Source organism: Pinus tabuliformis, chromosome 1_2 (assembly GCF_031772625.1).
Source record: "Pinus tabuliformis cultivar Carrire ecotype Pingquan chromosome 1_2, CPIR1, whole genome shotgun sequence".
Classification (NCBI taxonomy): domain Eukaryota; kingdom Viridiplantae; phylum Streptophyta; class Pinopsida; order Pinales; family Pinaceae; genus Pinus; species Pinus tabuliformis.
The window spans coordinates 961,299,550-961,587,907 of record NC_142298.1 but is presented as its reverse complement, the minus strand read 5'-3'; the positions used below and the strand labels follow the sequence as shown (position 1 = coordinate 961,587,907).

The 288,358-nt window shown below is 39.6% G+C and overlaps 3 protein-coding genes and 1 pseudogene across 4 annotated transcripts; 1 reads left to right on the top strand and 3 right to left on the bottom strand.

Annotated features, from left to right (window-relative positions):
- Positions 1-91,307: 91,307 nt before the first annotated feature.
- LOC149209174 (70 kDa peptidyl-prolyl isomerase-like) lies at positions 91,308-195,797 on the top strand (annotated as a pseudogene).
- A 68,860-nt stretch (positions 195,798-264,657) lies between these two features.
- LOC149209173 (uncharacterized) lies at positions 264,658-265,851 on the bottom strand. Its single transcript, XM_089398532.1, has one exon. The coding sequence runs from the start codon at positions 265,849-265,851 to the stop codon at positions 264,658-264,660; it is 1,194 nt and encodes a 397-aa protein (XP_089254658.1).
- A 3,070-nt stretch (positions 265,852-268,921) lies between these two features.
- LOC149209172 (uncharacterized) lies at positions 268,922-269,818 on the bottom strand. The gene has a single exon (XM_089398531.1). It carries the CDS (start codon positions 269,816-269,818, stop codon positions 268,922-268,924), a length of 897 nt encoding a protein of 298 aa, XP_089254657.1.
- Positions 269,819-274,935: 5,117 nt separating this feature from the next.
- On the bottom strand, positions 274,936-276,464 carry LOC149209171 (GDSL esterase/lipase At4g10955-like). Of its 2 annotated transcripts, none has more exons than XM_089394236.1 (2): positions 276,195-276,464; positions 274,936-276,104 (listed from the first exon to the last, which is right to left on the bottom strand). In XM_089394236.1, the coding sequence occupies exons 1-2, from the start codon at positions 276,254-276,256 to the stop codon at positions 275,141-275,143; spliced, it is 1,026 nt and encodes a 341-aa protein (XP_089250362.1). In that variant the 5' UTR covers positions 276,257-276,464; the 3' UTR covers positions 274,936-275,140. The 2 variants fall into 2 exon arrangements, with proteins under 2 accessions (XP_089250362.1, XP_089250361.1); XM_089394235.1 differs by having other exon boundaries at positions 274,936-276,122; positions 276,195-276,462.
- Between the last annotated feature and the right edge of the window lie 11,894 nt (positions 276,465-288,358).

Here is a 288,358-nt window from a genome sequence, read left to right as displayed (position 1 = left end):
GTAATTAGTTAGCTCAGTTTACTGAGTTAAGTCCAGTTAAATTAATTCCAAACTGTTTGAGGAACTAATTGTGAGTTATCAGTCAATTGATGCATGCATGCACTCAACTAGTGTACTCTAGATAACTAAATATTCTCTCATTAGAAACTCATGCATGTCTATTCTGAGAAAGACCCAGTTGAGATTAAAGACAAGGACAATGTACTATCAGTTGCATGTGTTTTCCTATAAAGGAAACTCATGCATGTAGTCAAGGCAAGGTTCCTTGAGGATTGCGCAGTTCATACAGGGTGTGAGATCAGTTTGAAAGATCAGTTTTGCACTTGGTTGGAGAAGATCATCACAAAGGAACAACGCAAGGAAATAGGAGCTTGGAGGGCAAAAGAGAAGGCTTGTGAGAAGCCAGGTTTGCTTGTGAGCATCCAGGAGGATTGTACTGAGAGCTGGCTAGTTGTGAGAGCTAAGGATTTGTATAATTCTGATGTATTTCCACCTTGTATGATAATACAGATAGTGGGGTTTTTTGCTGAGGCTTTCCCCAAAGTATTTTCATGTGTATTGTGCATTGATTCTTGTTCTTCAGGTTATATATGTTCAGCTCGATCTTGCTCAATCTTTAAGCTTCCGTAAAGAAAATTGATAGTAGAAGTAGATTATAGTATTCTACTTTGGTATATTGCATTATTGGGTTAATCTACAGTAAGATTTTCTACATGGTCTTAGATCGAGATTTGTAGAGAATTTGGAGAATTTCTACTCTACCGTCCTTCCTAACTATTGTAGTTCAATTTTGCAAAGTTTAAATTTGAAAGTTTTTGTCAGACAAACGTCAGTAAATAAATTAAAATTGCATAAAATTGTAGTTCTTTCTTCTATGCTACTCTTTCCTATGCTACCGCCTTACGACATTTCCTTTGAAACATGCGGTGTAATTTCTAGTTTAAACAATGAGTGAGAGAGAAAATTAGCATAGATCCATTTTAACCATAGATGTTTCAAGTAGTAATAGGGATCAAATTTCTTAAGGTGCAAACATTTCCTCAATTAAAGATATTTGAACCTCAAAAGATTTGATCCATCTTAACCATGGATCTATCTTAACCATGCAACCCATTTTTCAATATTTTCACTCTAAAAGATATTCGTACCTCAAGATATTTGATCCCTTTAGGGGATTGCTAGATCCATGCTTAAGATGGATCTATAGTAATACTGAACATGAACATTGAAATATTTCATTTATAGCTCACAATTTTTCACATTGAATGTTTTTTGTTATATTTTCCAAATTTTAGATATCAATTTCATATCCAAGATTAAATGAATTACACATTTATCTCTTATTAATATGTAATTCCTTGTATGCAAATAATTACTCCATGAAGACAATTTGATATGTTGAATTTGAATTTGCAAAATTCAGTATTTAACAACGGAAATTTTAGATGTGTTTCCTGGATACAAAGAATAATATCATTCATTAGGTATTCATCATGCATATTGTCATTCAAATGAGCATGTAGATTTCATGTATTCAAATTTGTGATTGTTAAAGTAGTTGAACTTGCTATCGACTTCTCTATGTATCATGATTTCCATGATCCCTTAGTTCTTAAGTGCTTCATTTCTTCCAATATTTTATTATTCACACTAAAGTTATTTTGTGTTAGTTTCTGAAGAAGATATAATGATTCAATGGTTCTAACACATGACAATGTTGTGTAAACTAGTCCATGTGTCGATATACCATTCAGATCAAATGCAAGTCCATTCAAGATTAAACCCTGTGATCGATGAATTTTTCTAGCACAAGCTATTTGTATTGGAAATTGTTTCTAAACTATAGTTGTAAATCCCTTGCTATGACATATCAATGGTTTTGAAACTTGTAATATTGGAGTCTAATTCAGTGAAATGTTTTTGTCATATAGTTCATGATACTTGTTTCATTGCAGTTTACTGATTTCTCGATTTTCAAAATCTATCCATAACAAATCGAAATTTATGCTATTTTTCGTATAGTTTTTTCATATTTCATCCATGCCATTAAGAAGTCCATCCTCTATATTATAGTTTCATGTATATATCTCAACAAGAACATTGCATTTGAAAAGGATTCTTGATGGTAATATCATTTTTTTCTCATATGATACATATCCTATTTACTTACTGTGAGATTCGTCAATCGCATCAAGAACCATTAGCTCTTCATTTACATGTGACAACATTTTTTTGTTGTTGGGCCTCCATTTTGTCTTATTTTTACTCGAAATCTCTCATGCTGTTGTTTGGATAAATAATTATTTTCGAGAGTATTCATTACTTCCCTTGTTTTATCAGGATTAAAACATTATTAATAAAGGTTTGTCTGTTGTAGGTTTAAAATTGATTTGATCATGATTTTATACAGGCTATGGACCTCCATTTACCTACTTGTACAATGCAACAAATTCCTGCACCATTTTATGGCTACCTGCACTCTAAAGGATTCCTATACTACACTCACGTTCCTGCACTAGAGGATGTGTACAATTATGTTATATTGCTCCAATATGATTTTCTGGAATTAGAACAAGTTAAAAGCATGTTTGCCTCCAAATATAGAAGGGAATTGGATGTTTCAGCATCAGATACCATTCTCCGTGGATGACATTTCAAATTCAATGCAAGAGACAGATTTGATGACTTGCAGCTATTTTTGGACTAAGATCTCCTCGATCCATTGTAATTATCGTATGGTGGAGGTCTTACACGTGTACTTTTCCGACATATGCGCATTCTGTTGTCTCATCCCCAACAACGTTATCCTCAAGATGATATTGATATTCCGAAGTCTCTGATAAAAGTCGTTCCTCTGAGTGATACACCTGTGAGCAGTTCATCATCACGCAAAGAAGAAGAGAGCAGTCAAATCGCACTTTCCAACAATATCACCATTCGAGGAAAAGAGGAGTAATTCAACTATTTCGACATTTAGTTGCAAAACTAATTTTATTCCTAGAAAATTGTTTAGATCGATGATCTTCCCTCCTATATTTCAATTGGCTAATTTAAAAGTCAAAATTGTAATTCAATGCCTATATATAAGCTTAGAAATTGCCTAGAGAGGGAATCAGTCAGTTAATTAATATGTCGATAGCATAAGCACGCACAGGCACAGAAGGAATGTGCAGAAGGGAGGAGAAGTTGGTCCCAATGTAGCATCATGCAGATTATGGCTTATGGATTGCTTCTCTTGCTTGTTGGAGTTAAGTGTTTGTCTGCATAATGTAAAGATTGTTTTCCAGAATTAATTGAAGCAATTTTCAGCCATGCTCTGTCTACCTATTTGTTGCATCTAATGATTTTAATTCATGTGTGAACTAGGTTACGAATAGAGGGTGCGAGCTGGATAGGTTGGCCACCAGACCAGCTCAACACTGCTCTGCATCTCTTAGATTAAATAGCATTTAAATTATTATTTACTGTGTGAAGTTGGTATCGCAAGATTTAACTGTTTCCAGTCTCTTTCCTTCTTCAAATTGGTGTTATTTAATCTGTTGCAATGTTTTCCTTTCGACTGCAAAATTGATTTGATTTGTTGCATTAAAAATTGTTCTTGCACTCGAAATATTTCTTTATATTGAATAAATATTGTGTCCCTTCAGATTGTCTGAATTTACAAGATCGGCTTATGCATTGATACTCTGCCTTTATGAGCTATAATGTGCAACTAGAATCCTTTGAATTCATCCAGATCCATTCAATATATATTCCAAAACCTGAGATCGACTTGAGTGTTTATGGTTTCGAGGTATTAACGCATTCATTCAATCTATGCTTACAAGAAGCCATATATTACTTAGAATCAGAGATCGCATATATATTTCCATCATTTTAAATCATGATGCTTGTAGAGCTGACATTTATGAAAAGGAAACTGCCTCTTGTTTGAAAAACGATAATGTTTATTTTCCATTGTAGTTGCCTTTAAACTTCTAGACAATTTTACAAGATTTATTTCTAGGGACAAGGAAGGTGAGAGAATCTATATTAAATCAATTTCTTTCATAAGGATATTTACACATTAAATTTACTTTTTATGTTTGTTGATGCTTTTTAGTTTGATTTTTTTACACAAAGGTAGATGCAGCAGAATTAGTGCAGACTTAGAATGGTTTTTGAATTGCTTTTGAATTCATCCCAACATTTACAGTCTTTTGATGTTTTGCCGGCACCGCTTGGTTTCTAGTTTGGATTTACCTTTTGTTTTCCCATAATTAGGATTTCCTTTCAGTGCAGGATTTCTTTTATTTCTCGCATGATTTTGATTGTCTGGATTGGTGTTTTCTCAAGTTCCCTTTTAAGTGTAGGATTTCATTTATTGTGCAAGTTGGACTAGAATTTGTTTTGCAGGTTTCCAAGGACTCTCTCTCGCATTTCCAGCGTTGTGCCTCGAAGTTCATGAATTATCCGGATTGAAAAATTAAATGTTGGTACATTTATAAGCCCTATACTTCACCCAACATTTTTGCATCGTTGTCGAGGAGGTGCTTAGGGATTGACCTTGGTGACCTGTTGCATTTGTTTTTTTTCCTTCACCTAGTTTCTCTTACAATTTTATGTTCTTTGAATTTATTTATTTTCTGCACTGTTGCTTTATGGTTTCTCATTTTCTCTGATGTTGTAAGAACTCCCCACCCCCCCCCCCCACCCCCCCACACACACACACACACAGATATATATATATATATATATATATATATATATATATATACATATATATATATATATATATATATATATATATACATATATATATATATATATATATATATATATATATATATACATACATATATATATATACATACATATACATACATACATACATACATACATACATACATACATACATACATATATATATATATATATATATATATATATATATATATATATATATATACACTATTCATGTGCTAACGAATGTACCAGTTGGCTTGTTAAAAACAGGAAAATAATATTTTGAGGAATCATCCAATGAGGAGTTTTTATGCTGCTACAGAGACATACAATTCATCCAATGAAGATTTAACAAGTGAAATATTTAATATTTTGATTGAACATAAGAATTATATTATTAAATATTTTATTTCAAAATTGGATGATTTGCAGGAAGAGAAGAAGAAGGATGACAAACCACTGCTTATCTTTTGCACCAACTGTATAAAGAAACACTTCCTTGGAAAGTGTCCACTTAATATCCTGAAAGTTTGCAAAATTTGTGAAGAGGACCATTCAACAGAACATTTCCCATCACAACCAGGACTACTAAAGGCACTCGGGAAATCAAGTAAGGAATCAAATCGACTACTAGGTATAAATCAAAACCCATCACCATTTGATACTTGGAATAATTCTTATTTTCCTGAGCAGGTTCCTCAACATGTTTATAATCCTACAGTTTCATGGAAAACTTTTAATCCTCCTCCAATTGAATATCCTACTTCATGGCCACAGTGGCCCTCTCCTTGGCCCTCATCCTCAAGCCATATATCTCCATGGCCTCAAGAATGGTTTGGATCCTTCCCTCTAGGGAAATCTCCCATGTAAATTCAATCATATGGGCACCAACAACCACCAAAATTTATTTCCAATGCACCATCAATTCATCCTCTTCCATGTTCCCAGCTGCATGTGCAACCTTATCCTAACCTTAATCCATATCCTAACCCAAACCCTAATCGATACCCTTACCCTAGTCCTAATCCAAACCCTATTTCATACTCTCATTCACACCCTAAACCTAGTCCATACCCCCATCCGTACCCTAACTCTAGCCCATACCCTAGTCCATACCCTAATCCATACCCTTGATCTAACCCTAATCTATACCCTAGACCTAACCCTAGTCTTAATCCAAAACCTAGATCTAACCCTAGTTCAAAGCCTAACCCCAATCCAAATCCAAATCATAGTCCAAGCCTTAACCAAAACCCTAGCCCAAACCATCTTCTAAACCCTAATCTAAACCATCAGGTTGCACAACAGTTTGAAACACCTATTCTTCCCGCTATCGAACAAAATGTCACATCTTCCATGTTGGGAAAGGGAATGAATTTGGAAACTTCCCCCATTACCGCAGAACATTTACCCAAGGAAGATATAATTCAAATACCACCAAAGGAGCAATCTTTCATTGGAACTTGTTCTCAAAATGTTGTTGAAACTCAAAACCCTAGAATCTCTCTCAACCATTCTTATCAATTTGAAAATCAAATATTTGAGCCTGAAATTGAGGGATTTATCTTTTGTCTTTCACCAGATCCTTTGTGCCTCTAGGAGAGTGACTATCAAACTGTGGAAGACTTGCATCAATTGGAGAATCATAAATATGTGGATTCCATTGAATCCTGGTTTTGAGCAGTCATCAAGCCACCTTATTTCCTCATCATTCGGAAACTCTTAGTACCATATCAATTGAAGCAACTAGTTTCTCATGATTTGGTATGTCTTGAAGTCTATTCTTTAAAACTGAGTGTGAGTATAATCAACATTTTGTTATGCACATGGCTTCATTGGAAGTACGCCTACACTTAAAGGTGATATTTTCTTTTAAAATAGGGTAGGGTAATATGAGAATAATGAATAAAGATGTATAACAACACTATTGAACTTGTGATTCCCTAAAAGCACAACTTTGGAAATTTCTATTATTATGCACTCTCATGGTAAGACTCATCAGAAGAACTTCATGCTTAATGCCACATATTTTATAAAGTGACTTTGATTATTGATCAATATGTCAGTGAAGGGTATTGTTATAAGTTTCATGTAATACTTTTTCCTATTCTAACAAACTATGATCCAGAAAATATTTTCAAGTCCCTCTTCGAAGGAATCAATGAAAAAACCTCCTATGGTGGACCACGCCTACAAAAATCTAATAATATTTCATAAATAACCGTGATATTATCAACTCAAGGAATATTTTTGGTCATTATCCGAGATTTTTTTTAAATAAGTTCTTAGGGTAGCATGACCAACCAGTAAAGGATAGTAATTAAAAACTTTTCACGCCATCCTGCACTCTTAAGGAGTAGATTTGCTTCCCCACCTATTAAGTAACCTATCTAAGGTTAATTATAATCAGAGTTTTGTTCTAGAAACATAAACAAATTAATTGAGGGATAGGAGGTCTCATTGCGAGCCGACCTACTATGATCATGGGTCCTAAGGAGAATGACATTACTGCTACTGGTCACCAAGCCAGGGTAATGGCTTTCAGTTGAAAAGTTGGAAGACAAGAGGTCTCATCACGAGTCAGCTTGTTCATTCTTGTTAGTTCTTATGAATGCCACTGTCGTTAGCTGGTTACAAGGCCAGGACAGTAGCCTTCAATTAATTTCTAAAAAGATAAAAACTAAATGTTCTTAAATGACTTTGAATCTATATCTAATAGGTGGGACAAAAGCATTTCATGAGGTTAAAAGGTATCCCTGTCGAGGCTATAGACGCCTGTTGGCAGCAGGGCCATGCCTGTGGTATTAAAGTTAATTTTACACTATGATTTACTTGGTTTTTTTTGCCTTTCCCTAAACTCATTATCAATCTCCTTAAGAATGGATTTAAAATCCTTCTGTTGTTATGCCTTGCAGTTCTATATTTTTGGAATGATTCTTATGGACATGGGACCCTTAGTGCAGGTAATTCACTGTGCCCAGGCAAGAGGAGCTTCAACTATACATGGATAATGGTAAAATGGTCACTGTGGGAAGGTATTACTATGTCTACTTTTAACACCATGGCTTTTAAATCATGTCACTCATATTTACAATGAGGATATTAAAGTGAAACTTCTGATTTGAGATGCCCCCAAGATATTCTTTTTGGAAATTTTAAAAGTTGGCTATTTTTATTCAAGTAATAACACCATCCTTGCAATTTATTTTTTCCATGGTAGTTTTTGTTTTAGATTTTCTTGAAATCATTCTAAGCAAATAAAGAGTCCAGCAGACACTTTGTTTTTAGAACAAGTCTTATTTAGCGTAGGAAGTGTGATCACACAGAATTGCAGGAACATCATTATGAATGCCTATAAATGTTTTTAATTTTGTTTTTTTTGCAAGGGAGTGACAATACCAGATTTCCTTGCATGAGGACATGCAAGATGGTCAGCATGGGGGGGTGTTGGGCCTCCATTTTGTCTTATTTTTACTCGAAATCTCTCATGTTGTTGTTTGGCTAAATGATTATTTTCGAGAGTATTCGTTACTTCCCTTGTTTTATCAAGATTAAAACATTATTAATAAAGGTTTGTCTATTGCAGGTTTAAAATTGATTTGATCATGCTTTTATACAGGCTATGGACCTACATTTACCTTCCTGTACCATGCAACAGATTCCTACACAATTTTATGGCAACCTGCACTCTGTAGGATTCCTAAACTACACTCATGTTCCTGCACTAGAGGATGTGTACATTTATGTTATACTGCTCCAATATCATTTGCCAGAATTAGAACAAGTTAAAATCATTTTTGCCTACAAATATAGAAGGGAATTGGTTGTTGCAGCATCAGATACCATTCTCCGTGGATGACATCTCAAAGTCAATGCAAGAGATAGATTTGATGACTTGCAGCTATTTCTGGACTAAGAGCTCCTCGATCCATTGTAATTATCATATGGTGGAGGTCTTACACGTGTACTTTTCTAACCTATGCGCATTTTATTGTCTCATCCCCTGTAGGAATTTACAGGGTAAGTTCCTCAGACAGAACACCAAAGGACACCGCTCACAAACAGATCACAGATCAATACACCAGTATTCTTGACATGGTTAAAACCCTCAAAGAGGGAAACAGTCCATGGCCTGAGCCAACATGGGCACTCCAAGAAATTTATTAATAAAAGAATGAAAATTTACATAAGCTTCTCTCATGAACGGTTACACTACAAATGACCCTCCATGCTCTTTAAATAGAGATCATGGACCAATCAGGTGTTAAGCCACGGATCAAGTGTCAGTAATACCGAGGATAGAATGAACCATCATATCACTTCATGTCTAGAACATATTGTGACCGTCGGATTGTAAGTTACAAAAGTACATAGTAAAGAAACACACTTTACCTAACTCTACACTAGACCAAGTTATACTTAACTATTTCCTATGTGTCGAAATATCCTAACATCCCCCCTTAAGAACAACTTGGGATAGGATTGAAGGATGTACAAATATGACACAATAGGAGAAGGAAGGAGGCATTAGAGCCTATCCACCCTTAGTGACAACTTCCTGAACTCCAACCCTAAATCAAAGTTTAGTAAACTTTACCTCTGTGAGAGCCTTTGTAAAGATGTCTACAACTTGATCATTTGTTGAACAATATTGCACTTCAAGAACATGGTCATGAATGAGCTTTCCGATGAAGTGCATGTGCATTTCAATGTGTTTTTTGCGCTGATGTTGGACTAGATATTTTCATAGTTGAAGGGCACTTTGATTATCACACCAAAGTGTAGTCGGATGCTGCTGCTAAAAGCCAAACTCTTACAGGATCTGACGAAGCTACAGGGCTTCCTTACTAGATTCTACAACACCACGATACTCTGCTTCTGCTGAAGAAAGAGAAATGGCACTTTGTTTCTTGCAAGCCCATCTAATAGGTCCTGAACCAAGAGTGAACACATAACCTGTAGTAGACTTCCGATCATTAGGGTCACCAACCCAATCGGAATCAGTGAAACCAACCAATAGAGGAGATGCTTCTGCACTGTAACGAATCCCAAACTGAACTATACCTCAAACATAACGAAGCATTCTTTTAGCTGCTTTCCAATGACTTTCATGTGGGTTTTGCATAAACCGAGCAATAAGGCCAACAACAAAGGAAAGGTCAGGACGAGTATGGGTCAGATACAAATTTTTCCTACAAGTTGACGGTATAAGGTAGCATCAAATTCAGGGGAAGTACAAGTTACTGAAAGTTTGGCTCCAGACTGGAAGGGAGAAGGGGTTGGCTTACAGTCTTCCATGTGAAAATGGCATAGAAGATCATAGGCATACTTGGACTGGGAAAGGGAAATACCTTCCTTGGATTGCAAGACTTGAAGACCAAGAAAATAATGCAAGTGTCCTAAGTCTGTCATTTCAAACTTCTTTTTAAGCTTGGACTTCACATGGTTTATAAGGTTGGGATCACTACTAGTAAGGATAAGATCATAAACATAAAGAACAACAATGATAAGAGACTTGCCCACTTTCTTGGTGTAGATAGTATTGTCAGAATGACACCTAGAAAAGCGAGTTTCTAAAAGAAAGTTATCCATTTTGGCATACCAAGCCCGAGGGGCTTGCTTGAGACCATAAAGGGATTTCTTAAGCCGACATACAAGGTTGGAGTCTTTTTGCATAAATCCAGTAGGTTGTTCCATATAGATTTCTTCATGCAAGTCCCCATGCAAGAAGGCAGATGTAACATCCATCTGATGGACTTCCCATTTGAAAGAGGCAGTAAGGGAAAGAACAAGGCAGATAGAGTTCATGTTGGAAACAGGGAAGAAGGTTTTAGTATAGTCAATGCCTTGAACTTGTGAAAAACCCTTAGCAATAAGATGAGCTTTATGTTTATCAACTTTTCCATCTGGTCCATACTTGGTTTTGTAAACCCATTTGCATCTAACAAGTTTTCGTCCCTTTGGAAGAGGAACAAGATCCCATGTATCATTTGACAATAATGAACGATATTCTTCATTCATAGCTGCGTCCCAATCTGGATGGCCTGAAGCTTCTGCAAAGGTGTCAGGATCATAATTTTCTGAAGCTTGAGCCAGTAAAGAAGAGGCTCTATCGAATTGAGAACGTGTATGTTGCTGACCTGTAGGATCATAGGCAAGAGCACCTGCTGCATCCCGAGTAGCACGGACCCATTTTGGAAGCTGAGGAGCTGAAGGAGGATCCTGAGAAGGTGGAGGAGGATTGTCATCCTCGCTGTCTTCATTTGAAGAAGAAATATTTTCAGAAGTAGAAGAGATAGAGAGGTGGCACATCCACCGAACTAGGCTCGTAGGCTGATATATTTTCGACAAACTTTACATCTCTTCTAATGATAAAATTTTTGGACTTAAGTGGAATAAGTCTATATCCTTTGACATCTTCAGAATATCCAACAAAAATACATTTTTCACTCTTAGGTTCTAAAGCATTTTGTTTCTCATCTGGAATATGGGCCCATGCTTCACTTCCAAAAACACGAAAGTGACTTACATCTGGTTTAATTGAGCTCCATGCTTCTTCTGGAGTGATATTCTTTAGAACCTTAGTAGGAGTGTGATTTATTATGTAATTTGCATAGTTAATTGCTTCTACCCAAAAGTTAAGACTAAGTCCTTTAGATGGAAGCATACAATTAGCCATTTCCTTTAAGGTGCGATTCTTCCTTTCAGCTACACCATTTTTTTGTGGAGTATATGGAACAATATGTTTCATTTGAATTCGATTCTCAGTGCAAAACTTGATGAATTTGTTGTTAACATATTCTCCACCATTATCAGATCTTAGCTTAAGAATTTGATGTCCAGATTGTTTTTCAACAAAGGCCTTAAAGGGCAAGAACATGTTAAATACTTCACTCTTGAGTTTTAAGAAGTATACCCAAGTGCATCTGAAGAAATCGTTAATGAAAGTTAAGAAATAATTGTAGCCAGAGAATGAAACAACTGGAAGTGGACCACATAAATCACTATGCACAAGCTTTAAAGGGGCTGAGGCATGCCAAGAGGCATGTTTTTCAAAACTATCCCAATGATGTTTTCTGAGTACACTTCGGAAACAAACACCATCTCTGCAAGATACCATCGGAAGACTTGTCACCATATTTTCTTTACATAGATTCTGAAGGGAGCGATAGTTTAAGTGACCAAATCGCTCATGCCAAAGTTTGCTCACTTCATTATTATGAACAACAAATACCGAGGGAATATTTGATGACCCAAAGTTGTTAAACTTATACAACCTTGTAGAATCATCAGCAATGCCAGTAGCTAAAATCTATCTAGGATCTCTTAGGTCCTTAATTACAACATCATGAGGTGAAAATTCAACGATTTTACCTTCATTTGAATGAGTTATCTAATATATAGATAGAAGGTTGCAAGATAAGGTTGGAACACATAATACATCATTAAATTGACGATTGTCTAGATGAACAGTTTTAGTCCCTACAACACTAAGAGATCTATCATTACCAACATATATATTTTTGGTGTTACAATCATTTAAAGAAGAAAACATGGCTTTGTTTTTGGCCATGTGATAAGAAGCTCCAGAATCAATGAGTCACTCATGAGAATGAGAAGAAGAAGATACATTTAGTGCATAACTAGACCAAGATGCTTGAAAACCACATGCATAAAGTGTTATTCCTGAAGATGAAGTTGAAGTTGAAGAGTGCTCCAAATGGATGTTATGCTTCTTCATTTCTGCTTCCAAGGCTTCCATCTTCTTAAAGCATTTGGATTCTAAGTGGCCATCTCGATTAAAAAAGTGGAAATGTCTATCAGTCTTCTTCCCTTTGTTTTTATTTGCCTTATCATTTTGTTGAAATGATTTTTCATTTTGAGATTGAAATTGCTTAGGACCCTTGTTTGGTTTAGGACCATTCTTTTTAGGATATTGCTTCTTAGGATTCTTTGAATTTGGTTGTTGCTGGGCAGCTAAGGCTTTCTTATAAGAGTTTCCAAGATTAAGAAGACCAAGATATAAGAGATTTTCTTGTTCTCTTATTAAAGAATCACAAAAGGCATCAAAGAGGGGGACTTGTAGTCTTGTCCTTGAGAAATAAAGACTTCTCTAGTAGAATGGAAGGTGGAAACAAACACAGAGTAGGTTGGTCCCAACTTAGTAAGAATGGAATAGATAAGGCTACCATCTTCTTTCTTAACCTTAACACCTTCCAAGAGAAGTCTAAGGGTCTTGAACTTGGACAAAAAATATTCAATGGAAGAAAAATTATTGGGGTCCAACGTAAGCAACTCATTTTCAAGTTGATGGGCTCTAATTTCATTTTTAATTCCAAAAACTTTAGTGAGTTGTTTCATTGCTTCATTATGGGTATCAAGTTTTGCGATATGGAATCTAAGATCTTGCCTATTTTCCCATTTGGCTACCTTATCTTCATCTTGAGGTTTGGTTTCTTGGCATGAGGCTATTCTGTAAAGACCTTTACTTCTAAGTAAATCCACAATGTAGAACCATCATTGGAAGTAGTTGGTGCTGTTAAGAATAACTTGGCATGGACTTTCCATTTTAACAGAAAAGTTAGGTTGATTCGAAAAAACGGTTCTGAAAATGGCTTCTGGATGAAGAAGTTATGGCTTTTTGAAGAAAAGTTGTTGAAGATGTTGACGAAGTGCGTGAATGAATGATAATGTTATATTTAAAAAAAATATGCCCCCTTTCCAAACTTAATCTAATTAGCTCACTGTAAAAAAAAATTATGTGACTCACTTTTATAAATAAGTGAAAGTCACTTTTACAATGGTACTTTATGAGCTACCCACTAAATTGTAACTTAAATAAAAGATAAACAGACTTTAGAATTATAAGTGACTCAATTTTATAATGGGTGAGAACACTTTTACATAAAGTAACTTTAAAACATAAGTTACATGTGCTTTTTGAAAAAGTAACTCAACAAAAAGAAAGACTTGAACTCAAGACCTCTATTCTCATAAAGTAACTTTGGACCAAGTGAGCCAGTTTAAAAGGTTAGTAATTTTTGGAAAATAGGAAGGGTTTTTTTTTTTTTTTCTTAAAGACTTGAACTCAAGACCTCTATTCTCATAAAGTAACTTTGGACCAAGTGAGCTAGTTTAAAAGGTTTGTAATTTTTGGAAAATAAAAAAGGTTTTTTTTTTTAGTCACTGAAGATTTGGGGTGCATTCTTACTTGAAAAAGCTCTATTTTGCCTACAAAACAAAAACCACAAAACCCAACATGGACATACAAAAAAAAACAAACCTTACGCCTTGAAGTTAGCTTTAGCTGGAAACTAAATATTTTCCTCAATGTTTCTGATTTTCCAAGATAACACTAAGGCGTAGCAGAAAAGAGCACGTGCATGAGAAAAATCCTTCCTTTCTATTTCTGACTTTCCTAGATCGCACAAAGTTGCAGGACAAAGAGCATACATAGAAATGGAAGGTATAGATATGGTAATAAAAAACAGAGAGCTAAATAAACTGAAATAAACAGAGATATGAATAGCTAGAACTGCAAATAAACATTGTATACCCCCAGATCATAAAAATGACGTAGCTAGGGCTACCAAAAACCTTTTTGTGTGAAACGAAAGGGGTTCCTCACTGGAATAGATGCTCCTAACACAATAGAGTAGTCATCCCGACCCGAAAGCAGTCAGAAACAATAGATTTAGGAAACGACAATTGGATGCAGTTGTACCGGCTTCAGATTTGGATCACCAACAGATGCGGCCCTCAAATAGCTCCGATACCATGTAGGAATTTACAGGGAAGTTCCTCAGAGAGAACATCAAAGGACACCACTCACAAACAGATCACAGATCAATACACTAGTATTCTTGACGTGGTTAAAACCCTCAAAGAGGGAAACAGTCCACGGATTGAGCCAATGTGGCCACTCCAAGCAATTTATTAATAAAAGAATGAAAATTTACATGCTTCTCTCATGAATGGTTACACTACAAATGACCCTCCATGCTCTTTAAATAGATATCATGGACCAATCAGGTGTTAAGCCACGAATCAAGTGTCGGTAATACCGAGGAGAGAATGAACCGTCGGATCACTTCATGTCTAGAACATATCGTGACCGTCAGATTGTAAGTTACAAAAGTACATAGTAAAGAAACACACTTTACCTAACTCTACACTAGACCAAGTTATACTTAACTATTTACTAAACTTCGATTTATGGTTGGAGTTTAAGAAGTTGTCACTAAGGGGGGATAGGCTCTAATGCCTCCTTCCTTTTCCTATTGTGTCATATTTGTATATCCTTCAATCTTATCCCAAGTTTTCTTAAGGGGGGATGTTATGATATTCCGACACATAGGAAATAGTTAAGTATAACTTGGTTTAGTGTAGAGTTAGGTAAAGTGTGTTTTGTTACTATGTACTTTCGTAACTTACAATCCAACGGTCATGATATGTTCTAGACATGAAGTGATCCGACGGTTCATTCTCTCTTCGGTATTACCGACACTTGATCCATGGCTTAACACTCGATGGGTCCATGATCTCTATTTAAATAGCATGGAGGGTCATTTGTAGTGTAACCGTTCATGAGAGAAGCTTATGTAAATTTTCATTATTTTATTAATAAATTGCCTGGAGTGGCTGCGTTGGCTCAGGCCGTGGACTGCTTCCCTCTTTGAGGGTTTTAACCACGTCAAGAATACTGGTGTATTGATCTGTGATCTATTTGTGAGAGGTGTCCTTTGGTGTTCTATCTAAGGAACTTACCCTGTAAATTCCTACATCCCCAATAGCGTTATCCTTAAGATGATATTGATATTTCAAAGTCTCTGATAAAATTCGTTTCTCCGAGTGATACACCTGTGAGCAGTTTATCATTATGCAAAGAAGAAGAGAGTAGTCAAATCGCACTTTCCAACAATATCACCATTCCAAGAAAAGAGAAGCAATTCACCTATTTCAACATTTAGTTGCAAAACTAATTTTATTCCTAGAAAATTGTTGAGATCGATGATTTGCCCTCCTATATTTCAATTGGCTGATTTAAAAGACCAAATTGTAATTCGATGCCTATATATAAGCTTAGAAATTTCCTGGAGAGGGAATTAATCCATCAATTAATCTGTTGATACCATAAGCACACACAAACACAAAAGGAATGCGCACAAGGGAGGAGAAGCTGGTACCAATGTAGCATCACGTAGATTATAGCTTATGGATCGCTTCTCCTACTTGTTGGAGTTAAGTGTTTGTCTGCATGATGTAAAGATTGCTTTCCAGAATTAATTGAAGCAATGTTTAGCCATTATCTATCCATATATTGGTTGCATATAATGATTTTAATTCTTGTGTGAACCAGGTTACGAATTGAGGGTGCCAGCTGGCTGGGTTGGCCGCCAGACCAGCTCGACACCGCTCTGCATCTCTTAGATTAAATAACATTTAAATTATTATTTCCTGTGTGAAGTTGGTATCGCAAAATTTAACTGTTTCCAGTCCCTTTCTTGCTTTGAAATGGTGTTATTTAATCTATTGCAATGTTTTCCATTCGATTGCAAAATTGGTTTAATTTGCTGCATTAAAAATTGTTCTTGCACTCGAAATATTTCTTTATATCGAATAAGGATTGTGTCCCTTCATATCGTCCTAATTTACAAGATCGACTTATGCATTGATACTCTGCCTTTATGAGTTGTAATGTGCAACTTGAATCCTTTGAATTGATCCAGATCCATTTAATTTATATTCCAAAACCTGAGATCGACTTGAGTGTTTATGGTTTCAAGGTATTAACGCATTCATTCAATCTATGCTTACAAGAAGCCATATATTACTCAAAAGCGGAGATCGCATATATATTTCCGTCATTTTAAATCATGATGCTTGTAGAGCCAACATTTATGAAAATGAAACTACCTCATATTTGAAAAATGATAATGTTTATTTTCCATTGTAGTTGCCTTTAAACTTCTAGACAGTTTTACAAGATTTATTTCTAGGGACAAGGAAGGTGAAAGAATCTATATTAAATCAATTTATTTCATAAGTTTATTTACACATTAAATTTACTTGTTATGTTTGTTGATGCTTTTAGTTTGATTTTGTTACACAAAGGTAGATGCAGTAGAATTAGTGTAGATTTAGAATGATTTTTGAATTTCTTTTGAATTCATCCCAGCGTTTACAGTCTTTTTAATGTTTTACCAGCATCACTTGGTTTTGAGTTCAGATTTACCTTCTGATTGCCCACAATTAGGATTTCCTTTCAGTGCAAGATTTCTTTTATTTCTTGCATGATTTTGATTTCCTGGATTAGTGTAAGTGCAGGATTTCATTTACTACGCAAGTTGGACTAGAATTTGTTTTGCAGGTTGTCAAGGACTCTCTCTAGAATTTCCAATGTTGTGTCTCGAAGTTCATGAACTATCTGGATTGAAAAATTAAATGTTGGTATATTTATAAGCCTTATACTGCACCCAACATTCGTCATGCTTTTTTTCATCCTTGTTTGTGTAAAATAATTATCGAAACAATGGATTTAGTGGAGCATGTCTATAGCACTAATAGTTTATATATTTTATGTCTTCATCAAATTGTTGATTCACTCACATTATGTTAAGAATTTCAATGAATTTGATATATTCTTTATGCATTGTTGTACTCAATTCTTAGCATTTCACTTTTTCCTTCGAGAAACTGTACACTTCTTTTACCCTAGCTAAAATCGATTCCTAAAAAATTATAGAATCTTTAATCGGTTTTGCTTGTAACAAGTCACCTGAAAATATTACATAAATATTTCCAAAATAAGGCAACAAACTATGCTTTATTTCCTGTAAACATTTGTCAACTTGGTATAATAATGTTGAACCTATCGAAGACACTTCATTAATAAGCATAACACGAAGTCATTCACAATGTTTTGTCAATGTGTCTAATTTTTCACCTTTAAGTGAAAGATATTATGATATGTTAAATGGAAAATGGAATGTAGAATGCAATGTTATACCACCTACATTGAATGTCTCCTTCCCAATATATGTTGTTATGTTGGGTCATATTTGAATATGTTGTTGTACAAGTGAATTAGAGATTGAAATATTGCTATAATAATAAATGTTTTTCCAACACCTGCACCACCTATTACAAGTACATACAATGGTTGATATGGATTTTTTATTTTTCTCTGTCACTATTTATTTCATTATTTTTGCATGTTCTGGGTTAAGCATTCTCAATATTTTATAGAATTATGTTTCTTCTAGTAATTTTGGTTGTTTTTCAAGTTGGTAAGGTCTCTCAACTATTGATTTTGAATTTCTAGCCTTATGAAAATATTGAAAATCTGATTGATATTGTATTCTTGATAATGTCTCTCGTTATCTATTTCTTCATATGTAGGTAAATCTTTGTCAAAAAATTTTCTCTTTTTGTTTTCAAGCTCAGTTGCTATGTGTTAGAGCCCAGAAATGTTTTGCAGAAATTTTTGGTAAGCGCAAGTCTGTGTAGGACGGATAAGGAGCGCAAAAAGGATATGATGGAGCATAGCATGGGGCTAGTGCAGTATATGGAGTGTATCATAGTGTTGGCACAACAGGTGGAGGGCAGCACAGAGGGACATGCGCAGAAAGATAACAGTGGCACTTGAGGAAGGAGAATAGATGCAGAGGAATATCGACATAGTATGATTTTGCAAAGGATGGATTCGACCAGGAAGATCATGGCGAGTAGGGAGTTGGAGATATTTTGAGGAAGGAGAAGATGGGGAGAAGTGGAGTCGAATGGTGGAGAAGATATTTTGGGAATCCATTCACATCCATGGGACAACTCAAGAGGAAAAGGGAAATATCTTAAGGGTTTCTCAGGACAGCTAGATTGGTTAGGCAAGAAGCCAAGAGGATTTGAAAGGGTTTCAAGCAACTATAAAATCACCCACTAAAGACAAAGAAGGGGTTGGAAGAAGAATTAGTAGCAGCTAATGACGTAACATTAATCGTTGTTGAATGGATGAGTACAAGATAATTCGAGTCACAAAGTCTGTATATGGTATCTGTGTCGGTTAAACATAATATGTGGGTATATGGTTAAGTTTTTTGCTACCTCGTAGCCTTATTGTAATGTCTTTAGTTCCTGTTATATGAGTCTGGTGTTTATGCTTATATTTTGGTTATTGGTGATGTATAATGTTGTCATGGAAGGCCGAGGAGCCTATTTTCTTAACATATGTAATCTTGTACATCATACCTCTTCTACTAATATGAATATAAACCAATGATTGGAGAAGTTAATTTAACCTCTTACTACGCATCTGTGTGAATGTTTTGTATGATGGTTTCTGGTATCACTTGTGATAGGCTAATGGTTTATAACTCTAGCTAATAATATGAATGAATATGTTAGTAATATGTTACAGACTCGTTGTATATGGTGATGATATGGTTTGACATGGACCTATTATTATTTTTGTGTTGAGAAAATGAGTATTAAGGTTGGGTCTACTAGTATAGTTGTTAGGGTCTAATGTTGACTCCACCTTCAATAAACTAAGTTTGTTCTTGAGGTCATGTGTCGTGCATAGTTGTTGTGGACTTGCACTAGTGGATGGATAGATAAGGTTAGCACCGTGCGTAATTTTGGTGAAGTAAAACTATAAGTGCGGACACGAACAAATTCCTCTAGCCCAATAATGGGTCTAGCCATGACAGATACATTCTATGGAAGATTTCCTTGGGTTAGAATCAATCAAGATGGCCTACCTCTTGGTTTCTTATCCTGCTTGATGATGTGCTCGCTTGCTTGCTCCAGCAACCTCTCGCTTCCTTCTTCAAGCTCTAGAAACAAGTAAACAACAACAACACACAAACATAAAAATAAAAAAAATGCAATTCAACCTACTTAACGAGTCAAGAAGCATTAAGACATGGATATGTAATATTACAAAACATGTAGGAAATCAATCGATAGTTGCATATATTAATATCAAAGAGAGATTACAACCATTCATCTTGACGTCGCAGTCTTCCTCTAACAAGACCGGGTTCCCACACACTTCTGCTAGCATTCCATGATGGCTTCAAACAACAATAGTTTAAAGGATATTCCCTTTATACTTCACTCCAAACCAAACACACTTCTCCCTAACACAACTAGATGGCTACAACTAGTAATAACTTGCTTGTCTAATCAAAATAGTATACTAACACTCAGCCAAGACTCTAACTAGCTTGTGCTTGGGAAGAAGGGAGGTTTATATAGGGAATATGGATGGGAGATGGATCCTCTTCTCATGGGAGAAGAACTTATCCCTTGAAGTAGTTCCATCATTATAAGGGAAAGGAGCCCAAACTATCATCCTCGACCCCATCCGACCAAACCATTTACCAGACTTCCGTTACGGAGCTTCTAGAGCTAGAAGCTTCGGCTCTAATTTAAAAAACTTTCCATAACAGGATCGGCATGACTGGAACACAGCTCAGTCGCACCGATGGGTGCAGGGAATAGTGATAATCTCTGTACATCGACGCGGGGGAGACAAAGGTCATCAGCGTCAATGTTTCCAGGAAAACTAGTGTCTTTTCGATCTGCTAGTCCCACTAGGATTGGCAGCTATCCTAGAAACAAACAATCAAAGAAATTTGTGATTTCCTTTATGTATGATAGATAAGAGAGAAGCAAAGGGACCAACCTGGATCTTCCGCTTGAATCCTTTCTTGATTCCTCTCTCCCTTGATAGAGCTTTCACCTCTTCTCCTACTTATCCTGCTCAATGAATACCTGTAGAGACAAAGTAACAAAACACCATCAAAGCATCTCGATCTATTATATCATAAACAATGCAGAATCAGAAATACATTGAACATACAATGGCATTCACAAATAACAACATTCACAAATACACGATTGTATGGAGGAAAACTCAAAGAACTTTATTAATAATAGAAGGGAGAATTACAACCCAGCTGTCTGATCCAACATCATCCTCCCAGCATCAAAGCCCTCTTCACCTCATGAAAAGCAAGATCACCCAACAATACAATGTCTTCTCTCAAAGATAAACTATCAGCACTTCCTTACAAATTACAAAATTCCAGCCTCTAGATCTCTCAGATGAGGGATCTATTTATAGATGTTTGCAAGGGTGTGAATCATCTCTGGGTTTTTGATTAGTGTCATTCCACTTGTTGTTCTTGGTTCCACTTGGAGATTTCTTGGATCTCTTACTCATCCCTGGGCGAATTTAGAGAGGCAAGTGTCATATGAGAAGTTTCTGGAAGATTTCATGAGCATCCACTTAGCAAACTATCTCGGACATTTCTCCATCCTCGCCCATCACACCCTACATAAGGCCTCTTCAGTATGCATCACACCTGGCTAGTGTAGAAGTCAGTATGCATCACACCTTGACAGTGGGGCAATCAGTATGGTCCAGTTTTGGCCAGTTCTGAGTGGTTTTTTAGGTGGAACTTTTGGGGAATGATGTAATCAGTTGACCATGATCCTTTAGGGTATGAAACAACACTTTTAGGGGTTAAAGAGCCCTTGGTTTATCGACATATAAGATTAGGGTTGCAGTGCCCAAATATGTCTATAATAGTTGCCCCCTAAAGCATGAAGTCGTAAATCTTTTGATGTCGGGTGAAATGCTTTATCATGAGGATCCGAGGTATTCGAACTGGAAGGTGACCTATATAAGATACAATACAATACATCATCATCATATTATTTTCATGATCTAGCTGAGGCGGGCATTCCCATGCTCAGCTTTATAAATTCATTTTCATGTACATTGGACCGATAATTGTCTGTAGTTGCAGACTGGTGATTCTTCATATGAAGAGTCATCTTCCCTGGCTTAGATGACTATCTGTGCAGCTTCTGTGTACACTTGATGTCTTTATATTCCTAAATATATCGCAACATGGATGGATGAAACTAGATTCGGGGTCTTCAAAACTCGTTCAATCTTCGCCCGATGTACAAGTCGATCCATGTGAAAAGATGTCCTGAAGTCGAACATGGAAAGACATTGCTTGATTACCAGACAATAATGTAAGCTATTAACAGGTGTGAGAGGAATCAACGATAATGATAATGACCCTCAAGGCACTACAGTACAATTCACGTCATGCGAATATATGATCTAATGTCGAACACCACGCAAAATCTTTCGGTCGAAGAACATTGATGTAAACCTGTCGCCGGAAGTGAGAAACTTGCCATTGAGGCATGCAAGCTTCAAAGTACTGAAAGGGTTGTTTCTAAGTCAACTTCTTGGATAATGAGCCGATGTCGACAAGAAGTGACCCGTCGTAGGAGGGCCTTAATGTATCCCACATCTACGACACGAAATGCAACAAATTATTTTCTAGAGGTGAAAACGATCTGATGATACAAGGTTCAGGAATGGCGGTCATGAAAAATGGAGGGTGAAGATATTGCAGTGGATGAGGCATTAGTTGGATGGTGAATTCTCTGAATGACTTCTCTTGAACATATCGGCGACACTGAGATGGAGTGGTAGCATTAACCCCAAAAGATGGATGGTATGAAGGACCAATGGCGATATGACCGGTGAACGGAATGACCCAACCCGACTCAATCATGGTGATGTAGTGAAAGTGTCATGTTCAAGTGCGACCTACTACCAATAAAATTCTTTAAGCTTTCTTCCCTTTTTCCCTAGTCATTTCTAACCAGTACCTCTTTATTTTTGTCAAGATTGAGGAGGATAACATATGCTTGTTCTATAATTTTCCCTTCGGGCAAACCTGTCGCTATGTTTTAGCGAGTCTAGCGACAGTGAAACTCGTTCTTGTCTGGGTGGACAAGTTTGTCGCTATTGTTTTAACGAGTTTAATGAAAAATACAACTCGGTCCTTTTCATGTTTAGAGAGTTTGAAAAGGGACGAAAAGAGAACTCCAGTAGTTCTTTTTCGTAGCATAATCCCTTAAGTCCGAAAAAGATTAAAATAATACAAAAGGGATGACTTTTCGATCACTTTAGCGAGCCGAAAAAGACAAGCGCTCGAAATTTTTCATGAGATGATCCCTCAGGTCTAAAAAGTTTAAAATACACAGGAGGGACGGCGCTTCCAATCACTTTAGCGAGATGGAGAGGCCAATTTCTCGACAATCTTTTCATATTTAGTGAGTCTGAAAAGGGTTTAAAGTGGACTCGTTTTTTGAGGAACGAGTGGTATCTGGGGTAGCAACTGGTTCCGGGTAATCTTGGAACTTCTCAAAACATGGTGAGGTGAAAAGGGTGGCTAAGAAGACCACTCATCGCAGTTGTTCCTCAAAATGGTAAACAATCAAGTGGAAGCGTATGATTGGCCAAATGGATGGAGGTTATGGAGGAAACACAACCAAGGTTCAAAAGGCTGATATAATTTGCGATCACAAGGGTTATTTACCGAAGGTGGGTTCATCATTTAACGAGCTTGAACTCTGGGAGAACATATGCTCATTAGTAGGTTTATTTTTTAACGAGCTTGAACCATATGATAACATTGCTCATTTGAGTGCGGGTTCATTTTTTAGCAACGAGCTTGAACCTTGCGGAAAGTATGCTCGATAGCCTTTTTATGTAGGCTAGCAACAACAAAAATACTAAGCTAAAAAAAACAATTAAAGCTAAAGAACTACTGAGGTTAGGTAGGATGGTTTCATCAACTTGTTTAGACAAAACCCTTCCTTTGCTTTGCCCACAGAATAGACGAAGGTGAATGGTGTGTCAGACCAATCACTTGACCTCAGGAGTTAAAACTAAAAAGCTAAAAAATGAAATTGGTTGTCTTTTGCTTGCATAAAAAGGTTTGCATGCCCCCAGGCATCGAGAAAAGGAGAGTCTCCAGTAACCATATGGGAATCACTGTAGTTAAGCAGGATTGTTTTTGTCAACGGTTAGACAAAAACACTTCATTGGCTTTGTCCGCTAATTAGACAAAGGTGAGTGGTGTGTCAGACCAATCACTTAACTTACAGGGAAATTCATATGGTAGGATGGCTTCATCCATAGAATAGACAAAACACTTCCTTGGCTTCGTCCGCAGCATAGACAAAAGTGAATGGTGTTTCGGACCAATCACATAACCTACAGGGAAACCTATTTTTTCAACTGGGTTCGTCCGCCAAATGGACAAGGGTGCATGCCCCCTAAGCTTCGTTACATTCACCGGACTACTCACAGTAATTAGGTGGATGGAATGAAGGTTGAAGAGACACTCTTGACTCAAAAAGACCATTTAGGGATGATGATTGACTTGGCACTGTGTTTGAACCGGGAAATGAAAGCTGGTCAATAAGCTAGACAATTTTTCCTTCATGTGGAAAACACATCACTCAAAAGAGTGTGGAAACAATATCTTCCATGCTATAAACATAGTCACGTCGTAGGAGTAGATTGTAATCTAACGGCCCTTGGACCACCATCACGTTCAAGTGAACGGTTTTCCTTCTCAAAGTTATCGGCAACTTAGGAAGGATCCCTAACGGTCGAGTGGTTCCTTTGTTAAAGCCTGACAAATTTTGTTTACCAGGCATAAGCGTTGGCGAACCAAGAACTTTCCAAGCAGTTGAGGAAAGGATACTCACTGAAGCCCCTTCATCTATGATAGTTCCAGACATGATCATTTTTTAAACTTGTACTATGATCCGGAATGGTACATTAGAAGGAAGGCGATGTCTTGCTATTCGATTCCAATCAAAGGAAACGATTAGACTGCTTGGAGGGGGTACCAAATAAACTGGTAAAATAACCCCTTGAGTAGCGGGAACTGGGGGATTCTCTTCCTGTTGTGAAGGAACGGGCGGATTGCCCCCATGTTCATCGAACTTTGAAGTAACAAAGAGAATTTGAACGGTATCGTTCTCACTCTCTTTGGGAGTGGTATCAACTGAAGGTGGACCTTCTGAAGGAAAAACTGGGTCAACTACCATTTCAACCTATTGACTTTGGTCCGATATGGACTCAGAAGATTCACTTTCAATGATGGGTTTTTCGACCAACGGTTGAGTTATGTCAATCGGATTTCTAACTAGTAAAGGACTTGAGGTGAGTTTCTTGTATCCAGATGGAAGTCGCTGCGGTGAAGCAGGATGGTTATGCAAGACTCTTTTGGCCTCATCCAAAAAAGGACAACAGGGAAGACGATGGTCCCCTTCACATAATCCACATGGAGTTCTGACCTTTCCTTTCTGTCCAGGAATTTCATTTTCACTAGTTGATGGTGTGTTGTCAACATGATCACCAGAGGTTGATGACACCGGACGGTGCGAACGGGGAGACCATTCTCTCAAGATCCATGGAATGCAAGGACAATCTCGATGAAAATGGTTTCCTTTGCAAATTAGACAAGGATATTTTGGAGATTTAGTGTGCGGATTTTCACCAGATGATTCATGGTTTCCCCCTTGCTTAACTGACTTCTTCTTCTTCTTCTCCTTTCCTTTCTTCTTCTTCTCAGGTACTTGGTTACTAGCATCACTATTTTCACCAAGCGAAGATGAAGAAGGGGAGGGAGAAACAAACAAAGAGGAAGGTGAAGGGTCAACTTCAGTATCAACTGGATGCTGATTCGATTGCTGAGGAATCATGTTATTTTGAACCATAGAGGTTGAGAATAGCCACACTGGTAGGCCAATAGTCAGACCTGGCAGAGACAATGTGGCCATATGAGGTGCACCAATATTTCCCCAAGATGTAAAAGGGCTAGGAATCCACTGTATTTACAGTATTTGATAGAAAATCAAAGACTGAAGGATGTTTAAGGTCGCTTGAATAATCTTCATTGTTCTCTTGAAGGTGGGAATGATGGTGGTAATCTTCCCACGGCGTCTCTCCTATCATCATAGACTGAATGATTCCTTCATCTGTAGAATGTATATGAGACCAAGGATCGAAAGAGGTACCATACTCTAGAGACCTATCTATCCAAACACTCACTGAGTGTTTATTTGGGTTCGCCGCCCAGGCCCAGAAAATTGATTGCTACAAAGATTCTATGGGGCTTGGGGGCAACACTTCGCGATGATCCATACTATCAAAATCGTCAAAGTTCTTCTTAGTATTTGATGATGTAGAATATATCATATGAAAGGTTTCCACTGTGGCCACTTCCGCCAGATTACTTGGAGGCGGGAGGGCAAAAGTACCCATTAAGGAAGGGTCTTTTAGGAGACCTACTCCGACATGTTGAAGCGATTGAGAATTTCCATGGATCAATGGAATGCTTCCAGTAGCTTGTGAACTGTTGGGGAAAAAGGTTAGTTGGTCAACGATTGTAATTCCACCTTGGAAGGGAAATGCAATCTTTCTAAAATATGTTGACACAATGGCGGCCATAGCATAAATCCAGGGCCTTCCTAGCAAGATATTGTAGTCAAGGTTTCCATCAATGACCTTGACTTCAATTTCTACTGTCTTGCCCCCCAGTTCAACTTGCAAGTTACTTAATATCCCATACGGTGTGTATGTTCTTCCATCGAATGATTTTAATGTCATTGATGATCGTGACAAGGGTGGTGAGCCTAAAGTTTTCCAGCAACTCATTGACATAATACAGGTAGATGCCCCCTCATCAATGATTGTTCGATGAACAGTTTTATTGAGGGCTTTTACCTGTATAAGGAAAGCGAGTTGGGCCAGTAACTGAGGTTCATATCCTTTATGGTTGAAGGCCACAAGATTGGAATCCGCTGGATCAATCCCACCTATTGCTGATAACAAAGCCTGCTTTTGGGAGGGGAAATTTTGCAGTACTTCAAGTGTCGACATAGTGGATGGTGATTGAGCCAAATCCTCCACTATATTATAATTCTGTGTTGCTTGAGCACGAGGATTAAATGTCGATTTATGTACTACTCCCTTTGGTGGCTTTATAGTTAGTTCAGGAATGATGGGCGGAACAACTTCAGGCGAAGTTGTTGTCGAACTACTGGGTTGATCTGTAGCCTTGTTGTTCGACGATTGTGGATTCCCATAATCTTTATTCCTTGTCGATATCAGAGCATCATTTTGTTGTTTCAAGATGGATAGCATAAGCACTTGGGATGGTGAAGCATGATCGATAGCAACCAAATTGGTTTCTGGGCTCGGAAACGGATCAGTCAACACTGCTGAGGTACTTGAAGTTTTCAAAAATTTCATAACCTCAGCTTTATGTGGACAATCTTTCATCCAATGCTCGTCGTCGCATATGAAACATGGTTGACAAGGTTTCTTTTGCCCAGTAGGGTTTTCAGAAGATTTTTCAGGGGATGAATTTTCCTATTTCTTCTTATTATTTTTCCCTTTCTTCTTGCCCCCTGGTTTCTTTGGATTTTTGCCCTTGTCAGATGACACAGCATTAATCTCCAACACAAGAGGTTCTTCATTTGCTTTTTAACTAGAAACTGCAAGGGATTTTTTAGATGGAGCTTTCGCGGTTTTCGTGCTTGTGGTACCGATCACGCCATCACTGGCATGAGAGTCCTTGTTTGATTTAGGAGGGGGAGGTACGGAAAATTCTGGTCTAGGAGCGTCAAAAATTTTGTCGTAGAGTGTGCCATGTTGAGTATAGATCAAGTCTAAATATTGTGCACGAGCAATGACTTTCTCTTCAGTGACATCTCCTCCCTTAGCCACATCCTCTGTAATAGAGGGCAATAATGACTTAATAAACCATTCAACTAAAAGTTGATCAAGAACATACGTCTTTACCATTCGACGATGACACCGCCACTCATGAATATGATTAGATATGTGAGTGGCTGTTGTCTGTAAAAAAATTGGTAAGGAGTTCTGTCCCTATTTCGTACCTTATGGGTAACAGAAAATGGGTTAAAAAGGTAGTGGCAAGGGTGCTGAAGTTATCGAATGAAGCTCTAGGCAATTCAATATATCATTTTGCTGCCAGACCAGTGAGCATTCTCTGAAAAAGGCAAAGCCTAATCGAATCATCATTTATGATGTTAGATGAGCACCACAAATGAAAGGTCATTAAGTGATTCGATGGATCTTCACCTGGATTTCCATTGAATTTAGGAATATTGGAGGGAAGTTTATGCAAAATCGCTGGCCACAAAGGGGCATAAGCAATTGGATCATTTGTCAGCTGGCTCAAATCCGGTAATTCTAGAGTTGCCACAAAAGGCAACTGTTGATTCAGGTTAGGCGAAGCATACCAAGGATAGGATGGAATCGCTTGAGCAGTAGGTCTTTGCATACCAGCATAGTGTATCTGATGTTGGTAACTTTGATAAGGTTGTTGGACATAACCATTATAGTATGGTTGTTGATAACTGTTTTGAAAATGCAGTTGTCCATTACCTAGAAAGCCTTGTTGCTCAGGTCCTCGGTAGGATTGCTGGAATTGCGGTTGTTGGTATTGTACCAGCCATGGTTGTTGGACCATTTGTTGTTGCTCAATACTAGAAGATTTACCAAGATGCGGAGTGATCATACCCATTTGGGCCTGAGTCGTTCCAGGTAAGGAAGCACTCACCTGAGGTTGTGATTGAGCCGTGGAGATAAGAGGTTGTTGTATTGCAACCTGAGAGACTTGAGGTTGACACACAACTGACTGCGCTTGTACTTGCGACACAGTCACAATAGCAGGTGTAGTGGGAATACTCGACACAGGTTGGGTCGGTTGCATTGACTATACAACCCTTGGTTGTTGAGGCAGTATTGGTACCCAACCGCTGGATGTAATTCCAGTTTGACCTGAATTTTGTTGTAAACTCTCATATGGTTGTTCTCCAGGAGGGAAAAATGAAAATGCATACTACCCTCCATATGGTGGTAGTCCAGTGTTGAAAGGATATATTGGTCTTTGAATACTGGTCTGCCCAAATCGATATTGGCATGTAGGATCAATTTGCTGAGTTTCAACATAAGAAATACCAAATGGGATTCCGGATGAAGAAATAGGAACAGACCATGTCATCGAAACAGTCCCTGAATGGACTCCAACTAGTGATTGGTAACTAGCCAGGACAGATGGTATACCAGCAAACATTGTAGGAACGGCAGTAGGAAGCTCTGCTATAGCTGTATCAGATGATACAGTCCTAGATGTTGATGGTTTTTCAGACATATTTAGTCTATCCAAAATATTTTCTAGCGATTCAAAAAGAACTTGCGATGAAGGATGATTAAAAGAACTAACTTCAGGATTAGAAGGATATAAGTGAATCCCAGTTCCAAAATGCAATGGGGTACTGGATGGAAGATCCTCTACTATCTCTTCTATTGCAATCAGTCCAGGTGGAAGAGGTAGACTGTCAGGTCCGTAAAATACTTTTGGAGCCAAAGAAGGTATTGCTTCTGCAGTGACAGATACCGGAGGGGTGACACCTTCTGAATTCTGGAAATCAACTTCCAGATGTTCAGGTAAGAGAACTTCAGTTTCTGGATTAGCTCTATCCAAATCTATTTCAGGTATAGAAGTGTCTACCGTTACACTATGATCAGTTCTAATGTCCTCTTGTAATTGCGGAATCCCTTCTCCAAAGGTAGATGTACCAGAAATGATCGGAGTAACTGTAGTCTCTGATGATGTTGAAACACAAGTTTCAAATAAATCAGGTGAATTGGACTCAGTTAAACGAGACCGTTTAGCCCATAATGGTTTCGTTTCTGGAGTCAAAGATGGTTGACTCACTAGTCTCCGTGAACGATGGGGCTTTCATTGACTTTCCTCCACGATTGCTGATTACTAGATCAACTCAAAATTCGGGGGAAAAACGTTATTCCGAATTTAAATATATTTTAATGACACTTTGACACAACTTTACTTTTTCAATTTTTAAGAGTCGAGAAAAAGCTAAAAATGATTCTAGTCCCCTTCGATTTTTAATGAGCCTGAAGTGACAAGTGCTCATATGGACCTTTTCTTTTAAGGAGTCGAAAAGGAACGAAAGTGACTACTCAGGAAATCTAGACAGAGGGATTAACAAACCAATCAAAAAACTGCAAAATACACCTTGGTGATAAATTAAAGAGAGATTACCAAGGACTTATGTATGGCAGTCAATCTTCTCGAATGCTGTGTTCAGTGCATTGCGATCGATAGGGCGGCAGACACGACTTCCTATGGATAGAGGATACTAGCCTATTGTGGTCTCCCAATATATACTCGATGGTATGGGGAGCACAAGTCCATGCTAGCACTTGTCATATCAAAGAGGGGGAATCACCCAACCTTCGATGAAAATGATAGCTACTAGATTTTACGATGCCGGAACACATCTCTAGCCTCGACCTCTAGATTGTTACGTTAGGTTCCAAAGCGCTGTTAAGTTCATTCAAATTTATTTTAGAGTTGATCTTGCTTACAAGTTTGTCTTTGAAGGTTCACCGCGTGATGTAGATGTAAAATTATTAAATATGCAATCTAAAATGATAAACAATCATTGTTTATTTTTAGCAATGAAAATCCTAGCTACTAAGGAAAGAAGGTTACGATTCTTTCAAACAGAGAGCAAAGAGCACACACGAAATGCACTTTTCCTAAATCAATTTTCGCACACATTCTAAATGCAAATGCAAATGCAAATGCATGTATTTGTTTTTCGTTCCCTTTAATGTGAAAAATGCCAAAAAATAAAACTAAGTATAGATCTGAAATATTTTCTTCAAAGCGACACTTCTAAAATTTCTCTTCAAAATGAAAGGAAGACTAAATGACACTTTTCAATTTTGAATAGAAAATAATTTTGACACTTCAAGATATCAAAAAATCAAATCAAATACATGACAAAAAGTTCAATCGACTATCCAAGGAAGGAAGACTCAACAACGCTTCACTTTTTGATACAAAACGACAGTTACGACACTCTTTTTGCATCAAAATGACAGTTCGATTTTATCAAATTTTCGACAACGGATTGCAAATGATGGACAAATACATAAAAACATTTACTAATCCTAATCAATGGAGGTTGGTCTATGTAATGCAAGGAGGCTTCAACAATGAGATACTGTTCATAAGCAACAAAACAACTAAAGAGAGCTGAAAACAAGGACAAAAACCCAAATTTCAAGGAGAGAAATAGGACTACTCAGTCATCGCACCTGTGCTTCACAGAAACAGGGATGCATCTCACTTTCTACACTCGAGAGGTGCAATGCATACTGGTTTCCAGTGGTAGATAGTGCGATGGGCTAGGGAGCGCAACTGAGGTGGGTTTTGGCTCAAGTTTGCAGCTGAATTCAGTGAGTTAAGTTGAGCTATTATGGACAGTAAAGAACAAAGTATAGGGGTATGATCTTGGGAGGTTATTGAGCTACCAACAGGGCATCTAGGATGTTTGTAAGACATATGTTCAAATCATAAACTAAATCGGAGATTGACTGAAGCAGCATTCAAATACTTCGCAATTGCAGAACAAAAGCAGTTCGAAGGCTATCTGGCTAACTTCAGCCTCCGTCTATAGTTTATAAAACAAACAATCAACAGCACACAAACAAACTATTCGATCCCCAGCGGGGTCGCCATTTTGTTTCTGAGAAAACTAGTGTCTTTTCGATCTGCTAGTCCCACTAGGATTGGCAGCTATCCTAGAAACAAACAATCAAAGTAATTTGTGATTTCCTTTATGTATGATAGATAAGAGAGAAGCAAAGGGACCAACCTGGATCTTCCGCTTGACTCCTTGCTTGATTCCTCTCTCCCTTTATAGAGCTTTCACCTCTTCTCCTACTTATCCCGCTCAATGAATACCTGTAGAGACAAAGTAACAAAACACCATCAAAGCATCTCGATCTATTATATCATAAACAACGCAGAATTAGAAATACATTGAACATACAATGGCATTCACAAATAACAACATTCACAAATACACAATTGTATGAAGGAAAACTCAAAGAAATTTATTAATAATAGAAGGGAGAATTACAACCCAACTGTCTGATACAGTAGCATCCTCCCACCATCAAAGCCCTCTTCACCTCATGAAAAGAAAGATCACCCAACAATACAATGTCTTCTCTCAAAGATAAACTATCAACACTTCCTTACAAATTACAAAATTCCTGCCTCTAGATCTCTGAGACGAGGGATCTATTTATAGATGTCTACAAGGGTGTGAATCATCTCTGGGTTTTTGATTAGTGTCATTCCACTTGTTGTTCTTGGTTCCACTTGGAGATTTCTTGGATCTCTTACTCATCCCTGGGCGAATTTAGAGAGGCAAGTTTCATATGAGAAGTTTCTGGAAGATTTCATGAACATCCACTTAGCAAACTGTCTCGGACATTTGTCCATCCTCGCCCATTGCACCCTACAGAATGCCTCTTTAGTATGCATTGCACCTGGCTAGTGTAGAAGTCAGTATGCATCGCCCCTTGACAGTGGGGCAGTCAGTATGGTCTAGTTTGGGCCAGTTCTGAGTGGTTTCTTCGGTGGAACTTTTGGGGAATGATGTAATCAGTTGACCATGATCCTTTAGGGTATGAAACAACACGTTTAGGGGTTAAAGAGCCCTTGGTTTATCGACATATAAGATTGGGGTTGCAGTGCCCAAATATGTCTATAACAGTTGCCCCCTAAAGCATGAAGTTGTAAATCTTTTGATGTCGCGTGAAATGCTTTATCATGAGGATCACATCTACGACGCGAAACAGAGAAAATGATTTTTGTGGAGGTGAAAACGATTTTATGATATAAGGTTCAGCAATGGCGGCCATGAAAAATTAAGAGTGGATGTAATGTAGTGGATGAGGCGTTTGCTGGATGGTGAATTCTCTGAATGACTTCTCTTGAACATATTGGCGACACTGATATGGACTGGTAGCATTAACCCCATGGATGGCATGGCGGACCAATGGTGACGGTGAACGGAAAAACCCAACCCAACTCAATCACGGTGATGGAGTGAAAGTGTCATGTTCAAGAGCGACCTGCTACCAATAGAGTTCTTCAAGTTTTCTTCCCATTTTTCACCAGTCATTACTGACCAGTACCTCTTTATTTTTGACAAACTTGAGGAGGATAACATATGCAAGGTCTATAATTTTCCCTTCGGGCAAACCTGTCGCTATGTTTTAGCGAGCCTAGCGATAGTGAAACTCGCTCTTATCCGTATGGACAAGTTTGTCGCTGTTGTTTTAACGAGTTTAACGACAAAGATAACTCGGTCCTTTTCAGTTTTAGAGAGTCTGAAAAGAGACAGAAAGGAAACTCCAGTAGTCCTTTTTCATAGTATAATCCCTTAAGTCAGAAAAAGTATAAAATAATACGAAAGGGATGACTTTTCCGATTACTTTAGTGAGCCGAAAAAGACAAGTGCTCGATATTTTTGTGTAATGATCCCTCAGGTCCAAAAAGATTAAAATATAGAGGAGGGATGGCACTTCCAATAATTTTAATGAGTTGGAGAGGCCAATTTCTCGGCAATCTTTTCATATTTTACAAGTCTAAAAAGAGCTTAAAGGAGACTCGTTTTTTAGGAATGAGTGATGTTTTCGCATAGCAACTAGTTCCAGGTAAGTTTGGAACTTTTCAATCATGACAGTGTAAAGAAGGTGGCTAATAGAATCACTCGTCACAGTTGTTCCTCAAAAGGGTAAACAATCAAGTGGAGGCGTATGATCGGCTAAAAAAAGTGGAGGTGATGGTAAGAACACGACCAAGGCTCAAAAGCTGATAGCAATGCGATCACAAAGGTTATTTACCGAAGGCATTTTCATTTTTTAACGAGCTTGAATCAGGAGAAACTATGCTCAGTGCAGGTTTATTTTTTAACGAGATTGAACCTTGCAGGAACATTGCTCTTTTTCCTTTTTATGTAAGCTAGGAATGACCAAACTATAAAGCTAAAATAGACAAGGGTGCATGCCCCTCTAAGCTTCGTTACATTCACTAGACCACTCGTGGTAATTAGGTGGATGGAATGAAGGTTCCTTTACGAGATCAAGTGAAAGACTCGACTTGGAATTCTTCTCAGCCTTGTTTCATTTTTTAACGAGCTTGACACAAGACAAGGAATTCTGCTCAGATCATTGGTTTCATTTTTTAATGAGGTTGACACCAGTCAACGAACTATCCTATGTTGCCCTTTGATCACAACTCATAAGGGGTCATGAAGGAAAGACCTGGTTCCAATGCCCCCAGTAAATAATGTACAACATCACTAAATTGATCGTCAAATGATGTAGGTATGGTAGGGCTTGGAGGCAATACCTCACGATGATCCACATTATCAAAATGTTCAGAGTTCTTCTTCATCTTTGTTGATGTAGAAGATATCATGTGACAGGTTTCCACTGTGGCCACCTCTTCCAGATTACTTGGAGGCGGAAGGGCAAAAGTCCCCATTAAGGAAGGGTCTTTTAGGAGACCTACTCCGACATTTTGAAGCGATTGAGAGCTTCCATGGATCAAAGGAATGCTTCCGGTAACTTGAGAACTGTTGGGGAGGAAGGTTAGTTGGTCAATGGTTGTGATTCTGCCTTGAAAGGGGAATACAATCTTTCTAAAATATGTTGACACAACAGCAGCCATAGCATAAATCCAGGGCCTGCCCAGTAGGATGTTGTAGTCAAGGTTTCCATCAATGACCTCGACTTCGATTTCTACTGTCTTGCCCCCCAGTTCGATTTGCAAGTTACTTAATATCCCATATGGTGTGTATGTTTTTCCATCGAATGCTTTTAATTTTGTTGATGATCGTGACAAGGGTGGAGAGCCTAAATTTTTCCAGCAACTCATTGACATAATACAAGTAGATGCTCCCTCATCAATGGTTGTTCGATGAACAGTTTTGTTGAGGGCTTTTACTTGTATGAGGAAAGCGAGTTGTGCTGGTAACTGAGGTTCATATCCTTTATGATTAAAGGCCACTAGATTGGAATCCGCTGGATTAATCCCACCTATCGCTGATAACAAAGCCTGCTTTTGGGATGGACAATTCTGCAGTGCCTCAAGTGTCGACATAGCAGATAGCGATTGTGCCAGATCCTCCACTATATTATAATCCTGTGCTACTCGAGCATGGGGATTAAATGTCGATTTATGTACTACTCCCTTAGGCGGTTTTATTGTTAATTCAAGAATGATTGGTGGAACAACTTCTGACGAAGTTGTTGTCGAACTGCTCGGTTGATTTGTAGCCTTGCCGTTCGACAATTGTGGATTTCCATAATCCTTATTCCTTGTAGATATCAAAGCTTCATTTTGTTGTTTCGAGATGGATAGCATAAGCACTTAGGATGGGGAAGCATAATCGATAGCAACCAGGTTTGTTTCTGGGCTCGGAAACGGATTAGTCAACACCATTGAGGTTTTTGAACTCTTAAAGAAATTCTTAATCTCAACTTTATACGGACAATCTCTCGTCGAATGGTCTTCATCACATATGTGACATGACCGATTAGGTTTCTTTTTCCTTTCTTCTTTTTGCTTTTCCCTTTCTTCTTGCCCCCTGGTTGCTTTGGTTCTTTGCCTTTGTCAGTTGACACGGCATTAACCTCTGAGGCAGGAAGTTTATCATTTTCCTTTTTACTAGAAACTGCAAGGGCTTTACTAGATGAGGCCTTTGCAGTTTGCGTACTTGAGGTGCCAATCGCGCTGTCGCCGGTATCAGAGTCCTTGTTTGATTTAGGAGGAGGAGGAACGAAAAACTCTGGTCTAGGAGCATCAGGAATTTTCTCATAGAGCGTGCCAAACTGAGTATAGATCAAGTCTAGATATTGCGCACGAGCAATGACTTGCTCTTCAGTGACAACTCCCCCCTTAGCCACATCTTCTGTAATAGAAGGTAACAATGACTTAATAAACCATTCAGCTAGTAGCTGATTAGGAACATATGTTTTTACCATTTGACGATGACGTCGCCACTCATGAATATGATCAGATATGTGAGTGGCTGTCATTTGCTTAAAATTGGTAAGAAGCTTCATTCCTATTTCGTACCTTATTGGTAACTGAAAATGGGTTAAAAAGGTGGTGGCAAGGGCACTAAAGTTATTGAATGAAGCTCTAGGAAATTCGATGTACCATTTCGCTGCCGAACCTGTTAGCGTTCGCTGAAAAAGGCGAAGCCTAATTGAATCATCATTGAGAGTGTTGGACGAACATCACAGATGAAAGGTCATCACATGATTCGATGGATCTTCGCCCGGATTTCCATTGAATTTAGGAATATTTGATGGAAGTTTATGAGGAATCGCTGGCCACCAAGGGGCGTAAGCAATTGGATCAATTGCTAGCTGATTCAGATCTGGTAATTCTAAAGTTTCTACGAAGGGCAACTGTTGATTCAGGTTTGGCAAAGCATACCCAGGATAAGATGGGATCGCCTGAGCAGTGGGTCTTTGCATACTATCATAATGTATTTGATGTTGATAACTTTGATAAGGTTGATGGGAATAACCATTATGATATGATTGATGGTAACTGTTTTGAATATACGGCTGCCCATTACCCGCAAAGCTTTGTTGCTCAGGTCCTCGGTAAGCTTGTTGGAATTGCGGTTGTTGATATTGCACTAGCCATGGTTGTGAGGCCATTTGCTGTTGTCCAATACTGGATGTTTGACCAAGATGAGGGGTGATAGTACCCGTTTGAGCCTGAGTCACTTTAGTTAAGGAGCCACTAATCGGCGATTGTGATTGAGTCGCGGAGACAAGAGGCTGTTGTATTACAACCTGAGAGACTTGAGGTTGACATACAACAGGCAACGCTTGTACTTGCGACACCGTCACAATAGCCGATGTAGTGGGAATATTCGACACAGGTTGATTTGGTTGCATTGAATATACAACTCTTGGTTGTTGAGGTAGTATTGGCACCCAACCACTGGATGCAATTCCAGCTTGACCCGAATTCTGTTGTGAACTCTCATATGGTTGTTCTCCCAGAGGGAACAATGAAAAGGCATACTGCCCCCATATGGTGGCAATCCAGTGTTCAAAGGGAAAATTGGTCTTTGTAGACTGGACTGCCCAAATTGATACTGTTGTGAAGGATCAATTTGTTGAGACTCAACATAAGAAATTCCAGATAATATTCCGGACGAACAAACAGGAACAGACCATGCTGTCGAAATAGTCCCTGGGTGGACTCCATCTAGCGGTTGAGAGCTAGTTGGGATAGATGGTATACCAGCGAACATTGTCAGAGTAGTGGCAGGAGGTTCTGCTGCTGCTGTATCAGATGACACAGTCCTAGATGTCGATGGTTGTTCAGACATATTGAGTCTATCCAAAAGACTTCCTAGCGATTCTACAGGAACTTGCGATGAAGGGTGACTAACTTCTATAGTAGAAGGATATAGGTGGATCCCAGTTCCAAAATGCAATGGGGTACTGGATGGAAGATCCTCCACAATCTCTTCTATAGCAATCAGTCTAGGTGGAAGAGGTAGACCGTCAGGTCCGTAAAATATTTCTGGTGCCGAAGAAGGTACAGACTCTGCAGTGATAGATGTTGGAGGGGTGACACCTTCCAAATTAGTCCTAGATGGAGCTGGTTCAAGAATAGAAGTGTTTACCATTACACTAGGATCAGTTCTAATGTCCTCTTGTAACTGTGGAACTTCTTCTGTAGAGGCAGGGATACCAGAAATAGTTGGAGTAACTGGAGTCTTTGAGGATGTTGAAACACAAGTTTCAAATAAACCAGGAGACTTTGACCCAGTTAAACGAGATCGCTTGGCCCGGAATGGTTTTGTTTCCGGAGTCAAAGACGGTTGACTCGTTAGTCTCCGCAAACGACGAGGTTTTGATTGACTTTCTTCCACGATTGCAGATTACTTGATCAACTCAAAATAAAAAATGGAAAATGTTATTCCGAATTAAATGAATTTTATGACGCTTTGACACAACTTGCTTTTTCAATTTTTAAGAGTTGAGAAAAAGCTAAAGATGACTCTAGTCGCCTTCAATTTTTAATGAGCCTGAAGTGACAAGTGCTCAGATGGAACTTTTCTTTTAAGGAGTCTGAAAAGGAACGAAAGTGACTACTCTAGAAATCTAGACAGAGGGATTACCAAAACAATTGCAAAACTGCGGAATAATTTTTACGTACGGCAGTCAATATTCCCGAATGTTGTGTTCAGTGCATTGCAATCGATAGGGCGGCAGACACGGCTTCCTAAGGATAAAGGATATAGCCTATTGTGGTCTCCCAATATATACTCGACGGTACATGGGAGCACAAGTCCGTACTGGCACTTGTCGTATCAAAGAGGAGGAATCACCCAACCTATGATGAAAACAATAGTTACCAGGCTTTACGACGCCGGAATACATCTCTAGCCTAGACTTCTAGATGTTGTGCATTAGGTTCCAAAGCGTTTTTATGTTCATTGAGGTTTATTTTACAGTTGATCTTTCTTAAGAAGTTTGCCTTTAAGTTTCACCATGTGATGTAGATATACAATTCCTAAACATGCAATCTAAGATGATAAACAATCATTTACTTTCTTTTAGCAATGAAAATCCTAGCTACTAAGGAAAGAGAAATAAAATTCTTTCAACATAGAGCAGAGAGCACACACTAGATGCACTTTTCCTAAATCAATTTCTGCATGCAGTCTAAATGCAAATGCACATGCATGTATTTGTTTTCTAGTTTCCTTAATATGAGAATGACAAAAAGAAAACTAAGTACAGATCTGAACTATCTTTCCTGAAAGCGACACTTTAGCAATTTCTATTAAAAACGAAAGGAAGACTAAGACGACACTTTCAATTTTGACTTGAAAATTGCTTTCGACACTTCAAAGAATTGATGATTCAAATCAAATACAATAGCAAAAATGTAATCGACTATCTAAAAGAGGAAGACTTTACGACACTCTTTTTCCTGAGTGAAAACGACAGTTGCAGCACTTTCAAATCAAAAGACAATAGTTTGATTAAGCTACTTTTTTCAAAGGAGAACTGTAAATGATGAAAAATAGATAAAAAACATTCACAATTCTTGATCAATGGAGGCTGAATAATGCAAAGGAAGAAGGTTTCAACAGTGATATACTGATCATAGACAACAAAACTACTGAATAAAGATGAAGACAATGAGGAAAAAAACCAAAATCTGGAGGCAGAAACAGTCTCACTCAATCATCGCACCTGTAACACGGGGAAATAGGGATGCATCTCACCTGCAACACACGGGAGGTGCGATGCATCCAGGTTGCCAATGAGAGATAGTGCAATGGTTCAGGGATGAGACTGAGCTTTGTTTTCACTCACAGTTTGCAGCTAAGTTCAAGGATTTAGGCTGAGCTAATGATACACAGTAAACACAAAGTATAGGGACTGATCTAATGAGGTTATTTGAGCTAACAACAGGGCACTTAGGATGTTTTCAAGTCAGATGTTCAGTTCATAAACCAACCCGGATATTGACTGAAGCAGCTTTGATCTACTTTGCAGTTGCATAGAAAAAGAAGTTCGAAGGCTAGCTAGCTTAACTTCAGGCTCAGTCTGTAGTTTGTAAAGCAAACAACTATAACAAACAAACAAACTATTCACTCCCCAGCAGAGTCGCCATTTTGTTATCGGGAAAACTAGTGTCTATTCAGAGCTGCTAGTCCCACTAAGACGGGTAGCTATCTTAGAAACAAACAATTCAAAGTAACTTGTGTTTTCCTTTATGAGAGATAGATGAGAGAGAAGCAGAGAGTACCAACCTCAGTCTTTCGCTTGGATCCTTGCTTGTTTCCTCTCTCCTTTGATAGAGCTTCACCACCCGCTTCTCACTTGTCCCGCTTCAAATAACACATGTAGAGTCAAAGCAGCAAAATACCATCAAAGCATAGAGATCTATAACCATAAACAATGTAGAATCAGATGTACATTAACCATACAAATGCATACACAAATACAAGATTCAGAAATATACAAGTATATGGAGGAAAACTCAAATAGCTTTATTGATAGAAGTAGTAGAAGAGAGGATTACAACCCAGCTGTCTGATCCAGCATCATCCTCCCAGCATGAAAGCCCTCTTCACCTCATAAAAAGCAAGATCACCCAACAATATAATGTCTCAAATGTAGGTTTTAACCCCGTACAGAAATTACCTGCATACGAATTCTAAAACACGGAAAATAAACAATGCGAGAGCATAACACATAAAACACATATACACAGAGATTTTCCCCTGGATCCCAAAACCGGGACTACCAGCTTGATTTTCCATTATGTTCCTTTCAATGTTATAATACATATTTATACATGCCAAAGCATCCAATACGATGGACTGAAAACCATCGCGTCCAATACCATGGACCGAAAACCATCGCGTCCAAAAAACATGTGCAAAAATCATGCACAAAACCATAGGTGGGTCTGCCCAACCTAACATAGGGTCCAAAACCAAAATTTTCTGGGGCGCTGCCCTAGACCCCATAAAGTGGGGTTACAGGTACACCTCAAACCCCTTGTGACCCCCCCTCGCTACACAATCAGCGCAACGAAGGGGGTGCTCCGCCCCCCCTCTAACCCCCTAGTTAACTACGTGGGCTAGTCGTGGAAAGAATATAACACAACCCAACATTCTCCCACTTGTTGTTTTCTTTCCACAGGGGGCCACAAGAGAGCTTAGTCATTTTTCCAGCCCTGAAACGCCCATTTTTTTTCTACACCAAGAGAACTTCTCAGAGCTCACAGATTTTGTCAATGCATCTGCAGTATTCTTCAAAGTGTCCACCTTTACCAACAACACCTTTTTGTCCTCTATCATATCCCTCACAAAGTGATACTGAACATCAATGTGCTTTGTCTTTGAATGATATGCAGGGTTCTTTGCCAAGAAAATTGCACTTTGGGTGTCACAGTCTATCCTTATAGCTTCCTGTACTAACCCCATACTTGAACACAATCTCTGTAACCAAACTGCGCCCTTGCTTGCATGAGTGGCTGCCATGTATTTTGCCTCTATAGTTGATAGTGCCACTACAGATTGTTTCTTACTCATCCAACTGACTGCACCTCCAAATAGGTTAAACACATACCCACTTGTAGATCTTCTCTGATCCAGATCTCCAACCCAGTCTGCATCAACAAAGCCATGAATATCCAACACTCTGTCCAATCCTGGTCTTCCTTGGTAGCACAAACCATAATGACTAGTGCCACGCAAATACCTGAAAACCCGCTTCACTGCTGTCCAGTGCTCCTTCCCTGGTTTTGACATAAACCTGCTCAATACTCCCACTGCATGTGCAATGTCTGGTCTAGTACAGACCATTGCATACATCAGGCTACCGACTGCACTTGCATATGGAACATGGGACATGTCCTCTTCCTCTTCTTGTGTCTTGGGACACTGTTCAGCAGATAATCTCACACCTACAGGAATAGGAACCTTCACCGGTTTACTATCCTGCATATTAAACCTCTGCAGTATTGTCTCGACATACTTCCTCTGGTTTAACTAGAGCTTCCTCTTTGTACGATCTCTTTTAATTTCCATTCCCAAAATATAGTTTGCAGCACCAAAATCTTTCATGTCGAATTTGGAGGACAATTGGGTCTTCAAATCCTGGATAATTTCTTTGTCATTTCCAACCAGCAACATATCATCCGCATACAAGACCAGATAAATAACACAATCACCAATTAATTTAAAATACACACAGTGATCTGCTTTGCTTCTGGCGAAGCCAAGTCCCCGTATAAATGTATCAAATTTCTAATACCACATCCTTGGTGATTGTTTTAACCCATACAAAGACTTCTTTAACTTGCATACCAGTTCTTTCTTACCCTTCACCGCAAAGCCTTCAGGTTGCTTCATGTAGATCTCCTCTTCCAGATCCCCATGAAGAAATGCTGCCTTCACATCCATCTGTTCTACCTCAAAATCAAAAGTAGCAGCAACAGATAAAAGTAATCTAATAGAAGTTACCTTGGCAACAGGAGAAAAAATATCATCAAATCAATTCCCGACACCTGGGAATAACCTTTTGCTACCAACCGAGCTTTGTATTTCTCCACTTTTCCTTCTACATTTGTTTTCTTTTTGAACGACAACTCCACCAGATCCCAAGCCTCATTTTTGTGAAAAGATGCCATTTCATCAACCATGGCATCTTTCCATAGTTTTCCATCCTCTGAATCCATTGCTTCCTTCACAGTTTTGGGATCATCAACAGTAACAGACAAAGAAAAATTTGAACAGAAAGCAGATGGACTATACCTTTCCGGCTGCCTTCTTTCTCGAACTAATCTTCTCACAGCCGGAGTTTGTGGCTCTTCATCTTCTGATTCCTCCTTTGCTGTAGAGTCAGATTCTCCCTCCTTTAGCTCAAACTCTATCTTCTCAGGTTCCTTTGGTGGGACTTCATGTTTAATAACATCTTTCACCTCTCTGAACACCACATCTCGGTTGTACACAACCTTCCTTGTTACTGGGTTCCAAAGCTTATAACCCTTTAAACGATATTTATACCCAATAAAGATGCACTTTTCATATTTACTATCCAACTTGGTTTTTTTCTACTTTGGAACATGTACATATGCATCACATCCAAATACCCTTAGATGTGAAAGAGAGGGTTTCTTACTAGTACATACCTCTTGTGGAGTCTTATCCTCCAACGCTGATGAAGGTGACCTGTTGACCAGGTAACATGCAGTATCCACCGCCTCTGCCCAGAATTCTTGTCCTAACCCGACACCACTGAGCATGCTTCTTGCCCTTTCCATCAATGTCTTGTTCATTCTTTCTGCAACTCCATTTTGCTGAGGTGTATATGGAGTAGTCTTCTGCCATGATATACCACACTTCTTACAGAATTCTTCAAATTCCTTGCTGCAAAACTCTCCACCATTATCTGTCCTCAGCACCTTTATCTTCTTCTCTGTTTGGTTTTCCACCAGAGCCTTAAATTCTTTAAACCTGTCAAAGACTTCATATTTATTCTTAAGGAAATATATCCATGTATTCCTTGAGAAGTCATCTATAAATGATACATAGTACATAGACTTACCCAGTGATGGAACCTTCACACGTCCAAACACATCACTGTGCACAAGCTCTAATATCCGTTTCGCCCTCTTACCACCGGAGGGGAAACTCACCCAATTCTGCTTCCCATATACACAATTTTCACAGAAATCAAAATCCAGAGAGCTATTACTCATACATTCTACCATACCTTTACCATGAAGTATTCGAAGGCCCTTCTCTCCAATATGTTCAAGCCTTTGATGCCACAGCATGGTTTTCTCTCTAGAGACCACTAGATTTTCTGCTCCACTTTCAAGAACCATATAACTATTGAACCCATCAATAACAGTGCTACCTTGAAACTTACAGAGTTCCAATTCGAACTCCCCGCATCAATACCAGTGCTCCCCGAACCATTTTGCAGGTATCCTTCTCGAACACTGTTTTTACACCTGCATCAACCAGCTTACAGAAATTAGATTTCTAGCTAATGCAGGAATATGTAGAACACCTGGAAGAGTTCTAACCCTTCCACCTTGCAACTTCAACTTTACTTTTCCGCGACCAATGATTCTATCCTTCCTGTCATCCCCTAAGAAGACATCACCACCATCATATTTCTCATACTCACAGAACCACTCTCTATGGGGAGTGAAGTGAAAGGATGCACCTGAGTCAATCAGCCATGCCTCATGATCTACATGTGTACTTGAAGAAGCCAAGTACACATCCCCACCTTCATCTGAGGTGGTTTTCGCCTCTGCAGAAGGAGCCTCATCAAATCCCTTTCCTTTGTCAGGAGCTATAGATTTACAGTCCCTTTTAAAGTGGCCTTCCTTTCCGCATTTCCAACACACCACCTTTACAAGTTTTCCTGGAGATTTAGATCTCCCTGTAGATTTAGATCTCCCACTCGATGACATTTTTGTTTATGTTCTGGGACCGTCCTCGTATAGATAAGGCATCACCATTCTGGCTCTCCATATTTTTCCGTCTCATCTCCTCCGTCAGCAAGGCTGAGACTATTTCATCAAACTGCAAGGCAGTTGCATTGCTACCTATTGCAATAACCAGACTATCCCACGAATCTGGTAGAGAACACAAAAAATTGATGCACTTATCTTCATCTAAAATGTTAATATCAATAGATGCTAACTGACTTACTATAGTATTAAATGCGTTCAGATGCTCTGTCACCAAGTCTCCATCTTTCATCCTCAGGTTATATAGTTTTTTCCGCAGGAACAGTTTATTCACTAGAGACTTAGATTGGTACAAAGTCCCTAACTTGTCCCACAAAGCCTTCGCCGTAGCTTCCCCTGATACATTCAGCAATACTGAATCTGAGACACACAATCGTATTGTGCTCTTTTCCTTCCGATCCAACTTCTTCCATTCTTCATCGGACACTCCCGTTGGTTTAGTACCCAGATCTACCGCGATCCACTGATCTTTATCCACCAATAGATCCTCCATCTTGAGTTTCCACAACTCAAAACTCTGACCATTAAATTTCTCGATCTCTATCTTTCCACTGCTTGCCATCTTCTTTCACCACCAGAATCGATCTCACAGATCTCCCACTGAACAGGGTCTACCACAGGCCCGAGCGAAACCCCTCAGCAACAAAGGCATCCCCTTGAAGCCAAATCTGCTCTGATACCAAATGTAGGTTTTAACCCCATACAGAAATTACCTGCATACGAATTCTAAAACACAGAAAATAAACAATGTGAGAGCATAACACATAAAACACATATACACAGAGATTCTCCCCTGGATCCCAAAACTGGGACTACCAGCTTGATTTTCCATTATGTTCCTTTCAATGTTATAATACATATTTATACATGCCGAAGCATCCAATACCATGGACCGAAAACCATCGCGTCCAAAAAACATGTGCGAAAATCATGCACAAAACCATAGGTGGGTCCACCCAACCTAACATAGGGTCCAAAACCAAAATTTTCTGGGGCGCTACCCTGGACCCCATAAAATGGGGTTACAGGTACACCTCAAACCCCCTGTGACCCCCCCTCACTACACAATCATCGCAACAAAGGGGGTGCTCCGCCCCCCTTTAACCCCCTAGTTAACTACGTGGGCTAGTCGTGGAAATAATATAACACAACCCAACATCAAAGAGAAACCAACAACACTTCCTTACAAATTACAAAATTCCAGCCTCTGGATCTCTAGGATGAGCGATCCATATATAGATGTTTGAGCGATCAAATGAGAAGTTTCTAGAAGATTCCATGATCATCCACTTAGCAAAATATCTCTGCCATTTGTCTATTCTCACTCACCGCACCCTACAAAAGGCCTTTTCAATATGCATCGCACCCCCCGTGTGTACAAGGTGAGATGCATCATACCCTGACCATGGAGCAATCAGTATGGTCCAGTTTTGGCCAATTCTGAGTAGTTTTTCAAGTGGAACTTCTGTGAGATGATGTAATCAGTTTACCATGATCCTTTAGGGTATGAAACAACACTTTTAGGGACTAAAGAGCCCTTGGTTTATGGACATATGAGTTTGGGGTTGTAGTGCCCAAATATGTATATAACAGGAACAGCTGCGATGAGTGGTATTTTTAGCCACCCTCTTCACATCACCATGTTTTGAGAAGTTCCAAGATTACCCGGAACCAGTTGCTACCCCGGATACCACTCGTTCCTCAAAAAACGAGTCCACTTTAAACCCTTTTTAGACTCGCTAAATATGAAAATATTGTCGAGCAATTGGCCTCTCCAGCTTGCTAAAGTGCTTGGAAGCGCCATCCCTCCTGTGTATTTTAAACTTTTCAGACTTGAGGGATCATCTCATGAAAAAGTGCGAGCGCTTGTCTTTTTCGGCTCGCTAAAAGTGATCGAAAAGTCATACCTTTTGTATTATTTTAATATCTTTCGAACGTAAGGGATTATGCTACGAAAAATAACTACTGGAGTTCTCTTTTCATCCCTTTTCAAACTCTCTAAACATGAAAAGGACTGAGTTGTCTTTGTCGTTAAACTCGTTAAAACAATAGCGACAAACTTGTACACCCAGAGAAGAACGAGTTTCACTGTCACTAGACTCGCTAAAACATAGCGATAGGTTTGATCGAAGGGCAAATTATAGAACAAGCATATGTTATCCTCCTCAAGCTTGACAAAAATAAAGAGGTACTGGTCAACAATGACTGGGAAAAAGGGAAGAAAACTTAAAGAATTTTATTGGTAGCAGGTCGCTCTTGAACATGACACTTTCACTCCATCACCATGATTGAGTCGGGTTGGGTCATTCCGTTCACCGGTCATATTGCCATTAGTCCTCCGTACCATCCATCTTTTGGGGTTAACACTACCAATCCATCTCAGTGTCACCGATATGTTGAAGAGAAGTCATTCAGAGAATTCACCATCTAGTTAATGCCTCATCCACTGCAATACCTTCACCCTCCATTTTTCATGACCGTCATTCTTGAACCTTGTATCATCAGATTGTTTTCACCTCCAAAAAATCATTTGCTGCTTTTCGTGTCGTAGATGTGGGATACATTAAGGCCCTCTTACGACGGGTCACTTCTTTTCGACATCAGCTCACTATCCAAGAAGTTGACTTAGAAACAACCCTTTTAGTACTTTGAAGCTTGCATGCCTCAATGGCAAGTTTCTCACTTCCAGCGACAGGTTTACATCAATGGCCTTCGACCGAAATATTTTGCGTGGTGCTCGACATCAGATCATATATTCACACCACGTGAATTGTACTGTAGTACCTTGAGGGTCATCATCATTATCGGTGATTCCTCTCGTGCCTATTAACAACTTACATTATTCGCTGGTAATCAGGCGATGTCTTTCCATGTTCAGCTTCAGGACATCTTTTCACATGGATCGACTTGTACATCGGGCGAAGATTGAACAAGTTTTGAAGACCCCGGATCTAGTTTCATCCATCCAAGCTGCGATATATTCAGTAATATAAAAACATCAAGTGTACATAGAAGCTGCACAGATAGTCATCTAAGCCAGGGAAGATGACTCTTCATATGAAGAATCACCAATCTGCAAGTGCAGACAATTATCGGTCCTATGTACATGAAAATGAATTTAAAAGCTGAGCATGGGAATGCCCGCCTCAGCTAGATCATGAAAATAATATGATGATGATGTATTGTATTGTATCTTATACAGGTCGCCTTCCAGTTCGAATACCTCGGATCCTCATGATAAAGCATTTCACGTGACATCAAAAGATTTATGACTTCATGCTGTAGGGGGAAATTGTTATAGATATATTTGGGCACTGCAACCCCAATCTTATATGTCGATAAACCAAGGGCTCTTTAACCCCTAAAATTGTTGTTTCATACCCTAAAGGATCATGGTCAACTGATTACATCATTCCCCAAAAATTCCACCTAAAAAACCACTCAGAACTGGACCATACTAACTGCCCCACTATCAAGGTGCGATGCATACTGAAGAGGCCTTCTGTAGGGTGCGATGGGTGAGGATGGACAAATGTCCGAGACAGTTTGCCAAGTGGATGCTCATGAAATCTTCCAGAAACTTCTCATATGACACTTGCCTCTCTAAATTCGCCCAGGGATGAGTAAGAGATCCAAGAAATCTTCAAGTGGAGCCAAGAACAAAAAGTGGAATGACACTAATCAAAAACCCAGAGATGATTCACACCCTTGCAGACATCTATAAATAGATCCCTCATTTCAGAGATCTAAAGGCTGGAATTTTGTAATTTGTAAGGAAGTGTTGATAGTTTATCTTTGAGAGAAGACATTGTATTGTTTGGTGATCTTGCTTTTCATGAGGTGAAGAGGGCTTTGATGCTGGGAGGATGATGCTGAATCAGACAGCTGGGTTGTAATTCTCCCTTCTATTATTAATAAAGTTCTTTGAGTTTTCCTTCATATAATCGTGTATTTGTGAATGTTGTTATTTGTGAATGCCATTGTATGTTCAATGTATTTCTGATTCTGCATTGTTTATGATATAATAGATCGAGATGCTTTGATGGTGTTTTGTTACTTTGTCTCTACATGTATTCATTGAGCGGGATAAATAGGAGAAGAGGTGCAAGCTCTATCAAGGGAGAGAGGAATCAAGCAAGGAGTCAAGCGGAAGATCCAGGTTGGTCCCTTTTCTTCTCTCTTATCTATCATACATAAAGGAAATCGCAAATTACTTTGATTGTTTGTTTCTAGGATAACTGCCAATCCTAGTGGGACTAGCAAATCGAAAAGACACTAGTTTTCCCGGAAACAAAATGGCAACTCCGCTAGGGAGCGAATAGTTTGTTTGTGTTCTACTGATTGTTTGTTTTATAAACTATAGACGGAGCCTGAAGTTAGCCAGATAGCCTTCGAACCGCTTTTTCTCTACAATTGCGAAGTAGATGAATGCTGCTTCATTCAATCTCCGGTTTAGTTTATGATTTGAACATCTATCTTATAAACATACTAGATGCACTGTTGGTAGCTCAATAACCTCCCAAGATCATACCCCTGTACTTTGTTCTTTATTGTCCATAATAGCTCAGCTTAACTCACTGAATTCAGCTGCAAACTTGAGCCAAAACCCACCTCAATTGCGCTCCCTGGCCCATCGCATTGTCTACCACTGGAAACCAGTATGCATTGCACCTCTCGAGTGTAGCAGGTGAGATGCATCCCTATTTCTGTGAAGCACAGGTGCGATGACTGAGTAGTCCTATTTCTCTCCTTGAAATTTGGGTTTTTGTCCTTGTTTTCAACTCTCTTTAGTTGTTTTGTTGCTTATGAACAGTATCTCATTGTTGAAGCCTCCTTGCATAACATAGACCAACCTCCATTGATTAGGATTAGTAAATGTTTTTATGTATTTGTCCATCATTTGCAATCCACTGTCGAAAAGTTGATAAAATCGAACTGTCTTTTTGATGCAAAAGAGTGTCGTAACTGTCTTTTTGCATCAAAAAGTGAAGCGTCGTTGAGTCTTCCTTCCTTGGATAGTCGATTGAACTTTTTTTCATGTATTAGATTTGATTTGTTGATATCTTGAAGTGTAAAAAGCATTTTCTATTCGAAATCGAAAAGTGTCGTTTAGTCTTCCTTTCATTTTGAAGAGAAATTGTCGAAGTGTCGCTTTGAAGAAAATATTTCAGATCTATACTTAGTTTTCTTTTTTGGCATTTTTCACATTAAAGGGAACGAAAAACAAATACATGCATTTGCATTTGAATTTAGATTGTGTGTGAAAATTGATTTAGGAAAAGTGCATTTAGTGTGTGCTCTTTGCTCTCTGTTTGAAAGAATCGTAACCTTCTTTCCTTAGTAGCTAGGATTTTCATTGCTAAAAATAAACAACGATTTTTTATCATTTTAGATTGCATATTTAGGAATTTTACATCTACATCACGCGGTGAACCTTGAAAGACAAATTTCTAAGCAAGATCAACTCTAAAATAAATTTCAATGAACTTAACAATGCTTTGGAACCTAACGCAACACATCTAGAGGTCTAGGCTAGAGACATGTTCCAGCGTCGTAAAATCTAGTAACTATCATTTTCATCGAAGGTTGGGTGATTCCTCCTCTTTGATACGACAAGTGCTAACACAGACTTGTGCTCCCCGTACCGTCGAGTATATATTGGGAGACCACAATAGGCTGATATCCTCTATCCATAGGAAGCAGTGTCTGCCGCCTTATCGATCGCAATGCACTGAACACAGCATTCGGGAAGATTGACTGTCGTACATAAGTCCTTGGTAATTTCTCTTTAATTTATCACCAAGGCGTATTTTACAGTTTTGCGATTGGTTTGGTAATCCCTCTGTCTAGATTTCCAGAGTAGTCACTTTCGTTCCTTTTCGACTCCTTAAAAGAAAAGGTCCATCTGAGCACTTGTCACTTCAGGCTCATTAAAAATCGAAGGGGACTAGAGTCATCTTTAGCTTTTTCTCGACTCTTAAAAATTGAAACAGCAAAGTTGTTTCAAAGTGTCACTAAAATTTATTTAAATTCAAAATAAAAATTTTCCCCTTAATTTTGAGTTGATCTAGTAATTTGCAATCGTGGAGGAAAGTCAATCAAAACCCCGTCATTCATAGAGACTAGCGAGTCAACCATATTTGACTCCAGAAACGAAACCATTCGGGTCTAAACGGTCTCATTTAACTTAGTCCAATTCACTTGATTTATTTGAAACTTGTGTTTCAACATCATCAGAGACTACAGTTACTCCGATCATTTCTGGTACATCTACCTTTGGAGAAGGGATTCAACAGTTACAAGAGGACATTAGAACTGATCGTAGTGTAATGGTAGACACTACTTGAAAAAACTCCGGATAGAGCTAATCCAGAAACTGAAGTTCACTTACCTGAACATCTGGAAGTTGATTTCCAGAATTCAGAAGGTGTCACCCCTCCGGTATCTGTCACTGCAGAAGCAATACCTTCTTCGGCTCCAGAAGTATTTTACGGACCTGATGGTCTACCTCTTCCACCTGGACTGATTGCAATAGAAGAGATAGTAGAGGATCTTCCATCCAGTACCCCATTGCATTTTGGAACTGGGATTCACTTATATCCTTCTAATCCTGAAGTTAGTTCTTTTAATCATCCTTCATCACAAGTTCCTGTCGAATCGCTAGAAAATCTTTTGGATAGACTAAATATGTCTGAACAACCATCAACATCTAGGACTGTATCATCTGATATAGCTACAATAGAGCTTCCTACTGTCGTTCCTACAATGTTTGCTGGTATACCATCTGTCCCAGCTAGTTACCAATCACTAGCTGGAGTCCATTCAGGGACTGTTTCGATGACATGGTCTGTTCCTATTTCTTCATCCGAAATCCCATCTGGTATTTCTTATGTTGAAACTCAACAAATTGATCCTGCATGCCAGTATCAATTTGGGCAGACCAGTATTCAAAGACTGATATATCCTTTGAACACTGGACTACCACAATATGGAGGGCAGTATTCTTTTTCATTGTTCCCTCCTGGAGAACAACCATATGAGAGTTTACAACAAAATTCAGGTCAAACTGGAATTACATCCAGCGGTTGGGTACCAATACTGCCTCAACAACCAAGGGTTGTATATTCAATGCAACCGACCCAACCTGTGTCGAGTATTCCTACTACACCTACTATTGTGACTGTGTCGCAAGTACAAGCGCTACCAGTTGTGTGTTAACCTCAAGTCTCTCAGGTTGCAATACAATAGCCTCTTATCTCCACGGCTCAATCACAACCTCAAGTTAGTGCTTCCTTACCTGGAACGACTCAGGCCCAAATGGGTATGACCACTCAGAATCTTGGTCAATCTTACAGTATTGAGCAATAGCAAGGTCGAACAACCATGGCTGGTACAATACCAACAACCACAATTCCAGCAAACCTACCGAGGACCTGAGCAACAAGGCTTTGTAGGTAATGGACAACCGCATTTTCAAAATGGTTATCAATGGCCATACTATAATGGTTATGTCCAACAACCTTATCAAAGTTACCAACATCAGATACACTATGTTGGTATGCAAAAACCTACTGCTCAGGCGATTCCATCTTATCCTGGGTATGCTTCGCCTAACCTGAATCAACAGTTTCCTTTTGTGGCAACTCTAGAATTACTGTATTTGAGCCGGCTGACAAATGATCCAATTGCTTACACCCCTTTGTGGCCAGCGATTCTGCATAAACTTCCCTCTGATATTCCTAAATTCAATGGAAATCTAGGTGAAGATCCATCGAATCACGTAATGACCTTTCATTTGTGGTGCTCATCTAACACCCTAAATGATGATTCGATTAGGCTTCGCCTTTTTCAGAGAATGCTCACTGGTCTGGCAGCAAAATGGTATATTGAATTTCCTAGAGCTTCGTTCGATAACTTCAGCACCCTTGCCACTACCTTTTTAACCCATTTTCAGTTACCCATAAGGTACGAAACAGGGACAGAACTCCTTACCAATTTTAAACAGACAACACACTCACATATCTGATCATATTCATGAGTGGCGGCGTCGTCGTCGAATGGTAAAGACGTATGTTCCTGATCAGCTTTTAGCTGAATGGTTTATTAAGTCATTATTGCCCTCTATTACAGAGGATGTGGCTAAGGGAGGAGTTGTCACTGAAGAGCAAGTCATTGCTCGTGCACAATATTTAGACTTGATCTATACTCAGTCTGGCACACTCTATGAAAAAATTACTAACGCTCCTAGACCAAAATTTTCCATTCCTCCCCCTCCTAAATCAAACAAGGACTCTCATGTCGGTGATGGCATGATCGGTACCACAAGCACGAAAACTGCGAAGGCTCCATCTAAAAAATCCCTTGCAGTTTCTAGTCAAAAATCAAATGAAGAACCTCTTGCCTCAGAGATTAATGCCGTGTCATTTGACAAGGGAAAAAATCCAAAGCAACCAGGGGGCAAGAAGAAAGGGAAAAATAATAAGAAGAAACAGGAAAATTCATCTCCTGAAAACCCTACTGGGCAAAAGAAACCTCGTCAACCATGTTTCATATGTGACGACGAGCATTGGTTGAAAGATTGTCCACATAAAGCTGAGGTTATGAAATTTTTGAAAATTTCAAGTACCTCAGCAGTGTTGACTGATCCGTTTCCGAGCCTAGAAACCAATTTGGTTGCTATGGATCATGCTTCACCGTCCCAAGTGCTTAACATATCCATCTTGAAACAACAAAATGATGCTCTGATATCGAAAAGGAATAAATATTATGGGAATCCACAATCGTTGAACAACAAGGCTACAGATCAACCCAATAGTTCGACAACAACTTCACCTGAAGTTGTTCCGCCCATCATTCCTGAACTAACTATAAAGCGACCAAAGGGAGTAGTACATAAATCAACATTTAATCCTCGTGCTAGAGAAGCACAGAATTATAATATAGTGGAGGATTTGGCTCAATCACCATCCACTATGTCAACACTTGAAGTACTGCAAAATTGCCCCTCTCAAAAGCAAGCTTTGTTATCAGCAATAGGTGGGATTAATCCAGCGGATTCCAATCTTATGGCCTTCAACCATAAAGGATATGAACCTCAGTTACTGGCCCAACTCGCTTTCCCTATACAGGTAAAAGCCCTCAATAAAACTGTTCATTGAACAATCATTGATGAGGGGCCATCTACCTGTATTATGTCAATGAGTTGCTGGAAAACTTTAGGCTCACCACCCTTGTCATGATCATCAACGACATTAAAAGCATTTGATGGAAGAACATACACACTGTATGGGATATTAAGTAACTTGCAAGTTGAACTGGGGGGCAAGGCAGTAGAAATTGAAGTCGAGGTCATTGATGGAAACCTTGACTACAATATCTTGCTAGGAAGGCCCTGGATTTATGCTATGTTTGCCGTTGTGTCAACATATTTTAGAAAGATTGCATTTCCCTTCCAAGGTGGAATTACAATCATTAACCAGCTAACCTTTTTCCCTGATAGTTCACAAGCTACTAAAAGCATTCTATTGATCCATGGAAATTCTCAATTGCTTCAACATGTCGGAGTAGGTCTCCTAAAAGACGCTTCCTTAATGGGTACTTTTGCCCTCCCGCCTCCAAGTAATATGGCGGAAGTGGCCATAGTGGAAACCTGTCATATGATATCTTCTACATCATCAAATATTAAGAAGAACTCTGACCATTTTGATAGTACGGATCATCGTGAAGTGTTGCCCCCAAGCCCCATAGAATATTTGTAGCAATCAATTTTCTGGGCCTGGGCGGCGAACCCAAATCAACACTCAGTGAGTGTTTGGATAGATAGGTCTCTAGAGTATGGTACCTCTTCTGATCCTTGGTCTCATATACATTCTACAAACGAAGGAATCATTCAGTCTATGATGATAGGAGAGATGTCGTGGGAAGATTACCACCATCGTTCCCACCTTCAAGAGAACAATTAAGATTATTCAAGCGACCTTAAACATCCTTAAGTCTTTGATTTTCTATCAAATACTGTAAATACAGTGGATTCCTAGCCCTTTTACATCTTGGGAAAATATTGGTGCACCTCATATGGCCACATTGTCTCTGCTAGGTCTGACTATTGGCCTGCCAGTGTGGCTATTCTCAACCTCTATGGTTCAAAATAACGTGATTCCTCAGTAATCGAATCAGCGTCCAGTTGATACTGAAGTTGACCCTTCACCTTCCTCTTCGTTTGTTTCTCCCTCCCCTTCTTCATCTTCGCTTGGTGAAAATAGTGATGCTAGTAACCAAGTACCTGAGAAGAAGAAGAAAGGAAAGGAGAAGAAGAATAAGAATTCAGTTAAGCAAGGGGGCAACCATGAATCATCTGGTGAAAATCCGCACACTAAATCTCCAAAATGTCCTTGTCTAATTTGCGAAGGAAACCATTTTCATCGAGGTTGTCATCAAGATTATCCTTGAATTCCACGAATCTTGAGAGAACGGTCTCCCCGTTCACACCGTCCGGTGTCATCAACCTCTGTTGATCATGTTGACAGCACACCATCAACTAGTGAAAATGAAATTCTTGGACAGAAAGGAAACGTCAGAACTCCATGTGGATTATGTGAAGGGGACCATCGTCTTCCCCGTTGTCCTTTTTTGGATGAGGCCAAAAGAGTCTTGCATAACCATCCTGCTTCACCGCAGCGACTTCCATCTGGATACAAGAAACTCACCTCAAGTCCTTTACTAGTTGAAAATTCGACTGACATAACTCAACTGTTGGTCGAAAAACCTATCGTTGAAAGTGAATCTTCTAAGTCCATATCGGACCAAAGTCAACAAGTCGAAATGGCAGTCGACCTAATTTTGCCTTCAGAAGGTCCACCTTCAGTTGATACCACTCCCAAAGAGAGTGAGAACGATACCATTCAAATTCTATTTGTTACTTCAGAGTCCGATGAACTTGGGGGCAATCCGCCCGTTCCTTCACAACAGGAAGAGAATCCCCTAGTTCCCGCTACTCAAGGGGTTATTTTACCAGTTTATTTGGTACCCCCTCCAAGTAGTCTAATCGTTTCCTTTGATTGGAATCGACTAGCAAGATATCGCCTTCCTTCTAATGTACCATTCCAGATCATAGTACAAGTTTACAAAATGATCATGTCTGGAACTATCATAGATGAAGGGGCTTCAGTGAGTATCCTTTCCTCAACTACTTGGAAATTTCTTGGTTCGCCAACGCTTATGCCTGGTAAACAAAATTTGTCAGGCTTTAACAAAGGAACCACTTGACCGTTAGGGATCCTTCCTAAGTTGCCGATAACTTTGAGAAGGAAAACCGTTCACTTGAACGTGATGGTGGTCCAAGGGCTGTTAGATTACAATCTACTCCTTGGATGTGACTATGTTTATAGCATGGAAGTTATTGTTTCCACACTCTTTCGGGTGATGTGTTTCCCACATGAAGGCAAAATTGTCCAGCTTATTGACCAGCTTTCATTTCCCGGTTCAAACACAGTGCCAAGTAAATCATCATCTCTAAATGGTCTTTTTTGAGTCAAGAGTGTCTCTTCAACCTTCATTCCATCCACCTAATTACCACGAGTAGTCCGGTGAATGTAACGAAGCTTAGGGGGCATGCACCCTTGTCCATTTGGCGGACGAACCCAGCTGAAAAAATAGGTTTCCCTGTAGGTTATGTGATTGGTCTGAAACACCATTCACTTTTGTCTGCACTGCGGACGAAGCCAAGGAAGTGTTTTGTCTATTCTATGGATGAAGCCATCCTACCATATGAATTTCCCTGTAAGTTAAGTGATTGGTCTGACACACCACTCACCTTTGTCTAATTGGCGGACAAAGCCAAGGAAGTGTTTTTGTCTAACCGTTGACAAAAAAAAACCCTGCTTAACTACAGTGATTCCCATATGGTTACTGGAGACTCTCCTTTTCTCGATGCCTGGGGGCATGCAAACCTTTTTATGCAAGCGAAAAACGACCAATTTCATTTTTTAGCTTTTTAGTTTTAACTCCTGAGGTTAGGTGATTGGTCTGACACACCATTCACCTTCATCTATTCTACGGGCGAAGCAAAGGAAGGGTTTTGTCTAAACAAGTTGATGAAACCATCCTACCTAACCTTAGCAGTTCTTTAGCTTTAATAGTTTTTTTTAGCTTAGTAGTTTGGTCGTTGCTAGCCTACATAAAAAGGCTACCAAGCATACTTTTCACAAGGTTCAAGCTCGTCGCTAAAAAATGAACCTGCACTCAAATAAGCAATGTTATTGTATGGTTCAAGCTCGTTAAAAAATAAACCTACTAATGAGCATATGTTCCCCCAGAGTTCAAGCTCGTTAAAAAATGAACCCACCTTTGGTAAATAACCCTTGTGATCACAAATTATATCAGCCTTTTGAACCTTGGTTGTGTTTCCTCCATCACCTCCATCCGTTTGGCCAATCATACGCTTCCACTTGATTGTTTACCATTTTGAGGAATAGCTGCGATGAGTGGTCTTGTTAGCCACCCTCTTCACATCACCATGTTTTGAGAAGTTCCAAGATTACCCGGAACCAGTTGCTACCCCGGATACCACTCGTTCCTCAAAAAACGAGTCCACTTTAAACCCTTTTCAGACTCGCTAAATATGAAAAGATTGTCGAGAAATTGGCCTCTCCAGCTCGCTAAAGTGATTGGAAGCGCCATCCCTCCTGTGTATTTTAAACTTTTCAGACCTGAGGGATCATCTCATGAAAAAGTTCGAGCGCTTGTCTTTTTCGGCTCACTAAAAGTGATCGAAAAGTCATACCTTTTGTATTATTTTAATCTTTTTCAAACTTAAGGGATTATGCTACGAAAAAGAACTACTGGAGTTCTCTTTTCGTCCCTTTTCAAACTCTCTAAACATGAAAAGGACCGAGTTTTCTTTGTCGTTAAACTCGTTAAAAAAATAGTGACAAACTTCTCCACCCAGACAAGAACGAGTTTCACTGTCACTAGACTCGCTAAAACATAGTGACAGGTTTGCTCGAAGGGAAAAAGGGAAGAAAACTTAAACAATTTTATTGCTAGCAGGTTGCTCTTGAACATGACACTTTCACTCCATCACCATGATTGAGTCGGGTTGGGTCATTCCGTTCACCGGTCATATCGCCATTGGTCCTCCATACCATCCATCTTTTGGGGTTAACGCTACCAATCCATCTCAGTGTCGTCGATATGTTCAAGAGAATTCATTCAGAGAATTCACCATCCAGTTAATGGCTCATCCACTGCAATACCTTCACCCTCCATTTTTCATGACCGCCATTCCTAAACCTTGTATCATTAGATTGTTTTCACCTCCAGAAAATCATTTGCTGCGTTTCGTGTCATAGATGTGGGATACATTAAGGCCCTCCTACGACAGGTCACTTCTTGTCAACATCAGCTCATTATCCAAGAAGTTGACTTAGAAACAACCCTTTCAGTACTTTGAAGCTTGCATGCCTCAATGGCAAGTTTCTCACTTCCAGCGATAGGTTTACATCAATGGCCTTCGACCGAAAGATTTTGCATGGTGTTCGACATCAAATCATATATTCACACCACGTGAATTGTACTGTAGTACCTTGAGGGTCATTATCATTATCGGTGATTCCTCTCGCACCTGTTAATAGCTTACATTATTGGTTGGTAATCAGGCGATGTCTTTCCATGTTCGACTTCAGGACATCTTTTCACATGGATCGACTTGTACATCGGGCGAATATTGAACGAGTTTTGAAGACCCCGGATCTAGTTTCATCCATCCAGGCTGCGATATATTCAGGAAAATAAAGACATCAATTGTACACAGAAGTTGCAGAGATAGTCATCTAAGCCAGGGAAGATGACTCTTCATGCGAAGAATCACCAGTCTGCAACAGTAGACGATTGTCTGTCCTATGTACATGAAAATGAATTTATAAAGCTGAGCATGGGAATTCCCGCCTCAGCTAGATCATGAAAATAATATGATGATGATGTATTGTATTGTATCTTATACAGGTCACCTTCCAGTTCGAATACCTCAGATCCCCATGATAAATCATTTCACCCAACATCAGAAGATTTACGACCTCATGCTTTAGGGGGTAGCTGTTATAGACATATTTGGGCACTACAACCCCAAACTCATATGTCCATAAACCAAGGGCTCTTTAGTCCCTAAAAGTGTTGTTTCATACCCTAAAGGATCATGGTCAACTGATTACATCATCTCCCAAAAGTTCCACTTGAAAAACTACTCAGAACTGGCCAAAACTGGACCATACTAACTGCTCCATGGTTAGGGTGCGATGCATCTCACCTTGTACACACGGGGGGTGTGATGCATATTGAAAAGGCCTTCTGTAGGGTGCAATGAGCGAGAATAGACAAATGGCAGAGACAGTTTGCTAAGTGGATGATCATGGAATCTTCCAGAAACTTCTCATTTGACACTTGCCTCTCTGAATTCGCCCAGGGATGAGTAAGAGATCAATGAAATCTCCAAGTGGAACCAAGAACTATCAGTGGGATGACACTAATCAAAATCCCAGAAGCTGACTCACTCCCCTGCAAACATCTATATATGGATCCCTCATCCTAGAGATCCAGAGGCTGGAATTTTGTAATTTGTAAGGAAGTGTTGTTGGTTTCTCTTTGAGACATTGTATTATTGGGTGATCTTGCTTTTTATGAGGTGAAGAGGGCTTTCATGCTGGGAGGATGATGCTAGATCAGATAGTTGGGTTGTAATCCTCTCTTCTACTACTTCTATCAATAAAGCTATTTGAGTTTTCCTCCATATACTTGTATATTTCTGAATCTTGTATTTGTGTATGCATTTGTATGGTTAATGTACATCTGATTCTACATTGTTTATGGTTATAAATATCTATGCTTTGATGGTATTTTGCTTCTTTGACTCTATAGGTGTTGTTTGAAGCGGGACAAGTGAGAAGCGGGTGGCAAAGCTCTATCGAAGGAGAGAGGAAACAAGCAAGGAGCCAAGTGAAAGACTGAGGTTGGTACTCTCTGCTTCTCTCTCATCTATCTCTCATAAAGGAAAACACAAGTTACTTTGAATTGTTTGTTTCTAAGATAGCTACCCGTCTTAGTGGGACTAGCAGCTCTGAATAGACACTAGTTTTCCCAATAACAGTTCCTCAAAATGGTAAACAATCAAGTGGAAGTGTATGATTGGCCAAATGGATGGAGGTGATGGAGGAAACACAACCAAGGTTCAAAAGGCTGATATAATTTGTGATCACAAGGGTTATTTACTGAAGGTGGGTTCATTTTTTAACGAGCTTGAACTTTGGGAGAACATATGCTCATTAGTAGGTTTATTTTTTAACGAGCTTGAACCATACGATAACATTGCTCATTTGAGTGCGGGTTCATTTTTTAGCGACGAGCTTGAACCTTGCGGAAAGTATGCTCGGTAGCCTTTTTATGTAGGCTAGCAATGACCAAACTACAAAGCTAAAAAAACTATTAAAGCTAAAGAACTGTTGAGGTTAGGTAGGATGGTTTCATCAACTTGTTTAGACAAAACCCTTCCTTTGCTTCGCCCGCAGAATAGACGAAGGTGAATGGTGTGTCAGACCAATCACCTGACCTCAGGAGTTAAAACTAAAAAGCTAAAAAATCTAAAAAGCTAAAAAATGAAATTGGTTGTTTTTCGCTTGCATAAAAAGGTTTGCATGCCCCCAGGCATCGAGAAAAGGAGAGTCTCCAGTAACCATATGGGAATCACTATAGTTAAGCAGGATTGTTTTTGTCAACGGTTAGACAAAAACACTTCCTTGGCTTTGTCCGCCAATTAGACAAAGGTGAGTGGTGTGTCAGACCAATCACTTAACTTACAGGGAAATTCATATGGTAGGATGGCTTCATCCACAGAATAGACAAAACACTTCCTTGGCTTCATCCGCAGCGCAGACAAAAGTGAATGGTGTTTCGGACCAATCACATAACCTACAGGGAAACCTATTTTTTTCAGTTGGGTTCGTCTGCCAAATGGACAAGGGTGCATGCCCCCTAAGCTTCGTTACATTCACCGGACTACTCGCGGTAATTAGGTGGATGGAATGAAGGTTGAAGAGACACTCTTGACTCAAAAAGACCATTTAGGGATGATGATTGACTTGGCACTGTGTTTGAACCGGGAAATGAAAGCTGGTCAATAAGCTGGACAATTTTGCCTTCATGTGGGAAACACATCACTCGAAAGAGTGTGGAAACAATAGCTTCCATGCTATAAACATAGTCACATCCAAGGAGTAGATTGTAATCTAACGGCCCTTGGACCACCATCACATTCAAGTGAACGGTTTTCCTTCTCAAATTTATCAGCGACTTAGGAAGGATCCCTAACGGTCGAGTGGTTCCTTTGTTAAAGCCTGACAAATTTTGTTTACCAGGCATAAGCGTTGGCAAACCAAGTGCTTTCCAAGCAGTTGAGGAAAGGATACTCACTGAAGCCCCTTCATCTATGACAGTTCCAGATACGATCATTTTGTAAACTTGTACTATGATCTGAAATGGTACATTAGAAGGAAGGCGATATCTTGCTATTCGATTCCAATCAAAGGAAACTATTAGACTGCTTGGAGGGGGTACCAAATAAACTGGTAAAATAACCCCTTGATTAGCGGCAACTGGGGGATTCTCTTCCTGTTGTGAAGGAACGGGCGAATTGCCCCCAAGTTCATCGGACTTTGAAGTAACAAAGAGAATTTGAACGGTATCGTTCTCACTCTCTTTGGGAGTGGTATCAACTGAAGGTGGACCTTCTTAAGGCAAAACTGGGTCGACTGCCATTTCGACCTGTTGACTTTGGTCCGATATGGACTCAGAAGATTCACTTTCAACGATAGGTTTTTCAACCAACGGTGTAGTTATGTCAATCGGGTTTCCAACTAGTAAAGGACTTGAGGTGAGTTTCTTGTATCCAGACGGAAGTCGCTACAGTGAAGTAGGATGGTTATGCAAGACTCTTTTGGCCTCATCCAAAAAAGGACAACGGGGAAGATGATGGTCCCCTTCACATAATCCACATGGAGTTCTGACCTTTCCTTTTTGTCTAGGAATTTCATTTTCACTAGTTGATGGTGTGCTGTCAACATGATCACTAGAGGTTGATGACACCGGACGGTGTGAACGAGGAGACCATTCTCTCAAGATCCGCGGAATGCAAGGACAATCTCAATGAAAATGGTTTCCTTCGCAAATTAGACAAGGATATTTTGGAGATTTAGTGTGCGGATTTTCACCAGATGATTCATGGTTGCCCCCTTGCTTAACTGACTTCTTCTTCTTCTTCTCCTTTCCTTTCTTCTTCTTCTCAGGTACTTGGTTACTAGCATCACTATTTTCACCAAGCGAAGATGAAGAAGGGGAGGGAGAAACAAACGAAGAGGAAGGTGAAGGGTCAACTTCAGTATCAACTGGATGCTGATTCGATTACTGAGGAATCACATTATTTTGAACCATAGAGGTTGAGAATAGCCACACTGGCAGGCCAATAGTCAGACTTGGCAGAGACAATGTGGCCATATGAGGTGCACCAATATTTCCCCAAGATGTAAAAGGGCTAGGAATCCACTGTATTTACAGTGTTTGATAGAAAATCAAAGACTGAAGGATGTTTAAGGTCGCTTGAATAATATTCATTGTTCTCTTGAAGGTGGGAACGATGGTGGTAATCTTCCCACGACATCTCTCCTGTCATCATAGACTGAATCATTCCTTCGTCTATAGAATGTATATGAGACCAAGGATCAGAAGAGGTACCATACTCTAGAGACCTATCTATCCAAACACTCGTTGAGTGTTGATTTGGGTTCACCACCCAGGCCCAGAAAATTGATTGCTACAAAGATTCTATGGGGCTTGGGGGCAACACTTCGCGATGATCCGTACTATCAAAATGGTCAGAGTTATTCTTAATATTTGATGATGTAGAAGATATCATATGACAGGTTTCCACTGTGGCCACTTCCACCAGATTACTTGGAGGCGGGAGGGCAAAAGTACCCATTAAGGAAGGGTCTTTTAGGAGACCTACTCCGACATGTTGAAGCGATTGAGAATTTCCATGGATCAATGGAATGCTTCTAGTAGCTTGTGAACTGTTGGGGAAAAAGGTTAGTTGGTCAACGATTGTAATTCCACCTTGGAAGGGAAATGCAATCTTTCTAAAATATGTTGACACAACAACAGCCATAGCATAAATCCAGGGCCTTCCTAGCAAGATATTGTAGTCAAGGTTTCCATCAATGATCTCGACTTCAATTTCTACTGTCTTTCCCCCCAGTTCAACTTGCAAGTTACTTAATATCCCATATGGCATGTATGTTCTTCCATCGAATGCTTTTAATGTCGTTGATGATCGTGACAAGGGTGGTGAGCCTAAAGTTTTCTAGAAACTCATTGACATAATACAAGTACATGCCCCCTCATCAATGATTGTTCAATGAACAGTTTTATTGAGGGATTTTACCTGTATAAGGAAAGCGAGTTGGGCCAGTAACTGAGGTTAATATCCTTTATGGTTGAAGGCCATAAGATTGGAATCCGCTGGATCAATCCCACCTATTGCTGATAGCAAAGCCTGCTTTTGGGAGGGGCAATTTTGCAGTACTTCAAGTGTCGACATAGTGGATGGCGATTGAGCCAAATCCTCCACTATATTATAATACTGTGCTGCTCGAGCATGAGGATTAAATGTCAATTTATGTACTACTCCCTTTGGTGGCTTTATATTTAGTTTAGGAATGATGGGCGGAACAACTTCAAGCGAATTTGTTGTCGAACTACTGGGTTGATCTGTAGCCTTGTTGTTCGATGACTGTGGATTCCCATAATCTTTATTCCTTGTCAATATCAGAGCATCATTTTGTTGTTTCAAGATGGATAGCATAAGCACTTGGGATGGGGAAGCATGATCGATAGCAACCAAATTGGTTTCTGGGCTCGGAAACAGATCAGTCAACACTGCTGAGGTACTTGAAGTTTTCAAAAATTTCATAACCTCAGCTTTATGTGGACAATCTTTCGTCCAATGATCGTCATCGTATATGAAACATGGTTGATGAGGTTTCTTTTGCCCAGTAGGTTTTTCTGAAGATTTTTCAGGAGATGAATTTTCCTGTTTCTTCTTATTATTTTTCCCTTTCTTCTTGCCCCCTGGTTGCTTTGGATTTTTTCCCTTGTCAGATGACACGGCATTAATCTCCGAGGCAAGAGGTTCTTCATTTTCTTTTTGACTAGAAACTGCAAGGGCTTTTTTAGATGGAGCCTTCGTGGTTTTCGTGCTTGTGGTACTGATCACACCATCACCAGCATGAGAGTCCTTGTTTGATTTAGGAGGGGGAGGAACGGAAAATTCTAGTCTAGGAGCATCAGGAATTTTGTCATAGAGTGTGCTAGACTGAGTATAGATCAAGTCTAAACATTGTGCACGAGCAATGACTTGTTCTTCAGTGACAACTCCTCCCTTAGCCACATCATCTGTAATAGAGGGAAATAATGACTTAATAAACCATTCAGCTAAAATCTGATCAGGAACATACGTCTTTACCATTCGACGACGACACCACCACTCATGAATATGATCAGATATGTGAGTGGCTGTTGTCTGTTTAAAATTGGTAAGGAGTTCTATCCCTATTTCGTACCTTATGGGTAACTGAAAATGGGTTAAAAAGGTAGTGGCAAGGGTGCTGAAGTTATCGAATGAAGCTCTAGGTAATTCAATATACCATTTTGATGCTGGACCAGTGAGTGTTCTCTAAAAAAGGCAAAGCCTAATCGAATCATCATTTAGGGTGTTAGATGAGCACCACAAATGAAAGGTCATTACGGGATTCGATGGATCCTCACCTGGATTTCCATTGAATTTAGGATATATCAGAGGGAAGTTTATGCACAATCGCTGGCCACAAAGGGGCGTAAGCAATTGGATCATTTGTTAGCCGGCTCAAATCTGGTAATTCTAGAGTTGCCACAAAAGGCAACAGTTGATTCAGGTAGGCGAAGCATACCCAGGATAAGATGAAATCGCATGAGCAGTAGGTGTTTGCATACCAGCATAGTGTATCTGATGCTGGTAACTTTGATAAGGTTGTTGGACATAACCATTATAGTATGGTTGTTGATAACCGTTTTCAAAATGTGGTTGTCCATTACCTACAAAGCCTTGTTGCTCAGGTCCTCGGTAGGTTTGTTGGAATTGTGGTTGTTGGTATTGTACCAGCCATGGTTGTTGGACCATTTACTGTTGCCCAATACTGGAAGATTGACCAAGATGCGGAGTGATCATACCCGTTTGGGCCTGAGTCATTCCAGGTAAGCAAGCACTAACTTGAGGTTGTGATTGAGCCGTGGAGACAAGAGGCTGTTGTATTGCAACCTGAGAGACTTGATGTTGACACACAACTGGCAGCGCTTGTACTTGTGACACAGTCACAATAGCAGGTGTAGTGGGAATACTCGACACAGGTTGGATCGGTTGCATTGAATATACAACCCTTGGTTTTTGAGACAGTATTAGTACCCAACCGTTGGATGTAATTCCAGTTTGACCTGAATTTTGTTGTAAACTCTCATATGGTTGTTCTCCAGGAGGGAACAATGAAAAAGCATACTGCCCTCCATATGGCGGCAGTCCAGTGTTCAAAGGATATATCGGTCTTTGAATACTGGTCTGCCCAAATCGATACTGGCATGCAAGATCAATTTGCTAAGTTTCAACATAAGAAATACCAGATGGGATTCCGGATGAAGAAATAGGAACAGAACATGTCATCGAAACAGTCCCTGAATGTACTCCAGCTAGTGATTGGTAACAAGCCGGGACAGATGGTATACCAGCAAACAATGTAAGAACAACAGTAGGAAGATCTGTTGTAGCTGTATCAGATGATACAGTCCTAGATGTTGATGGTTGTTTAGACATATTTAGTCTATCCAAAAGATTTTCTAGCGATTCGACAGGAACTTTCGATGAAGGATGATTAAAGGAACTAACATTAGGATTAGAAGGATATAAGTGAATCCCAGTTCAAAAATGCAATGTGGTACTAGATGGAAGATCCTCTACTATATCTTCTATTGTAATCAGTCCAGGTGGAAGAGGTAGACCGTCAGGTCCGTAAAATACTTCTGGAGCATAAGAAGGTATTGTTTCTGTAGTGACAGATACCGAAGGGGTGACACCTTCTGAATTCTGGAAATCAACTTCCAGATGTTCAGGTAAGTGAAATTCAGTTTCTGGATTAGCTCTATCCGGAGCTGTTTCAGGTATAGAAGTGTCTACCGTTACACTACGATCAGTTCTAATGTCCTCTTGTAACTGCGGAATCCCTTCTCCAAACGTAGATGTAGCAGAAATGATCGGAGTAATTGTAGTCTCTGATGATATTGAAACACAAGTTTCAAATAAATCAGGTGAATTAGACTCAGTTAAATGAGACCGTTTAGCCCGGAATGGTTTTGTTTCCGGAGTCAAAGACGGTTGACTCACTAGTCTCTGTGAATGACGGGGTTTCGATTGACTTTCCTCCACGATTGCGGATTACTATATCAACTCAAAATTAAGGGGAAAAATGTATTCCGAATTTAAATAAATTTTAATGACACTTTAAAACAACTTTGCTTTTTCAATTTTTAAGAGTCGAGAAAAAGCTAAAGATGACTCTAGTCCCCTTCGATTTTTAATGAGCTTGAAGTGACAAGTGCTCAGATGGACCTTTTTTTTTAAGGAGTCGAAAAGGAACGAAAGTGACTACTATGGAAATCTAGACAGAGGGATTACCAAACTAATTGCAAAACTGCAAAATACACCTTGGTGATAAATTAAAGAGAAATTACCAAGGACTTATGTATAGCAGTCAATCTTCCCGAATGCTGTGTTCAGTGCATTGCGATCAATAAGGCAGTAGACACGGCTTCCTATGGATAGAGGATATCAGCCTATTGTGGTCTCCCAATATATACTCGACGGTACGGGGAGCACAAGTCCGTGCTAGCACTTTTCGTATCAAAGAGGAGGAATCACCCAACCTTTGATGAAAACGATAGTTACTAGATTTTACGTCGCCAGAACACATCTCTAGCCTAGACCTCTAGATTGTTGCATTAGTTTCCAAAGCATTGTTAAGCTCATTGAAATTTATTTTAGAGTTGATCTTGCTTAGAAGTTTGTCTTTCAAGGTTCACCACATGATGTAGATGTAAAATTCCTAAATATGAAATCTAAAATGATAAACAATCGTTGTTTATTTTTAGCAATGAAAATCCTAGCTACTAAGGAAAGAAGGTTACGATTCTTTCAAACAGAGAGCAAAGAGCACACACTAAATGCACTTTTCCTAAATCAATTTTCACACACATTCTAAATGAAAATGCAAATTCATGTATTTGTTTTTCGTTCCCTTTAATGTGAAAAATGCCAAACAAGAAAACTAAGTATAGATCTGAAATATTTTCTTCAAAGCGACACTTCGACAATTTCTCTTCAAAATGAAAGGAAGACTAAACGACACTTTTCGATTTCGAATAGAAAATGCTTTCGACACTTCAAGATATCAAAAAATCAAATCAAATACATGACAAAAAGTTCAATCGACTATCCAAGGAAGGAAGACTCAACGACACTTCACTTTTTGATACAAAACGACAGTTACGACACTCTTTTGCATCAAAACGACAGTTTGATTTTATCAAATTTTCGACAACGGATTGCAAATGATGGACAAATACATAAAAAAATTTACTAATCCTAATCGATGGAGGTTGGTCTATGTAATGTAAGGAGGCTTCAGCAATGAGATACTGTTCATAAGCAACAAAACAACTAAAGAGAGCTGAAAACAAGGACAAAAACCCAAATTTCAAGGAGAGAAATAGGACTACTCAGTCATCGCACCTGTGCTTCACAGAAATAGGGATGCATCTCACCTGCTACACTCGAGAGGTGCAATGCATACTGGTTTCCAGTGGTAGACAGTGCGATGGTCTAGGGAGCGCAACTAAGGTGGGTTTTGGCTCAAGTTTGCAGCTGAATCCAGTGAGCTAAGTTGAGCTATTATGGACAATAAAGAACAAAGTACAGGGGTATGATCTTGGGAGGTTATTGAGCTACCAACAGGGCATCTAGGATGTTTGTAAGATAGATGTTCAAATCATAAACTAAACCGGAGATTGACTGAAGCAGCATTCATCTACTTCGCAATTGCAGAGAAAAAGCGGTTCGAAGGCTATCTAGCTAACTTCAGGCTCCATCTATAGTTTATAAAACAAACAATCAATAGCACACAAACAAACTATTCGCTCCCCAGTGGAGTCGCCATTTTGTTTCCGAGAAAACTAGTGTCTTTTCGATCTACTAGTCCCACTAGGATTTGCAGCTATCCTAGAAACAAACAATCAAAGCAATTTGCGATTTCTTTTATGTATGATAGATAAGAGAGAAGCAAAGGGACCAACCTGGATCTTCCGCTTGACTCCTTTCTTGATTCCTCTCTCCCTTGATAGATCTTGCACCTCTTCTCCTACTTATCCCACTCAATGAATACGTGTAGAGACAAAGTAACAAAACACCATCAAAGCATCTCGATCTATTATATCATAAACAATGCAGAATCAGATATACATTGAACATAAAATGGCATTCACAAATAACAACATTCACAAATGCACGATTGTATGAAGGAAAACTCAAAGAACTTTATTAATAATAGAAGGGAGAATTACAACCCAGCTGTCTGATCCAGCATCATCCTCCCAGCATCAAAGCCCTCTTCACCTCATGAAAAGCAAGATCACCCAACATTACAATGTCTTATCTCAAAGATAAACTATCAACACTTCCTTACCAATTACAAAATTCCAGCCTCTAGATCTCTCAGATGATGGATCTATTTATAGATGTCTTCAAGGGTGTGAATCATCTCTGGGTTTTTGATTAGTGTCATTCCACTTGTTTTTCTTGGTTCCACTTGGAGATTTCTTGGATCTCTTACTCATCCCTGGGCGAATTCAGAGAGGCAAGTGTCATATGAGAAGTTTCTGGAAGATTTCATGAGCATCCACTTAGCAAACTATCTCGGACATTTCTCCATCCTCGCCCATCGCACCCTACAGAAGGCCTCTTCAGTATGCATCGCACCTTGATAGTGGGGCAGTCAGTATGGTCCAATTTTGGCCAGTTCTAAGTGGTTTTTTAGGTGGAACTTTTGGGGAATGATGTAATCAGTTGACCATGATCCTTTAGGGTATGAAACAACAATTTTAGGGGTTAAAGGGCCCTTGGTTTATCGACATATAAGATTGGGGTTGCAGTGCCCAAATATGTCCATAACAGTCAGTCTTGTAAACTGGGCAAAACAGAAGTTTCAGGGGAAATGGTGCAAAAGGGAAATGATTTGCTCATGACGAGGGACATAATGGGAGTTTCTCCATGAAGGAAAAGCATGTGGGATTCACTGTAGAGGTCCTCCAGGATCAAGGAATGGGGCGTACAGGGATTGTGACAAAATGATGTGTAACAGATTCCCCCTAAAGAGTGAAGGCCGAGCCGGAGTGAGGGATGAAATGCTTTATAAATCAGTGTGGGGAACCGGTCTGCCGTCAGAAAACCTGCAAGAAAGTATAGATACATATACATAAACTGAGATCTCTATCAAATGATACATGAATCGTGGCATGGATGCATCCATCCAGAGAATGATCATGTAAATGGATCCAGGTATGGGCGCAACCATCCATGAGAGAGGATTATAATGAAACCGAGGTATGGTCGCAGCCATCCAATAATGAGAAGGATCACATATGATAACTCATGGTCTGGTCGCAGCCACCCATCTGAAAGAGACATGCATATCATCATAATCATGTCACATCACTTCGAAACCTGGACTCTTTGTGATCTGAGTCCAGCGTCTTGCACTCCAACACGACCCGATCAAAGTAAAGATTCTAGCATGCGAATAGATGTGTTGACATCAAACATGCTAGAAAGTCACCTGACTACCAGCCAATGATGTATATTGTTAACAAGCATGAGATAAACCACCAATAATGACAATGGCCCTCAAGGTACTATCAGCACAATTCATGGAATGTGAATACAGGAACTAAAGTCAAACACCCGTGAAATCACTCGATCGAAAGCCAATGATGTGAACTTGTCATCGAGTGGGAAGAACTTACCATTGAGGCATGCAAGCTCTAAGGTACTGGAAGAGAGTCTCTCGGTCAACTTCCCGGATGATGAGTTGAAGTCGACGAAAAGCGATCATGTCGAAGGAGGGCCATAATGAATCCCACATCATCGATGTGAGACGAGAGGACGCAAAATGATTTTGGATGATACAGAGAATCAAAGGTAAGTGTAACTATAGAAGAACAACTCTTGAACATATCAGCGACACAACTAGAAGTTTGGCAGCTTTTGGATCCAGGGGATCGATGGTCATGATGACGTGGCAGAGATCAAATGGAAGGCAAAAATGAATGGCCCAAACCTAGGAAGGTCAATGATACAAAGGAGGATGTCCCAACCCGACACGAAGCAAAGAGTGTCATGTTCAAGAGTGAGCTGCCAAAACGATTAATAGATTTCCAAATTTTCCCCCACCATTTCTGGCGAGTACCCCAATTATTTTTTAATCGCAAGCTTGAAGGGGCTAGCATATGCTTGCACTGTAAGTTCATCCTTCAGACGAATCCGACCTAGTAAGTTTAGCGAGCCTTAGGAAGGAGAAGATCATGTTCGTCATGGTGACAAATCCGATGTCGTTTGATAGTTTAACGAGTCCCAAAAAGGTGTAACTTGGTATATTTTTCATGTTTAAAGAGTTTGAAAAAGACACATAAAAGAAAACTCCACATGGCCCCTTTTCGTATGTTTGTGTCTCTTGAGCCCGAAAAGGTAGAAAACAATACTTGAGAGAACCACTTGACCATTTCATCCAAGGAGTACCTTTTTCGTAAATAGTGCCTCCCAGCTCGAAAAAGGGGTAAACTTATACTGGGTGCATGACGTTTCAAATCCATTAACGAGTTCGAAACGATAAAGGGCTCGACCATCTTTTCACTTTTAAAGGGTCGGAAAAGAGTTGAAAGCGGACCCCCCATTTTTATTCTCTTTAACGAGTCAAAAAGGGAAAAAGACTCGGCAATCCTTTCAAATGAGTTTAATGAGTCGAGAAAGGAGCTGAAATGTGACTCATTGCCATCGTCAAACATCCATCACCTGTTGTTGCACAAGTAAGGCAAAGTGTATTATTGAGTCCTTGAGGTAAAATAGGTCAAAAATATTTACAAAACCTGATATTTTCATTAAAACATGAATACAAAGGGGAAAAGTAAATATATTTTTACCATCTACCATTTTACCTTTGTAGTGAAGACATTTTACCCACTTGTACCCTAGTTTTTTCGGAGCAGATTGCAAGAGACTCGGGAGGTCAATCTACGAGTTGTCAGTGCCAGGTAATAGCCGAAGCCTTAAGCTCCATTTTCATGCTATTCATTTCTATTTTTAGCCATTTTTTAGGACTTTTAGGGAGGCTTTTGAGAATTTTTTTCGCCCTCAGTCGGCGCAATTTCCGGGCATGGGATTGTGCCAACTGAGGGTGATTTGCATAACCATCTGCGGCGAACGGTGTGACTATTTCTAAAATAGGTGCACCAACGCCGTGGATAAGGCAAAATCATCTTTCCTCGAAAACTGACCATTAAAACTTGAATTTTATGTCTTAAAATTGATCATTGACTTAAATAAATGGCTTTTGTAGGAGAGAAATTGCCGAAAATGGTGGAATGGAAGGAAAGAGAACATGAAGATGTTGACACCTAGGCATTGAACGATCCAAATTTCTAGGAGGCTTTGAAGGTTTCCAGGCTCCTCAAATTTTTCCTTACACTAGGGATGTGGGCCCAACCCAAGCTACTTCGATACTTGATAAGCCTTTGGGACATCAATCACAAGATTTTTGTCATTGGGGACTAGGACCTGGAGTTGGCAACTTCAAATATCTACTTCATCACTAGATTGTCTCACAGAGGTGAGCTAGTGAACTTGTATGGGTCACGTTTGGTTGGGGCAAGCATATCTTCCCTGCTTGCCGAACATTGTCCTGAGGCCTTGAAATCCAAGAGTGGGAAGATAGAGATTTCCAGTGTGCAGGATTTGACACTGAGGGTGCTTCTATTGACTATCAACAGAGTGGCGGGGTCCTAAGCGAAACATGAGACTAACAAGTCGAAGTTCCTTTATGCTATTGACTACACAGCTTCTATGATCTTCAACTCGGCAGAGGCCATGAAGATGAACACCAAGTGCCAGTTGTCGAAGGCCAAGGCGGGGAATGTGAAGCAATTTAACTTCGGATCAATACTTGTGACCTTCTTCCTAGAACGAGTGCCATTGTTCTAGTATTAGTTGACTGAGAGAGATCCTCCTACGCCACGTGATCCGCGAATGGCCCGTTGAAGTCGTCTGATGCCCAGGATCACTGGGGGTCAACATATTTCATAGCGACCGGCATTCTTCTCATGGCTACTACGATAGAAGATCATCATGGAGGACTGGCCGTATAGCGGCACTGCTTTCCTTGGAGACTGTTGTGGCCAGCAACACCCCCCCTAGTTCATCTAAGTATCAGCCAAGATACTTAAATGAATGGGGACCCTTAGTTAATTTTTAGGAAAAGCAAGAGTTTCTTTTTAAGGTCACAATCATATGCTTAGGAAAAGCCTCTTGGATATTTTAAGCCTAAGTTTATGATGAGAAGAAAATCTTTAAAGTCGCGTTGCAGAAGGATAGGAAATACCCTCATTTCTCTTTAAAAAATCGATATGCGCACGACCCTCGTGTTAACAATAACATCGCATCGCAACAAAGTAGTGCCCATAAAGAAAAACTTAGAGATTCACCGATCTGCGATAACGCCGATCGCTAGATCGCATATCGCAGAAATAAGTCGGCTAGATTTGGCAAACATCAAATTTCTGCGATCTGCGATGTTGCGATCGCTGCGATGCTACATCCTTGCGATTTGCGATGATGCGATTAGCGACCGCGCGATATACAAGGTTACGTCAGCAAATCATAAATCACTTCAGTACGAATCCTCCGGGCACGCCATTCAAAGAAAAGCCACTTACCATAATCTGACCCGAAATCATGCACTTTTAATGATAGTAAATGAATTAGTTTTCAGTTATTAAGTGGATTAAAGACGCGTGCCTTGGTAGATATTTACTTCACGTAAGGTGGCATATTTGATTTATCTGTTGCATTTAAAACTCTCCCATCACCTTTCTGGATCAGTAATTTCCATTTCACTCGTAATCTGCAGGAACGAAGAGCTAAGACGACTCAGACACAAACGCAGAGAGAAATGGGAAAGAAAAATAAAGCTCAAAGCTCCGAAGCAAAGGAGAAGACTAAGGAGATGGCGCCTTTGTACACAGACACGACCTGTAACAGAGACGTGGGGATATCAACATGGGAAGGCATGTACAGGCTGCTAGAAGAGGAAAAACCTAGAATAATGAAGGTTGCTGCTGTCGTGGATGCACCGCGCTCTTCTGAGGCATCCTTAGAGGACCTAGCATGTTCATTTCTTCACAGAATAGCGGCAAGACCTAAAATTCTACCATATACGGATATGATCAAGTGGATACTGGATGATGCAGACTTAAACAATAGAAATTTCAAAGTTCAAGGATACGGGCTCGTCGGATCGTTTGCTGTGCAAGATTTGAAGCTTATGTATCATCTTCCAGAACCGCAAGTGACCTATAACGCACAATTTGTTAAGAAGTTCGCGGCGGAGAATCCAGATCTATCAGACACCACTAAAGAATGGTCTAGAAGAGACGAGCCGCTAAAAAAGGATAAAAACGGTATGTACAGCACTAGTTCCCTCACCTCTCCATATTGTTTTGCTGCGGCCATGCTCTGTAGGTTATTTGGGATGTTGGATATCAACAAGTTTTCATCTGAATGGCTACCATTAATTGATGCTGCCACAAACTCCGACATTATAGATTGGGCCAAAATTATTTCTGATAATCTATACACAGCCGTTATCAATTACCGGTCTAAAAGATCCTTGTCTCAAAGGGTCTATCCTCCTTTTTATCTATCTGCTTATATTATGGATTCCGTTTGTCTTGTATCTAAATTCCCTGCTATGGGTTGGAAATGGACTACCCAAGACCCATTGCCCATCCATGTTTATCATAAGGTATTATGGGATTCCCAGTTTTCCCCTCACTTCTACCATATTTGCCATGGGCTTATTTTGCCCCTATATAAAATAATCTATGACAAAGACCCCCCAAGGTGCTCTCCCAAGGCACAAATTGACATCATCGCCATCGCGAGATGGTTCGGGGAGGAATGGTTTACTTACATTAGAGTTTTTGGAAGCACTGTACCTCCACATGTCCTACCCTTATATGTCCCTGATAAACTTTTGGCTCGGGAAATCGCTTATCAAACCTGTTCTGAAGGCGGCCTGACCAAAGACCTAAAGGAAAAGAAGAAGGCCATATGGCCTCAATTTCCTATAACTTGTGGGGCCTTCTCTTTGTTCGATGTAGGACACGCTTTTGGCGAAGTGGAGAATGTGACGTGTCTTCAATTATTTAAATTCCCAGCGAGGCCATTCGACCCAAATGATGTGGCCCAAGAATTCACAACGAATGTCAAGATAAGAGTGTTCTCTCGAAAGAAAGATTTGTTTGATGACCTGTTTCAGAATAAGAGTTTGCTCCAAAACATTTTGCGGGAAGCTCAGTCGAGGTTGTCTTCAGGTGACCTCCAAAAATTCACGTTATACAGAGAAAGAAGGCTGGCTAGTATTCCGCTAGAGAAGCTGCAACTGCCTGCTAGAGAACCAACTCCAAGCATCAGCCTCAGTGAAAACTATAGCACTTCCAGATCTAAGTCCAACGCCGTGCAAGAAGTATCTGAGCATCCTGAAGAGTCTGTTTACGACCAAGGAAAAAACGAAGAAACAACCAAAGATACAGCTCAGTCAAGTGCAATGTCTCAACAGCAAGTTATCGCCTCCCCACCAAGAAATCTTCCCCCTCCTGTCATCGAAGCACCACTTGTCACAACAGAGCTAGATAAATAGTGGGAAACCTTCAATGAATTGATCAATCTTGAAGGGCAAGCCCTGAAAACACCTGTGAATAATACACAGGTGGTGCAAGAAGTGGTTTCGACCATAGTCAGTAGTGATGCAGAAGCAGAAAACCTTCCTATCGCTCCACCTTCAGAGCTTCTACTTAACGTAGAAGAAATTCCCCCACTGGATGTATTCTATAGTCCCCAACACAAAGCAGTTGTAAGGAGACAGAGAAAGAAAAGAAAACTAGAGAATACACTGTCGCAAGATGCTGAACATTTGGACGTCTTATGGAAAGACCCCAATAATAATCCGACTGAAAATCTCACGAAGCTGTCTCAGATTGCAGGAGCATATGCTTCTGCAACTATTGACAAGGCCTCGAAAGTTCAACAACTATTGAAGGAACAAGAAAATCATATACAACTACTACAACAACAGTTGCAACAAGCCAACTCTAACACTGAAGCTTCCAGACAGCTCGAAAAACTACAGGAAGACTTTCAACAAATGCAGATAGGCTATCAAAGGAGTCTCGAAGAGAAAGAAAAACAATTGCAGACTTTACAAGAAATGCATAAAGATGAGCCCAAGCTGGCAGAATTCATTTCAGAATCTATTGGCTTGAACGAGCAACTACTGCAGCAACAAGAAGAGTTGGGACGTAAAATATCACAGTGGAGTCACTATTGTGAGCTGAGCGACAAAATCACCAGTCAAGTGGTGGACTTGCGGATTGACTATGATCAAAATGACAAGAAGGTGATAGAATATTTGACTTGGCAAGATGATGATGAAGGCAAAAGGGCAGGTGCACCCAGGATAAATGAAAATCATAAGGAGTTGCTCTTTAATAAATGGGACGATCAAATCAGGCAGGCGAAGCGAGCAGCAGAGACAGCGGCAACACAGGCAAGCATTCTTATCAACTGTGTAAATGAGAATTTACACAGGGCCAATTTAATTGCAAAGACCACCCCGGGGTACCTACCAAACAAGTTGCAACTGGAAACAGAATGGAAGCAGAAAGCGCAGGCAAAAGGGAAAGCAATCCAAGCATTGGCCAGGTTGAATTGGGAATGTTACTGGACGTACTTGGTTAAACCGCACAGCCAATGGATGACGGTGAAATGCATTACAAACGCAGCCGAAAAGGTAGCGCCAGCTCTCGTAGATGTCGTTTTCGCAGCCCAACTCAGCGCAGAAATCAGTCAGCCGACTCTTCTCAAGCCTATGCTGAATACTTGCAACTTTAAGGACCAAGTTCATAAGTGACTTCATTTAGAATGTTGTTTTTTTTTCTTCAACTAGATTAGAAAAAGGACGGTCGTTTGAAAACCGCATCCTAAAATTTTGTAATAATACTATTATTAGAATTAGGTAGTAGTATTTTAACCCTTCTCATTGCATTGGAGAAGGGTCCAGAAATTTGTCAAAAACTTGTCCTCGGAACATGCACTTCTGCACCCTCAGAGGAGGTTTTGATAAATGGATGGATCATGATTTATTTATGTTTGCATTTTTAATGTCTGCTACTGATGTTGCACTTCTGTACTCTTAGTAGATATTAGAACAAGTAGAGATAAATCGTTATTGCTTGAAGTTTGTGAGTGAAATCAGTCATAAATGGTACTTTTATCTCTTGACCAATTTCTGCTTATATTCTTAGAGTGATATGCAGTTTTAGTTTTTTATATGTTAATGTATGAATGTGTGGGTTACCATTTGGCACTTATGTACAGTGGAGTCATTTATTTGTGCTTGACATATGAATAACTTATTATGCGATATGCTGTTCACAACTGTTTTGCCTAAATTTTTATGCAGAATGGTTTATCTTAATTGATTTATATTCTTATGATAGCTTAATGATCTTTATTACCAGTTATTGTTCGAAATCTTTTTAGATCGCATAATAGAGGAAATCTACCCCCGGTTAGCATAGATTAGATGTGTTGTTTTTTGTTAGATTACAGTAGCATAGAGTCAGTTTAGAAGTTAGAATTAAATTAGCTTAAATTACTTCTAGATCAACATCATCAAACTCTGCACACACACACACACCCCCTTACATTGGGAAACTGGTCCCATTATCCCCAGTCGGACCCGCTATACCAAACGGACAAGGAGCTGCCAACCAAGTTCCGGACCGGGTGGATATCCCCTTTGTTGTTGACCCAATTTCAAGGCCCTCAACAGAGACCAAGATATGCCCTTACCAGATGGAGAGGACTCCGATGATGAAGGTAAAAAATCAAATTTTATATTTTGATGCTTTTTAATTGTTTTTGGTATATGCATGATTATAATATTTCTCTTGTTTTGGGTAATGGCCTCGACTTTTAGTGGATCTAGGAGAATACCGTCCTTGGAAACATTGAAGCTGAGGAGTCATCCTGATTCCACGCAAAAAACACATTTGTGTGGATTTAACCAAATGTTATAATGTCTGCAGCATAGAAAAATCTGCCAAAGATGGTCTAGGTGATCTTGGCACTTACGAGAATGGGCAGGAAGGTCATCCAAGTAAGGCTAGACAATGTTACGAATATCATGAAACGCATAGGACATTGCCCGTTGAAATGTGGCTCCAGCATTTTTGAGGCCGAACGGGAGCTTCTTGTACGCAAACGTACCCCATGGGTAGATAAAGGTTGTCTTCTCTTGGTCAGCCAGTGCGATATTAATCTGGTTATAACCAAAAAACCATCCATAAAGGAAAATATCTCGCTCCTGACACATTCATCAATTATTTAATCAATGAAGGGAGTAGGATAGTTATCTTTAGGACAGGCATGATTAAGATCTCGATAATCCACGCAAACGCAGATCGTGCCTTGTTTTTTAGTCACCGGGACAATATTGGACACCCAGTCTGTAAGGGGGATGGGGTAAATGAACCCAGCTTTGAGAAGCTTTTTGACTTCACCCTTAATAGCAGTGGCCTTCCTAGGGTGCACTGGGTGAAGCCGTTGGCGAATGGGCTTCGCGTGTGGATACGTTGGTATTTCATGCACCACAATGCTAGGATCGATGCTAGGCATTTCTTCGTAAGACCATGCAAACACATCACAGAATTCCTGAAATAGACGAGTATATGTCTTGATCTCAGCCAGATAAAAAGATACCCCAATATGAACGTGTTCAATGACATTAGGTTTGATATAAATGTCAATCGGCATCGTTTGGGTAATATCGCCCAAATTTCCTCCGACCATACTTCACGAGTAACAATCAGTGGCAGAAATGGAGAAGAGGACTCTTCAAAAGTGGTAGACATGACCGCTAGGCATGGTGGGAACGTGGAGCGATGATGGGTATCGATCCATGGTGGTTCCTCGAGAGACATGACTTCCATGATACGTTCATCAATGAGGAAGGTCTAGGCTAAGGGATCGGATGATTCCAAAGTGCCAAGACAGGGGGATTGAGAGTACATATCGAGAGAGGTCTTCGACATATGGGAATCAGAGGATGCAAAGTTCAAAGCCGAAAAAATTTCCACGTAATAGACTTTGGTGGGACTAAGCGGCGTGACCTCACCCCAATCATCAACAAGATCTGGTGCAGGTATGACCCAGGGATCAGATTTGACCAAGACCATGTTGATAGAGGCAACATGAGGAGGTGGGAGTGGAAAAATTCCCATTAAGGCAGAATATTTGAAGAGACCTGCCCCCACACTCTCATAGGGAGCACCAGAGTTCTTGACGTACAGAACATTGCCATCCGAGGAGAAAGAAGGAAAGAAAGACAGTTGATCGACGGTGACAATCTTTCCTTAGTGGGGAAAACGGATCACGCGAAACAAAGAGGAGGCCACAGCATGCATGGCATGAGTCCAACTTCGGCTGAGTAGAATATTATAATTGAGATTGGCATCAACAATATCTACTTCGACTTACATTGTCTTGCCTTCCAAGGTGATGGAAAGGTTAGGTAAGACACTGAAGGGTCACGAATCGTGCCCATCGAAAGCTTCCAAAGTGTTCGGAGACTGGTTCAGTGCAGGGGAACCAATAGCCTTCTAGCATTTCGTTGACATGATGCAGGTGGAAGAACCTTCATCTATGACCGTGCAGTGGATGGTCTTCTCGTTAATGATTACCTGAATAAGAAAGGAAATCTGATGAGGGAGCCGCGAAACATGGTTCTCTAGATCGAAATAGATCAAATTAGAATCAGTGGGATCGATGCCCCTGATAGCTGACAACAAATATTTCCGCTACGATGGGCAGCTTTGGAGTACCTCGAGAGCCGACATGGCTGACAGCACCTGAGCCAAATATTCAACAATATTGTAGTGTTGAGCAGCTCGGGTGTTGGGATTATATGAGGATTTCCGCAGCACACCTCGAGAGGGTGGTCACGTAGCGGAATCAGGGTTAGGGCGCTCGATTTGCAGAGGGCCAGAACTTGGGGTAGAAGAAGAAGGTGCAGCTTCTTTTTCTTTCCCAGCTGCCAAAGCTGGAGTTTGATAATCTTTCGATTGGGTAGCCAAATTAATGGGCATGCTCATCATGAACACTTGAGATCGAGAGCAAGCAGATCAGGGTTGGTCTACCATTTGAGTCTACTGAGACGGAAATGGCTTTTTAAGGATAGCAGGGGTCCCTTTGAGCAGGCGACTAACTTCGCATTATCGTGGAAAATCCTTAGTATAGTGATCCTCCTCACAAATGAGGTAGGGATACTTAGGTTTCCATTGCGAAGATTCACCAGCAGACAATTTGGGGGGACCCTATTTCAGGCCATCGGCTTTAGCTTTGCCTTTGCCTTTATTTTTTCCTTTTGAGGATTTTTCTGTTGTGGTAGACTGGACAGCGTGGACCTCTGAGGTTTTACCAGGGCTTGGTGGATTTTGAGATGAACTATTAGGAGCAGCATTCGAGACCGACTTCTATTTTGAAGAAGTTTTAGCAGGGGTCTGGGATACTGAACCAATAACTCCATCAACGGGAGGAACAACTGGTGACTTTGATGCTGCGGGATTGGACGATGGTCATGGAGCATTAGGTAACAACTCGTATAAGGTGCCAGACTAAGAGTAAACCAGATCCAAGTACTAGGCACGGGCAATGGCTTGCTCTTTAGTGACGCATCCACCCATAGCTATATCGCGAGAAATTGGGGCTACGAATGATTTGGTAAACCATTCAGTGAGAAACTGATCAGCTATCTCGAACTTGATCAGGCAACGTCTATGTCTCCATTCATGGATATGATCAGAGATGTGCGTCGCAATGTCTTGCTTAAGCGATGTGAGCAAATAGGTGCCAGTTTCATAATGAACCGGCAGCTGAAAATGTGTGAGGAAAGCCATGGCTAATGAATTGAAGTCATGGAAAGTACTTCGAGGTAGCTTGATGTAGCATTTCGCTGCAACACCCATTTGTTGGAAAAGACGAAGACGAAAGGAATCGTCCACGTACAAGTTCAATGAGCACCATAGGTGATATGTCATCACATGGGCCTGAGGATCTTCTTTAGCTTTCCCATCAAACTTTGGGCAATCACTTGGTAACTTGGATGACACCAAGGGCCAGTACGGCGAATGAAGGATTGAATCATTCATAGGACACGATACATCTGGCAACTCAAGTGTAGCTAAGAAAGGTAATTGAGTGTTAAAAGGCATGGGAGGTCGATAAGCGGGCCCATAAGAAGGAGCCCATCCCTGTTGGTAAGGATTTTGGCCCCACAGTGGGGGATTTTGGCCATATGGCATATAAGGCTGCCCCCATTGCGGATTACCTTAACCAAAGGGAGGATTCAAACCTTGAATACCTTGAAACTGTCCAGGCATAGGTTGCTGGTAGGCAACATGTGGGTTAAAAGGTTGTTGAGCCTATAGAACTTAGACATATGGATATGGGACCTGTTGTCCTGGAACATAGGGTTGTTGGGCCTGTTTTCCTTGAACAAGAGGGTTCTGGACCTGCAGTCCTTGGGCATAAGGTGGATACACTTGTTGCCCTTAGACGTAGGGGTTTTGTACCTGGTGCCCTTGGCTGGCAGGATTCTAAACCTATTGACCTAGGACAAGAGGATTCTGCACCTGCTGCTACAGGACTTGACCTTGACCCTGTATCTGCAAGGGTTGTTGTTGTCCGGGTTGGTTTTGTTGTTGCAAGGGCTGACCTTCCAGTTGCAAAATTTGTCCCTAGGGCTGCAGAGGTTGGCCTTGGGAGGGTATGGGTTGAGAGTTATGGGGAGCATATTGTATCTGCTGTTGCGCGGCCTGCTGCAACTATTGGAAGGATTGACCTTACGGTTGTTGCAGGTGACCTTGCTGCGGGGTAATCTGCCCTTGCTTTTGCATGGAAAGCCCTTGCTGCAACAAAGGTTACCCTTGCGGTAACAAAGGCTGCCCTGGTCATTGTAAAGGTTGTCCTTGCTGTTGCAAGGGTACTTGAACAGTGCCTGGGAAATTACCGAACTGAATCTAGCCGTAGCCAGGCTAGATGTACTGCCCATATTGGAGGGTGTAAGGTTGATTAACCAATCCTTGAGAACCATATGGAACGTAAGGATTTTGGTATTGGACTTGAGCCCCATAGGGCTATTGATACTGAACATTGCTCGATCCAGACAGACCACCAGGATTCTGAACCTGTTGGTACTGGACATTGCTTGATCTAGTAGGGTCAGCAGGGTTATAAATAATACCAGAAGAGGGCTGGTTTATACCAAGCATGTGAGCTTGTGAGCCACTCACATTAGTGGCACTTGACACCATAGAGACATTCAGGTTCTTCCCCCCAGGCGGTGGCACAATCTGGCCACTGACTAATGGGACAAAAGAACTGACAAAAACAATCTTTGAAACCACCAGTTGTGACTGATGTGTAACTGGGATTGATGATACAAGAGTATTCGGGATGGTGGGTTGCATCGGGACTGAAGTAACATCTGGTTGGGAGGTCATGTTCATGACAAACGGACCTAACGTAGGTCTAACGCCTGACACCCAAACAGGATTATGGTAGAGTGATGAGGCACTAGGTGTGCCTGAAACTAAGTGTCCCAAAGACACATAGCCAGTTGGCAAGCTGGCAAGAATACTTTCCGAATAAGGGAAACCCTTAGGAGGAAACTGCAATTGCAATTCTTCTCCCCCAATAGTGTGTGGAGTAGAGACTTTGAACTCATCCGGAGAAGTGACTGGAGAATCACCTTTGGGTTCCATGTTCGAAAACAAACGACGACAAATGTCTGAACGTGTACTGGGGGTAATTCCAAAGGAACACCCGATTGGTCATACGGACTGCAAGGATGCTACGGTGATATCTCAACAGCGTCAAACAGAGGATTCAAAGGATAGATAACCAGTCCAAGCTGATCATCAGTGGTCGGCGAGTTCTCTGGAGTTCGAACGGGATTATCCGGAGATTCTGGGCCAAGATCAGTAGATGACCCTGAATTGAAGGTAGGCAGAGGACGAGATGACAAAGGTTGAACACTCAAAACAATTGTGAGTTCAACATTTTGGTCCTCAAGTGACTCTGATAACTCAGGAAACAACTCCTCGGACAATCTTTCAAAGGGAGGAGAGGAAGAGGAATTGGGTGAACTAGACGGTTCAACCACGATGACCCTGTCTTAGTCGACAGAACAAATAACTTCAAGGCTTTAAAATGTCCTCACGATTTGGTCAAGGAGACTAATAGGATGTTTTGGATCATCGATAATCAATTATTAAGATGCATAAAAGACTGATGTTCTTTCGTCTTTAAAGTGTCAAGAAAGAAACAAAGATGACTCTATCACTTTCGATTGGAAACAAGCTCGAAAGGACAAGTGCTCGAATGATCTTTTAAGTTTAATGAGTCAAAAAGATCAAATGACTACTCTGGATGATCTAGGTAAACAGAATTACCAGGGAACTGTGAACTGCACAATACCTCTTGGCGAACCAAGAAGTACGAGTAGGCGATCTCTTTGAATGTTGTGCTCGGTGTATCACGTTCGCAAGGCGGCCGACTCGGCTTCCTAAGGATAAAAGGATTGCAGTGTAGTGGGGTCTCCCATTATATACTTGACGGTACGGGGAGCATAAATCCATGCTAGCACTGTCTAATGCCGAAGCTAACTCTGCTAGGTTTACAGACACTGGAACAGGTCTCTAGCCTAGACCTTCTAGATATGATCGTTAATGTCAAATGCGCCTTAGGTTAATTGAATTCATTTAGAGTTGATATTGAGTTAAGTTTCAGTTTTCATTTCTTAGCGACACTACTCGAAAAACCTAAAATGCAACTAAATGGGACAAGACCCTTTCAATTCGATGAAATGCCTACACTAGAGAGGGTAGAAACTACTCAATCAAATGCAAACAATCAAGCAATAGAAACAAAATAATATTTCACTACTTCACTTTTTCAAAAAATAAACTAAGAAAAATGCATTCCAATTGCTAATTTCTTGACAATCACTTATCTATTAGTCCTTTCAAAATGAAAAAAAATTCTCTTCCTTTTTCAAATGCTGATGCAATTCTAGTTTTTAAGAGATGCAAATCATAATGATGCAATCAAGCTAGAATTCCATACTTTCTCATGAAACAACGAAACAAACCTTTCGCATACAATCTTTCAATGAAAAAGTTTTCGAGACTATGAGCTCTTCAAGTAGATGAAAACATGAAAAGAGAAGTTCATTCAGATCAATGAAACACTGACTTTACCAAACACAAGACCAACAATGTAATCTATGTCGGAAAAAGACGTTCAAGCTAGTAAATGAAACCTTTTTCAAACTTGTGCAAAAGAGGTCAAAGTCGTAAAAGGACCAAAGAACAAATGCAAGGAGCAAACACACCCACACCCGGACTTGATGAGTCCACAAGCTGCTAAATGGGTGACTAGCTAGATGCCCTAGTGTCACTGGCCACTCAATGACTCAATCAATCAAATAGCAAGATGACAAGCCAACAAGCAAGAAAAACCAAATGAAAGTAGCTTACTAATCAGGGAGAAAACCGTAAAAAAGTCTCACGGGGTCAAAAACACAAGAGCAGAATACACTGGCCAAGATTGGGGTCTAGCCCTAATCTTCACTTACAGGGATTGGCGCCTGCCTAACTGACAACAAGTGCCAGAGGCGTGTCGGCGTGACTGTTCCTCCGCAATTCGCGCTGGTCGGCACGACTGTCAGCCGATTAAATGCGTTGTCTGAGGGAACTAAGGAAAAATAGAAAAAAAATTCAAAACAAGGACCAGATCTACTACTATGAATTTTGGACTTAGGCCAGTAAGGAGGAGAAAGGAAACAGAACCAAAGGGAAAACGTGAAACTAGCAAAGTTCTCACGAAATCATGAAGTCCAAAACAAACAAAATATGGGATCTCCCTAGTATGGTCGCCAATTTGTGGTGAAGTAAAATTATAACTGCAGACATGAACGAGTTCCTCTAGCCCGATAATGGGTCTAGCCACAACAGATACATACTATGGAAGATTTCCTTAGGTTAGATTCAATGAAGAGGGCCTACCTCTTGGTCGCTTATCCTGCTTGATGATGTACTCGCTTGCTTGCTCCAACAATCTTCGCTTCCTTCTTCAAGCTCTTGAAACAAGTAAAAAACAACAACACACAAACATAACAATAGACAAATTACAATAAAACCTACTTAACAAGTCAAGAAGCATTAAGACATGGATATGTAATATTACAAAACATGTAGGAAATCAATCAATAGTTGCATATATTAATATCAAAGAGAGATTACAACCATTCATCTTGACGTCGTAGTCTTCCTTTGACAAGACCGGGTTCCCACACACTTCTGCTAGCATTCCATGATGGCTTCAAACAACAATAGTTTAAAGGCTTTTCCCTTTAGACTTCACTCCAAACCAAACACACTTCTCCCTCACACAACTAGATGGCTACAACTAGTAATAGCTTGCTTGTCTAATCAAAATAGTATGCTCAAACTCAGCCAAAATTATAACTAGCTTGTGCTTGGGAAGAAGGGAGATTTATATAGTGAATATGGATGGGAGATGGATCCTCTTCTCATGGGAAAAGGACTTATCCCTTGAGGTAGTTCCATCATTATAGGGGAAAGAAGCCCAAACTGTCATCCTCGACCCCATCCGGACAAACCATTTACCATACTTCTGTTACGGAACTTCTAGAGCTGGAAGCTTTAGCTCTAATTTAAAATACTTTCCATAACAGGATCAGCGTGTGTTGGATAGGTAAATCCCCTCTGCGGACAGAGGCGATCCCACTAGCCTAAAACAGAACTAGCCACAATCAAACCACGCTACTACGCAAGTTCCTAGTTATGCATCAAAGGTGAATCAAGAAGACCAACCTGGAATCCAACGCTATGATTGAAGCAGAGTTGATATTCCCGCTCCCTCGCTCCAGCAGATCATAAACGAACACCTGCACATGCAAAGGAAGAGACAGATACCAACATAAAATCTACCAAGGCACAACTATATTTCAGTCAGAAAGGAAATAAATCAACACATCACCATAATAGACAATGAGATTGGAACTATAATAGCAATCGCTCATTAATTAATAATAAACAGGAAAAGTTACAACCATGGTTCTGACGTCGAACCTCTCCTGGCTGGGCGAGTAACTATATGTGTCTTGCAATGCATCTCCTCTCCGGCAACATAACCTCTCTAGCATTCACTAGCATTCCTCCAAGAACTCAAGAACTCAACATCTAGCACTCCATGACTAACGACTATCCCTAGCTTGTCAAATGCATAAGGACAAGCTTATATAGATGAAGAAGGGAGGAGGATACGATGAACCGGGACACCTATTGTGGATTAACATTATCCCCAAAAGCCATTAAAGATGGAGATAGGATAGAGCTCGACATAAGACTGATTTTTTATCCTCAAAAAAGCTCCATGTAATGAAGGAAACAACAGTCGGACGTGCGCTAAAGCAAAAAGCATGACCAAACTTGGTTGGCGCGACTGCTGCTCTAAGACAGAGCACCAATGGTCGCGCCCTCTTTTGAGGATCTCCATGATTGGCGCGGGTAAGATACTGTGGACTTGCGCCAATGGAAAAAGAGCACTTTTCAGGGATAATCTGTAGGAGGTGTCTTCAGGGAACATGAAGTACATACTCAGGGGAACATAATGCAAGTGTTTTTAGACTTTGTCACTTCTTATAACTCCCGGGATGAGTCCTCCAAGGTACGAAAAGAGGAGTAACAGGGATGGTGACAAATTACTGTGTAACAGATGCCCCCTAAAGCATGAAGTCCGAGAGGTGGAGAGGGGTGAAATGCTTTACAAGAACACACATAAGAACACATATAGTTACTGCCGCCGAGGATCTGTATTAAGAGACATGACTGATAGTTCAATTACATGATGTACGTGGTATGGTCACAGCCATCCATAAGAGAGTACATAAATAATCTAGATCCATAGTATGGACGCAGCCATCTGGTTAGGATCAATGAATTGACTCAGGTATGGTCACAGCCATCCAGTGAATGATTCAAGTATCAAGAATCACGCCTGGATTACAACAGACACAATCCAGGGTCTTGCGCTCCATCTCGACCCGAACAAGAGTACAAGTTCAAGCATGTGAATATATGAGCTGAAGTCGAACATGCATGAACACCGTCTGATTACCAGTCAATAGTGGAAACTGTTAACAGACGCGAGAGGTACCACCAATAATGACAATGGTCCTCAAGGTACTATAGGTACAATCTACGGCGCGTGAATTAATGATCTGAAGTCGAACGCCCGTAGAATCATTCGATCGGAGGCCAATGATGAAAACCTCACGTCGAACACGAAGAACCTGCCATTGAGGCATGCAGGCTCCAAGGCACCGGAAGGGAGTCTCTAGATCAACTTCCTGGATAATGAGTTGAAGTCGACAGGGAGTGACCTTGATCGAAGGTGGGCCATAATGTTTCCCACATCATCGACACGAGACAGAGAGATAATGTTGTGAATCAAGATTGTGCGAACTATCAGAGGGAGGTTGTTTCTTTGCAGGGGTCAACTTCTCTTGAACATATCGGTGGCACATTAATGGAATTGGCAGTATTCGACATCAATGTATCAAAGGTCATGATGACGAGGCAATGAGTGGATGAGAGGTCAAATAAGGTACCCAAGTCCATGGAAGCAAGTGAAAGATATGAGATGAGATATTCCCACCCTGGACACGAAAGTAGAAAAGTGCCATGTTCAAGAGCGACATACTGCCGTCACGGTAATAATTATGGTTCAAAAATTTTCTTTTCCCCCCGCCATTTCTGGCGAGTACCCCAGTTATTTTTAACAAGCTTGATGGGGATAGCATATGCTTGTGTTGTGACAAAATCCGATGTCATTAAGTTTTAACGAGTCTGACAAAGGAATAACTCGGCGTCTTTTCATGTTTAGAGAGTTTGAAAAGACAACAGAAAAGGAGACTCCAGGGATGTCCTTTTTCGTAAAGTTGTGTCTCTCGGGCCCAAAAAAGTATAAAATAATACCCGGAAGAACCGCTCGATCATTATGATTGAGGAGTACTTTTCATAATTAGTGATTTCGACCTGAAAAAGTAAAAAAGCGGTCAAAACCACGTCGTTTCGTAACCATTAACGAGTTTGAAACGACAAAAACCCGGTAATCTTTTTATGTTTTAACGGTCGACAAAAAGAACTTAAAACAACCGCCCCTTATTAACATTTAATGAGTCAAGAGGAGCGACTCGGCAATCTTTTCCTCTTTAAATGGTCAGAAAAGAGCTGAAAGCAGACCTCCATTTTTATTTTCTTTAACGAGTCAAAAAGGAAAAATACTCGGCAATCTTTTCATATTTTACGAGTCAGAAAAGAGCGTAAAGGCGACTCGTCCTGAAGGAACGAGTGGTATAAAGGATAGCACCTGGTTCCGGTAATGGTGGAACTTACTCGAAACATGTAAAGGTTAAGAGCTGGCTAATACAACCACTCATCGCTGCGGTTCCTCAGGAAAGGAGAAACAACCAAGTGAAAGCATATGATCGGCCAAAGAGATGGTGGCGATGGAATGAAACAACCAAGGCTCATCTAGCAGAATTTAGCAGATAAAAGGCAATCACAGGATGTAAATCAGGTATGGGTTCATTTTTTACACAAGTTTGAACCATGGAGAACTTTGCTTGTTAAATTTTTTTTTGTTGCATGCCCCCAGCATGATAATGCAAAATTTTTTGATGCATGCCCCTAGCATGATAATGCAAAATCGAGATACATGCCCCCCAAGCTTCATGGCATTCACGGAGTGGATGGAATGAAGGTTTACTTGGAAAGACTCGATTTTGAAGGAGGATGCATGCCTCCCGGGGGCCAGCTGCCGTCATCAGAATGACGGAGTGGATGCTGGGGCATTTCCTGTGGAAATAAGACCATTTAGGAATGGTAGATGACTATATGTGAAGTGTGAACCGGGGAATGAAAGTTGGTCTACGACTTTGATCGTCCTTCCTTCATGCGGAAAACACATCACTCTGAAGAGTGAGGACACAATAGCACGTATGCGATAAATATAGTCTCGTCCAAGGAGTAAATTGTAATCTAACGGACCTTGGACTACCATGACACCCATTTGAATAGTCTTCCCTTCTAACGTGATAGGTACATTGGGAAGAATTCCTAAAGGTTGAGTGATTTCTCGATGGAAACCTGTAAGGTTTCTCATCTCAGGCAGAAGCCGTGGGGAACCAAGTGCTTCCCAAGCTGTTGAAGAAAGGATACTCACAGGAGATCCCTCATCAATAATTGTACCAGCCATAACCATGCGGTAGACTTGGACTATAATTTGAAATGGTATGGAGGCTGGTAACCGAGGATTGACTAGTTGATCCCAATTGAAGGAAACAACTAGGTTGCTTGGAGGTGGGACTGGATAGACAGCCGGATATGATTCTGATGGACTTTCTTCCTGGTGCGAAGGAATGAGAGGGATGCTCACTTGATCATTAGAGTCTATGTTGATGAATAGAAGTTGGACGGTGGGATCTTCATTCTTGGCAGTGATAACATCATCTGAGGAGGTAACTTCTGAAGGCAAAACCGAGTCACTTGTAAGCCGGACCTTTTGACTTTTGTATGGTTTGGATTCAGATGTAAGATCATCTAAGGCTGGAAGTTCTGAAGGCAAAACCGGGTCACTTGTAAGCTAGACCTTTTGACTTTCGTTTGGTTTGGACTCAGGTGGTTCATCTTTGATGATGGAGTGGTGTATAGATGATGAATATAAATCAACACTCGTTCCGACCAGGGACTGGTCTGGAGCAGGCGGAGCACAGGTAGGTTCAGGAAGAGAGAGCTAGACCAAAGAGGAATCATGTTTGATCACTTGGTTAGTGGAGAGATGATCTGCAGTTGCAAAAAGACACTGATATCCAGCGGGTAGTTTGGGTAAGGGAGCCGACAGACTTTCCAAAAGACGGGAAGCTTCATCCATAAGTGGACAAAGGCGAAGGAGATGGCTTACAAGTTGAATCTCCTCTGGAGTACAAGTGACTCCGATGTGAAGATGCTCGACTATCCAGGGTTTGACAGAGATGTCGAAGGGTTGGGTTCACGTAATGTTTGCCATATTCCCTTCAGAAAAAACCTGATCAATTTGAATAGGAGTTTGAAGGATTTGTGATGGGAGACAAGGAGCAAACCGCTCGAGGCATGTCAAAAAATGCTGCGAGGCAGGGAGAAATGAGAAACGATGGTGAGAACTATACCAGGGAGGTTCATCTAGAGACATAGTCTCAATAATAGCTTCGTCGGAGAGGAATGTTTCTCCTAGGGAATCCGAAGAAGCCTCGTCTAGAAGCTCTGGGGATGGAGTAAGCGCAGAAGAGGGAGCCGAGGCAGCAATGATTTCAACATAATTAAACTCGGCAGGACTCAACGGCATCCGGTCGCCCCAGGAATCTACTTGGTCTGTGGGGGGTACGAGCCACGGATCAGAGCCAGTAGCGATCATATTGATAGAGGCGATATTTAGAGGAGGGAGTGGAAAAACACCCATAAGATCAGGATCTTTGAAAATTCCAGCTCCCAGACTCTTAGGTAATTTGGAGGTATGCTCCACAAACGGGATGGTGCCTTCGGAAGAAGAAGCAAAAAAGGAGAGCTGGTCAACGGTAATGATCTTCCCTTGATGAGGGAAACGGATAATTCGGAAAAAAGATGAAGCAACAGCTTGCATCGCGTATATCCAGCTACGTCCGAGAAGGAGGTTGTAGGTTAGAGTAGCATCAACGACTTCAACTTCCATCTCGACCGTTTTCCCTTCCAAAGAGATTGGTAAACGTTGGAGTATACCGTAAGGACGGGACGCTCTTCCATCAAAAGCTTCCAAGGTAGTAGGAGATTGGCTCAACGTTGGAGATCCAATAGCTTTCCAACAGGCAACAGACATGATGCAAGTTGAGGCACCTTCATCAATAACTGTACGATGAATCGTCTTGGAATCAATAATTACCTGTATGAGGAAGGCGATTTGGGGAGGTAGTCTTTGAGTGTGGCGTTCTAAGTCAAAAGTTATTAAATCCGAATCGGCCGGCTCTATGCCACCAATGGCAGACAGCATGGACTTCCTCTGAGAAGGGCAGCTCTGGAGAACCTCTAAAGCGGACATAGCCGACGGAGTCTGTGCTAAGTCCTCAACGATGTTGTAGTGCTGTGCAGCACGAGCATTCGGATTGTATGAGGATTTCCGGAGTACTCCTTTTGGAGGGGGTCGAAGAGGCGTTTCAGTGGTAGGTCTTTCGATGTGGAGTGGACCTGAACTGAACGGGGGAGCACTTGGGGGAACCTCAGGCTCCTTCCCGGCAGATGATGGATAATCTTTCGTTCGAGTACTGATATTAATGGGTACAGTACCAGCCATAAACACTTGAGAACCAAAGGAAGAGGGAGGCTGAGTAGGGTCAGCCACCATTTGAGTTTTTTGAGTGTGTTGGGTGGGAAAGGGCTCTTTGAGCACCGCAGGAGTCCCAGAGGTGCCTTTCAACAAACGACTAACTTCGGACCGCCTCGGGCAATCCTTGGTATAGTGATCCTCATCGTAGATAAGACAAGGATATTTGGGTTTGCGTTTAGTGCCATCCTCAGGTTGAGGTTTTGGGGTTTCCTTCTTAGGTTGTTCTGGCTTATTTTTCGCTTTCCCTTTTTTCTTCTCTTTCGAAGCCTTGTTTGCCGTATTAGATTGGACGGCATTAACCTCAGAAGTAACATTCGAACCAGGTGATGCCTGGGAAGGTTGTCCATTCGAAGTAGATGTTTTTTGCTTCGCAGGATTCGCCGGATTTTTCTTTGAGGATGAATTAACCGAACCAATGATACCGTCAACAGTGGGTGTTGGCGGGGCTTTAGACGTTCCTTGTCTTGGGACATCAGGCAAATAATCATATAATGTACCTGACTGAGAATAAACCAGGTCAAGGTACTGAGCTCGAGCAATAGCTTGCTCTTCAGTGACACACGCCCCCATGGCGATATCCCGAGCTATCGGAGGCACAAACGAAGTTGTAAACCAATCGGTAAGAAGCTGGTCGGGAATCCAAAATTTGATCATGCGTCTGCGCCGTCTCCATTCATGGATATGATCAGAGATATGCGTAGCCGTCGTTTGTCTTAAGGAAGTGAGGAGGTGTGTACCCGTTTCGTATCGAATGAGTAACTGGAAATGAGTGAGAAATGCCATGGCCAAAGAATTGAAATCTTGAAAGGACCCGCGATGAAGTTCAATATACCACTTAGCGGCAGAGCCAGTGAGAGTCCTTTGAAAAAGGCGAAGCCGAATTGAATCGTCAAGCCATGAATTAGATGAACACCACAAATGATAAGTCATAACATGGGCTTGTGGGTCTTCATTGGCTTTACCATTGAATTTTGGACAGTCACCAGGTATTTTAGTTGGAACTGGAGGCCAATAAGGATTATGAAGAATAGGATCATTGGTTAATTTGGATACATCCGGTAATTCTAAAGTTGCTAAGAATGGTAATTGAGGATTGAAAGACATCTGAGGCTGCTGGTAGGGTGGAGCACCAGGGTTCCAACCAGGTGGTGGTTGCCCCCATGGATTCTGTCCGGACGGATTTGGTCCCATAGTGGATTGTCCATAGGGATGTGTATATTGTCCTCCAGCATAAGGATTACCAAACGCTGCTGTAGATGCGCCGTATGGCTGTTGATAAGTTTGCGAAGGATTCGCTTGCTGTTGTTGGTAGTTCTGGTACGGGGCAAACGAAAATTGCCCTTGAGGTTGTTGGTAGCCATACGGTGGTGGGGTTCCAAATTGAGTTTGAGGGCCAGGCTGGGTTGGATAAAAAGTCTGTGATTGAGACCCAGCCTGCATTTGAAGACCAGACGGGTATTGGGGTCCCATTTGGGGCCACGGACCGGATTGAGCAGTGCCAGTAGGCTGTCCGATAGGTTGGGTTATTTATCTAGAAGGAAAACCTTTTTGATAGTGAGGTTGGCCGATCTGTCCAGAAGGTTGTACCTGTTGATACTGAGGTTGGCCTACCTGTAGGGATTGGAAGTGTTGTTGCGCGGCTGAAGGTTGACCCAACGCACTAGATGGCTGAGAAGGCTGGGCAATTAGTTGGCCCAACTGTGTTTGGGGCTGACCAGCTTGCCCAAAGGGTTGTGAATACTGAACAGTAGGTTGACCAAGTGGTTGAGTAACTTGTCCAGACATTGGACTATACTGGACATTGGATTGGCTCGGGTTAATAGTTTGTTGACCAATTTGTCCAGCAGGATAACCTTGTTGGGTACCAGGTTGGACTTGTTGAAAAGATGACTGACCTGAGTTGCCAGAAGGTTGCATATAAGAAGAGGAAAAAGGAGCACCAGTAGCGAAAGGGTTTCCACGAAGGGATTGCTCTGGTTGGTCTTGAGGGGGTTGTTTTGGAGATTGCGCAGATGAAACTTGACCACCATGGAAAGAGGTGGAGGTCCAATCAATTGACAATGGAACTGATACCTCAACAACCGGTTGAGATGACAAATATGGATCATACGGCCCCTGTATTGGGACATTTGTCATGGAATCAAAGACTCCAAATAAGGAAGCCGAGGGACGACCAAAAATAGGAGTCGAAGAGGCTGGACAAACCGTTGGAGTGGTCGCGACAGAGGTAACAGATAGACTGTGACTTTGTGGAGTAAAAGGCTCCGTAGTAGGGAAAGTGTGTGATGGCCAAATAGGACTCGTAAACGGAGTTCCAGAAGGCATAGCATCTCTTAAAGCTTTATATCCTGGTGGTAAATTTGTAGTAGTAGGTGTACTACTAACATGTATAGGGTCCGTGGAGGTGGGAATTTCACCGCTTGTCGCAACGGACTCATCGGTCGTTGCAGGGGACAAATCATCCATGTCAGATGAAACAGGTGGGACTGACACACGAGGAGAAGTATGGTCCCAGAAAGGGACACCGTCCTCAAAAGGTTCCCACGTAGGTTTCCAATGAAACTGGTAAGTCTCGTCACCTGGGGCACGAGAACTAAGTGGTTGTATACTTAGAACCACAGGAAGACTCACAACCAGCGTTTCGGTAGAAGACGAAACTGGTAATTCCGCCAGGGTGAAACTTACGAAGTCTACCAAGACAAACCCTACTTCAAACTAATAGAAACAAAAGCTAATTGGGTATATGTTATCGTGGCCAGTAAATTTTAAGACACTGAACTTAACCTTTTCATTTTTTAAGAGTCAAGAAAAGGATAAAAGATGACTCTAGTCTCCTTCGAATATTTAATGAGCACGAAGTGACAAGACACTCACAGGTACCTTTTCGTTTAGGGAGTCCGAAAAGGATCAAAAGTGACTGCTCTGGAATTCTAGGTAGAGGGTGTGCCAAACTTTTCGCAAAACCACAGAATACTTTTTAGGGTACGGGTGGTCGATCTTCGTGAATGCTGTGTTCACTGCATTGCGAATCGTAGGGCGGCTAACACGGCTTCCTATGGATAAAGGCTTTATTCCTATAGGGGTCTCCCGATATATACGCGACGGTACGTGGGAGCACAGTCCGTATTGGCACCTATCGTTTCACCGTGGAGGAATCACCCAACCACTTGACGATAAACTACCAGGTTTAAAGACGCCGGAACACGTCTCTAACCTAGACCTCTAGAGTATTTGCGTTATGTTCCAATGTGTTGTTATGTTCATTGAGTTCATTTTAAAGTTTATCTTTGATTATGTTTCAGTTTTTGGTCCTACCGTATGTGATATCTCAAAAACTTCTTAAATGCAAACTATATGCCAAAATTATATCATTTGATTCGATGAATTCTATCTACAGGAGGGTTGAGATCTTTTCACAAACGAAATGATCACTCAACAAACAACAAAGATCCTAATGCAGCTAATAACAAGAAATGAAATTTTTTCTTTTTCTTTTTAATAGCAACAAATAACAATAAATGCTAACTAATATGATGCAAAAGATTTTTTGTTTTTCTTTCCTTTAAGATGGCATGATGCATTTAAACAAACCTTAAGAGATATGCACAATCCAAGTTCAGTCAATGAAATAGAACCAATTCTGAAACACCAAAATGAACCATGCAAGCAAGGAAAAACACAAAGACTTTCACTGAACCATGTACTCTAAGTTCGAATGAAGTCAAGTGAAATCCAAAGAGGCTAGAAGTGAATCACTCAGAGTATAGAAGATCAAGCTTTAACAAATCACTGGATTGGTGCAGAACACAACCAACAAGATGACTGGATAATCAAGAGACCGAAACTTCCTACAGAAGGCTAGACATGCAAAGTCACTAGATGTCCTAGGGCTGAGACGAAAATCAATAGAAATAAGCAAACAGCTGAAGGATAAAGGCTAAGACCAGTCAAGCAGAGGTTCGACACACTTCCAGAGGCTGTAAGAGATATAAAAAGAGACTGAAAGAGCTTTCCACCCACACACAAGCAAAATTTACAGGGCTGGCGCGACTGTCAGCCTGCAACTTGCGCTACCACAGGATTGGCGCGAGTTGCTTTTGAGCAACATGCGCCAACTGGCGCGACTGTCAGAGTAATAACCGCGCCAATTAAGCTTGCCGGCTAGAAAAATAAATAATACGACCTCAGGTCGGGTTGACAGTGCTCAGATGGGTCAAACAGTAAAGAATAAACTCAAAACTGACTCAGGAAGCTCATTCACTCAAGCAAACAGAAGAAAATTAACATGCAAGGAAAAAATCAAATAGCTTCTCCCCAGCGGAGTCGCCAAATTGTTGGATAGGTAAATCCCCTCTGCGGACAGAGGCGATCCCACTAGCCTAAAACAGAACTAGCCACAATCAAACCACGCTGCTACGCAAGTTCCTAGTTATGCATCAAAGGTGAATCAAGAAGACCAACCTGGAATCCAACGCTATGATTGAAGCAGAGTTGATATTCCCGCTCCCTCGCTCCAGCAGATCATAAACGAACACCTGCACATGCAAAGGAAGAGACAGATACCAACATAAAATCTACCAAGGCACAACTATATTTCAGTCAGAAAGGAAATAAATCAACACATCACCATAATAGACAATGAGATTGGAACTATAATAGCAGTCGCTCATTAATTAATAATAAACAGGAAAAGTTACAACCATGGTTCTGACGTCGAACCTCTCCTGGTTGGGCGAGTAACTATATGTGTCTTGCAATGCATCTCCTCTCTGGTAGCATAACCTCTCTAGCATTCACTAGCATTCCTCCAAGAACTCAAGAACTCAACATCTAGCACTCCATGACTAACGACTATCCCTAGCTTGTCAAATGCATAAGGACAAGCTTATATAGATGAAGAAGGGAGGAGGATACGATGAACCGGGACACCTATTGTGGATTAACATTATCCCCAAAAGCCATTAAAGATGGAGATAGGATAGAGCTCGACATAAGACTGATTTTTTGTCCTCAAAAAAGCTCCATGTAATGAAGGAAACAACAGTCGGACGTGCGCTAAAGCAAAAAGCATGACCAAACTTGGTTGGCGCGACTGCTGCTCTAAGACAGAGCGCCAATGGTCGCGCCCTCTTTTGAGGATCTCCATGATTGGCGCGGGTAAGATACTGTGGACTTGCACCAATGGAAAAAGAGCACTTTTCAGGGATAATCTGTAGGAGGTGTCTTCAGGGAACATGAAGTACATACTCAGGGGAACATAATGCAAGTGTTTTTAGACTTGGTCACTTCTTATAACTCCCGGGATGAGTCCTCCAAGGTACGACAAGAGGAGTAACAGGGATGGTGACAAATTACTGTGTAACAGCGTGATTGGAACACAGCTCAGTCGCACTGATCGGTGTGGGGAATAGTGCTAATCTTTGCACATCGGCGCGGGGGAGATAAAGGTCTTTGGCACTAGTCTTGTAAGCTGGGCAAAATAGAAGTTTCAGGGGAAATGGTGCAAAAGGGAAATGATCTACTCATGAAGAGGGACATAATGGGAGTTTCTCCATGAAGGCAAAGCATGCGGGATTCACTGTAGAGGTCCTCCAAGATCAAGGAACGGGGAGTACAAGGACAGTGACAAAATGTTGTGTAACAGTAATGTGCATTAACAGTTAGGAATTTAGCATGTGTCAGCTAGGAGTAGTGTGTTGTGAGCCATAATACATCTCGTCAGACTGCATAAACCTATTTTTGACAGTCGCCCATTAATGTCTTGGGTGAGACTTCACTCACTTCATGGGTGTTTTCGAAAGGATCGATGCTAAGCAGGTCTTTGCTTTCCATTGTGTCAGAAATCCTGGGTTTGTCACAATTTCGCATGCTAACAAATGGTTTCATTGTTGGGATTGGGATGGCTATGTGATGGGATTGTCTTCTAGGAATGTGGAAACTATAGAACCCAATGAAGGAGGAAATTACTTGGTAGTTCATACAGAATTTGTGTGAGTTCACTATGAAAAATATCAACGACAAGAACTAGAACTTGGAGAACCAACTAAAAAAGTACATGTTTACCAAATTCAATGAATTTTTCTTTGGATATTTTCCTAATATCTTAACAAAGTGGGTTCAGTGGCTGAAGGACAAAATCCTGACATATAGGCACAATGGACCAAGGAAGTGGACGTCAGAGGAAATACATCAGGTTCAAGTGGCAAGAAACAAAACTTCCCATGTTGTTGAGTTTTTGTTTGAAAGTGATTTCGAAGGATATATTATGGAGTTTTCATTAGAAGCGATGGTGTCTTATACTACAGTGAAGCGGAAATTTTTGAAGGGACTGAGAGGAAAATTTATAAGTCAATCTTGTTGTTGATAAATATGATGGTGTATGACCACTGTGTTTTTCCTTTGGAATCTGACACCATGAGTAGCTAAGTCACCCGCGCGGTCGAGGAAGTGGGGGAGACAAGGGAGATGGTCTAAAGAGAAGGAAAGGGAAAGAGGAAGAAATACTATGGTGGAGGTTGATAGTGGACCCAAAAATACACATAGAAAGGAAAATGGAAAGGGTGGTGCAAGAGAGTTATGTTGAGGATGGTGCTTTGAGAAGTGGGAGGAGGTATCAATGAGGTGACGTGGGAGGAGGTCGGTCAGTGTCGGTGCCTGCTGAAGGGCCTCTAAATTAGATATAAATTAAGGCCCATGCCTCTAAATTAGACATAAATTAAGGCCCATCTGACCATCCTTCAACACATTAAACCTCTCTTTTTAAATTATATAATGTACTTTTAACTTTAATATGTTCATTAGGAAGGTTTATGGATAATTTCGTATTTGTGCCTAATATTATTTATTTTTGTGGAATAGTGTGAAAATATTGGGCAGATTATGGAGATTTGGAGGAGATAATCTAGGGACCTACTCCCTACTACAGGAGGATCAATATTAAATAATAAATCAAAAATATATTCTAGAATCATGGCACAAATTGTGTAGCTCCAATGATTGAGAAAATCTAGGAATGTGTTCCCTGCCATTTAATGCAGATTCCTATTATTGGGAACCAAATCCCCTAATCAAGGGATTTTGGTGGGGAAAGCTTCCTCCTTTCATGGGGAATGATTCCTAATCATTTTTTATAAGTACCAAGTCGAATTTTCCTCTAGGGTTTTATTTTTATTAGTCTTGTTGTGGAGAGAACTCGTATTTTTGCAGCTCCATTGTCATTTCTTGCAGGGATGTAATTGTATGGATGGAAATAATGAAGATTGGTTCCATGTTCAACTTCTAAATCTTGGTCTCTTCCATAGGACTCTGATTTTCCTTGGGCTTGGTCATCCTAGGAGCCTCAGGGCCCTTTTACATCATTTACTTTTCTTCCTTTCACTTCTTATTCACATGCATCTCTTGTTCTTGTCTTTTTTCTCTTTCTGCATTTATTATTAATGATTTCTTGTTGTAGGATTGGGTTAAATGGTTGAAGGAAGTTATTTTGTAGGATCACAAGCATCATTTCATCATTTTAACAGCTTTGTAAGGTCATATTAATAATTTGTCTACTTGGATTAGCTTGCTTCTTCCCAAATCTAGATTTTTGGAAGTCCCTTGTGGTAAATAACCTGTAAATTTCTGCTATTTTTTAGAGCATGCTAACGAGTTTCAATCGAGTTGATTCCACTTGAATTAGATCAAAAAATATTATAGTTAATAAAAAAAATTACCCCATTGCATTTTCACTTGATTAGGTTAAGCATTTGATAGATTTACTAGCTCAATAGTTCTCGAATTTCTATATTTTAGACTAGTAATTTTCTGCTATTTTTTAGCATGGGTTGACAGAGGTCTTTTTGAGTGATTACACTTGGAATGGAGACCTAAGACATCCTAGTCAATAAAAAAAATTGTCCCATCCAATTTGGATTTGATTTTGTTGGTCATTCATTGAATTATAACTCCCTATAGATAATTTGTTGCTTCCTATAGTAAACTACATGAAACCCTGTAGTAGCCTTCCAACATGCATATACTTGCCCAGATTCGCTCAAGAAGCTTGGTTATTGTCCCTTAGGGTTGAATGAAGGCCCCTAGGCTATAAATAAATGATTAGGGAAGATTAAAGACCACTTGTGACTTGCCTCTTTACCAATGCAAAACATTTCAGTGATTTGGGTTAATGGACAAATTTATGAATTGGATAATACAATGATGATTTTCTTGATTTCCACATCCAATGGACTCTGTTAATGGATGTAAACTCTTTGAAATGTAATGGTTGAAATTTATTTCATGATCTTTACATTATGCAATTAGAATATGTTTCTTTCCTTGTATTTTCTTTCTTGCGATAGGTTATGGTTTTCCATTTTGAGCATTTCATTTTCTGCAATTAGTTGAGGATTTGATTTCATTACATGCACTCCAATACATTATGACAACAAAGGAAGGACACATTGTATGTTGCACATATATATTTGATACCTCTTAAGTTTTTAAAAACCCCAGGTTGATAATTAAAGTTGGTAGCATTTGGAGTTGCAACATTCTTGTTGCAATCCCGAGGCTCATCACCTACCAAAAAAGGAGCCTAGAGGGAGGGGCTAGAAGAGGCCATCATAAGACATGGAGTAGTGTTAGTGACCATAACCATGAAGGGTCACAGTTTGGCATGCCACAAATGAAGGAAGCCGAAAGGGAACATCTGATTCCATGTAGTATAGAAGATTTGGAACTGGAACAGCATAATCATACCATGCCTAGGGTAAAATCCACTACCCCACGTGCATATACAGACCAGGAAGTATGCACTCAGTGCACTTATTCAACTAGCATAGAAGGTAATTGTAATCGAGAAAGAGGAAATAGTAGCAATAATGGAATTGGTCCAGTCGTAGGAGGAACGACACAATGTATCTAGACTCAAAGTGGTGCACAGTGAGGAATGCAATTTTCTAGCAGTACAAGAAGCATAGGAGAAAGTACTTCATTAGGAAATACTGTGTAGGCTATCATGGTGGGTGTAGATTTGAGGATGCCCATGTTTCACGGTGTTGGGAACGAGGACCCAAAAGAGAATTTGTTTGTATGTGAGGCCATCTAGACAACTAATTAGGTCCAAGATGAGGCCACAAATATTACACAACTAGAAGACATGTTTTGGGATCACACACTAACTTGGTACAAGAAGTTCGAAAGCACAACTCTAGTTGGACAGAACAGGAGCCTGGTGGAAATTAAGAAGGAACTAATCAGGGGATTTTAGAGGTCCAATTTGGAGTCTCAATGTATTACAAAACTCAAGGAGATCAAGCAAAGCCCAAGAGAATCGGTATGGGACTTTAGCCAATGGTTTAAAGTATTGAAGGATAGGCCGACATCCAAAATTCCAAGAACACAACATAAGGAATGGTTTATTGCAGGAATGCTACCACATATTAGAATACCATTGAAACAATAGAGTGTTGGTATGAAGTGAGAAGCTTTGGAGCTGGCACTAAAATTAGAAGCCTCATCGACAGGTGGCGGTGAAAACATTGGTATGGTGCAGGTGTAGTCCCAACTGGATGCGTTGCCTTCCCAGCTTCAGGACTTAACTAAATGGAAGGAGAAGTGGGAGGAAGTATGGTGTACCATCTATTAAATAGAGGGTCACCATAGGAATGGATGTAAATTATTGGCTAACTCTATGGTGACTGGTGCAGCGAATGCCCTTGCGCAAGGTAGAGGAATATGTTGCCAATTTGTAGGGTTTGGGGCCATATACCGTCCAGTTTCCCGATGATGTAAAATTATGAGGCCACAATATGTACCCTATTCTGCAATTTTTGTAAATCAGTGGGGCACGATATTCACCACTATTGAATGTTAGATTTAAAGCGCAAGCGCACATTTGACTAATTTTGGGTGCAAGGACCTAAAGGGACGGAAGTCACATCAAATGGGTTTAACCAACTTGAATATAATCAAGGTGGAAAATACAACCAGCAAGGGTGAGGGTGAGGTATGGTGGCTAGAGGACCTGGAGGACTAGGCAGAAGAAGAGGATGATTTGGTTGAGGACAAAACACCATAATCTTTTATAATTGAGGGCAGTAGGAACACTTGGCTCGATATTGCACTAATCCCTATTACACTTGTATCTATTGCAAATATTTAGATCACCTGACAGAGAATTTCCCCTAGCTAATTTCCAAGTGGCATGTAAAGAAGAGGCCCAATGTACAGATGATAGTCATTGAGCCACGTAGGACTCAACAACATGTACGCATGATAACGCGAGGAAGTGTCAAAATAGGAGCTGACAGAGTGAGATCTCGAATGTCGTAGCCCGAATAGGTTAGGAGAGCTCTTGAATGCCCTCCCCGGTTTGACCATATGAGAGAGAACACCATGTATAAAGATACCCGATGGGAAATAGTTGTGGAAGAATGGGATAGGCTGGAAGCTAGGTGCGAAGTAGCCATGCCGGAGATATTTGATGCTACTATAGGAAGGGAGCAAATGACTACAGTATATCTTGTCTAGAGTCCGCTACAAAGTTGTTTGGAATTAGTAAAATATTCTTAGGACATGGATAAGTTAATAAGGATGGTAGAGCAATGCACCAACGGAACTAAGGAGACTTTTGCATGATCTTTTCCAATGGTTGTGAATCAAGTTGATCCCAGGAAAATGACCAATAAAGAATTTCAATTTTGTGTAAAAATTGGAGAGTACGAGATGGATAACATTATTTTGGACTTGGGATCAGATTTAAATATTCTATCGAAAACCTAATAGGAAATTATGTGGAAACCCAAGATGACTTGGTCCCCAATTCAGCTCAGATTAGCCAATCAGCATCAAATTTTTCCTATCGGATGGTTGTCAGGAGTGCTTATGGAAATTGACGACATTTCAAGAATTGTTGATTTCGGTGTGATTGAAATCATCAATGATACTGATCCCTATGTGTATCTTCTGGGGATCATTTGGGCCTTTGATAACGAGGTAATTATGATAATAAATAAAATGCAGATGATCTTCAAGGGCGAAGATAGTCAAGTAATTTCACAACTGGATCCATGAGAAGGGGATCGATACATCGATCTTGTGAAAATTAAGTTTAGTCAAGAGGACCTCGATAATATTTATACTGTCACAGCCTGACGAGATGACTATGTAAATCCAATAGTTGATGGAGTGCTGAGCTAGCATAGTGTTGGATCCTATGCCTTTGACTCGGAAGAATCCTTGGAGAATTGGAAGAATCGGATTGTTATGAAACCAGCTCAAGAAAAGATAGAAAAGATAGATCAACGCCTTAGAATTCAGCCTCTTCGAGGGGACAACCTCCTTTACATTACATAAATGAACAATTCTTGGATGATTCAAATGACAAAACCTCCTTTCTATATATAGGAGTCTAAGGAGTCACAATATAATCCAGCCGACCTAACAATAATAATATAAAGCCACAAAAATAACAATAGAGGGATTCTATGGGGCACAGAAATAACAATATGGGGGTAATAGGGGCACAACAATATAAATAAGGGGTATAACTACAATAGTAATGGGGTAATCACTAGTATTATAGGGACCCAACATGCCCCTCTCCTTCAAAAAAGTGTTGTCCTCAACGCTTGAGTAGTTCTGGATACTTCTGCATAAAATTCTCATCCTCCCATGTGGAATCTTCAGCGGATAAGTTCTTCCACTTGATAAGATACTCTGAAATTGATCGATTTCGTAGCTGTCGAGTTCTTGTTTCTGTGACTGCTTCCGGTTCCAATATAATTTTTCCTTCCTCGTCAAGTTCTGGCAATATTGTTTGAATTGGGAGCTTGTCACCTATAACCTTCTTTAAACATGAAACATGGAAAACTGGGTGCAATCGAGAAGCTGCAGGAAGCTCCAATTTGTATGCCATAGTACCAATCTTTTGCAACACCTTGTACGGACCATAATACTTTGGTGATAATTTATTATCCTTCTTAGCTTGCTTTAGGGACATTTGCTTATATGGTTGTAGCCGTAGGAATACCCAATCACCTACATCAAAACTTCTTTCACTGCGATGTTGATCTGCCTGTTGTTTCATTCTATTTTGTGCCAACACGAGGTTATCCTTTAAGAGTTGGAGGACTTGTTGTTGATGTTCGATGTGATGTTCCACTGCCTGAACCTTAGAATTTTCTCTTAAATATGATGTGATGGATGGTGGTTGATACCCATAAAGTGCCATAAATGGGGTCATTTTTGTTGCTGTATGGAAGGAAGTGTTATACCACCATTCAGCCAGAGGCAACCATTTGACCCATTGTGTCTGTTTATCAGATACAAAGCAACGAAGATATCCTTCCAAACATTTGTTTACTATCTCAGTTTGCCCATCAGATTGAGGATGATAAGATGAGCTATGAGCTAACTGAGTACCAAGACAAGAAAATAATTCTGTCCAAAAATTTCCAGTGAAAATGGGATCTCTGTCACTTACAATAATCTTTGGGTTTCCATGTAGCTTTTGAACTGTTTCCATAAATGCAGTAGAAACTGTACTGGCTTTAAATGGATGTGATAATGCACAAAAGTGTGCATACTTGGTAAGTCTGTCAACTACCACCATGATGACACTCTTTCCCTCAGACTTGGGTAAACCTGTGATAAAATCCATTGAAACCTCCTCCCAACGTTGGCTTGGAATGGATAAAGGTTGTAATAGACCCGGTGTCTTAATTGTTTCAACTTTATTTTGTTGGCAAACCAAACATTCCGCCACAAACTTTTGAATATCTGATTTAAGGCCATCCCAAAAAAATTCCTTCTTAACCCTGTGGTAAGTTTTTAAAAATCCTGAGTGCCCTCCTAAGGGAGAAGTGTGCAATTCCATAAGAATCTTTTGTTTTAGCTGGGAATTCTTACAGAGGTATAAGCGATCTTTGTACCATAACGAATCATTTTGCCAGCTAAATGTATCAGAAGTACTGGAATCTTGTTGTAGCTTTCGAATAAGTGCCCACACTTCTTCGTCATTCTTCCATTCCTCCCTTGCTTCGTTTATCCAATCTGGTTGGATAATAGAAATGGCACACAACAATGCTTCCACATCCTCATCCTTTCTTGAGAGTGCATCTGCCACCACATTTTGCTTCCCTTTTTTGTAGATGATTTCAAAGTCATAACCCAACATCTTTGTGACCCACTTTTGTTGCTCTTCAGAGGATAATCTTTGTTCTAAAAAGTATTTAAGGCTATCATGATCCGTTTTTACCTTGAAGTGTCTTCCCATTAGGTAGGGTCGCCATTTCTTAAGTGCATGGAGTATTGCCAACATTTCCTTCTCATAAATAGCTTTGCTTAAAAACTTTCCCTTGATTGGACGACTTTCAAAAGCAATGGGTCTTTCATCTTGCATTAGAACAGCACCAATTCCATTTCCTGAAGCATCACATTCCACAATAAAGGTTTTTGTGAAGTCCGGTGTAGCTAAGACCGGTGCTTGGCACATTGCCTCTTTAAGATGTTCAAAGGCCTTTGTTGCTTCCGGAGTCCATGAAAATGAATCTTTCTTCAATAATGTTGTTAGAGGTGCTGCTATTCTCCCATAATTCTTAACAAACTTGCGATAATACCCTGTCAACCCAAGAAATCCTCGCAGATGCTTTATGGATGTGGGGATTTTCCATTCCTTAATGGCTTTAATTTTGCTAGGGTCTACCTTAACTCCTTCATGAGATACAATATGACCCAAATATTCCACCTCCTGGACTCCAAAGAAACATTTGGATCTTTTTGCATATAATTGTTTCTCCTCCAATAGTTGTAGCACCCTGTCAACATGTTCAACATGATCCTTCCAAGACTTGCTGTAGATTAGTATATCATCAAAAAATACTAACACAAATTTTCTAAGGAATGGTTTGAAAATTGAATTCATCAAACCTTGAAATGTTGAAGGTGCATTGGTAAGGCCAAAAGGCATGACCAAAAATTCATAATGACCCTCATGAGTTCTAAATGCCGTTTTCGGAATGTCTTCAATCTTCATTCTGATTTGATGATATCCCGAACGAAGATCCAACTTGGTGAAGTAAATTGATCCATGCAATTCATCCAGTAATTCATCAATGACAGGAATGGGGAACTTATCTTTAATAGTGAGCTTGTTGAGCTCCCTATAATCCGGACACATGCGCCATGATCCATCCTTCTTGTGCACCAATACTACTGGAGCTGAGAAAGAACTTTGACTCGGTTGAATTATACCAGCCTCTAGCATTTCTGCAACCATACGTTCAATTTCACTTTTTTGGACATAGGGATATCTGTACGGCCTGATGTTTGGAGGAACACTTCCTGGAATCAGATGAATAGCATGATCATGATCACGCATAGGTGGGAGACCTTTGGGAGTCTCAAATACCTTGGAATGATTGTCCAGGACTTTTTGGAGATCTGGAGAAATAGATGATTCCAATGTGGAAACATCTAGCGAACATAATTGTGCAATTACACCTCTTTGCTCCTTTTTTAGAAGCTTTGTCATGCCATTAGAGCTGATTATCTTTCCTGGTTTCCCTGCAATACCCCTTAATTCAACTTCCTTTCCTTCCGTAGAAAATTTGATGAAAAGTTCTTGAAAATTAAAAGCTATTGTACCCAAGGATTGTAGCCATTGGACTCCTAGTACAACATCAGCACCTCCCATTGGAATGGAAAGCATTGGGCTAGTCAATACATATTCTCCCATGGATAGCTTGATATTATGGCACTTTCCAGAGCAATTTATTGTTCCTCCATTTGCAATCATCACTTGACACTCTGGTGCTGGATATAGGAAGCAATTCAATTCTTTTGCTACCCTACAATGAATAAAATTGTGGGTGCTTCCTGAATTGTCCTTCTATCTTGATGGTTTGAGGAGTGGTAATTCCCGCCAATGCATTACAAGATATGGTCGGATTTATTTGTTCTTCATCTAGGCTTTGTTCCTGGAGTATATCCTCTTCTTTTGACCTTTCTTGCTCCTTTTCTTCTTCCTCTTCACAATCTATGTAGAATAATTTCTTCTCAGCACACTTATGACCTTTTGTGTATTTGCTATCACAATTGTAACAAAGCCCTTTTGCTCTTTTTTCTTCCAATTGTTGTGGTGTCAACCTTGTAGGTTGTGGAAGACTAGGGGCAACAACACTTCCGTCTTTATAGTTGTGAGTGGTATGCTTCCTAGTTGCCATAATTTTGCTTTCCATTTTTCTTGCTAACCTGAATGCCTTCTCTAATGAATCAGGTTCCCAAAGGCGAACATCATGTTGGATATTATCCTTTAAAGACCCTATGAACACATCAATCCTATGCTCCTCTGGAATATCTTTTACCCTTATGTTCAATTTTTGGAACTCCTCAATGTGCTCCATTATTGAACCCTTTTGTTTGAGACTTATCAATTGGCTAAAAAAAGTGTTGCTTTTTGTATCCTCATAATGTGCTATCAATTCTTCCGTAAAAATTGCCCAAGTGATAAATTGTTTACGAGAACAAAGCCATTGATACCATACAAACTGATTTGGTTCCAAATATACAGTTGCCATACGTACCTTTTGTGTGTTTTGCACATTATTGAGATCGAAGAATTGCTCCATCTGTAATATCCATGTGGCGGGATCCTTGCCATCAAACTTCCTCATATCGATTTTTGGAATATGGTGATTCTTCGATCCAACATTAGAGTCTATGGAATCATGATTAACATTTCTTTTGTTCTCATCATGAGTTTCCTTTACTACCTTTTCACCATTAGTAAGTATTTCTTGTAGAAAATTTGTCAAATCTGTCTTCAAATCTGCCATGCTTGTCTTCAAATTTGTGTTCAAATCTATCTTCAAATTGTCCATCTTAGCTTCATGCCATTCATCTTAGCTTCCACGCCATTTATCTTAGCTTCTGTTAACTTTTGTGAGCGTGACATTTGTTGCACTTGTTCTTGTAATTTTGATATATCATGTAGCATTTCTTCCTCTTCTTCATGAGTCATGCTAGAGCTTTCAGGTTCCTTACTAGGTGTTTGCATTTTCTTTCCTCGGGGCATCAGTTACCGATAATAATGCTCTACTATGCCCTTTGAATTCCTTCAAAATAAATTTTCAAACCAAGCTTAAGCAAAAATTTAAAAAAATCTACACACCTTTTTTCACTTTGTAGGAGCTCGATATTGCCTCTGATGTATCTCTGTACTTTCCAATCATCTAGTTCTGAATTTGTGACCTGTAGTAGCTCTCTGTGTCCTCTTTCCAATGCCACCAGTCTGATCCAAATTGGATTCTCCAAGAAAGAGTTATGCACAATCTCCCAAGTGACCTGATTATAGACTTTCAGTAGAGCGAACTTGTACGACGTGCCACGTGTACAATTTTCGATCTTTGGTTCTGAAAAAGATATACAAGAAACTACAGTCCGTCCTCTTTCTGTACCTTCTTACGAAATTTCAATCTGATTCCCAGAGAGAAAGTTATGACGATTTTCCCCAGGTCACCTGTTTTGAATGTAATTCAGGAGTCTGCAAAAAGACCAACTTCCTCAGATCATATCTCCGCAAATATCGTGCGAAAAGCTCTGAAATTCGGACCCAAGGTTCAACGTGATTTCTTCTCAAATGGGTTTTTTTTGCGACTTCTGAAACGTCACAGAAAAAAAGTTATAGCGAAAATTCCACGATGACCTGTTTGGAGCAGCGAAACCCTAGAATCCAAAGCTCTGATACCAAATGTTATGAAACCAGCTCAAGAAAAGATAGAAAAGATAGATCAACGCCTTAGAATTCAGCCTCTTCGAGGGGGAAACCTCCTTTACATTACATAAATGAACAATTCTTGGATGATTCAAATGACAAAACCTCCTTTCTATATATAGGAGTCTAAGGAGTCACAATATAATCCAGCCGACCTAACAATAATAATATAAAGCCACAAAAATAACAATAGAGGGATTCTATGGGGCACAGAAATAACAATATGGGGGTAATAGGGGCACAACAATATAAATAAGGGGTATAACTACAATAGTAATGGGGTAATCACTAGTATTATAGGGACCCAACACGGATGCATGAAGTTAGCAGCAAGAGGTGCATTTGATAGGGATTGAGCAGCATAATCCACCTCATTTCGATGGGATGTCAGAAGTAGATATTTTTGTTCAAGAGTATGACAAGTAGATGCCAAAATGTTAAAGGATTCTCACATTGGATGTTGTATTATGCACTACATCAACCATATTGTGGGTTGTTCACAATGAGAAGAAAAGGGACATGACGATGATGATCCTGGGAATATTCAAATTCTGGAAGTTGAAGGTGAGTGTGCAGTGGAGGGACTTGTGGACTTGTTGTGTGAGTACCAGGACCTGTTCCCTAAAACATTTGAAGAAACGAAAGGAATTGTTGGAGATCTAGGAGAAATGAGGATTCCCCTAAAGCCTAACGTGAAATCATTAAAGAAGAGACCATATTGATTGAACCATATTTACAAAGAAAAGGTCAAGCAAGAATTGGAGAAGATGTTGCAAGAAGGGATCATTGAGCTAGTGGAGGAATCAAAATGGATCAGCCCAATGGTGGTTCAAAATAAGAAAATAGGCGAGATTATAATCTGTGTGGACCTGAGGAAGTTGAACGATGGTTATGCACGTGACCCCTTTCCTGCTCCATTCACTAATGAGATTATAGAAAATGTGGGAGGGAAATAAGTGTACTCTTTTACAGATGGATTTTCATGGTACCACCAAGTAAGGATCACCAAAGAAGATCAGCATAAAACCACTTTTGCAACAGAGTGGGGTTGTTTTTAGTATATTATGATGTCGTTTGACATGAAGAATGCACCAGCCATATTTTCAAGAATAGTGGTATCATCATTTAAGGAATTTATTCATAAATTATCATAAGTGTATTTTGATTATTGGATAGTGTTTAGCTTATTGAAAAAGCATATTGAGGTGTTGTGGTTGATGTTAAACAAGTGTAGACAATTAGAAATTTATTTCGATCTCAAGAGGTGTATATTTTGTGCTCATTTTGCTATCCTTTTGGGACACGTCATATGTAAGCAGTAGTTGCTAATAGAACCAACCAAGATTGTCATCATTTTGGACCTGTGACTGCCTACTACAGTACAATAATTGAGGTCCACCTTGGGCCATGCAGGGTATTATCGGAAGTTCATACAGGGATATGCCAATATCATTGCACCCATGGAGCGGTTATTAAAGAAGGGGGTATAATTATAGTGGACCAAGGAGTGCCAACAAGATTTGGATATTGATCCAGAATCTCTTGGTTAACAGAATTAACTAAGACCTTTTCTTCTATGATGTATTCAAAACTGCATGTTAAAGAGAATGATAAAACACACATGCATACACTTTAAAGAAAAAGGAATAATAAAGGCGACCATTAAGAAAAAGAACAAAAGGATCTTGATAACATAGTTTGTCTAGTGTGGACTACGTCTCTAGGCCATGCTCAAAGTGGGGAGGCCTCTTCATTCATCTCAACAAAATCAAATGAATACATGGCATAAATACACCTTATACCTCCAAATCTGGGGATGGCCTGAAAATGGACTACTCAGATCTGAAAATTGCCTACATTGTCAAATACTTGGCAAAAAATCGGTTCTGACTAGCATAAACTTTGCACATTTCTAACATTATCAAAATCTATCCCCCAAGGAAGCTTTTAGATTCCTAAATATTATGTTGCAGGAATATTCCCCTTATTGTGTGCATAGCTTCCAAAGGCCACTTGGTCCGTCCTGGTTGGTTCACGGTTATCAAGTTGTTGGCTCCCCCACTCGGCGACAATTCAAACCCCACCAGTAAATAGTTTTTTAGTTGTTGTTTTGAGGTTTAACATCATCATTGGGTGGTCTGACTAGTAGTCAATGTGGGTTCAAATCTCGTTGTCCCATTATATTGTAGGTTTTAACCCCGTACAGAAATTACCTGCATACAAATTCTAAAAAACAGAAAATAAATAAAGGCGAGAGCATAACACATAAAACAAATATACACAGAGATTTTCCCTTGGATCCCAAAATCGGGACTACCAGCTTGATTTTTCATTATGTTCTTTTTGATATGTTACAATACATATATATACATGCCAAAGCATCCAATACAATGGACTAAAAACCATTGCACCCAAAACCATGTGCGAAAACCATGCACAAAACCATAGGTAGGTTCGCCCACCTAATATAGGGTCCAAAAAAAAAATTCCCCAAGGCGCTGCCCCGAACCCCCCCACTAGCAATCGACACAACGAACGGGGGGATCTGCTCCCCCCCCTCTAACCCCCTAGTTAAATAGGGTGGCTAGTCATGGAACGAATATAACACAACCCAACATTCTCCCACTTGTTGTTTTCTTTCCACAGGGGGCCACAGGAGAGCTTAGTCATTTATCCAACCCTGCAACGCCAATTGTTTCTCTACACCAAGAGAACTTCTCAGAGCTCACACATTTTGTCAATGCATCTATATTATTCTTCAAAGTATCCACCTTTACCAGCAACACCTTTTTGTCTTCTACCATATCCCTCACAAAGTGATACTAAACACCAATGTGCTTTTTCTTTGAATGGTAAGCAGGGTTCTTTGCCAAGAAAAATGCACTTTGGCTGTCACAGTCTATCCTTATCACTCCCTATACTAACCCCATACTTGAACACAATCTATGCAGCCAAACTGCTTCCTTGCTTGCATGAGTGGTTGCCTCTGTCTCTGTAGTTGATAGTGCCACTACATATTGTTTCTTACTCATCCAACTGACTGCGCCTCCAAATAGGTTAAACGCATACCCACTTGTAGATCTTATTTGATCCAGATCTCCAACCCAGTCTGCATCAACAAAGCCACGAATATCCAAAAAAAATTCCAATCCTGGTCTTCCTTGGTAGCACAAACCATAATCACTAGTGCCACGCAAATGCCTAAAAACCCGCTTCATTTTTGTCCAATGCTCCTTCCCTAGTTTTGACATAAACCTGCTCAATACTCCCACTGCATGTGTAATGTCTAGTCTAGTACATACCATTGCATACATCAGGGTACCGACTGCAATTGCATTTGGAACACAGGACATGTCATCTTCCTCTTCTTGTGTCTTGGGACACTGTTCAGCAGATAACTTTACACCTACAAGAATAGGAACCTTCACTGGTTTACTATCTTGCATATTAAACCTCTGCAATATTGTCTCGACATACTTCCTCTGGTTTAACCAGAGCTTCCTCTTTGCCCGATCTCTTTTAATTTCCATGCCCAAAATATAGTTTGCAGCACCAAGATCTTTCATGTCGAATTTGGAGGACAATTGGGTCTTCAAATCTTGGATAACTTCTTTGTCATTTGCAACCAACAACATGTCCTCCACATACAATACTAGATAAATAACACGATCACCAATTAATTTAAAATACACACAGTGATCTGCTTTGCTTTTGGTGAAGCCAAGTCCCCATATAAATGTATCAAATTTCTGATACCACATCCATGGTGACTATTTTAGCCCATACAGAGACTTCTTTAACTTGCATACTAGTTCTTTCTTACCCTTCACCACAAAGCCTTCAGGTTGCTTCATGTAGATCTCCTCTTCCAGATCCCCGTGAAGAAATGTTGTCTTCACATCCATCTGTTCTACCTCAAAATCAAAAGCAGTAGCAACAGATAAAAGCAATCTAATAGAAGCTAACTTGGCAAAAAGAGAAAAAATATCACCAAAATCAATTCCTAGCACCTGGGAATAACCTTTTTCTACCAACTGAGCTCTGTATTTCTCCACCTTTCCTTCTGCATTTGTCTTCTTCTTGAACACCCATTTGTTACCAATGGGTTTCCTTCTAGCCAGCAACTCCACCAGATCCCAAGCCTCATTTTTGTGCAGAGATGCCATTTCATCAACCATGGCCTCTTTCCAGAGTTTTCCATCCTCTGAGTCTACTACTTCCTTCATAGTTCTCTGATCATAATCAGTAATAGATAAAGAAAAATTTGAACAGAAAGCAGATGGACTATACCTTTCTGGCTACCTTCTTTCTCGAACTGATCTTCTCACAATCGGAGTTTGTGGCTCTTCATCATTTGATTCCTCTTCTGTTGTAGAGTCTAATTCTTCCTCCTTTAGCTCAAACTCTATCTTCTCAGGTTCCTTTGATGGGACTTCATGTTTAATAACATTTTTCACCTCTCTGAACACCACATCTCGCCTGTACACAACCTTCCTTGTTACTCAGTTCCAAATCTTATAACCCTTTAAACCATCCTTATACCCAATAAAGATGCACTTTTCAGATTTACCATCCGACTTTGTTCTTTTCTCCTTTGGAACATGTACATATGCATCACATCCAAATACCCTCAGATGTGAAAGAGATGGTTTCTTACCAGTCCATACCTCTTGTGGACTCTTATCCTCCAACGCTCATGAAGTTTATCTGTTGACTAGGTAACATGTTGTCTCCACTACCTCTGCCTAGAATTCATGTCCTAACCCGGCACCACTGAGCATGCTTCTTACCCTTTCCATCAACGTCTTGTTCATTCTTTCTACAGCTCCATTTTGCTCAGGTGTGTATGGAGTAGTCTTTTGTCATGCTATACCACACTTCTTACAGAATCCTTCAAATTCCTTGCTGCAAATCTCTTCACCATTATCTGTCCTCGACACCTTTATCTTCTTCTCTTTCTGCTTTTCCACCAGAGCCTTCAATTCTTTAAACCTATCAAAGACTTTAGATTTCTTCTTGAGGAAATATATCCATGTATTCCTTGAGAAGTCATCTATAAATGATACATAGTACACAGACTTACCCAATGATGGAACCTTGATAGGTCCAAACACATCACTATGCACAAGCTCTAATATATGTTTCGGCCTCTTACCACCAGAGGGGAAACTCACCCGATTCTACTTCCCATATACACAGTTTTCACAGAAATCAAAATCTAGAGAGCTATTCGTCATACCTTCTACCATACCTTTACCATGAAGTATTCGAAGGCCCTTCTCTCCAATATGTCCAATCCTTTGATGCCATAGCATGGTATTTTCTCCAGAGACCACTAGATTTTATGCTCCAGTTTTAGGAACCATAGAACTATTGCACCCATCAATAACAGTGTTACCTTGCAGCTTGTACAGAGTTCCAATCTGAACTCTCCGCATCAATTCCAGTGCTCCTTGAACCACCTTGCAGGTATCTTTCTCGAACATTGTTTTTACACCTGCATCATCCAGCTTGCTTACAGAAATCTTATTTCTAGCTAATGCAGGAATATGCAGAACACCCGTAAGTGTTCTAATCCTTCCACCTTGCAACTTCAACTTAACTTTTCTGCGACCAATGATTCTAACCTTCCTGTCATCCCTCAAGAAGACATCACCGCCATCATATTTCTCATACACGGAGAACCACTCTCAATGGGGAGTGAAGTGAAAGGATGCACCTAAGTCAATCAACCATGCCTCATGATCTACATGTGTACGTGAAGAAGCCAAGTACACATCCCCACCTTCATCTGAGGTGGTTTTTGCCTCTGCAAAAGGAGCATCATCAGATCCCTTTCCTTTTTCAGGAGCTATAGATTTAGAGTCCCTTTTGTAGTGCCCTTCCTTTCCGCATTTCCAGCACATCTTTATAGGTTTTCCTGGAGATTTAGATCTCCCTCTAGATTTAGATATCCCACTCGATGACTTATTTTTGTTTCTGTTCTGGGACCGTCCTCGTACAGAAAAGGCATCACCATTCTGGCTCTCCATATTTTTCTGTCTCATCTCCTTCGTCAGCAAGGATGAGACTATTTCATCAAACTGCAAGGCAGTTGCATTGGTACCTATTCCAATAACCAGACTATCCAACGAATCTGGTAGAGAACACAACAAATTGATTCACTTATCTTCATCTGAAATTTTAATATCAACAGATAATAACTGACTTACCAGAGTATTAAATGCGTTCAAATGCTTTGTCACCGAGTCTCTATCTTTCATCCTCAGGTTATACAACTTTTTCTATAGGAACAATTTATTCACCAAAGACTTAGATTGGTACAAAGTCCCTAACTTGACCCACAAAGCCTTCATCATAGCTTCCCCTGATACATTTAATAATACTGAATCTGAGACACACAATTGTATTGTGCTCTTTTCCGTCGATCCAACTTATTCCATTCTTCATTGGAAACTCCCGTTGGTTTAGTACCTGAATCTACTGTGATCCACTGATATTTGTCCACCAAGAGATCCTCCATCTTGAGTTTCCACAACTCAAAACTCTAACAATTAAATTTCTCGATCTCTATCTTTCCACTGCTCACCATCTTCTTTCACCACCAGAATTAATAATGCAGATCTCCGACTGAATAGGGTCTACCACAAGCCCAAGTGAAACCCCTCAGCAACAAAGGCATCCCCTTGAAGCCAAACTTGGCTCTGATACCAAATGTAGGCTTTAACCCCATACAGAAATTACCTGCATACGAATTCTAAAAAATAGAAAATAAATAAAGGCGAGAGCATAACACATAAAACAAATATAGACAGAGATTTTTCCCTGGATCCCAAAACTGAGACTACCAGCTTGATTTTTCATTATGTTCCTTTCATATGTTACAATACATATATATACATGCCGAAGCATCCAATACCATGGACCGAAAACCATCGCACCTAAAACCATGTGCAAAAACCATGCACAAAACCATAGGTAGGTTCGCCTACCTAATATAGGGTCCAAAAAAAAAAATTCCCCGGGGCGTTGCCCCAAACCCCATAGAGGGGGGCTACCCGCCCCCCTCAAACCCCCTATGACCCCCCTGTTGTGCAATCGGCACAAAGAAGGGGGGGCTCCGCCCCCCTCTAACCCCGGTTAACTAGGGGGGCTAGTCATGGAAAGAATATAACACAACCCAACATATATTATACGTACAATTTGGTCTTTGGGAGGGGGCTCTAGGTTAGACCCATGAGCCCTAGCCCGTTTGATTTTTTTTATTATATTTTAAACAATGGCTGGCAGGATTGGTGGCCCACCAACCAAAAAAAATTTATTATTATTATTTTTGGTTCCAAACTGAAAATTTGTCCATTGAAACCCAAGGGGATCACTAGAAAAATTAACTAGGCGATATTTTCACCAGTTTTGGTTGTTGTTAAGTGCTAATTTGTTGCTCAGTTAGTTGCTACCAAATTTAGTGGGTTCCGTGCAATTTTGTTAGACTACAAAAATTAGGTATGCTCCAATTTTTCTAGCAACAAAAGTCTTGCTTCTTTGCCTTGAAACTAACACTTTCAATAACTTGCACATACGAAGTCAGATTTGACTGCCATCTATGTCGTTGGAATTAGGATGTCGAGCTCTTCGATCTAGTCTTGGTTTTGATGAAATCCACATACTTTAATTTTTTAGCCTCTCTAGAGACACCTAGATCATTCCTCCCCACTGAGGAGCTTTTGGTCGTACAAAAGCATAAACACAATTACAATCTAGATCTTCATAACGGATTCCTCTAACATGTCAACTTCCCTTTCCTTCACCTTTGTACTTCAGAACTCAGAATGATGAAATCGTCACATGTATCTTATGCAAAACTGTAACTACTAATACATGTTCAATTACAAGACCAAAAAAACACCCAAGCAAATGCCATACTAGTCATGAGTTTATAACACACTCATGGCCAAGTTTACATCAGAAACAAATCCCTTTGTTATCTAACCAAGACGCCAAAATATCACCATGTTACATTCATAAGGGATGGAAAACACTTCACCGCTTTTACAAATATTTTTACAACATGTGATTTACAAATGTGGCCATGCTTAAAAAATGTTTTGATGCCACCATCTCTCATCCAACTAGGTGAATGGGTCTTCTTCATGTAGTTGATTCTCTTATTGAACTTCTTCATTCACTAGTTCCTTCACAAGTTCTTTTGGTCCTTCTTTGGTCGTTGTTCTGGATGGAGCTCCCAAAATGTGTCTCTTATGTCCACTCTTGTTGCAATGACTGCAATGGTTCTTCCTCTTCCAGGATTTCTTGACCTTCTTTGATCAATTTTCTTTAGTGCGGATCCAATGAGGAGAACATTCCTTAGATCTTCATTTGGAATTCTCACTATCACTTACATGTTGTGATGTGCTCTCAATATCTATCATTGATCGGTCACTGGTTGTCTTGGGACATTCTCCAACCTCCTTTATGACATAACTAAGTCCTGCATAATGAGGTAATTCCTCTACTTTGATGGGATTCACAATGCCCTGACCATTAATGTTGAGGCCTTTTCCTTGATACCCCATTTTCTTCATCAATTTTGAACCAATTCCTATTTTTTGTTTCTCAAAAGTAGTGAAGTCATCATAATAACATGAAATTAAAGAATAAATTTTTACCTCAAGTTTCTAATCTGAATCAAGTGAGGATGGCTTGTCATGTTGCAACTTTTCCAATACCTCTTCCATGGCTTGTAATTGATGCTGCAAAATCTATTTCTCCTCTTCTTCTTCTTGTAGAAGTCTCCTCAAATCAGCATTCTTTGCTTGAATTCTTTGGTTTATCTCCTCAAGTTCTTGGAGTCATGTAGTCTTTGGCACTCTTCTCATCTTTGGCACAATATCTATTGCAATCTTCGTCTCATTTCCTTAACCATTACCCAAGTCAATAGGTCCATCACCTGCAATCACAATAATTGTGACCTTCATCTCATGGCTTGAATCAAAACCCAGGTCAATCGGTCAAACACCCAGGCCAATTGGTACAACACCTAAAAATCTAGTAGTTATGACCTTCTCCTCATTTTTTGAATTAGATTCATGGTCTTGTTGCATGGTAGCGACCGTCTCCTGCTTCCCTTTTTTGCCATTCCTCTTTGACTTCAATTGTGAATGTAGTTTCCAACAATGCTCCTAATCATGCCCTTCTTTCTCACAATGAGTGCAATAAGTCTTTCCTTCCTTTTTCCTTGTTATTGTTTCCTTCTTTGCATAGTTTCCTTATTCATACTTTACCCTTCTTTCAAGGTGAATGGATTTCACACTAGCTGAATTAAGAGTACTGGGTTCAAATAATAACAAAGAATATTGGAAATAATCATGTAAAGAACCAATATACTTCATCAAAGTATTAGGTGAATCTAAAGGAATGCCTAATGTTAAAGCTCGCTTTCTAAATTCTTCTATGAATTTTTGAACATCTTGACCTTTGCCTTGTTTCGAATGTTTCCATTCTATCATGTCTTTTTGTCGATATGTTAATGGATAAAATTGTCCTTTTAGAGAAGATACAAATTCATACCAAGAAGAAAGGAGTTTACCCACATTCTTACTTCATTTCTAAAGTTTTCTCTCCCACCATACAGGAGTGGTGCCTCCTAGTCGAAGATATGTTAACTAGATCGTGGCCTCATGTTCTTCAATCCGTGGAATCCTGCAATACACTTCATCTGTCTAATCAAATTATTTATCTTTTCTGCATTAGACTCTTCGTTAAATAGAAGAAAATCAAACTTTACATCCAACTTAAAAAAAGGATTTTTAGAATCATTCCTATGCTTCCTATTTGAATGATGAGAGTAAGAAGGTGAAGAAGAATAGCATTCACTAGAAGATGGAGATGGGGGTTTAGGAGGTTCTCCTCCTCCTTGATTTACCAAAGCATGATCTTTTGATGGTCCTTTCTTCTTCTCCTTCTTTACCATTGTCCTCTAGTATTTTGCAAACAACTTTTCCACTTTTTTGGGCATGGTGTAAAAATATTTGTGGAAATATTGCGCTTCCTCATCATGATTGTCATGATGTACCATTTTCCTTCTTCATGCTGCATGCCCCACTTCTGGATCAAAGGACTTAAGTTTACCTTCTCCCTTTTGGATTTTTTTCGTGATTATCATTCTGTAATATTTCTAACCCAGAATATTCCTCAAACCCCAGCAAAAACTCCAACCAAATATGTGCAAATGATACAATAACCCATAAGTGATAAAATAACAGTGGAACAACATATAATAATGTAAACTGGGAATATAAGCAGATACACAAGAAATGCAGCGAGAAATGCTAAGCCATTTTATTATACTGAGCAATAAATGAGTATAAGAGGTGATTAGACAGATGGCACCTTGACTTGCACAAGGCAAGTGAAGAAATACTCTCAGAATGACAAGAATGGCCTCTCTGCGTGGATGCTGCTATTGTGCTACTGCTGCTGCTAGAAAACAAATGATAATTTGGGGTTGCTCCCCTCCTCGGGAAAAGCTGCAACTCTAGATTCGGGCTCTACTCAAGAAAACCAGAAAAACCAAGAAAGCTTTCCTGGAATGGCTTCACACTGATCTGCGTCCTAGCTGATGGAAAACTATCGTGCTACTGCTGCTGCTGGAAATCGAATGAGGATTTGGGGCTGCTCCCCTCCTCAAAAAAGGTTGAAACTCTGGAATCGGACTCTACTAAAAAAACCCAGAAAACTTTTCTGAAATGGCCGACCCTCGAAAATCATCCCCTTGGGGTTCTGCACAGTTCCTCAAAGGCGTTGATGAAACTGTTGCTGAAATGCTGATGAAACTGCCGCTGAAATGTTGATGAAACTACTGCTTGAATGGCAATGGAAATACCTTGCCCTTGCAGGCACACAAAGTCCCCCGGGGCTAAGGGTGAGATCTCCGAACGGAGACACTCAATGCACTAAACAGTGCTGCAGACTAGCTAAACAGCCAGCATGCTCTAAGTCAAAATGACTATCACAAATGCTCATAACCAGAATGATCAAAATGAGGGGGCTCCTCTCTCCTTTATAGCCTTTGCCTCTCTCAATCCCAAGGCTCACCTCCTCCTGTGTGATTCCTCTCTTGCCACGTGTTTCTTCCCTCTTGCACAGTCCCTCCATGTGTCTGTGTGGGCTCCATTTTTGCTTCCCCCTTTGGCCCCCTTGGCTCCCCTCTAAGTCACAACATTGTGCTACTAGGAAGTGACTTTTTATTCTAAAAGTGAGTTATGTCCCCCGTCCTCACTTTTTTTTTATTTACAAATAACTATAGAAGGCAAAAATTGAACAAAATATAATATTCCAATTAGCCATGGCTAATTAGGAATATTACACATTCACACTTGCAATTCACATCAGCGATATGACCATTCTGATACCAAACATGATCTGGAATCTCTCAGTTTTCTACGAGTTTCATGATTTGTAGATTAATCTACATAATCTCTCGGTTATCGACATTAACCAAGACCTTTTTCTCTATGATGTATGTAGAATTGAATGTGAAAGAGCATGATAAAACACATATGCATGCACTTTAAATAAAAATGAGCAATAAAGGAAACCATCAAGACAAATACCACAAGGAGCTTGATAACGAAGTTCATCCAATGTGGACTACATCTCTAAGCCCTACTTAAAGTTGGGAGGCCTCTTCATTCATCTCAGCAAAATCAAATGAATACATGGCATAAAAACACGTTATACCTCCAAATATGGGGATGGCCTAAAAATGGGTTTCTCATATTAGAAAAATGTCTGCAACATCAGATTCCTGGTGAAAAATTGGTTCATATCAGTATAAACTTGGCACATTTATGAAACTATCAAAATCCGGCCTATGGGAAATCTTTTAGATTCCTCAAGATTATATTATAGGAATATTCCATTGGAAGATAGAATATTCTATAAAATATTCCATATAATATTCCCACCTCTAAATTCATGCGCATGGAAGACCCCTCTAGTCTCGTTCTCATTGTTTTATTCTGCGTGGTTCCTCTTGGCTCTATCGGTCTGGTCTGTCAAATGAGAAATCAGGGTGATAAATAAATTTTTCGTGGGCGTAGTTTCCAAAGGCCACTTGGTCCATCCCTTTTGGCTCGTTATTTTCAAGTCATTGGCTCCCCTACTAGGCATGGGTTCAAACCCCGCCCGTAAATAGTTTTTTAATTGTTGTTTTGAGGTTTAGGGTTGTTGTTGGTCGGGCTAGCCGGCGGTCAGTGTGGGTTCAAATCCTACCAACCCTTTATATTATACATACAGTTTGGTTGTTGGGTGAGGCCTTGGGTCAAAATCGTGGGCCCCGACCCATTTGATTTTTTTATTAAACAATGGTTAGCGATATTGGTGGCTTGCCAACCAAAAATTATATTTTATTATTATTTTTGTTTCTAAATCGAAAGACCATCCACCAGAATCCAAGGGGGTCACTGGAAAAATTAACTAGGTGACATTTTGAACATTTATGGTTGTTGTTAAGTGCTAATTTTTTGCTCAGTTATTTTCCACCAAATTTAGTGGGTTTTGCAAATTTAGCTGGATTGCCAAGATTAGCTATGCTCCAATTTTATCTGGCAACAAAAGTCTTGCTTCTTTGATTTGAAACTTTGACTGTCAATAACTTATGCATACGAAATTGTATTTGAGTGTCATATGTGTTGTTGGAATTAGGATGATAAGCTCTTCGATCTGGTCCCAGTTTCAATGAAATCCACACACTTCTATTTTTTAGCCTCTCTAGAATCACCTAGATCAGATACTTTGAAGGAGAAGATGGTATCAATGCCTATTATACTCTTCCTGGATTGGAGTAATGAGTTCCACGTACATGCCGATGCTTTTTCAATCACATTAGGAGTGATATTGGCTCAATTGAGGGAAGGAGAGGTTGATCACCCCATTTCCTTCGCTAGTCGCAATCTATCGACTGCATAGCAAAATTACACAGTGACAAAAAGGGAGGGCTAGCAATGGTGTACACCCTCCAAAAGTTCAGACATTATTTGTTGGGTAACAAATTAAAGCTATATATAGACCATTCTACTTTAAATTACCTGGTTAACAAGCTTGTGTTAAGAGGGAGGATCTGTTGGTGGTTGTTATACTTTCAGGAGTATGAATTCCAAGTAGTAGTTAATCTGGGAAGATTGAATTTGGGGCCTTATCACCTGTTGCGTATGAATTCAGGTGAAGAGGAACAAAAAATTGTGGACAACTTGCTAGACGTGAAAATGTTCGCAGTAACTACGGAAAATGATTATTTCGCAGAAATTATGCAATTTCTAAATATCGGGATGGCGCAAAAAATTTATACATTAGTGTCGAAGAAACAACTTGTAGTCAAGGCAGCAAACTATCAGTTAATTGTAGGAGAGTTTTATAAACTAGGGGCTGATATAATCTTGAGGAAATGTTTCATGGAGCATGAATGACCTATGATTTTGGCAGAAGTGCATGTATGAGTCGCAGGGGGTCACTACGCAAGTCGAGCTACAGCGCATAAGATTTATGTGTTGGACTATGGTGGTCCATTGTACATGTTGATGTCAAGGAATATTGTAGGATCTACGACATATATCAGAGGGTAGGAAGACGGTCTAGGCGAGATAAGATGCTCCTAAAGCCCCATATTACCCTGCAACTATTTGACAACTGAGAAATTGAATTTATTGGACCAATTGACCCACCAATGAGGAGGATTGGGGTGCAAAACATTATTACCGTTACGGATTATTTGACGAGATGGGTTGAGGTTGCACTGATTAAACACTGTAGCACGGATACTATTGTACAGTTTCTGTTTGAACAGGTGGTAACTAGGTTTGGATGCCCCATAATTCTAATGAGCGATCAAGTAACACATTTTTTAAACAAGACCATCATGGCATTAATAGAATAATTTGAGATTTATCATCAGAAGAGTACCCCATATCATCCCCAGGCCAATGGGACGGTGGAGGATTTCAACAAAATATTGGAAATTTCCCTCACCAAGGTATGTAACATGTAATGAAATGATTGGGACCTAAGAATGCCTGCAGTTATGTGGGCCTATAGGACTACATGTAAGAAGTTAAGTAGATAGACCCCATTCTGATTGGTGTACGAGATGGAAGTTGTTATGACGAATGATTTCTTGGTACCTAGCCTGTGCATTGCACTAGCTACCCAGATGATAGAATTAGAGGTGGTGGAAAGGCAATTGTAAGATGTACTATAGCTGGAAGAAGATCGGGCCCTAATGAGTTTATACCAAGAGGTGAAAAAGGCCTGAGATAAGGCATGGCATGACTAGATGATCAAGCACAAGATATTCCATGAGGGGGACTTGGTATTTCTATATGATAGCAAATTCTTGAAGCATCTAGGTAATTTTTGAATGCACTGGATGGGACCTTATATTATTTAGCATGTGACTGATGTCGGTGCGGTGTAGTTAAAGAATTTGTATGGCACACTGCATGAAGTATTTGTAAATGGGTGTAGACTAAAACTCTATAGGGACAACTTTACCTTGGATTAAGGATGGAGGGAGCCAATCTACGAGTTGTATTTCAATAAGTTATACTGAAGTTAGTAGTAGGAGATTTAGAAGAAAAGGGCTTAGGTTAAGGGTATATATTTTGTTTCAAGTTCTAGAGGAGTGGATCATTGCACACATGAAGAGGCATACTCGAAACACACAGTGTTGGAGGCGCATGTATCTAGGGTTAACCACTAAGGGTGATGGTGTGACTAGACAAGTGGCACAAGAATCATTGTCAATATGGGTCCAAGTCACATCAATTTAGTTATGGCTAACAAAAAATAGTCGTTAGAAACTTGACCAGTGGAAAAACAAGATGTACAATTAATGAGCATGCTGAGAAACTGGTAATTATGAAATAAATTAGGGGTGCATGGGGTAGCTGCCATCAAAGATATTGTAGTCATGGCTAGGAAAGGTGGTTGTCTTGCTCACCCACGGTCATGAATGGATGCCTGTTACAATGACAACTTGTGTCAAGTAGTGACATCAAAAGGAAAAAAGGCCTCAGGAATATGAAATCGAACAAGTGGATGAGTACACGTAGGTGATCAGTACTAATAGTTGAGGAGAGGGCCATATAAAAGGTGGTGGAGGAAAAAAATCAAGGTTTTGAAGCAAAAAATGTGAGAAGAGAGGAAAGCCGAGGGATGTGGAAGTTGAGGAGTAAAAGGTCGACCAGTATGGAAGAACAAAGCCCAATAATAGAAGAGCAGAAACCGCACACAAAATGATGTTTGTCCCTACTAGAATAAAAGGAAACGTGGGTGGTAAAAAGAAAGGTTTCTCTAAAGAAGAAGAGATCTATGCCAATACCAAAAGATACAAGCTTGGAGCTGAGTACAAAAGCGATAAATTTAGCAACGGATTTGGGTTACAGATACGAGCCCAAGTATATTTCGTCATTCTCAGGACCCCAATAGGAAATCAAAACATCTAAGGGAGGCAAGTATACATTTCAACCACCACCTCTACCACCAAGAGTGCTTCACTCGGGAAAAATGAGGAATCCTATGGAATGGATTAAGTACCTTGACCATGATATGTGTGAACCCTCCCCACATCCTGATCTTCAAGGTTATATGTAGTTGGTGTCGAATGCACATAATATACCTGAGTTGAAACCACATGAATGGGCCAAATAGAATGAAACTGGTGGTATATTAACTTTGTTTCATATTTTGCATTTCGAAAGGGGAGATGAGGTAACCTTTTCTACCAAATGTTTTTTGGCCTATGTGCATGATGGATACTTGTGGCTCAATCAACTGGTCCCTATTACTGCAAAGGTAATCTACAGTATTACTGGTCTCCCCGTGGAGGGAGAAGACCTAGGGCTACTTATTAATGATAAGGCTTTCGCTGTAACTATGACTGACACATTTAAGACAAAGAATGGGAATTGAGTGTTTCTAATTTCAATGACAAATAACCAAGTTTCCAGGTTCGCGTTGTAGGCCATCACTTCTAGATTGTTACACAAGTTTCAAATGAACAATATGCTTGCAGGAGTCATTGTTGTGGAAAATTGATGTGCCAAGGGGGAGCGACTCACATAGGTTCCTTTTATGTTGTAGGAATTTAAGAAAAATTGTTTGGAAACACAAGAACTAAACACAATATTTCATTATGACTGGCTATTAATTCTAATAGTGTTGGTCAAATGGCAGAGGCCAAAACACTTATAGCCAGTGTTTGATCCATCCAAACCCATCAAGACAACTAATTTTCAAAAAATTGTGGGCTTCTAATGAACCTGAGCATAAAAATTTCAATACCCTTGTGTTCTGCCTATATGGGGATGTGATACCGAAGATCATCAAGGAAACACCACACTTGCTTGTCGAGAGTGCGAGGAACTATAATGGCATAATTTATTTTAGGGCCAAACCTTACCATATATGGGTTATTCCATGAATATACTTGCATAATTGTTGGCAAAAGAAACCCTACAAATTGATCGTGGAGGAGATCGAGGGTATAGTGGATGCATGGGATCTTGCATGTAGAGTCCCAAAGGAAGGCTCTTTCTAGCACTGTAGAAAGAAATCGTAGCAAGTGAGAACATAGTTATCTCAATTATAGGTAGGAACAATCATAGATATCTAATGGCAGTGTGGTTTAGTCCGATCGATCAGAATTATGTGTGGACGTGTTATGGAGGAACACCCCATTAGGCCAAGGTCAGCAAAAAGCCTAGTCACCAGTTGTCCCAAAGCAAGAGCCATAAGAGGAACTTGTAACTCCTGGAGGGCAGCCGCATTCAAAGAAGAAAGGGTATTGAAAAGAAGAAAAAGGAGTGCATCTACAATAAAGGCCAAAAAAAATTGAAAGGCTACCCACACGTCGCTAGTCCAGACTATGTTGATGGAGGATGACTTCGAGCACATTAGGGATCAAATGGTAGATGTCATTGCAGCTAGGTATGACAAATTATAATAACTCATAAGGGAGATGGGTGTCAAACTAACTTTGTCTTCAGTTACAATAGAATTAGGATGTAGGCCTTTTGGGGCTTTTGGATCGTAACCCCAAGCTCGATCATAAACCCATTCGGCCTCATCAAACTAGTAGTCGAGAAGGGTGTATAAGATCCCAAGTGTTGTGGTGAAATTTTTGGAAGAGCCTGAGCAGAAAGTCTTAGCTACCTCTGCACAGGTCGAGGTTATACCTTTAGAGATGGATTCAGAGGATTTGACACAGTTGCAACATAATTCATTATGGGTGTTACAAGACAGATTTGCAGCCACGCAGGAAAATTTGGAATAGAATCAGAGAGCAAGGGAACAACTGTGCCAAGAGTAGTATAAGCTAAGGGAGGAAAATTTGGAATGGAAAAATTCACTTACCCAGGTTTAGGAGGAGTGCATTAAGGGGTTGATGGATGTAACGACCCCTACCCAAGAGATAGAAATGAGGATTAAGGAATCCATTCAAGGGTTAAAGTGAAAGGGGCTGAAGCCAAGTAGCAATCACAAGTGTCATTTAAGGATCAACAACACGAGGAACTGACTCGACAAAGGAGATAATAGGTGATAATATATGGAAGAAAGTATCACGATATGGCAAAGCAAGTAGATAAATTGTTCAATTATATGTCTAAGGCTCTAGTTTTCAAAATGCTTACTGATGAGCCTTGGTATTGCAACAAGAATGTTGCAACTCCCAAGGCTACCAACTTTAATTATCAACCCGGGGTTTGTAAAAACTTAAGAGGTATCAGCACTATATGTGCAGCATACAATGTGTCCTTCATTTGTTGTCATGAGAGAAAATAAATGATACCTATTTGCAGGAATGAAAGACTGAATTTAAAAATGCTTGTAAAGTAACATGAAATCCTCTATCTACTTATTAACACACTTTGCTTGCAAAAGAACCCTATTTTAACCCTATTTGTCACATGTGATGTTTTAACTAATCTAAGAATGAAATCTTATCTAGAGAGTACTAATTGTTGTGTGCATGTGTAAATATAAAAGAACTCATTTTTTTAATCTTTTTTCTTTATAAATGCAAATGCTAATCTTTCCTTGATCTTTGGCAGGGGAGACAGGTGTGGAGGAAGAGGGGTACAATGATTTTGATGGATTGGAGGTCAAGTAGGGGCCTAATCCCAGCTTCAATGATGATTTTTCTCAATTCGGGCTCAAAATAAGCCGCTACAAGATTTCCTACAGGATGTACTAGTTCTCCTACAGGATCCCCTATTTTACTACAGGATGTTACAGATTTACTATACGAAATTATAATTCATTGAATGACCAAGAAAATCAAATCCAAATTGGATGGGACAAATTTTTTTATTGACTAGGATGTCTTAGGTCCCCATTCCAAGTGGAATCACTCAAAAATACCTCTGTTAACCCATGCTAAAAAATAGCAAAAAATTACTAGTCAAAAATCTAGAAATTCGAGAACTAGTGAGCTAGTAAATCTATAAAATGCCTAACCTAATCAAGTGCAAATTCAATGGGATAATTATTATTATGAACTATAATGTTTTTTTTATCTAATACAAGTGTAATCAACTTGATTTAAGCTCGGTAGCATGCTCTAAAAAATAGCTCAAATTTACTGCTAGTTGCCACAAAGGAGTTCCAGAAATCTAGATTTGGGAATAAGAAGACTAATCTTTTCCAAGGATGAAATGATGCTTGTGATCTTGCAAAATAACTTACATCAACCATTTAACCCTATCCCGCAACAAGAAATCATTAATACTAAATGCAGAAATAGGAAGAAATAAAAACAAGAGATGCATGTGAATAAGAAGTGAAAAGAAGGAAAGAAAATGATACAAAAGGACTCCGAGGCTCCTGGGATGGCCAAGCCAAAGGAAAAGTCAGAGACTCGTGGAGGAAACAAGATTTATAAGTTGAACATAACACCTATATTCATTATTTTCATCAATACAATTACATCCCTGCAAGAAAATACAATGGAGCTGCAGAAATACGAGTTCTTTCCACAAGAACACTAATGAAAATCTCCCCCTAGAGGAAAATTCGACTTGGTACTTATAAAAAATTATTAGGAATCATTTCCCATGAATGGAGGAATCTTTCGCCACCAAAATCCCTTGATTATTGGATCTGGTTCCCAATACTAGGAATCTGCATTAAATGGTAGGGAACACATTCCTAGATTTTCTCAATCATTGGAGTTCCACAAGTTGTGCCATAATTCCATAATATCTTATTGATTTATTATTTAATAGTGATCCTCCTATAGTAGGGAGCAAGTCCCTAAATTATCTCCTCCTCCAAATCTTCATAATCTGCCCAATATTCTCATAATATTCCACAAAAATAAATAATATTAGGCACAAATATTTAATTATTCTAAACCTTCCTAATGAATATATTAAAGTTAAAAATACATTATCTAATGCAAAAAGAGAGGTTTAATGTGTTGAATGATGGTCATAGGCCTTAATTTATGTTTAATTTAAAGAAATGGGCCTTAATTTATGTCTAATTTAGAGGCCCATTATACCCCACTGCTGAAAGTGTTGCTCATCCTATGAGCAACTTAGTGACCTCATTGTGCCTCATTCATGGCCCTAGTGGCCTCTCTCTTGTGCATTAAGAATCTTGGCTATAAGTTCTGCAAGGATAAGCCCAAAAGCATATTTGTGCAAAGAAAAATCCTTGTTTCTTGAGACCATTAGTTTGCCTTCTTCCCCTTATTCAAGATGGTTCTTAAATATTTTTCAATTTGGCAAGCTCTTCCACATCCTTATCAACCTTCTGCTACCTTGTCCCACCATTTGAAAACCTCTGAAACCTTCAAAATGTCTTTATATGAGAACAAGGACATCTATAGTAGTCTCGTTTTTGGGATCCAAGGGAAAATCTCTGTGTATATGTGTTTTATGTGTTATGCTCTCGCATTGTTTATTTTCTGTGTTTTAGAATTCGTATGCAGGTAATTTCTGTGCGGGGTTAAAACCTACATTTGGTATCAGAGCTATTTTGGCTTCAAGAGGACGCCTTTGTTGTTGAGGGGTTTCGCTCGGGCCTGTGGTAGACCTTGTTCAGTGGGAGATCTGTGGGATCAATTCTGGTGATGAAAGAAGATGGCGAGCAGTGGAAAGATAGAGATCGAGAAATTTAATGGTCAGAGTTTTGAGTTGTGGAAACTCAAGATGGAGGATCTATTGGTGGATAAAGATCAGTGGATCGTGGTAGATCTAGTTACTAAACCAACAGGAGTTTCTGATGAAGAATGGAAGAATTTGGATCGGAAGGCAAAAAACACAATATGATTGTGTGTCTCAGATTCAGTATTGTTGAATGTATTAGGGGAAGCTACGGCTAAGGCTTTGTGGGACAAGTTAGGAACTTTGTACCAATCTAAGTCTCTAGTGAATACATTGTTCTTGCGAAAAAAGTTGTATAACCTGAGGATGAAAGATGGAGACTCGGTGACAGTGCATATGAACGCATTTAATACTATGGTAAGTCAATTATTGTCTGATCATATTAAAATTTCAGATGAAGATAAGTGCATCAGTTTGTAGTGTTCTCTACCAAATTCGTGGGATAGTCTGGTTATTGCAATAGGTAGCAATGCAACTGCCTTGCAGTTTGATGAAATAGTCTCATCCTTGTTGACGGAGGAGATGAGATGGAAAAATATTGAGAGACAGAATGGTGATGCCTTTTCTGTATGAGGACCATCCCAGAACAGAAACAAAAATAAGTCATCGAGTGGGAGATCAAAATCTAGAGGGAGATCTAAATCTCCAAGAAAACCTGTAAAGGTGGTGTGCTGGAAATGCGAAAAGGAAGAGCACTACAACACGGACTGTAAATATAAAACTCCTAATAAAGGAAAGGGATCTGATGATGCTCCATCAGCAGAGGTGAAAACCACCTCAGATGAAGGTGGGGATGTGTACTTGACTTCTTCAAGTACACATGTAGATCATGAGGCATGGTTGATTGACTCAAGTGCATCCTTTCACTTCACTCTGCATAGAGAGTGGTTCTGCAAGTATGAGAAATATGATGGTGGTGATGTCTTCTTGGGGGATGACAGGAAGGCTAGAATCATTGGTCGCGGAAGAGTAAAGTTGAAGTTGCAAGGTGGAAGGGTTAGAACATTTCCGGGTGTTCTTCATATTCCTGCATTGGCCAAAAATCTGATTTTTGTAAGCAAGATGGATGATGCAGGTGTAAAAATAGTGTTCGAGAAGGATACCTACAAGATGGTTCGGGGAGCACTGGTATTGATGTGGGGAGTTCAGATTGGAACTCTGTACAAGCTGCAAGGTAGCACTATTGTTGATGGGTGCAACAGTTCTGTGGTTCCTGAAAGTGGAGCAGAAAATCTAGTGGTCTCTGGAGAGAAGACCATGTTGTGGCATCAAAGGCTTGGATATATTGGAGAGAAGGGCCTTCGAATACTTCATGGTAAAGGTATAGTAGAAGGTATGAGTAATAGCTCTCTGGATTTTGATTTCTGTGAAGATTGTCTATATGGGAAGCGAAATCGGGTGAGTTTCTCCTCTGGTGGTAAGAGAGCAAAACAGATATTAGAGCTTGTGCACAGTGATGTGTTTGGACCTATGAAGGTTCCATCACTGGGTAAGTCTATGTACTATGTATCATTTATAGATGACTTCTCAAGGAATACATGGATATGTTTCCTTAAGAAGAAATCATAAGTATTTGACAGGTTTAAAGAATTTAAGGCTCTGGTGGAAAACCAGATAGAGAAGAAGATAAAGGTTTTGAGGACAGATAACGGTGGAGAGTTTTGCAGTAAGGAATTTGAATAATTCTGTAAGAAGTGTGGTATAGCACGGCAAAAGACTACTCCATACACACTTGAGCAAAATGGAGTTGTAGAAAGAATGACCAAGACATTGATGGAAAGGGAAAGAAGCATGCTCAATGGTGTTGGGTTAGGACAAGAATTATGGGTAGAGGCGGTGGAGACAGCATGTTACATGGTCAACAGATCACATTCATCAGCGTTGGAGGATAAGACTCCACAAGAGGTATGGACTGGTAATAAACCCTCTCTTTCACATCTGAGGGTATTTGGATGTGATGCATAAGTACATGTTCCAAAGGAGAAAAGAACCAAGTTGGATAGTAAATATGAAAAGTGCATCTTTATTGGGTATAAGGATGGTTTAAAAGGTTATAAGCTTTGGAACCCAGTAACAAGGAAGGTTGTGTATAGCCGAGATGTTGTGTTCAGAGAGGTGAAAGATGTTATTAAACATGAATTCCAACCAAAAGAACCTAAGAAGATAGAGTTTGAGCTCAAGAAGGAAGAATCAGACTCTACAGCAGAGGAGGAATCAGAAGATGAAGATCCAAAAACTCCAGGTGTGAGAAGATCAGTTCGAGAAAGAAGGCAGCCAGAAAGGTGTAGTCCATCTGCTTTCTGTTCAACTTTTTCTTTATTTCTTACTGTTGATGATCCCAGAACTGTGAAGGAAGTAGTAGATTCAGAGGATGGAAAACTCTAGAAAGAGGCCATGGTTGATGAAATGGCATCTTTGCACAAAAATGAAGCTTGGGATCTGGTGGAGTTGTCGCTGGAAGAAAATTCATTGGCAGCAAATGGGTGTTCAATAAGAAGACAAATTCAGAAGGAAAAGTGGAGAAATACAAAGCTTTGTTGGTAGCAAAAGGTTATTCCCAATTGCCGAGAATTGATTTTGGTGATATTTTTTCTCCTATTGCCAAGGTAGCTTCCATTAGATTATTGTTATCTGTTGTTGTTGCTTTTGATTTTGAGGTAGAACAGATGGATGTGAAGACAACATTTCTTCATGGGGATCTCGAAGAGGAGATCTACATGAAGCAACCTCAAGGCTTTGCGGTGAAGGGTAAGAAACAATTGATATGCAAGTTAAAGAAGTCTTTGTATGGGTTAAAACAATCACCAAGGATGTGATATCAGAAATTTGATACATTTATACGGGGACTTGGCTTCACCAGGAGCAAATCAAATCATTGTTTCTATTTTAAATTAATTCATGACCGTGTTATTTATCTGGTCTTATATGTGGATGATATGTTGCTGGTTGGAAATGACAAAGAAATTATCTAGGATTTGAAGACCCAATTGTCCTCCAAATTCGACATGAAATATCTTGTTGCTGCAAACTATATTTTGGGCATGGAAATGAAAAGAGATTGGGCAAAGAGGAAGCTTTGGTTAAACTAGAGGAAGTATGTTGTGACAATATTGCAGAGGTTTAATATATAGGATAGTAAATCGATGAAGGTTCCTATTCCTGTAGGTGTGAAGTTATCTACTGAACAATGTCCCAAGACATAAGAAGAGGAAGAGGACATGTCCCGTGTTCCGTATGCAAGTGCAGTCGGTAGCCTGATGTATGAAATGGTATATACTACACCAACCATTGCACATGCAGTGGGAGTGTTGAGCAGGTTTATGTCAAAACCAAGAAAGGAGCATTGGACAGCAGTGAAGCGGGTTTCCAAGTATTTGTGTGGCACTAGTGATTATGGTTTGTGCTACCAAGGAAGAGTAGGATTGGACAGAGTGTTGGATATTCGTGGCTTTGTTGATGCAGATTGGGCTGGAGATCTAGATCAGAGAAGATCTACAAGTGGGTATGTGTTTAACCTATTTGGAGGTGCAGTCAGTTGGATGAGTAAGAAACAATATGTAGTGGCACTGTCAACTACAGAGGCAGAATACATGGCAGCCACTCATGCAAGCAAGGAAGTAGTTTGGTTGCAGAGATTCTGTTTAAGTATGGGGTTAGTACAGGGAGCTATAAGGATAGAGTGTGACAGCCAAAGTGCAATTTTCTTGGCAAAGAACCCTACTTATCATTCAAAGACAAAACACATTGATGTTCAGTATCACTTTGTGAGGGATATGATAGAAGACAAAAAGGTGTTGCTGGTAAAGGTGGACACTTTGAAGAATATTGCAGATGCATTGACAAAATTTGTGAGCTATGAAAAGTTCTCTTGGTGTAGAGAAACAATGGGCATTGCAGGGCTAGATAAATGACTAAGCTCTCTTGTGGCCCCCTGTGAAAAGAAAACAACAAGTGGTAGAATGTTGGGTTGTGTTATATTCTTTACACGACTAGCCCACGTAGTCAACCAGGGGGTTAGAGGAGGGGTGGAGCCACCCCTTCGTTCCGCCGATTGTGCAGCAGGGGGCTCACGGGCAGGCGGTAGCCCCCCTTGTCCGGGGGGTTTGAGGGAGGTGGGTAGCCCCCTTCTACGGGGTCCAGGGCAGCACCCCAAGGAAAACATTTTTGGACCCTATATTAGGTTGGGTGGACCTACCTATGGTTTTGTGCATGGTTTTCGCACATGGTTTTGGACGCGATGGTTTTCGGTCCATGGTTTTGGACACGATGGTTTTCAGTCCAAGGAATTGGATGCTTCGGCATGTATAAATATGTATTGTAACATTGAAAGGAACATAATGAAAAATCAATCTAATAGTCTCGGTTTTGGGATCCAGGGGAAAATCTCTGTGTATATGTGTTTTATGCGTTATGCTCTCGCATTGTTTATTTTTTGTGTTTTAGAATTTGTATGTAGGTAATTTCTGTACGGGGTTAAAACCTACAGACTCCCATGCCTTTCTCTCATTTGTATAACATCTTTTGGGCCTTGGACAAAAGCTAGAAAGAGATTAGAGACCTCTTGGAAAGTCTCTTTTCATTACAGCAGTTTGAGTTCTGTTTTGATGGTGGATGCCTCATTTCCTTTTGTTGCATTCTTCTTCTCTCTTATGGCCTAGATGGTTGCCTAATGGCCTTGGAGTTCTCTATTTTGATTAGGTCTCTCTTAGGCACTATTATTTTGGGTCTTAGCACAATTTTTTCTTTCTTCCTTCATGTAGCTTTATTCTACCTTCCTGTAGTAGTCATTCCTTCTTCCTTCAGAGTTTCTAACTGTATGGGAGTGATGAGAAATGATATAGGTTTGTGAAAATGGAGAGGATGCTCTGTTTTCTTTTTCAAGAAATTTTCAGGGTGAGATAGGGTTTGTTCTTGAAATTATGAAATGGGATGGATGAATGATGGATAGACAATGAATATTATTTTGGAGAATTTAGCATCTACAGATAAATACTAATTCACTAGACAAGTAGTTGTGCCTAGAACAATAGTTTAAAGTGTTTTAGACTTTCCCTATAAGAAATAGATAAGAAGAGAGGATAGAAGGCCTACCTGTACTTAATCCACTTGAAAAGTACCCTGTCAACATGACAGAAGACGAAAACCGATCAAAGCATACAATCCATTGAATATAAATGAAATGAATTAGAAGCAATTCATACATATAAGCATTATGAAAGAACACATCATATGGAAAAAGGTTCAAACACTTTATTAGATAGAATAAGGAATTACAACCATCAGTGTCTGATTCAAAGTCATTCCTCCAGCTTGGATCCCATCAACATAATCCAGCCCCTGATCACTTAGATGAGTGGTCAATTTATAGGAAGATGAAGGAGGTTTTGTCATTAATGGTGACATTGAATGGCCTTCCATACTTAGAATTAGTTCCATGGAGGAAGGGATGAGAGGATAGGATGATCCTTAACTCATTCCTCATCCATTTTCGAGCTCATAGGAGTTAATAAGAAAGGGAAACTTCTAAATGACTCCAAAAGATAAGAATATTCCCCAAACCCTATGTGAATTTTGCTTATTCTTGCCCAATGTAGGTGAAAGGAAACCTAAGTGCTCTGTAGAGCACCCTGGTAGTGGACTCAACTGCTCTGCAGTGCACCTTCATAAGGGCTTACCTGCGCTGGTCCCTCTAGAGGCAATTTTTAGATGTCTTCAAGTCATGAAACTATCTGGGAAGGAGGCATTCAAAGGGTTGACTTGTTTAGGGCATGAAACAACTGAATTTAGGGTTTAATGAGCCCTAGAACATTGATTTGAATGTTGGGATTTGATGTGCCCAAATGGATCTGTAACATTTTCCCCCTAAAGCATGAAGTCAGAAAAATGCCAATGTCAAATGAAATGCTTTACGATGTGATGAGGAGGTATCGAAGTGGAAGGTGACCTGCATCAATTACAATACATATATCATGATATTGGATTTTACATGAATTGTTGAGGGAAGGCATACCCATGCTTAGCTTATAAACTCATTACATGTACATAAACAGTCATCTACAAATATAGACCCATGATCGGAATGACTATCAATGTAAAGCCATTATACATATGATTTAGTACTCTTGATATTGCAGCCTAGATTGATGAAACTAGATCCAGGGTCTTCAATCTCATTCAACCGTTCGCTCAAGTACGAGTCTAACCATGTGAATATGTTATTTGAAGGTGAACATGGGAAGACACCATCTGATTACCAGCCGATGATGTAAGTTGTTAACAAATGCGAGAAAAATCACCGATAATGATAATGATCCTCAAGGTACTGCAGTACATTCTACATGGTGTGAATGGATGATTTGATGTCGAACACCATACAAAGTCTTTTGGTCGAAGGCCATTGATGTATGCCTATCGCTGAAAGAGAGAAACCTTCCATTGATGCATGCAAGCCTCAAGGTACTGAATGGGTGTTTCTAAGTCAACTTCTTGGATAATGAGTTGATGTTGACAAGAAGCGACTCGTCACAGGAGGGCCTTGATGTATCCCACATCAACGACACGAAACGAGTGTAGTGATTTTAGAGATGGAATTTGACTGATGACACAAGGTTCAGGAATGGCATTCATGAAAATGAAGGTTTATGGTATTTCAAAAAGATGGATTTTGACTGAATGACTTCTCTTGAACATGTCAGCGACACTAAAGTGAATTGGTAGCATTGACCCAAAACAAAGCGATGGATGGTATGATAGACCAACGGTGTGATAACCATCAAGCTAATAACCCAACCCAGATAGTCATGGTGATGGAGTGAAAGTGTCATGTTCAAGAGCGACCTGCTACCATAAAGTGGTTTTCCCCTTTTTCCATTTTCCCCAGTCATTGTTGACCAGTACCTCTTTATTTTTGTCAAGCTTCAGGAGGATAACATATGCTTGTTGTATAATTTCACCCTTCGGGCGAATCCATCGCTATTTGATGTTTTAACGAGTCTAGCGAAGGTGAAACTCGGTCTTGTCTAGATGGACAAGTTTGTCGCTATTTGATGTTTTTAACGAGTTTAACGACAAAGATAACTCGGTCCTTTTCATGTTTAGAGAGTTTGAAAATGTACAAAAATAAAACTCCACAAGTTCTTTTTCGTAAATTAATCTCTCAAGTCTGAAAAAGCGTAAAATAATACAAGAGAGATATCATTTCCAATCCGTTAACGAGCTGGAAAGGACAAGCGCTTGGCAATCTTTTCATATTTAGAGAGTCTGAAAAGAGCTTAAAGAGAACTCCACTTTGAGGAACGAGTGGTGTCTATGATAGCAACTGGTTTCGGTGATGTTGGAACTTCTCAAAACATGTTGATTTATGTGAAGAGGATGGCTAATAAGACCACTCATTGCAACTGTTCCTTAAAAAGGGTAAAACAACCAAGTGAAAGCATATGATTGGCCAAAGGGATGGTGGCGATGGGATAAAAAAAACCAAGGCTCATCTGACGAAAGAGGCTGATAGAATGGCAATCATGAGGGTTAAAATGGAAATGGTCTCATTTTTAGACAAGCTTGAACCATAGGGAACTGTGCTTGGATTCAGTTTCATGTTTACACAAGCTTGAAACGAAAAACTATGCTTGGATTCAGTTTCATTTTTACACAAGCTTAAAACTAAGAACTATGCTTGAATTCAGTTTACATGCCCCCAGCATGATGAAAGGGAGAATCTCTTGTAACCAGATGGAAGACGTTGCGGTGAAGCAGGACGGTTATTCAACACTTATTTGGCTTCGTCCAGATAGGGGCAAAGGTGAATGGGGTGATTCCCTTCACATAACCTACAGGGAAACTCAAATTTACCACTAGGTGCATGCCCCACAAGCTTCATTGCATTCACCTAAGTAGACTACTCATGGCTACCAGGTGGATTGAATGAAGGTTCGTTTATGAGATCAAGTGAAAGACTCGACTGGGATTTTACGAGATCTAATCAAAGACTCGACTTGGAACTTGGGACCTTGTTTCATTTTTTAATGAGCTTGACACAAGACAAGGAACTCTGCTCAGATTCTTTGTTTCATTTTTAATGAGGTTGATATAATACCAAGAACTGTCCTCATACTCCTTGTTTCATTTTTTAATGAGGCCGACACAAGACCAGGAACTATCCTCATACTCCTTGTTTCATTTTTTAACGAGGTTGACATAAGACCAGGAACTATCCTCATACTCCTTGTTTCATTTTTTAACAAGCTTAACACAAGACAAGGAACTATGCTCCAGGGGTCCTTGTTTCATTTTTTAATGAGCTTGACATAAGACAAGGAACTCTGCCCGTACTCCTTGGTTTCATTTTTTAACGAGGTTGACACAAGACCAGGAACTATCCTCATGGACCTGTTTCATTTTTTTAATGAGGTTGACACAGTAAAAGAACTATCCTCATATCCTTGGTTTCATTTTTTAATGAGGTTGACACAAGACCAGGAACTATCCTCAAATTCCTCGATCACAAATTATAAGAGGTCATGAAGGAGAGATCTGGTTCCAATGCCCCCACTACATGATGTACAACATCACTGAATTGATCGTCAGTTGATGTAGGTATGGAACAGGTTGCCACATAATTAACCCGCGGCGGGGATGATACCATTGGTACAAATGGACCATTTAGGGAAGATGGTTGACTAGAAGCCGTATTTGGACCGCGAAATGAAAGCTGGTTAACGGTGACAATTCGGCCTTCATGTAGGAAACAAATCACTCAAAAGAGTGTTGAAACAATAGCTCCCATGTCATAAACATAGTTGCACCCTAGAAGTAAATTGTAATCTAAAGGGCCTGGGACTACCATCACATTCAGATAAATGATTTTTCCTCCCAAAGTAATAGGTAACTGAGGGAGGATCCCTAATGGTTGACTAGTTCCTATGTTAAAACCCAACAAATTCTGGGTAACAGGCACAAGTGGCGGTGAACCGAGCGCTTTCCAAGTAGTTGAGGAAAGGATACTCACAGATGCACCTTCATCTATAATAGTTCCAAATACAATCATATTACAAACCTGTACTATGATCTGGAAAGGCACATAAGAAGGAAGACAGAATCCTGCCAGTCGATTCCAATCGTAGGAAGTGGCCAGACTACTTGGAGGGGGTACCATAGAAACAAGAGAATTAACCCCTTGAGTTACGAGAGAGGGAGGATTTTCCTCCTGTCTTGATGGAACAGGAGGACTGCCCCCAAGCTCATTAGAATCTAAAGAAACAAAAAGAACTTGAGTGGTATCATATTCACTCTCTTCGGGAAAGGTACGATTTACTGAAGGTGAAATCGGGTCAGTTGTTACCTCGACTTGTTGATTTGGTTCGGGTATAGACTCATAGGATTCACTTTCAGAGAAAATGGGTTTGACCGACGGTTGATTTTGGTCAGTCAATTTATTAACTAGTGAAGGATTTAGGGAGAGTTTCTTGTAACCAGATGGAAATCACTGCGATGAAGCAAAACGGTTATCCAACACTTTTTTGGCTTCGTCCAGATAGGGACAAAGGTGAATGGGGTGATTCCCTTCAAATAACCTACAGGGAAACTTAACTTTACCCTTTCTTCCCCAGTGGAGTCGCCAATTTGTTTTGGAGAATTCAACATCTACGGATAAATACTAATTCACTAGACAAGTAGCTATGCCTAGAACAACAGTTTAAAGTGTTTTAGACTTTCCCTATAAGAAATAGATAAGAAGAGAGGATAGAAGGCCTACCTGTAGTTCCTTTCCTCTCGTCTCCCTTGTATTGATTTCGTCGCTCCTTCCCGTACTTAATCCGCTTGAAAATTACCTTGTCAACACAACAGAAGACGAAAACCGATCAAAGCATACGATCCATTGAATATAAATGAAAGGAATCAGAAGCAATTCATACATATAAGCATTATGAAAGAACACATCATATGGAAAAAGGTTCAAACACTTTATTAGATAGAATAAGGAATTACAACCATCAGTGTCTGATTCAAATTCATTCCTCTAGCTTGGATCCCATCCACATCACATCAAAAGCAAGACAAGCTTGTGGCATCACATCATTTGCTCCAAAGTCAAGTCTCATAGCAGCATTATCTCCTTACAATTCAACATAATCTAGCCCCTGATCACTTAGATGAGTGGTCAATTTATAGGAAGATGAAGGAGGTTTTGTCATTAATGGTGACATTGAATGGCCTTCCATACTTAGAATTAGTTCCATGGAGGAAGGGATGAGAGGATAGGATGATCCTTAACTCATTCCTCATCCATTTTCGAGCTCATAGGAGTTGATAAGACAGGGAAACTTCTAGATGACTCCAAAAGATAAGAATATTCCCCAAACCCTATGTGAATTTTTCTCATTCTCGCCCAGTGCAGGTGAAAGGAAGCCTAAGTGATCTACAAAGAATCCTGGCAGTGGACTCAACTGCTCTGCAACGCACCTTCATAAGGGCTTACCTGCGCTGGTCCCTCTAGAGGCAATTTTTGGATGTCTTCAAGTCATGAAACTGTCTGGGAAGGAGGCATTCAAAGGGTTGACTTGTTTAGGGCATGAAACAACTGAATTTAGGGTTTGATGAGCCCTAGAACACTGATCTGAATGTTGGGATTTGATGTGCCCAAATGGATCTGTAACAAATTTGAAGAGGATGGAGGGCTTGGAGTGGTGTGGTGACTTGGCCTTTGCAAAAAATTCTTGTTTTAATTGTTTTCCTCATTCCTTGAAATCATCACCCTTCATAATTTGACTTTTCAACATTGCATGAGTGAAGGAGTGAGCTGAAATTAACTAGTTGAAGGCGGTTGAGACTGATGACCCATCCTTAGCTTATAAAACCTCATCTCTCATGCATTGACAACAAATTTCTAACTATAATATGCTCAAGAGAAGAGGTCAAGAATATTGCATACTTGTACCTACCTGATGGTTGTTGGAGAGACATGCATGCTGCTGCTGAGTTGATGTTGTTGTGCTTCTCATGACTCAGGTACATCTTCTTGAGTGCATTTTTCTTTTTTGTTGATCCTATTTTGTTGATGGGTTGTCTTCTTGTTGATGTGCAGGTGATGGCTTCCTCTATTTTTGCTGAGATCTGGAGGAGTTTCATTATTCTTGTAGTTATGCTTCTCCTCTTTCAATCATAGTGTTGAAGGTTAGGCCTAGAGCCTGCTGTTACTTCCAAATAGGTTGTTGTAGCTGCCTTTTTTTTTAATGTTTGTGTCCTTTCTCTATTGGAGGGCAAATAGGTATTGGAATGAGTGGAAGGTGTGGCCATAGAGTGACATGGTCATGATGGGTGTTGGCTGAGATGTGGTGAAATCAATGTTCTTTTTTTCCTATCCCAAAATAGGTTTGCATCATAATTTTTCCATCGGACTGCCTTTCCTGTGGATTTTCAAAACTTCCTGTAGTACTACAGGAAACTCCTTCAGTAATTTAGGACAACCTTTTGTAGCAGACTTGTTTTGTCCATATCTCCCAAACGGTAGAATGGATTAACTTGAAACTTTTTGATCATGTTACCATCATCATTATGCACCTCCCCATAAAAATAATTTGGTCAATGGATGCATGGATCTCGAGAAAAAACTAAAAATGGCTGAAGGTGATGGAGGTTGATTTCTTGGAAACTGTGCACTGGAATTTGCTAAAATTTCTTGGGCATGTTACCATCATCCATATGCATTTCCCCATGAAACATATTTTTAAATGGATGCATGGTTTTCAAGTTATGGAAAAAATAAATTTATGCTCTATGTATTTTTGTTTCCTGTAGTAAAACAAAGCCTTCCTGTAGTTTTTTAGGACAACAAGCAAACTGAATGGGAAAATCTTGAGAATGATGGGTGGATGGTGGAAATAGATGAGGGTTATGGATTGGCATGGCCTTGGCCTTGTTGGATCATTTGAGAAAAGGAGGAGAAAGTCAAAATTTGACTTCTTTTGACTAGGCTTGACCTATGTTTCTTTCTTTGGTGGAAACTTGTTTTTGTTCCTTGTAGATGTTGGAGAGAACCTACATTCATCAAAGAGATACATGGAGCAAGGATTTTTTTTTTTCCTTTTTTTTTTTTTCTTTGCCTACTAGCCACCTCAATGAGGTTTTCAACTAGTAGGTTTGCCTAGGCGCCTCAAAGGAGGTTTTCACCTAGGATCTTTTCTTTTTTCTCTTTTTTTCTTTTTTCCCCAACCCATTGACCACCTTATGGAGGTTTTCAATCAATGAGCCAATCTGAGGCGCCTCAAAAGAGGTTTTCACCTGAGATTTTATTTTTATTCTCTTATTTTTCATTTTTTTTTCTACCCTACCCTACTTGAAAAACAAAATCACTTTCAAGTATAAGAATACTTCCAATGGAGCCATGTGCACATCAAGATGACAGACAAAATAATGTGTAGGCTTGAAATGTATTCTTTGACATGTTCCTGGATTTTAGAGACCAAATGATTTGACTTTGAAAGGATCAAGCATAGTTGAAGAAGAGAGTGATGCTCCATCTTTTTTATTTTCTGGAACCAAACTTCAATATAACTTTGATTTCCTTGGTTTTCTTGCTTATCTAGATCATTCTTCATGTCTTCTTCTACCATGGCCTTCAAATCTTCCTCTTTTTGTTGATTTTTCTCTTGAATACATAGAGGATTTTATGGTGACCATGAGGGAGCTCTCTTGATCTCTGATTTTGATGTTTGCTCTTCATCAAGTGAAGCCCATGATTCTGTGGTCTTCTCATTTGAATCTTCTTCTTTTGGATGTGGTCCTTCAATGATATGAAGATAATATCTTTTTTGAAATACTCTTCCTGAGCTATGGTGAATACCATTGATCTCAATAGGAGATCTTTGGAAGTGTTGTACCTCAGCATTGTAAGTGGACTGAGCTACTTCAATGTGTGGGTTTGGAAATGGCAGTACAGGTAGTTGAGTGGGAGTGGATATTTGAGATGGATGTGGTTGGGGTTGTGGTTGTGGTGGACGTGAATGGTAGGGATAACATGGAGTTGGGTATGGAGGATATTGAGGAAAATATTGAGGATATTGTGGATGGCTCCCATAAGTTCCTTGCCAACCTTGTTGCCAAAATTGGTTTTGGGGTTGAGATGGTCAATGTTGCCAAGGGTATGTTCCAATTACTTTGAGATGGATGTGCATAAGCTTGAAATTGTGAATTAGGTTATTGCATCATACTAGGTTGAATAGGATGACATGGTCATATTGGAGCTACATAACATAGTTGCATTGGAAATTGACTTGCTCCATTGTCCTCTTGGTAAAATTCCTTCAACCTTGGTAATGGTGGACAATGTTTAACATCATGTGATTCTGCATGGACAACACAAATATCAACATCTTATTTTTCTTCATCTTGCATTCTTAACATTTCTACTTGTTTGGTTAGATTGCTAAGAATTTCTATTTTAAAATCATCAAACAAATTTCCAAGTTTAGCTTGACTTACCGATCTTGATGCTGATTTACCTATTCTTGCCTTTCCTCTTGATATGTGTTTGCATGTTTTACAAATTTCTTAAAATGATAATTGGTAAACATCACCTCTACTCATGAGATAAAAGAGATTAATCCATTCATCCCTAATTGTTCTAAGTAAGAGGTTTTTTAATGTGTCAAATCCTAAATAATGTAGTTTTGCCCTCTTCACATTATACATGAACCTCTCTATTAGATCCTCAAGGCTCTCATCTTCTCTTTGATTCGTTCTAAAGATTTCTTCTTTAAGATCATGATCTTTATATTTTTCTAGAAACATCTTTTTCATATCCTTCCATGATCTTATTGAATTAGTCCCTAAACTCATGAACCATTTAAGATCTCTATCCTTTAATGCTACTGGAAACAACCTCGGTTTTTGAGTTTTTAATAAGTAACCATAAGATCTACAAACAATTTCAAATTCAAAGAGAAAGGTTTCCAGATCCTTTAACCTTAGACCACGAAATTTTAGAAGAAAAGATGGAGGGATGTTCTTCATGTGCAAACTACCATCAGTATCTTGAATGAGGAATCTGAGAGGATCTAACTCATTGTCATCATTTCCATCCATTTCTTCTACATTATTTGCCATCTTCTTCTTCTACCTGCAAAAGTGAATAGTGATGTGGCTCTTACTGCACCACGTGATCAAATGGGGGGATGGGTTGGCGTTGGAGAAATTTTGTTTTTGTTTTTATGATTGAATGAAAACTATAATGCAACGCAATTTTCTACTTTTGAAATTAAATATGCCTAATGCAAATTTTTTTTGTTTTTTCACAAAGTAAAAATAAATGAATCAACTAGGGAAGAAAATAATGCATACTTTGACACCTCCCCGGCAACAGCGCCAAAAAGTGATGAGCCTCGATATTGCTGTTGAAAATAGCAACAAGAAATGCTAAATATAGAAGTGTTAAATTTAGCACTGCTATAAATAGCATTTCGGGATACCTTCCTATTTTAGTTAGTCCCTAAACTAAAATAGAGAAGTAAAATTCGAATTTGATCTTAGTAGTTATTTGTAAAATAATTAATTAATTTATCTTGAGTTAATTAGTTGTAGAAAATCAAACATGAAGTCTATGTGAAGAAATGCAACAGTTTCTCCATTGATTGAGGAATTTATCGCTCAGTTAAAGAGATAAGGATGAGTTGTAACTTGAGTTGTAATTAGTTAGCTCAGTTAACTGAGTTAATTCCGGTTAGATTAGTTCAAATAGTTTGTTGAACTAATTGTGAGTTCAGTTAGTTAATGCATGCATGCATGTAACTGCTGCACTTCAAATAACTCAATAGTCTCTCATAAATAACTCATGCATGTCAGTTCAGTCCGAGACCCAGTTGAGATCAGATGGAGGGATAGTGTACTATCAGTTGCAGGAATATTCCATTGTGAATATCTCTTGCATGCAGAAGGAATTCATTCCTTAGAGATTGCGTAGTTACTTCTTCAATTTAGTGAGTGTGTGATGAGGCCAATTCAAACAGGTGGCATCACTAGACCCCAAGGAAAACTGTACAAGGAAATAGGAGGCTTGGAGGGCTGAGGGAATGCATATCTTGTGTCTATTCAGTCTGTGAGTTGTATTGTTTGATTCCAGAGAGAGCAGGATAGCTTGTGAGCTGATTCTTTTTGTAATCTGAACATATTTCCACTTGTATGTTAATACAGAGATTGGGGTTTTAGGCTGAGGCTTTCCCCAGAGTATTCTGTGGTGTTCATGTGTGATTTCTTTCTCATTCTCAATTATATTTGTTCTATTTGATCTTGCTCAAAATCGATTAAGCTTCCGCAAGTTTGTTGTAGAAGTAGATCTTGTATTTTGCTTTAGTATATTGCATAATCTGTTGATCTACAGTGAGAATTTCTACATGGTATCGGAGCAACGATGATCAAAGGAGAGAACAGTATACAAGAAGGGAAAAGTTCTAAGTTTGAGGTTCCTGAATATAGAAATCGAGTTCTTATCACATCTCAATTTCACCAATGGCATTCAGCGATTAAAGACTCGAGTATGCCCTTGATGGAAACTCAAATTATATAGCCTGGAAGGATCTCGTAGAAGAAGTGTTAGAGGATAACGGTCTAAAGGACTTCATTGATCAAGAAGTCCCCAAGCCCATAGCAGCTAATGCTACAGAATTGGCGGAATGGAAGAAATGTGTGGCTAGAGCAAGGAGAATCCTCCTAGAGGGAGTTCGAGACCACATTGTCTCGAGCCTCCATGGGAAGGAGACACCATTTTCGATGTGGAAAACATTGAAAGATCTATATCAGAACAACAACGATTAGAGGAAGTTGGCGCTGAAAGACAAGCTTCGAAAAATCAAGTGTGAAAAGGGCGACACGATCTCTACATATCTGAACAAGCTCACCACCTGTAGGGATGAGCTTGGAAGTGTAGGGATCACGATAGCCGATGATGACATGGTGAGTCTTGTGCTCCTCGGTCTTCCTAAGAGTTGGCATAGCTACCAAGACTCGGTTAATGGAAGAGAAAAACTGCCAGATTGGGAACGACTTTGGTCGGATCTGATGCAGGAGGAGATAAGAAGAAGCACCAGAGATGGATCCTCATCAAAGCAAGATGATGAGGAAAATCTAGCCTTAGCGAGTAAGGTGAGGAAGGGGAAAGGGAAGGCGTCCCATTCCAAATCCAGTTCTTCCCATGGTGGGAAGAAGTTTGACAAATCGAAAGTGATGAGGAAAATCTAGCCTTAGCGAGTAAGGTGAGGAAGGGGAAAGGGAAGGCGTCCCATTCCAAATCCAGTTCTTCCCATAGTGGGAAGAAGTTTGAAAAATTGAAAGTGCGATGCTTTCATTGTCATGAAGTGGGCCATTATGCTACGAATTGTCCATAGAAGAAATCCAAGAAGGGATCCTCAAAGGGATCTGATGGTGAGGCACTAGCCTCACAGTTTGAGTTGGATTTCTCTCTTATCACATGCATGGTTTCATCCATGGTGGAATGTGTGTGGTATCTGGACAGTGGACCTTCATTCCACATGTCAGGTGACAAGAATCTTTTTAGTACCTTGGAGGAGAAGGATCTCCATATGCGGATCAATATGGGCGATGATGGAAAGTACCATGTTTCAGGTGAAGGTACGGTTGTGTTTCAAAGGGAGCATGGAGTTCCTCTCACCCTGACTGATGTAAAGTATGTACCAGGTCTGAAGAATAATCTTATGTCGGTTGCTATGCTAGAAGATAAAGGCTATGATGTAGTCTTTAGTAAAGGAAAGGTATTCCTGAGGCATATCGGCACTGGACAGACCAAGCGAATTCGGATTCGAGTAAATAATCTCTACAAGCTAGAGGTAGACGATTGTGCTGCATTGAGTTCCAAAGCTGAGATGGTGCAGAACCAAGATGTTGGCGACCTATGGCATAGAATATTGGGCCACTTGCACCATGGAACCCTGAAGATCTTGCAGGATATTTCTACCGGACTTCCCAAGGGAAAACTGGAGCAAGTGAATACATGCAAAGGTTGTACCTTGGGTAAGTATGTGAAATCTTCCTTTCTAGATCGAGAGAGTAGAGCTGGAGCAATCCTGGAGCGATTTCACTCAAATGTTTGTGGACATTTGTCTACAGCCTCCACTGCTAAACAAAGGTACTATGTTATTTTTATTGATGATTTTTCTCGTAGATGCTGAATCTACTTTATGCAAAAGAAGGATCAGACCTGCTTGAGGTTTTGTGAGTTTAAAGCCTTGGCAGAGAAAGAAACTGGAAAGAAAATAAAATCCTTGCGTGGTGACAACGGTGGAGAGTATGTCTCCCATCAGCTTAAGGACTTCTACAGTGCAGAAGGAATTAAACGGGAGTTGACGGCACCCCATAACCCACAGCAGAATGGGGTGGCCGAAAGGAAGAACAAATCGATTGTGGGAGCAGCTCGAGCGATGTTGCATGACCAAAGCCTGCCACTGCATTTGTGGGCTGAGGCATGCAATACAGCAGTATACTTGCATAACAGAATCTCGCACCGTATACTGGGAATGAAGACACCTATGGAGGCCTTTTCTGGGAAGCCACCAGATGTGATTCACTTCCGAATCTTTGGATCATCGGTTTACTGTCATGTGACCAAAGATGCTCGGAAGAAGCTATATCCAACAACTGAGTTGGGAATACTTGTGGGGTACAAGGATACACCCCACAACTATCGGGTGTACCTGCCTACCAGTTAGAGGACAGTGGTACGCAGGGATCTGAAGTTCGACGAGAAGAAATCCATGCGAGTATCACTTGAGAGGGAGCTAAAGTTGCATGCAGAGGAGGAACTTTTAGTTCCTAGGGAGGAGGAGCCTCAGATTGATGCGGAGCAGCCACATGCAGAGGATCCAGGAGTGGAGACATCCACTCATGCTGAGACTTCCAAAGATGGGCGGAAATGCTCAAGGGAAGCTGACAGGTTGATGCTGGATGCATGGGAGAATGTGGGACAGCCATCTTCTCACCGTAGATAGAGGAGGTCGCCAGAGCGGTACACTGGTTACATGGCCCTGGTTGGGGAGTGTGTAGAGTCCGAGCCTTCTTCATTCGAGGAGGCAGTGCAGCAACTGATGAGCCCCAGAAATGGGTAATTATATGGGCTCATTTGGCCTCCTAACTCAGCTTAATCCACCATTCTCATTAGTTTATTGCATGTTTTTTATTATATTTATGCTAATAGAGTGAATTTGGTTAGTCATTGTGCCATGAAGTCTAATGTGTGCTTTATGCAGATTTTTGGTCAATTTTGGGACAAAGTCAAAGGATTAATGAGCATTTGGCAACCAATATTCGAGGAAAACAAGGGAGAGGATTTGTAGGAGGGTGTCCCCCTCATTTATGACTCCCTACCTCGAATCCTCCTTCAGGAAACTCGAAGCACAACAGCCACATTGATGCATCAAAGGGGCAGCCGAGCAAGTGAAGAAGAACTGTTGTCTATCTCTAGTCTTGGGAGCCGAGCCTCCTTGATTTTAGGAGAGCTGTTGGAGGCTCCAGTTGTATAAATAGGAGGGCTTAGGTGCTTAGTAGTTTAGTTGGTTGTTAGTCAAATTTTCGCACTTTTGTTGCAGTTCTTGCTCAACTCATTTTCGAGCTTACTCTTGTGACAGTTTATGTAATGTGACTATTATTTTGATAATGGAGATGAAATATTTTCTAAGCCAGCACTGATCTCTTTTAGAGGGCTGAAGCTCTTGGGTTAGGGCCCAACCCAAGCTGCCCAGCACCTCTTGCTTTGTACTTATATGTTTTTGCTTCAGTTCATGAATTAATTTCTGTTAGATAGATTCATTTTCTCTTGGTTAGAATAGGTTGCTTTTGTTGGTTTACATAGCTGTTTCCATTTCAGTTGCTGAAGTAGGTTAAATAGTGGTAAGATAAAGATACAAAAAGGCCATCAATAGAGCCTGACCTCCTTTCCTCCTTTGGGGACCATGAATTGAGGTCAAGATCTGCTTGCTGCCATAAAAACACAGTTTTGCTTTCCCCATGCAATTTCTAGTGTTATAGTTTGATTCAGAGGTTAATGTTTTGCTTCAGATCCATTTTTCCATACTCATTTATGTTTCTGCAATAAATCTCTTTACATGCTTTCCTATTCATATAGCATTGTTCAGCATTTTAATCTTCTAGGTCAGAATTTAGGTTAACATAAGAGATAGTTTTGTTCTTTTGGTACAGCTAGTTCTTTTCTTGCTCAATTCCAGTATTTTGACTTGCAGCTCTCTTACAACACACCTCTTCTCATAATACATCAATAAAGCAGCCATCATCACCTCTTTTCTCATAGGTTTCACAAGTCATTCACAGCCCTTCACGAATCTGCCCTAATTTCTGCATTTTTCTCATAAACTTTCCTCTTGTCTCTTGAACAAATCCAACCATCATTTTCTTTCCTAATCATCCTTGATGAGCTTCAGACACCTTGAAACCTCCCTCTAATCTTTAGCTACTCTTTCCCACCATTTTTCCACCTTTAAAACCTCTAAAAATAGCTCTTGGCATCCTCCTGTAGATCCCCTGCAGCCTCCTGTAGAATTTCCTGAAAGTGACTTTTTGAAGTCCGATTGCAGAGGAAGTCTCCAGAAGGTTACCAAAGGCTTCTTAGGACTCCCCCACACCTTCCTACACCTTTGCAAACCCCAAGGTCACCTTCCATTGCCACCAAATCTCTGCCACAACCACAAATAGATAAATTACAAGCATAGCAATTTCACATAAAATACATAAAAAACCCAAAAAGATGTCTTTTTTCTCATTTCCTTTCAGAAGTAGCTTGAATAGATGTAATTTACCTTTTCAGTAGTCAATGGCACTCATTTCATCAGTTTTCATCTCTTTTTCTGCAAAAGTAGGGTTAGTTGGAAGAATTAGGGTTTGCTAGGGTTTGTGTTACACTCCAGTCTTTTTTTTCTTTCTACAAGTAGAATAGCCTCTTTAGAGTTAGCTTTCTTTCATCACAGCTAAAAGCTTCTTCTGAGAATTCATAGAAGTTGGCTTAAGCTCCTAGTGAACTTGCGCCAGCTGACCAAGTGACAGCTTGCAGTAAGAGCTAGTACTTGTGCATACAACACTGTCGCTTCCAATTTTGCTACGAACTACCGGGTTGATAAAAGTAAATTAGGAAGCCCCTGGAGTTGCAACATTCTTGCTGCAATATTGGTACTCACCAGCAACCAGTCTGGGTTGATGCAATGGTAGAGGAGTACGACTCTATCATTCTGAACAGTGTGTGGGATGTTGTCCCAAGACCTCATGGCAAGTCAATGGTGAGTTCCAGATGGCTTTACAAGGTAAAGCAGGCAGCCGATGGCAGTATTAAGAAACATAAGGCAAGGTTTGTTGCCTGTGGTTTCTCATAGGTTGAGGGGATCGACTATGATGAGACCTTTGCTCCTGTAGCAAGGTACTCATCTATCAGATCGATGTTGGCACTACCAGCTCAGATGGGTTGGAAGATCCATCAGATGGATGAGAAGACAACATTCCTCAATGGGAAGATTGAGGAGGAGGTGTACATTGAGCAGCCAGAGGGTTTTGAGACCTTCGATCGTGAGTCGCATGTGTGTCGACTCAAGAGGGCTTTGTATGGGCTAAAGCAAGCACCCCATGCTTGGTACACTAGAATCGTCAGCTATTTCACCGGGTTGGGCTTCACCAAGAGTGAAGCAGATGCGAACCTTTACCACATCATGGTAGAAGGTAAGCCATTGATCATTGTTCTTTATGTTGATGATCTGATTTTGACAGGTGATGATCAGCTGATCCAGTCTTGCAAGGAGGACCTTGCAAGAGAGTTTGAAATGAAATACATGGGTCTTATGCACTACTTTCTAGGCATGGAGGTGTGGCAGAAAGATGGTGAAGTATTTGTGTCTCAAGGCAAGTATGCCAATGAGATACTCAGGCGCTTTCACATGGAGAAGTGCAAACCCATGCAGACTCCTCTAGCTGGGAACTGGAGGAAGGAGGATGCTACTTCAGGTGAGGTAGTAGCTGCTATTGTTTATCGGCAGCTTGTGGGTTCACTTATGTATCTGGTGAACACATGACCCGACTTATGCTTTGCAGTGAACCAGTTGAGTCAAGCTATGGTTCAGCCTACCAAGCTGTTTTGGAAGGCAGCGAAGCATGTGCTCAGATACCTCAGAGGCACATCTCAGTTCGGATTGTGGTACAAACGGATAGAGGGAGTGAAGCTTCAGGGCTTCACAGATGCGGATTGGGTAGGGATTCCATCAGACTGAAAGAGCACTTATGGAGGAATCTTCAACCTTGGTTTAGCTGCAGTTTCCTAGTACAGTAGGAAACAGAGGTCAGTTGCACTTAGCTCAGCAGAGGCTGAATACATGGCTGCTAGTCAAGCTGCATGTGAGGCCATTTGGATGCAGAAGATTCTAGTGGGATTGTTTGGTCAGAGGATGGATCCAACCGTGATCTACTGCAATAATCAGAGTTGTATCAAACTCTCTAAGAATCCAGTTTTTCATGATAGGTCCAAGCACATTGATATCTGGTATCACCATCTTCGAGACTATGTGGTCAAGAGGATCATGTTGTTGCTATATGTTTCGACCGAGCAATAGGATGCAGATATTTTGACGAAGGCATTGTCAAAATGCAAGTTCAAGTTCCACATAGACAGGATTGGGGTTACTGATGATCCCTTTCTTGTTGAGAGGGAGTGTTGAAAATAGCAATAAGAAATGATAAATATAGAATTGCTAAATTTAGCACTGCTATAAATAGCATTTCAGGATACCTTTCTATTTTAGTTAGTCCCTGAACTAAAATAGAGAAGTAAAATTCGAATTTGATCTTAGCAGTTGTTTGTAAAATAATTAATTAATTTATCTTGAGTTAATTAGTTGTAGAAAATCAAACATGAAGTCTATGTGAAGACATGCAATAGTTTCTCCATTTATTGAGGAATTTATCCCTCAGTGAAAGAGATAAGGATGAGTTGTAATTTGAGTTGTAATTAGTAGCTCAGTTAATTGAGTTAAGTCTAGTTAGATTAGTTCAAATAGTTTGTTGAACTAATTGTGAGTTCAGTTAGTTAATGCATGCATGCATGTAACTGCTTCACTTCAGATAACTAAATATTCTCTCATAAATAACTGATGCATGTCAGTTCAGTCAAAAACCAAGTTGAGATTATATGGAGGGACAATGCACTATTAGTTGCAGGAATATTCCATTGTGAATATCTCTTGCATGCAGAAGGAATTCATTCCTTAGAGATTGTGCAGTTACTTCTTCAGTTTAGTGAGTGTGTGATGAGGCCAATTCACACAGGTGGCATCACTAGACCCCAAGGAAAACTGCGCAAGGAAATAGGAGGCTTGGAGGGCTGAGGGAATGCATATCTTGTTTCTATTCAGTCTGTGAGCTGTATTGTTTGATTGCAGAGAGAGCAGGATAGCTTGTGAGCTTATTCTTTTTGTAATCTGAACATATTTCCACTTGTATGATAATACAGAGATTGGGGTTTTAGGCTGAGACTTTCCCCAGATTATTCTTTTGTGTTCATGTGTGATTTCTTTCTCATTCTCAGTTATATTTATTCTATTTGATCTTGCTCAAAATCAATTAAGCTTCTGCAAGTTTGTTGTAGAAGTAGACCTTGTATTTTGCTTTAGTATATTGCATAATCTGTTGATCTACAGTGAGAATTTCTACATGGTATTGGAGCAAAGGTGATCAAAGGAGAGAACTGTATACAATAAGGGAGAAGTTCAAAGTTTGAGGTTCCTGAATATAGAAATCAAGTTCTTATCACATCTCAATTTCACCAATGGCATTCAGCGGTTTAAGACTCGAGTATGCCCTTGATGGCAGCTCAAATTATATAGCCTGGAAGGATCGCATGGAAGAAGTATTAGAGGATAATGGTCTAAAGGACTTCATTGATCAAGAAGTCCCCAAGCCCGTAGTAGCTAATGCTACAGAATTGGCAGAATGGAAGAAATGTGTGGCTAGAGCAAGGAGAATCCTCCTGGAGGGAGTTCGAGACCACATTGTCTCGAGCCTCCATGGGAAGGAGACACTGTTTTTGATGTGGAAAACATTGAAAGATCTATATCATAACAACAGCGATAAGAGGAAGCTGGCGCTGAAAGACAAGCTTTGTAAAATCAAGTGTGAAAAGTGCAACACGATCTCTACATATCTGAACAAGCTCACCACCTATAGGGGTGAGCTTGGAAATGTAGTGATCATGACAATCGATGATGACATGGTGAGTCTTGCGCTCCTCGGTCTTCCTAAGAGCTGGCATAGCTACCAATACTTGGTTAATGGAAGAGAAAAACTGCCAGATTAGGAATGACTTTGGTCGGATCTGATGCAGGAGGAGATAAGAAGAAGCACCAGAGATGGATCCTCATCAAAGCAAGATGATGAGGAAAATCTAACCTTAGCGAGTAAGGTGAGGAGGGCGAAAGGGAAGGCGTCCCAATCCAAATCCATTTCTTCCCATGGTGGGAAGAAGTTTGACAAATCAAAAGTGTGATGCTTTCATTGTCATGAAGTGGGCCATTATGCTACGAATTTTCCACAGAAGAAATCCAAGAAGGGATCCTCGAAGGGATCTGATGGTGAGGCACTGGCCTCACAGTTTGAGTTGGATTTCTATCTTATCGGATGCATGGTTTCATCCATGGTGGGATGTGTGTGGTACCTGGACAGTGGACCTTCATTCCACGTGTCAGGTGAGAAGAATATTTTTAGTACCTTGGAGGAGAAGGATCACCAGATGCGGATCGAGATGGGCGATGATGGAAAGTACCATGTTTCAAGTGAAGGTACGATTGTGTTTCAGAGGGAGCATGGAGCTCCTCTCACCCTGATTGATGTAAAGTATGTACCAGGTCTGAAGAAGAATCTTGTGTTCGTTGCTATGCTAGAAGATAAAGGCTATGATGTAGTCTTTAGTAAAGGAAAGGTATTCTTGAGGCATATCGGCACTGGACAGACTAAGCGAATTGGGATTCGAGTAAATAATCTCTACAAGCTAGAGGTAGATGACTGTGTTGCATTGAGTTCCAAAGTTGAGATGGTGCAGAGCCAAGATGTTGGCAAGCTATGGCATATAAGATTGGGCCACTTGCACCATGGAGCCTTGAAGATCAAGCAGCAGATTTCTACCAGACTTCCCAAGGGAAAACTGGAGCATACGAATACATGCAAAGGTTGTACCTTGGGTAAGTGTGCGAAATCTTCCTTTCTGGATCGAGACAGTAGAGCTAGAGAAATCCTGGAGTGAGTTCACTCAGATGTTTGTGGACCTTTCTCTACAGCCTCCACCACTAAACAAAGGTACTATGTTATTTTTATTGATGATTTTTCTCATAGATGCTGGATCTACTTTATGCAAAAGAAGGATCAGACCTTCTTGAGGTTTTATGAGTTTAAAGCCTTGGCAGAGAAATAATTTGGAAAGAAAATAAAAGCCTTGCATAGCGACAATGGTGGAGAGTATGTCTCCCAACAGTTTAAGGACTTCTGCGCTACATAAGGAATTAAACGGGAGTTGACAGCACCCCATAACCCACATCAAAATGGGGTGGCCGAAAGGAAGAACAGATCGATTGTGGCCGTAGCTCGAGCGATGTTGCATGACCAAAGCCTACCACTGCATTTGTGGGCCGAGGCATGCAATACAGCAGTATACTTGTAGAACAAAAGCCCGCACCGTATACTGGGAATGAAGACACCTATGGAGGCCTTTTCTGGGAAGCGACCAAATGTGAGTCACTTCTGAATCTTTGGATCATCAGTTTATTGTCATGTGACCAAAGATACTCGGAAGAAGCTAGATCCAACAGCTGAGTTTGGAATACTTGTGGGGTACACGGATACACCCCACAACTATTGGGTGTACCTACCTACCAGCCAGAGGGCAGTGGTACACAGGGATCTAAAGTTCGACGAGCAGAAAGCCATGCGAGTATCACTTGAGAGGGAGCTCAAGTTGCATGTAGAGGAGTAACTTTTAGTTCCTAAGGACGAGGAGACTAAGATTGATGTGGAGTAGCCGCATGTAGAGGATCCGGGAGTGGAGACATCCACTCATGCTGAGACTTTCAGAGATGGGAAAAAACACTCAAGGGAAGCTGACAGGTTGATGCTGGATGCATGAGAAAATGTGGGACAACCATCTTCTCAGCGCAAAGAGAGGAGGTCACCCGAGCGGTACACTGGTTACATGGCCCTGGTTAGGGAGTGTGTAGAGTCCGAGCCTTCTTCATTCAAGGAGGCAGTGCAGCAACTAGTCTGGGTTGATGCAATGGTAGAGAAGTACGACTCTATCATTTGGAACAGTGTATGGGATGTTGTCCCAAGACCTCAGGGCAAGTCAGTGGTGAGTTCCAGATGGCTTTACCAGGTAAAGCAGGCAGCTGATGGCAGTATTGAGAAACATAAGGCAAGGTTTGTTGCCCGTGGTTTCTCAAAGGTCGAGGGGATCGACTATGATGAGACCTTTGCTCCTGTATCAAGGTACTCATCTATCAGATTGATGATGGCACTATCAGCTCAAATGGGTTGGAAGATCCATCAGATGGACGTGAAGACAACATTCCTCAATGGGAAGATTGAGGAGGAGGTGTACATTTAGCATCCAGAGGGTTTCAAGACCTTCGATCGTGAGTCCTTCAATCGTGAGTCACATGTGTTCTGACTTAAGAGGGCTTTGTATGGGCTGAAGCAAGCACCCCATGCTTCTCCTGGAAGGGAGCTACAACCCCCTTAGCTCTTGTACTAGCTGATGTACTAGTACTTAGGTGCTGACCTACAGAAGGCTACAACCTTCTCTTTTCTCCCAGGGACCACGTTTCATAAATTTTCAGACTGGATCCATCAATCAAACATCCAATACATCTGCATCAACCAATATCCTTTGCTTCTATCAAAACTAAACCAACCAATTACTTTTCTGAATGATGTAACCAGAATACATTAACAGTAACCAGAAACCAATCCTGAACCCAGAATACTGCAGCAATAAATAGAAGTAGCTAAAACATATATCATGAGACGCTACTTCAATATGTATAACCTGTGAGCATACGCTTCTGTATTAAGGCCAACAAGCATATACGCAGCTTTGACTTTCTGAACCAGCGTGTATACGCGCCTCTGCTATGCCGAACTTGTGTATAGATCTATAAAAAATAATTTACCCTTTTCACTTATTCAGACATCAGTTATACCCAGATTATCAGATTTATAGATCAAGTCATGCTCCAAATATAACAGATCAAAATCACACAAAGATACTACTATTCAAGCCTTAAGATCTTGACCCAACAATAGAACTTATCCTTCTTCTAGCGCTCAGGTTCCCCCTTGGTTCAGATTCAACTATGCACCATAACCCAATTCTAGATCTTACTCTTCATAAGATATTCAATGCTTAAGTGAATGCATTTGCCTAATGATCTCCTTCCCTTTTATAGTCTTAGGCCTTACTCAATACCACGGTCCAAAACCATAAAGAATCAATACCATGGACCCAATGCCTAGGTTCAACACTTCGGACGAGATACCATAGGTCCATAAACCAAGGAATAAATACCACGGACCAAAAATAAGTTTTCCCACATGTACGTGCTTTTCCTTGCATGAAAGTGCGTGCATACGTATACGCGCCTTTTGAACGTCGATCCCACGTGTATACACAACTTGGTTAAGAGGAACCTGCGTATATATCTTTTTCCTTCATTCTGAGAGCCTGAACTGTGATCTATCATCTGAGTGAGTTGCCATCAAGGACAACACCTGTGTCATAGCGCCAAACCTATGTCATAATGCCAACAATCTCCCCCTTTGGACTTGATGGCAACCCCAAGTTCCTCAAAGTCATTCTCCCCCTTTGTCATCAAGGGCAAAGGGTTATGCTCCCCCTGAGTACATGCTGAAATCTCTGCTCTGCTGTGCTGTCCATGCTCCCCCTGACTGTAGGCAAGGTCTGCAAAAAGATGTTCTACAAGAAGAAACATGACTTTATACATCATACATGACCTTCCTATCACCAAAGACTCATACATACAACCATTTCCCAACCAAGTGGGGATATACCAATATTGACTCATCCACCCAACCAAGTGGGGATACACCAAAAGTTTACATATGATAAACAAGAACATTACATCATCCATCCCAGGCATAGTGGGGAAACAAACATAGGCCGTTACATGACCTTAATAATAAAAGAAATACATGACATAGAGAATAAAATATCTAAGATCTTCAACTAACATTAGCAGCATCGGTCAATCATCATTCAGACCGGCAACCATGATCTTCTTCTGCACCTGTTCCACCTGAACAAAAATAGCTGTGAAATTGAACCAAGATCTTCTAAAATAATGCCAAAAATGCATTATTAGAAGTATATGCTCCCCTTGAGCCTGTGCCAGATGGTCTCTGTTAGACCCATATCAGACTCTTTTCATCCTGAGTCTGGCCCCACTGATTTTCTTCAACCAAAATATACGTGATTGTATCCACAGAAACCTGCATATGTATGCGGATACGCTTCATGAAACTCGCGTACAACCATTGTTCTCTGAAACAGATAATTTCAACAGAAAGATGATGCATCAACTACTCCCATCTTCTGTCTAAGGTATTCAAATGTCTCCCTGGGCAGTGGTTTGGTGAGTATATCAGCAACTTGTTCTTTGGAGGGTACATACTCCAATTTGACCTTTTGTTCAAGCACTTCTTCCCAGAGAAAATTATATTTGATAGGTATGTGCTTGTTCTTTGAATGCATGATTGGATTCTTTGAAATACTGATTGCACTTGTATTATCACAAAAAATGGAGATAGGTGGAGTACAAGTGATTTGAATGTCTTGCAATGTTTGCATCATCCAAAGGAGTTGTGTGTAGCAAGATGCAACAGCCACATATTCTGCTTCAGCTGTAGATAATGCAATTGAACTTTGTTTCTTGCTGAACCAAGATACTAATCTAGAACCCATAAAGAATTCACCACCACTAGTGCTTTTTCTATCATCCACGCTTCCTGCCCAATCTGCATCTGTATATGCATGAAGTGTGAGATCTGTATCTCTAGGATACCATAAACCATAGTTTTGTGTTCCTTGAAGATATTTGAAGATCCTTTTAACTGCCTGAAGGTGTGCTTCCTTTGGATTTGCCTGGAATCTTCCAACTATTCCCACTGCATGCATGATGTCTGGTCGGGTACCTGTTAAATAGAGCAGACTTCCAATCATGGATCTATAGGTTGGTTGATGCACTGCTTCCGATTCATCATTTGCGCTGAGGCTACATCCCGTTACCATAGGGGTACATACTGGTTTCGAATCCTCCATCCCATGTTTCTTCAAGATCTGCTTGAGGTACTTGGTTTGTCATAGAAAGATACCGTCTTTGTTTTGTTGGACTTGTAAACCAAGAAAATATGTGAGCTCACCAAGTAAGGACATTTCGAATTCTTTTTGCATTACTAAAGCAAAGTTTTGACTCACGTCTTCTTCATTGCTACCAAATATGATATCATAAACATACACAACAAGTATTAGCAACTTATCATTTTCAATTTTTATATATAGATTGCTATCTGTTGCTCCTTTTATAAAACCTTGTTGATGGAGGTACTTATCCAAACGATAATACCAAGCCCTTGGAGCCTGTTTAAGGCCATACAGAGCCTTTTTGAGTCTACATGCAAGTTTTGGATCATTTCCAAGGATAAACCCATCTGGTTGCTCAATATACACTTCTTCTTCCAAATCTCCATTCAGAAAGGCAGATTTCATGTCCATTAGATATACTTTGAACTTCTGAAAGCTAGAAAGAGCAAGAAACATTCTTATCGCTTCAAGTCTGGCAACTGGTGCAAAAGTTTCTTCAAAGTCTATACCTTCTTGTTGAGCATACCATTTACAAACAAGTCTGGCCTTGTTTCTAATAACATCTCCATTCTCATTCAGCTTGTTTTTGAATATCTATTTTGTCCCTATGACATTCTTATCATTTGGTCTAGGAACCAACTCCCAAGTGTTATTCTTTTCAATCTGCTCAAGTTCTTCATTCATGGCCTTGACCCAGCATTCATCTTTGCATGCTTCACTTACATTTCAAGGTTCAGTGGAGGAGAGCAATGCTAGATAGCTTGAAGCTTCTGAAATAGTTCTTCTTGTTTGAACACCTGCCTCTTTCTATCCCAAAATTTGAGTTTCTGGATGATTCTTCTGGACGTACCTGGATGGAGTCTTTTCTTCTACCCTTATCTGTTCTTCTAGTGCCTCATAGGTTTCTTCTTCATCATTAGTCTGATTTGATGTTGAAGGATAGTCCTCATCATCTTCGAAATCTTCGGATTTTACCTCCCTTGGAATGTTTCCTTCTTCATCAACCACTACATCAATACTTTCAACAATTTTTCTAAGTCTTTTATTGTAACACTTATATCCTTTTCTTTGGGGAGAGTAACCAAGGAGAATGCCTTCATCTGCTCTAGTTTCAAACTTGCCAAGGTTTTCGTCAGTCCTTTTGATATAACATTTGCTTCCAAAAATTTTGAAGTATTTTACCGTAGGAGTCTTACCATACCAGAGTTCATGAAGAGTTTGAGTGTTATTCACCCGGACGTTTGTCTTGTTGAGAATAGTAACGGCAGCAAATGCAGCTTCTCCCTAGAAGGTTGCAGGAGTTCCAGACTCATCAAGCATAGCATGAGCCATTTGTTGAACTATTCTGTTCATCCTTTCTACTACTCCATTTTGCTGAGGAGTCCTTGGAGTAGAGAATTCCCTTCTTATTCCATGCCCTTCACAAAAATCGAAAAATTCATCCGAGGTAAATTCCCCTCCTTGATCAGACCTGAGGCATTTGATTTTATGATCTGATTCGTTTTCAACCAAAGCTTTGAATGCTTTGAACTTTTCGAAAGCTTCGTCTTTATGCTTCAGAAGTCCTATCCAACACATCCTAGAAAAATCGTCAATAAACAATATGAAGTATTCTTCTCCTCGAGGTGATCTTTTTCTGGATGGACCACATACATCTGTATGGACAAGTTCAAGTGGCTTACTTGCAGATCCTTCCTTCTCAGGGAAGTTAGTTCTAGATTTATTACCAAACTGACATGATTTGCATATTGTATTGTCTGGAATTCTGATGTCAGGGAGATCACGAACTGCCTGATATTTTCATGCTTTCCTTATCTGAGAGAAGCTTAGATGTCCCAATCTTCTATGCCATAGCCAGTGTTCATCATTCTTGCTTAGCTAGCATTGTTGTTGTCCTCCATTGAGTATGTATAAATTATTTGGATTTCTTATGCGTTTGATCACTGTTTCTCCTGTATCAAGCTCACGAAAAATACATCCATTTGATCGAAATATTACCTCATTTCCTTGATCACACATTTGACTGACACTCAATAGATTATGCTTTAAGCCATCAACATACATAACATTTCCAGCTTTGACCTTTTCTTTCAAAAGAACAAAACCTTTACCTTTTATGAGTGTAGGGGTGTCATTTCCAAATGAGACCTTCCTTTCCTTTTCTAAGGCACTATATGGCTGAAGTTTTTCTTTATCACCTGTCATATGTTTCGAGCATCCACTGTCGATGTACCATTGATTTTCCTGTCCTTCCGCATATAAGGCTATACCACATCTTTCTGGTTGCGGTTCTTTCTTCCTCCATGTTTTGGGACTCAATGAAGCTTGCTCCTTCTGAGTTGTTTGTCGAAACCTACTCCTGCATTCAGAATCTTCATGACCGAAGTTGTTACAAATAGAACATTCTATTTCATTTTCAAGAGCAGAAAAGTTATTGTAGGTTCTTTTCATGATTCCAGTCACACTCATTTGATTTCGTGCTTCTCTGGTCATGATGGTCTTGTAGGAAACACATTGAGTTGCTTTGTGTCCAAAGTTATGACAAGAGAAACATTGGCCATTGAAGAAATTCCTGCAATTATCAAACCTTCTGTCCAGGTGATTGTAGTTTCCATAGACATTCGTTCTTGAGGAAAATTGAGAATGATTTACCTGCGGTTGGTTTTAGCTTCTGTTCATCCTTGAAGTAGATTGTCCCTGATGTACTTGGTGATCTCTTTCCATCCTTGAGGTAGATTGACCTTGATTTACCTGGTGATCTGCTTTATGCCTTTACTGTCGATTGTCAACCTGTTCACTTCTCCTTGCTGCATCAAGATAAATTTTGGAGGTGGATGGCTTCTGTGCTTGAGATGCTTCTTCAATATATCCAAGACCTGTCTTGATTAGTGGAGAACGCTGCACTTTGATAATCTCATCTAAATTTTCAGATCCTTTAGCAAATCTAAGGTTAAGAGCTTTTGTTTTCTCAATATCTTTTCTAAGTCCCACAATTTCACATTCTAACTTTTCATTGTGTTTTTCCCTTTTAGCAAGTTGGAATGTCAGAGTTTCTATAATCATACTCTTTTCTTCTAAATAGATTTTAAGTTTAGAAATTTCTTCATAGAGATCATTTTCTTCTATAGCGTCCAAGAAATCATCATCTTCAAAAGCCATCAAAAGTCTATAATCATTACATTGTTCATCTTCATCACTAATGGAAAATCCATCACTGTCTTCATGTGTATAATATCTCTTCTTACTTACATTCTGTTTTCTGTTCCATCTAATTGGTTCCTTACCTTTATCAAGCTTATCTTTATGAGGACACTTGGCTACATAGTGACCAACTCTTCCACAAGCAAAGCATTTGAAAGGTAGCTTACCTCTGAATCTTCCGAAACCCTGTTGAAGGTTCTTGACAAAGTTTGATTCTTCCTATTCTTCTGACATATGTCCTAACTCATTGTGATCTCCTTTTCCTGAAGCTTTGAATGTGGCTTCTCTCCTATATGATGGTCCCCCTTTTCTCATTTCGAAAGCAGTTAGGATTTCGTGCAGCTGTGACATGGTAATACTCTGTAGATCCTATTTTTCTTCTATGGCAGAGACTTTTGATTCAAACTTAGAAGACAAAGATCTTAGAACCTTTTCAACCAAAGTAACTTCTTTTATCTCTTCACCCAAGTTTTTCGTACGATTAACAATATCATCTATACGTAAGAAATAATTAGCCACACTTTCATCATTGTACATTCTGAGATTTTCATATTGAATTTTGAGAGTTTGAAGTTTTGCACGTTTTACCTTATTGTCTCCTTCATAGCTCAGAATGATCTTGTCCCATATTTCTTTTGCAGTTTTGAGTTGCATAACCTTGACAAATTCTGATTGAGATAAACTCCCTAATAGAGTATTGACAACCTTTGCATTTGTTTCATACTGCTTCTTACCAGCCGTATCTATAGGAGTTGCTGATGGAAATGTGTATCCTGCTTCCACGATATCCCAAAATTCTGTACCAAGAGATTGAAGATAGGTTGTGATTCTTACCTTCCAATAGACGAAGTTTCTCCCATCAAAGATTGGTGTCCTGATCGATGCCTCTTTTTCGTAGTTGCTCATGATGATAGATCTTCCTTCAAGCGATCAAGCTTCTTCTGAAGGACCTGCTCTGATACCAATTATTGGAAATAATACTGAGAGGGAGGGTGAATCAGTAATATCAAGTCAATTATTTTTATTTCACAATCAGTTTGTATATGCTACTTCAGTTAGTGAAAACTGTGTATATACGTAACTACAGTTAAGGAAACCAGCGTATAACCTGCAGACTTATAATTTAATTTATTCTTTAGATGTTGATCATTAATTTTTGCATCATAACCATATAAACAGTAGCCAGGAATAGTAAAATAGAGCAGACAGTCACACACAAGAACACAAGACATAAGGTGGAAACCCAATGTGGGTGAAAACCACCTGTTGCAATTCGTCTCTACCTTCTTTTAATTAGAAACTTTTTTTTACAATGATTCTATACTGGTGTAGTCTTATACCAATATGAAAGCTTCTACCTGCAGAAGGCTACAACCTTCTCTCGTTCTCCAGCTTCTCCTGGAAGGGAGCTACAACCCCCTTAGCTCTTGTACTAGCTGATGTACTAGTACGTAGGTGCTGACATACAGAAGGCTACAACCTTCGCTTTCCTTCCAGGGACCACGTTTCATAAATTTTTAAACTGGATCCATCAATCAAACATCCAATACATCTACATCAACCAATCTCCTTTGCTTCTATCAAAACTGAACCAACCAATTACTTTTCTGAATGATGTAACCAGAATACATTAACAGTAACCAGAAACCAATCCTGAACCCAGAATACTGCAGCAATAAACAGAAGTAGCTAAAACATATTTCATGAGACGTACGCTACTTCAATATGTATAACCTGCGTGCATACGCTTTTGTATTAAGGCCAACAAGCGTATACGCAGCTTTGACTTTCTGAACCAGCGTGTATACGTGCCTCTACTGTGCCGAACCTGCGTACAGATCTATAAAAGATAATTTACCCTTTTCACTTATTCAGACATTAGTTATACCCAGATTATCAGATTTATAGATCAAGTCATGCGCCAAATATAACAGATCAAAATCACACAAAGATACTACTATTCAAGCCTTAAGATCTTGACCCAACAATAGAACTTATCCTTCTTCTAGCGCTCAGGTTCCTCCTTGGTTCAAATCCAGCTATGCACCATAACCCAATTCTAGATCTTACTCTTCATAAGATATTCAATGCTTAAGTGAATGCATTTGCCTAATGATCTCCTTCCCTTTTATAGTCTTAGGCCTTACTCAATACCACGGTCCAAAACCATAAAGAATCAATACCATGGACCCAATACCTGGGTTCAACACTTCAGACGAGATACCATGGTCCAAAACCATAGGTCCAAATACCAAGGACTAAATACCACGGACCAAAAATAAGTTTTCCCACATGTACGCGCTTTTCCTTGCATGAAAGTGCGTGCATACGTATACGCGCCTTTTGAACGTCGATCCCGCGTGTATACGCAACTTGGTTAAGAGGAACCTGCGTATATATCTTTTTCCTTCATTCTGAGAGCCTGAACTGTGATCTGTCATCTGAGTGAGTTGCCATCAAGGACAACACCTGTGTCATAGCGCCAAACCTGTGTCATAATGCCAACACTTGCAAGAGAGTTCGAAATGAAAGACATGGGTCTTATGCACTACTTTCTAGGTATGGAGGTGTGGCAGAAAGATGGTGAAGTATTTGTGTCTCAAGGCAAGTATGCCAATGAGATACTTAGGCACTTTCACATGGAGAAGTGCAAACCCATGCAGACTCCTCTAGCTGGGAACTGGAGGAAGGAGGATGCTACTTCAAGTGAGGTAGTAGCTGCTACTGTTTATCAACAGCTTGTGGGTTCACTTATGTATCTGGTGAACACATGACCCGACTTATGATTTGCGGTGAACCAGCTGAGTCAAGCTATGGTTCAGCCTACCAAGCTGTTTTGGAAGGCAGTGAAGCATGTGCTGAGATACCTCAGAGGCACATCTCAGTTTGGATTGTGGTACAGACGGACAGAGGGAGTGAAGCTTCAGGGCTTCACAAATGCGGATTGCGCAGGGAATCCTCCAGACCGGAAGAGCACTTCTGGAAGAATATTCAACCTTGGTTCAGCTGCAGTTTCCTATTACACCAGGAAACAGAGGTCAGTTTCACTTAGCTCAACAGAGGCTGAATACATGGCTACTAGTCAGGCTGCATGTGAGGCCATTTGGATGGGAAGATTCTAGTCGGATTGTTTGGTCAGAGGATGGATCTAACCGTGATCTACTGTGATAATCAGAGTTGTATCAAACTCTTTGAGAATCTACTTTTTCATGATAGGTCCAAGCACATTGATATCTGGTGTCACTATCTTCGAGACTGTGTGGTCAAGAGGATCATGTTGTTGTTGTATGTTTCGACCGATGAATAGGATGCAGATATTTTGACGAAGGCATTGTCAAAATGCAAGTTCGAGTTCCACAAAGATAGGATTGGGGTTACTGATAATCCCTTTCTTGTTGAGAGGGAGTGTTGAAAATAGCAACAAGAAATGCTAAATATAGAAGTGCTAAATTTAGCATTGATATAAATAGCATTTCGAGATACCTTCCTATTTTAGTTAGTCCCTCAACTAAAATAGAGAAGTAAAATTCGAATTGGATCTTAGCAGTTGTTTGTAAAATAATTAATTAATTTATCTTTAGTTAATTAGTTGTAGAAAATCAAACATGAAGTCTATGTGAAGACATGCAACAGTTTCTCCATTGATTGATTAATTTATCCCTCAATTAAAGAGATAAGGATGAGTTGTAATTTGAGTTGTAATTAGTTAGCTCAGTTAACTGAGTTAAGTCCAGTTAGATTAGTTCCAATAGTTTGTTGAACTAATTGTGAGTTCAGTTAGTTAATGCATGCATGCATGTAACTGTTTCACTTTAGATAACTGAATATTCTCTCATAAATAACTCATGCATGTCAGTTCAGTCAAAGACCCAGTTGAGATCAGATGGAGGGACAATGTACTATCAATTGTAGGAATATTCCATTGTGAATATCTCTTGCATGCAGAAGGAATTCATTCCTTAGATATTGCGTAGTTACTTCTTCAATTTAGTGAGTGTGATGAGGCCAATTCACACAGGTGGCCTCACTGGAGCCCAAGGAAAACTGCGCAAGGAAATAGGAGGATTGGAGGGCTGAGGGAAGGCATATCTTGTGTCTATTCAATCTATGAGCTGTATTGTTTGATTGCAGAGAGAGCAGGATAGCTTGTGAGCTCATTCTTTTTGTAATCTGAACATATTTCCACTTGTATGATAATACAGAGATTGGGGTTTTAGGCTGAGGCTTTCCCCAGAGTATTCTTCTATGTTCATGTGTGATTGCTTTCTCATTCTTAGTTATATTTGTTCTATTTGATCTTGCTCAAAATTGATTAAGCTTCCGCAAGTTTGTTGTAGAAGTAGATCTTGTATTTTTCTTTAGTATATTGCATAATCTGTTGATCTACAATGAGAATTTATACAATTGCAACAATAATGCTGCAATTCCCAAGGCTACCGACTTTAATAATCAACCTACGGTTTGTACAAACTTAAGAGGTATCGGCACTATATGTTTAGCATACAATATGTCCTTCCTTTTCTATCATTAGAGAAAAGAAATGCTTCCTATCTGCAGGAATGAAAGATTGAATTTAAAAATTCTTTTAAAGTAACATGAAATCCTCTATCTACTTATTAACACACTTTTCTTGCAAAGGAACCCTATTTTAACCCTATTTGTCACATGTGATGTTTTAACTAATCTAAGCATGAAATCTGATCTAGAGAGTACTAATTGTTGTGTGCATGTGTAAATATAAAAGAACTCATTTTTTTAATGTTTTTGCTTTATAAATGCAAATGATAGTCTTTCCTTGATCTTTGACAGGGGAGACACGTGTGGAGGAAGAGGGGTACAATGATTTTGATGGATTGGAGTTCAAGTAGGGGCCTAACCCCAGCATCAAGTATGATTTTCCTCAATTCGGGATCAAAACAGGCCGCTACAGGATTTCCTACAGGATGTACTAGTTCTCCTATAGGATCCCCTAGTTCTCCTACAGGATTCCCTATTTTACTACATGATCTTACAAATTTACTATATGAAATTATAATTCATCGAATGACCAAGAAAATCAAATCCAAATTGGATGGGAAAAAAAAATTATTGACTAGGATGTCTTAGTGTTATAGACATTTTTGTGCCTTACAGCTCTAAGCATGAAATGTCCATAAACCAAGGGATCCTAAGTCCCTAAAAGTGTTGTTCCGACCCCTAAAGGAACAAGGTCAACAAATTACAGCTTCTCCCAGAAGTTCTCCACTAGAAACTGCTCAGAATCAGTCAAATTAGGATCATTTCAGCTGCTCCACTAGCTAGCTACGTTGCATAGCACCTAAGTACACTAGCTAGGTGCATTGCAATGCACCTAAATGCACTACCAAGGTGCGTTGAGCGGGAAATGACAAATGGTAGTGCCATTCCGCGAGGTGGAAAGACAATGGAAGCTTCCAGAATCTTCTCCAATGACACTTGCCTCACTGAGTTCGACCAAGGATGAGTAAGAGGTTCTCAGTCTCCAAGTGGAAGCAAGAACTGACAGAGAGAAGCCACTAGTCAAATCATAAGCTGACTCATATTCCTTGCATACATCTATATATGGATCCCTCATCCCAGAGATCCAGAGGCTGGAATTTTGTACATTCCAGAGAATTGCTGTTGGTTTTGAGATAGATATCAGAGTATTGGGTGATTTATGCTTTGTTGGAGTTGAAGAGGGGATTCTTTGCTGGGAGGTTGATGCTGGATCAGGAATCATCGGTTGTAACTCCTCCTGGATCTTCTTGTTATATCAATAAAACTATTTGAGTTTCTCCTACATGCTTGTGTATCATTGATGTTTGTTACATTTGTATGTTTAGCTTAAATCTGATCCTAAGCTATTTATGAATATAAATCCATGTCTTTGTGTAGTTTTCTTCTTCTGTGATCTTACAGGAACTTGGTGAAGCTGGGCAAGTAAGGGAGAAGGTAGTTGGAAGCTGTCAAAGAGGAGAGAGATTGGATCAAAGGACTAGCGCAAGACACAGGTTGGTTCATCCTATTCCTCTTCATTTATAGTTCATCAAGAAGAATACGAAAGTAGTTTTCTCTGTTTGTTTCTAAGGTAACTGTCACACCTTAGTGGGATAGGGTCATTCTGAATAGACACTTTTCCCGTTAACAAAATGGTGACTCCGCTGGGGATCGTGTCTAATTAGTTTGTTTGTGTTTCTCTTGTTGTTTGTTTCATAAACTTAGAAGTAGCAATCGAAATGCATTTGCCATTAACAAATGCAAAGTAGACATCTGCTACTTCAATCCATTCACTGGATTTGTTTATGATTTGAACAGCTGATTCACAAATGATCTGATTGCCCTTTGTGATAGCTCTTAGACCTCCTTTAAATCTACCCTCTGATTGTGCATTACTGATTGCTTTTACTCGGCCAAAAACCATAGATTAAACTGCAAACCGTGACCCAGAACCCAGATAGAATTCTTGTTTCTGCCCCAGCGCAGGCTCTGTGAAGAGGTTCTGCATTTCAACGCACTTCCCGAGAGGGCTACCTGCGCTAAAATGCAGTTTCTCTGTGTAACAGGTGCGCTGATCAGCCTAGCCTTGTGCAGCTGAGGTTCTTTGCTTCATTTTTTCAGTTTTGTCTCTGATTTTTGCAGCCTGTGATCAGTGTATGTGTCTGTTTAAAAACCCCTTTTCTTTGCCGTAATTCCGCCTCCTTTGTACAAAAAGACTGTAGATGTTTTTGTGTGTTTGTGGCATCATTTACAGTTTTCCATTGCAAAAGTAGAATAGTCATACTGTCATCCTTTGATTTAGATCTGTCGTAACTGTCGATTTTGATCTTAGGAGAAAGTTTATTTGTTGTTGACAGTCGATTATGCTTTTACTTTTGCATTTGGTTTGAATTTGTGACTTTCTAGTGTCGAAACGAGTATTTATTTCAAAATCATAAAGTGTCGTAATCATTTCTACCTTTTGATTTCGAAAAGAAGCTTGTTTGTGTTTGTCACTTGAAAGCAAATTCAGATTTGTACATCAACTTTCTTTTTAGGCATCAATATTAAGAAAGTGAAAAACAAATACATGCACATGTGCATTTGCATATTGACAGTCTGTTTGGCTTGATTTAGGAAAGTGCATTTACAGTGTGCTCTTTGCTCTTTGTGAAAAGATTGTGTCTTTCTTTTCCCCTTGTAGCTAGGATTTTCATTGCTGAAAAGAGATAAAAGTTTGTTTATCATCTTTAGATTGCATTTTAGGAATTACATCTACATCTCGTGGTGAACCCAAAAGGAAAAATTCATAAGAAAGATCAACTTAAAATAAATTCAATGAATCTAACAATGCTTTGGAACTTAACGCACAACATTTAGAGGTCTAGGCTAGAGACGTATTCCGGCGTCGTAAAGCCTGGTAACTGTTGTCCTCACTGATGGTTGGTTGATTCCTCCACTTTGAGACGATAAGTGCCAGTACGGACTTGTGCTCCCACGTACCGTTGAGTATATATTGGGAGACCCCTATAGGCTTAAAACCTTTTATCCACAGGAAGTCGTGTCGACCGCCCTACTGATCGCAATGCACCGAACACAGCATTCAGGAAGATTGACTGCCGTACCGTAAAAAGTATTCTGCAATTTTGCGATTGGTCTGGTACTCCCTCTACCTAGACCTCCAGAGCAGTCCCTTTCATTCCTTTTCAGACTCCTTAACGGAAAAGGTCCATCTGAGCACTTGTCACTTCAGGCTCATTAAAAATCGAAGGAGACTAGAGTCATCTTTTGTTTTTTCTCGACTCTTAAAAACTGAAAAAACAAGTTGTGTCAAAGCGTCTAAAAATTTATTTTAAACGGAATATTCATTACCCTTTTCCTACGTTGATCTTGGGTTGAGAAAATGGAGCCTACCAACCAAGGAATTCCCCTTGGTGGAAATCCTAGTCCCTTCTCCTCTTGGGGAGATGTTGGTGCGCCCCATATGGCCACATTGTCGCTTCCAGGATTGACAATTGGCTTGCCAGTATGGCTCTTCTCAACCAATGTCGTTCAGAACACCACTATTCCTGAACAATCAAATCAGCAATTAGACGAGTCCAGAGTTGCCCACCAACCTTCTACTTCCTCTAATTCTTCCTCTCCCCCTTCCTCTTCGCTTGATGGGGCTGGCAAAGCCAAAAGTCAAGTTCCTAAGGAGAAGAAGGAAAAGAAGAAAAAAGAGAAGAAGAAGAAGGAGCCAAAGGCGAATGGGGGAAAACGAGTGTCGTGTAACGAAAATCCACACATTGCACCGACCAGGCCTAAATCGCCATGTGTCATTTGCAAAGGAGACCACTTTCACAGAGATTGTCCTTGCATCCCCCGGATACTAAGGGACCGGTCTCCTCGTTTGCACAATCCGGTGTCATCAACCTCTGGTGATCATGTTGAAAGCACACCGTCAACTAGTGAAAGTGAAGCCCCAGGACAAAAAGGGAAAGCTAGATTTCCTTGTAAACTGTGCGAAGGCAATCATGTCGTCCATCGTTGTCCCTTCTTAGACGAAGCGAAAAGAGTTTTGGATGATCGTCCGGTTTCACCGTTACGACTTCCTCCTGGATATAAAAAACTCTTGCCGAGTCCGTCGCTAGTTGAGAATCCAGCTGGCCTACTCAAGTGGTCGGCTGAAGCGCCTATCATTGAAGATAAACCATCTGAATCCATACCAGACGAAAGTCAAAAGGTCGAGGCGGCAGTTGACCCGCTCTTGCCTTCAGAGGTTTTATCTTCAGATGATACAATCATTGAAGAGAACAAAGATGACACTGTCCAAATTCTCTTCATCAACACAGACTCCGACGAACATGAGGGCAATCTACCCATTCCTTTACCGCAGGAAGGAAGTTCGTCAGAGCCATACCCGGCCGTCTACTCGGTCCCACCTCCAAGCAACCTAGTTGTCTCCTTTGACTGGAATCAACTAGGCAGACCTAGTTTACCAGCAAGCATACCATTCCGAATTATCGTTCAAATATATAGAATGGTCATGGCTGGTACCATCATAGATGAGGGGGATTCTGTGAGTATCCTTTCCTCTACTGCTTGGAAAGCGCTTGGTTCGCCATCGCTTTTGCCTGAGATGAGAAATCTGACAGGCTTTGATAAAGGAACCAGTCGACCTTTAGGGATCCTTCCCGATGTGCCCGTAACATTGAGAAGGAAGACAGTTCGCATGAACGTAATGGTAGTCCAAGGACCCTTGGATTATAATCTACTCCTTGGACGAGACTATATTTATTGCATGGGAGCCATCGTCTCCTCACCCTTTAGAGTAATGTGTTTTCCGCACGAAGGAAGAGTGGTCAAGCTCGTGGACCAGCTTTCATTTCCCGGATCACGCATAGCAAATAGTCATATACCGTCCCTAAATGGTCTTTTCACGCAAGAAATGTCTCAATCCCCGGTCTGTCTTCCCGATGAGCGCGAGTAATTCGGAGGGATATGACTGAAACCCAGGGAGCATGCATCCTGGTCTGCTTTGGCAGGAAAACTTCGGGTATAGGGTAGGTTTCCGAGGGAGAATATGACTAGTCTGTACCCCGTCCGTCAGTCGAAGAGGGGTTATTCTAGAATAAGATTCTCTTGTCAAAGTTATGTGAGTTGGCGGGCATCGTCACTCACCTTTGTTTATTTCGAGCAACATCGCCGAAGAAGTGTTTTGTTTACGCCGTAAATAGAACAATCTTTGGGTAACCTATAAGAGGTAGGCCTCTCTCGGTAAAACAAATGTTTTGGCGGAAAGAAGTAGAGGTAACCTTGAAACTCTGTTTTATACCTGGGGGCATGCAAACCTTTTGGAGTGCAAGCGAAGAGCGACTATTTATTTTTTAAAATTTATAGGACCTCTAACCCTTTAAACTCGTAGGATTGGTCGTTTCCTAACTTGCATAAAGAAAGGATGTGAGGCAAGACTCGAAATCTTGCCGTTTTTATATGAGACTTTCTTATCATATGACTGGATTAATCGAGCAGTTTTAGCACATAGTTCAACCTCGTTAAAAAATAAACATAAGACATGAGCAAATGTTTCCACCCGCGTTTAATCTCGTTAAAAAATGAACTATTCCCCGGTAAATAACCACCGTGAATGTAGCATTTCAGCCATTAAAGCCTTGGTCGTGTTTGCACCGTCACCTCCACTTTTCGATTGGCCGATCATTCACCTCCATTTGATTTTTTACCCATTTTGAGGAACAGCTGCGAAGAGTGATTTCACTAGCCATCCTTGTGACACTGTCGTGATTGGAAAATTCCAAACCTTACCTGGAATCAGCTGCTACCCATTTTATCACTCGTTCCTCAAAAGACGAGTCTTCTTTAAGCTCTTTTCAACTGACTCGTAAAATATGAAAAGATTTCCGAGTTTTGGCCTTCCAGCTCGTTAAAGCGACGGGAAGTGCTATCCCTCCTCTAGATTTTAATCTTTTTGGACCTGAGGGATTATTACACAAAAAGATCGAGTGCTTGTTTTGTTCGGCTCGTTAAAACTATCGAAAATTCATCCCTTCTGTATTGTTTTATACTTTTTCGGACTTAAGGGATTAGATGACGAAAAAGGAACTTTGGAGTTACCTTTACGTACCTTTTCAGACTCTCTAAAAATGAAAAGGACCGAGTTATCTTTGTCATTAAACTCGTTAAAAATATTAATAGCGACAAACTTGTCTTTAGACGAGAACGAGTTTCACTATCGCTAGGCTCGTTAAAACATAGCGATGGGTTTGCCCGAAGGGAAAATTATAGAACAAGCATATGTTATCCTCCTCAAGCTTGAAAAAAATAAATAGGTACTGGTCAGCAATGACTGGGGAAAAATTGGGAAGAAAACTCAAAGAATCTTTATTGGTAGCAAGTCGCTCTTGAACATGACACTTCCACTCCGTGCCTGAGTTGGGTTGGGTTGTTTCATTCACCGGTCACATCACCATGGTCACGCCATACCATCCACATTTGGGGTAAATGCTACCAATCCATCACATAAGTGTCGCCGACATGTTCAAGAGATGTCATCCAGAGAAGTCACCTGTGTCCCATCCACTACCATACATTATACTTCATTCTTTCATGACCACCATCCTGAACCATATATCATCAGATCGTTTTCACCTCCATCAAAATCATTTGCTCCGTTCCGTGTCATTGATGTGGGATTCATTAAGGCCCTCCTTTGATGGATCGCTTCTTGTCGACATCAGCTCATTATCCAAGAAGTTGATCTAGGAACACCCCATTCAGTACTTTGAAGCTTGCATGCCTCAATGGCAAGTTTCTCACTTCCGGCGACAGGTATACATCAATGACCTTCGACCAAAAGATTTTGCGTGGTGTTCAACGCCAAGTCCTTTATTCACACCACGTGAATTGTACTGCAGTACCTTGAGGATCATCATCATTATCGGTGATTCCTCTCGCGCTTGTTAACAGTTTACATCATTGACTGGTAATCAAGCGATGTCTTTCCATGTTCGACTTCAAAACATTTCTCACATGGATCGACTTGTACTTCGAGTGAAGATCGGACGAGATTGAAGACCCCGGATCTAGTTTCATCCATCCGGGCTGCGATATATATTCAAGAAAATAAAGACATTGAAATGTACAACATTGCAGCACAGATAATCATCCTACCAAAAGGATGATGGCTCTATCAGAATCATCAGTCTACCATCAGACAATTGTCTGTCCTATGTACATGAAAATGAATTTATAAAGCTGAGCATGGGAATGCCCGCCTCAGCTAGATCATGAAAACAGTATGAAGATAATGTATTGTATTGTATCTTATTACAGGTCTCCTCCCAGCATTGAAAGAACTTCGGATCCTCCTAATAAAGCATTTCACCCGATAAACGGCCTCATACTTTAGGGGGCAACTGTTATAGACATTTTTGTGCCTTACAGCTCTAAGCATGAAATGTCCATAAACCAAGGGATCCTAAGTCCCTAAAAGTGTTGTTCCGACCCCTAAAAGAACAAGGTCAACAAATTACAGCTTCTCCCAGAAGTTCTCCACCAGAAACTGCTCAGAATCAGTCAAATCAGGATCATTTCAGCTGCTCCACTAGCTAGCTGCGTTGCATAGCACCCAAGTACACTAGCTAGGTGCGTTGCAACGCACCTAAATGCACTACCAGGGTGCGTTGAGCGGGAAATGACAAATGGCAGTGCCATTCCGCGAGGTGGAAAGACAATGGAAGCTTCCAGAATCTTCTCCAATGACACTTGCCTCACTGAGTTCGACCAAGGATGAGTAAGAGGCTCTCAGTGTCCAAGTGGAAGCAAGAACTGACAGAGAGAAGCCACTAGTCAAATCATAAGCTGACTCATATTCCTTGCATACATCTATATATGGATCCCTCATCCCAGAGATCCAGAGGCTGGAATTTTGTACATTACAGAGAATTGTTGTTGGTTTTGAGATAGATATCAGAGTATTGGGTGATTTATGCTTTGTTGGAGGTGAAGAGGGGATTCTTTACTGGGAGGTTGATGCTGGATCAGGAATCATCGGTTGTAACTCCTCCTGGATCTTCTTGTTATATCAATAAAACTATTTGAGTTTCTTCTACATGCTTGTGTATCATTGATGTTTGTTACATTTGTATGTTTAGCTTAAATCTGATCCTAAACTATTTATGAATATAAATCCATGTCTTTGTGTAGTTTTCTTCTTCTGTGATCTTACAGGAACTTGGTGAAGCTGGGCAAGTAAGGGAGCAGGTAGTTGGAAGCTGTCAAAGAGGAGAGAGATTGGATCAAAGGACTAGCGCAAGACACAGGTTGGTTCATCCTATTCCTCTTCATTTATAGTTCATAAAGAAGAATACGAAAGTAGTTTTCTCTATTTGTTTCTAAGGTCACTGTCACACCTTAGTGGGATAGGGTCGTTCTGAATAGAGACTTTTCCCGTTAACACTTAGGTCCCCATTCCAAGTGGAATCACTCAAAAATACCTCTGTTGACCCATGCTAAAAAATAGCAAAAAATTACTAGTCGAAAATCTAGAAATTCGAGACCTAATGAGCTAGTAAATCTATAAAATTCCTAACCTAATCAAGTGAAAATGAAATGGGGTAATTTTTTTTATGAAATAGAATTTTTTTGTGATCTAATACAAGTGGAATCAACTTGATTGAAGCTCGTTATCATGCTCTAAAAAATAGCACAAATTTACTGCTAGTTACCACAAAGGAGTTCCAAAAATCTAGATTTGAGAATAAGAAGACTAATCCAAGTAGATCAATGGTTGCTATGACATTAAAAATATTTTCTAAGGATGAAATGATTCTTTTGATCTTGAAAAATAACTTACATCAACCATTTAACCCAATCCTACAACAAGAAATCATTAATACTAAATGCAGAAATAGAAAGAAATAAAAACAAGAGATGCATGTGAATAAGAAGTGAAAAGAAGGAAATAAAATGATACAAAAGGTCTCTAAGGCTCTTGGGATGGCCAAGCCCAAGGAAACTTAGAGACCTATGGAGGAGAACAATATTTAGAAGCTGAACATGACACCAATATTCATTATTTTCATCAATACAATTACATCCCTACAAGAAAATACAATGGAGTTGCAGAAATACGAGTTCTCTCCACAAGAACACTAATGAAAATATCCCCCTAGAGGAAAATTCGACTTGGTACTTATAAAAAATGATTAGGAATCATTCCCCATGAATGGAGGAATCTTTCCCCACCAAAATCCCTTGATTAGTGGATCTGGTTCCCAATACTAGGAATCTGCATTAAATGGCAGGGAACACATTCCTAGATTTTCTCAATCATTGGAGTTCCATAATCTATGCCATAATTCCATAATATCTTGTTGATTTATTATTTAATAGTGATCCTCCTGTAGTAGGGAGAAAGTACCTAAATTATCTCCTCCTCCAAATCTTCATAATCTACCCAATATTCTCATAATATTCCACAAAAATAAATAATATTAGGCACAAATATGCAATTATTCATAAACCTTCCTAATGAATATATTAAAGTTAAAAATACATTATCTAATGCAAAAATAGAGGTTTAATGTGCTGAAGGATGGTCATAGGCCTTAATTTATGTTTAATTTAGAGGCATGGGCCTTAATTTATGTCTAATTTAGAGGCTCATCACTTACTGAGCAGATATAGGAAGTGGATGACCAAATCCACTAGATTGATCAGATAGTGGGAAAAATGAACCCCACCAATAGGAGGTAAGAAATGCATGATAAGATTTGGCTTAAGGAATCTGTAGGTAAACTCCGCGAGGAACAGAATTCCTGCATAGGTCTCTAGGATCTGGTTATGGTGATTTTTGATGAATTCAATGAATTATTAAAGAATGTGTAGACTATAATCAATGAGGATGTCGGTGCTATCACTGGGGAATAGACTCTCGTAATAGACCACATAAAATCCAAGTTCGAAGCGTAGGAAGAAATGTGGGAAACTTTACAGAAGGCTATCAAGGAGAAGATTGCTTCGATGCGGGACTGAGTGGCTTGAGGACGAGTCACTGTTTTTTTGGGGCCTGTTGGAGCCTAGAATTTTTTTGCAAAATTTTTGGTAAGAAAGGGACTATGTAGAAGGGATAAGGAGCACGGAAACAATATATGGAGCATAGCATAGGGTTTGTGAAGTAGATGGAGCACAACATAGGGCTAGCACAACAAATGGAGTGTGGTGTAGAGGTACGTCACATAGAAGGATGATAATGACACCTTAGGAAGAAGAACGTGTACACAGGAATATCAGTGGTTATGATTTTGTAAAGGATTAAGTTAACCAAGGAGATCATGGCGAGTAGGTAGTTGGAGTTATTTTGAGGAAAGAGGAGACAAGACAAAGTGGAGCTAAATGGTGGAGAAGATATTTTGGTAAGTCGTTGACACACATGGGACAACTGAAGAGGAAAAGTGAAATATCTTAATGGTTTCTCAGAAAATTTGGATTGGTTAGGAGGGAAGTTGACAAGATTCGAGAGGTTTCCAGGAAACTATTAACAACCCACTGAGGACAGAGAAGGGGTTGGTAGAAGCATTAGTAGCAGCTAGTGACAGAGAAATGTTGAGTGATTGTTGTTGAACATTCAATTACAAGAGAAGCCAAGTCACAAAGTATGTATAGCATGTCTGTGTTTATTGACAATAATCTACAGGTATATGGTTAAGTTTTTTGTTGCCTCACAACCTGATTGCAATGCCTTTAGTTCCTGTTATATGAGACTAGTGTTTATCCTTAGAGTTTGGTTATTAGTGTTGTATAGTGTTTTCATGGGAGGTCAAGGAGCCTATTTTCTTAACATGTGTAATCTTGAACATTGTACCTCTTCTGATAATATGAATATAAACCAGTGATTGGAGAAGTTACTTTAACCTCTTCTTGCGTATCTATGTGAATTTTTTGTATGTTATTTTCTGGTATCACTTGTGATAAGATAATGGTTTATAACTCTGGCTAATAATATGAATGACTATGTTAATAATTTGTTGCAGACTCGTTGTATATGGCGATGATATGGTCTGGTATGGACCTGTAATTATTTTTCGGTTGAATCTTTTTTAATGAGTATAAAGGGTCAAATGACCAATAGTGGGTTGGAGTGCTAATTAAGGTCGGTTGTACTAGTGGAGTTTTTAGGGTCTGATGTCGACTCTGCCTTCAATAAACTAAATTTGTGCTTGAGGTCACATATCGTGCATATTTTGTGTGGACTTGCATTGGTGGATGAATAGACAAGGTTAGCACCTTGTCTAGTGTGCAGTAAAAAGTTAGATGTTGTATCATGTGTCAAAGAGGAGTAGTGTGTCATGACCCATAAGACAATCCTATTAGAGTAAAAAAACTTGGTTTCAACAGTCACCCATTAGCGTCTGGGGTGAAAATTCACTGACTTTGTGGGTGCTTCTGAAAGGGTTGATGATAAGTGGGCCTCTGTTAGCCAATGTGTTGCAAATCCTGGGTCTGTGAGAATCCTACACGCCAACACTATGCTATCAACATTAGTCCATGTTGTCATTGTTTCATTCGTGAATTTTCATTTATTCTATTTTATGATTTTTTTAAATAATAGATATGCATTATCCCAAGTCAAATATTTTTCCTTAAAGCTATTCTCTTCAACACAATGTAGGACATACAACATTAATCGTTCTATGTAATAGTTATTAGGATCAATATGTTTAATATAATTTACGTATCTTATCATGCATGGTCTCTCATCGCCTCCTCCTTTCTTTCCTTGTATTCTATATCACGATGCAAATTCCGTTAAGCATACATGTTCAATGTTTTTTAGTCGTTGCACATAGTAATCTATAATTGATAAACATGTTATGTTTTCTAAATCAACTATCTCATTCTCCAACTCTTTTGTTTTCTTTAGTAAAAACATTGGTCATCCATTGTTGAAGTATTAATAAATATACATTTTCTTGAACTACTATTCAGCAACATTGACAACACTATATATATACAACTTGTCGTGGAGACATCTGTTGTAATTTCAATAAAGGTTTTCCTAGTCTTGCAATTGTTTCTATGATATCACCATTATTTTTTTGGCATTCACTTTGTACACGTTTAAACATCAATGTCATTGTTTTATCTAGGTTTTTCATATATGAACTATAATAATTATTTGTAGCATATGAGTTAAGTACAAATTACGCATCAGTATTTGCACCCTAGATTAATGTAATATGTCGAGCAAATTTATTAGTCCATATGTCTATTGTTTCTCTCTTCACCAGAATTGTTCTTTGTTTCATAATCCATTGAAGTGAAGGGATGTAATCATATGTGCTTATACCTAATTTTTCAAGCAAACTTTAAAATGTATATGTCTCACCATGTTCCATATTTTCTAGTGCATCAAATATCGTTCTTGCATTCGATTTTGTTTTTGCATTGTTAAATTCCATAGGCTCAAGTATTTATGTCTTTCGTATTAGTGGAATTGGAAAATTGAACATGCAATGCATCTGTTTTCCTTTCTTATACGTTTTTCTATGACGATGATGTTGAATAGTTTTCAGATGTGAAGATAGTTTAGTTGAATAATAGCAGAAGTACTTTTCAATTAAACTTTCAATTTCAATGTTCATACTTGTTCAATAGATAGGAGCATTTTTTATCCATCGCAATCCATGTTCATGTTGGCTTCCTCGATTTTGGAATTTTCGTTACAAATAAATAGTCAACGACGTCACTAAAGTACTTAGACTCATGTAAAATTAAGTGGTGTAAAGCATTCATTCTACTTCTGTAATATCGTACACAAGTAGTGGGGTCATTTTTTATCAAGGTGTCAATATTATCTTCCTCTACTTCGTTTTCAGTCGACATTTTTTCTCTCAATGTATTTGTTGCAAATCCTTTACTAAATTCTCCCGGTGATATTCAACACTACTAAATGAAACAAAGAAAGTCGGTGGACCCAATTGTTGAATCATTTCATATAATTTATTGCGCAAATGCGAAAAATAGTTCGAAAATGTCTGTGTTATTCTAAGATCCATATACGCAATGTTCGATGCCATAATGTGTTTCAAAATTTCCTTTGTTTTAATGTCACTAACTATTAGTTTTTTTTACTTTTAACTATCCTCTTCTTATATGAATCCACACATAATTTAATACTTGATTGAGGAAAATTCAAATATTTTTGTAAAATAAATCCATTGTATGATACACAAAATCATAATATTGATGTAAAACTTCCCATCGAGCAATATCGTGATATGTAAATTTTCTTGTAACACTACCTAATCATTTTTTTCCATAAAATAGTGTGGGAAATATCATATCTTCTGAATATCTATCTCTGAATGTTCCCAAAGTTATATAGCCTTCACCTAGAGCAATGTTTATTTGATTATTACAAAGATCATAAATACTATATGAATCGATAAATCCATGTAATAGTGTTTTTGTTACTGGCTCTTGATCATAGTAATATTTATCATCATTGCTTTTGGATCTGTCTCACATGCATATGCATCCTTGTTTTGATCAAAGACTTGTTTCTAGTTTTCATTTATTCTAACATTCTCTAGTTTATAAAGTGGAGTTTTACACAAACGTCTCAATGTCTTCATGACTTTATGAACATGTATTCACCCAAAAACAAATATTCTTTTAAACACTAAATGTATTTTAATTGCCACAACCACTGTACTAGATCCATTTATGTCACAAGGAAGTGAAATTTCAATTTGAGATGTGTCAACATGTACATTGATCAATCCACCAATCAATGCCAACTATGGTTTTGTAAAACATTGTCCAAGTTACCATATTTGCAAAAATGGTAATCTTAGTGATATTAGTCTTTCTTCCAATTCATAAAGTTCTTTCACTATAGAAATTTTTCTATTATGCCTAATTTTCTCTAGAACTGCAAATTTGATCATTTTTTCAATGTATAATGTTTTTTTGCATCTTCTACATATACACTTAACTTTGGACACATTGTTGAATTGTTTTTCTATGACATCTCTTTTGAACCAAGTTTGATTGCATATTGCACAATCATAAACAAGAACATATTGTGTTTTATTAAAATATTATTGTTCTACCATTGTTTCAAATGTATAATCAAACATCTATAATGATTCTTTGTGTTTTTTTGGAAATATCGTATTCTTTGTTGATTTTGGATGCTTCAATTGTCTTTTGATTGGACCTATTTCTATAACATTATTGTTTCTTATGTATTTTCTGAGTTAATTCAATGAGAAACATTATCTCTTGTTTACATTGACAAGATTTGTATTAAGTTCCATAGTATCCTCATCTATGTTCATGTTTTTAAAGTTAGAATTTAATGGCTTGCATAGTTTCCTAACAACACTTGTTTCAAAAATGTCCTTGTTACTTATATGCTTTTTGTGTTGATGCAATGACAATTGTAATATCTTGTTTGCATTGATAAACTCTGTGTCAAGTTTTATGGTATTTTCATCTATGTTCATGTTTTCAAATCCACTCTCATTAATCTCACTATGTATTTTATTGCATTTGTCTATATATTGCTCTTCATTAACTATTCAATACGACGTGATTTTTTTTTCTCTTGTACTATCTCTTTCATAGTTTAATAATGCAGATGACCTACACTCATTCCAAATTGCATAACATGGAATATAATTATGTCTTTATCGAATGAAGGAAATTCAGCTACAACAACCAGTGTATCAACATACCATATGTATATATTTATATTCAAGATATACCGTATCCAATCATAAACAAAAAGGCCACCATATATCTTCCCTTTTTTATATGGCATTCTAATTGTATAATGTATCACTGCCAATCTACTATTCCAGGAAATTACATAATTTCATCTTCGTTCATGTATTTTTCTATGCAATTTAATGCAAACGAATCATTATGTGCGATTGCATTGCAAAAATTATGTGCAATTATGTGTCATAAACAAGGAACATCATATTCATTCTCTGTCAATTAACACATTGCTTCAAAACATATTTCACCATAAATACTCATGAACCCAGAAAATATCTTAAATATATGCCTACTCATGGTTTCCTCTATTTGCATCCATCTATGTTATGTTTTTTCATACATTGTTATACTTATTATATGTTCATGATCAGTTCTTATTAAACATTTTTTCTTGCACATAAGTGGTTCAAAAATTCCAACAATTTGGTTTTCATCATGGAACAATATGTCATAACTTTATTTTCATAAATTTGAATTAAAATGCAAATTGCTTTCCATTGTTTTCTTTGACCAAAGTCCTATCTAAATTTTAGCCAATTCAATAACGAATGTATACAAAATATGTCCCCCCAAAGTTCTTGTTCTTTCACAACCATGGAATTTGAAGATGCTTTTTTCATTCCTTCCAAGTAAACATTCAAGCTATTTATACCATTTGTTTGTATCAATGCATCTATATTCAATTCATGTTCATAAGATAGTATCACTTAAGTGTTTCATTCATGTAAAGAATTCCTCAAAATATTCTATTGTTCCTTCACGTAACTTTGTTGACATTTATCTAAAATGCAATAGAGTTCACATAGTATCGAATAGGAAATATCCTACAACATATGCAAAATTGTTGAAATGAAATAGATTATGCTACCTTATAATTGCATTTATACGATCTCTTTTTATAGTAAACAAACACTTATCCATTGATGCTTTAGCAATCACGATTCAAACATTTTATAAATTCACTACAAGCTATTTCTCCACGATAACCACAACATAAACAACATATAGGAAAATGAAAAACAAATATAGATACAAGCAATAAAGCCATAAGATGATAAAAAATACGCAGATTAATAGCATATGCATATCCACATTGATTCTCATAAAACTCTTTTGTACGAATGAGATTTAGAATTTGTTGATGGTGGTGGACCCACCAACATTCAAGGGATCTCCCCGATGTGAAGTCCCAATTAGACCTTACACCGTTTGGTGTAGGAGTCCCATCTAGTATAAAGGCTTGGTTGTTAAATTCTTAAATATTTTCCTTGGCTCTAACTATCAGAAATAGAGAGGGGTGCAAAGGTATCTTCGAAAAGAAACGGGGTGGGCCTGGTGAGTGTTCAGTTGCAACTGTGCTAGGGTTCTTCAACTGTAGAGGGGGGGAGAAAAGTGATCCTCTAAGTGAGAGGTAAGTGTACCACCCAAGAAGAGGCACACATGAACTAGAAGGGTTCGTCTAACATCTAGCGGAATAGTCTATAGTGGATGTGACGGTTGTTACAACCAATAAACAAAGAAAGGTCAGTCTAATATCCCTCATAATAGTCCACAAGGATGGGACAGAAATAATAACCATTACAACAAATTCTCAATAAGATAAGTACCAAAATAACCGAAGTAGTTCAACTATCTTAGCACATGTGAAAGAAAACATGAAATACAAACATCCACATAATAGTCTTACAAACAATCATAGTCCATGCACGAAGAACGTTCTGGCCTTGAAGGCTTCTATTATTAAGTAAAAGTTCCAAGACACATGTTTACAATGTCTATTACTAGCCCCAATATGGAGCATTCAAGCCACTCCTTGCTTCTCAAAGAACTAGTTGATCTCTGTAATGCCTTGCGGGAGGATCCAGGGTGAAAATTCCTTTGCTCATGCAATGAGGGAGTATAAATAAACAAGGGTGACTCTTTGACTACCCTCATGATCGTTTGACTTCCTATGAATTTCCATCTGACATGACTCTTTACATTCCATGTGTGTCCTTTTGACTTCCACTTTATAATACATTTGAATACAATGTACATGGTCCACAATAGTGATGTAGCATATGACCACTTATGACATGACACTGCTGACATGGACTGCTTGATGATGTGGCAATTTCAAGTCATTGTTGTTGCTGAGTGTTGGATGTCTTCTTGAATATGATTTCTCTTCACCTCTGCATGGCTTGGTGATGCGGAATCTTCAATGATATTTAGTCTTAGATGGTGGTCACAAACTTGTGTCCCTTTTCTTTCTCTCGATTGATCAACTTGTGAGTTTAGCTACAAGAGAGTATTTAGGCATGCTTCCCTCCTTCTTCTCCTTCTCCATCATATTGTCATGACATCATAGTGTACCTGTTCTTGCAATTCACTCATTACGAGGCGACATCAATCTAAAAACCCCCTAGTCTAAGATGATGCATTATGATCCATCAATTGAGCCCGGGACAAGTGAGAGGCTAGGAAGAGGGACTCAGTGACTATGCATTGTGCAATTCTAGAAGTCAGGGGGGAGATATTGAGCTCTGATACTACGTAGTGTGTAGCTCAGGGGGCCTGAAGGACAAGACTCCGCAGTTTCTGGAGATAGTGGGGTCAGGCTGAGGGAATGGACACTAAGCCAACTGCGCAGTTTTGGATGTCATGGGAGGCTAGGCTTATTCACATTTTGTAGTTCTAATAGCCATGGGAAGATATTGAGGCTTGAATATGCGAAGTGCACAGTTAAGGGAAGGTTGGGGGACATAATTATGCAATTCTTGGGGTCAAGGTCGGGAGTCAGGCACAGGAATTGTGTAGTGAAACAACCCTCAGAGACATATATTGTGCATTGTACAGTATCAAGAAGCAAGGTCACAGCTTAGAGGGTTGATATTTCGTAGTGCACAGTTCAGTTAGTGTTGTGGGGAAAAATGCCTACGCAGGACGATCCTATCCACCTAAGGTGTGACAGTGCCTTAGCAACAAACAGAAACAGCTATTCTAGTATTCTTCCTTTATGAATTAAGAATGAAGAGAGATGGATGGACTAACCAGTGTCTTCTGTTTGTCCCTCGATCCGATTTCTCTTCTCTTTGAGAGTTCCCAGCTACTTGCCTTCTCGCTCGCCCAGCTTCAATAGGTTTCTGCAAGATCACAAGAAGAGAACACTACAAAAAGACATAGATTCATATTCATAACTAGTTCAGGATTAGAAATAAACTAAACATACTAATGCAATCATACATCAAAGATACATCAGTATATAGGAGAAACCAAGATAGATTTATTGATGAATAACAAGGTTCAGGAGGAGATACAACCAAGAGGGCTCCAATCCAGCATCTCCTTCCCAGCAAATGAAATTCCTATCTTCACCTTTTTTCAAAGCATTAAGCACCCAATGATTCCAATCTCAAACCAACAGCAATTCTTTGCAATAACAAAATTCCAGCCTCTAGATCTCATGGAGGAGAGATCCATATATAGATGTTTGGAGAGAGGATGAGTCAGCTTGAGATCTGACTAGTGTCCTCTCCCTCTGTCAGTTCTTGCTTCCACTTGGAGACTAAGAGCCTCTTACTCATCACTAGTCGAATTCCTTGAGGCAAGTTTCATTGGAGAATATTCTGGAAGCTTCCAGGGTCTTTCCACCTCGTTGAATGAACTTGCCATTTGTCACTTCCCGCTCAGCGCACCCTCGTAGTGCTTCTACCTGCGTTGTAGTGCACCTAGCCAGTGTAATCTCTGCATTTCAGCGCAGACAGCTAGTGGAGCCTCTGAATTGATCCTGAATTGACTTGTTTTTGAGCAGTTTCTGGTGGAGAACTTCTGTGAATTGCTGTGGTTTGCTAGCCTTGTTCCTCTAGGGGTAGGAACAACATGTTTAGGGACTTTGGATCCCTTAGATTATGGACATTTCATGCTTATTGTTGTAAGGCACAAAAATGTCTATAACAGTTGCCCCCTAAAGTATGAGGCCGTTTATCGGGTGAAATGCTTTATCAGGAGGATCCGAAGTTCTTTCATTGCTGGGAGGAGACCTGTAATACAATACAATACAATACATTATTTTTCATACTGCTTTCATGATCTAGCTGAGGCGGGCATTCCCATGCTCAGCTTTATAAATTCATTTTTCTGTACATAGAACAGACAATCGTCTGATGATAGACTGATGATTCTGATGAAATCATCATCCTTTTGGTAGGATGATTATCTGCTGCAATGTTGTACATGTCAATGTCTTTATTTTTCCTGAATATATATCGCAGCCCGGATGGATGAAACTAGATCCGAGGTCTTAAAACTCGTTTGATCTTCACTCTAAGTACAAGTCGATCCATGTGAGAAATGTTCTGAAGTCAAACATGGAAAGACATCGCTTGATTACCGGTCAATGAGGTAAACCGTTAACAAGCGCGAGAGGAATCACCGATGATGATAATGACCCTCAAGGTACTGCAGTACAATTCACGTGGTGTGAATAAAGGACTTGGCGTCGAACACCACGCAAAATCCTTCGGTCGAAGGTCATTGACGTATACCTGTCGCCGGAAGTGAGAAACTTTCCATTGAGGCATGCAAGCTTCAAAGTACTGAAGGGGTTGTTCCTAGATAAACTTCTTGGATAATGAGCCGATGTCGACAAGAAGCGATCCGTCAAAGGAGGGCCTTAATGAATCCCACATCAGTGACACGGAACGGAGCAAATGATTTTGATGGAGGTGAAAACGATCTGATGACATATGATTCAGGGTGGTGGTCATGAAAGGATGAAGGATAATGTATGGCAGTGGATGGGACACGGTTGACTTCTCTGAACGACTTCTCTTTGAACATATGGCGACACTTATGCGATGGATCGGTAGCATTACCCCAAATATGGATGGTATGGCGAGACCATGGTGATGTGACCGGTGAATGAAAGAACCCAACCCGACTGTGGTACGGAGGAAACGTGTCATGTTCAAGAGCGACTTGCTACCATCAAAGTTTTCTTGAGTTTCTCCCAATTTTTCCCCAGTCATTGCTGACAAGTACCTCTTTATTTTTGTCAAGCTTGAGGAGGATAACATATGCTTGTTCTATAACTTGCCCTTCGGGCAAGCCCATCGCTATGTTTTAACGAGCCCAGCGATAGTGAAACTCGTTCTCGTCGAAAGACAAGTTTCTCGCTATTTAATGCTTTTAACGAGTCTAACGACAAAGATAACTCGGTCCTTTTCATTTTTAGAGAGTCTGAAAAGGTACGTAAAGTCAACTCCGAAAGTCCTCTTTCGTCATCTAATCCCTTAAGTCCGAAAAAGTATAAAACAATACAAAAGGGATGAGTTTTCGATAGTTTTAACGAGCCGAACAAAACAAGCGCTCGATCTTTTTGTGCAATAATCCCTTAGGTCCAAAAAGATTAAAATCTAGAGGAGGGATAGCACTTCCGGTCGCTTTAACGAGCTGGAAGGCCAAAACTCGGCAATCTTTTCATATTTTACGAGTCAGATGAAAAGAGCTTAAAGAATACTCGTCTTTTGAGGAACGACTGATAAAATGGGTTAGCAGCTGATTCCAGGTACGGGTTGGAATTTTCCAATCACGGCAGTGTCACAAGGATGGCTAATGAAATCACTCTTCGCAGCTATTCCTCAAAATGGGTAAACAATCATATGGAGGTGAATGATCGACCAATGGAAAAGTGGAGGTGACGGTGCAAACATGACCAAGGCTTTAATGGCTGATAAGGTTACATTCACGGTGGTTATTTACCGGAAGATAGTTCATTTTTTAACGAGCTTAAACGCGGAAAAACACTGCTCAGTCTTATGTTTATTTTTTAACGAGCATGAACTATGTGCTAAAACTGCTCGGATCTTGCGTTTATTTTTTTTAACAAGCATGAACTGTGTGCTAAAACTGCTCGATAAGTTTGCATTCCCCCGGCATAATAACGCAAATCGAGGTGCATGCCCCCCAAGCTTCATTGCATTCAACTCGGTGGTTGGAATGAAGGTTTACCTTTGAGATTTGGAAAGGGGATTTGTGTCATTTTTTAATGAGGTTGACACAGATAAGAACCGTCCTCGGAGCCCACTGTATTTACAGTATTTCTATTAGGGCGATGATCCACGCTGACAAAATGTTTAGGAATCTTCCGAATCCATTAGATATAGAAGATTTCATATTGTAGGTTTCCACTGTGGCCACTTCCGCCAGATTACTTGCAGGCGGTAGGGCAAGAGTACCCATTAAGGCAAGGTCTTTTAGGAGACCTACTCCAATATTTTTAAGCGAGTGATTGCTTCCATGGATCATTGGAATGCTTCCCGTAACTTGTGAACTGTCGGGGAGGAAAGTTTGTTGGTCGACGACTGTAATTCCTCCTTGAAAGGGAAATGCAATCTTCCTGAAGTAGGTCGACACAACTACGGCCATGGCATATATCCAGGGCCTTCCCAGTAGGATGTTGTAATCGAGGTTTCCATCAATTACTTTAACATCAATTCCTACTGTTTTGCCCCCTAGTTCAACTTGCAAGTTACTTAAAATCCCGTATGGAGTGTATGATCGTCCATTAAATGCTTTTAACGTCGTTGACGATCTCGACAAGGGTGGTGAGCCTAAATTCTTCCAGCAACTCATCGACATAATACACGTAGATGCCCCCTCATCAATAATTGTTCGATGAACAGTTTTGTTGAGGGCTTTCACTTGAATAAGGAAAGCTAGTTGAGCTGGTAACTGAGGGTCATATCCTTTATGATCAAAGGCCACAAGATTGGAATCCCTTGGGCCAATCCCACCTATTGTTGATAATAAAGCTTGCTCTTGGGAGGGGCAATTTTGCGGTACCTCAAGTGTCGACATAGCGGATGACGATTGGGCCAGGTCCTCTATTATATTATAATTCTGTGCTATTTTTGCACGAGGATTAAATGTTGATTTGTGTACTATTCCCTTTGGCGACTTTATCATTTGTTTAGGAATGATGGGTGGCACAACTTCGGTCAAAGTTGTCGTCGAACTACTAGGTTGTTCATTAGCCTTGTTATTCGACAACTGTGGATTCCCGTAATCTTTATTCCTTGTCAAAGCATCATTTTGCTGCTTTGAGACAGACAACACAAGAACTTGGGATCGAGAAGCATTTTGATTAGCAACCAGTTTGGTTCCCGGGTTTAGAAACGGATCAGTCAATACTGCTGAGGTTTTCGAACTCTTAAAGTATCTTTTAAGCTCAGCTTTGTATGGACATTCATTCGTCCGATGGTCCTCATCGCATATTTGACACCCGAAAAGGGGTTTCCTTTGCCCAGAAGGGTTTGCAGAAGCTTTTTCAGGAGATGACTCATCCTGCTTCTTTTTCCTCCCTTTCTTTTTCTTCTTGCCCCCTGGTTGCTTCAGTTTTTTTCCCTTGTCGGTCGACATGGCATTTACTTCCGAGGCAAGAAGTTCCTCATTTGCATTTTGACTGGAAATCTTACGGGCCTTTTTAGATGTAGCCTTTGTCGATTTCGTGTCTGTCGCGCTAATCACGCCATCGATGGCATGAGAGTCATTGTTTGATTTAGGAGGAGGAGGAATTGAGAATTCCGGTCTAGGGGCGTCAGGTATTTTGTCGTAGAGCGTGCCAGACTGAGTATAGACCAAGTCCAGATATTGCGCACGAGCGATGACTTGCTCTTCCGTTACGACTCCCCCCTTTGCCACATCTTCCGTGATTGTAGGAAGTAAGGATTTGATAAACCATTCAGCTAATAGCTGATCGGGAACATACGTTTTTACCATCCTACGACGACGTCGCCACTCATGTATATGATCAGATATGTGAGTGGCCGTTGTCTGTTTGAAGTTGGTTAGGAGTTCCGTTCCCGTTTCATACCTTATCGGTAATTGAAAATGGGTTAAGAAAGTCGTGGCTAAGGTACTGAAGTTGTCGAACGAAGCTCTAGGCAATTCAATATACCATTTTTCCGCTGGACCAGTTAACGTCCTCTGAAAAAGGCGAAGCCTAATCGAATCATCGTTTAGGGTGTTTGATGAACACCACAGATGAAATGTCATCACATGATTCGACAGATCTTCACCTGGATTTCCATTAAATTTAGGAATATCTGACGGAAGTTTATGCGGAATCGCTGGCCACCAATGGGCATAAGCAATTGGATCATTCGTCAGCCGGTTTAGATCTGGTAATTCTAGAGTTGCTACAAAGGGCAACTGTTGATTCAGGTTAGGCGAAGCATACCCAGGATAAGATGGAACCGCCTGAGCAGTGGGTCTTTGCATACCAGCATAATGTATTTGATGCTGGCAACTTTGACAAGGTTGATGGGCATAACCATTATAATATGGTTGTTGATAACCGCTTTGGAAATGCGATTGCCCATTACTTACAAAGACTTGTTGCTCAGGTCCTTGATATGATTGCTGGAATGGGGGTTGTTGAGTTTGAACCAACTCTGGTTGTTGAACCATTTGTTGTTGACCGATACTGGATGATTGACCAAGATGAGGAGTCACAGTACTTGTTTGATCCTGAGTCGCTCCAGATAAGGAGGCACTAACCTGAGGTTGTGATTGAGTCGTTGAGACAAGAGGTTGTTGTATCACAACCTGAGGCTGTTGGGGTTGACATACAACAGGTAGCGCTTGTACTTGCGACGCAGTCACCATAGCAGGTATAGTGGGAATATTCGACACAGGGTGGACTGGTTGCATTGAATATACAACCCTTGGTTGCTGAGGCAGTATTGGTACCCAACCGTTGGATGTAATTCCAGTTTGACCTGAACTTTGTTGTAAACTCCCATATGGTTGCTCTTCGGGGGGGAACAATGAAAAAGCATACTGCCCTCCATATGGTGGCAATCCAGTACTTAAAGGGTAGATTGGCCTTTGAAGACACATTGGATCAATTTGTTGAGTTTCAACATAAGAAATACTAGATGATAATCCGGATGAAGAAATAGGAACTAACCATGTCGTCGAAATAGTCTCTGATTGGACTCCAGCTTGTTGTTGACAATTTTCCGGGACAGATGGTATACCAGCGAACATCGTTGGAGTAGCAGCAGGAGGCTCTGCCGCTGCTGTGTCGGATGACACAGTCCTGGATGTCGACGGTTGTTCAGACATATTTAGTCTATCCAAAATATTTTCTAGCGATTCTACAAGAACTTACGATGAAAAGAGACTAACTTCGAAGATCAACGAGCGAATGGTGATGATTATTCCGTTTAAAATAAATTTTAACGACGCTTGGACACAACTTGCTTTTTCAATTTTAAAGAGTCGAGAAAAAGCTAAAGATGACTCTAGTCTCCTTCGATGTTTTAACGAGCCCGAAGTGACAAATGCTCGGATGGACCTTTTCCGTTATAGAGTCTAAAAAAGGCCAAAAGGAACTGCTCTGGAGTTCTAGGTAGAGGGTGTGCCAAACTTTTCGCAAAACCGCAGAATACTTTTTAAGGTACGGGCGGTCAATCTTCCTGAATGCTGTGTTCAGTGCATTGCGATTAGTAGGGCGGCCGACACGGTTTCCTAAGGATAAATGTTTTATGCCTATAGGGGTCTCCCAATATATACTCGACGGTACGTGGGAGCACAATCCGTATTGGCGCTATCGTCCCTCTGGAGGAATCACCCACCATCAACGAGATCGACAGTCACCAGGCTTTACAACACCGGAACACGTCTCTAGCCTAGACCTCTATATTGTGCGTTAAGTTACAAAGCGTTGTTAAGTTCATTCAATTTATTTTAGGTTGATCTTTTTTAGAAGTTTTCCTTTTGAGGTTCACCACGAGATGTATGATACAATTCCTAAATGCAGTCTAAAGATGATAAGCAAGCTTTTATATCTTTTCAACAATGAAAATCCTAGCTACAAAGGGAAAAGAAAGACACCATCTTTTCTCAAAGAGAAATCAGCACACTCTAAATGCACTTTTCCCAAATCAAGCATGCAAACTATCAAGATGCAAATTCACAATGCAGGTGTTTGTTTTCCGCTCTCTTAATATTGATGCCTAAAAAGAAAGCTTTTTGTACAACTTTGAATTCGCTTTTAAATGACAAATACAAACAAGTTTACTTTTTCGAAATCAGAAAGGGTAGAAGAGAATACAACACTTAACGATTATCGAAATGAATACTTGTTTTGACACTCAAAAGAGACAAACTCAAACCAAAAGCAAAAATGAATGTATAACCAACTGTAAACAGCCAATGAACTCTCTCCTAAGATCACAATCAACAGATCTGAATCAAGGGCTACAGGATGACTATTTCACTCTTGCAAAGGAAAACTGCAAATGACGCCACAAACACATAAAAACACTCACAGTATTTTTGTACAAAAGGAGGCGGAATATAAGCAGAGAAAAGGAGTTATTAGGCAGGTACCTATGCTGGTTACAGGCTGCAAAAATCAGAGATCAAAACAAGGCAAAACAGAGCAGAGAACCCCAGCTGCACAAGGCCTAACTGGATCAGCGCACCCCTAACACAGAGGTTTTGACATTCAGCGCAGGTAGCCTTCACGGGACCTGCGTTGAAATGCAGAACCTCTTCACAGAGTCTGCGCTGAAGGAGAAACGAGAGTTCCTCACTGGGTTCTGGGTCACAGTTTGCTATTTAATCTACAGTTTCAGGCCAAATCAAAGCAACAAGCAAGGTACAATCAAAGGGATGCTTTGAGGGAGGGCTAAGATCTATCACAAAGGATCATCAAATCATTTGTGAGTCCATTGTTCAGATCATAGACAAATCCAGTGTGTTATCACTGAAAATTCTGTTGCCAAAAATTGCTCAGACTAGCTTAAGGAAAAAGTGTTTTCGCAGCGCATAAATCCTTTAGCAGTTTCGCAGCGCAACCTGTTTTAGTGATTTCGTAGCGTGTTACGAAATTAGGAATTTGTTCGAATCCATAGCAACTGTCATGCAAAATAGTTCTGGGGTGGATGCATTTTACAGGTGGCATGTTCTCAAGCTCCTGCATGTATGCTTGTCATCAGTTCTGAATCTGAAGGGAAATATTACAGGTGAAGGAGTGTTTTGAGTGGGATGGTGACTTTTATGCTTTGCATCCACCACTGTTGCCAAGCAGAGACAAGGGAAAAGTCTGAAGTGTTGCAGCCGCAAAACAACCTAATCCCCAAAGGTGCAGATATAACAAGATACAGGGACTACTTTAAGGACCTTGGTAAGAATGAAAGGGTTGAAGTGATTGCACTACCGAGTTCCTTAGTGCAGCGTTCTGTTTTTCAAGATGCACCAGATTTATTGGTTTCTTTAGATGCTCTGAAGGCACCATCTCATCATAGGGGAAAGTACGAACCAACATTATATGGTAATTTGCTTGGGAGTCTTCCCCTTTCTTTGGAGGCATCAATGCTTGTCATTAAGTCTGGTCAGTGTGGGTTTCTTAGAGAGGGTGCAATAATTTGTTCATTGATGGATGCACGACCAATGCTTATCATACAGCCATTTGGGCAGCAATCTTTGTTCAATAAATATGTGGACAGCTATTACAATGATGCTGATGGATCTGTTGGTTCTTCATATCATACAAAGACACTTATGGAAAATTTTTGTCCAATTCTGTTTTGGCAACGGATTTTGAAGGACAAGCATCGATTGCAACGACTCATTCAAGTGGCTGGCAATGAGACCTTCACAACTCAGACACATGATTTTGCTTCAATTGCTCCTAGGCTTGAGCAAGAGTGGTCTTCTTTCCACCATTTGGTGCCGTCATCACTTCATGCTATTGCTGAGACATGCCCAAGTTTCTCTGCATTTTGGAAGGTCCACCATTGTATTACAATGATTATGATTTCAAGCACACATGCTTTCTCTCTCCAGGACAACTTGAAGCAAACTTGAGTTTTGCCATTGGCACTGAACTAGCAGATGATATTGTTACAGATGTTTGTATTCAGGCTTCATATGTTGACTCAGGGTCCTTGAATACTTCAAGTATAAGAAATGGGAGCACCCAAAAGAAGCTGATGAAGTTTTGGTTAAATATGAGGCTAGACTGGAGGACGGAACTGCTGTATCAAAATCAGAGGAGGGTGTGGAGTTTTATGTGAAGGATGGATATTTCTGTCCAGCTTTTGCCATAGCTGTCAAAACAATGAAGAAGGGAGAAAAAGTATTGTTGACAGTGAAGCCTCAGTATGGTTTTGGACATCAAGGACGTGAAGCAATTGGAAATGATGTAACCGCGCCACCAAACGCAACATTGTTTGTGGATCTTGAGCTTGTGTCTTGGAAGGTTGTCGATGAAATTACTGATGATAAGAAAGTGCTGAAGAAAATCCTGAAGCAAGGAGAAGGTTATGAACGACCTAATGATGGGGCAGTGGTCAAAGTGAAATACACGGGGAAGTTAGAGGATGGCACCATATTTGAGGAAAAGGGATCTGATGAAGAACCATTCGAGTTTATGGCTGGAGAAGAAGCAGTCGAAGCCCTTGAAGGTCACTTGTAATCTCAACAATGCAGCTTGTAAACTCAAATTGAAAGACTATATACAAGCAGAAAAATTATGTACAAAGGTTTTGGAGATTGAATCGCAAAACGTTAAGGCTTTATATAGAAGAGCACAAGCATATATTCAGACAGCAGATTTGGAGCTCGCAGAGCTGGACATAAAGAAAGCACTCGAGATTGACCCCAACAACAGGGATGTGAAGCTCGAGTACAGGGCTCTTATAGAGAAACTCTGGAGTACAATAGCAAGTAAATAAAAAAAAAAACATTATTCCTGTGCTCGATTTTCTGATAACAAAAGGTATCAAGGACTGTGATTCAAATGCCTCCGGTGAAATTAGTGGTGTTTTCGAAACCTACTTTTCAGTAGCTAAGCGAATAGGTTTATACCTGGCACGCATATGTCACAAAGAATGAGCTTTCACAAAGAATGCTTGAGGATCACATGGAATGAGTGAAGAGGCCAAATGATGGTAAGGATCTGATTGCCACAAGGCCGCCGTTATTGGTGACACCGGGGACCCATTAAAATATACATCGGGGCCACCTCTAAACATTCTTTGGTGATTAAAGGTCTTATTGAAGATCTCAAGGCGATGATGTCAGCTCCACCGTTGTCTGAGGTTCTTCAGGCTCTTTATGATGATAAGAGCGTTTCTCAGGATTAAAATGCTTGTATGAGTGTGAATTCCTCTCATGAAGTAGAAGCTACGACAAACAGTGGTTTTGATCAGCCTAGTCTACCAGCAGTCCCTTCCAGTGGTAATGTAACGCATCTTAGTGTGGTTGGGAGAGGTGTGTAACGTACAACACCGGTTCCAGTTGATGTCTCAGAACTAGAACCACCTGCCTATGCCTAAAAGATTATTTCCTTTGTTTTCAAGGGAGAATACGCTTATTGTTTCAAATGCACAGCTTGTAAAAACACCAACAAGACCTACTAATTTAGGATTAAACTCACTACTTCATCCCTCTTTAATGGATTTTACAGTTTCTGAGCCAGATTTTTTAAAAGATTCGTCAGAATATCAGAAGTTAGAGGTTTGTCAGTTACCAACTCTCTATGTCAATGAAACTGCAGTAGTTGAATGTTCTCAAAGTTTTTCTACGACTGATGATGGTTCCGCTTCAGAAAGCACAATAATAACAAATGAGTATCTTGTAAAAAGATGGAGTTTCCTATATCAAATGTTGGAGATGCATCAAAGCCTGAGATGTCCTCTATTTCTGACAATTTAAGGAGCACTCTAAAGGTTTGACATCCATGAGATTTTCTCAATCTTAATAGGTAAAGTGTTCTGAGATGATGCACAATAAGCTGCAAAACTTCTTGGAGAATTTGAAACAAGATTTTAGGTCTGAACTGAAGGAGAGGGAAATCAAAAATAATGGTGACTGCAAATTCCACTGGTAATATTCAGTTGATAAAGATTTTGGGTTGAAGCTATGTTTTTTAAATTACACAGCAGTTTCGTAGCGCGCTACGAAACTGCTGTAGGTGGTGATTTTAAACGCAGAGCAGCTATTGTGATACTGTGAGCGGGAGTTTTGAAAGAGAGACACCTGTCCATCAATACAACCTACAACACATCAGAAACATGGCAGCATTCCATACCTGGGGTTATTAAAGAGCTGGGAACATGCTGCTACATTTTCAAAGAGTGGTGGAAGACAAGGACCAGGAAAACAGGGGTTCTATCCTAATATTATTGAATCATCAACGCATCCAGCATCCAATGCTAACCTGGAACATTGAATCCTCATCTCATGCTATCACAGCCGCTTCCAGAAAGAGAGAAGATGTCAAAGAATGAAGTTCATTGTAATTAAAGCCATCAAAGCTACCGTTGTAGTAATCCACTTGGCAGAGAACGAGTCTTAATTGTAATAAATGCTATGTCCAGCATGATGTAGAATTAGGATCTTATTTGCTTTAGGATTCCAGCGCTGTCAATTAGTGGTCAGATGTAATTATTAGTTAGTTAAAAGTTAGTAGGTGTCATCATAGGTAATTATTGAGCTTCCCTCACGCTGGAGGAGGGAGCTCGAATCAGGTAGAGTAAGCATTCTATATAGAGCTGAAAGATGAATGTAAAGAAGGTTGGATGTTTTGATAAAAGACAAGACTATTTTGGTTTATGTATATCAGATTTCAGTAATGCAAATGACTGTTGTTTCTTCTCAGGATTCACAATAGATCTAATGGTTCAAATGTATGATGGTTTATTCTCTTTAGTGTTCTTTTACAGTTTTGTTACTGCATAATCACTCAGAACTCATGTGTCATGCTCTGACTTCCTGTATGCCTTGGCAAGCTGTGTTTTATGTAAGTTATGTTTGAACATTAGATGTAAAGTGCCCTGATTTCTATGAAAGGATAGTACAATTGTTTACTGAGATTTTAATGACTCCATAAGCCCAATGGGAATCAATTTGATATTTGTCCAGCCAGCTACTTTTTCTTCATGTGTTTTGTAAGAGTTAGCCATCTTGTTCAATATTAATAACCTGTGAGAGAGCCCTCTCAGACTAAGGAGGCTAAGCCTTAGTTAAAAGCCTGGTTTGAAATAGTTACACAAAATCTTGCTGATTGGCAGCCTTCAGTGTGTGATTTTGTGATAACATTTTGGTGCGTCTGCCGGGAGTCTGAAGATTATTCTTTCCCGAAATTATGAAGTTGAACTTCTGAAGGTAGCAGGAGCTCAGAGAAGGTTTTTGAGGCTGCAAATCTACCTTGGCGACTCCATTGTTGAAGAGTTCGAAATTCATAGGTTCATGGTGATTCCACTGGAGTTATGAAGTACCCAGATGCTACCATTCTTATTTCAAGGTATGCATGCATAGATTTTTCAGGAATTCATGGTTTCCCAAGGATGCATATTTTCTAAGGAATGGTCCAAAATTCAATGGAGAAGATTTGAGTTTAACCTTGAAGCATATATCAGATTTTTGTGAATTTTCAGCGCTTCTTAGGGTTAAACATGAGGATGTTTGCATTATGTTATTCTATGAATCACTTCAAGGGAAATGTAAACAGTGGGTTGAAAGCTTTCCTGCCAAATCCATTAAGTCATTTCAAGACTTATGGCTTATGTTTTTGGAGGAATGGATAGATAGGTCAGAGGTGGTGACAGACTCTCCCTCAGTTGAAGGTTTTAGACAATGGAATAATGATCATAGTAAAGAAGAAACAAATGAATATTTTTCTTTGTCCTTGTCCTCATATCTAAAATCCTTTGACTGCAAGTCAGAGGATAAGATGAGATTTTTGAATGAAGTTGCTGAGGACATTGAGAAAGAAATTGAAGGTTTAGAAGGTCAAATTCAGGCATATAGTTTTCATAATCATGATCATTATTTTCAGAGGTTTTCTATGGCAGAACGCAAGGAGAGAATGTTGGTTCCTTTCTCTTTCACGATTGAGGAACTGAACACTGCTGTTGAAGATCAGTTTGCACAGCTGGAAAGTTACAAGGAAAAACAAGCTGATCATGTATTCTGGGATCCTGTAGCTGATTACATGGAAGAGTTTTACTCTCAAGTTTTTCAGTTTTCCTATAAAGATCAGAGACAATTTCAGTGGCAGGGGTCATCACACTATCAGATTGGCTCTGAACTCCGATGCAGTCAAAGAAATCAAATATCAGATAAAACAGAGGATTGGCTACATTGGAAATTTCATATTGATTGAGCAGAAAGAAGTTGAAATTGTTAGGGTAGGTAGGTAGAGGTAAATGCAAAATAAGCTCAAGGTCAACTGAGCATTTTTTTAGTAGAAGTAGCTTTCTTTCTCCTACAGTCATGCTGGTCAAGCAAATTTCTGTTTGTCAAATAAATTTTATAAGGCACTGGAACTGCAGGTTCTTAGTGCACCCCAAGGGCACACTATCCCAAGTGGAGCCACTGTTATCACTGAAAATTCTGTTGCCAAAAATTGCTCAGACTAGCTTAAGGACAAAGTGTTTTCGCAGCGCATAAATCCTTTAGCAATTTCGCAGCGCAACCTGTTTTAGTGATTTCGTAGCGTGCTATGAAATTGGGGATTTGTTCGAATCCATAGCAACTGTCATGCAAAATAGTTCTGGGGTGGATGCATTTTACAGGTGGCATGTTCTCAAGCTCCTGCATGTATGCTTGTCATCAGTTCTGAATCTGAAGGGAAATATTACAGGTGAAGGAGTGTTTTGAGTGGGATGGTGACTTTTATGCTTTGCATCCACCACTGTTGCCAAGCAAAGACAAGGGAAAAGTCTGAAGTGTTGCAGCCGCAAAACAACCTAATCCCCAAAGGTGCAGATATAACAAGATACAGGGACTACTTTAAGGACCTTGGTAAGAATGAAAGGGTTGAAGTGATTGCACTACCAAGTTCCTTAGTGCAGCGTTCTCTTTTTCAAGATGCACCAGATTTGTTGGTTTCTTTAGATGCTCTGAAGGCACCATCTCATCATAGGGGAAAGTATGAACCAACATTATATGGCAATTTGCTTGGGAGTCTTCCCCTTTCTTTGGAGGCATCAATGCTTGTCATTAAGTCTGGTCAGTGTGGGTTTCTTAGAGAGGGTGCAATAATTGGTTCATTGATGGATGCACGACCAATGCTTATCATACAGCCATTTGGGCAGCAATCTTTGTTCAATAAATATGTGGACAGCTATTACAATGATGCTAATGGATCTGTTGGTTCTTCATATCATACAAAGATACTTATGGCAAATTTTTGTACAATTCTGTTTTGGCAACGGATTTTGAAGGACAAGCATCGATTGCAACGACTCATTCAAGTGGCTGGCAATGAGATCTTCACAACTCAGACACATGATTTTGCTTCAATTGCTCCTAGGCTTGAGCAGGAGTGGTCTTCTTTCCACCATTTGGTGCCGTCATCACTTCATGCTATTGCTGAGACATGCCCAAGTTTCTCTGCATTTTGGAAGGTCCACCATTGTATTACAATGATTATGATTTCAAGCACACATGCTTTCTCTCTCCAGGACAACTTGAAGCAAACTTGAGTTTTGCCGTTGGCACTGAACTAGCAGATGATATTGTTACAGATGTTTGTATTCAGGCTTCATATGTTGACTCAGGGTCCTTGAATACTTCAAGTATAAGAAATGGGAGCACCCAAAAGAAGCTGATGAAGTTTTGGTTAAATATGAGGCTAGACTGGAGGACGGAACTGATGTATCAAAATCAGAGGAGGGTGTGGAGTTTTATGTGAAGGATGGATATTTCTGTCCAGCTTTTGCCATAGCTGTCAAAACAATGAAGAAGGGAGAAAAAGTATTGTTGACAGTGAAGCCTCAGTATGGTTTTGGACATCAAGGACGTGAAGCAATTGGAAATGATGTAACCGCGCCACCAAATGCAACATTGTTTGTGGATCTTGAGCTTGTGTCTTGGAAGGTTGTCGATGAAATTACTGATGATAAGAAAGTGCTGAAGAAAATCCTGAAGCAAGGAGAAGGTTATGAAGGACCTAATGATGGGGCAGTGGTCAAAGTGAAATACACGGGGAAGTTAGAGGATGGCACCATATTTGAGGAAAAGGGATCTGATGAAGAACCATTCGAGTTTATGGCTGGAGAAGAAGCAGTCGAAGCCCTTGAAGGTCACTTGTAATCTCAACAATGCAGCTTGTAAACTCAAATTGAAAGACTATATACAAGCAGAAAAATTATGTACAAAGGTTTTGGAGATTGAATCGCAAAATGTTAAGGCTTTATATAGAAGAGCACAAGCATATATTCAGACAGCAGATTTGGAGCTCGTAGAGCTGGACATAAAGAAAGCACTCGAGATTGACCCCAACAACAGGGATGTGAAGCTCGAGTACAGGGCTCTTATAGAGAAACTCTGGAGTACAATAGCAAGTAAATAAAAAAAAAACATTATTCTTGTGCTCGATTTTCTGATAACAAAAGGTATCAAGGACTGTGATTCAAATGCCTCCGGTGAAATTAGTGGTGTTTTCGAAACCTACTTTTCAGTAGCTAAGCGAATAGGTTTATACCTGGCACGCATATGTCACAAAGAATGAGCTTTCACAAAGAATGCTTGAGGATCACATGGAATGAGTGAAGAGGCCAAATGATGGTAAGGATCTGATTGCCACAAGGCCGCCGTTATTGGTGACACCGGGGACCCATTAAAATATACATCGGGGCCACCTCTAAACATTCTTTGGTGATTAAAGGTCTTATTGAAGATCTCAAGGAGATGATGTCAGCTCCACCGTTGTCTGAGGTTCTTCAGGCTCTTTATGATGATAAGAGTGTTTCTCAGGATTAAAATGCTTGTATGAGTGTGAATTCCTCTCATGAAGTAGAAGCTACGACAAACAGTGGTTTTGATCAGCCTAGTCTACCAGCAGTCCCTTCCAGTGGTAATGTAATGCATCTTAGTGTGGTTGGGAGAGGTGTGTAACGTACAACACCGGTTCCAGTTGATGTCTCAGAACCAGAACCACCCGCCTACGCCTAAAAGATTATTTCCTTTGTTTTCAAGGGAGAATACGCTTATTGTTTCAAATGCACAGCTTGTAAAAACACCAACAAGACCTACTAATTTAGGATTAAACTCACTGCTTCATCCCTCTTTAATGGATTTTACAGTTTTTGAGCCAGAGTTTTTAAAAGATTCGTCAGAATATCAGAAGTTAGAGGTTTGTCAGTTACCAACTCTCTATTTCAATGAAACTGCAGTAGTTGAATGTTCTCAAAGTTTTTCTACGACTGATGATGGTTCCCCTTCAGAAAGCACAATAATAACAAATGAGTATCTTGTAAAAAGATGGAGTTTCCTATATCAAATGTTGGAGATGCATCAAAGCCTGAGATGTCCTCTATTTCTGACAATTTAAGGAGCACTCTAAAGGTTTGACATCCATGAGATTTTCTCAATCTTAATAGGTAAAGTGTTCTGAGATGATGCACAATAAGCTGCAAAACTTCTTGGAGAATTTGAAACAAGATTTTAGGTCTGAACTGAAGGAGAGGGAAATCAAAAATAATGGTGACTGCAAATTCCACTGGTAATATTCAGTTGATAAAGATTTTGGATTGAAGCTATGTTTTTTAAATTACACAGCAGTTTCGTAGCGCGCTACGAAACTGCTGTAAGTGGTGATTTTAAACGCAGAGCAGCTATTGTGATACTGTGAGCGAGAGTTTTGAAAGAGAGACACCTGTCCATCAATACAACCTACAGCACATCAGAAACATGGCAGCGTTCCATACCAGGGGTTATTAAAGAGCTGGGAACATGCTGCTACATTTTCGAAGAGTGGTGGAAGACAAGGACCAGGAAAACAGGGGTTCTATCCTAATATTATTGAATCATCAACGCATCCAGCACCCAATGCTAACCTGGAACATTGAATCCTCATCTCATGCTATCACAACTGCTTCCAGAAAGAGAGCAGATGTCAAAGAATGAAGTTCATTGTAATTAAAGCCATCAAAGCTACCGCTGTAGTAATCCACTTGGCAGAGAACGAGTCTTAATTGTAATAAATGCTATGTCCAGCATGATGTAGAATTAGGATCTTATTTGCTTTAGGATTCCAGCGCTGTCAATTAGTGGTCAGCTGTAATTATTAGTTAGTTAAAAGTTAGTAGGTGTCATCATAGGTAATTATTGAGCTTCCCTCACGCTGGAGGAGGGAGCTCGAATCAGGTAGAGTAAGCATTCTATATAGAGCTGAAAGATGAATGTAAAGAAGGTTGGATGTTTTGATAAAAGACAAGACTATTTTGGTTTATGTATATCAGATTTCAGTAATGCAAATGACTGTTGTTTCTTCTCAGGATTCACAATAGATCTAATGGTTCAAATGTATGATGGTTTATTCTCTTTAGTGTTCTTTTACAGTTTTGTTACTGCATAATCACTCAGAACTCATGTGTCATGCTCTGACTTCCTGTATGCCTTGGCAAGCTGTGTTTTATGTAAGTGATGTTTGAACATTAGATGTAAAGTGCCCTGATTTCTATGAAAGGATAGTACCATTGTTTACTGAGATTTTAATGACTCCATAAGCCCAATGGGAATCAATTTGATATTTGTCCAGCCAGCTACTTTTTCTTCATGTGTTTTGTAAGAGTTAGCCATCTTGTTCAATATTAATAACCTGTGAGAGAGCCCTCTCAGACTAAGGAGGCTAAGCCTTAGTTAAAAGCCTGGTTTGAAATAGTTACACAAAATCTTGCTGATTGGAAGCCTTCAGTGTGTGATTTTGTGATAACACAGTGATTGGATCAAAGCAGCAGCTGTCTACTTTGCATCTGAGAATAGCAGATGCAGTTCGATTACTGCTCTTGAGTCTATGAAACAAACAATGATAGAGACACAAATAAAATGACTAAACAGATCTCCCCAGCGGAGTCGCCAATTTGTTGTGGGGAAAAATGCCTATGTAGGACGATCCTATCCACCTAAGGTGTGACAGTGCCTTAGCAACAAACAGAAACAGCTATTCTAGTATTCTTCCTTTATGAATTAAGAATGAAGAGAGATGGATGTACTAACCGGTGTCTTCCGTTTGTCCCTCGATCCGATTTCTCTTCTCTTTGAGAGTTCCCAGCTACTTGCCTTCTCGCTCGCCCAGCTTCAACAGGTTTCTGCAAGATCACAAGAAGAGAACACTACACAAAGACATAGATTCATATTCATAACTAGTTCAGGATTAGAAATAAACTAAACATACTAATGCAATCATACATCAAAGATACATCAGTATATAGGAGAAACCAAGATAGCTTTATTGATGAATAACAAGGTTCAGGAGGAGATACAACCAAGAGGGCTCCAATCCAGCATCTCCTTCCCAGCAAATGAAATTCATATCTTCACCTTCCTTCAAAGCATTAAGCACCCAATGATTCCAATCTCAAACCAACAGCAATTCTTTGCAATAACAAAATTCCAGCCTCTAGATCTCATGGAGGAGAGATCCATATATAGATGTTTGGAGAGAGGATGAGTCAGCTTGAGATCTGACTAGTGTCCTCTCCCTCTATCAGTTCTTGCTTCCACTTGGAGACTAAGAGCCTCTTACTCATCACTAGTCGAATTCCTTGAGGCAAGTGCCATTGGAGAAGATTCTGGAAGCTTCCAGGGTCTTTCCACCTCGTTGAATGAACTTGCCATTTGTCACTTCCCGCTCAGCGCACCCTCGTAGTGCTTCTACCTACGTTGCAGTGCAGCTAGCCAGTGTAATCTCTGCATTTCAGCGCAGACAGCTAGTGGAGCCTCTGAATTGATCCTGAATTGACTTGTTTTTGAGCAGTTTCTGGTGGAGAACTTCTGTGAATTCCTGTGGTTTCCTAGCCTTGTTCCTCTAGGGGTAGGAACAACATGTTTAGGGACTTTGGATCCCTTAGATTATGGACATTTCATGCTTATTGCTGTAAGGCACAAAAATGTCTATAACAGTTAGGGCCCGGTGAATCTAAGCTACTCGGTGAGGAAGGTTTTTCAAAAATGGCTAAGTGTGGGATAGGTAATGAATTGTGATGAACCTTGACTGTGATCACACACTTATCATAATTTGATGACACGAAAACATAGATCATATGAACACATGAACAAAGCATCTTCCTTCATGTGACTTCCTTACGACAAGATACGACAAGTGCGACACTTAAGATCGACTTTAGGACAACTGTGATGACACTTGTGTGACAATGCTCAAGACTTTTTGTATGGGTGCAACAAATGTTTACATGGTTAGAAAAGCTCATATACACAAAGAATGACCTTTGAAACCATTAGAATAGGCTTGCAAACATTGCATGATAGCCAAACATGCCAAAAGACAACAGTTAACCCAACATGCAAAAGGGACCAAAGCACTGCAAGAAAGCTCATGAAATGAGCTCTAGTGTTTGCAACAACAATGTAAAAGACCAAGGAAGGCTTTGAAATTGAGTGTAATCCAGAAAAATAGGAGGGTGGTGCAGCAGCTACAACACTTTGTGACACACTGGTTGAACTCCGACTTCTCTATCTTGGTTAAATTATTTTGTACAGGGCCTTGATTCTTTAGGGAGCATTGATTCATCATGCAGATTACTTTTTCCTTCCCACTTACCCTACAAACAGATGCGGTCCCCTCTATACCTTCTTGGTTTGACACAACATAAGATTAATCATAATCACAATGTTTCGAGTTGGGAAGGGTAGTGTAGCTTGTGATCTTAATATTTTCAGAGTATAATTTTTCATCTATGGTGTTGCTCCGCTACCATCAAGCCTGGACAGTACCCCAATAGAGTCAAAGAGGAACACAAACATTGATCCACTGCTAGCGAGCCTGGACAGTACCCTAGCAGAGTTTCTTTCTTCACCTCTCTTTGTAGGAAGCCTTTCTCTTCTTTCGCCTTTATTTATTTATTTAAAGAGAATTGTGCATTGGCACTTATTTATTTTGGGGTGAAAGAGGGATCCTGGCTTATTGAGAGCATAAGAGGTTGTTCCTTCAGAGAAGCATATAGAGACCTCTGATTTAGGTTTTCTTGTTTAGATTTCTCCATTTCTACTAGTTGGATAATCTTGAAGACACCAAAACAGAAAAACCGAGTATATGCATTAGGTTTCTAAACTAAACATGGGTTCATGGTTGGACAAAAAATATCTTTACATATGGTTCATATTTTTTTTTGGAACTTCATCGGCCAAAATATGTAACCAACACAAGGAAGACAGACAAAAGTCTATCCAAATGTTGAAGTGTCACAAGACTCTTTATCGTTCGGCTACACACATACTCAAAAGCCAGAACATGTTCATGCACAACACTTATTCACATAACGAAAATAAAAACAAAATTCAAACAAACAAACAAAATATTATGTACACATTGTAGGGCACAACCCAAGATCTTCATTGAAAATATTATTTCAAGTCTTGGCCATTGACAGGGAGAGAATCAATCTTCTTGTCAAGTAACTGAACATGATAAGTGTGTTGGCCAAGCTTTTCACGCACCGTGAATGGCCCAATCCACGGGGACTAAAACTTAATGTGTTTGCATTTGTCCTCATGAGATTTATCCCACTTTAAGACTAAGTCACCCACACTTAAGTTGTTTTTCCCTGCAAACTTCCTGTTAAACCACCTCTTGATAAGATTATGCTGAAGTGAAAATTTTTCTTTTGCTTTCAACCTTTCTCCTTGTAGCTTATGAAGGGTATCCATCCTACGTTGAAATAACAAACATGGCTTGTCTTGGGATTCTTGTGAGAGTTGAAGAGTAGTAAAGTAGATGTTGGGTGGGAGGATGGATTATTTTCCGTACACCAGGAAGTAAGGGGAGGTGTTCAGGGAAGGTTTCGACATGACTCAGTCAGCCCATAAGGAATTTACCAAATTAAAGTGCCAGTTTTGCTACTCAGAGAATATGGTATTTTTTATAATGCAGATTAGGTTCTTATTCGTGGATTCAGCAAGACCATACCCATGCAAATAATAATTAGCTGAGTGTTTCAATATGATACCATTTTCCAATGCAAAAACACAGAGCCTCAATTTGGGTCTGGAAAATAATGGTGGTACAATCGTACACGGAAGAACCTTGAGGAGAATGTGCGGAAGATAGTGCCGTAACTGCCAGGGATCGCAGTGCATTTGCAATATTTACCGGTTTGGAACATGCTGACGAATTGTTCGGGATTCATGCGGCTATTTAAAGAAGGTCAGTAGAAGAAAATTGTTCATGCGGCTTCGAAAATTGTTCGCTTTCTGCTACGTGAGGCCACTGGTGCTGGAATCTACGAGGTTCTCGTCGGGCTCGCAGTTGGAGCGGTTTGATAGAAGTTTTTGAGCAAATCAAATTGAGAGAGGATGGATCAGAATCGCAGCAGCAATAAACAAAAAAAAAATTTAATGAAGTCAAAATTATTGCATGTAAATGGGCATACTACTGTAAGACCTAGTAAGGCATGTGTACCCCTTGGTGATCACCGGTAAAGTCTGGGTTAGACCTAGGTGATAGGGGGGATGTCGGGTTAACAATACCCCGGGTAAAAACTCTAAGGGGGGTAAGAGCTAGAGTGAGCGGGATTGTCTCACTTAGCAGGTTTCGCTGGAGTTAGTCAAGGAACCCCAAGTCAAGTTTAAGGGGGGAATATTGTTAGGTAAACTTGACTCAGGATAGAGTCAAAGTTGACCAGGTTAAACAGTGATGGTTTTGGGGCACATGGTATTGTGCACCCATGGTATTATATGTAATGGAACTTATAAAAGGCTGGAAGGACTTCATTGTAATGCAAGACCTGGAGGTGAGTGATGAAGGCTCACTTGGTCAGATTGGCCAGGGTTTTGGCCAATGCTAATGAGATCTTATTAGGTTGGGTTTTTCCCGGATTTGGGGTTTTCCCAAATAAACATTTGTGTTTATGTGTTTATGGTTGTTGTTGGTTATTTTTATATTTGTTTCTCTCAGTAATCCTCAGTAATTAATTTGTGTTCTCGGGTAAATTTCTTAACAAAGTATGTTTCATTGTCGAAAACAAGTGAAGTACGAATGTCGAACCTGGAAATGATGTTCTGCTGGAGAAAGTTAATGACTTCCTGATCATTCACCTGTTTGATTTGAACTGCTTATATACACCGCGTGAAATAATCGATGGAAATTAGGATGTAGCGGTGTTGCTTTGATTAATGCGGGAAAATTTCCCCAATAATGTCCAAGCTCCATTGTTGAAAAGGTTCTTCCACTACAATGGGCTACAATGGGGCAGTTGACTACTTGTTTTTGTAGGCACACCTTTGACAGACTAGACACTTGTGAGCGTAAGCATGAGAATCTCTAAATAATGTAAGCCAGTCAAATTTGGCCCGCATAACCTTATGTGTTGTTGTGTTGCCTGTGAAGTTTCCCCTAGTAGGTATCTCATGGAGATCACGTGATACCTTTTCTGAATCATGTGCTTCCAAACACCTGAGAAGTACTTCATTGTGGTTCTTTTTTAACAACACCCCATGCACCAACTAATAGGATACTTATTTAAGTCTGAGTTCCCTCTTCTGTCGTGTGGAAAAGTGGGAGGGCATTGTGTCGTGCTCTAGGTATTGCTGCGCATTCGTGTACCAAGAGTTTGTGCTAGTAGTGGGGGAGGCTCACTCAACATTGTACATCTCAATTTCTTGCTCCCATCCTGAAAGATCTTCTTCTTCCTCCTTCGCATTTATTGCTTCTACCACTAGTCAACAAATACCATGGCCCTTGATTGTGTGAACTGGCTTGATTTCTAGATCATATTCTTGCAACTCGATCATCTATTTCGCTCTCCTTCCCCCAACTCTTATTGAACAAGCAGTGATTTGACTGTTGGGTGCGAGACAAAGATAACACAATGAATTTTCAATAGATAGGGTCTAAAATTATTTACCGCCTTATATACTTCATATGCCTATTTTTCCACGGTGGGATAGTTAAGCTCTGGTCCTTGCAGACTCATGCTCATGAAGGAGATAGTTCTCTCATTGTTCAGTTCATCCTTTTGAGTGAGTACAGTAGGGATATAAGTATCAAAAGCGAAAGTGTAGAGAAATAAATATTTATTGAAATATGGGTTGTATAATGTGGGTGCTCCTGCTATAGCCTGCTTAATATGGGAAAATGTGTCCTTTTCCATTCTATCCAATTTATAAATTGCATCCTTCTTGACCATCTCCTATATTTGCTTAACAATCTAAGCATAGTCGGAGATGAACTTGTGGAGGAAATTGATTTTTCCCAAGAAGGACATAGCCTTTTTATTCATCAGGAAGGGAATCTATGTGATTGTTCTAACCCTGTCTGGTACTACCTTAATCCCACTCTTAGCAATAATTTTTCCCAAGAGATTACCCTACGACACTGTGAAGATAAATTTCTTGGGATTTAAGGATATCTCGTACTTGTGACATCGCTTAAAAAACTTCTTTAAGTGGCATACATGGTCTGACCTTTGTTTGGAGAACATTGTCAAGATATACCACTACGCTCCTCTCAATCAATCCACGGAAAGCGATGTCCATAGCACATTGAAATGTTGCACCAGCGTTGATTAGCCAAAATGGAATTAGTCTGAATGAAAACATGCCCCACTTCATTCAGAATGTGGTTTTAAGCCTGTCAAGCTCTGCAACCAGAACTTGGTTGTATCTAGAATAACCATCTAACAGAGAAAACATTTCAGACCCCGATATTGTTTGCAATATTTGTTCCATGGACGACACGGGGTAGTTTTCCTTGTCCGAGGTGCGGTTGAGATTTTGGAAATATACACACAGGAAGATTTCCCTGGACTTCTTCCTCACTGAGACCAAATTTGACACCCACGTTGAGTGTCGCACTCTGTATATGATCCGACATCCAACAATTTTCTCAACTCTTTCTGAATAAGAGGCTCAAGCGTTGGATGTACTTTCCTTAGCTTCTGTTGGAATGGCTTGGCCCCTTCCTTTATTGGTATCACATGTTGGATGATTCGCGTGTCATATGTCTTAAGCTCATCGTATGTCCACGAGAAGACATCTTGGTACTACTTGAAGAAGAGGATAAAGGCTTACCGCTCTTTTGGTGTACAAAAAGTACCAAGGTTGACATACTTCAAATCCTTTTCTATTCCCAAGTTAATATTCTCGTGTGATAGTGTGAAATGGTGGGTCTTAGCATTGACAGGTCCCCGGAAGTGATTTTTTAGGTCATACAGATTTTCCAACAATACCACACCCTTGGGGATGAGTTTTCCTTTCCTTACACTAGCTACATCCTGCAAAGTCTTTTTGTGCTCATCCTCATCGATCATTCCATCTTTGAATACATCAATGTTAACCATGAAGCACAATATCTATTGGTCATCAAGTAAATTAGTGATATTGTGAGGGACGGAATGCTTATAAATAATTTCAATAGAAAATTCGTCCCTCAATGGTGAAAACCTAGCAGCATCATTTGCTAATGCATCTGCAACTTCGTTAAAAAATCTTGGAACAAAAATAATATTGAAAGCTTGGAAATGTGAAATAAGATGACATGCCTCTTGTCGATAACTTCTAGGATGAGGTGACACACAATGTATAGTATTACGTACCTTTCGCACCACAATTTTTGAGTCACCTACCGCTTTCAGGATGGAAACATTGAATTCAATGGCTTTTTATAAGCCCAACATGAGTGCTTCGTACTCTACAGTGTTTTTCGTGCACTCAAATTCCAAGTGGCTAGAGATCAAATTCTTTCTTTGCAGCCGATCTATTGAAACACAACCATCTCCATAGCCCTCCCGTGTTTTGGAACCATTGAAGTGAAAAGTCCAAATATCATATGTATAGGGACTATGAACTACACTAGTACTACTACAACTACTACTAATTGTACAAAGATAATTATCACCAATTGGACAAGGAAAGAGATCAAATTGTGTATCTGGAGGAACTAGGGATGGTTGCACAAGATAACACCCCATCTGGGTTTCCAAGAAGCAATTTCTGAAAAGTAATTTTGTGAAATCCATTGGTTCATTATGTCTGTCAAAGGGAGTGATAGTGTGTATTCATGTATCTCTCTGATTCCACCCGAATATAATTATTTCTTCCCTTATATAGAATCCATAGATGTGACCAGTGTATGGAAAAGTACCCATGTAGCTTGTTATACTAGTCTTTGCTCAACAATACTCTGTATGCTTCTGGAATGTCCACAATCACTATGTTGATACATTGGTGGACCCGTCCCTTATATGATAAGTAGATGTTGACATCTCTAAGTTCACCAATCACATGGACATGAGTTTTGTCCAACTAAATAATCTGTGCATTTGTTTTGTCCCATTTTGGATTTATTTTCTTGGAAACAGATAATGGCATTACGTTCACTGATGCACCAGAATCAACCAAGCAATTGTGTACATTGAAATTAAATATTTCGAAATTTAACAAGAAAAGTGGGTATAGATTATTTGCATCCATTGTTAGAGAGATAAGTACGGATTCGAGAGAACCAGGAGACTTACCAGATCCCTTATCTAAAGAGGTAGCATTACCTATAGAGGTTTGCCCAACTACCCATAAGAGGATTTCTCGCTGGCTCGTGATCTTTGTTAATTCAAACATTGAAATGTTTGCACAAACCTTCTTTGTGTCATCAACAATGTTGTAGTCCACAGTGGGAAGAATGACCAAAGTGTCTAGGGATGTAACTTGGTTTGTGGCTTCCGAAGTGATGATTTGGTCCTTACTGCTCATAGAGGAACTTTTCGTTGACACTGCTTTCCCAGACTTGCTCTGAGTGTCTTGCGCTGAGTTGACTGGTGGGTTAATTTTTCTTAACATATTTTATTTAAATTTCTACTTCAGAAACTCTCATTGCGTGCAAATCCTTCTCAACAATGATAACTTATTCGTAATGTTCTATTAGTGTTTGTTTCACAGTTCACTTCACAAACCGTGCAATGCTTGCTGGAAAGGCAGAAGTGTAGTAATCTATTGTGATGGAGTCATGACGTTAAAAAAAAAAAAAGGTAAGATGTGATTAAACCTCTTATTGAAATCTTTCACGTTTTCCTTTTTCTCCATCTTAAGATTGCCTACCTCTTTCAGTAACATGGCAGGGGTCTTATCATCGACACATTTTTCAAAGAAGATCTTCTTAAACCCCCTCCAATTCTAGATGGAGTTCAGAGGAAGGTTGTGATACCATACAGCTGATCTACCATCCAAGGTACATGGGAAAAGTCTACATGCAACATCATCGTAACGTACGTCAAGTGTTTTTATATGTAGGTAAAATTTTTTGAGATGGTATTTAGCCTTCACTATTTTATTAGGATCATACTTCGTTAACAGTTTCTCTGAATTCCTTGGCATCTTGTGTAGAACACCTAAAAGTGTGAGTGGGCCCTGAGTCATCCAACCCATATTTTGGTCATCTGTGTCTTCTTCTTCATTGTCCTCCTCTTATTTTTTAGAATTTTATAGCTCTTCTTCCTCTTCCTCTTCTTTTCCTGACCCGCAAAAAGTTGTGTCTGAGAGTATAATGTTGTCTTTGTCACCATCGTGAAAGAGTCGAGGCTCTTCTTGTTTTTCCACAGATTTTGATAATTCTTCAAGAGTAGCGTCTTCAAGAGTAGAAAATACCATCCTCATGGGGGTGGTCTTATTCTTCTTAAAAGAATATGGAAGATTGATTACTCCCGGGATCAATCCAACAACTTTTGCAAATTAATCGGTTATAGGGTGGGTGGCCTGAATTTGATCATATGGGATTTCACTTTCAGGCTTGGGCTGAGAAGAGTCACCAACTTCATAAGCATGAGTAGGGGAGGTGCAATGAACGTTGTTGTCTTGACCAGAAGTTGGGATGATGGTTTTGGTGGGTTTATTAGCCATAAAATATTAGCTTCCCTCCTTCTAACAGTAGAAATGTTGATGGTGTTGGACCCACCAACATTTAGGGGATCTCCTGATGTGAAGTCCCAATTAGACCTCACACCATTTGGTGTAGGAGTCTCATCCAATATAAACGCCCAGTCTCGGAACTCTTAAATATTTTCCTTGCCTCTAATTGTCATCAAGAGAGAGGGGTGCAAAGGTATCTTCAAAAAGAAAGGGGTGTGCCTCGTGAGTGGTAATTTTCAACTGTGTCATGGTTCTTCCACTTCAGGGGTGGAGAAAAGTGAACTTGTAAGTGAGAGGTAATAGTACCACCCAAGAAGAGACACACATGAACCAAAAGGGTCCGTCTAACACCCAACAAAATAGTCCACAACAGATGCGACGGTCGTTACAACCAACAAATAAAGAAAGGTTTGTCTAATATCCCACGAAATAGTCCACAAGGATGGGACAACAATAAAAACCATTACAACACATTCTCAATAAGATAAGTTCCAAAATAACCGAAATATTTCATTTATCTTAGCACATGTGAAAGAAAACATGAAATGAAAATAGCCACAGAATACTATTACAAACATTGATAGTCCATGCATGAAGAACGTGTTGGCCTTGAAGGCTTATGTTATTAACTAAAAGCTCCAAGACACATGTTTACAATGTATATCACTATCCCCAATAGTAGAGCATTGGAGCCACTACTTGCTCCTCAAAGAACTAGTTGATCTCTCTAATGCCTTATAGGAGGAGCCAAGGTGAAAAGTCCTTTGCTCGTACAATGAGGGAGTATATATAACCAAGGGTGACTCTTTGACTACCCTCATGATTGTTTGACGTCCTATGACTTAACAACTTACATAAATCTTTACATTCTATGTGTATCCTTTGGACTTCCACTTTACAATACATTTGAATACAATATACAAGGTCCACAATAGTGATGTGGCATATGACCACTCATGACATAACATGACATGACACTACTAACATGGACTTCTTGATGATGTGGCAATGTCAAGTCATTGTTTCTTCTAAGTGTTGGATGTCTTCTTGAATATGCTTTCTCTTCACCTCTGCATGGCTTGGTGATGCGTAATCTTCAATGATCTTTAGTCTTGGATGATGGTCGCAAACTTGTGCCTCTTTACTTTCTCTCGATTGATCAACTTTTGAGTTTAGCTACAAGAGATTCTTTAGGCATGCTTCCCTCCTTATTCTCCTTCTCCATCATCTTTCCATGACATGATAGTGTACATGTTCCTGCAATTCACTCATGATGAGATGACATCAATCCGAAAACCCCCTAGTCTAAGATGATGCATTATGATCCATCAACTGAGCCTAGGACAAGTGACAAGCTAGGAAGAGGAACTTAGTTACTACAAAGTGCGTAGTTCCAATAGTCAGAGGGAAGAGCTTGAGCTTTGAGACTACGCAGTGTGTAGCTCAGGGAGGCCTGAAGGACAAGACTGCACAATTTATGGAGACAGTGGGGTCAGGCTGAGGGAATTGACACTGGGAAAACCAAGAACACAGTTTTGGATGTCAAGAGAGGTTGGGCTTATGTGCATTGTGTAGTTCCAATAGCCAGGGAAAGAGCTTGATACTTGAGGATGTGAAATGTGCAATTCAAGCAAGGTTGGGTGACATAACTGCACAATTATGGGGGTCAAGGTCAGGAGTCGGGCACAATAATTGCATAGTGCAATAGCCTTGGGAGATAGGGATTACACATTTTGCAGTATCAATAAGAAAGGTCACAACTCAGACGGCTGAGACTGCACAGTGCGTAGTTCAGTTGGGGCCTAGTGAAGCTAAGTTTCCTGGTTAGGAAGATTTTCCGAAAACGGCTAAGTGTGGGATAGGTGATGAACTATGATGAACCTTGAATGTGATCACACACTTAGCATACTTTGACAACATGACAACATAGATCATCCGAACACATGAACAAATCATTTCTCTCCATGTGACTGCCTTACGAAAAGATAAGACAAGTGCGACACTTAAGATAGACTTTAGGACGTTCGTGACGACACTTGTGTGACAATGCTCAAGACTTTGTGTACAAGTGAAACAGATATTTACATAGTTATAAAAACTCATATACACAAATATCGACCTTTGAAACCATCAAAATAGGCTTGCAAACATTGCACGACAACCAAACATGTCAAAAGACAACAACTAACCCAACATGCAAAAGGGACCAAAGCACTGCAAGAAAGCTCATGAAATGAGCTGTAGTGTTTGCAAAAACAATGTAAAAGACCAAGGAAGGCTCTGAAATTGAGTGTAAGCAAAAAAAATTGGAGGTTGTTGTAGCAGCTACACTAGAATCATAAAACAAATGAACCACAATGTACCTAATACAAATATTGTAAAATATGTCCCTGTTTTTGAAAACAACTTTTGTTCATGGTTCTTATGCTAATGAGAAAAATGTACAATACCCAGAACAACACTCTTGAACATCGATTCCAAAAACTCTAGGAAAAACCATTTTTAGTGAGACCCCTTGAGAACTAATCGAATATGCATTGAAAACATGCATGTCAAAAAATGCATGATGAACACCTAGCTAATGCAACTACGAACGCGTTACTTTTTAAAATTACATTACAAAAGCTTCATAAAACTTATATCTTTCTATTTGTGGTTTGTGTCGAAGAACAAGTGTGTGCAATAACGAGCACAATATTTCTATCACAAAGTTCTACACTCTGCATGCACTCTTCCTCTACAAAATTCTCCTGCACGCCTTCCTTCTGCACAATAATAATTTTAAAATTATCGATTCCACTTAATATTAATCACTATGCATAATGTATCAACGGAAGAATCAATGTGACGTAAATTATCTCTTTGATTCCCTATGGTCTCACACCCATAAATAATGTTCACCAGTTTCTTGATTCTTTGGGACCATGCAGCTTTGATTTGTTTCATCGAATTACAACTCCCCAATTCCTGCCTTTTTCTTCTCTAAATCAAAAAGAAAATCAAGCCTCTAGATAGAATCACATAAGTCATTGTTTACAAAGTACTTGTCTCCTTCGAGATCATGTTCAATTCCCTTGACAAATGACATAGTTCTTTCCACTAGTATATGAAATTGACGGAATGTGATAGTGGAATCGAAACTTTTATTGTATGAAATGATTCTCTGAATTCCCTTACCTCTACACATATATTTTGTCTGCTCCACCACATAGTACTAAATGTTGAGGTACGGATTCATAAATTGTACCGAAAATATTTTATAGTTATGCATCAAAAGGAGACTTTACTAGTTTTACTAATCACTCATGTATTATAGTATGTATCACTCCTTTGTTTATATTATAGTATTTGTTTCTCTCTTTCCTAGGTGGTATCATTTAATTTTGTGATGGGTATAGAATTTCAATGGGTATAACCAGGGGGCTAACTTCCCTTCACGAATTCTCCAAGCTGGCTATTATTACGAAAACCCAAAGTGTGAATTAGTTCAATCAGACTCACACATTTTTGCATAGGTGTGGGAAATGTAGACGAAGCTTTCATTGTTCTTCCTGTTAGCTCTGCTACATATCTTTGATTTTTGAAGGTCGGAAATGAGCCTGGTCTGCTTGGTGATGCTTAAAGGAGGCTTGTGGTGGTCATTCTCCCTTCCTTCCCTCACTCCGCTTATCCTCCGTTACCTCCATTTCCTCTGTTTTTCTTCTAAAACCCAACAAAACCCCTTTGGTTGCCAGCCCCAAGCGCTAAAGCCAAAACCCCATAAAACCGCGCTCATACGACTTTGCGCCCTTATGAAATCATCGCCTTTAATCACAGCCGTTGATTTCCGCCCGCCGATCCAATGGCTCCTGTCGCGCCCGATAAAGCGACTTGCCTGATCGTTTCTCCACCGTCCGATCAGCTCCGCCAAGATCGGACGGCCTTCGCACATTTCGCGCCCACAAAGCGATGGGACGTTAGCGCGCGATGGAGAGTGGTTTTTCTCTCTCCTCCGCTGCTACGTGTCATGCGCCGAGTGGAATCGTGCACCTTCGTCCTTTTACCACCCGACGCCCAAAGGCGGTGCGATCGATACCGCTTACCGCTTAACCCTCTGTCCCCACCCGATAACCGCCACGCGCTTTCGCCACCCAATCACCATTGGATCTGTCTGCCTAAGATCCAACGGCCCACATTCATCCCACTCCCACTTCTTCCGATATCCTCCGCCAAGCCATCTCCACCATCTATTCTCCCAATCTGACGGCCGATCTTTCTCCCCCTTCCGAATCGTCCACTCGCCATGCAGTCCCCGTCCCTTGACCGCTCCGTGTGCCCGAAGGATGAAGGCGACCGGCCTACCAGTACCAGTTGTAGTTGCTCCTCAACAACCACATTTAACAGACAGTATGGTCGAAGAGAAAAAAGGATAGAGCATGAGCATGTAATTGCATTTAGCAGTTATGGAACTTCATTGATACGAACACTCCAGCTGCCTGAGAGGACGGTAGAGCACCTGAGAAGATCAGATTCATCCACTAAAGCAAGCTAACACACTCAAAGACTCCATCAAGCAGTTAAATGCAGTTGGTGGTCAATTATGACCCCTCCATACCTAAATTGGCCAAGTGCCTTTGTAATGAAACTCTATATATACCCAAAAACAAGATGTAATCAGGGTTGATGGTTGATGTTTTGATGTAAGGTTCAACTTCTGGAGACTGTAACTATTTTGACACTTGCAGCGTCTCGTCTTCATTTTCAACTAATACAAGCTTCTTTTGTTGTTAATTGCTCACTTTTCATTCTTCTTCTGTTCCAAGTTGTGCCTGATATGCTATATTCTTGAGCTCTTGATGTTTAGCATTAGAGTAGCTGTCATCCTATCTCTGTGTTAAATTCTTGTATGTGTCATTGAATAAGTTATTCAGGTTTCTCTTCATCTAGTGCCAGAGAGCTATCATCCTGTTTGTGCATTAGTAGATTAGATTCGCAGGCTTCTTTATTGGTTTCAGCCAGCCATCACATGGTCTTGTGCATCTGTTGGTGTCGTCATTATTCTCCATATTCACTCAATCCTTAAACTATGAGTAGTTGGTGGTCTAAAACCTTGTAGTCTCGGGGTGTTCACACATGTCTGGAGTGAAACAAAATAGAATTGGTTATCTGGCTTGGGCAAGCATCATTCCTTCCATTCATCCATTTGCAACAATAAGTTGAATTTATATGTTACCAGGCATCTCCGAGCTACAACCTAGGAGAGTTTCTTGGAATCCTAACATTATTGGCGTCGTTGCCGGGGAGAGGAGATTGAAGCTCAGCTTCCCTGGTAGAACGACACAGATCCAGCTTTGATGATAGACAGAACGTGGACACATTTCTGGTTGTAATCATCTATCTGGCGACTCTACTAGAGGACCAACCTTTGGCGACTCCACATTACAGTTCTAGCTCAGTTTGTGAGGCATACCCAGAGAAATCCTCAGAAATCACCAGCTGACTCAGTGCCTAACCCTAAGAAGATTGTTAAGCAAAGAAAAACATCACAAAAAGGAGCATCAGGATCAGGTAAGCCCAAACAATCTTATGTATCTCTGCAAGAGAGGCTTGTAGCTGAGCATGTTCATTTTGAAGATATAGAGCCTAGCACTTTCAGTGAAGAAATACCCTCAGAGATTCATAAAGCTCCTTGTTCATTAAGTTCCCCTTTGGATCTCAGTCCAAAGAGAATCTCCCACACAGTCCATCATATTCCTTTGTCCCTATCATCTATTTCGCAGTTCCCTACCTTTCAAACTGCCAGTATCCTTCCACCTACCCCAGTCATGCCAGGCCCGCAAGCTCCCACTAAGATGGAAAGAATCATAGCTGCTAGGTATGGACCCCTGGTTCTGCTTGTTCCTTTGAATGCCATACCTGCAGGAGAATACCAGAAATACATGCCTAAATTCACTGGTACAGAGGGAGTAACAGCTGAAGAACACCTTGAATCTTTTTATAGTTATGCTGATAACCTTGATATCAGTGAAGATGATGTGTGGATGAGAGTGTTTGTCCAGAGCCTCGATGGAGAGGCTAGAAAATGGTTCAGAGAGTTGACCCCTAGGTCCATAGCAGACATTGAAGCATTAGATGATGTGTTTTTAAAGCATTGGGGAGATAAGAAAGACCTGCTATACTACCATACTGAGTTTGGAAACCTCAAGAGAGAAAATGGGGAATCATTGTCTGATTTTAATAAAAGGTTTAATCGTATGTATAGCAAGATACCAGCTGAGGTAAAGCCTACCCCCACCTCTGCAAAACTCACCTATGCTAATGCATTTGACTCTAACTTTTTCTTACTGTTGAGAGAAAGAAGATGTGCCATGCTGGCCGAAATGCAGGATGCAGCCCTAGAGGTAGAATCTAATATCATGGCTGCAGAAAAACTCAAGGGTCATGCTGATAGAAGGAGGCAAAGAGGTGAAGCTTCCACCTCTTCTTCATCTTTAGAACCCAAATTAGATAAAATGACTAAGATGATAGAGTCATTGGCCGCTGAGATATCTAAGATGAAGGTTGAACAGACTTCTGGGAAGGCAAGGCTGCCTAATTCATTTGCTCCTAGAAATCCAAGTTCCTTCAGAAGAGCAAATGATCAATTGTAGATCATTCAGAGAGGAAAGGAGACTAATGAAGAACAAAGAGTTAAGACTCCTTTTCAGAACATAGTCATGGAGGAGGAACAATTCGATGAAGAGGATGAGATTCACTGCATGGAAGATAAGGGCAGTGCTGCCTTTTTGACATTGGCAGCCTATGAAGAATCATTACTCCAAGAACAGACTAGTCAGGAGTGGGACAGAGAAGTTGTTCTGTAGACTGATGAACAACAAAGGTATAATTTGAGGTCAAGAACGAGTAATGTCAAGGAGAGTCCTGCCCAAAGAGCTGTTGTCCCCACTGAGCAGTAGGCCAATAGACAGAGAAAGCCAGCAGTTGAACCAGTCATCCCCAAACCTCCAGCTCAAGAGGTAGGAGGCCTTGATAAGTTCCTTTCCCCTTTCAGTTTTGAATCAGAAGTCCAGAAGTTAAAAATATATGTGCCTCTGATAGAACTTGCAAAGAGTGAGGTATTTAGAAAGCCTATCCTTGATGCCCTTGAGCTAAAAGCCTCACAAGCCTCCCATGACTATGTAAATTTGCAAGATGATAAACCTGCAGTTGTGCTTAGCCCAATGACTGAACCCTCTAACAATAGCTCCCCATCATTCTATGTCTCCTTGACCATTCATGACAAAACCCTCCATAATTTCCTGCTGGACACCAGTGCCAGCCATAATCTGATGCCCAAATATGTCATGGAAGAGTTAGGCCTTGACATTACCAGACCTTATCATGATCTGTTTTCCTTTGATTCAAGAAAGGTAAAATGTCTGGGATTAATCAAAGACTTGGCTATTACCCTAACTCAGCTGCCCATGAAGAGCATGATGATGGATATTGTGGTGGCAGATGTTCCCCCTAAGTTTGGTATGCTACTTTCTAGAGGGTGGATTAAAAGGCTGGGTGGAACATTACAAAATGATTTATCTTATGCCACTGTCCCAGTTTTTGGAGGGGAGAGCAGGAGATTGTACAAAGAAGCACAGTTGGCCTACATCATCAGCGATGAGAAGAATCCTACTAATCATCCCATCTATGCTGTGGACACTGATTTTGGAGCATGTATTCTCCAAATTGAAGAATCCTAGAAGGCCTCGTTGCAGCTCAAGAAACCAATAATCCAGGCCATGGAAGAGCAAGGAAGTCAGGTTTGGGAGATGTTCTTTGATGGAGCATGTTCAAGGGAAAATGCAGGAGCAGGGGTGGTGCTGATATCTTCAAAACAAGAAAGCACACATTTGTCTTTTAAGTTGACTTTCCAAGTTACCAACAATATAGCAGAGTATGAGGCTCTGATATTGGGCCTTAACGCAGCTAAAGATAGAGGAATCAGAAACATAAAGGTGTTTGGAGATGTTGATCTCATCATTCAACAAGTGAAAAAAATGTTTCAAGCAAAGCACCCGAGGCTGAAGGCATATAGAGATGAGGTATGGAGACTCAAAGATTCTTTTGACAGTTTTTGTATCTCATATATCCCTACAGTAAAAAATCAGCTTGCTAATTCCCTTGCTGTGTCCACTAGTATGTTTATCCCTCCCATGCCTCCCAGACTAGTTTATGAAGTTCAGGTAAAATATAAACCATCCTTGCCTGATAATGTCCAGCGTTGGAAAGTTTTTGAAGATGATGATGAAGTAAATAGGTTTCTACAAGTCATTGATGAATTCTCTGAAATAAAAATTGACCAAGAGAATGAAGCCTTGGAAGAAAGCCCTCAATCCCAATTAAATAACAAATTTGGCAAAAATAGCATTGCCCAGTTGCCCAGCAATCATATACCTAAAGGCCTAGTTCCCTTAGAAAAGCTGTTTGACCAGAATGATGTGCCTTATAAGGCTGCCCAAAAAGAAGATCAATTTGCAGTCCATAAGCATAACATAGGGAGCCCAGATCATCCTAGATATATAAATCTGTCCGCTCATTTGTCTGCTACTCAGAGTTCTGAATACTGCACCTTGATGAAGCAGTTTGCTGATGTCTTTGCCTGGGAGTATAGTGACCTCAAAACATATGATAAAAAGATCATCCAGCATAAGATCCCCTTGGAAAAAGACACCATCCCATTCAAACAGAGATCAAAAAGTTGTTGGCTGCCAAAATCATAGTCCCTCTCAGATATTCAAAATGGGTAGCCAACTTGGTAGTTGTGAGGAAGAAAAGTGGAGAAATCAGGCTCTGCGTTGATTTCAGAAATTTAAACAAATGCTCTAAGAAAGACAATTATCCTTTACCCAAGATGGAGCATTTGCTGCAAAAAGTCTCAGGAGCCAAAGTGATGTCTTTCCTGGATGGATTTTCAGGGTATAATCAAGTTGTTGTGCATCCAGATGATCAAGAGAAGACTACATTCACCACTCCTTGGGGCACTTTCATGTATTCCAAGATGCCTTTTGGGTTGATGAATGCTGGAGCAACCTTTCAGAGAGCTATGGATATAGTGTTTGTGGGAGAGAAGGACAAGTTTGTCCTTATCTACCTTGATGACATAACAGTATACTCCAGCAGCCATCAAGATCATTTGCAGCACCTGAAGAAAGTATTTCTGAAATGCAGAAGGTTTGGGATATCAGTCAATCCTAAAAAGTCACAGTTTTCTTTAGAAGAGGGCAAGCTATTAGGACACATTGTCTCTACTGCAGGTGTCAAAATTGACCCAGAAAGAGTGAGAGCAATACAGACCTTGTCTGTCCCAAGATCAAAGAAGGATATCCAATCCTTTCTGGGCAAGATAAATTTTTTAAGGAGGTTTATTCCAAATTTTGCAGAGCTGGTAAAACACATCACCTCCATGTTGAAAAGGGGGTCAGAAATCAAATGGACCAAGGAAGCAAGAAGATCTTTTGAATCCATCAAGAGAGCCATTATGGAAGCTCCTACTTTGATTAGCCCAAACTATAGCAAGGAGTTCCATATATTTTTGTTTGCCTCAGATGACACCCTTGCAGCAGTTCTATTACAGAAAGATGATGAAGGTTCAGAGCATCCAGTGGCATTCTTTAGCAAAACCTTAAGGGATGCTGAACTGAGGTATGACATTATAGAAAAACAGGCCTATGCTCTTATCAAATCCTTGAAAGCTTTCAGAATATACATTCTGCACTCCAAGGTAATTGCATATGTGCCCTCTGCTTCAGTTAAAGATGTCCTAACGCAGCCAGATGTTGATGGAAGAAGGGCTAAATGGATTGCAAAATTGATTGAATTCAACATCGAGCTGAAGCCCACCAAGCTGGTCAGAGATCAGGGCCTTACCAAATTGATGGCTAAGGAAAATTGCAGGATGCTGGACATAAACCTCATAAGCACGATTTCAAAAAATGGACAGACAGAAGAAACAACTGAACCAAGACAGAGACAATCATTGGCGGAAAATCTAACTTCTTGTGAATGGTACTCTACCATAGTTCAATTTTTGCTGAAGCTAGAAGTCCCTTCAAGCCTAAGTTCAAGCCAAGCCAGAACCATTAAGCTCAGAACAGCCAAGTATTACATTCATGAAGACCTACTTTATTGGAGGGACCCATCTGGAATCCTTCTAGATGTCTAGACAAAGAAAAATCCATGGAGATCATGCATCAATTCCATTCCAATATCTGTGGGGGACATCACTACTGGAAAACCACAGCCCACAAAATCCTCAGGGCCGGTTATTATTGGCCCACCTTGTTTTCTGATGTATTTTCATTTGTTAAATCTTGTGACAGGTGCCAAAGGTTTGAGGGAAAGCAGCAGTTGAGATCCTTGCCTTTGAAGCCTATTCATGCCAGTGGTCCTTTTCAGCAGTGGGGCTTGGATTTCATAGGGGAAATCAATCCACATTCTAGTGGCCAACACAGATGGATCTTAGTAGCCATTGATTACTTCACTAAATGGATTGAGGCCATCCCTACCAGAAAGGTTGATCACCATGTGGTCATGAAGTTCTTGACAGAGAATATCTTCACCAGGTTTGGCTGTCCACATAAATTAGTTACAGACAATGCAGCAGCCTTCAGGGCAAAAGAGTTGGTGGACATGTGTGACTCAATGGGCATTAAGCTGGTTCATTCCACCTCATATTACCCTCAAGGCAATGGTCTAGCAGAATCTTCCAACAAGAGCCTGATAAGGATAATTAAAAAGCTGTTGGAAGACAACAAAAAGAATTGGGATTCCAAGCTCAAGTATGCATTGTGGGCTGACAGGGTCACCACCAAGAAATACACGGGGAATTCACCATTCAAGCTAGTATATGGCACTGAGGCTGTATTCCCAATTCAGTTAACCCTCCCTGTGGAAAAGTTCTTGCAAGAAGAACAGAATGAGGAAGATGATATGGAAAAAAGGATCACTGATTTAGCAGAAGTACATTAGATCTGGGACCAGCTGGTTGAGAATTTTGCAGCACATCAAAGGAGAATCAAGGAAGCCTTCGACAGGAAGGAAAAGACAGACAGTTTTCAGGTTGGAGACTTGGTTCTTAAGTGGGATGCACTGAAAGATAAGAAAGGCAACCATGGGAAGTTTGATGCTCTGTGGACTGGACCTTTCTTCATCACTCAGATCCAAGGGAACAATACCTTCATGCTACAAAGTATGGAAGGAGAGACAGTTTTTGATGGCCCAGTTAATGGGCGATTTTTGAAAATTTATGTTGTTTGAGGTCTTCAGGCCTTAAAGTTGTAAATATGTTGTTTTATCAGGTAAATTTCTTATTATTCTCTTATATGTTAATGATTTTATTTTAACTAGTGATGATCCGATCATATCTTGCAAGGATGACCTTGCAAGGGAATTTCAAATGAAGGACATGGGTCTCAAGCACTACTTTCTCAAGTTGGAAGTATGACAAGGTGATGGGGAATTGTTTGTCTCTCAAGCCAAGTATGAAAATGAGATACATAGAGATTCTACATGGAGAGTTGTAAACCCATGGAAACACCTTTAACGAACAACTAGAGGAAGGAGGATGTCACTTCAGGTGAAGTGGATGCTACCATTTATCACCAGCTAGTGGGTCCACTCATGTATCTTGTGAACACATGACCAAATATGTTTTTTGAAGTCAACCAGCTAAGCCAATCTATGGTTAGGTCAACCAAACTATTTTGGAGGGAAACTAAGCATGTTTTATGGTACCTCATAGGCACTACCCAGTTTGGACTTTGGTACAAACAAGGAGAGGGAGTGAAGTTGTGTGGCTTCAAAGATGCAGATTGTGCACAAAGTCCATCAGAACGAAAGAGTACATCAGGTGGAATTTTTAGTTTTGGATCCACATTTGTTTCTTGGTACAACAGGAAGAAAAGATATGTGGTGCTCATCTAGACAGAAGCATAATACATGGCTGTAAGTCAAGCAACACATCAGCCGATATGGATGAGAAAGAAACTTGTTGGACTATTTGGTGAGATGATGGATCCAATTGTGATAACTAGAGTTGCATCAATCTCTCTGAGAATCCTATATTTCACGATCGATCCAAGCATATAGATATCCAATATCACCATTTACGGGACTATGTCTAGAGGCAGTTGATGTTGCTACACTCTGCTCTGATAGAGGAGTAAGATGTTGACAATTTGACAAAAAATTTGTCAAGAGGGAAGTTTGAGTTTTGTAGGTGCAGGATAGGGGTGGTTGATAATACCTTTCTTGCAGAGAGGGAGTCTTTAAAAATGCTCAATTAGACTCCATGCCCAATGGAACACTAGGAAATTTTGCTAATCTGGTTTTCACAGGAAAGGCGATGGTCTGTAGTTCTTGAGACCTCACAGGGAGGATATCATCCCCAGAAGGAGCCAGTGTTAGCTCTGCTACATATCTTTGATTTTTGAAGGTCAGAAATGAGCCTGGTCCACTTGGTGATGCTTAAAGGAGGCTCGTGGTGGTCATTCTCCCTTCCTTCCCTCACTCTTCTTATCCTCTGTTACCTCCATTTCCTCTGTTTTTCTTCTAAAACCCAACAAAACCCCTTTGGTTGCCAGCCCCGAGCACTAAAGCCAAAACCCCATAAAACCGCGCTCATATGACTTTGCGCCCTTATGAAATCATTGCCTTTAATCACAGCTGTCGATTTCCACCTGCCGATCCAACAGCTCCCGTCGCGCCCGATAAAGCGACTTGCCCAATCGTTTCTCCACCGTCCGATCAGCTCCGCCAAGATCGGACGACCTTCGCACATTTCGTGCCCACAAAGTGATGGGACATTAGCGCGCGATGGAGAGTAGTTTTTTTGTCTCCTCCGCCCCTACATTTCATGCATCGAGTGGAATTGTGCACCTTCGACCTTTTACCGCCCGACGCCCAAAGGCGGTGCGATCGATACCACTTATCGCTTAACCCTCCGTCCCCGCCCGATAACCGTCGTGCGCTTTCGTCGCCCAATCACCATTGGATCTGTCTGCCTGAGATCCAATGGCCCACATTCATCCCGCTCCCGCTTCTTCCAATATCCTCTGCCAAGCCATCTTCATCGTCTATTCTCCCCATCCGACGGCTGATCTTTCTCCCCCTTCCGAATCGTCCACTCACCATGCAGTCCCCGTCCTTTGACCACTCCGTGTGCCCGAAGGATGAAGGCGACCGGCCTACTAGTACCAGTTGTAGTTGCTCCTCAACAACCACATTTAACAGACAATATGGCCGAAGAGAAAAAGGACAGAGCATGAGCATGTAACTGCATTTAGTAGTTATGGAACTTCATTGATACGAACACTCTAGCTGCCTAAGAGGACGGCAGAGCACCTAAGAAGATCAGATTCATCCACTGAAGTAAGCTAATGCACTCAGAGACTCCATCAGGCAGTTAAATGTAGTTGGTGGTCAATTATGACCTCTCCATACCTAAATTGGCCAAGTGCCTTTGTAATGAAACTCTACATATACCCAAAAACAAGATGTAATCAGGGTTGATGGTTGATGTTTTGATGTAAGGTTCAACATCTGGAGACTGTAGCTATTTTGACACTTGCAGCGTCTCGTCTTCATTTTCAGCTAATACAAGCTTCTTTTGTTATTAATTGCTCACTTTTCATTCTTCTTCTGTTCCAAGTTGTGCCTGATATGTTGTATTCTTGAGCTCTTGATGTTTAGCATTAGAGTAGCTATCATCCTATCTCTGTGTTAAATTCTTGTATGTGTCATTGAATAAGTTATTCAGGTTTCTCTTCATCTAGTGCCAGAGAGCTGTCATCCTGTCTGTGCATTAGTAGATTAGATTTGTAGGCTTCTTTACTGGTTGCAGTCGGCCATCACATGGTCTTGTGCATCTGCTGGTGTGGTCAGTATTCTCCATATTCACCCAATCCTTAAACTATGAGTAGTTGGTGGTCTAAAGCCTTGTAGTCTGGGGGTGTTCACGCATGTCTGGAGTGAAACAAAATAGAAGTGGTTATCTGGCTTGGGCAAGAATCATTCCTTCCATTCATCCATTTGCAACAATAAGTTGAATTTATATGTTACCAGGCATCTCCGAGCTAGAACCTAGGAGAGTTTCTTGGAATCCTAACACTTCCTTTACACTTCCACGAAGCTATAATCCAGCCACTATAGGACTTCACAGCCATAGATGCTACTCTTCCTCGTGCTATAATTATAAATGTGAGTGCTTTGAAGTTGTTGCATTAACGGGCAAGGTAGCACAATGATGGATGTATGGCATGTCCCTAGATAGGTCATCTATCACAGATAAACAAATAGATAAAGAAAGGCATCTCAACTCGTCTCTAGAATATTTTTTGTTAACACTACAAATTAAATTTTTTATTCCTTGTTGAGCCACACACCTGTTCTCCCACACAACACTAATTTTTTACATGCCATAATAATAATAATAAAATTAATCAGCAAATGTGAAATCACAAATGCTCATAGTCTCTGAAAATGTTTTGCAAAGAGAAAATGTTTCATGTTCCTCTATTCGAAATATGTAATCATCACTCAAATTTTCTACAAATATGAGAAAATAAGTTATGCGAAATGAAGTTGCGTGCAACATGTGAACTGTATCATTTTCCTAAAAATCACCACCTGCTACTATTATTGGAGATAAAACTGCCATCTAGATTTTTTATCATTCCAATTCCTTGGATGCAATATTGACGGTGTATAATAGTTTTCTTTAGCTAAAGGCTTAGGAAAGAGTCAGGGTGACAGTAAACAATGTGACGTGAACCACATGCAAAAATGGAGGAATTACCATCCTTGTTATGGTAATGACAATTGAATTGCAATAAAGCAATTGATATTATCCCTAAATCATATGATGACAACGGAAAAAAGAACGTAGACCATCATTTCGACCCATTGGGTATCAATATGTTTTGTCGTTATGACAAACACCCTCCAAACATTTTCCTACACTTGAATTTTGGAGCCTCCTTGTGATCTTACAATTTGTCATTCCTAGTTGATCTTAGTCGCTTCATGATTGGTTGATGATTTTCATTCTGTTTAAGTATTCTTCTTCCGATATTTTAACTTTTAAAGTCACTTGCTTACATGTGCTTATCTTTCATATGCATTCACAAGTGCACCCCTTTCATAGCAAGCCTAGCACTCCATGTTCCCCCTTTGAAGATAGGCATTATGCAGTCTTGCAAGACAATTCCTAAGCAATCCATGGTAATAGTGATTGTATAGTATTTAGTGGTATGCATTGCGCACTTCTCAGACATTATGTATTCCCTAATGATAATGCTTGTGAAGTTGATAGGGAGAGTGACTATGAAATCCCTATGGACAATCATTGTGCAATTCCAGTCAATAGTTTCTCTCACTCTTAGTTGTAATTGTTTCATCACCCCAGTGATTTTTCTCAACTATCGCTTTTGCACACTAAATTTTCTTTCATAAGTGTCACTTTCACTTTCTTCACTATTGTTTTTGTTGTTTTCATTTTCGCAAGTGTCACTCTTTCTTTATTTATCTTTCACACGTGTCGCTTTCACTTTCTTTAGCATTTGCAAGTGTCCATTTCACTTTTTCTTACTATCGCAAGTGTCACTTTTAATTTTTTGTGTCCCTGCATATGTTGCACTTTGGCGCACCACTAGAGGCAACTCTAGAACACTCTTTTGCATTAGTTGATCTTATCTATCATAAGAATATTCGATAGACACTCTCCCACATCTTAGTGCACTTTCTGGATGCAATCAACACTTGTGTCGTAACTTATGTTCCAAGTGTCGCAAAGTTATGTTTCAAGTGTCGCACTTGGAGGCAAGTGTCATTTTGTTCTAGTTTCAATGGATGCATGTTGATTTTGGGTGTTTAGTGTTACATTATTATGTGTTTGATCGTTATGATTGTCTTGATCATGTTCAATACTTGTTCATGCTTCGGTCTCACCTTCCTGTCTTACTGATCCCACACTTATTCAAATCCTAAAGTTTTTTTCCTTTGCAGCTTGCCTGAACAACCACTCCTTATCTTCCCTTCCTGAACTATGCACTACACAATATCAAGGCCTAGGCATCCATCCTTGCCTCCTAGAACTGCACACTATGTAATCATTGCCTCCAAGAACTGCACATTACGCAAGCCTAGTGCTTTGTCCCTGCCTCCTGCTCTTGCCAGTTGTGCAATCTTTGCCCAGTAAGGCCTTAACTGCACATTATGCATTCTTAGTCAGCATTTATGCCCTATCTTAATCGCCGACTTGCTCAGTTGTGTAATAAATTGTCTCAGTCCCCAGAATTGTGCACTACGCAATCACAGTGAGCAAGCTTGACTCATTGCATCTCTAACTCCCCCAAATACGCAGTTATGTCTTCCTGTCCCTCAGCCACTACAAATTGTGCATTCATAGTGACTATACCCTCATTATTGCCTCTTGTTTCTGTGTACTGCACAATTCCTAAGCCTCTTCCTCAATCTTGTACATTGTTCTGGCTCAATCAACATCTTGCATGAGGAACAAGATAGACTAAGAGATTTCGGGACTAATTTCATCTTGTAATGAGTGAATTCCATTTTCAAGTGTTGTATCTTGACACAACAGGATGATGCTCAAAGAGGATTCCAAGGAGATCATGTAAGAAGACACTTGTCAAGCTGAAACCATAAAGAGATCATCAAGCAAGGATATGAGGGGACACTAGATTACAATAGAAAAATAAAGATCAAGGTCACATTGAAGACTCCCTATCATTCCATCCTTTTGGAGGACGAAGATGAAGTACATGCAAGACCTATCATGACGATGTGAAGATAGCAACAATAAGGGAAGCTTGGCCTTGACACATCACAATGAATTTCCATGTCATCATTGCCAAGTCATGTCTTGTCCAAATGTAACCATAAAAGTCAATTATCTTTCCACATCACTTGTGGAATGTAATTATTGTATTTTCAAAAATGAGAAAATGTAAAATGTGTGGAAGCCCAAGGGTCCTAGATAGAATGTGAAAAGTCACTAGAAATTTCTAAAGTCACTTAGAGGCTCAAAGGTCACATAGGAATTTGAAAAGTCATAGTAGAAGCTCAAGGGTCATGAGGGAGGACAAGAGTCATATGGGAGGTGGAGACTCACCTCATTTGTTAAGAAATCTTGTTGGACGAGAAAATGAAGACTTTGGTCAATGATCACAGATTCCATTTGTTTTTTGTTAATGCAATGAAAAAATTTCCTTTGGATGTAGGGAATGCTTAAATGTTCCTGAACTTATGGTGATAGGAGAAGGAATGGGTGGCTCAGAATGTCCTATAGTTTTGCATTGGGGGCTTGTTGGTGGCCAAAATTTTTTGAATTTTTTATTCTATACAAACATTCATTTGAAGCACAAAACCCTTTGGCATGTTTTCTTTTTATATATTCCATCGTGTTGATTTAATGAATGTAAGTTTTATGAAATTGAAACTTTCTTCGTAATGAATTTTTTTGAAGGATATAAAAAAGGATTTTTTCTGTCTTAGTGATTAATAATTTCTAGTAAATTTGTTGGCATAAATTAATGTTTCTTATTTAAAAGGAAATAGTAAAAGTATTTAATCCATTGTAACATCCCTCCTCCCACACTTACTCAAGTTAACCATTCCACCGCGGTAAACATGTGACGAAGTGTTACTATGATATGAATCAACCTCCTAGGTATAGTTAAGGAAGTGAAATCAACAAACTGAAACCAAACTGACCTTCCTCAGGAGATACAAGACCCCTAGGATCTAACTAAGAACTTCAGGTGCCCAACCCCTGAGTTAACTTGCTTTTTCACTGACTCGAGCTCTCATTCGCTCACATGACAAGGCAAGCTAGTGACTAAGATTGTTTAGTCGCTCCCATAAACCTGCATACCAACGAATGTAGACTATTTTACTTAGTTTTATGCTAGAGATGCTGAGATCTGAACCACTTTTTCAAGGCTAGGACTTAGGCCTCTCCCCAGAACTTAATGGAACTAACAAAAATGATAAATAACAAAGATATAAGGCCTTTAATGCAAAAACTTGAACAAGGACTTAACCTAACCCATCCCAACTGTTGTGCTAGTTTAATCACTGTTTAGTTGACTGAACCAAAACCATTTAATTGTCAACAAGGGTAGGTTTGTTTATCTCAAAGGTGTCTACACTATCTGTGTTGATACATACAGCCAAGGATAGAAATAAAGAATGGAAAGAAATGTCGCTGAACCAATTGCAGAAATTAAACACTCATGCAAAAATCAAAAATCTTCTACAGGAATGAAATCACACTTCATGTTTTACCGAGAAACGGGCACACCACACAAAATATCAATTACTGAACCAGCTGATCAATTATTATAGCTTAAATAAATCTTATGTAACAACATATCATAAATCTGAAAGTTAGAAGTAAATATACTTTATGAATTATACAACGACATCAATAAATTCACAGTTACGAAAAAGAAATAATTAATCTATTGCTACAACTACTACTGCAATCGCTGCTAAAGAGGAGGGCCCTTCCTCCCTAGCAGTGTGCAGGGATGAAAGAAGAACTAGTTAGGAATTCAACACAGAATCTATAAAATCATCACCAACGATGTTCTTGTATTAAAAGAGTTGTGAATTACATAAACAAAATGATGGTACTATGTCGTGTTTCCTGTTCCCTTCCATGGAACCGAATGCTTTTATAAAGTTTACATGCCCAAAATAGGGAACACATCAGTCATGAGAATATTATGTTTCTCATGTTGGTCAATATTAAAATAAAATAGGACGTGTTACAATTGGTTTCTAAATGCAAGGCCTTTTCAAGTTACATCATTTTCTAAAATCATAACCGCCTAGATTCTTTGACCACCCATAGATAATTCATGCTTCTCGACAGTTGTCTCATGGAATAGTACCCACGGTCTTTGACAGTTGTGGTGAAACAGTATCTCGCGGTGTAACAAAAATGGCTTGTAACAACAAATCCTCAAAACATATTTGTGAATTAACAACACACTTGTCCATCCTTTGGCATTGAATTCACAGGCAACACCTGAAAGAAAAAGAACCAGAGAACTTCTTCCACACCTACCCTAGTTAGCCATCAAAAAGATATCACTTCATTCATATTTAACAAAAATGGAAAAATAATATGTCGCAACAAGAGTTGCTTCTTATAACCAGGAAAAGCAATAATTAGGACGTAAAGCTTGCGGGTTCAAAGGTAAAATGGTCAAAAATGGGGGAAAGAGGTATCTAAAGTATGCCCAAAAGTTGCACCCAACATCTCCCCCCAACTGAAGCAATTGCATGTCCTCATGAAAAATTCTCAGATACTGTTGTTGTACCTCCGTTGTAGATCTGTCAAGTTGTAAGCACTGGAAGTATCCTCATCAACGGACTTGTAGCCCTAAGTGGCCATCAACTGATGCAACCAGGATTCCTCCTCATAGTCACACAGCTGATAATGGGGTTGATACTCCTTCATTGGCAGCCAAATCAAAGGATATTTAAACTTGACCCCTATCCAGAAGGTTCCCAATGATCTCACAATCTGGGAATACTTGGGGACCCGTGTAACAACAACCACGAAGTTTGGAAACCAGAAAGGGTCACCCTCCTATAGACCTATGCTACTGGCCTTAGTGCATTTAAGGCACCCCGTTAGTGCTCATCTATTCAGATGTACAAAGAGGTTGAGGCAGAATCCCATGATTCTCCTTTTGTAGATAGTTGATTTGTCTCTGATTTCTGGAATACTCATAAATCTCTTAAAATCATGCCTCAACTCCATAGCCATTCCTAGTTCTACCCTTATCCATAATGTTGCCTTTTCTTCGTTGGTGTCCGCTGACTTCATGGCCAGGTGCCATTCTATCTGATTTCTCATGAAAGAAATAAAAGAATGCAACTATAGGTCCCCCATGTAGGAGAAAATGCACGCAACCATATGCAAACTAGCATGCTCACAGATTATATTATGAAGAAATAGCTCGCATAGTAAGATTTGGTCATTAAACTCGTAAGCACAAAAAACTTACAAAAAAGCTTGGATAGAATTACCCAAATGCGTTCTATTTTCATAGACGTCTTTCAACTGAAAAAAATAAAAAATTCCCCATAGAAAGACTGGGTAGGATGGAGAGAGCCTTCTACACCCTAACAGTTTTAGGGTGATTTCGTACTTGTGTTTATCATTTGTTAAATCCTGAACTTGTTGTTGTAACAGCTGCATTTTCTTCTCCTTCTCCTTCTTGGCTTCCTTCTTTTCCCATCTTTCCCATTATTCTGCCAATTTCTTCTCAGCCCATTATTCCTTGAGTGAATCTACAAATTTCTGATGTTCTTCCAGTGAGATCACTCCCTTTTGTAAGGAGAGTGCCTGTTGTTTCCATTTCTGTAATTCCGATATCAATAAAAATTTCTCTGAACACCATCCTGCTTCAAGACCCTGTGTTCCTTCACATGCAATATCACTTGGGGGTGTAACAACATCTCGAGGATTGAGATGCTCTGCTTCGGCTATCGATTTCTGTGTACCAACTGCTTCGTCAGCAGATTCTTGTGGTTCAACTCTTTCTTTTTCTTCCTGAGTAGCCTTTGCCTCTACTATTGGTTCTTGTGTACCAGCTTCCAGGTCGATTACCGTGGGATGCTCCGTTTGTTGGTTCTTGTGTAAAAAAAAACGTCATTAACGGTTTCTTGTGTAACAGCTTCCCAGGGTTCAGTTTGAGTTTTCTTCAAAATGGTGTTTGCAGCACAGACTTTGTATCTAGTTGTTGCTAGATTCCTAGCACATGCTACACATACAGAACCTGGTGTGGTTTCTTCCCTCATTTTTTCTATAGCCTCTGCTAAGGTGTCCAGGCCTAGGACCCGTGCTTCTACTTTACTCTCCTCTAATTGTTGCCTTAATCCTTCATTTTCTTTTTCTAAATTTTTAATTTTATGCAACAAAAGTTGGGTCTCATCCTTACCTGATAGAGGGACCTCTTCCCGGTGGGCTCGTTCCCATTATTTATGTTTTCCTGTGCCCTTGTGCTTGTTCAGCTCCTTTCTGGATGGAGGTAAAGATTCTAGCTGTGAGCTGAATTTTAACCTCTTCTTTGGTATCCTGCCACCTATCGGCTTCTCCAATGATCTTTTCTTAATCCTACCTCCTAAGGATTGCCCTTGTTCTTCATTCTCCCTAGCTTCTCTTGGAGCATCATTGGGGATTTTAGCTTGCCTTCGGCGGGAAGTCCTCGTCTTTCTACTCATAAACTCCTCCCAACTCTTGCCTTGGCATTCCAATGCATCCAGCACAATTAACTTGATGAGGTCGTGGTTGGTAACGCAACTCTCTGGGTGTGCAGCAATCTTCACAACAGCAGACATGTGCCTTATATTTTCTAGTAGGAAATATGGGAGATTGACCAGCTACTTGTGTCGAAGGTGGTTTAACAAGGGAAAATGGTAATTGAACACGATCGTTGCCCTTCCTTCACAAGTAATGTACTTGATGATGTATAGGGCGATGTATCCCCATGGATGAGGGAGTGATAACCTGTCAATTCCCTTGCCTTTTTCTCCAATTTCTCTTCACCTCACAGAAATTCTGCGTTAAGGGAGGGGTCATTAATCTTTTGATTAAACCACCTTTTTCCCTCAACCGACAATGTTATTACTTAGGAAATTACTTCTTCCATAACTTCTAGCTTCAGCCCCCTAACCTCTGTCTGGTTTCTATCCAGATTTTTAGTGAATTCCATGGCAACTAACTCCTCTGATCCCTTAAGCCGCTCAAATAACTCAAACCATCCTACTTCCTTAAAAATATGGCATGCCTTAGGGCAATTTTAAAATGCTTCAGCCAAATTGGGCTCGTGTCGGACTGTCGTTCCTCCCATTTCTGTTTCAGTTATTGCACTCTGTGTTTTCTCTATTCTTTCTCTGATAATTTTGAAGTGAGGGTGCAATGCTTTGCTGAGGTTGATATCAGGGCAGTGAGGTAGGCAATAAAAGCATGAATTTTAGATCAGGGGAATTGTACTACACACGTTATGATCTCATTATTGATCCTGGATCGTGGAGGTCTGGCTTAAATGCGATTTAATCCTCGGCATGATTGGCATAAAGAGATAACAATAATTGCAGGGTTTAATAATGATTACAGGGTTGTCACTTTTAATTTTAGTTTTAAATCACAGATTGCAAAATGATTCGCCCTCCCCTCGAGTTTAATGCAACAATCATCCTCAGCCGTCAAAGAAAGTGCCATATTAATTGCCATAAATGTTAAATAGAGGGAAAAAGCGATATACCTTTTGCGTGACGTACCTGAGGTGATGTCGCAAAAAGGGACTAGCAAAAAGGTACCAACGATGTAATTAATTCCAGTGATGACGTGTCGGTTTTGTCATTTGCTCCTGTAGCAAGATGCTTACGAATGCTATTTACTGCGGCAGACGATTTCACCTAGGTCACTACTACAGGTTTTCATCTGTTACACATGTAACAGGAAATACAATTGCTAACACTATTTCTACAGCATATTCTTATTTACGCTACTCTTACAGATACTTACAAAAATTTGAAAAGAACAAGAAAAGACTAAAAATTGTAACAACGTATTATAAGATGTGCGTGAGATAAACGATGTTGTTACAGAAAAAAGAACGTGTCACAGCTGCCACATGGTGCTTTCCAACAGTCACAATTTGTCTTCATGCGCCCCTATAAGAGGTTTTCACAGTCAGATTCTTATTTACATATTTTTATTACATTTTTTATGGTTTTTTTTTACTAGGTGTAACAACTACCAACAAAAGTTGGTTTTCGGTTGTTACACTTATTGGAAAATTAAAAATTTGGCAGCAAGAGAATTTTCCCTTACCCCTATAATCTAAAGGTCGGAATCTGTGACAATTTTGACAAATGAATCCTTTGAAGTAGGTTTGTGATATAGCCGAAGACGGTGCCCATTAGTGAGTAATGGTGTCCTAGAATTTTCAATGGTAACTAAATTTGCAGTCCCATTGTCAGAGGTTGTGCCAACTTCATAAGGACCTAGCCATTTGGTGCACAGATTCCCCTTGAAATCCTTGAATCTCGAATCATATAATAGATCCCATTCTCCTTTTTGAAACTTCTTCTTTTTAATGAATATATCATGCCACTTAGCCCTTTGTTGTTGAATGATGTTTGTTTGCTGAATAGTAGCTAGCCTTTTCTCATCTAGCTCATTGAGTTGATTCAACCATTTCTTTTGTGTTGTTTCCAGACCCAAGTTCACCTGTAGCACTGTTCTTAACATCTTGATTTCGAACTCTATGGGAAATAAAGGATTTCTTTCCATACACTAATTCGTATGGTGAGAATCATGTAGTATTCCTCCATGTAGTCCTGTATGCCCACAACGCCTCTGGAAGTTTATCAACCCAATTCCTTCGATGGTTGGCCACAATATTGGTAAGAATTCCCTCAATAACCTTGTTGGTGCTCTCCACTTGGCCATTCGCTTGTGGATGATAAGGTGAAGTAATCCTATGACAGATTTTGTATTTTTCAACTAGCTTCTGAATCAAATGAGATGTGAATTGGGGCCCTCCATCTGTCACTATTTCTCTAGGTATCCCAAAGTGAACAAAAATGTCTTCAAACAAAAAGTATAAAATAGCCTTCTCTATGGCTCTGGTCAATGCCTTCACCTCAACCCATTTTGTGACATAGTCTGTGCAGACCAGGATGTAGGACTTTTGCTAGGATGAAGGGTTAATTGGTCCTACAAAATCCAGGGCCCATTTCTCAAATGGATCTAAAACTATTTGAGGTCGTAATGGCATCTCATCTGACTGGAGCAGTTGACCCATTCTCTGGCAGCTGTCACATCCCTTCACAAATTTCTTAGCATCCTGAAATATTGTGGGCCAATAGTATCATGTTGAAAGCACCTTGTATCATGTCCTCTTATCTGCAAAGTGTCCTCCACAAGGTTCCTCGTGACAAGCTCTAAGGATATCAAATATTTCATCCTCCCTCACACAGCACCTGATCTGATGATCTGGCCTAGTGTGATAGAGATTTCCCTCAATCCAAGAATATCTAGCACTTTGCTGGACAATTCTTTTCTTTTCTCTGGAGGATAGGTATTGTGGAAATCTTCCTGTAGCAAGATAATTAGCTATGCCTGCATAACACAGAGAGTGAGTTGAAATAGAAAAAGGTATTCATCAAGAAAATAATCTTCAATAGGCTTGGATTCATCACCAATAGTTAGCCTCGAATGAAAATCAGCCACTACATCATCTTTCCCATGTTTATCTAGGATTGTTATATCAAATTCTTATAACAGCAGTAACCACTATGTAATCCTACCATTAGTGACTGGTTTATTCATTAAGAAGTGAATGGCAGAGTGTTCAGTGTGTACAAACACTTGATATCCTGTGATGTAGTGTCGAAATTTGTTGATGGCATGCACTACTACAAGGAACTCTTTTTCTGTCACCATGTAATTGAGTTCAGCTGGAGTCAAGTTCTTGCTTATGTAATAGATAGCATACGGCTTTCTATCCTCTAGCTAGACCAATACAGCTCCCACAACAGTATGAGATGCATATGTAGCTATGTGAAACGATAGGCTCCATTTTGGCCCTCACAAAACAGGAGTTGTTGATACACAGTTCTTTAATTCCATAAAGTCCTGCTCACACTTCCAGGTCCATACGAATTCCACATCTTTCGTAAGTAAGGAAAATAAACAAGATGTAATTTTTGAAAAAAAATCTATAAACCTCCTATAGTACGCTGCATGACCCAAAAAATTATGTACATGTTTCTGTTTCTTTGGAATTGGTATTTTCAAGATTACCTCTATCTTAGTAGGGTCTACTTTAATCCCATCAGCAGAAATAAGATGTCCCAGTAAAATCCCTTCATTCATCATCATGTGACACTTTACAGTACTCAAAGAAACATTTGTCTGCACACATTGTTCTAATACTTTTTCTAAATTAACTAATGTTGTTTCAAAGGCATCACCATAAGGTGTAAAGTCATCCATGAATATTTCTAGACATTAATTCAATAGATCCGAGAAAATTCCCAATATTTCCCTTTGGAAAGTTGTTGGTGCATTAAAGATTCCAAAAGGAATAACCCTATATGCGAAGGTTCCCCAAGGGAAGGTAAAGGTCATTTTATCCTGATCTTTCGAGGAAATCTGTATCTAGTTGTAACCACTAAACCCGTCCAAAAATGAAAAAAAATCTTCCCGGACAGGGTATCAAGGACCTGATCTATGAATGGCAGAGGGAAATGGTCCTTTTGGGTGGCTTTGTTGAGTTCTCTATAATCTACACAGAATCTCCACTTGCCATTATTTTTAGGGACAATGACAAGTGGGGATACCCATTGACTATCAGAAATTGGATAAATGAAGTTGGCATTCAGGAGTTTCTGCAGTTCTTCTTTCACTACCTCCTTTAGTGTAGGGTTCATACGTCGTTGCGGTTGTCTAACTAGATTGCAACCATCCTTTAAATAGATGTGGTGAGTGCACAGGCTGGGATGGATCCCTTTCATGTCTGTATAATCCCATGCAAACACATTTTTGTACTTCTGTAACAATTGTAACAACAATCTGTTTTGCTCAGCAGTCAGGTTTGGATTGACATTTAGATATTTACTTGGTTCTATTTCAACTAGACTGTTGTTGATGTTTGGAGTGGTCTTCATCTGTTCAAAGCTCAGGTCTTCTACAACATCTTCCTCCCCCGAGTCCTCAATAGAAGTAACAGAAAGTGAATTAATAATAAAACTATTTATGATATCATCTTTGGCCTCACCCTTGAAGTATTGGGCTTTCCCCAAGGTGAGAAGTGGTTGGGAGTAATCTAATTTGGGTTTGAATTCATCCCACAAGGGGTTTCCCGAATCCATACTTGGTTTTTCTGGGGGGTAGAGACTAAGGTTCTTTGTGGCCTGGCCATCTGAAATTATCATAGACCCAAACCTGCATCCTATGAATGTGTCTGTAGTGGCTAGCCAAGGCCTCCATAGAATCAAAGGATGCCCCCCCAGGTTTGATTTAGTTTGTAAAATAAGGAAGTGTTATAGACACATTTGGGCACTGCAACCCCAAACTCATATGTCCATAAACTAAGGGCTCCTTAAGTCCCTAAAAGTGTTGCTTCATACCCTAAAGGATCATGGTCAACTGATTACATCATTTCCCAGAAGTTCCACCTAAAAAACTACTCAGAACTGGCCAAAACTGGACCATACAGGCTACTCCATGGACAAGGTGCAATGCATACTGACTGCCTAACTGGCCAAGTGTGATGCATACTAAAATGGTCTTCTGTGGGGTGCAATGAGCGAGAATAGACAAATGGCAGAGACAGTTTGCAAGGTGGATGATCATGGAATCTTCCAGAAACTTCTCCTGTGACACTTGCCTCTCTGAATTCGCCCAGGGATGAGTAAGAGATCATGAAATCTCCAAGTGGAACCAAGAACTATCAGTGGAATGACACTAATCAAAAACCCAGAGCTGACTCACACCCTTGCAAGACATCTATAAATGGATCCCTCATCTGAGAGATCTGGAGGCTGGAATTTTGTATTTTGTAAGGAAGTGATGTTGGTTTGGTGAGAAGAGACATTGCATTGTTGGGTGATTTGCTTGTTCATGAGGTGAAGAGGGCTTCTACAACTAGGAGGATGATGTTGGATTAGATAGCTGGGTTGTAATCCTCTCTTACATTACTATTAATAAAGTTCTTTGAGTTTTCCTCCATATGATCTTGTATTTGTGAATCTTATTGTTTATGAATGCAATTGTATGGTCAATGTGTTTCTGATTCCATATTGGTTATGATGTTTTAGATAGAGATGCTTTGATAGTTTGTTGTTACTTTGACTCTACAGGTACTCTTTGAAGCAGGACAAGTAGGAGAGGAGTGGCAAATTCTATCAAGGAAAGGAGAAATCAAGCTAGGATCAAAGCGAAAGATCCAGGTTGGTCCTCTATTCTTCTCTTCCATCTATCACACTTAAAGGAACTCTTGAAAAGCTTTCATTGTTTGTTTCTAAGATAGCTACCCGTCTTAGTGGGACTAGCAGTTTGAATCGACACTAGTTTTCCCTGAAACAGGAAGTCAGTTGGATATCTCCAAGAATCCATTTTGATCACTACGTCTTCTAACACCCCCTCAGGTTTCACACGGGACCTGTCTATTAATTCCAACATCGTAGGTGTGTCTTATTCTGTGTAACCCCAAGGTGGTGAAGAGCTCCTTGGAAATTACATTAATGGCTACCCCTAAATCAATCAATGTGTTGGTAATGGGCTTGTCATCAATGTAAATAGTGAACTTGGGATTTCCTAGATCGTTATATTTGGTTAAGAGAGGTTGATCAGTCATCAATTCGAACAACTTTCCCATCACATAAATAGTAGCAAGGTCCTTATGCTTCCTCCCAAGCTCTTTAACACACATATCTCTTACTGTTTTTGCATAGATAGGTACATGATTAATAGCCTACAGTAGAGAAATCTGTATGTGTAAATTTTTTAACTCCCTAAGGAAATCAGATTCTAGTTGTGAAGTCGTCCCAGCTTTGGCTAATCTTTGGGGATATGGAGGATCCTTAGTTATCATAGTCGAGTCAGTTGTTACAGGTGTATCAACTTTACTCGAATTGGTTGTTACAGGTGCAATAGTCCTTTCTGAGTTAGTTGTTACAGGTGTGACAGCATCTTCAAGATCTGTGGTATCTTCTCTGGGTGACTCACACTCTTCTTCAGTGATAATAGGAGAGTGTTTTGGGTTAATCACTTTCCCTGACCGAAGATGAATTTCGTTACATCCGACAGGAGTGATGTAATAATTTTGGAAGGTAGTCAGGGCCTCAATGTTCTGGGTTGCCTTATTGTTTGGGTTAGGGTTAGGTTGCACAAGTAATTGGGGTCGTATAGGAGGTGTAGAAGCAAGTGTTTGAAGATGTGGCAGTTGTAATTGTTGTTGCATTGGCATTGCAAGAGGGGCTGGACCTAGGGAATTTCCTCTCCAATTCTGAGTCAAAGGATATGGCTGAGATGGAGGGTATTGGAAAGGTGGAGAGGGAGACCACTAGTTCCAAGGTGAAGGAAACTGTGCTGGAGGAGGAGTAGAATACTGCCAAGGGAATTGTTGAGCATTATATATATTATTCCATGGATTAAAAGAAGAGAAGTCTTGAGACATACCTAGGGGTCGTGGTTTCCATGGTTTCCTAGATCCAATGAAATAGGAATACTGAACTTCTGTGCTTGATTCTTTGAGCACCGCTTTCAATCTGGGGCTTTGGGAAATAGCTTGTAGAATGCTCTAGATCACAAATGTTGCACAATTTGATGTTGTTTACTTTGCATTAATTTAGGGAATGCTTATCCTTATCAGCTTCATCCTGAGCTTTCTTCACTTGTGTAGTCATTATTTGAGCATATAAGGTACTACGGAGATTAGTTTTAAGGTTTTCTAATAGATTTCTGATCTCATATATGGTCACACCTCCGTTTGCGGATTTATGTATTCTAACAAAGGCATCCTGTACCATTCTTCTTCCTCTTGATGACCCTCTCGAGCATCTTAGGCAGAGCTTTATTATCTCATCAAATGATTCCTAAGATATGTCTCCCTTTCCTAGTAGATTCAGGGTATCAAGGCAGTGATCTCTAATTCCCCTTATGAATATGGGCTTTAAGAATTTTGGATCTAAATCACTATGTTTAGATCTCTGCATGTTATAATGGAACCATTCCACATAATCCTCCAAGATTTCTTCCTCCTTCTGTGTCATCCTGAATATTTCTTCCCTCAAATTCCTGGTCTGACAATAGTCCTGATACTTGGATAGGAATGTAGCTTTCATGTCACCCCATGTCTAAATAGTAGTAGAGCCTAGTCCCATAAACCATCTCAGTGTTGCTCCTTTTAGAGTAGCATGGAACAATTTCAACTTTTGAGCATCCAAAGTATAATCATAGCTCCTGTACAAGACATCAATTTCAAACAAGAAGGTGTCAAGGTCTTCTACAGTGATTCCTTGAAAAGATGGAAGAGCTGACAAAGGAATGTTTTTCATGGAAACTTCACCCCTTATATCACCTATTGGGAACTCAAAGGTGGTAATGGTGGCATTTGTTTTGTTGTTGTTATTGTTATTGTTGCTCCCCATTGTTGATCCTCCTGACTCTTGTTGTGATGATTCTCCTTCTTTAGACCGTCTAGGTGACTATCCTATGGGTGAAGATTCGTGAGATGATAGCTCAGGCTGCTCCAAGGCTAGTTGTTTCACCGCGCTACCTGAATCTAGATATTGATAAGTAAATGAATGCTCTTCTGATTTAGGCCCTTGGTGTTCCCCACTGGTTTCCCCTTGGCCCTCAAACCTAAGGTCCTGACCACTAGTTTCCCCTTGTTGTTCTTGAATTGAGTCTACGGTTTTGGGAGTGGGTACACTAGTTTGAGGATGATGAGGTCCGGAGAAAAAGGAACCAGATGCTTCTGAACTTACTATGGGTGTAACATCTTTTTGTGGCCTTGTTTTTCTTGTATCCCTCTGTGAGTTTGACTATTCTTTCTCTGCTTTTGAGATTAGCTCCTGAATAAATGTTTTTCTCCCCAAATTTGTGCTCTTCTTGTTCCTTTTATGACCCGTTTTTCCTGTGATTTATTAGAGTGGTTGTGTTTTGGTATATATGTTACTCCTACACCTTACACATGGACCCTATGTGTATTTATTTCACATCATAAGTGTCTCATATTCTACAGTGGTGAGCCCGCTCATATATATTAGAGCGATGTGCAGGTTCTTACCTCTCGTCTTACCGCCCAACGCCTATAAAGTTGAAAACACGTCTAAAGAAAATCCAAAAATTTCACACACCCTAAGTGTCCTAATGATCACAGTGGTGAGCCCACCCATGTATGTTAGAGCGATGTGCAAGTTCTTACCTCTCGTCTTACCACCCAACACTTGTGCACTAGAAACACTATATTAATGAAACACACTTGGCTGACTGTACCATCAATTTCCTTCCCCGACAACAGCACCAAAATTTTGTGTCAGTTTAATCACTGTTTAATTGACTGAACCACAACCATTTAATTGTCAACTAGGGTAGGTTTGTTTATCTCAAAGGTGTCTGCACTATCTATGCTGATACATACATCCAAGGATAGAAATAAAGAATGGAAAGAAATGTCGTTGAACCAATTGCAGAAATTAAACACTCATGCAGAAATCAAAAAGAATTCTACAGGAATGAAATCACACTTCATGTTTTACCAAGAAACGGGTGTGCCACACACAATATCAATGACTAAACCAACTGATCAATTATTATAGCTTAAATCAATCCTGTGTAATAGCATATCATAAATCTGAAAAATAGAAGTAAATTTGCTCTATGAATTATACAGCGATAGCAATAACTTCACACTTACAAAAAAGAAATAATTAATCTACTACTACAACTACTACAGCAATCCCTGCTAAAGAAGAGGGCCCTTCCTCCCTACTAGGGCATAGGGATGAAATAAGAACTATTCAGGAATTCAACACAGAATTTGTAAAAGCATCACAAACAACGTTCTTGTATTAAAAGAGATGTGAATTACAAAATCAAAATGATGGTACTATGTCGTGTTGCATGTTCCCTTCCATGGAACCGAATCATTTTATAAATTTTACATGCCCAAAAAAGGGAACAGATCAGTTATGAGAATCTTACGATTCTCATGTTGATCGATATTAAAAGAAAATAGGAATTGTTACAATTGGTTTCTAAATACAAGGCCTATTCAAGTTACATCATTTTCTAAAATCATAACCACCTAGATTCTTTGACCACCCACAGATAATTCATGCTTCTCGACAGTTGTCTCATGGAATCATACCCACAGTCTTTGACAGTTGCGATGTAACAGCATCTCGTGGTGTAACATCAAATTGAGGTGTAACAACAATGGTCTATAACATGAAATCCTCAAAACATATTTGTGAATTAACATCACAGTAGTCCATCCTTTGGCCTTGAATTCATGGGAAACACCTAAAAGAAAAAGAGCCAGAGAACTTCTTCCACACTTACCCTGGTTAGCCATAAAAAAGATATCACTTAATTCATAATTAACAAAAATGGCAAAATAACATGTCGCAACAAGAGTTGCTTCTTATAACCAGGAAAAGTAATAATTAAGATGTAAAGATTGTGGGTTCAAAGGTAAAATGGTCAAAAAATGGGGGAAAGACGTATCTAAAGTATGCTCAAAAGCTGCACCCAACACCAACCATGATAGAAATTTCATCAAATACATCACGAACATGTAATATACATGTCATAATTACACATTTGAACATAGGGGTCTCATACTTATCTGAGAATCATCAGGAAGTTCTTAGCCTTCTCTCAATATTTGCATTATCATCTGTTAGGTCATGCATTCATTAACCATTCACTTACTAATCAAAACATGATGAGAGCCATAATTAAAGTTTGTCATAAACCATGTTTGTAACCATCATATAACTAGAATAATCACAATGATAGAATAACCATCAAATCCACATAATAACAAGTGCAAATACTCATGACATACAAAGGGAAAAAGAGCTCTTATTAACATATGCAAAAGGAAATTAAGTCAGGGACTTCCACATACCACCCAACCATAGATTAGGTTGAACCAAATATTTCGTTCATCCAATCACCCCCGTGCCATATTCCAAGCATGAATGTGGGACTCACAACAAAACAACCAAGACTTCCTCAGTCTTTACTACATATCCCACCATTACCGGTCAAGGGATTTCTAGGCCTGAAACGCTCATCTATACAGCCAGGCTTTACCGTGTATGTTGCCATTACCGGTCAAGGGATTCCTAGGCCCAAACAAAGAACATACACTACTAGTATTTACCGCAATCTCACCATTACCGGTCAAAGGGATTACTAGGCCTAACCAAGATTGGATGCCTCCAGATTTATTCACCAATAAATTGAGGAATTTTCCTATCTCCACCCTATTGTAGTGGCTACAACCACCCTCCAAAATTTTTCCTTAGCTTCATTTTGGAGCCTCCCTTCCAACCTTCACAGCAGCTTGCCTTTCTTCATCAAGTTCATAAGATTCAGTGTTTTTCTTGCACGAAGGCAGCCTGTCGGTCACAGCTTGATGCATTCCTCTCACAAGTTGTTCACGCAGACTTGGTCCAGCTGCAGGCTGAGTAGCTTCCTCAAGAAAATTGCGCATTTCTAGAGGGAAACCAGCCTTCCCTCCAGAAATTGCACAATCATGTCTGGCAGCCTGTTGGGCTCCAATATTGCGCAATTCTGCCAGTCAACACTCCAAGCAATAATTGCACAATTTTCCCCAGCAGGGCTACTCAGCACATAATTTGCGCAAATCTAGGCAACATTGAGCTGCTATGCCAAGAATTTGCGCAAATCTCCTGGTAGCCAAGCCAGCTCCCAGCCAGAAATACACATTTTTCCCCAGCAGTCGAGTAGTCTCTTGCATGTGTAGCTAAGTTGACCGGTTCCCTCCGGGACAGAGCAAAACAGACTTGCATGCATGGACTATTTCTCCCAAGGTAGCATGCAAAGGCATCCCTTGTTTCAGGGATCTATGTTTAGCAGTTGGAGGTTACATGCAAGGATCATTTCAAAAACCTCCCACCAAGTGTCACTTTCCCTAGATTTGTGGCATGCGCGTCACATCCTCTATTTTTTCAAAACTCATCAACCGAATGCTGCAGAGCTCATTCCTCACATCAACCTTACAACTTTGTCACCACACATCACATCTAGGAGTAGTTGGCACATTCAGCTCAGTTGTTTTGGGGTAAGCCCGCTTTCCATGCCTTGTGTTGCATTTCTGTCGCTTTTTGTGTTTTCGGTTATATGAGTATTGTTTTCTTGATTTTGTTGAATGCTTGCTGTCGTTTACATGTATATTAGCTTATCCTAGCACCGTTTCATTTTTTGTCAACATCTCACTACTCTCGCATGCATGAAATTGTTTTTCACGAACAGTCGTCGATTCGGCGACTCGCCTCACCCACATGCATGTTGTTCCATTTTTTGAATCTGTCATTTTCCATTTTCATGCATGATCATTCACTTATGCTTACACTCAGTATCACCATGCATTCACACTCACATTTACTTTCAGTTTCCCGTCGGTGAGTCTGGGCAGCTTTGGCCCAGACGAAGACAGCATTGCGCAATCCTGAGAGGGAAGGTTCTGTCTTCCTCTCAAGAAATGCACATTTCTTCCCAGCAGTTGTTCACCAAGACTGTTTTGCGCAATCCTGAGGGACAGTGACTGTTGGCCTATAAAATTTCACAATGCAGTCACTGAGCCTACAACCATTGCTAGCAGTGATTGTGCATTCCATAATTCCAGTAGTCAGTAGCCCAGACTGTGTCTTGTGCAGTCTTGGCAGTCAATATCCCGACCTCCCAGCCGAATTTACGCAACCTTCATGATCAGTCACACAGGTATGTTGCAAGTCAATTCTCAAGTTCGTTTTGGTTTTCGACTGACAGATTGCTTGCCATGGGTGTTTCCATGTCTCCAAGTATTGCAAGTGTTCATCTGCCTCTCAGTAGTGCAGGTACAATGGTTTCCAAGAGAGCAGAATCGAAGACACCATTCAGAGCACACCTGGAGATGCAGTCAATCAAACGTCTATGAGCTTGTCTACTCACGAAGATATCAAGTTGTTCGTAGACAAGAACATCAAGACATCACTACAAGAAGCATCATGAACAGTAGCCGAAGGCATCATACCGAATGTAGCAAATACAATGAATGCAGTGAACGCAGCGAATGTAGTGAACGCAGCGAATGCAGCGAACGCAACAAATGCAAGAGGAAGGTTGTTGACAACACAAAGGCGGAACAAAGTTGCAAGATCATGCAAATCCACCGATAATGAAAGAAACTTTGGAGACTCGGGCTTTGAGGGGACGATGCGACATCAATATCGTGCGAAGATAGAGAATGGAACAAAGAAGGAGTTGCGTGTGTTGAAGCAGTAACTCAAGAAGAACATGAAGCTGCACAGACAGATGAATGAGTTGCAGCAGGAACAGGAACAACAATGGGTGCAACATGCACTCATAGATGAAACTGCGCCTGTACAAGTTAAAGATCCATCCCAGTAGCTGACACAGAGCAGACATGGTGAGAAGTGTTGTTGATCGCATGCAAGGGATTCAACAACATGCATGTCATTGCACGCAGGCATACAATCCAACTCATTCAACACACTCACCAAGGCGAAGACAAGAATCAAGTCCAACTGGAGCTGAACATGTACTTCGGCAAGTTGATGTGCATGACCACTAGCACACACTTAAAGATCAACACGGAAACTATGCATCAGTGTGTTGCCAGTTCAACCACACCTAAGAAAACCATGCACATGTTAGCAGACGAGTTGGATGAAGGGGCCAAACCAATGCACCGGTTGCAATGGAGGCAAGAGTTTGCTTCAGCAAGATGTCACCATGAGGTGCATGCACACCATCACGGACAACCAAGATTGGCATCAGCTCACCACCTTCACCATCACAAGCATGTCAAAGAGTTGGTCTCATCACAGCGGACCGAGTGTCAGTGATGTCTTGCTTGGCTTGCTCAATCCATGTTGTCTCACATGAGTACATGTGCATTATAATGTTGAGTCATGTCAAGTGTAAGTCAAGTGTCAATAGTTGGATGTAACAGTCATAGAGTAGGTGAAGAGTCATGAGGGTAGTTTAACTATCACAAAGGAGAATGTCAAGGGTCACCCCACCCTTTGCTATAAATAGTCCCTCATAACTCATTGTATAGGCTTTTGGTCAGCTAAGCTTCTGATAAGACTATCTTGGAAAGAGCTTGGACAATATTATAATGTGCCTTGGCTTCTCCAGTGCACGAAGCTAGTTCATCTCTTTGGAGGAGCAGGCAGATGTGGCTATAACGTTCCACTGTTGGGGCTAGCAAGTTTACATGGATGTATTGTATGATTGGAACTTACACTTATTTATATAATAAGAGTAAATGCGTTTTCACATATGTATTGTATCTATTGTAAGACTGATCATTAACACTTGTAATGCCTGTTTCTTGAACCTATGTTCTACATCTAAACTGTTTCATTTGTTGTAATGCATAATCTATTAATGGAAATGTGTTGTATATGTTGTTAATGATGTCCCGTCCATGTCGACTGCTCTGCCAAACATCAGACAGACCTTTCATATGAAGCTCGTTGTAACAACTGTTGCACTCGTTCAGACTGATCCATGAGTGTTGTATGTGTTATCTTACCTTGTATGTTGTGACTGTCGCATCTGTGTGGACTGCTCCGCTGAAAGTTGTGCATGTCCTGTGTGTTGTGTGTTCCTAGCCGAGTTGGGACTGATCCCTTTCAACCTGGAACTCACCTTCACCCTCATCTCAACCCACCTGTGTTAGAACCTCTCATACACCTTCCTTGACTCATTGCAACAGTCACACCCTTGCTACTGATAGAGTTATCTTACTTGCCTCTGTGCGACATCGCGGTCAAGGCATTACCTTATGACCCATTGTTGGGACTCCTACACCAAACGGTCTGAGGTCTGATTGGGACTTCTTACCGGGGAGATCCCCTTACATGTTGGCGAGTCGAGCACTGTCAACATGCCCTCATGATTTACCGTGTATCCCACCATTAGCATTCAAGGTATTCCTAGGCCCTTGAGAATTTTCCTAAGACCACCTCACCAAGTTCCAAAACCATCCGCCAATCTAGCTCAACCAAATGAAAGAACCCCATCACACCATGGCTATCCAGAAATGGAAAGGCTAGGCTGAAACCACTTTCACACCTGGAAAAACCCATGCCAATGACAGTAAGAGAACCAAAATACACACATGCATGTATGTTACGGGAATAAGTACCCTATGGCTTTGCGTTGGAACCCCAACAGAGCAAGAGAAAACTACTGTAAGAAACACTCATGCAACTCAGGCAACATGCTTATATAAACAAACTATGTGATAGCGACCATACTCGGATATCCTTCATTTGGGTAGTTCCAGCAGGGTTCAGACCCTCTGCAACTCCTGATGACCTTTGAATCTGCAAATCAACCAATTCGAACATACATATTAGCATATAGATAAAGAATTTTAATGAAATCAACTTTATATCATATAAGCAAATGATTAGTTATACATCAAAATAACATTCATACATGAATTACAACAGTATCTGATGCATAAACAAAGTTAATCTCAGGAACAATACAACGCTTCTTTTTATTGTAGAAAGCTATAACTAACACGGAGAGAATTCACCTAAGTCTTCTTCTTTCGGCTCCAAGCGGAACCGTCCTCCAGATCCGTCCAGTGCCAGTCTTCAATAGCCTCCTTCCATAACCAATACCATGATATCTCAAGCAAGAGGGAGAATATCAACAATCAAGGAAACAAGGGTTTCCTAAAACTTGGGGAAGTGCTTGAAGCACAAGGATACTTCAAACTCATTCAGGGATAATCTCAGTATAATAATTCTATCTCCTCTCCCCTTTAAGGCCTTCCCATAGAAGTCTATTTATACTTTTCCCAATTAGTTTTTTAGTTGGGAAACAGTTGGGCCATTGGCAATAGGAGGTAATCAATAGGTAAAAACTGTGAACTCCGCCCATAATTAAGGAAATTTAATTTTTTTAAGTGTTTTAACACATATACGTGGGTTGGGTATTGACTAACCCGCGTGTACATGCTTTTATCTCAGGGAAAAGTAGCGTACAGGGAATAAAACATTGTTTTTAAAATATTTGGACCAAGTCTGGAAGGAGGGGTTGCCCTAGGCCATAAACCAAGCATCACAAATACCAAGGGTGGTAAATGGAGCTATAACAGATGCCCCCTAATATATGAGGTCAGAAGGGGTACATGATGGCCGAAATGTATTAAGTATATGGAAAGGAATCCTGCCGAGACTGAGAAGGAATTCACTAGAATTCAACCTGCCAAGCCATCAAAAAGAGATCAGAAAGAAAATGTTGTCTGAGGCGGGCATACCCATGCTCAGAAAAAGTAAAGCATGTCTACATATAAAGTACAAGCGGATCCCCTATGTATACAAGTATAAATAACTGAAAGTACATAATGGATCATCTAATCGTGATCGAAAAGTACATGTTTGAATATCACATATAAGAAGATGATCAATGAAGCTAAAAGATGAAGTGATCACTGACATCAAAAACTGATCCCAATAGTACCAAATGAACATGATGGAATAAAATGATACTACATCGCAACTCAGATGCCAACATATAAGATGTCGTTGTGAAGGACTGCAACGTATAACGTGGATGGTGTCAACTAGCAGCAACAGGAGCAACTGACAAGTGAACCAAAACATGTTGATATAACCCGAGGTCTTCACCGACCGTCGTGGTACATTTCTACACAATGGGAATAAATGATCTGAAGTCGACCATCACCAGTACATGAGTTGAAGTTGAAACACAAAATCTAATGGTTGAAACTCATTTTTTTCAGGATGACCATCACATGGAGAGAGAGAGAGCATACCACAATTGACAATGAGGTAATGAACAACCAAAATGCACTAGATGCATTGAGAGGGTGCGGCTTATTGAAATTCTTCAAAATGCCGAACATGCAAGCCAACACATGCCCGCTCGAATTGTTGATCCACTACTAGAGTGTAGAGGATGATGCCTTCATGATAGATCAGATGCCTCTACGAATTGAGGTGGAAGACATCTACTTTATTACAGGTCTCTCCCGAAGAGGGGAGGTTGTGCATTCGACCAGCAGGACAAGGAGTAGTCTTTCAGTAGAAGACTATGTACATATATATTGTCCTGGGCATCTGGAAAAGATTGGAAGTCAGATTCCAATCAAACACGTGGATAGTTTATCTCTGAGGATTCTGTTGTTTACCATTGCGAGGGTAAACAGATCAACTTCACTGCATCAGGCTTCACGAGTGTCCATGAGCCTGGCAGTGGAATGCCTAACCATGGTTTTCGACTGGTGCACACCTCTTCTGACTAACATGAAGAGCCAGCTGACCTCTATTCAGAAGGGCCAGACAAAGAAATTTGGATATGGGACTATCTTATGCTCCTTTTTCTTCAAGAAAGTACCTGGGCTACGTCCCAAGGTATTTGTCTCCATCAGCAGCCCACGAGATCCTTGGATGGGGAGATGGGTTGACTTGATGAAACACCTTGGAGGCGAGGACGTGCCTAGGACGACTTTCGATGATGAGTTTTTCGCTTGGTGGGACCAACAGATCATCGCAGTCAATGACTACCCATATGTTGGTATGGATTTTTGAGGAGATCCAGACTTGGTGTTGCCACCAAACGCAGCATGGGGAGACATAGGTAACAATTTTTTAAGTTTTTGTAAATTTTTAAGATTTTTTTTCTTTTTTAAATATGAAATGAACTTAGAAATATTTTTGATGGGACAAAATACTGACAAAATGACCATGTTCCAGATGTGGGTCCAGTGAGACCAGATGGATTTTCGAGGCACAGGCGTCGCGGAAGAGGTGCCGAAGAGGCAGCAACTGAGACAGAGAGGGTCCTATATGCAGTTCAAAGAAACTTGGTGAGATTGACTCACCAGGTACTGATGATAGCCATAGAGGATCTACCTGAGGATATGTAGCACCGCATGGTAGGAGTACCACGGGATTGGGTCCGCATACTTTGGTGTGTAGCCAATGCAGTAGTTAACTTTTTAGCCGCTCATCTTGAGCCGGGCCGATAGACAGACTGGACATGATTATGGGCATTTCGTCCCAATTTTGTATATTATTTTTTGAACACTTTATCTATACACAGGTAGTTTTATGATATATATACAGATCCAAATTTTTGATGTTTGTTTAATTTGATGAATGATTGATATGCCAATCTAATGCTTGATTAGCGATAGAGTCCGCTAATGAATTCTCAGATCATGGAATGTGCACATATGTAATATAAACAAATGATCGTTGCAACACCCTCACTCTCAAAAATTGGTGATATAAATAAGGATCACGAACCTGATAAATGTTATTTAATTGTGACACTACCAGTTGTGAGTCAAGATAAACTACCAACCAATAAATTCCATAAGAAATTCCTTCGGATAGTAAATTAATAACGGCAGTATATTCGGTAATATTATTTGAAGCAGGACCAATACATACTCCCCTCGACACCATCAACTAGTCATATGGATAATAAATCACCCAAGCTGCGGAAGCAAGATTCTGAGTGTGCCGACTAGCACCATCGGCGAAACTGAAATATATCAAGCCATCCATCAACACCTGCCAAAGCAGATCAAAAAAATTTCGATATCACAAAATGCCCAACAAATATGTACAAAAATACAATATATTTAAACAAGGATTTGCTCGGCTGGAACCTAAGAAAAATACTTTTTACGGTAGAGCCCATCTACGGGCTCCGCCAGCTTGTTCCTAGAGATTTTTATAGGTACAGTTCTTGAGATAACTGACATATTACCTTCGACAGATAATTGTGTTGGAGCCAAAGGGTCTGACACTGTAAAAACATCACTAGTGAGCAGATTGGAGAACCTAGATTCGACTTCATGCAAAGGAGGACGAAAATATGAACGATGACGTAAATCTTCCCATGATCGATCTATAGTCGTCATTGCTTCGAAAATTTCTTCGTCGGATGGTAACAGTGTATCTAAGCAATCCAGAGCAAAAGTAGAGTCAAGGGTCCAAGCTGGAGCCACATCACCATCTAACTCCTCCTCCGAAAAAAGAGTGGGATGGTTGTATGTAGAGTTATCAATAAATGCATATCTAAGTTCTACTGTAGACATAGGAAATGCCATTCCACCAACCTGCCCTCCATCTAATGTGGTAGTAGATGAAGGTAAGGTCCAAGGGTCTGAAAAATAATGAGTTCGAAAGAACTCTTTCCATGAAGGCTCCTTGGAGGATGAAACTGCACCGATTCTAACTGTAAGAGGGTGAAGGTTAAATACACCCATCAAGGAAGAATACATCCCAACTCCTAAATTCTCTATAGGTTGACGAGGATTATCCACCAATGGAACAGTAGAATCTGAAATTGCTTGAGAGTCACCAGGAGAATAATCTAATTGATCAATTTAAAAAATTCTCCCCTCATGAGGAAAACAGAGGATGCGGAATAGAGATGAAACTATGGCATCCATCTCATAAATCCAATTCCTTCCTAAGAGGAGGTTGTAATCTAGGTTGGCATCAATGATTTCTACCTCAATATTAATGACCTTTCCTCCAACACATATAGGAAAGGTCGGGATAATTCTGTGTGGCCTATGAGAATGTCCATCAAATGTTGTTAAGAGAGTCGGTGAAGGAACAGCTGAAGGTGATCCAATGGCCTTCCAACATGACATAGACATTATGCATGTGGAAGCTCCCTCATCTATCACAGTCCGAAAAATATTGGTTTTTCGGTAAGTGGATTTTATTTAGAAAGCCATATGGTGAGGAAGTCTCTTTTTGACATTCAACATATCAAAAGTGAGCACTAAATAATTTTTTGGATCCACTGCCCCGATTACCGAAAGCAAAGCACTTCTCTAAGCAGGACACGACTAGAGTACCTCCAATGCAGACATAGCACAAGGACTCTGAGCCAGATCTTCTACAATCGAGTGGTTCTGGGCTGCCCTAGCATTAGGGTTAATAGTCAAGCGCTTTGCAGAACCTTTTGATATCCGAGGTATAGACTCAGTAGAAGGTCGCTCAATGTGAAGTGGGTCTATGGTTTCGGGAACATATTTACCCTTAGATGTTTCCATTTCACCATAACCGTGTGCTCGTGTGGCAATGTCAACATGAGAGTTCATCATATAAACATTTTAGGAATTTCTCCTTCCTGGTTGCCCCCTATAGAGGTACCAGCGTTCGAGTTCGCGCCAACAAGTAATTGCTGCCCTTGGGGAAAAGGGTTATTCAGGACAGCTTGGGAGCTAGAAGACCCTTGCTGCACTAACAAGCACTAAGCATCTTGAATCTTAGGGCAGAGGTGAGTCAAATGATCTCCATTGCATAACTTGCATGGAAATCTAACCTTCTTTTTGGACTCTTTTCTACCCTCACCGACACCGTTGTCGGGCTTGTTCGCATTACCCTTCCTTTCCTGGTTCTTCTTCTTACCTCGTCCCTTCTTCTTCCCATCAGATCGTTAATTTCCTTTGGGGTTAGAAGTATGGACGGCGTCTAAGGAGGTAGGTTGGGAAGGTGAAGGTGTAGACAATGCTACCTAGTCAGAAGAAGCAGTTTGTAGAGACAACTGCTGCAATTGGTTCAAAAGGTTTACCGTATTCGCGTCAATTGATCCAACTATACCATCGGCGTGAGGGCTTGGCTTCAGTTTGGCTAAATCAACCTTGGATCTAGGAGTGTCAGGTAGGATTTTTTGAAGAGTCCCAGACTGAGAATATATCAGTTCTAATTGTTGGGCTCGAAAAATAGCCTGCTCTTCCGAATAAACATCGGAAAGAGAAACATCCTTAGAGATCTCGGGTTGTAATGATTTAAGAAACCATTCGAGACGGAACTCTGGTGGAATTTCGGCTTTGATAAGCCTCTTTCTCCGTCTCCATTCCTGGATATGATCTGAAATGTGCGTTGTCATGTCTTGATGAAAATTGGCTAGAAGCTCAATTTCGGCTTCATAGTGGACATGCAACTAAAAATGGTTCAAGAAAATATTATTCAAATCAGCGAAAGAAGTAAAGGTGCCCCCTGGCAACTCTATATACCATTTGGCCGCATTCCTAGTTAAGGTGCGCTGAAATAACCTCAACCTAATCGAATCATCTATCAGGGCGTTGGATGAGCACCATAAGTGGAATGTGGTCACATGGTCTCCCGAGTATTCACCATTCTTCCCTTCGAATTTTGGAATATCCGATGGAAGTTTAGTTGGGACCGGAGGCCAAGCCAGATTGTACCTAATTGGATCATTCGTCAATTTAGTCAAGTCTAGAAAATTAAGTGTGGCCAGAAAAGGAAGTCATGGAGGACCTCGGGAATTCCATCCGGAATGGGCGAGGTTCCCGAAAGTCTGAAAATAATGACCTGGATTTTGAAAGGCACCAGATTGCCCGAAGTAACTCGTAGAACCTACTGAACGAAAGGGTGATCCTTGTGGTCCAACAAAATTCGGAGTTTGACCAACTCCTGCCGAAAATCCTTTGTAACAGTAAAGTTACTCCCTAATGAAGTATTGAAAGGAGCTGACAGCCCCTGATAAGGGTTACATGCGTTAGCAAAGGGTGAAAAACCTTGAAATGAATTAACCGAAGAAAATGGCATATTCCCTTGTTGGCCGAAAAATTGATTCCCAGCTCCTATCCCACTAATCGCAGGGTTTGTCCAACTCTGAAAGGGGTTACTACCTTGACTTGTAAAAGGAAAAGGCATTGACCCTACCATCGGATTGGAATGTGGTATATGACCACTTCCAAATGAGAAACCCTAAAAAGAAGTCATTCCACTCATCATGGATGTAGAGGCGGTTGATGGTATATTCAAAGGAACCAAAGGAATACCTTGAGAGGGAATTCTAAAAGGGAAAAATCCAAAACTGGATGCATTAACTTTCGGACTTCCTCTCGTCGACGGAATAGAAGTAGACCCAAATATACATGTGTTGGGAGTGTTAGAAGGGATGGAAATAGTTCCTCCCCCTTGCACAGATATGGGAGTCTGCATGCTCGCAACACTCGTCGTGGATGCCATGCTTCCAACAGTTGTCATCGAAGGGATAGATGTATGTGGACCTGGGCTCAAAGTCCTGTGAGTCAAAATCCCAACGTATAACAAAACGTCTGGATGATCAGGAGGGAGAGGAGAATTCGGAGCCGCAACCGACTCTGAAAACTCTTCTACTTCAATGCTATCTTCCAACTAGAAGAGTACTCGAGAAAGAACTGGTGCGTTCCTATCTAACTTTGTACTAGTACTAGGTCTATCTTGTGAACTAATGCCCCTAAGCGGAGGATCAATCTCCGATGCGCCTGCTGCTACTGGTTGGAAACCACTGGCAGAATTTCTCCTACACCTTCTAGGAGAATGCTCTAGACTCGTAGGTGAAATCCCACGAAGTCTCCAAGACCGTCGAGATGGTTAGTCAGCTACTTTGAATTATTTTTATAAAATCTACTTAAAGACTCAAGAAAATTAAAAGCTAGGCCAACTAGGAGCATAGAACACTCACTAAAATGTCCCTAAAGATGTCAGCAATCAAAAAACCTCCAAGTATTTCTGCTTTTAGTGATTAGGACTAGACACCAAAATACAAGAAAGTTAATAATAAGGGCCTTCCAAAATAGATAGGAGTAATTACGCCCCAAGCCTACTAGCAAAGGTATCAGAGGTAGTTACGCTGACCTCCAGACAACAGCCTTTGCCAGTGCAAGCCCCCAAGCTTCGTAAGGGTGCCCTCCAGAAGTACTGCTGAATGTGATACAACGTCAACCTCAGGTGCCACGGGATTCCCCTCTGCAGCCGCCTGTGTGGATCCCTAGGATAGGCAACTATGGCAGAACAGTCGTGAGGTAGGATTCGACAAGTAAGAGAGGGGCATCTCTCGTCCTTATCTTCACTAACCCTCGTGCTTTACTCCCAGTCACGGAGCTTTCGTGCTCTCCCTAACGCTATTGGATTTCACTCTTTAATCAAAATTCTCTGTTTTACAATTTAGAGCGACCTTGGAGAGTTAACTCTCCTCTCACCTAATCTAAGGCCCTAATAAACCTAAACTTGTTGGTGTATTTTGATGACAATACAAAAGTTCTAGTTTATTTTATTAAGCGCTTGATTTTAAATGGTTGTTCTTTTAAGTCAAAGGGATAAATGGAAATGAAACCAATGGTGTTTGTATGACGCAAAAGAAATCAATGAAAAACTAACTTATATGAATGCAATCGTTTGTTCTTCGATGAAAAGAGATCTCTACATGGGTTCTACAAAACTTCTATAAAGAAAAAAACTTTTTCTTTTCTTTTCTTAAAACACACTTCACACACACAAAAACTAAAAAGACTATTGATGCTTTAATAATGCAAAACTACCCTAATGCAAGGTGTAAATGAAGATGCAAGATCCTAAATTACTCTAAAAAAGAACGAAAGCAATTGTTTATAACTATTAATAAGCCAACTTAAGTGTTTGAAAAGAATACAAATTTTGAATACAAAATCTTCTCCAAACAAGAAGGACAAATCAAAAGGACAACAATTCACTTTCAAAAACTCAAAAGGAACCAAAATCAAACTTGGCAAAAGAAAACAAAAACAATGTTTTTTAAGATCTTTTCTTTTTCAAGAAGCAATGAAAACAACCTTTCGAAAGCACTCTAAATGCCACTTAAGACTCAAAGACCGAAAGAAGAGCACAAGGAAACTTTGCAAGTTACAAATTCGACAACGAATGAAAACTTGAACAAAAAGGGCTTCAACTTGTACTAAACGACCCAAACAGCAGCAAAGAGCTTTGACAAACTAACCAAGAAGTCAGGAAAGAAACATTTTCAAATTGTCGAAAAGAAACTTTCAAAAAGAAAGAAAAGGTATAAGGCCACAAAATGATGGAAAGCAAAGCAAGTAAACCAATAACCGAGTTTGACACTAAGATTGAAAACAATCTGTTGTTCTAGAGGACCAGAACAATCAAGAACCTTTGTAAGAAGTCTTGTGTGCCAAAACACAAATCATAAAACTCACTCAAAAGAAAACCTAGGCCAAAACTTTTCAAAGCGAAAGAGATTTCAAAATAGTAAGCTCGCAGAATAATAAAATTCTATAGACAGAAATTGACCACTCAGAAACCAAACAGACCAAGAAACAAATCTTTCTGGGCAGAGAGATTTGAAAAAACAATGCAAAAAATGGTATACGCGACTGTGTTCAAGCACAGAGGCATGTACACGCGCTTCTGACAAAGGAAACTCGTGTATACGTGGGTTCACTTCACAGAAACTAGCATGTGTACGCTACTGTAAACAAACTAAAGTGCATATACAAAGCTTTGCAAGAAAAATAAAAAACAAAGCCAAATCAAAAATATCAGACTTAAGGTCTGAGTTTCTACTGGACCAAATAATACTGTCACAGCAAGCAAACCAAGAACTGAGCCCTGATTGACACTGAACAACCCAAACTAGGAATAACAAGATTTTTATCCCCAGTGGAGTCACCAATTCTGTTACGGGAATAAGTACCCTAGGGCTTTGGGTTGGAACCCCAATAGAGCAAGAGAAAACTACAGTGAGAAACACTCATACAACTCAGGCAACATGATTATATAAACAAAATATGTGATAGCGACCATACCGGATGTCCTTCATTTGGGTAGTTCCAGCAGGTTTCTGACCCTCTGCAACTCCTGATGATCTTCGAATCTGCAAATCAACCAATTCGAACATACATAGCAACATATAGATAAAGAATTTTAATGAAATCAACTTTATATCATATAAGAAAATGATTAGTTATACATCAAAATAACATTCATACATGAATTACAATAGTATCTAATGCATAAACAAAGTTAATCTCAGGAACAATACAATGCTTCTTTTTATTGTAGAAAGCTATAACTAACACGGAGAGAATTCACCTGAGTCTTCTTCTTCCGGCTCCAAGCGGAACCGCCCTCCAAATCCATCCAGTCCCAGTCTTCAACGGCCTCCTTCCTTGTCCTTCCTTGTCCTTCCTTCGCCTTCCTTTCTCCAATGCTAGAGTGCTCCAAGAATTCTCTAAGTGTGAAAGAGTATGAGAGAGAGAGAGAATATAGAGAGAGCTCCAAAATTGAACTAACCAAATGTTGTGAACTGATCCTCAAAAGCATTTTTATTAATGAGGCCTCTATTTTCTTCAATTTCCATTATTTTTCCTTCAATTTCCTCGTCACATGCAACTTGTGACCTTTCACCTTCCTTTTCTCCTATTTTCCATTATTTCATAAAATAAAATGCCAATAAATTCATATTTGCCTTATCAAAGCCTTTGTCATTTCCTTTGCCAATTTCCCTTAGCCATAATAAACCAAATGAACACCCACTAGGATGTTTTCCCAACATTCAGTTTAGAATACATGTCCCATGACTTTGGTCTTATTTTACCTTTATCAACAAGTTTATTACATGAAATTTTGACCCGATGTTGTCACAAACCCCTCCCCCTTAGGGGGACACTGCCCTCAATGTTCTATGACACCTACAACTAGCAAGACTAATGAAAAGAAAAACATACTACCCATGGAGATTTATAACTTAGCTCGATGTAGTATTTACAATGATTAACGTGCTAAAAAGAAAACCAACATGACACCCATACCGCTTATTGCATCTTTATAACACAGCTTGTTGCAGTACAATAACAACCATACATAAATATATATACATATACCAAAACTCCTTTGCCTCAATCGAAAAACAATGAAGGATACATAGCCGCATCTGATCAGCCATCTCCCATGTAGCTTCATCGGGCCCAAAGTATTTCCAATAGACTTTAACTTCCTCGATTACTCGATTCCAAAGCATGAGTTGTTTCTGTTGCAAAATTCTTTAAGGTTCCATCTGGAATTCTCCTTCTGGCTCCACCTACAATACAAACCAATAAATAATATGAAAAACATATTTTACATATCTTTTAAGCAATGAAACATGGAAAACATCATGGACTTTCACTGTCGGAGGTAGTGCAAGTCTGTAGGCCATTGGTACAATCCTCTCAAGGATATTGAAAATCCCACAATACCAAGGTGCCAACTTCGCACATGACCTAATCCTCAAGTAGCTCTTCTTGGGCTTGATGTGTAAGTACACATGTTCCCTAACCTGAAACTCCTTAAATTCTTTGTGCTGGTCTGCATAACTCTTCTATCTATCCTGTGATTCCTTTATATTCTTCTTGATGACTTTCATTTCCTATTCCACCTCTACCAACATGTCTGGTCATATCAATACCCTATTCACTAGATCACTCAAACTAATGGGAGTATTACCACTCCACCCATAAAGTGCCTCAAATGGACTCATCCTCAGTGACTCTCGATACCCTTTGTAGTAAGCAAACTCTTCCATTGGAAAATACTCTTCCTACTTTCGTTGTTGATGCATAACATACGTTCTCAACATGTCCTCCGAAATCATATTGACACTCTCTGTTTGTCCATCTGCTTGTGGATGGTAAGTTGTACTGAAGGCCAAATCTGTACCCAAACCTGCAAAATACTCCTTCCAAAACCTGGAAGTGAACTTGGCATCTCTATCTGACACAATCTTCTTTTGAACACCATGCAACCTAACTATCTCCCTGATGAAGACTTGTACTACATCACTAATTGGATAAGTAGACTTAACTAGAATGAAGTGTGTTACCTTTGTCAACCTATCAACCACAACCATAATAGAATCATGTTGTCTAGTTGTCCTCGACAAACCTATAATGAAATCCATGGAAATGACCTCCCATTTCCACTCTAGAATCAGAAACATCTATAGTAGACCACCTGGATGCCTGCACTCTGCCTTTACCTATTGACCATATATACATCTAGCCACAAACTCTACCACCTCCTTCTTCAGATTCGGCAAATAGTAGAAATTCTTCATTGTTGTCAATGTTTTCTGATATCTCAGATGACTTGAATATGGATTAACATGGAATTATTTTAAGATAAGATTCTTGTCTAGATCATGTCCCTAAATCTGACCAAACCTTCCGTTGTGAGACGATAGTCCACATCTTGATCACTTGTACCCTAATGTTGTAACTTGTGCCTAAACTCCATATACCTGTCATCATATTGTCCTACCTGTAAGATCTGATCCTGTAAATTTGTCCCATATGAGCTCATAGATGTTATGCAATTTACATGCACTCTTCTCCTAAGATCATATGCAACCATGTTCTCTTTTCCTTTAATGTACTTGATCTCAAAGTCAAACTCACTGATCGTGGCCAAACACCTAGCTTGCCTAGAATTCAGATTAATTTGGTCAAACAAGTACCTCAGCCCACTTTCATCACTCATCAACACAAACCTCTTGCCAAGAAGATAGTGCCTCCACATATTCAATGCATGGATGATCATTGCCAACTCCAGATCATGTTTCATATAGTTATGCTCATTCTCATTCAGTTTCCTTGACTCATAGCATAATACCTATCCCTCCTGCATCAAGACTCCACCAAGTCCTCTCTTGCAAGAATATATACACACCACAAACTCTTTATCCGAATCTGTAATCTTGATAACTGGAGCATTTGTCAACAACTGCTTCAAATGCTCAAAACTTGTTGCACATTCCTTTGTCCATTCAAATTTATTTCCTTTCCTATGCAATGATGTAATAGGATAGGCAATTTGTGAGAAGTTCTTGATGAACCTCCTATAATAACATGTTAATCCCATGAATGATCTAACCTCATCCACATTCCTAGGAGTTTCCCATTCCATGATAACTCTTATGTTTTCCAGATCCATTTTTATTCCTTCCTTGGCAACAACATGTCCCAAGTAATGTACCTCTGTTTGAAAGAAACTGAATTTACTAAGCTTGGCATACAATTGATGTTCTCTTAGCAATATCAATATTGTTTCTAAGTGTTCGGCATGCTCTTCCCCATTCTTATATCAATTTGTAATAAATGAATACAATCACAAACTTATCTAGATAAGGACACAACACACTATTCATCAAGAACATGAAAGTAGCTAGAGAATTAGTCAAAACAAAAGGAACTACAACAAACTCATAATGCCCATAACTGGTCTAGAAAGCAGTCTTGTAGATGTCCTCTTCTTTAATGCATACCCGATGATATCCTAATCTCAAATAAATCTTTGAGAACATTGTTGTTCCCTTTAACTGGTCAAACAAATCATCGATACTCGACAACAGATACATTTTCTTAATCGTCACCTTGTTAAACTGCATGTAATCGATGCACAATCTAAGAGTAGCATCCTTCCTCTTCACAAACAACATTGGTGCACCCCACGACAATACGCTTGGCCTTGTGTATCCCTTTTTAAGAATTTCCTTCAACTGCAACTTCAAATTCACTAGCTATGGAGTGCTCATCATGTACGGTGCCTTCGATGTTGGTGCTTCCTTTGGTACCAACTCAATATAAAATTCCACTTCCCTGTGAAGCGGAAACTCTGAAATATCTATTGGGAATACATCCTGAAACTACTACAAAATCATATACTACTTGAATACTTTTTCACCCTCAACATCCATACCTTTATCACTGGAAATATGTACTCCAAATAACACACACCCTTTCCTGTGATTGCACTTCGCCTGCATAGACGTAACCATTCTAACTGATGTATGATTCTTCTTACCCTGCAAGATTCTATGTTCTCCATTGCCATCCAAACACTCAATGGCCTTGTCATAGCAATCTACTTTATTCATATGAAGGTACAGCCAATCCATACCCAAAATCATATTATATGATCCTAATGGAAGTACATTCAGATTTCCTAATGTAGGCATACCATTCAACTCAAATACACAAGATATTACCTAATGATGAACACTCTTCTTAGTACCTATAGCCAACTACACTAATCAAGATTTTGCATGTACTTCTTTTTTCAAACCACACTTATTCACCAAGTCGGGATTATCATAACTATAATTATATCCAGAGTCAATCAAAATAGAAACAACTTGATCACAAAGCTTACTATCCATCTCGATAATAGATTCCTGATGATTTGCATGTCTGTTATCCAATGTTGCATAGATCCGAGGAATGCTTTGTCCAACATCCCCAACTCTCTATGCTTCTCATGCATTGTATATCTGAGGCCTACCACCTTGATACAATGGGAAGTCCTTCTTGAGATGCTCCTTGCCACATATCCGACACTGCAATTGTCCCTTACCATCACCTTTATTATGTTTCCCTCCAAGCTATGACCCATGTCCCTTTCCAACTACATCAAACTTCTTGTAAGGAACAACATTATCTTTCTCACTTGCATCCTAAGGTCTTGTTCGCTTCGGTGGCCATTTAACTTTAGTCTTGTCTTTCCCTTTCCAACCTTGCTGAGACTCTTCCTTATTCTTCGATTGCTCATAACATTGTTTCAACTTCCCAATGACTTCTTCCAATGATCGATGCTCATTGATACTCAATCTGATCTTTAAATGCTAATGGTAATCCACTGACAAATCTATTAACTTTGGCATTCTCATCCATAAGATGGTACATACCTCAATAACTCCAAGAACTTAGTCATGTACTCCTTATATGTCATCTATCCCATCTTCATCTCATATAACTCCTTAGATTTACCATCATCGTACCTCTCTGACAAGTACTTCTTCTTGAAAAGTCTCTTGAAATCATGCCAACTCAACTCCTCTGCCCTGATGTCTCTGAACCGATTCACATCTTCCCACTAGATGTCTGCTTTCCCCTTGAGGCTGAAAATAGTTATCCTAGCCTTCATGTTCTCCGTGTAATCATGCAACTCAAATAACTTCTTCATTCCAAGAAATCATTCATATACATCATTTTGTTTCTTCAACTCTCTATCAAATGTAGGTTGGCTTTCTTGAACTCATCCAGAAATTATCCCCTATCACTCCTCATGTCATGATGATAGCGATGATGGCCATGATACTTGTCTGAACCAAAACTAGAATAAATCCCATGTCCACGACCTCTCTTATCAGGTGTACCAAGAATTTTCCATCCCTGATGGTATCATCCATGTCTGACCTATGCCCATCATGAGATCTACTACCATAGGATCCATTAGTCTTGTCCTCTTATCCATGACTAATCCTAAGCGATCCCTATCTCTACACATCTGAAAAACTCTAAAGGATAACTACAGTGACTTCCGCATGTTTCGTCTGTGCCCTGTCAAGTCTCTCTTGTGGCTGAATGATTTTGTCATTATCTTCTTTGCAACTTTTTATTTTTTCCTTCAAACTTCTCAAAGTATCTTCTATGTGAGGAGAGTACTCATCACCATGTTGTTCATCTGATCAGTAGGGAGAGTTTCGTGAACTATAATCCACCATTTTTCTAGTCATTTTTGATCCTCTTCTTTCCTACATGCATATCATGTCAAATAAACAAAAATATGAACATAATAAACATACCTCAATATAGTTCAGGGGAGGATATCTCGTCTACAATATCAACCAATATATCGACACCATCTCAATCATCATCCAGTTACCATGCATGATGTCACAACTATAACACCGACTTGATACATGCTAATCATGGACACTATAATGCATGCATAACAACATATATACATTGTCATGCATAACAAATGCATATAAAACTGACATGCACTCATGACAAACACATCCCAATAACATCATCAACTTCTACATGAAAACACAACTATAATAATGACAATCACCATGTATACATAACAAACGCATATACAACCTTCATGCATGCATCACAAACACATTTTGCCTATCCAATCCAAGTGTTGAACCATGCTCTGATACCACTCTGTAACATCCCTCCTCGCACATTTACCCAAGTTAATTGGTCCACCGTGGTAAATATGTAACGAAGTGTTACTATGATATGACTCAACCTACTAGGTATGGTTAAGGAATTGGAATCGACGAACTGAAACCAAACTGACCTTCCTAAGGAGCTACAAGACCCCCATGAACTAACCAACCACTCCAGGTGCCCAACCCCTAAGTTAACTTGCTTTTCACTTACTTGGGCTCTCAGTCGCTCCCATGATAGGGCAAGCTAGCAACTCATATCATTCATTCGCTCCCATAAGCCTGCATCCCAATGGTTGTAGACTATTTTACTCAGTTTTGTGCTAGTGACCCCGATATCTCAGCCACTTTTTCAAGGCTAGGACCCAAGCCCCTGCCCAGAACTTAATGAAAATCTCAGAAATGATAAATAACAAATATATCAAGCCTCTAATGCAAAAACTTGAACTAGGAATTAACTTCACCCAACCCAACCATGACAAACATTTCGTCAAACACATCACGAACATGTAATCTACATGTCATAATTACACATCTGAACATAGGGGTCTCATACTTATCTAAGAATTTTTAGGAAGGTTTGATGCCTTCTCTTAATAACTGCATTATCATATATTAGTTCATGCATTCATTAACCATTCATTTACTAATCAAAACATGATGAGAGTTATAATTAAAGTCCGTCATAAACCATGCTTGTAACTAGCGTATAACTAGAATAATAGCAATGATAGGACAACCATCAAAGCCACATAACAACAAGTAAAAATACTCATGAAATACAAAGGGAAAAAGAGCTCTTATTAGCATATGAAAAATCCAACCAAGTCAGGGACTTCCATGTACCACCCGACCATAAATTGGGTGGAACCAAATATTTCTTTCAGCCAATCACCCCCGTGCCACATTCCAAGCATGAATGTGGGACTCACAACAAAACAACCAGGGCTTCTTCAGACTTTATCGAATATCCCTCCTTTACCAGTCAAAGGATTTCTAGGCCTGAAAACCTCATCTCAGTATAACCAGGATTTACCATGTATCCCACCATTACCGATCAAGGGATTCCTAGGCCCAAACAAAGAACATACACTACCAGAATTTACCTCAATCCCACCATTACCGGTCAAGGGATTATTAGGCCTAAACAAGCTTGGATGCCTCTTGATTTCTTCACTAATACCTTGAGGAATTTTCTTGTCTCCACCCTCTGGCTTTACCATGTATCCCACCATTATTGGTCAAGTAATTCCTAGGCCCTTGGGAATTTTCCTGAGACCACCTCACCTGGTTCCAAAACCATCCGGTAATCCAACTCAACCAAATGAAAGAACCCCATCACACCATAGTTATCCAGAAATGGAAAGGTAAGGTTGAAACCACTATCACTCCTGGAAAAACTCATGTCAATGAAAGCAATAGAACCAAAATACACACATGCATGTACCATGCATGCCAAAACTAGCAAGGAAATAATACATGCAACTCGATGCTTCCGCTCAATCCAACTCTTCCTTGCTTGATCTTTTCTTCCCTTTACTTCATTTTCCTTCCTTTTCCTTCCTTTCCCCAATGCTAGAGTGCTCCAAGAATGTTCTAAGTGTGCAGGAGTATGAAAGAGAGAGAATAGAGAGAGAGGTCCAAAACTAAACTGACCAAAGGTTGTGAATTGATCCTCATAAGCATTTTTATTAATGAGGCCTCTATTTTCTTCAATTTCTATTATTTTTCCTTCAATTTCCTCATCACATGGAACCTATCACCTTTCACCTTCCTTTTCTCCTATTTTCCATTATTTCATAAAATAAAATCCCAATAAATGCCTATTTTCCTTTTCAAATCTTTTGTGATTGCCTTTTCCAATTTCCCTTAGCCATAATAAACCAAATGAACACCCACTAGGATTTTTTGCCCAACATTTAGGTTTAAATATGTGGCCCATGACCTTGGTCTTATTTTTCCTTTATTAACTTTATTATATGAAATTTTGACTCGGAGCTGTTACATCCGCAAATGCGAAATCACAAATGCACATAGTGTTTGGAAACCTTGAATACTGAGAAACCACTCTTTTCTAATCTGAAACTGATCATCCTTGTAATGGTTGCCTATTACATTACCCATTAAAGTTTTGGCTCCTAGTTGAATTAAATTCGTGTTTTCATAATAAATTTCCCTTTTCCCCCTATTCTCCCGCACATACACCATACTTCACACATCCATCATTCCTCACAAATTCATAGCTCTATGCAATTGTTCTCCCACATTATTAAATCTCTAAAAAAATTCAATGGAAAGAAGCTTAAAATGAAATAATAAGAGATAAATGCACTAGCAATTCATGTATTATTGTCAGTGTCAGAGCACTAACCAAAGAAACGCCTTGTCACTCTTCCAAATGATTCCAGAACTTACACAATTGCATTACTATTTGGTTTAATAATAGTGTTGTCTACGAGAGTTCTAGTTACTGATTTTTATTCTAAATCTGAGAATGTCATCAATTTCAATGTACTTCAAGATGAATTATGTTATTGACTTCTATCGAATTTTGAAAATATCAACACGCTAGTGGTTACTGTAAAAGAGCAAAGTGATAATATAGAAAAAAACATAACAAAGAGCAAGGGGTTTCAGTTGGGAACGGTTAGAGCTTTAAGTCTCTTTGTTATCACCTACAACAAGGCTCTCATCGACAAGGTCGATTCTGTAAATAGCGGATAGAGTTTTCCCACTGAAAAGTTTCATGAATTCGATTTTGTAGATAGCGAATACTTCAAAGTCGGTTTAGATAACAATTTTTTAGTGTGTTGATTTAGACAAGAAATTCACCAATGCGAAATTTATTCAAAAAACCACAACATTACAAATGAAAGTTTCCGTTACACTCAAATAACACAGATTCAACACAATTTGATGTCGAGGAAAATGTCATAGTCATTAGCAAGGAAAATTTGAAATATTCATTATTTCTATTTTACAAACCGCTCTTTCTAATTCTACCTATTACATTACAATTAAAGTTGATTTTCCTAGTTAAACTGAATTGCTCTCCCGCACAGCTAAATATGTAAAAGATTTAAATGGAAATGAGTCTAAAATTAATTTCATGCCTCCATAAAGAAGTTCCCTTTGCACCCCAATTCTCCTGTACATACCCCTTCCTCTGCATATCTTTCATTGTGCACAGATTCACATCTCTATGTAATTGTTCTCCCGCACATCTACATCTGTAAAAGTTTTAAACGGAAAATAGCTTAAAATTAAATAATAAAAGATAAATGCACTAGAAATACCTGTCTTGTTTTCAGTGTCAGAGTACTAACCAAAAGAACACCCACCCCCCCAGGTTCTCCTGCACATACTTTGTCCTTTGGACATCCTTCACTCTGCATAGATTCATAACTCAATGCAACTACTCTCCCACGCAGTGAAATCTGTAAAAAAAAAAAAATGTAAGCTAAGGAAGGACCTCTATTTTTCTATTTAACTAGGTTGAAATAAGTACAAGCGTTTGGTGACCTCAACCTGCCCCGAAGGGAAACCGGGTCTGTTGGCCACCTTAAGTCTTTATAAGCCGACCAGTAGCAAAAAAGACAAAGTCTACATATCCATGCCAAATAAACTTCACTATCAAAATTACTAATCTGGTTTCCTATCGACATTAACAACTAAAACAAACAAAAGTAGAGCTTGTCCTTAGAGAACGAACATGGAAAACCATTAGAAAAACTAGAACGATTAATCTACCATGATTTCAGGTTGAGTATCTTCGTCTCTTGTCGTTGGAGCTATTTTCTTCAACTGTTGTTGAATTTCCTCCAGCTTACTGTCCTGCATGAGCAAAGTAATTTGGAGACTTTTCATTTCTCGCCTTAAATTTGGTATGCCTTGCGCCATCTCTGCCATTTCCACTGCAACTTGCTCCATTGCCTTTGCCAATAGTCACTTCATCACCTAGTATACATGTAAGGCCTGCTTGTATAAAGACAGGCGTCCCCTGGTATTGCCCGGGTCAGGGATCAGGTTGCCCCAATCATCCATCTCTGGTTCCGAGTCTTCTTGCATTGCATTGGTTTCTAATTCTTGGATGAGCTTGTGGATATCCGCGTTTGTCCCTTTGTTGTAGGCTTTTTCTGCTTCCTACACCATGTGTTTCATAGTTTTCCGACCTCGTTTCTGACATACTGGCGAGGGGGTTCTAAAATTTTGTCTGTCGGATTGTCAAGCTCTCCCTCTGCCCCTGCGCCCTCTTCCGCGACCTGGGCACGCTGGTTTATTCCTGGTAGCTGCCTGACTCCCCTGCCCAACTTCGAAGGATGCATTCCCTGTGAGTTCCTCTTTTCCGGGCTCCTTGGCTTTCTTATCCCAATTCATTCCCGCCCCTTGCTGCTCTTGCTCTGACGTTTTGACCTTCCCCGCCCCTCCTTTCCTGGAATGAAATTGGTCTTTGTACTCAGGGGTCTTCTTTTCCTCCCAAACCATTTGTTTTTCTGTCTCCGGTTGTCCTTGCACAGTATCTAACTATGAAACTTGCCTGCCTTTGTCCTGACTTGTCCGGCTTCCTGCATTGTTATCTTTGACTCCAGCCTTTCTCATTCTACCTACCATTGTCTTCTTCCTGGTGTTAACAGGGAATAATTTTATGTCCCTTTCCCTTCATTTGCCTTCTGTCGCGGCTAACCCTCTTCCTTCCTCCTTAATTTTGCTGAAGATTACAATGACAACAGTGGATGATTTTACAGATATATACCTCTTTCTGGGACGAGTTGCGGAGATAATTGGCCAGCTTCTAGCGTCCTTCGTCTCCTTCCTTACCCTCATACTGTCTTCGGCTCTGCCCGTTCCTGTTCTTATTAATCTATTGCCACCTATCCGACGTCCCATCGTCCGTCCACCGTCGTTCCTTCCTCCTTCCTCCTCCACTACTCTGTCATCACCGCACCTCGGGTTTCTATCTTGCCTGCCGGCCGTCTCCATGCCCTGTGGGATGATTATATTGAGTGGTGTCCTGCATTGCCACCTTCCCACCTTCATCATATTTCCACACGTCGCCTCCTCATCCACCCCGATCGGGGGCCATCTGTAACCTTTATCTTGAATCTATAATCTCATTATTATCCTGGGTAATGATTAATCTGAGGGTCTCCCATCGTGTCTTTTCCAAATGAGTTGGCCATATGCTGTCTACCTTCCCATCTTGCTCATTTCAACCCCAGTTAGCTAGGAAATCCGCTGCTTTGTTACCGTCCCTTCTAACATGGTTGATGATCCTATAGTCAATGTGTTTCATTATTTCTGCCAAGTCCTGAATTAGTCCAGCCGTTCTCCAACTCTTCGCTACCTATTCCCAATCCTTCCCGTTATTCAATTTCCTGAGCATCTCTATTACCAGGTTCGAGTCTCCCTCTATTTCCAACTTGGAATACCCGTTTCGGATTGCTATTTTGATGCCTTGGTAGACTGCCATTAATTCAGCTTCGTTATTGCTCATTATACCTCCCCTATCAGCATAAACCCATCTGGTCCGACCTTGACTGTCTCTAAAAATACCCCCGAACCCTGCTGGCCCCGGGTTTCCTTTAGAAGCCCCATCAAAATTAAGTTTGATGAAGTCTTCGCGAGGACATTTAAACTTGGTTGGGCTTTGGATATGAATGCTCTAGTTTCTTTGTTTTTGAGGAAAAATCATGCCTTGTTTTAGTTTTAGTCTAGTTAAGATTCACCCTTCTTCTGGAGTTGTTTTCCAGTCTTCTTGATCCCAGGCTTCCGCTAGGATAGTCTCCCTTATAAGTTTTTGGGTTCGTTTCCATATCATCTCTGGAGGATTGTCTTTGTCTTGAAATATTCTTTGATTTCTCTCTTTCCAGATTAGCCATATATTAAATCCCATTGCTAGACTCCAGGCTCTCTTGACCACAGGGCTTGAGAATTGACCTTTCCCCCATTGAAAAATGGTTTGTTTAATGTCATGAGGATCCCTGTTTGTCTTCCCAAAAAGGTTCCTGATTTCTTCCCATTGCTGCTGGGCAATAGGGCAAGAGTTTAACAGATGTTCCTGCGTTTCTTTGTCCTGTTTGCAGAGGCTACATCTAGGAGGTCCATGGAATCCTCGCTTCTGTATCTGATCCCAGGTCAAGATTCGTCCTTTTCCTACTAACCAAGTGAATAAGGTTACCTTTGGCCACCAATTGTTCTGCCATATTTGTTTCCACACAAGTGGATTTTCTTCTTGCTCCTGTCGGGTTGTCAGATAATAGGCTTCCTTTACCGTAAAGGTTCCCTTTGTGGATCTACCCCATCGAAGTATATCCGAGCCTGTTCTAATTTTAATTCTTCTTGATTCCATTTCCTTTACAAGCAGAGCTTTCTGTTCAGGATTAATATTTCTGTCCCATTCTTCCGGTTTCTTCCAGGCTCGCCAGGTTTCATCTTGCCTTTCTTCTTTCCAGTATTCACTGACATAATTTAAACCCTCCGCTCTAGCCTTCTGGTATGTGTTTTGCAGGTCTTGTATCTCTATCATTCTTTCTCTTTGCTGCCAGGCTTCCTCCCAAAATTTAGCTGTGCTTCCATTCCTTACTTCCCAGAATGCATGTTTGCCTATGATGTCTCTGTTTTGACTAGCCAGGTCCCATATTGTGGATCCCCTTGGAACTTCCTCCAGTCTAAGAATGTCTTCAATAGTTGTGGGCATATTGTATTTTTGGGTCCATATCCTTTTCCATAAATCTTCTCCACCTCTCATCCATCTCCACCACAGCTTCGCTCCAAGAACTTGGTTCAAAATATACGGGTCTCTAAGACCTAGTCCCCCTTCTTCTTTATTTTTTGTTAGGCCCTTCCATGGTATTAGAGCCCATTTATTTTGTTGCTTTGGTCCTCCCCTTATGAATTTTTTGAATATATCCGTCATTTTCGTGCATACTCCTTTAGGGACCGCCATAGCCGAGAGAGGGTAGATAGGAATTGCTTGAAGAATCGATTTAAGAAGCACTAATCTTCCTGCTATGTTCAGAGATCGAAAGGACCCGTTTGCCAGTCTGTTCTTGAGTTTCTTAATGGTTTGCTACCAATTTTCTATCCTCAGAGGATTTAAAGCTAATATATTTCCCAAGTATTTTGTAGGAAGTTCTCCCGAACAGAAACCCAGAATTCTGGTCAGGTGGGCTTTTACCGCTTCTGGTGTATTGAAGAGGAATGTGCATGATTTATCCTTGTTAATTTATGTGCCTGATGCTTCCATGAAGAGATCCAGAGTCCGTTTAACCCTTTTAACTTCTCTTAAAGAGACAGCACAAAAAAGCATAATGTCATCAACGAACTGCTGATGAGTAATTGGTAAGTTGTTTCCCCAAGGCCTCAAACCTTTGATTTTTCGCTCCCTCAGTTCTTTTTTGAAGTATCGTCCCAATCCTTCCGCTGCTATGATGAAAAAAAATGGGGATAAAGGATCCCCTTGGCGCAATCCTCTTGAGGCATTGAAATTCGAAGTTGGTGTTCCATTTAAGAGAATGGAGAAATTAGGGGTGGATATCATATCATAAATCTAGTTTACCCATCTATTGCAAAAGCCAAACGCCATTAAAATTGTTTTAAGGTAATTCCAATTTAGACGGTCATACGCCTTTGAGAGATCCAACTTTATCATCATACCCATTTCCTTTTTTTGTTTCAGAGAATGTATCACTTCCTGAGATACCACCAAGCCGTCTAAAATTGGTCTCCCTTCCACAAACCCAGTTTGTTCCAGGGAGATTATACTAGATAGAATTGGTTTCAATCTCTTAGCCATTAGAGTTGCAATAATCTTATATATTACATTACAAAGAGCAATAGGGCGGAAACCTTGGGCTGTTTCCGAATGAGCAGATTTTGGAATAAGAGATAAAAGAGTTGAGTTTAGGCCAGGCCATACCTTCTGGTGTCTGCGTGATTCCTCTACCACCTCCAGGATGTCATGCCCTAGGAAATGCCAACCTGCTTGGTAAAATTCCACTGTAAATCCGTCTAGTCCTGGAGCTTTGTTTCTTTTCATCCCTTTCACAATATCCTCCACTTCCTCCAGGGTTGCTGCCCTCATCAGAGCTAAATTATGGTCCCTAGTGATCATTCTTGGGATTTCGTTGCATATCCTTCCTATAGCTTCTTCTCTATTCACTTGAGGTTCAGTAAGGATATCTTTAAAGTGACCAACTAGAGCCTGTTCCATTTCTTCATGCTGGGTTATACGTTGTCCTTCCTCATTTTTGATGGAAAATATTCTATTCCTTTGTCAGTGCTGGATCATGGCTTGGTGGAAGAACTTCGTATTCCTTTCACCTTCACGAAGCTAGTTTATGCGAGACTTTTGCTTCCATAATATTTCTTCCTGTTTTCTACGTTCCTCAATTTGGCTTATCACTATGCCCTCCTCTCTACTTCTTTCCTCGCTTCTGCCTTCTGTTATAATTTCTTGTTGCAGTACTTTCATTCTTTGTTCTAAACGTTGCTGCTCTATGAATATGTTCCCAAATTCCTCTTTATTCCATTTTTTTGATTTTTTCTCTGAGTTCTTTTAGTTTTAGTTGGAAAGTCTGCATCTTGCTTCGTCCTCTTTGTTGACTCTGGGTCCACCACTCCTCCACCTTTGGCATGAACTGCTGGTTCCTAAGCCAGAACCCTTCAAACCTGAAAGGGCGCCTTTTTGGGCTCGCTTTAAGGTCAATTTCTAGCCTGATTAGCCAGTGGTCTGAGCCCATTGCTGGAAGGATCATTGTTTCAATGAATATATCTCTATTTATAATTTGTTCTGATATTAAAAATCTATCCAGTCTCGATGCAATTTGATGTTTGCCCCCTCTTCTATTGTTCCATGTATGGATCCCATTTATTGTAGGGATATCAACCAATCTTTGCTCCGATATCATGTCGCCAAAAGCTTCCATGTCTTGGTCTGTTCTTCTTGATCCTCCTCTTTTTTCCGCTGTGGTTGTAATCATGTTAAAGTCCCCACCTGTAATCCATGGCATCCCCGGGAATAGTCTTCGAATTGTTTTCATGTTTTGAAGAAAGCTTCTGCGCTCATTTGATAAATGCAGACCATATACCCCTGTAAGGATTATCCATTCTGACGAACCTATCATTCTAAAGGTTCCTGAAAGGATTCGAGGGAAGCTTATCCAGTTTTCAAATTGAACTTCCTCATGATTCCATAGGATTGCTAGCCCTCCTACACTGCTGCCGCATCCTGACCCATTATCTCATAGCGAATGTTAAATCTTCTCATTATTTCTTCCATTTTCTGAGCACTAATCTTAGTTTCTTGAATTATCATTATACTAGGTTTATATTTTTTCAGCCTGTCTCTCAAATATCTTTGTTTTCCCCTACTATTGAGACCTCTGATGTTCCAACTTGTGATTATCATTTTAATATTTTTGATGGTTGTTGGAATACCTCTGAAAGAGGTATAACTCTTCCTGAATTAACCAACATCTCTCCTACCATTTGGATGGTCTCGCTCATTGGACGCATTCCTAGTTTCCTTCCTCCTTTGCCAGTATTTCCCATTCCAATATTTTGAGTTCCTTGCGCTCCTAGTTGTTCTGGTTGGCTTGCTGAAGGTACTCCTACCTTCTCTTTGTATTTTTGGAACATCTCTTTATATAACTGCTTTTGCTCTTCTGGTATGAATCTTTCGTCTAAAAACCTCCATTCCTGTAACAGTTTCCTCATTATTCATTCCTCTTCGCCTCCTCTGGATTTTTGAGGATCTATCTCCATTTGGGATTGGTCGTTTAGCAGGTCCATGTTCTCCTCTACCCCTTCTTGTTCCATGTCTCCCTAGGTTGTGTCCTGTTCCTTTTTTTCTTTTAATAGTTCCATAGGTTCTTCATCACTGTCTTCCTTTTCCATCCCCATTTCCTCTTCCTGGAGGGCCTTAAACTTATTTTGATTTTCCAATGGCGTTGTTTTGATTGGTTGTTGCAGTATGGGTGATCCTTTTACAGATTTTCTTCTGGTGGGTACTTCTTTAAATCCCTTTTCGTCCCTTCGATTGACTCTGTTGCCTTCTTCTCTTCTTCTTTCTTTTCAGTTGATTCCTCTGCGGTGTTTAAGGGGCATTGTCTGAAGAGGTGGTCGTATTCATGGCATCTTCTATAGTGAAATGGAATGTGTTCGTAATCCACTGGTTTCTGCCAAACCTCATCATGGTACTCTAGTTCAATAGACTCCAGAAGTGGCTCTGTTATATTCATATATACACATATCCTTGCATAAGATGTGTATCTCCCTCTTTTGGTAGTCTTTGCTGCTTTAACAAATGTCCCAATTGCATTACCTATTCCTTCTAGGATCTCCGGGTCCCAAAAATCCATTGGTAGTCCGAAGAGTCTGATCCAGATAGGTGCTGCTAACATTTTCTCCTTGTCTGGGTTATAGCAGTCTTCCCAGTGCCGCATGAATAGGCCAGCATTGTTCATGAAGTAGGGTCCTCCCTCAAAAATCCTTTCCTTATCCTCCAGATTAGAGAATATAACTGTGAAAAAACCTTTTGCCCCCAATTTCAGATCTATATGCCCCTTAGGTTTCCATCTCTGCTGTATCCATTTGGACAAATCCTTCTCAGACGGCCAAAACCCTACGAACTTACAAATTAAAGCATGATCTCTCATATAGCTTCTATACTCTTCAAGTTTATTGTTCGGGATTACGAACCTGGGTTTTTTCGATGCCCTTGGGAGACATTTGCCGCTTAATCCCGCTTGCCATCGGGCTCCCATTACTGGAATATCTCTGTTGTTTTTCCTTGCACCACTCTGCGCTCCGTTTCTGCTTGACTCCCCTGTGGTTATGTTTTTGTAGGAGGGGATCTCTCCCCTCCCCGCTTCAGCTGCCATTTCTCCTTTAGAGCCCTCTGTTTTCTGCCTCCTACCCTTCGCCCATTTCTGCAATCTCTATTTTGGTCAATCGCAAGAGGGGCAAGCCTCCCCTGCGCCTGGTCTTCACTTCCAACCTGCTCACAGTGGTTCAATCTCAAACCCTAACTGTCATTGAAACCCTCATCGCTCCGTCGAAACCCCATCGTCCTCTCAAACAAATACTCCTTTGCCGAAATTTGTAAAAAATTAAAATGCAAAGGAGTATTTACATTAAGGATTAAGGATAATATTTCACATGTGGAGAAATTGTGTACGATAGAGTTTTACATTTGTAGTAGTATAATGTTCATTATTTATATATCTCTTAATTAGGTAGAGAATAGTATAATTTAAATCTTAAGATATAATGTCCTTATATATCACGTTCAATGAATTGACAAATGACTTAGTTCTTTGCACTAAATGTTGCAAATAAAAAGTTTTTTGCCATGAATGTTCAATAATTAATGTTTTACTGCATTAAATATAAATGTTTTAATTGTACGAAGTGTCGAATGATAGTGAACAAATTCATTGTGCAGAGTACGAAGTGGAATTGAAACTTTTATTGCCCGAAACAACCCCACATTAATCAATCTGTATATTAATAAAATTTGTAGATATGTATAGAGAAATGTGAAATATTATTACATTACGGATTAAATTTTTTGTTCATAGTTAAATTAATTTTGTGTCCACAAAATAAAGTTCCCTATGCACCCTTGTTCTCCCGCACATACCTCGTCCTATCCACACCCTTCATTTCGCACAAATTCATAGCTCTATGCAACTTCTCTCCCGCACAGTGAATTATGTAAAAGTTTTGAATGGAAAAGAGTTTGAAATTAATTTTGTCCCTGCGGAATAAAGTTCCCTCTACACCCTTGTTCTCTCGTACATACCTCGTCCTCTACACAGTAAAAGCTTCGCACAAGGAAACTTCACACAATGAAACATAATAATATTATTTTGATATTTGTTCATAGTTAAATTAATTACGCGCCTACGAAATAAAGCTCCCTCTACACCCCCATTCTCCCACACATACCCCATCCTTCGCACATATTTCATTTCGCACAGATTCATAGCTCTATGCAATTTCTCTCTTACATAACTACATATGTAAAAGTTTTAAATGGAAAAGAGTTTAAAATTAATTTCATCCTTGCGAAATAAAGTTCCCTCTACACCCTTGTTCTCCCACACATACCCCATCCTCCACATAGTAAAAGCTTTGCACAAGGAAACATAATAATATTAATTAGAGATTTATTCACCCCCCTCCTATGCAAATGACTTGCAACCACGTCACTTCTAGCATCATTGGACAAACCAATAACATAACAGTGTCAGTGTCAGAGCACTCATCAACAAAATGGCCACTCACAAAAAAAAAATATTTTTATTTTAAAATGATTTTTCAGGCACTAACAAGTATCAAAAATAAAATTCCCTCCACCAAGGGAATTATGTCTCATCACAACTCCCTCAGTGAATCGAAAATTAGAAATACAATTTGTAGAAAATTAGAAAAATACTTTTGAATTTATGGGAAAATAGAAAGATTAAGCATTTTCCCAAAATTTGGTTAAAATTGCAAAAGCACAGCAAAATAATGCAAAGTTCATGTACTTTGACCACAAGGCGAAGGCTACAGTCCCTGGCAAGGCAGGGACTAATAAAGCTTTTAAGACTAAAATTTCATATTACTTCCTCTATTGTAAATGTGCTTTTATTGATTTGATGAATGTATAAGATTTCATGAATGATACTTTATCTAACATGACTTTATATTATCATTACAACCACTCTAGTATACTTGTGTCTTTTCTCAAATACATTTTATATTACTACTTAACTCTTTATGTTCAGTATGTATTCATTCTTAACAAGAATTCTGAATTTCTTTGTATTAACATCTTCATCTCGTTATTTTTTTTCCTTGTATTTCTCTTAGGTATCATCGAGTTTGTAATCTTTTTTGTTCTTAAATTATCATAAGAGTTCAATTATTAAAAAATTGAAATTTTAGATTAAGGAAATATGAGTTATATTATTGCATTGGCATAGTTACCTAGCCAATACATCTCAAGGAATAACATGTTGATTTGGTCTTGAATTGGTAGCCTACATGGTAGATTAGGGAATGCAAGGGTCATAAGCTCCTAAACGTATGTGTATGTCTACGAACATAAGCATTTGTGTGTGTGTGTGTGTGAGTGCTTGAATTCTTATACACCCCATTGCCACTTTTTCGACCATCAACTTTGTGTGAGCACCCTCTGATAATATCATAATTTTGAGCAAAGAGATGGCTTCAAATGCCTTTTTCTTTCGATTCAGCCATCTAAGGCTCCTTCTAGTCTAATGATCTTAAGCAAATATTCAAATATTCTTGCTTCAATATTAAACAAGCAATTAGGCAAAAGCAAATGTACAAATTGGGCAACCTTTCAAGTGTGGAAAATATTCACATTATCATAACTTTGCTACTTTGTTGCAAAAGAAACCTACCCATATGAATCATACTTTTACATTTTTTTTGTACTATATATGTGTGTGTGTGTGTGTGTGCACGCACTTTGGTTGTACAAATTCTTAAAAGACTTGTTTTAGTTGTACAAAAGATAGACTTTATATTCTTATGAATATGGCCATGAACATAAAAAAAATAATTAAAATAATAATACATAATACATAATTAATTAAAAATATATATAACAATGTTTTTTAAAAATGGAAAGGCAAGAGCGGGAGGGGTCATCTATCGCCTCGATGAAGAAATAGAGTCGAAATTCGCTTGGGGGCTAGGCAGACCATCAAACTACCAAGCAGAAGCTTTAGCCCTTTAGCAAGGATTGGAGATTGCAATATCAAAGGGGATTCGTTAGCTAATAATCTTCGGTGATTCAATGATAGTTATTCAAAAGTTCCACAAAATCAAATCTCAAATAGAAAAGGACCTACCTATGATATATTCCCGAATATGGTTGCAAATTTAGAAGTTCGAATCCATTGCCTTCTTCCACATTAAAAGGGAAAATTATTAATGTGTTGATAATAAGTCAATAAGGGAGCAAATCTAGACCAAGGGATTAAATTAAGGACCAAGGAGACCCACATATCTTTCATATCCCATGATCATCAAATTAAACATGAAAGGGAACACCATGTCCCAATTAAAATCCTTCGGGGTTTGATTAGAATGGAATCAATGCATGTTGGGCCGCTTAATGACAACACTAATCCCACGATAGTGAAGAGGCATGACGAACGACAATCTTGCAAGTTGGATCGCAGTGGAAGAATAACCAGCTAGGAGAGCGAGGTAAATGTTGTCATGTTTATGGACAGGTGGAGCATCACTTCAAATGTATTTATACTTCGCATTAAGGAAATGAGGGCTAGTACTCCACTAACTCTAGAGCAGTTACTCTTGCATGAGTTTGGTAGTAGGGCGAAGGCTTTAGTGATGGAAATTCGTGTTAGGATTGCCCAGGGGCAAGATAATGGCATTGAATGCGAAGAGACTGACGTTGGAGCAGGAAGAGTCCAGGTTAAGAAATATAAGTGGTGTTTGTTGGTAGTGGAATTATTGTTGGTTTTTGTTAGAGCTTGAGCGCCCTGCAGCATGGAAAACTCAAGCGAGGACAGTCGTGGAGAAGATGTTAAGGAGTAGTTGGTGACAATTATGTGAGATCTCTCGGCCCTCATAGCTAAGTTAGGTGATCAAGTGACCTTGGAATCTCGTTCCCACTTTTGCTCCGATAACAAGGCAATTGAAGGAGTTGCGCGAGGACATGGGGTGACTCCAGCGAACAATGGATAATCTGGCTACAAAGGTGGACAATCTAACCTTAAAAGTGGATGGTATTGAGTTAACATTTGAAACGATGACTTTGGGTATATTGAAAAATGTGTATGGGATCCCCGAAAATCCTCCTCCTAGAGTGTAGGCAGCTCCACAACTCGACGAGTCGCTGGATCAGATCATGGTTGCAACTCTCCCTCAACAAATGGAAGCAGAACAGATTGAACAAGACAAAAACCCCAAGTTGAAAAAGAAGATAGCGGTTAGCAAAAATTATTTATATTTTAAATGTTTTATAATTTTGCTCAATATAATGGAGTCTTCTAAAACTCTAATAATTAAATGTAGTCAAAATTATAACTAGAAAAAATAAGATAAAAATAAATTATTTTTTGAACTATTTTAAAATAATGATGATAAAAACAAAAATATAAAAATAATACCTATTTTTTAATTATATTAATATAAAATATCTATTTTTTAATAATAATAATAAATATATATATATATTTTAAAAATATATATATTTAATATATAAAATTAAATTACGAAATCACAACCATTTTAACCAATATCATAACAGCAAAATAATCATAACCATAAATAAATATTTATAATACAACTTGGGAAGCAAACCCACTTTTCAACCTGATGTTCATCGGTAAAATGTCACACACTCATCACAAAAGTTATAACAATATGATAAACTTGTATCAATGTATAATAAACATCAACTCGAAAGAATTCGTGTTCTCAACGACCTCTCAAGTACTTCTATGTATTCTTTCTTGACACCTTCAACTAACCTTTTAAATTTATTGGAAAAAATGGAAATTTTGGGAATTTTTGTAAATCCAAGTTATTTATAATAGTAAAATTTTAAAATTTTGAATGTTTTAAAATTTTTTAATAATATTAAATCTATTTTTAACATAAAAACTCAATTCAAATACTCCTAAAACACTCCTATTAGCAAAACATTTGAAAAAAAGCATATTAATTTGAAAAAAACAAGTATTAAGCCTGAGGCGGGATAAACAACGCCTAACACAATCCATAGTACCATAAAAAGCACAAACATCCAACAACAAAAAAATAAAGTGCCACATGCTTTGGCTGGCAACTCGGAACCTTAGGAGTAAAATAATTAACATCCGTGCAGTTATATGTAACTCGGAAGTCGGAACCTTAGAGGAGTAAAATAATCAACATCCGTGCAGTTATATGTAAATAATGTAAAGGGTGCAGGCCCAGTTGTTTGAAACCCAAAACTAAAAGCAGCAGCTGGATCATGAAAAATATTCTGAACACTACTCTTTCACATTCACGGCTTGGGTTTTGAACAATGGTGGACTTCAACATAACTGCAATCTTGAACATAAATCTTTGGAAAAGTCTAAATCGTTTAGCAAGCAATCAAATCTTTGGCATCGCAGGCCATTCCATCTATGTAATAGGAATTACATTAATTGCAATCACAATTGGCCCTGCTAAAATCCTTCTGGAATCCTGCATTCGCTGCACCGGATTCTGAGATCCGGCGCCCACCATTGATGGATCCCGTGTGCGCTCCTGAGATCCGGCGCCGGGACCAAACTGACCGCAAGCCTCGCGGAGGGAATGAGATGCAGCGCCTTCGACTCCACCCCAAACGCGGACATAACGCAATCACTGATCGAATGGCGCGCCGCGAAGCTCGCAATGCTTCCGGCGCCGATTTGCTGCATCGCCTGGTAGTTGCCGAAATACCCCACATAACCTGAACAGAGATCGTCCCTCGGATTGACATAGAGGCAGGGAACCCACGGGCGCAGGGCGAAGAAGGCGTTGTGAGACTCTGAGAGGCTGCGCTTGTCCTTGAGCGCCAAGGCCAGCCCGGCAGCCACCAGGGTGGTTGCGATGTGGAGACCGCGCTTGACCTTTTTGTCCCTTATTCTGTCCACCGGAGCCGACACGAAGGGCGGATTGAAGAGATGGGCTTCCAGGAAATGCCCCTCCTCCGCCATCTGCCTGCCCGCGAGCATTGCCATGGCCGCCCCGAGGGAATGCCCGGCGATCCACACGTTCTCCCGCCCGCGATCGCAAACGTATTTCTTCACCGCGTCGAATGCCGTCCGGAACCGGGCAGTCGTGTGTAGCCCGTTTCTGAGGATCTGGAGATCCAGCCTTAGGTCTCCGGCGAAGGAACCCGGTTTGGTAATCGTTCCTCTAAAGGCCACCACGATCTTGGGCGCGCCCGGCGGCCGGAACTGGAAGCCCGCCGCCTTCTTGCTCCACTTGTATACGGCGCCGAAAACACAGCCACCCTCAGTTAGGTCGACCAGCGTGTGAAGAAGCTTGAAGTTGAAGAAGCTCCACCACTTCTCGGCCAAAGCATCGCGGCCGAACCCGCGGTCCTGCCGATCTCGTTCCAGGATGTACACACCCTGCACCAGACTGGCAGCTATGCATCGCCTGTGATTCGAATCCGACCTGCATTTTAATAATAGGAGTGAATAAATCAAACTTAATATCTATTGAAATCGTCCGTGTGAATGTTGTTACCAGTCTATAGTAGTGAGATGGCGAGGCCCTGAAAGCTCGAAGATCTCGCGCTCGCTCGCCATTTTCTTCGCCTCCGGATCAACTGAGAGAATACTCTGGCCCTATGGCATAACTCGCTCACGATTATTGACCTCATTCTTCAAAGTAATGGTGATTTACCCTAACAATCTATGTTTTCTTACAGAGTGCAAAGATCTTAACCATCAATCTCGATGAGGAACGGCCTATCAATGCAACCCGTATGAAGAGGTTGGAAGACATTTTAATTGCATTGAAATCTCCACTGGTAACAGGATCTTTATCATTTAAAGCTCGTTGATATAATTAATGATTACCATCCATCAACTTTTCATTTTTTTGGAGTTGTTGGAATTGGTGTGGAGTTGTTGGAATTGGTGGGAAAATTCGAAATGAAAATTTGCTTTGTATTATGTAAAATAATTTTTTTTACTGTAGAGTTAGATTCAGTAATATTAAAAATTCTAGGGTATTTTTATGGTGCAAGATTTATCTATTAATTTTGTGATTTCAATGAATTGAGTCAAAATTTTAAAGAAATTAATCCGGAAAAATATACCAAAAATTCACTAAAAAACTTCTAAAAAAATCACACTAAAAACAATTTTAATAATTAATAATAACCATAATCATCTTTAATTTTACGGAATTTACTAAGCTGGTTGATATATTGGTCACTATCGATTACCTTTAAATATGAGTGAGTTAATAAGCAGAAATGAGTTTAATTTTTCCCATCATAGTTTTACCCAAATGGCTCTCTTTCCTTTTCGTTTGTTTTTGGGTGTGCTTTAATAGAATTTTATTTAATGGGAAAATTAATTATTTAATTATTTCAATAAATTTATTTTGTTACTCGATATTGGTCACTATCGATTACCTTTAATTATGAGTGAGTTAATAAGCAGAAATGAGTTTAATTTTTCCGATCATAGTTTCACCCAAATGGCTTTCTTTCCTTTTCGTTTGTTTTTGGGTGTGCTTTAATAGAATTTTATTTAATGGAAAATTAATTATTTAATTATTTCAATAAAATTATTTTGTTCACTCGAGTGGACCCAGCTTCCACACAATCCGTCAGCTTGGTGAAAAAATAATTATTTATTTATTTCAATAAATTTATTTGATTATTATGCGGGTGTACCTCCTGCTTCGACCCAATCCACCTTCCATAACTCTGATGAATTATATTTTCAACCCAAATGTCCGCGGAATGATTATCTATTTTTACACAATTCAAGTAATGATTATCTATTTTTACACAATTTAAGTGTTTTAAAAGTTGTTTTTATAGTCCTAAATCTATATACACAATCAAAAACTAATTTAAATAACATAAATCAAAATTTCATCTTACATAATTGAAAATCCAAAAAATAATATTAAAAACAATTTTAATACACTATCTTATTTAACATCACACTCTAAATAAAATAACTAAAATATTACATTAGTTATTGATTTAGCAATTTAGCCTTTCCCATAAACTTCTTTTTTCACCGGCCAATCCTCCTCTATCTAAATTTCAAGGTTCTATATAATGGAATTTAATTGTGGATAAATATAATTTTTTTAAATTGTTTTCCAAATATAATGGAAACTTTATTAAAAGTGAAATGTTTTGTTATTTTTTTATTATAATTGTTTTGGGATTAATATGGGTTGTTTTATGTTTTTTTTTTTCTTTTTATTTAAATTTAATTATATTATTATATTTTATGGTGAGGCTAGTATGTGTTATAATTTAATATATATTTTTTAGATTTATAAATTGTTTTTAAGTAATTATTCTATATAAATTTAACATTCATATTTGTAATATTAGTAATTTTTTATAAAATTCTAAAAAAAATTATTATAAAATATATTTGAAAAAAATATATATTTTAATGAATTTTTGTATTTTTTTAAACTAGATATTGCAAGCCATATATATTGGGAACTCATAGTTTAGCTTAAAATAGAGACTTCTAGAGACCATCAAAACTTGATTTGGGATCTCATGCTCCAACAAGGCTTGAGTTGTGATCCCATACTCCAACAAAATGCATATCCTTCAAGCGTTACTATGAGAGGCCACATTTCCAAGGACTTGAATCCTAGTTGATAGGATTGCAAACCACCATCCCTACCACTCGACAAACGACCATCCATGCCACTCACGTAAGCATGGTAAAACAATTTCAAGAAAGAATGTAATTTTTTTATTGTTTAAAATGCATTTTTGAATGCATAAATGGATTCAACACCTTGAAAAATCTTTTTAGGCAAGCATGGTAAAACAATTTCAAGAAAGAATGTGATTTTTTTGTTATTTAAAATGCATTTTTGAATGCATAAATGGATTCAACACCTTGAAAAATCTTTTGGGGCGCTTGAATTCTACAAATTAAACAATTTAAAATCAAGTTTTTAAAAATGTCCACTGGATTTTGGTCAAAATTAACGAGGAAAAATGCCCTGAAAAAGGTTAATTTGTACATTTAATATCTCATTCATTAATTATGGGTGTTGTCTAACTATTCTATGTTTTGGAGTTTTTGGCCAGAATCCAGTGACATAATTTTTTGGTTAGATTATAAATCTTTATGGTGTTGTTTAAGGAGGCGAGTGACATTATGTTGTAATATCTTGATTTTTTTTATTTACAAAATCTTCCAATCCGAAATAGATTCAGCACCCTCAAAAACCTTCGAGACACCTAAAATTCTATATCTTGAAAGTTGTACCCTAGATTTCCAGGAAATTCAACCAAATTTATTTTTCAAAAAACATGGTGGAAAAATCCATATTTTCAAGGCGAATTACTCTACTTAAACTACTCTTAACCTTTATAATAATTTTCATTATAGTTAACTACTTATTTATATTTCATTATACTAATAGTAAATGGTTATAGTTAAATAAAATGTGTTGGAGCTCATATAGTAAATTTAACTATGGATCATCAAAGTTTGTTGTAATTAATTATAAGTTAATGTGGTTAATAATAATTGATCATAATTTATTTACAATTAATCATAATTATTATATTTGATTATGATTCACTATATTATGGTTTTATTATCATTGAAAATGGTTTATTATTTTGTTAGATCTAAGATTTTTTGTGATCCATATTGTAGATAAATGTCTTTTTGGTTAATGAGGATTTGGTCGCGTTTGGAACCAACTAATGTGGTTCATCCTCAAGATAAGGTGAAAAAATCATACAATCTTCATGAATAAATAGCATGGATGCATCATTGCCTAGAGTTAGCCATTGAAAATAACCCTTGGAGATTAGTTAAACAAGTAAATAAAAATTCTAAGAATGGCAGATAGGAATTATTTAATATTATAAATTAGTTATAAATTAGTTGTTAGGAGTATGAATAATAATAATATATGGGTCCAAATTGGTTACAGAATATTATTTATATTGTTAAGAATAATTCATAAATTAATTAGTGGGCTAAGAATAAGTTATAAATATTATTAAAAATAGTTGTTAGGAGTTTATATATAATATTAAATAATAATAAGGTTATAGGGTTAAGAGTTAGTTCCAAAATATTATATATTAATAGAGTAATTAGGAGCTTAATAATTTATTTTAATTATGTTAAATAAATCATTTATAATAGGGCCAAAAAATGAATCATAATAAAGATAAAGGGATAATATATGTTATAAATATATAAAGAAAAAGTGGGGAGGGAATTTATTTTAATATTAAAAAAAAAAGGGAAGAGATCGGGGATCACGAGGAGAGGGCCGTAATCCAACTCTTACTCAATTTCCAACCATCATCTCTGTTGAGATTTCTAGGATGCCTCTCAATATCAATAGCCTCCCTAATATCCCTATGGTGGAAATGATCAACCCTAACAATGACTCTGGATTCCTCAATACAGACATGGTGCTTGGATTTCTCCGCATGTTTAGCTAGAGCCAATGAGTAGGAACTATTGTGCCTTATGTCTGCAGCGTGCTCATGGATCCTCTGGTTAATAGATCAACCCGTTTCTCCAATATATGGAATACCACAAGAACATGGCACTAGGTAAACACCTTTCATGTCCTTTGGGTCGATAGGGTCTTTAACAGAACTAAGAGAATTTCTAATGGTCCTGAGAGGTTTGAACGAAAAGGAAACATTATTCTTTCGAAGGATATGGGCAATCCTATATGTGGTCCCTTTAAACAAGAGATGAACCTTGGAGATAGGATCAACACGAGAAACTTTAACTCTTGACCCTCTATAGGATCTTTGGAAGGCCTTGAGACCTTGAGTTCTGCTATACCCATTATTTTTAAAAACTTCAAGGATATGAGATTTCTCTTGTTCTAGGTGGTTTTCATCAGAGATTCTCAAGGGTGCTGAGAACACCAAATTTCTGAGCGGGAAAATGATGAGAACTAACATGAAGATATTGTTTCATGTGAGTTTTTTTTTCGAAAAAATTGGTGAGAAATGGAACCATCATCCATTCTAGAGAGGAGAATTTCAAGGAAAGGAAGACATCCGTTCACCTCAACTTCCATCGTGAACTTGATGGAGTCAAATTGGGAATCAAGGGCCCCCCTTGAGACCTATTGTTAACACAATAGGTGGGCCTACTTATCTTCTTGCTAAATTATTATCTCTTAAGCTTAAACCTCTTGTGGGTAGCACTTATTCCTATGTTAAGGACTCTGCGTCCTTTGTTAAAGAATGGAAGGATGTAAGATTGGACCCTAGGGATCTTCTTGTTAGTTTTGACGTTGTTTCCTTATACCAAAATCCCCATTCAAGAGGCCATTGGTGTCATAAATCATATCATTGACCAGGACATTGCCAAATTGGTTGGCCTCTTCCTCACCTTAACTTTCTTTTGTTTCTAGGGTGAGTTCTATGAGCAAACCTGCGGTGTTGCAATGGGTTCCCCTATTTCCCCTATTGTTGCTAACTTATTTATGGAAGATTTCGAGACCAAAGCCTTGACCTCAGCTCAATTTCACCCTAAGAAGTGGAAGAGGTTTTTAATGACACTTGTGTCATTTGGCCCCATGGTTGTGAGAAGTTGGATCTATTTCTGAGCCACCTTAATTCCCAATTTGACTCCATCAAGTTCACGATGGAAGTTGAGGTGGACGGATGTCTTCCTTTCCTTGACATTCTCCTCTCTAGAATGGATGATGGTTTTGTTTCTCACCAAGTTTTTTCGCAAAAAACTCACACAGAACATTATCTTCATGCTAGTTCCCATCGTTTTCCTACTCTAAAATTTGGTGTTCTCAACACCCTTGCTACCCGTGCTCTGAGAATCTCTGATGAAAACCACCTAGAACAGGAGAAATATCATCTCCTTAAAGTTTTTAAAAATAATGGGTATAGCAGAACTCAAGGTCTCAAGGCCTTTCAAAGAGCCTATAGAGGGTCAAGAGTTAAAGCTACTCGTGTTGATCCTATCTCCAAGGTTCATCTCTCATTTATTCAAGGGACCACAGATAGGATTACCCATATCCTTAGAAATAATAATGTTTCCTCTTCGTTCAAACCTCTCATAACCATTATAAATTATCTTGGTTCTGTTAAAGACCCTATCGACTCGAAGGACATGAAAGGTGTTTACCTGGTTCCATGTTCTTGTGTTATTCCATATATTGGAGAAACAAGTCAATCTATTAATAGAGGATCCATGAGCACATTGCAGACATAAGACATAATCGTTCCCGCTCATCGGCTCTAGCTGAACATGCAGAGAAATCCAAGCACCATGTTTATATTGAGGAATCCAGAGTCATTGCTAGGGTTGATCATTTCCACCATAGGAAGCTTAGGGAGGCTATTGAGATTGAGAGGCATGCTAGAAATCTCAACAGAGATGATGGTTTGAAATTAAGTAAGATTTGGATTCCGGCCCTCTCCTCATTATCCCCCTGTCTCTTCCATCTTTTTTTTATTAATATTGAAATAAATTCCCTCCTCCCTCTTTTTTTATATATTTATAACATATATTATCCCTTTATCATTATTATGATTCATTTTTTGGCCCTATTATAAATTATTTATTTAACATAGTTAAAATAAATTATTAAGCTCCTAATTACTTTATTAATATATAATATTTTGAAACATATTCTTAACGTCTCTTGACCCTATACTTTATAAATATATAATGTTTTGGAACTAACTCTTAACCCTATACCCTTATTATTATTTAATATTATATATAAACTCCTAACAACTATTTTTAATAATATTTATAACTTATTCTTAACCCCCTAATTAATTTATGAATTATTTTTAACAATATAAATAATATTTTGTAACCAATTCTTGACCCATATATAGTATTCATCCATGCTATTTACTCATGAAGATTGTATGCTTTTTTCACCTTGTCCTGAGGATGAACCACATTAATTGGTTCGAAACATCAACCAAATCCTAATAGTTTATTATTGTTAAGATTAGTTGATCAATGCCAATGAAATCAACCACAACTAATGATGATTAACAATATTTTATTATAATCATTCACATTGGATTATAGCTAACTATATTAATTACATTTATCATATTAAATATAGTTAATCATAATTGACTATGGTCAACCAAATTTATTATAATTGAAGATAATTGAAAGTTATTAATTATGATTTAATTATGTTCTAGTAATTTTTCCACCATTAATTACACACTATATAGATCAGTGTAACAATATTCATAGTTATATATATGATTAATTATATATTTCAATTAGTTTTCTTTAAATCTTGTTAACTTTGGTTGATTGTACTTTATACTGCATAGTTATATATATGATTAATTATATATTTCAATTAGTTTTCTTTAAATCTTGTTAACTTTGATTGATTGTACTTTATACTACATAGTTATATATATGATTAATTATATATTTCAATTAGTTTTCTTTAATTCTCGTTAACTTTGATTGATTGTACTTTATATAGGTTAAATTTGATTGTTGTGTTGCACATTTCAAACTCCTATACAATTTATTTTTACAAATCTCAAATAGCATTATGAATAAATAACCCCCATTTTGACACCCCATTTGGGGTGGATGAACGATGTGAAGGGGAACTGAGGTGGTGCTCGCCACCCTACTAACTCCCATGATTATTATGGAGGGGGTGGTGTGCACCCAATGCACCATACATGTAGAGCTATTATGCTTAAAATGCCTTGGCCTTTAAGTCATCCCCAAACCATTCCTCCAGGTTGCATGAAACAGTGAAGTGTGTTGGTTTTGGTTGTAGGGGCAATCCACAGGTAACCTTACAAGCATGTTCCTCAATATTATAGACAACAATTGTGTGAGGGAGGGACAGTCTTTAGCTAGTTTTTATTGATGAGAGAGGAAAGTTAGGAGCCCCTAAGCAATTAAGCTTCCAAGTAGTTGCATTCTTCCTATTTTGAAAGCCTTGAATCTAGCTTGCTTTGAGAAGGCATTTAGCATTTAGCTTGCTTTGAGAAGGAATTTAGCATTGCTTTGAGAATCTCCTTGTACACTTAGCATTTAGCATTCTTCCACTGGAAGCAACCCCTTATATAAATCTGCAACCTTATCCACTTCACTTCACAAACTCCCAAATGTAATCTGAATTTTTGTCAATTGTGACTCACATTTGAATTGTCTGTCCATTGTTAACACATTATTAGACCATAGGATTTCAAGGATGAGTAAAGAAGAAGTCCACAGAGATCAACTTTCACAATTTGATTATGCAGACAAGGTAAGTAAGTATGTATTTTCCTATATGTGTATTTTATGTCCTATATTTTTTGGACTACAATCATCACAGGTTATCATCTACATGGACATGGTAAAGATGCCCTTGCACTGTTTTACCAAATCCAACAAACAGGCATAAATCCAAATCGCATTACATTCACATGTGTCATGTCTGCTTGCAGTCATGCAGGCATAGCGAGAGAAGGTTTGGATTACTTCAATTGCATGAGTCGAGAGCATTAAATTGAAGCCAACATGAAGCAATATTCTTGTATGGTCGACCTTCAAGTAGATCATGATAAAATGTCTTCTCTACAATCCTAGATTGAGTTTTTGCAAGGCGGCCAGAAATAGACTATGAGACAGAAACTGATATGCTTGGCATTTGGAAGCTTCAATCCATCTTGATACAAAAGATAATGGGTTAGCAAAGAACATAGAAAAAACCGCATTAGCAAACAACTTGTGGGAGCTGGAATGATGGATAACAGAAGCTTGGAGTTAAAGACATAAGAGAAAAAATCTATCCAAAGGAAGGATTGAGTTTCCAAGCTAGATTAGACAACAACTCATGGGAATCGAAATAATGCACAACAGAAGGTTGGAGTTGAATACAAGGGAAGAAATCATCCAAATCGTGTGCAAGGAGGATAGACAATGATGCAAATTTTTGAAAGGGTGCAAAATATTTTTAAGGAATGAATGCCTCTTCTATGTCAAGAATTAAGGCATGGCATATGAAGTAAATTATTTGTAGCCAACAATCGAGAGAGTAGCAAAGTCTTCTTTAAAAGAGGACATAGTTTCTCCAAAGAAAGTGAAAACCTTTGGGGACCATAAGCTTCAGAATTCATAATTTCTCTCCTAATTCATAAGGAACCCCTATGTCCAAGATCAAGTTTGTATTTAGGTCTAAAATCTTGGATTAAAAATATTGCCAAGTATCTTGAATAAAAGTACCTATGCAAAGTCTTCAAAGTAGGCTTGAAATCCTTTATACAAATCCTTGTTTAGTTTCTAGAGGAGTGTTTAGCATGTTTAAAATGTGGAGTAATAAAAATTATAGATGGAACACGTAGCACATGGCCCTGCACTCTACCTTATATGTGGAGGAAGAAAATAGTGTCACACTTTGCATTATTTTGGAATTGTGGAGGAAGACATATTGTGAAGCACCCACCTTGCCTTCCCCCTCTTTTTTCATCTCTGCGTGAACTCTCACTCCCCATCCTCGCATGCCACATCACCCATTTCTCTCAACAACCATGGATCACTTGCACAAGTGCAACTGCCAACCAATAAAATCATCATGTGGCAATGATGGTTGCATGAGATATGGAAGGAAAAATATTCTTTGCAATGAAAAATTGTTGAATTTCTTGGTATTGACTTCCAAGCAGAAAAGGAGCTAGAGTGAATGGGATTCCAATCGATACTAAGTAAAGCAAGATGCATTGGTATTTGGAAAGGATTGGCACTTGCTCCTTAATAAAGGAATGAAGACAATTTTTCATAACCTTTGATAATAAGTCCACTATGGAATTTTTCTAGTGCAAGTCAAATGACATTGAAGAAATTGGTCTTAACATTGAATCGATCTGGCACAGGAAACATTCTGAACATTCTAGAAATGATTTGGTTTCATTTACTAAAAATGGTTATGTCTATAAACAAATGGCAACTTTCTATAGAGGTGGAGTTATATATAGAGTGAGAAGGACCTATCTACTCAGAAACAAACTTCACTCTTTTATTTTTAAATAATGATGGATCTAATTGTATAAGATATTGATGGTTTTACAATGAAAAATAAAATGATTCTCTTATTTCGAATATCACTTATGTAATTGTGAATTAGATAATGTTGATGTATGTTGTTTTAATTGTCAATTATTACTTGGGGTATGCTCGCCTGTTACATCCTAAAAATTTGGGGGAACATTGTGCATGTCCTTGAGAACTAGCTTGATGTTCCTATATCCCTGAAACTTGGTGGAATGTTGATTTTCTTTCTCATATAATTTAATTTCCCTTTTCATGGAAAATTAGGCGACCATTTATTACTTGAATACACACGATGCCAATTCCATTCCCCATTTTTCCCTACAATATTCAAATAGACAGTTACTCAACTTATTCGGGTTGTTCTTGACTCAAATCTCAATGAGACTAGAACCAAAGATGTCATTACTGGCTCTATTTTAAAATAATCATTCATATTGATTGAGGTAACTTGTTACATTAATCAAATTACAATTGTTATCTTTTTTCATTGTTAATATTTTTGAAACACAAGGATGTTAAAAAATGTACTACTTGAAATAAATTATTTTCCTCTTTATCCAATAAAAAGAATATACTATATGTGGAAAATTACAAAGGAGGAGGTTGTTGTATTTTACTACAATTCCTACACATGGTAAAAATACCAGTTATGTTTATTCCTTGAATTCAAATTTGTTGAACTGAAAAAACCTAGAATATGTGGAAAAGAACAAAGGATGAGGTTGGTGTATTTTACTACAATTTTTGCACAAGGTAAAAAATGTCATTTTTCTTTATTTTTTCAATTCAAAGTTGTTGAAGTGAAAAAGAAACTATAAAAACACAAAAACACATATTTAAGTAGCCGAATATGTGTTAATATATTAGTGGATTTACTTGGTCTTAAGTTTCTCCATTTGATGGTCAAGCTGCCAATTACAAGTCTTGAGCCTTAATCTCTCCAAGCAATTCAGACCCTATTGCCCTTTAATTCTACCTAGATTACTAGACTATGCTTTTCCAGAAATATTCTAATGTTGGCAAGAGACCTCAAAATTTGGGTGCCCATTAGCCAATACTAAAACACTCTCCCAAAAGTGAAGTGTCTAGCTATTGGTTCTTTAAGCATTGCAATTTGGTCAAGAGACATGCTTGATTCTTGTTTCCATTGTTGCACTTGAGTGTTGAGGAGCACATAAAACAAGGCAAAGCATCCCTTCTACAACTCTTCAATCTTGAGGATGGTTTCAACTTTGTTTGAGGTCCTAAATCATTGGGAAAGAAGAAATATTAGAGATGAGGTTGCAAACAAGATAACAATATCTTTCTCCCCTTTTGAAAAATATTTTTCATGTGAAATTTTACAATTTGTCAAATCCCAATTGTAAAGGCATTCTAGACAAGCGTGTTGGAGTCCAATTTTAATTCAAACATATCTGCTCAACTCAATTTCAAGTAAAAAAATTGTTTTCCAAAACAAAGATAACAACCACCACACAATTCGGTACTATTTTGACATTCATGTCAGCGATTGCTTGCTCTATGAGAAACTTAGTATTGTGAACCCCATATTTCGCATTTAACATATGATATATTCCTTCATTTGGGTAATTGTTTCCTTCTTGCTTATCATATTTTTAGTAAATCCAAATAGACTCAGATATAAACTCTATCTTTACATTGCCTCATTTTGTGCCAATCTTCAGGGTGCATTGTTCTATTAGTCATGTCTTTTTAGTCATTTTTTTGCATCTAAATAGTTAAAACTCCACAAGGTTGTTTCCTTCTATCACACTGCATTTCTCCTAATTTCCACTATTTTCATAAATAAATGTGCCAAAATGCCATTTTTCCTTTCCAAGGCCTTAGCCATTGCCTTTGCAAATTTCCTTAGCCATAATAAACTGAATGAACACCCATACTAGGATGTCTTGCCAAACATTTAGCTTGGAATAAGTGTCCCATCAACCATGGTTATTATTTTGCCTTTATTACTTTTATGACATGGAATTTTCACCAAGGTTGTTACAGAACCCTCCCCCTTAGGGGAACACTGCCCACGGTGTTCATCAACACCTGTAACCACAAGAATGATGTAAGAAAAACATACTGCCCATGGAGTTTTATAACTTAGCTCAATGCAATATTTACAATGATCACCTTGCTAAGAAGCAAACCAACATGACAACATAATGAATATAACATCATAATGACATGCCACCCATACCACTTATTGGAGATTTATAACATAGATCATGGAGGTATTTACATCCATATACATATGTACATATACCAAACATCACCAAAACATGTACCAAAAACATATACTAAAATTGCTTTGCCTCAACCGGTAAACAAGGAAGGATACATAGTTGCATCTGATCCGTCATCTCCCATGTAGCTTCATCAGGCCCAAAGTGCTTCCATTGCACCTTAACCTGCTCGATTGGTCTGTTCTAGAGCATGATCACCTTTTTCTGCAATATACACTGAGGCTTCGGCTAGAATTCTCCATTTGGCTCCACCTGCAATACAGACTGGTCAATCACATGATCAACATCTTTAACATACTTCTTAAGTGATGACACATGGAAAACATCATGGTTGTTCACCGTCGGAGGCATTTCAACTCGATAGGATACTAACCTAATCCTC

What these genes read in the sequence shown, in the direction of transcription:
- LOC149209171 (XM_089394235.1), bottom strand. Translation starts at nt 276,256, where the DNA reads ATGGCGAGCGAGCGCGAGATCTTCGAGCTTTCAGGGCCTCGCCATCTC. An exon ending in CATCTCACTACTATAGACTG is followed by an intron (nt 276,123 to 276,194) that starts GTAACAACATTC and finishes ATTAAAATGCAG; the next exon opens with GTCGGATTCGAATCACAGGC.
- LOC149209172 (XM_089398531.1), bottom strand. Translation starts at nt 269,818, where the DNA reads ATGGCAGCTGAAGCGGGGAGGGGAGAGATCCCCTCCTACAAAAACATA.
- LOC149209173 (XM_089398532.1), bottom strand. Translation starts at nt 265,851, where the DNA reads ATGACGGATATATTCAAAAAATTCATAAGGGGAGGACCAAAGCAACAA.